This window comes from Scyliorhinus torazame, chromosome 16, assembly GCF_047496885.1.
Source record: "Scyliorhinus torazame isolate Kashiwa2021f chromosome 16, sScyTor2.1, whole genome shotgun sequence".
NCBI lineage: Eukaryota > Metazoa > Chordata > Chondrichthyes > Carcharhiniformes > Scyliorhinidae > Scyliorhinus > Scyliorhinus torazame.
Genome location: NC_092722.1, coordinates 157,354,561 through 157,642,918, shown reverse-complemented (window position 1 = coordinate 157,642,918; position 288,358 = coordinate 157,354,561). Strand labels below are relative to the sequence as shown.

Genomic DNA, 288,358 nt, shown 5'->3' with positions numbered 1-288,358 from the left:
CTCTGATCCTGAGGCGAAGTGTTGACGCTGTCGCGTTTTACGACCGGGTCAACAGGCCCCCAGGAGCAGGGATCCTGGGCGCGATTCTCCACTCCCTCGACTAAGTGCCCACGCCGTCGTGAACGCCGTCGAGGTACACGGCGGCGCGAACCGGCCCCGATCTCGACCGATTCAGGGCCCGAAAATGGGCTAGGATCGGGGCCGCGAGAAACTCGGGAGGCTTGTCGCCAAAGCAGCGTCGTCAGCGCGCGCCTGGCATTGGCGCCGCATAAAAGCTATGCTGCGTCATCCACCGCCTAACTGGCGTCACCCGCGCATGCGTTGTTGCCGTCTTCCTCCCCGAGGCCACCCCGCAAGAAGATGTCGGATGGATCTTGCGGGGTGGCGGTGGAAAGGAGGTCCTCCTTCAGAGAGGCCGGCCCGCCGATCGGTGGGCACCGATCGCGGGCCAGACCCCTTTTGAGTGCAACCCCGGTGAAAGAACCCCCCCCCCTCGCCTGCCCACAGGCCGCGTTCCCGCCGGCAGCGATCAGGTGTGGTTGGCACCGGCGGGAAGCCGTCGCTTAGTGCAGGCTGCTCAGCCCATCTGGGCCGGAGAATAGCGGGTGTAGCGGAGAATCGCCACTTTGGGTAAGACCAGATGTGAATGGCGCCGACGGGACCCGGGCTTTTTGGGCGGCCACTCGGCCCAGCCCGGGTGGAGAATCGACGGGGCGGGTGCGTAGAGCGGCCCCTGACATTGCCTGTGCCGATTCTCCGCTCATCGGCGGGGCGGCGGCGCGTGATTCGTGCCTGCCCTGGGGTGGGCTCAGAGAATCCTGCCCAAGGTTCTTTCTCTCTGGTTTCTATCAGAATTGGGCTGTTCGAGATAATCTTTCTATTAGAGAGAGACAATGGATTATACCGCTGAAGGGCACCATCCCGCATCAAGCATGGAGTAAGGCAAGGAGGCAGATCTGCATGAACTACCACAGCTGGTACGGAGATTGAACCCATGCTGTTGGCACCACACTCCAGCTGAGCTAGCTGACACCCACGGCCCTCCCCAGTTACAGGTGGAGATTGGTCCTTTGGAAATTCCAGTATTTTTTAAATTGATGGGCTGAATTTTCAGCAGAGGGTGGCAGTGGGTCTGGAGACACGGCCAGATTATCTTGTGGGGGAGGTTGGGGGCAGGAACCTAAACAGGACGAAATTCCTGTTGTGCTCAATTCATGACACAATCCCATCCTCACTGGATTTTGATGGAAAAGACTGAGTATAGTGTAGCCACTTAAAATGGCCAACTCCCAATTCAAAATGGTGAACGGCAAAGGCTGATGGGAAAGTCAGCCAACAGGACAAAAACGAGCAGCTGCAGGTTGACTGTGTATATACCTCTGGAAAGGCCAGACAAGATCGATACCAGCAACCATCAGCATAACAAAACACCAGCCATCTGCATACTAATGAGCAATCCCCGGGAACAATAAGCAACATTTAGACACATAAAGCAAAACCAGACTCTTCGGCGCCAGCAGAAGCCTACACAAAAGGAGGTGAACGACCACCTCAAGACCGCCCATCGATCAGGGAACCGCTCCAGCATTGGAGAAAATCGAACCAAGTGATTGGGACAAAGTCCAATCACTTGGAACCAGGTACAGGGTCCGCCCCGAAAGGCGGGAAGCCCCTGGGGACTATAAGAATTGAGCCCCAAGTTCAAGGCGCTCTCGTCCAGCTCTCTTCCACCGCTTGCAGCTCTTCACTCGCTCTTCACTCTTCAACAGCCTCTCAAAACTGTAAGTCTTACTTCAACGCTCGCTACGAGATAGGCGCTCCTAGCTACCAATCTGTACCAACTTCGAATCCCGCAGGCTCAGAACCCGAACGAAAGGCCATTTGTTTCCCTGACCTCGTGGGCCAGTTCCAAGTTAAGTACTGGCCTGTTAGCTGTAGAAGTAGCTTAGACATAGAATTTGTACATGAGTAGTGATTACGGTGTATAATAAATGTGCTTTGATTTAAATCTTACTAAGCGGTGTATTGGATTATTGATCATTACTCGGACTTGAACCACGTGGCGGTATCATAAAGATACCTGGCGACTCGAGCAAAGGTGATAAAACAGAGCAATTAAACTAAGGCAAAATCAGCAACAATGGGAACTACCTGGTTGCAGTAATTAAGGGCACCTTTGAAATGCTTCTTGATTGTGGGGCTGCTGGTCTTTCTATTGACCCTTCAGACTCAGGAGCCCACTTGCCCGCTTCCATTGGATGGCTGCTTGTAAATTTCGCTCTGCGTGTCAGGACCTGGGAATTCTGCCCAATCTGTCAGTATGGATGATGTGGAGATGCCAGCATTGAACTAGGGTGGGCACAGTAAGAAGTCTTGCAACACCAGGTTAAAGTTATTAAAGACTTTAACCTGGTGTTGCAAGACTACTTACTGTTAGTAAGGAAGTATAAGTGTAATTAACCGCATGCTCTTTCTGCAGATCAGGAAAATAGTGATGGCATGAAAATGTTATGGAAATTCAGTAATTTGGAATGTTTTCTGCTCTTTATATATTTTATAAACAATTGGAAAATTTAAGCCGTTTTAAGGCAGGAACAGTTGTGCTAATTAAACTGATGCTTTTGATGTTGTTGAGCCGAGCAACACTGCAAACATATGTTTATTTAAGACAAGCTTGTAACAATGGGGAATATGATGGGTTTTGAATAAAGATAAGAGTTTCAAAGGAGGAGACGAGGTGTGAACTTTGCAGCGACACTAAAAAGTAGACTCACAAAATGAAGGTAATTAAGTTTGACTTCCGAAGAGGTTTGGTCAGATGAGGGAAGATCAAAAGGGAAAGCTATATTTCAGGAGATGATTAAACCTTTGCAAGGATAGCTGCTTCAGACCTCAGCCACAGCAGGAATAGCTGTTTACTTCCAAGCAAGCCATGTCTGTGAATAAAACCTGCCTTGAGAAGTTTTTGTTTCATCTCAGAAGCAGACCCCAAAGAGATATAACTGCCTGGTGTGGTAACTGTTATTGGATTTTGTTTTATAGCTTTAAATAATCTATAAATTGTTGTGGTATGTTTGGGGTGAATTAGCTCTGAACCAATGAAGGTTGTTTGTAACTGGGTAAAGTTAGTGATACTGTGTATAACCATTGGGTTCAATTTTATGGTCCTGTCACAAGGTGGGGCTCGAAAATGCAGTGAGCCATTCAAATGTCCATTGACTTCAGCAGGAATAGAAAATTACACAACTTGTCTTAGTTTACGGGTTGATTGTATTGTTTATTTTGTGGCTTAATAAACATGTATTAAATTTAAAATTATCACAAAATGTTTGGGACATCATTCTCTGGATTTCAAAACATTGTACCAAATTGCAAAATAAAGTTGAGGGCAATTGTTTCAATTTTCCCTTCCGGGATTTGAATAACCCGACATTTACCATCAGCTTTCATTCATTTCATTTTCATTTTTTTCAGCTGCATTCTTGGTAGCAGCTAGAATCTAATAATACTCATGTTAATAATGGAGATACTAATAGTGCCAACAGAGAAATAGATGTGAAATGTACATAGAATCTGTTAATGATGTAACAGTCTTATATATGCAATAAAGTTCATATTTAAATGCACAGTATTCAGTTTGAGACCACTCAAGCACAGCCCAATTTTGGTCCAGGCCCTAACCTTGCCAGAGGTAAAATTCAGGAAAAACTTTGTGAAATTCCTTTCTAACTTCCTAACTCATTTGGATAAACTCCTGAACATCATAACTACGACTACGTAAGGTGCATCTTAGTAAAAAGCTTTTTTTTGAGTCAATAAGTTACGGATTCAAGTCTCAGTTCAGGGACCTGAGCGCATAATCTAGGTTGACATTTCAAAAGTACTTCATTGGCAATAAAGTGCTTTGAGTCTTCCTGATGAGTGAAATACACTAAATATATCCAAATTCCTTTTAACTAAAAACTTAACTGGAAATCAACATGAAGGAAGAATTTGAATTTATATAGCATTGTCTTTCAGCTCAGAGGTTTCTACTTAAAATTATTCCCACTCAATATATTTATTCAAGAAGCAATGAATCTGAGAGGAAATACTTCCAGTTATTCAACATTTTTGTCTACAGATTTTGTAGACCGGACCTGTAGTTTTACAACCCTTATCCAATCTATAAATCTATTTAACAATCCTGTCTCATTCATATTCCTTCGAGTCTCCTTTCTCCCAAAGTAAATGACACTAACTCTTGGAATCTCCCCTCAGATCTAAGAGCTCACATTTTGCTATCATTTTGGTTGTCCTTCACAGCTTCAAAGAACAAAGAAAAGTACAGCACAGGAACAGGCCCTTCGGCCCTCCAAGCCTGTGCCGACCATGCTGCCCGACTAAACTACAATCTTCTACACTTCCTGGGTGCGTATCCCTCTATTCCCATCCTATTCATGTATTTGTCACGATGTCCCTTAAATGTCACTATCGTCCCTGCTTCCACCACCTCCTCCGGCAGCGAGTTCCAGGCACCCACTACCCTCTGTAAAAAAAACTTGCCTCGTACATCTCCTCTAAATCTTGCCCCTAGCACCTTAAATCTATGCCCCCTAGTAATTGACCCCTCTATCCTGGGGAAAAGCCTCTGGCTATCCACTCTGTCTATGCCCCTCATAATTTCGTAGACCTCTGAGGTCACCCCTCAACTTCCGTCGTTCCAGTGAGAACAAACCGAGTTTATTCAACCGCTCCTCATAGCTAATGCCCTCCATACTAGGCAACATCCTGGTAAATCTCTTCTGCACCCTCTCTAAAACCTCCACATCCTTCTGGTAGTGGAACTCGCTGCCGGAGGAGGTGGTGGAAGCAGGGACGATAGTGACATTTAAGGGACATCGTGACAAATACATGAATTGAACACTATACTCCAAGTGTGGCCAAACTAAATGTTATAACCTGCCTGCTTACCATAGGCTGGGGACTAATGACAATCCCACAATCCTGTGGGAGTATGAGCTTCCCCAATGAGGGGGGGAGGGGGGGGGGGCGGAGAAATCATTAGCAGACTCCCTGTATAAATAAAGCTTGCCAGTTTGAAACTAGCAGGAAGGAGTAAGCAGCAAGTGAGGTTGCTGCTGTTGTGTGTGTGTATATATATATATATATATATATCTGTGATTGTAAATAAATGTTATTTCTTATATCATTGAAACTCGTGCTGGATTCTTCGTGGCCCTCACAAAACTGGCGACGAGGGTTAAAGTGAATAGCTGTCTACACTGAAGCCACCTCCCTGGATTTTTGTTGGATACAGGTTGGAAGTTGTTTTCTATTACACCATGCCTCTGTACGGACGTTTGGATGTTTTTGATGCTGCGCTGGAAAGCTAGAACCAGTATGCACAATGGATGCGTTACTATTTCCGGGCAAACAATATCACTGAAAACGAGCGCCAGATGGTCATATTGCTCACCGCCTGCGGCCCTCATACGTTTGGGGTAATTAGGAGCCTTACGTACCCAGCTGCGCCGGACACCAAAACGTTTGAGGAACTTGCGAACTTAGTGGGGCAGCATTTTAACCCAGCCCCGTCCACGATAGTCCAACGTTACCGGTTTAATACCGCTGAGAGGACCCCAGGAGAATCCCTTGCCGACTTTCTATCCAGGCTACGTAGGATTGCGGAGTACTGTGACTATGGTGAGACCTTGTCCTTCCATGTGGATGAACCTGCGGCGACTACTCCTGAGGACGTGGAGACGGAGGACGACTGCCTGCAGCTGCATTGTGTGGCAGCTCCCTGTGTGGCCCCCGTTAAGGTGACAGTACGGGTCAATGGTCACCCGCTCGAGATGGAGTTGGACACTAGCGTAGCGGTCTCCGTGATCGCCCAGAGGACATTCAAGCAGGGTATACAGACCCTTACATTAACCGACACACAGGCCAGGTTGGCCACCTACACGGGGGAACCATTGGACATCGCAGGAACTACGATGGCCCCTGTTGTTTATGGACGCCAGGAGGGGCATTTCCCACTTATCGTGGTGCGCGGACATGGGCCCAGCCTGTTAGGTCGGGACTGGTTACACCATTTGCGGTTGCAATGGCAGCACATCCTCCAAACAGTTTCTGGAGGGTTGACTGAGGTGCTAGGACGATACCCAGATGTATTTCAGCCCGGTTTGGGGAAAATAAAAGGGGCTGTAGCCCATATCCAAGTCGAACCAGGAGCCACGCCGTGCTATTTCCGGGCGTGCCCTTACGCCTTGCTCGAGAAGGTAGAAGGGGAGCTCACTCGTTTGGAAACTTTGGGTATTATCAGGCCCGTCCATTTCGCTGACTGGGCAGCACCAATTGTACCTGTAATGAAGCCAGATGTCACAGTTCGCTTGTGCGGCGACTATAAACTTACAGTGAATATGGCTTCCCGACTCGACCGATATCCAATGCCTCGCATAGAGGATTTCTACGCGAAGCTTGCAGGCGGACTCTCGTTCACAAAATTAGATATGAGTCACGCCTACCTACAGTTGGAGCTGGACCTTGCATCCCGACCATATGTAACGATTAATACACACCGGGGCCTGTATGAATATACGCGTTTGCCCTTTGGAGTATCCTCTGCCTGCGCTATTTTTCAACGCGTTATGGAGGGCATTTTGAGAGGTTTACCGCGTGTCGCTGTCTACTTAGATGACGTTTTGATCACAGGGACGTCAGAGCAGGAACATTTGGAAAATCTGGAGACTGTCCTTCGACGCTTTTCGGAGGCTGGCGTCTGTTTACGTCGCACAAAGTGCGTCTTTCAGGCGAAGGAAGTAGTCTACCTAGTTTATCGGGTGGACCGCGAAGGTTTGCACCCCGTCGCAGAGAAGGTGCGCGCGGTTCAACAGGCCCCCGCCCCGACTGACACTTCGCATCTTTGTTCTTTTCTTGGCCTCGTAAACTATTATGGGAAGTTCCTCCCCAATCTGGCAACTACGCTGGCCCCGTTGCATCTTCTGCTAAAGAAAAATCACACCTGGGTTTGGGGTCAGCTGCAAGAAACCGCTTTCCGGCGGGTAAAACAACAATTGTCGTTGTCTGGGTTACTAACCCACTATGATCCTGGAAAGCCTTTGCTCGTCACATGTGATGCATCCCCGTATGGTATTGGGGCCGTCCTGTCCCACAAGATGGAGAATGGGGCCGAGCAGCCGATAGCTTTCGCCTCCCGCACATTGACTGCAGGGGAAAAAAAGTACGCGCAGATCGAGAAGGGGGGCCTGGCAGTGGTCTTTGAGGTGAAACATTTCCACCAGTACTTGTGTGGCCACCACTTCACTATCGTGACTGATCATAAGCCTCTGCTGGGACTTTTCAGAGAGGATAAGCCAATACCGCCCATTGCTTCCGCACGGATCCAGCGCTGGGCTTTGTTGCTCGCTGCATACGAGTATTCTCTGGAGCACAAACCAGGAAAGCAGATAGCGAATGCCGACGCACTGAGCCGATTGCCTTTATCGACCGGCCCCATGTCGACCCCCACGACCGGTGAGGTGGTTGCAACCCTAAATTTTATGTACACCTTGCCTGTCACGGCATCATAGATCCGTGAGTGGACCCAGACGGAGCCAGTCCTGTCAAAGGTTCGACACATAGTCCTGTATGGTGGGCAGCATAGACAGCTCCCAGGCGAGTTGCGGGCATTTTCCTCCAAGCTGTCAGAATTCAGCGTGGAAGACGGCATCCTCTTGTGGGGGACGCGTGTGATTGTCCCGGAAAAAGGACAGGAGCTAATACTAAGAGACTTGCACAATGGGCATCCATATGTGACCAAAATGAAAATGTTGGCCCGGAGTTATGTCTGGTGGCCAGGCCTCGACACCGACTTTGAGAAGGTGGCCCAAAACTGCTCCATTTGCCAGGAGCATCAGAAGCTTCTGCCAGCCGCGCCCCTACATCACTGGGAATGGCCAGGGCGGCCTTGGGCGCGCTTGCATGCGGATTTCGCCGGCGCTTTTCAAGGATCCATGTTCCTTTTATTAATCGACGCCCAGTCTAAATGGCTAGAGGTGCATAAGATGCTAGGCACAAGGTCCTGCGCAACAATTGAGAAGATGCGTTTGTCTTTTAGTACACATGGCCTCCCCGAGGTGGTCACGGATAACGGCACTCCATTCACCAGTGAGGAGTTTGCGAGGTTCATGAAGATGAACGGTATATGCCATATCTGCACTGCCCCTCACCACCCGGCTTCAAATGGGTTGGCAGAGCGCGCAGTGCAGACATCCAAACGAGGCCTAAAAAAGCAGTCTTCCGGGTCAATGGACACGAGACTGGGTCGTTTTTTGTTTTTGTATCGAACCACCCCCGATGCGGTGACTGGGGTATCTCCCGCAGAACTCCTAATGGGCCGGAGACTTCGCACCCGCCTTAGTATGGTTTTCCCGGACATTGGCACAAAGGTACGCCGCACACAAGAATAGCAGGGACAGGGTTTGTCTCGGCATCGGCCAATTCGGCAGTTTGCACCCGGTGACACAGTGTTCATTCGAAATTTTGCTGGGGGTGCCCAGTGGGTCCCTGGCTTAATCTTTCGCCAAACGGGCCCTAGATCTTACCAGGTGCAAGCCCAGGGTCGTCTCCAGCGCAAACATGTAGACCACGTTCGGTCCAGAAGACTATCCTTTCCAAAGATTCCCCGCCCCCAGATCATTTCTACAGCTGCAGAGACCAGAGACAATGGAAAGTAGTCCTCACAATCTTCCTCTGGTGCCTCACTCAAAGCCTGTGCCGGTCGTTACAGAACTGCGCGGAGATAGAGACGGCGAGATGACAGAGGCAGTAGACTCTGACTCCGAGATGGAGACACAGGACGCATCGGAGGGGGAATCCTCGGGCCCACGGGCCGCGGATGTACAACCGTTATGCCGTTCATCACGGAAGCGCCACTCTCCGTCTCGTTACACGCCGCCCGATCCAGCGCCTCGTGCAAATGGTGTCCAGCCTGCGGCAAAACAAGTCCGACGCCCTCTTTCGCCAGGGTCTTCGGTGGATTTCTTGGACTTCGGGGGGGGGAGGGATGTTATAACCTGCCTGTTTACCATTGGCTGGGGAGGAATGACAATCCCACAATCCTGTGGGAGTATGAGCTTCCCCAATGAGGGGGGCGGAGAAATCATTAGCAGACTCCCTGTATAAATAAAGCTGGCCAGTTTTAGCAGGAAGGAGTAAGCAGCAAGTGAGGTTGCTGCTGTTGTGTATATGTTATTGTAAATAAATGTTATTTCTTGTATCCTTGAAACTCGTGCTGGATTCTTCGTGGCCCTCACAAAACTAAGGTTCTATACAGCTGCAACATGACTTGCCAATTCTTATACTTAATGCCCCGGCCAATGAAGGCAAGCATGCCGTATGCCTTCTTGACTCCCTTCTCCACCTGTGTTGCCCCTTTCAGTGACCTGTGGTCCTGTACACCTAGATCTCCTTGACTTTCAATACTGTTGAGGGTTCTACCATTCACTGTATATTCCCTATCTGCATTAGACCTTCCAAAATGCACTTCCTCACATTTGTCCAGATTAAACTCCATCTGCCATCTCTCCGCCCAAGTCTCCAAACGATCTCAATCCTGCTGTATCCTCTGACAGTCCTCATCGCTATCCGCAATTCCACCAACCTTTGTGTCATCTGCAAACTTACGAATCAGACCAGTTACATTTTCCTCCAAATCATTTATATATGCTACGAACAGCAAAGGTCCCAGCACTGATCCCTGCGGAACACCACTAGTCACAGCCCTCCAATTAGAAAAGCACCCTTCCATTGCTACTCTCTGCCTTCTATGACCTAGCCAGTTCTGTATCAACCTTGCCAGCTCACCCCTGATCCCGTGTGACTTCACCTTTTGTACCAGTCTACCATGAGGGACCTTGTCAAAGACCTTACTGAAGTCCATATAGACAACATCCACTGCCCTACCTGCATCAATCATCTTTGTGACCTCTTAAAAAAACTCTTATCAAGTTAGTGAGACATAACGTCCCCTTCACAAAACCATGCTACCTCTCACTAATACGTCTATTTACGTCCAAATGGGAGTAGATCCTGTCTCGAAGAATTCTCTCCAGTAATTTCCCTACCACTGACGTAAGGCTCACCGGCCTATAGTTCCCTGGATTATCCTTGCTACCCTTCATAAGGAACAACATTGGCTATTCTCCAGCCATCCGGGACATCACCTGAAGACCGTGAGGATCCAAAGATTTCTGTCAAGGCCTCAGCAATTTCCTCTCTAGCCTCCTTCAGTATTCTGGGGTAGATCCCATCAGGCCCTGGGGACTTATCTACCTTAATATTTTTCAAGACGCCCAGCACCTCGTCTTTTTGAATCTCAATGTGACCCAGTCTATCTACACACCCTTCTCCAGACTCAACATCCACCAATTACTTCTCTTTGGTGAATACTGATGCAAAGTATTGATTTAGTACCTCACCCATTTCCTCTGGCTCCACACATAGATTCCCTTGCCTATTCTTCAGTGGGCCAACCCTTTCCTCTTGCTTTTTATGTACGTGTAAAAAGCCTTGGGATTTTCCGTAACCCTATTTGTCAATGACGTTTCGTGACCCCTTCTATCCCTCCTAACTACTTGCTTAAGGTCCTTCCTACTTTCTTTATATTCCACACAGGCTTCGTCTGTTCCCAGCCTTCTCGCCCTGACAAATGCCTCCTTTTTCATTTTGACGAGGCCTACAATATCTCTTGTTATCCAAGGTTTCCGAAATTTGCTGTATTTATCCTTCTTCCGCACAGGAACATGCCGGTCCTGAATTCCTTTCAACTGATATTTGAAAGCCTCCCACATGTCAGATGTTGATTTACCCTCGAACATCTGCCCCCAATCTAGGTTCTTCAGTTCCCGCCTAATATTGTTATAATTAGCCTTCCCCCAATTTAGCACATTCACCCTAGGACCACTCTTATCCTTGTCCACCAGCACTTTAAAACTTACTGAATTGTGGTCACTGTTCCCGAAATGCTCCCCTACTGAAACTTCTGCCACCTGGCTGGGCTCATTCCCCAATACAGTACAGCCCCTTCCCTAGTTGGACTGTCTACATATTGTTTTAAGAAGCCCTCCTGGATGCTCCTTACAAACTCTGCCCCGTCTAATCTCCTAGCGCTAAGTGAGTCCCAGTCAATATTGGGGAAGTTGAAGTCTCCCATCACAACAACCCTGTTGTTTTTACTCGTTTCGAAAATCTGTCTCCCTATCTGCTCCTCTATCTCCCACTGGCTGTTCCTGATCTCTACCCATATAGCCTCGCTGCCCTCTGAGGTGTCCTCCCGTAGTACAGCTGTGATATTCTCCCGAACCAGTAACGCAACTCCGCCACCCCTTTTACATCCCCCTCTATCCCGCCTGAAACATCTAAATCCTGGAACGTTTAGCTGCCAATCTGTCCTTCCCTCAACCAGGTCTCTGTAATGGCAACAACATCATAGTTCCAAGTACTAATCCAAGCTCTAAGTTCATCTGCCTTACCCGTAATACTTGTTGCATTAAAACATATGCACTTCAGGCCACCAGACCAGCTGTGTTCAGCAACATCTCCCTGCCTGCTCTTCCTCAGAGCCATACTGGCCCTATTCCCTAGTTCTCCCTCAATGCTTTCACCTTCTGACCAATTGTTCCGGTGCCCACCCCCCTGCCATACTAGTTTAAACCCTCCCGTGTGACACTAGCAAACCTCAATGTGCAGGGGTACCAAAACTGAACAGAAAACTCAATATTTCAAACCAGTTCAGTTACAAACAGTTTTAAAATTTCCTCATTCTGTAAACTAATATATTCAAAGGTTTGTGCATGTTTGTGTTCCTGTCCATAAAAACATACTATTGCAATTGTGACTGAATAATTTCTGCACCGACTCTGAAAGTGCTCCCTAACCTTGGCCCATAATCCCATAATCCACCTAATCGTTGGACTCTAAGGACAATTTTTAGCGTGGCCAATCCACCTAATTTCCTATCTTATCAAACCCTCATAATCTTGTATATCTCTCACCCTCAGTCTCTCTTGTTTGAGAAAAGAACATTAACATGTTCAATCTTCCCTGATAAGTATAACCCCTCAGTCTGGGATATGGTAAATTTCTTAGATTGTAATCCCATTTCTGGCATTTGTACAATATTGATTTTTATTATATGAAAACACAACCTCAAGTTCTGTATACTCTCTGCTTTCAATCTATTTGTTAAAACAAATGTCAATCCATATTGGATCCATATTGATTCCAATGGAATGCCTTTCATGCAGATATCATGTTGGGTAAATACTGTTTCTGTCAAAGAATGTTTTATTAAAATGTGTTGGATAGTGCATTATTCAGTTGAGAATAGAATGATTATCCATTGTGAATGACTCTAGAAGTGGACTAAACTGAATTAAACATGAAGTTGTATTGATAAGTTTAAATGAAATAAGAACAGTGGTTGGCTATCCGGCCCTTTGAGCATGCTCTGCCATTCAGTAAGACCATGGCTGATCATCTTTCGCAATTGCACCTTTCTGCACTAACTCCAAATCCCTCCATTCCCTTAATAACCCAAAATGATTGATCTCTTGTCTTGAAAATACTCAATAACAGTATCCATAGTAATCATAGAATTTACAGTGCAGAAGGAGGCCTTTCGGCCCATCGAGTCTGCACCGGCTCTTGGAAAGAGCACCCTACCCAAGCCTACCCCCCCACCCTATCCCCATACCCAGTAACGCCACCCAACTCTATGGGTAAATTTGGACACGAAGGGCAATTTAGCGTGGCCAATCCACCTAACCTGCACATCTTTGGACTGTGGGACGAAACCGGAGCACCCGGAGGAAACCCACGCACACACGGGAAGAACGTGCAGACTCCGCACAGACAGTGACCCAAACCGGGAATAGAACCTGGGACCCTCAAGCTGTGAAGCAATTGTGCTAACCACTATGCTACCCGTGCTGCTATAGTGCTCTGGGGTAGAGAATTCCAAAGATTCAGAGTGAAAACATTTCTCCATGTCTCAGTCCGTTTTTATAAAAATGTATTGATGGGATGGGGCGAGGCAGTATTTATTTCCCATCCCTAATTGTCCTTGAGAAGGTGGTAGTGAGCTGGTGGTGAACCACTGCAATCCCCGTGAGGTTGTAATCCCTAATTTTAAACTCCATAGCCAGGAGAAACATCCTGTGTCTATCCTGACAACCCAAAAATAATGCTATGCTTTTCTCACTCTTCTAAACTCTGGAATACAGGCCTAATCTATTCGATCTCTCCTCATGGGACAATCCCACCCCCATCCCAGGAATAAGCCTAGCGAACTGTTATGCTCACTCTAAAGCAAGTATATTCTTCTTTAGGGAAGGGGACCAAAAATGATAGTCTAAGGGTGGGATCTTTCGGTCTGACAAAGTGAGTGGACTTTTGATTGGCTCGCCCCACCTGCCGGGATGCGATCTGTCGTCGGACCAGGGTTGGAAAATCCCAGTTTAAACATACCTTTTGTCTTTTACATTTATTTATTTCCAACAATTCAATACAAATTCAATCCATGTTGTAGAATTACATTTATATTCACGTATCTCTGATTTTTAAAAATAATTTGTGTTTTTGGATCCACAGGGTTCACTCTGGAAATTGTACAGGCAAAAGCTGTTGGTGTACATTGAACGCTTAATACAGGCTCTTTTTGGGAATGGCTACCTGTTGGTTTCAGGCAGTGAAAGTGATTCAACATGGGAATGTTTCATTCAGTCACTGAAACAGCAGCATATCATTTCTGGAGAAACCCACCGTGGAGTGCAACAATATTCAGTTTGCAACACGTATTCAAGACCCTTAGTTATAATTTTAGATGACAACTTCTACTATCAAAGCATGAGATACGAAGTTTACCAGATAGCAAGGCGAAGTAAGTCTCCTGAAGCAAGCAATATTTGTTAACCCACAATTGTATGTAAATTAAGATTATTTATACAAATATTAGACAATGACGTATTTTGTATCTGCTTTGCTCACTACTTGCTTCCAAAGATGATTTTAACATTCAGCGCCTCTACTGATATTTTTCAGCCTTTCAATGTAGCATTTTCTTGTAAATTGAATGTTTTGAGACTTTCTGGTTCAGTGGCAAGATGCAAATAGCCTAAACTTGTTTTGATATATTTTCATTAAATATTTTGCCATCAACACAAGTCCCTTAAAAATAGAATTATGATACAGAATTAGTAAATAGCATAGTACTGGCTAAATTTCAAATAATGGAAGACTGTCGTTACTATCTAACCTTAAGAACTGCAGAATTAAATTTTGTCAAAGAAAGGCTGCGTTTTGCTATATGTAGTACTAGATTCCTTATTAACAGAGAAAGTGTAGACAGTTTACCTTTTGTTTGAAGCATAGCTCATGGAATTTTATAGCTCAAAAGGGGGGCCATTGGACCTTGTGTCAGTGCTAGCCAAAGAGAGCTGTACTGCTTAACCCACTTTTCAGCTCTTGGTCCACATCATTTTGGGTCATGGCATTTCAAGTGCATATTTAAGTACTTTAAAAAAAAATGATTAGAGTTTCTGCTTCTCCCACCTTTTCAGAGAGTTCCAGACCGCCACTATCCTTTGGGTAAAAAAACGAATTCTCTGCACTCCTGTAACCCTTTTACCAATTACTTTAAACCTATGTCCTCTGGTTATTGACCTCTTGTGCAAAGGGGAATAGGGTTTTCCTATCCAATCTTCTTAGACCTTTATTTTATACATCTCAACAAAATTTCCTCCCAGTTTCCTCTGTTGCAATAGAAACAACTTAGCCTATCCAATCTTCCCTCATAGCTAAGATTAATCAATCCTGGCAATATCCTTGTAAATCTTCTATTTACCCTTTCTAATGCAATCACATCTTGTAATGTGACGATCAGAACTGTGTGTGGTAGACTGACTAGTATTTTCTTCAGTTCTAGCATAACCTCCCTGCTCTGATATTCTATGCATCAGCTAATAAAAGTATATCCTGCATGTCTTCTTAACCACCTTCTGTACCAGTCATGGATGTGTGCATATGCACGCCAAGGATCTTTTGTTCCTTTACACATGTTGATGTTGTGATCGCTTGTGTACACCCTTTGTTCATATGTCTACATCGGGCAGTGATAGATTGGAAAATGTTCCAGTGAGATTTTCTGTACTATTGAAATGATTAGGATTGCAAGAATTCTGCATCCTTCATAGGGGCTGGTTTAGCACAAGGCTAAAGAGCTGACTTTAAAGCAGACCAAGGCAGGCCAGCAGCACTGTTCAATTCCTGTACCAGCCTTCCCGAACAGGCGCCGGAATGTGTCGACTGCCGGAATGTGTCGACTAGGGGCTTTTCACAGTAACTTCATTTGAAGCCTATTTGTGACAATAAGCGATTTTCATTTTCATTTCATTTCCTTCCAGGCCATGTCCCTAGCCAGGGTTTGGTTTGTTTTACTCTCATCTCAGGAATGCTTCAGAATGGTGGCTGGAGCTTTTAGGTGTTAGTTACCATTTCTAAACTGAATATCTCATTCAGAAAAACCACACAGGGGTCCTAAGCGAAACATGTAAATTTCAGAATGGTGCAATGCAGGAATGCACATTGATTGGATCAGGTAGACTTAGTTTCGTATTGAATTTAATGTACCAGGCTTGGGAGTGCTTGACATGACTACTGTCATTCGCAGTACTTTGTATTGTTCCTCAGAGAAACTCAAATGTGCACTAATATACTATATACTGGGGTAGAAATTCCATTTCTGCACTCACCAGACAATGATTTTAAACCCAATCACTTTTGTGGAATCAAATTCCCAGGCCAGTGAGTGCAGAAGCAGGTTCTTTCCCATTGTGTCTCACTTTTAAATAATATGCTTCATTATAACTTTAGAAATGATACTTAAGATCAAATAATCGTCAGTTACATATTTCTTTAAAAGATTCCCTAGGCTTCTTTCAGCTGTTTCTGGAGTGCCCACTTGAATTGTGCCTGCAGAGAAATCATGAACGAGGCAGTCTGGTAAACGATGAAACAATACGGTTGATGTCAGCAAAAATCCAGCTACCCGATCCTGAGAAAAATTCATGGGAAAAGACCAGTTTGATAATGAAAAGTGCAGAAAATGAACTGGAAGAGGATATGTAAGTGTTAAGTGCTAATTACCAGAAACCTACTTTCACACTTGTTTTAAATTAGGAAAAAGACAAAAAAAAGTAAGTGAAATTGTACATCAATGTTTTTTGGAAATTAATTTTCTTCAATTAATTGTTGGGAGTGTGATTTTCTGAGAATATTTCAGGATTTATATTGATCCCATTGACAGACCTGCACGTCAATGGAACTTTGATTGATAGGATGGAAGCTCAATGTGTCAAATTGAAGTGTGCTAAAGAATTCCTGCTTTAATAGCAACCTGGAGAAAATCAAAACTTAGCAATCTTGCAAATCCTGCATTGTATAAATTGAAGTAATTCTATTTTGGGTCTTGTCTTCAATTTTTTTCATAACCTTAACTGTGTTTGGTATAAATAGTGACAGTAGTCCACTGGTAATTATTTTCTATCCTTTCATGAAATGAAATGAAAATCACTTATTGTCACAAGTAGGCTTCAAAGGAAGTTACTGTGAAAAGCCCCTAGTCACCACATTCCGGCGCCTGTTTGGGGAGGCTGGTATGGGAATTGAACAGTGCTGCTGGCCTGCCTTGGTCTGCTTTAAAAGCCAGCTCTTTAGCCCTGTGCTAAGCCACCCCTATAATGGCATGCGAATGCTAGCAGGGCTAGTATTTGTTACCTTTGCCTTATTGCCCTTGAAAAGGTGTGAGCTGCTTACTTGAACTATTGCAGCCCATCTAGTGTAAGTACATCCACAGTGCTGTTAGGGAGGGAATTCCAAGTTTTTGGCCCAGTGATAGTGGAGGAATGGCAATTATAGTTTCAAGTCAAGATTGTGTTTGACGTGTAAGAGAACATGAATATGCTGGTGTTTTATGCATCTGCTGCCGTTGTCCTTTTTAGTGGTAGAGGCTGCGAGCTTGGAAGGTGCTTTTGAAGGAGCCTTGGCAAGTTGCCACAGTGCTTCTTGTGGGTGGCCATGGGTGCCAGTCAAATGGAGTGCTTTGTCCTGAATGGTGTTGTTGGAGCTGCACTCATTCCAGTAAGTGAAATATTCTACCACACTCTTTTGCAGATGGCGGGCAGACTTTAGAGACAGGTGGTGACTTAGTTGCTGCAAATTCCCAGCCTCTGACTTCCTCTTGCACTACTCATGCATAAACTCTACTTTCTAGGCTATTTCTATCACTAACAGACCTATACTTAGCTTCGGACTGGCCCACCAGGTCAAGGGAACAAAAATGGCCTTTCGTTCGGGTTCTGAGTCTGCAGGATTCAAAAGCTGGTATGGACTGGTAGCTAGGAGAGCCTATCTCGTAGCGAGCGTTGACTTGAGACTTACTTGCATGGAGGCTGCCGGACAGTTCACTCTCAGGGGCTGCTTCGCGTTGCTGAGTGACCCTGTCAAGAAGGACAATTTGAACTTGGGGGCTTTACTTTATAGTCCCCAAGGGCTTCTTGTCCTTCGGACCGGACCCCGTACCTAGTTTCAAGTGATTGGACTTTGTTCCAATCACTTGGTTCGATTTCTACAATACTGGAGCTGTTCCCTGATCGTTGGGCGGTCTTTAAGTGTCCGTTAACCTCTTTTGTGTTGTCTCCTGCTGGCGCCGAGGAGTCTGACTTGGCCTTGTTTACCTTAAAATGTTTTGATTGTTCCCGGGGATCGCTCATTACTATGTAGATGGCTGCTACATTACTATGGAGATGGCTGCTTGTATCGGTGCTTTCTGGGTTTCTGCAGAGTCTATGACACACAAAAACTTGCACCTGCTAGTTTTTGCCTGTGTTGGCTGAATTTCCCTTCAGCCTTTGCGGTTCTGCATTTTAAGTCGGGAAGTGGCCATCCAGTGGCTACACATGCACTTACTCTGAATTGGTGCAACAGGTATACAGAGAAGGAATGTTGCATCCCTAATTTGTCCTGAAATTCTTGCTCTCACACATTGGCATTATCATTTGCATCAAGGCACTGTAGGTGAAGGAAATAGAGAGCTGGCTAGAGTTTCTGTTCTTGACCTAATATCCAATAGTATCTGAAGAAAGTCATTGTGATCAGGCCTCACTGATCATTATCACTATTAAAGCCATTTGGTGAGATACAGAAGTGCAAGAAGTAGAGTCAAATTATAAACAAGCAAGGGGTCTGTGTTTTTAGGAAGGCAGGATAAAACGTGAATATTTTTTGAAGAGGAATCAGAACTTCAAAAACAAAGCATGTCGGAGGCTTTTTTTACAAAAGCAAAATAATGCAGGTTCTGATATTTGAAATTAAAATAGAAAATGCTGAAAACACTCAGCAGGTTGGTACTCTGTGAAGAGTTTGCCACAGAGCTGCCAGACCAATTAAGAATTTCCAGCATTTCTGTTTGTAATTTTTACAATGTTCCTTCTCTGCCACTTCTGAGAGTAAATATTGCTAAGGAAAAGAATTCGAGTGAAACACCAACAAAACTGTCAGGTCAATTTTTTAGATGTAGGTTAGGGTCTAAGGTAGGATAAGGTCTAAAGTACGGTTAGATAACAGCAACATTACATTCACTGGTCACTTTCACATTCATTCATTTTTTTACAGCCAGAAGGTGTTTGAGCTGCTTGATGTTACATTGGAAAATCCAGAGAAGCCATTTGAAGAAAACATTGCACAAAAGGTAAATGCAATGGTTTACATCATTTAATGTATATCCTAAATAAAATTGTAATTTTTAAATGTTGATCTGGCACACGAGAATGTAGGTAGAACGAAGTAATGTTTCTTGTGTCATTGCTTTTTTTTAAAATAAATATTTTAGTGAAAATTTTTGGTCAACCATCACAGTACATTGTGTATCCTTTACACAATAATATAACAGTATAAATAACAATGACCTGTTTTATAAACAAAGAATAAATAATATATAACAAAAACAAAAACTAAAACTAAATGGCAACTGCCTTGTCTCAGATAAACACTCTCCAAAAATATGATTAACAGTCCAATATACAATTATTTATAGCAACGACCTATACATATTATACATATATATTAACAACCCTGAGAGTCCTTCTGGTTCCTCCCCCCTCCCCCCCCCCCCCCCCCCCCCCGGGCTGCTGCTGCTACCTTCTTCTTTTCCATTCCCTCTATCTTTCTGTGAGGTATTCGACGAACGGTTGCCACCGCCTGGTGAACCCTTGAGCCGATCCCCTTAGGACGAACTTAATCCGTTCCAGCTTTATAGACCCTGCCATGTCATTTATCCAGGTCTCCACCCCCGGGGGCTTGGCTTCCTTCCACATCAACAGTATCCTGCGCCGGGCTACTAGGGACGCAAAGGCCAAAACATCGGCCTCTCTCGCCTCCTGTACTCCCGGCTCTTGTGCAACCCCAAATATAGCCAACCCCCAGCTTGGTTCGACCTGGACCCCCACTACTTTCGAAAGCACCTTTGTCACCCCCACCCAGAACCCCTGTAGTGCCGGACATGACCAGAACATGTGGGTGTGATTTGCTGGGCTTCTCGAGCATCTCGCACACCTATCCTCTACCCCAAAAAATTTACTGAGCCGTGCTCCAGTCATATGCGCCCTGTGTAACACCTTAAATTGAATCAGGCTTAGCCTGGCACACGAGGACGATGAGTTTACCCTACTTAGGGCATCCGCCCACAGCCCCTCCTCAATCTCCTCCCCCAGCTCTTCTTCCCATTTCCCTTTCAGCTCATCTACCATAATCTCCCCCTCGTCCCTCATTTCCCTATATATATCTGACACCTTACCGTCCGCCACCCATGTCTTCGAGATCACTCTGTCCTGCACCTCATGCGTCTGGAGCTGCGGGAATTCCCTCACCTGTTGCCTCGCAAAAGCCCTCAGTTGCATATACCGGAATGCATTCCCTTGGGGCAACCCATATTTCTAGGTCAGCGCTCCCAGACTTGCGAACTTCCCATCCACAAACAGATCTTTCAGTTGCGTTACTCCTGCTCTTTGCCATATTCCAAATCCCCCATCCATTCTCCCCGGGGCAAACCTATGGTTGTTTCTTATCGGGGACCCCACCAAGGCTCCCGTCTTTCCCCTGTGCCGTCTCCACTGTCCCCAAATTTTCAAAGTCATCACCACCACCGGGCTTGTGGTGTATTTCTTCGGTGAGAACGGCAATGGGGCCGTCACCATAGCTTGTAGGCTAGTCCCCCTACAGGACGCCCTCTCCAATCTCTTCCACGCCGCTCCCTCCTCTTCTCCCATCCACTTATTCACCATTGAGATATTGGCGGCCCAGTAGTACTCACTTGGGCTCGGTAGTGCCAGCCCCCCCCTATCCCTACTACGCTGTAAGAATCCCTTCCTCACTCTCGGGGTCTTCCCGGCCCACACAAAACTCATGATACTCTTTTCGATCCTTTTGAAAAAAGCCTTCGTGATTACCACCGGGAGGCACTGAAACACAAAGAGGAATCTCGGGAGGACTACCATTTTAACCGCCTGCACCCTCCCTGCCAGTGACAGGGATACCATGTCCCATCTCTTGAAGTCCTCCTCCATTTGTTCCACCAATCGCGTTAAATTTAACCTATGCAATGTACCCCAATTCTTGGCTATCTGGATCCCCAAGTAACGAAAGTCCCTTGTTACCTTCCTCAGCGGAAAGTCCTCTATTTCTCTGCTCTGCTCCCCTGGATGCACCACAAACAACTCACTTTTCCCCATGTTCAGTTTATATCCTGAGAATTCTCCAAACTCCCGAAGTGTTCGCAATATCTCTGGCATCCCCTCCGCCGGGTCCGCTACATATAACAACAAATCATCCGCATACAGAGATACCCGGTGTTCTTCTCCTCCTCTAAGTACTCGCCTCCACTTCTTGGAACCCCTCAATGCTATTGCCAGGGGCTCAATCGCCAGTGCAAACAATAATGGGGACAGAGGGCATCCCTGCCTTGTCCCTCTATGGAGCCAAAAGTATGCAGATCCCCGTCCATTCGTGACCACGCTCACCACTGGGGCCCTATACAACAGCTGCACCCATCCAACATATTCATCTCCAAAACCAAATCTCCTCAGCACCTCCCACAGATAATCCCACTCCACTCTATCAAATGCTTTCTCGGCATCCATCGCCACCACTATCTCCGCTTCCCCCTCTGGTGGGGGCATCATCATTACCCCTAGCAGCCTCCGTATATTCGTATTCAGCTGTCTCCCCTTCACAAACCCAGTTTGGTCCTCATGGACCACCCTCGGGACACAATCCTCTATCCTCATTGCCATTACGTTGGCCAGAATCTTAGCGTCTACATTTAGGAGGGAAATAGGTCTATAGGACCCGCATTGCAGCGGGTCCTTTTCCTTCTTTAGGAGAAGCGATATCGTTGCCTCAGACATAGTCGGGGGCAGCTGTCCCCTTTCCTTTGCCTCATTAAAGGTCCTCATCAGTAGCGGGGCGAGCAAGTCCACATATTTCCTGTAAAATTCAACTGGGAATCCATCCGGTCCCGGAGCCTTCACCGCCTGCATGCTCCTAATTCCTTTCACTACTTCCTCTATTTCAATCTGTGCTCCCAGTCCCACCCTTTCCTGCTCCTCCACCTTGGGAAATTCCAGCCGGTCCAGAAAGCCCATCATTCTCTCCCTCCCATCCGGGGGTTGAGCTTCGTATAATTTTTTATAAAATGCCTTGAACACTCCATTCACTCTCTCCGCTCCCCGCTCCATCTCTCCTTCCTCATCCCTCACTCCCCCTATTTCCCTCGCTGCTCCCCTTTTCCTCAATTGGTAGGCCAGCAACCTGCTCGCCTTCTCCCCATATTCGTACTGTACACCCTGTGCCTTCCTCCACTGTGCCTCTGCAGTACCCGTTGTCAGCAAGTCAAATTCTACGTGTAGCCTTTGCCTTTCCCTGTACAGTCCCTCCTCCGGTGCCTCCGCATATTGCCTGTCCACCCATAGAAGTTCTTGCAGCAACCACTCCCGTTCCCTACTCTCCTGCTTTCCTTTATGTGCCGTTATTGATATCAGCTCCCCTCTAACCACTGCCTTCAGCGCCTCCCAGACCACTCCCACCTGGACCTCCCCATTATCATTGTGTTCCAAGTACTTTTCAATGCACCCCCTCACCCTTAGACACCCCCCCTCATCTGCCATTAGTCCCATGTCCATTCTCCAGGGTGGGCGCCCTTCTGTTTCCTCCCCTATCTCCAAGTCCACCCAATGTGGAGCGTGATCCGAAATGGCTATAGCCGTATACTCCGTTCCCCTCACCTTCGGGATCAACGCCCTTCCCAAAACAAAAAAGTCTATTCGCGAATAGACTTTGTGGACATAGGAGAAAAACGAAAACTCCTTACTCCGAGGTCTGCTAAATCTCCACGGGTCTACTCCTCCCATCTGCTCCATAAAATCTTTAAGCACCTTGGCTGCTGCCGGCCTCCTTCCAGTCCTGGACCTCGACCTGTCCAGCCCTGGTTCCAATACCATATTGAAATCTCCCCCCATTACCAACTTTCCCACCTCTAGGTCCGGGATGCGTCCTAGCATACGCCTCATAAAATTGGCATCATCCCAGTTCGGGGCATATACGTTTACCAAAACCACCGTCTCACCCTGTAGTTTGCCACTCACCATCACGTATCTGCCCCCGCTATTCGCCACTATAGTCTTTGCCTCAAACATTACCCGCTTCCCCACTAATATAGCCACCCCCCTGTTTTTCGCATCTAGCCCCGAATGGAACACCTGCCCCACCCAACCTTTGCGTCGTCTCACCTGGTCTATCAGTTTCAAGTGTGTTTCCAGTAACAACCACGTCTGCCTTAAGTTTCTTAAGGTGTGCGAGTACCTGTGCCCTCTTTATCGGCCCGTTCAGCCCTCTCACGTTCCACTTGATCAGCCGGGTTGGGGGGCTTTTTACCCCCCCCCCCTTGTCGATTAGCCATCCCCTTTTTTCCAGCTCCTCACCCGGTTCCCACGCAGCTGTCCCCCCCCCCAGGCGGTGCCCCCCCGCCCATCCCACCCCATACCAGCTCCCCCCTCTCCCCAGCAGCAGCAGCCCAATAATTCCCCCCTCTCACCCCCCCCCCCCCGCTAGATCCCCCACTAGTGTAGTTACACCCCCCATGTTGCTCCCAGAAGTCAGCAAACTCTGGCCGACCTCGGCTTCCCCCCCCCCCCCCCCCCCCCCCCCCCCGTGACCTCGGCCCGCACCGTGCGACGCCCCCTCCTTCCTGCTTCCCTATTCCCGCCATGATTATCATAGCGCGGGAACCGAGCCCGCGCTTCCCCCTTGGCCCCGCCCCCAATGGCCAACGCCCCATCCCCTCCACCTCCTTTCCTCCCCCCACCACCTCCTGTGGAAGAGAGAAAAGTTACCACATCACAGGATTAATAACATAAAACTCCTCTTTCCCCCTTTTTTACCCCCCTCTTCGCCCCCATACTCGCCCCACCACTTTGTTTCAAATGTTCTTTTTTTAATAACCCGCTCATTCCAATTTTTCTTCCACGATAAAAGTCCATGCCTCATCCGCCGTCTCAAAGTAGTGGTGCCTCCCTTGATATGTGACCCACAGTCTTGCCGGTTGCAGCATTCCGAATTTTATCTTTTTGTGAAGCACCGCCTTGGCCCGATTAAAGCTCGCCCTCCTCCTCGCCACCTCCGCACTCCAGTCTTGGTATACGCGGATCACCGCGTTCTCCCACTTACTGCTCCGAGTTTTCTTTGCCCATCTAAGGACCATCTCTCTATCCTTAAAACAGAGGAATCTCACCACTATGGCTCTAGGAATTTCTCCTGCTCTCGGTCCTCGCGCCATCACTCGGTATGCTCCCTCCACCTCCAGCGGACACGCCGGGGCCTCTGCTCCCATTAACGAGTGCAGCATCGTGCTCACATATGCCCCGACATCCGCTCCCTCCGCACCTTCAGGAAGACCAAGAATCCTTAGGTTGTTCCTCCTCGCGTTGTTCTCCAGCACCTCCAGTCTTTCCACACATCGTTTATGGTGTGCCTCGTGCATCTCCGTCTTCACCACCAGGCCCTGTATGTCGTCCTCATTCTCGGCAGCCTTTGCCTTCACGACCCGAAGCTCCCGCTCCTGGGTCTTTTGCTCCTCTTTTAGCCCTTCGATCGCCTGTAATATCGGGGCCAACAGCTCCTTCTTCATTTCCTTTTTGAGTTCTTCCACGCAGCGTTTCAAAAACTCGTGTTGTTCAGGGCCACCTTCCGACGCCATCTTGGTTTTTGCTTGCCTTCCTTGCCGCTGCTCTAAAGGATCCACCGCAATCCGGCCACCTTCCTCTCCTTTTTTCATCCGTATCCAGGGGGGATTCCCTTCTGGTTCACCGCACAGTACTTTTAGCCGTTAAAATTGCCGTTGGGGCTCTTATTAAGAGCCCAAAAGTCCGTTCCACCGGGAGCTGCCGAAACGTGCGACTCAGCTGGTCATCGCCGCACCCGGAAGTCGTGTCATTGCTTTTAAGAGTAACTTTTTTTATTGAGGGCCATGAAAAATCCAGCATGAATTTGTAGTCAAAAGAAATAACTTTATGTACAATTACATTTATACAGTAGTAGTACTTCACCACTGCTTCACTCCTCCAGCTGGTACCACACTGGCCAGCTCTATTTATGCAGGTGGAACTGCTAATGATTTCCCCGCCCTCCTCATTGGGGGAGCTCATACTCACTGAGGATTGTGGAGAGAGCACACATGGGTTGTGGAGGCTCTCAATTCAATTACTGAGAGACTGCTGCAGGCATTTGCAGATATGAGAGAGAGAGAGAGAGAGAGAGAGAGATGAAGGAAGGGAGGGCAGAACATTCTGCTGGTAAGGCCTGGCCTGGGTTCAGCCTGAGGCTGGATTTAACAACTGTCTGCCTCCCTTTCTGCTTGCTTGATGGACTACTGCTGCTGACTCTTGGAGGAAGGAGGAGAGAAGGATGGTGGCTGGTTCATCTGAATGCTTTGTTGCAGGAGAGGGAGGAAGTCAGGTGCTCTGCTGCTGGTGAGGAAGGGCGGCGGCCTGAGTCAACTGCAACATGCTGGAGGTTTGGAAGACTGATTTACCATCTGATGTTGCTTTTGTTTGGACTGCTGACTGTTTACAGTTTCTATGTTTGGAAACCATTGTTTGTTCCTACTGCTCCTACTTTTGTGGCCTGGACTGAGGGCTGGCTGGAGCAGATGACCGGACATTGGGACTACAGAGGTGGCTTACCTCAACTGGACACCTTGGAGGCCATGACACGTCCGTGAAGGCCGTTGGCCACTTCCGTGAAATAATGACTGTTTTTAGTTCAAGTTTGGAAGGCCATGTTAATGGATGGTGTCTTTATACTGTTGCATATTGTCGTTTAATTTTTTCTCTCATGCTTGTTAGTGTATTTGTGCTGTTTTTTGTCTACTGTCTGGGCTGGTGGCATCGCTATGTTTCTGCTGTTTTGTGTTTTCTTTTTTGTGCATGCTACTGATGCTGGTGGGGGTGGGGATATTCCCTTTCTAATTAAGGGGCAATTTAGCGTGGTCAATCCACCTACCCTGCACATCTTTGGGTTGTGGGGGTGAGACCCATGCAGACACGGGGAGAATGTGCAAACTCCACACGGACAGTGACCTGGGGTCGGGATCGAACCCGGGTCCTCGGCGCCATGAAGCAGCAGTGCTAACCACAGCGCCACCGTGCCACCCCAGCTGAGCACATTTAAATATCCTTATCCGGTTCACAGACAGCGAGGGTGTGAACCAGATTGCGTCCGTGTCGTGAGCGGGGAGCATCCCGCTCTGTTCAGTGCCCAGTGTGAACTCCTTTTAGGGGCTCTCCCCGTATTCTCCAGGAATAGTAAGATATGCAGGGTGCATCATGGGCAGAGAATTGCCCTTAATAATTTATTCCAATAAGATCCCCTCTCATTTGCTTCTTTTCAAACTTGGAAACTTTTTTAAACCTTGTTTTCATAACCCACTCTATGACACTGGGCATCAGCCTACATTATCAGAGCAACTTTCATCAGAAACAGGCACGAGGTCAGCAGTGTTGCAACACTGCGCCACTGAAGTCATTTTTTGCATTCGGGCTTCATTTAAATGCCACTGGCAAACTGGGCATCCTATGATACTACTGCAGCTCACTGGTTGTAGGAGGGCAACAGATCATCTCTCTTGCTGACATGGACAATAGATCAGGTGTGGTGGAGTTGGGGTTAGAGCCAATCCCACAGGGGTCAGCCATGGACTGGCAGTGACCTGCAATAATTTTGTGAAACCAAATTGTCCCCAACAGCTCTGAGAAGAGTCATATACACTCAAAACGTTAACTCGGTTTCTCTTCCTACAGATGCTGCCAGATCTGCTGAGTTTATTCAGCATTTTCTGTTCTGGAGATTTCCAGGATTCGCATTTTGTTTTTATCCCAAACAATTTGCTGGGCCTTTTTCTGAGGACAGCTGGTTAAGCTGCTTCACGACTGGCGCACGTTGACAATGTGCGTGGTGTACATTCCGTTGATTTGTACCTGAAAATTGTAATTGGTGTCCTGTGACCAGCAGTGTCCCACCAGGGACTGGTGAGAGTGCTATCTTTCTACATGAAAACTGTATCAAGTGAGTCTTTAGCTGCAAGAGGGCAATCCAATGCTCCCCTGATTTTCAACTGCTGATCATCTATGTTTTAGTCAATCAATTGTCAGCAGTTCAAAATCATTCCTCCACTTCGCTTACGTTACCCATTATAAAGACAACATTTTTAACCAGTGAATTCTGCTTACAGGAGCACTTTAAAATAGCATCTTCCAGTTTTAATGTAAGACCATCCACTGGTTCCCCCTCCAGAGATGTTGCCCGGCCTGCTGAGTGTTTCCAGAACTTTGTGTGGATTTGAGACTTCCAGCACAGCATTCAGTCAACATTGACAATACAGACTATACAGAAATACATTTTTATTCAAATAATGAATTCCAATTGGGCCCTACAGTGAACCCCTTCCAAAGGTGTTATAACCTGCCTGAACATTATTGGTTGGGGTCTATTGGGTAGTATTTTAGTTTAATAACATTACCAAAATACAGAAAGCAGTACAACAAGGACACCAAACACATGACACCCCAGAACACACTTACCATCTCCTCCCCTCCCCCCCCCCCCCCCCCCACATCAGCAGAAAGGCACACCAGCCCAACCCACCAGAATAGGCCACTCCAACACTGAGCACGGCAGAGGAGAGAGTGAACAGTCCATCCCTCTCAGGAGGGGCATAATTCAGCCCGGAATATCCCCAGCAAATCATAACCAAACCATACAGAGCATATCAAAAGACAAGGAACGGCACCAGCTGCCGAGGCAGTGCCTCCCTCGCACCCCGGCAGCAGAGACCCACATCGGTGGAAGGGCGCTCCGACAGCCCAACTCACCGGAAAAGGTCTCGTTGACACAGGGTAATGGAAGAAGGAGACGAATAACTACCCCCACCAGCGTGCACCAAACGAAAACACAAAAAAACGGGCAGAAACATATCGAAGACATCAGCCCAGACAGTAGACAAAAAACAGCACCAATACAATAACAAGCTTATGAGCAAACATTAAACAACAATACGCAACAGTACAAAGACACCAGCCATTAACATGGCCTTCCAAACTTGAACTAGAAACAGTCATTATTACACGGACGTGTCATTATTGTCTCCAAGGTGTCCAGTTGACGTGAGCCACCACCGCCCTACTCCTGCAGTCCCAATATCCGGTTACCTGCTCCAGCCAGCCCCCGGTCCAGGCCACAAAGGTAGGAGTGGTAGAACAATACATGGCTTCTAAACATAGAAACGGTAAACAGTCAGCAGTCCAAACAAAAGCAGCATCAGATGGTAAATCAGTCCTCCAAACCTCCAGCATGTTGTAGTTGATTAGGGCTGTCGCCCTTCCTCACCGGCAGCAGACTTCCTCCCTCTCCTGGAATAAAGCATTCAGATGAACCAGCCACTACCCTTCTCTCCTCCTTCCTCCAAGAGTCAGCAGCTGTCATCCATCAAACAAGCAGAAAGGGGGATACGCAGTTGTTAATTCCAGCCTCAGGCTGACCCCAGGCCAGGCCTTACCAGCAGAATGTCCTGCCCCTCTCATGTTTGCAAATGCCTGTAGCAGTCTCTCAGCAATGGAATTGAGTGCCTCCACAGCCCATGTGTGCTCTCTCCACAACTCTTAGTAGTATTTTAGTTTATTTAACAACTCAACAATACAGCAACATGCAGAAATTGCAAAGTCAAAAAACCCATATGTCTAACAAGCAGTAACTTTAAAAAAAAAAAAAAAAAAATTTTTTTTATTAATGTTTTTTAACAGCACAATTTTCCCCGTTACAAACAGTAACAAAATAACGCAAAATCTCTCTGAGCAAGATATATACATGGCAAGATGGTATATTTACATAGCTTTATACACTGGCTCTTGGCCGCACATACCATTTCCCCCCACCCTCCATGCCATCTCCCGCTCGTCCATCCCCTCAAACAATCTCTCGTTCCCCCCCCCGTCCCCCCCAGGGTTGCTGCTGCTGCTGACCGACCTTCTTCTAACGCTCCGCGAGATATTCTAGGAACGGTTGCCACCGCCTGTAAAATCCCTGTGCAGACCCCCTCAAAGCAAACTTAATTCTCTCCAATTTTATGAACCCTGCCATGTCGTTAATCCAGGCCTCCAGGCTAGGGGGCTTCGCCTCCTTCCACAATAGCAAGACCCTTTGCCGGGCTACTAGGGACGCAAAGGCCAGAATTCCGGCCTCTTTCGCCTCCTGCACTCCCGGCTCATCCACTACTCCAAATATTGCTCGTCCCCAGCTTGGCTTGACCCGGACTTTCACCACCTGGGATATTACTCCCGCCACACCTCGCCAGAACCCCTCCAATGCCGGGCATGACCAAAACATATGGACATGGTTCTCCGGGCTCCCTGAACATCTTTCACATCTGTCCCCTACCCCAAAGAACCTACTCAGCCTCGCCCTTGTCAAATGTGCTCTGTGAACCACCTTAAATTGTATCAGACTGAGCCTGGCACACATGGAGGAGGTATTAACCCTACCCAGGACATCAGCCCATAGCCCTTCCGTTACCAACGCCCCCAGGCTCGTTCCTTTACAGGCCGCCCCCTCTCCCTCCATGACCCACTTGCGGATCATCGCCACGTTTGCTGCCCAGTAGTAACTCCCTAGGTTTGGCAAAGCCACCCCTCCTCGGTCCCTGTTGCGTTCCAAGAACCCTCTCCTAACCCTCGGGGTCTTATTTGCCCACACATACCCCATAATACTCCTACCTACTCTTGAAAAATCCCTTGGTGATCACGATGGGGAGGAACTGAAACACGAACAAAAACCTCGGAAGGACCACCATTTTGACCGACTGCACCCTACCCGCCAACGAGAGCGGGAGCATGTCCATCTTTTAAAATCCTCCTCCATTTGCTCCACCACCCTCGTCAAATTCAGTTTATGTAGGGCCCCCCAACTTCTGGCTATCTGGATCCCCAGATACCGAAAACTCCTCTCCACCCTCCTCAGCGGTAGGTCCCCTATCCCTCTTTCTTGGTCCCCTGCCTGTAATACAAAAAGCTCACTCTTCTCTACATTAAGCTTGTAGCCCGAGAACTCTCCAAACTCCTTCAGAGTCTGCATGACCTCCACCATTCCCTCCATTGGGTCCGCCACGTATAGCAGCAGGTCATCCGCATATAGCGATACCCGATGCTCCTCTCCCCCGCGGACTATCCCCCTCCATTTCTGAGACTCCCTAAGTGATATGGCCAAGGGTTCGATCGCCAATGCAAACAGGGGGGACAGTGGGCACCCCTGTCTCGTCCCTCGGTACAGCCGAAAGTACTCCGACCTCCACCGGTTCGTCACTACACTCGCCACCGGGGCGCTGTAAAGGAGCTTAACCCATCTAATAAACCCTCCCCCGAACCCAAACCTGCGCAATACCTCCCAGAGGTACTCCCACTCTACTCGGTCAAAGGCTTTTTCCGCATCCATAGCTGCCACTATCTCCGCCTCTCCTTCCTCCGATGTCATCATTATCACGTTTAAGAGCCGCCGCACATTGGTATTTAACTGCCTGCCCTTTACGAATCCCGTTTGGTCCTCGTGAATCACCCCCGGGACACAGTCCTCAATCCTAGTGGCCAGTACCTTCGCCAATAGCTTAGCATCCACATTGAGGAGCGAAATCGGCCTGTACGATCCACATTGCAGTGGATCCTTGTCTCGCTTTAGAATCAAGGAGATTGTCGCCTCCGGCATTGTCTGGGGCAGGGTTCCCTCCTCTCTTGCCTCGTTGAAGGTCCTCACTAGTAGCGGGGCCAGCAGGTCCACATATTTTCTATAGAACTCCACCGGGAACCCGTCCGGCCCCGGGGCCTCCCTGCCTGCATGCTCCCCAAACCCTTACTCAACTCCTCCAACCTAATTGGTGCACCCAAACCAACCGCCTCCTGCTCCTCCACCCTCGGGAACCCCAGCTGGTCCAGGAATCGCCTCATCTCCACCCCCCCCCCCCCCCCCCTGCCGGGGGCTGGGATCTGTACAGCTCTTCATAGAAGTCCTTGAATACCTTATTTATTTTCGTTGCACTTCGAACTGTGGCTCCCCTTCCATTTTTGATTTCCCCCTATTTCCCTCGCTGCCGCCCTCTTACGGAGCTGGTGCACCAGCATCCGACTAGCCTTTTCCCCGTACTTGTAAGTCGCCCCTTGCGCCTTCCTCCACTGTGCCTCCGCCTTGCCCGTGGTCAGCAGGTCAAACTCCGTCTGGAGCCGTCGCCTTTCCCCAAGTAATCTTTCCTTCGGGGCCTCTGCGTATCTCCTGTCCACTCGCAAGATCTCCCCCACTAACCTCTCCCTTTCCATTCCCTCTGTCTTCTCCCTATGAGCCCTGATGGAGATCAGCTCTCCCCTGATCACCGCCTTCAACGCCACCCATACCACCCCCACGGGCACCTCCCCATTGTCATTGGCCTCCAAGTACCTTTCAATACATCCCCTCACCTTCCCACACACCACCTCATCAGCCAGCAGTCCCACATCCAGCCGCCACAGCGGGCATTGGTCCCTCTCCTCTCCCAGCTCCAGTTCCACGCAGTGCGGGGCATGGTCCGAAACGGCTATGGCCGAATACTCCGTCCCCTCCCAGAACAAAGAAATCTATCCGGGAGTAAGCCTTATGCATGTGGGAGAAAAAAGAAAATTCCCTGGCCTGCGGTCTTGCAAACCTCCATGGGTCCACTCCCCCCATCTGATCCATAAACCCAGCACCGTATTGAAGTCCCCTCCCATTATCAGTCCTCCAGGTCTGGAATGCGCCCCAACATGCGCTTCATAAATCCCGCATCATCCCAGTTCGGGGCGTATACATTTACCAACACCACGCACGTCCCTTGCAACCTACCACTCACCATCACATATCCCCCTCCATTATCCGCTACGATAGTCTTGGCCTCAAATGACACATGCTTTCCCACCAGAATTGCCACCCCTCTATTTTTTGCGTCCAATCCCGAGTGAAATACCTGACCTGGTCCGCCACCTTCAGGTGTGTCTCTTGGAGCATTGCCACGTCTGCCTTCAGTCCCTTCAACTGCGCGAACACTCGAGCCCGCTTCACCGGCCCATTCAGGCCCCTCACGTTCCACGTTATCAGCCGGATTGGAGGGACTCTCACCCCCCCCCAGCCGACTAGCCATCTCCTTTTCTGGGCCAGTCCCTTGTCCGCGTCTCCCTCACTCTCCAGTCCCCCAGCCGGGGGACCCCCGTCCCAGCCACCTCTTCTGTGTCCCGTTCTCTTTCGGCCAGTGCAGCAGCAACCCTCTCTCCCGCCCCCCCCCCCCCCCCGGCTAGATCCCTGTCTAGCTTTTTTGCTCCCCCATATCCCTCCCATAAGTCAGCTGACACCTGCTGACCCCGGCTTCCCCTGCCATCCCTTTGACCCCCCCGTGTGGGAATCTCCCAATCAATGTACATTCCTTTGTTCCCCTTCCCGCCTTTCTTGCCGCGCGCGGGAAAGACAACCCCGCGCTTTCCAAAGCCTGCCCCGCCCCCCATGGCGCAGCTCCTGTCGTGGCCTTGTCCCTCTCCCCCAGCCCATATGGCATTTCCTGCGCGTGGTTGACCCCTATGTACAACAACCATCATACTTCAACCCTCAAACAACCCCCTCCCACACAAACCCTCAATTAGAGTCCAATTTTTCAGCTTGTATAAAGGTCCACGCCTCTCCGGGCGTTTCGAAGTAGTGGTGTTGGCCATTATGTGTAACCCACAGTCACGCTGGCTGCAACATTCCAAATTTCACTCCTTTCCGATGCGGCACCGCTTTGGCCCGGTTGAAACCCGCTCTCCGCTTAGCGACCTCCGCGCTCCAGTCCGGGTATATTCTGATCTCCGCATTGTCCCACTTGCTGCTCCGTTCCTTCTTGGCCCATTTCAGGACCCTCTGTCCGTAAACCGGTGAAATCTCACCACCATCGCCCTTGGCGGCTCTTTTGCCTTGGGCTTCCTCGGTAGCACTTGGTGCGCCCCATCCAGCTCCAGCAATCCCGGGGGGGCCTTCGCACCCATCAGCGTCCCAATCATTGTGCCCGCATATGCCGCAGCATCGGCCCCCTCCACTCCTTCTGGGAGACCCAGGATCCTCAAGTTGTTTCTCCTTGATCTGTTCTCCAGGTCTTCGAGTCTTCCCGCCCACGTCTTGTGCAGCGCCTCGTGCCGCTCCACTCTCTCCGCCAGGCCCACGAGCTCGTCGTCGTTCTCACTCACTTCTTCCTGGATCTTCACCTCTTGGGCTTTCTGGGTTGCTCCAAGTCTTTCAATCATTGCCAGTATAGACGCCACCATCTCCTTACGCAGCTCCTCGAAGCAGCACTTGATGAACTCTTTCATCTCCTCTCTGCCCGTGGGTGCCGCCATTTTGCTTTTTTCTTATTTCTTCTCCTGCTGCTCCAGGGCCGCTTTTTTCGCCGTTTCGCTGCGGGTCCGATCCATGCAGGTTTGTAGGGGACCTTTCTCCTTCCTTCCCCACGGGTTTTTTTTAAAAAAAAGTGCCGTTGGGGCTCCGTTAGCGGGCCCAAAAGTCCGTTTTCGGGGGAGCTGCCGAATCGCGCGGCTTAGCTCCGCATCGCCGCAACCCGGAAGTCTAAAAAGCAGTTACAAGATACAAAAACCATCAGCACACACACAACCACCCCCTGTCCCCAATGGCAGCCCCACAGTGGCAGAAAGGTGCTCAACGAGCAGCACAGACCACTGGAAAAGGACCAATATAGGGTACAATGTGAGAGAGAGGGAGGGAAAACCCCTCCTCTCCCACGAAGGGGCCACACTTCATTCCAAATCAACAGTTCCTTTAAACAGGCCACCAGCTACAAAGCCAGCATACAGCCACTTCTCTCTTCTTCCCCCCCCAATGGGAATCCCACGTCAGTGGAAAGGCACCCAAATGAGCAGCACAGACCACCGGAAAAGAACACATCAAAGCCCTGCCCTAACGGCAGCCCCATGTCAGTGAAAAGGGACCCAAGTGGGTAACGCAGACCACCGGGAAAGGACACACTGATACAGGTCATGGTAGAAGAGAGAGGGAGTCTTTTACTAAACCGTACAGAGCATATCAAAAGAAGGGAGGCATGGAGTGGGGGGTCTTTAGTGACCAAATCGTGGGTGTCGGTCACTTGAGGGAGGTGCTGGTACCAGTGATTTTGGGGGGTGGGGGGGGAAAAGGTCTCTGCTGTGGGTAGATGGGTGGGGGGTGTCTGTAGGGTTGTCTGGAGATTGAGGAGCCCCTTAAATCGATTCCCGGTTCTCCAAGGAGCTAGCCTGGCCAGTGTCTTTAGGTCCTGCCCATCTCTTTCCCGGCTGGAATCTCCCCAAGCTTAAAAAAAAATGACTTTAGTGTGGGTGGATTGCACTGTGGATCATACTGACCCAACCGGTGGGAATCTGATTTTCACGCTGGGGAAAACACTTCAAAATCTTTTGGGCGAATTCTGCCCATTAAGTGGAATAGAAAAATTTGGATAACTTTTTCAAGTTAATTATTGAATTGGGCAACATAGTAAAAGGCTCGTTTTATTGCCAGGAAGCATATCTTTACATAAAGATTGATTGATTATTAGAATGGACTTTGATTATTAGAATGGACTTTTCTATAGCGGAGTTGGAGGCAAAACGTTATAGCTGTTTTAAGAAGAAGTTTGATACCATAATTGTAGGAATAGTTGCTTTGGAATGGTGAGCTAAGTTGTATCAATAGCCATCACCGTCCGTTTATTTGTGTAAGGTGTAAATAATTTATTTGCATGTCCTTTCCTCCACATTTTTAGTACTTGGACACTAGTGTTGGAAACATCATGGGCGGGATTCACTGTTGGCTGACTGCAAAATCGCGATTGGGCAGAGAATAGATTCCGATGCTAAAATCGCGATGGGCGCGGTTTGACGTCAATCACAATTTTCCGTCACCCCGACAGCGATGTCAAACCAGCCCAGAAGGCACGTACAGTAAATACCGTTTGCATGCCATTAGCGTGCCCAACCCAGTATTCTCCGTGGCCTCCGCGATGCTCTTCCTCCGCTGGGCCAAGTTTCCGACGGCGCAGTTCACTTGTGCATTTAAAAATCGTGAAACTGGACTTCCGGTTGCGGCGATGACCAGCTAAGCCGCACGTTTCGGCGGCTCCAGCTCCAACGGACCTTCGGGCTCTTTTAAGAGCCCCAACGGGAAATTTTCGCGCGACGAAACCCGGTGTGGAGTGAGTTAATAGGGAGTCCCCCCCAAGGAAAGAGGAAAATATCGGCGGTGGCGGCTGCAGCGCGAGGAATCCTCGAAGATAGGGACAGAAAGGAAAAAGGAACAAGATAGCGGCGGAGAAAGCCCAGGCGACATGGGGGCCCGATCAAGACGAATTTTTAAGACGGTGTGTGGAGCTACTAAAGGAGGTGCTGACCCCGATGCTACAGGCAATTGAGGGGCTTAAGGAAGCACAAAGGACCCAGGAGACTGAGCTCCGCGTGGTGGAGCAGAAGGTGACGGATAACGAGGACGAGATCCTGGGCCTGGCGGTCAAAACACAGACGCACTCCACAAAAAGTGCATTGAAAGGATTGAGGCCCTCGAAAACAGAGCACGAAGGAAGAATCTTCGGATTCTGGGTCTCCCTGAGGGAGTGGAAGGAGCGGACTGCGGGGCTTACGTGAGCACGATGCTAAGCTCGCTGATGGGAGCTGAGGCCCCTTCGGGCCTCTTAGAAGTGGAGGGGGCTCATCGGGTCCCGGCGAGGAGACCAAAAGCAGGAGAACCACCCAGGGCGACAATCGTGCGATTTCACCGCTTTCATGATAGAGAAGTGGTTCTGAGATGGGCCAAAAAGGTACAAAGTAGTAGGTGGGAGAATGCAGTGGTACGGGTGTACCAGGATTGGAGTGCGGAGGTGGCGAGAAGGAGGGCGAGTTTTAATCGAGCCAAGGAGGTGTTACACAAGAAGGTGAAGTTCGGGATGCTGCAGCCGGCACGACTATGGGTCACGTACCAGGAGAGACATCACTACTTCGAAACGGCGGAAGAAGCATGGACCTTTATTAAAGAGGAGAAATTGGATCGGAACTGAGGGACTGATATTACAGGGAAATGTTACTGTCGATGTATATAGAGAAGTAAACTGGGAAGGGGGGAGACACTAAGAAATGTGGGCGCCGGTGGGGGGGGAAAGAAGGGACATAGGCAGATGATGAGGGATGGGAGTGGGGTCGGAAAGGGAGCTGCACCACAAGGGGCAGGCCAGCTACAGAGGTGTTCCCGCGCCAGAAAGATAATGGCGGGAAGATAGGCGCAAGGTAGATGGGAGTTCCCCACACGGGGGGGTCAAGGAGTGAGCAGGAGAAGCCGGGGTCAGTTGAAGTCAGCTGACTTGCGGAAGTAACATGGGGGGAGCAATCACGCTAGAGGGGGATCTAGCGGGGGGGGGGGGGGGGGGGGAGGATAACTGGGTTGCTGCTTCAGAAATCAAAGAGGAACTGGCTCAAGAAAGGGTGGTCGGGGCTGGAATGCGACACCTGGGGAACGAGTGGGAGCGCGGAATCGGGACGTGGGACTGGCCTAGAGAAGGTGATGGCTAGTCGACATGGGAAGGAGGCAGGTAGCCCCCTAGTAAGGCTGATCACGTGGAACGGGAGAGGCGTAAATGGACCGATTAAAAGGGCCCGAGTGCTCGCGCACTTGAAAGGACTGAGGGCAGACGTGGCTATGCTCCAGGAGACGCACCTGAAGGTGGCGGACCAAGTTAGGTTAAGGAAAGGATGGGTGGGACAGGTGTTCCATTCAGGACTAGATGCAAAGAATAGAGGGGTGGCCATACTGGTGGGGAAACGGGTAGCATTCGAAGCAAGGAGCATTGTAGCAGATAGTGGAGGCAGATTATGTAATGGTGAGTGGCAGGCTGGAGGGAATGGAGGTTGTGTTGATTAACGTATATGCCTCAAATTGGGACGATGCGGGATTTATGAGGCGGATGCTGGGACGTATACCGGACCTGGAGGTAGGAAACTTGATATTGGGAGGAGACTTCAACACCGTGCTGGACCCAGGGTTAGATAGATCCAGATCTCAGACCGGAAGAAGGCCGGCAGCGGCCAAGGTGCTTAAGGGGTTTATGGACCAAATGGGGGGAGTGGATCCATGGCGATTTCTTAGACCGAGGGCCAGGGAGTAAGGGGAAAAAATGGTGATCGAAACATTTTCAATAAAATATATTTTTAAAAAAAAATCGTGAAACTGGCGTCGTGGCTGCTGAGGCGGTACGTAAAATGTCCAACATCACCTTAGTTTGCTGACAGTTGTGTCGCTGGCCGGGTGGGCTTCTGCCAGGGCCGGGGTGAGTAGCGGAGGATGGCCAGGAGTTCACCTTTGGACTGTGGACAAGCCTGCCTATTTCCAAGAAGTCACCGGACCAGGATGGAAAACTGGCAAAGGCAAATGTGATTTACTGGAGACCACATCACAGACAAGCTTTTACGTTGTGGACCTGTGGTTTTTTAAACCAGTGTGTTTTGAGGGATAAGCCGAGAAGGCAGGCTACCCTAATTCACTCTCCCTGCCTGACCTGAAATTACATGTGTTAGCAACCTGCTGACAGAGAATCCCCATCCGAGTATAATTTTTTCCCGCATTTGGAAACCTGCAAAGCTGAAAGGAGAAGAACTGACTCAGCTCTCCAGTCTCTAGATAAATTGCACACTTCTCCATCCTGGTCATAAGTGCTGCAAAAATGTAGATAATAGTAGGTAAATTATATGAACTGAAATGTGTTCTGCATGGCCAGTTTTCATCAATTGGCCACCATTAACACACAGTAATAATAAATAGTAACAGTCATTTACTTGAATGAGATGTTGCATTCTCATACCCATAACCACAATTATAGATGTTGAAACAGAGAACATACAGTGCAAAAGGAGGCCATTTGGCCCATCGAGTCTGCACCGACCCACTTTAAGCCCTCACTTTCACCTTACCCCTGTAACCCAATAACCCCTCCTAACCTTTTTGGACACCAAGGGCAATTTAGCATGTTCAATCCATCTAACCTGCACGTCTGTGGGAGGAAACCGGAGTACCCGGTGGAAACCCACACAGACACGGGAAGAAGGTGCAGACTCCGCACAGACAGCGACCCTGGGACAATTAAAGGTGTGTTACCGTTCTTCAGTACATTAATTTTTCTTTACACCTCACATTAATAAATGCTTTGGAGCTGAAACTGTTTTCATTGCAAATGAGAATATGCATGTATTGAACAAGTTCAATTATATTTTAGACAAATCTACAGTTTAGGTTTATTTCCAAAGTTTAAACACAATTAAAAAAATTGCTTTTGGTTATCACACAGGAGGTAGATCGCACCATTTGTGCAGCAAGTGTTCTTCATCAGGCTGATCAAGCCATCCGTCGTTTGGTATCCCAGTCTATGAAAACTGCGAAAGGTATGACTAATATACTATGAATACACAATACACAAGAGCTGTAATTTATGTACCGTTGGTTTGTTATTATTCTGTGAAATAAACATAGTACTGTAAGCAAAACTGAGACATGCTGCCTACTTAGTAGACTGCTGTGAAGTGGTAGTCCACCGAGATCAGTGCTGTATGAAATTCCTTATTTTAATCAGATTTGCATGTGAACATTTTGATTAATTAATCACATAGTACAGTTTCAACACATGGGAAACATTTTCACCTACATCATAACCTAGTAAACACCATCCAAAAATAGAAATTGCTGGAATTGCATAGGTCATTAAATCTGTAATGGAGAAGATATGGTACCATTTCATGAATAACCCCATGTCAGAAATGAAAACTAAAAGCAAACATTCTAACAGGACTGGAGAAAATAAAGCAGAAAGGGAGAGAATCAACAGAGTTTTAAACACAGAAAGGAAATTAGTGGGTTGAAAACCTTACTATGTGCTTAATCAAAAATGTTTCCAAGATCTAAAATATGATTTCAGTGAACCAATGGAGACACAAATATTGAAAATAGCCAAAACAGGATGAAAGAAATCCAGATTGGAGAATGAATGAAATAAACACCAGATGTCCGCTCTCCCCGCTCCCCACTGCCTGATCTCACGCCATCCCGCTCTCCCCGTCACCCTTCCCCTGTCGTCCGCTCTCCCCGACACCCGAGCTCTTTGTCAGTTCACTGTCCATGTTTGCCCTGATCTGGAGATTTGTGCATTTTACCTGTCCAATCAGAGGCTGGAGTCTTGAGAAGCCAGGCTTTGATTGGACAAGCAGTTTGATGGCATTTTTCACATTATATATATTTTTACAGATGGGTCAAAATCCTGGAACAACCTCCCTAACAGCACTCGGTGTACCTACCTACACCACGCAGATTGCAGTGGTCAAGAAGGTGGTTCACCACCAGTTTCTCGAGAACAATTAGCGATGGATAATAAATGTTAATTTTCCAGCGAAGCTCACATCCCACAAACTAATTTAAAAAGTACTAGAACTGCAATGTTACAATTTCTATAGCACTTTAACAGCAGTACAGAAACAAATGTGGGAAATGTATTAGTTCACCTTTAACAGAACTCAAGTACTGCCAGAATATGGGAATACTGTAAATGAACCATTTTAGCACTTTCCAACATCTGTATAGTGTCATTCTTTTGTTTTAACAATAATTCTCATTGTTAAAATTGTTTATTCTAGATAAAAAACTAACAAAATGTAATATGAAGTTACTATCTGAAGAACTCAACAAGCTTAAGACCGTGCTTTTGGAGGATCTTCGGCATGTCACTTTCCAAGGCAATTCCATAAAGCTGTGCAGTGATGTTAATGCAGTTGTCGAAGAAGCTGCACACAAATTTGATCAAAAAAAGGAACACATTGTAATGAAATTTCTAAAATTCCAGACTTGATAGTGCATAGTACAATGTTGCCTCACTATAGTGTGATTACGTTGAATTTGCAAGCCAAATTATTCTCCTGGAAAATTGATACTACTTTTTGTTGTTCAAGAGGTACACTGGAAAATAAATGATACAATTTTGTTGTGCAATATTTGTGATATTTAACAGCCATAAATCTGCTGAAAGATAAAATAAATCCACTATTATATCTAGATGTAATTTAGAAATTTCAAGATTGCTGCATTTAATTTTCTGTAAACTGGGTTTCCACAAGCTATAAAGTCTTGACATGAAGTGCCATTAAATTATTTTATTTAGTGGGAAATGCAATAGTTTCGGTTGCTTTTCCCTGCTCCAACTTTCTTTCTTGTAGCCTGGGAGGCAATAACAGTCAAAGTGCTCATTTAACATAAGCCTAAACAGTGGCACTGGCTCTTATCCAATACACAACTCAGTGAGGCACTGAGGAGCACAGGGAAGGGTACCTTCTCAAGTTTTGATTTCCACTCCCTAACTAGTAATGCTGAAGCTAGTGATAGCAACTCAACTGATCAGCTAAGGACCTGGGTGTGGACAATTTTAATAAATATTGAGGATAAAATCTATCTTGATATTATCATTTGTAAGCACTTTATGGATGGTTGAGCACCTTTTTGAAGGACCATGTTTTTGTTTGCAGAGATTTTCTTACAACTGTAATAATTGCACTTTTTGAAGGGGTATTGTTCTGAGATTGAAAAGTTGTAACAAAATTGATTTGGAGAACTTGCATTAAAAATGTTAACTCAAAAGTGGTCTACATAGCCCATAGATTTTAAAACAGGAGTCCTGTGAGAGAAATCAAGAATATGTCGTCTTTTTCTCTCTTTTACAAATGATTTCTGTTGGTATATAGTAATAAAAAATAATTTCCGCTTGAAGAACACATTCTTTGTGTTGTCTTTCAAAGATTGAATGCGGGACGCTGAGTGCGTAATTACTTTTATAGAATTTCTGCACCCAGAAAATCATTGATATATACCTTAGACGCACATTTCAAGGACACTCCCGAGGCAGAAATCTCAGCTCCCTCCACTGGATTCTGAGGCAGGGGTAGGGGAGATTCCCTGCAGGATTCTGCACACCCTACCCAGACAAGATTTTAGGGTGGGACAGCCAGGGCCTCCAGGAAGCCCACCCATGTCCCTCACTTTAGGCCCTTTTCCTGTCCAGTCTAATTTTTTAAGCTTTCGGGTGCCCAATGAATGACTGAGGGCAGGAAACTGAAAAAGTTCTCACCATTGATCCTGGGTGGGAAGTGGGACATCTCAATCGGAAGGCCCCTTCAAACTGGGAGCCTGGTGAGCTCCAGCCTTCCCTCCTTCACATCTCTTTCCCCGCCCCCGCCCCGACACCTAGAGCGATTCTCCCAAGAGAATCCTCTGCTGTCTCCGAGACCCAAGGGATTACCAGAACTGGGTCCCACTCAGTGCCGCAATACCTTTTCCGGCCACTGCAGTACTGTGCCTGGATGGGCTGGAGAGCTGTCGGCCAATGTGCGGATGGAAGTTCTGCCTACTGCCAATCAGTTAACACATCGTTGACACCATAAGTATAGGCTAGAATGGGGATCATTGGATAATTCCCCCATTAATCTCATTGCTGTGACACGGATTAATTTGATGCACATAATCAGTGTTATACAACTATCCTTCACTTTGGCAGATAAATTATTCTGATGTACCCTGAATATTCTGTGGTTCTGGTCCCGAGTTTGGTTTGTAGGCACTCTGGGGCCATAATTTGATAGCCTGTATTCAGGACATAATGTAAAAATAAAACCATAGAAGGGAGCAGTCACAGAGTACGTATTGGCCTACACGCTATGGTTCTAAAAGAAATGGATGCCATGTTACGATTTTCCAAAATTCCCTCGATACTACAACAGCCTGTGAACAGGAAGTTAGCAAAACCAACTCTGCTATTCAAGAAACAAGGGAGAAAACAGAAGTACAGGTCTGACATCAGGGTACGGGAAAATGTAACAATATTATTAAGAAAGTCTTTAATTGGAAAATTATAGTACGATCAGACATGGTTTTATAAAAGAGAAATTATGCACAACAAATTTATTATAGTTTTTTTGAAGCCATAACTAGTAAAGGGTGGGTGTAGTATACATGAATTTCAATAAGGTCCCACATAAGATAAGAGTTTAGGGAGTTGGGGGTAATAGATTAGCATGGATGGAGGATTGGTTAACGGAAAGGAAGCAGAGGGAGGGATAAATGGGGCATTTTCAAGTTGGCAGAATGTAAACTAATGCAGACCCGCAAAGATCAGTGCTGTGGCCTCAGCGATTTCCAATCTTGTTTTTTTGTGCGCGTAGGCACAGGACAAGGCAATAGCCATTTCAGGCACTAGATGGAGTTCTTTACAGCCTGAATGATTTTGGCAACCCTACTGATGTTGGATGGCCTCTACTAATGACTTTTTAGATGAAGAGACAGAAGAGTCATGTATCAAAAGTTACTGATGATACAAGCCAAATGGATTGAAAGCTGTGAGAACACAAAGACAGCTAAGAATTGTGGGTTAAGTATCAGCGACAAGATGACTGGAGTATATTGTGAGGTTATTCACTTTGGTCATAAGAATAGAAAAGCAGAATATGCTAAAAGGTGTGAAACTTCTAAATGTTTAGATTAGGTATGCACGTACAAGGAAACAAACGGTTACAATGCAGGTACAGCAAGACACTAGGAAGGCAAATGGCACTTTGGCCTTTATTTCATGGGAATTGGAGTATAAGAATAAGGAAGTCTTGCTACAATTGTATAGGATTTTGGTAAAATCATAATTTGATCTCCATATCTATAGGAAGAATATACTTTCATTGGAGATAGTACAGTGAAGGGTCACTAGATTGGTTCCTGGGATGTGGATTGGCCTTTGAACAGAGGCTATGTAAATGAGGTCTACACTGTCTGGAATTTAGAATGAGAGGTGATCTCACTGAAACATAAGGGGCTGGATTCTCCGCACCCCGATGCCGAAATCACGGCGCGGATCTAAAATGGCCTAGCTATTGGGATACTTGCGTGGTGGCTGCGGACTCAGTCCGCGGCTGCCCTGGTCGGGAGCAGGCCGATTGAATGGCAAGGGGGGGGGCCTTACAGGCGGCCAGGAAATGTTTGTGCAGGCGGACAGGGTTGGGTGAGTGGCTGATCGGGTGGTTCATTTTTTGGGTGCAGCTCCACGGTCCGAGTCTGCCATGGAGCACGGCGCGGCCCCAGGAGGCCGCCGCTGTGCGCAGCCTCCGACCCGGAAGTGCAGGGGCCCTATCTGCAGCAAAAGCTGCTAGATCTACGCCGGGTCCCTGCTAGCCCCCTGCAGGGCTAGGAATTTGTGGCCATTTCATGCCAGGTTTTCTGGCGTGAAACTCCACCGTTTTGACACCGGCGTGGGGACACGGAGAATCCAGCGCAAGATACTGAAGGGGCTTCTTAGGATATAGAGGTTTTTTCCACTGGCTAAGGAATCTAGAACAAGGGGGCACAGTCTCAAGATAAGGATCAATCATCTTGAGCTGAGATGAGCAGAATTTTCCACTCTAAAGAGATATCTGTAAAATTGTCGACCCCAGTTGCGGATGCTCCATTGTTTCGTATGTTCAAGGCTGAAATAGGCAGATTTTAGTAATAATAATCTTTATTATTGTCACAAGTAGGCTTGAAGTTACACTCCGGCACCTGTTCGGATACACTGAGGGAGAATTCAGAATGTCCAATTCACCTAACAAGCACGTCTTTCGGGGCTTGTGGGAGGCAACCGGAGCACCCAAAGGAAACCCATGCAGACACGGGGAGAACATGCAGACACCGCACGGACAGTGATCCAAACCGGGAATCAAACCCAGGTCCCTGGCGCTGTGAAGCAACAGTGCTAACCACTGTGCTACCATGTCACCCATTTCTTGGCCTCAGGGAATGAAGGAATCAATGTAGGGACTGGGTGGGAAATTGGAGTTAAGGCAGATCAGCCATTGAATAGTGGATCAGGCTTGAGGGCCCATATGGTTTACTCGAGCTCCTACTTAACATGTTTTTTTTGTACCAAAGTTTCTTTCCCATATTCTCCCTTATGATATATATATATATATATATATATATATATATTATGCAGCTATACGCACACATACACATATAATATATATATAAAATATATATATATATAAAAGCGGCTATACTTTTTGTTATATGGGAGCAGTTTATTAAAATGTGTTCCAAGGAAGGTTTTTCCATTTGATCTGCCATGATATACGAAAAGCATTTGTATATCCATGTGGGAAAAAAAACAGGTTTATTTTAGAAAATGTAAACTTTTACTTTATTATACAAAGCAACCAATACCTTCAGTTACACTTTATACTAATTAAAGCAATACAAGAAGGTATTATATAAAATGCAACTCAAAAACTGAATTTGCCAGCCGCGTTTTATTTTGCACAATCTAACTCAAAAACAGGAATAATGTTTAAACTGCTCATATCACTGCACAGTGCATTTTGCAACTGCCACTTTTAGGGGCACTGAGGTTAGATGATCTCACATTAAATATTCAGGCACGTAACTTTTAAAATATACATTTTATTGAAGAACAAACACTGGCTAGTTTAAACGCTGTTAGTATTTTTCTATCAAGCACTTGTACAAATGTTAGCAATAGTTTAAATTAAATGACTATTTAACAATCACATTAACAGTTTATTCACATTTTTACAGTACCTAAATTTAATTCTGTATTGAATATATATGCACGTTAATGTGTACATATATGCAAACAGCATTGCTAGAAAGGCAAACAAAAAATGACTTTATTTTAATTAAAAACATGTAACAAAACTTCCATTGTACAGTGTACAAAATTAAATCGGGGTTTATAAAACTTAATTCGACAATGCATTATTAAACACAAAGGCTTGGAATAATCAAGCCAACAGCTCAACCTGCACTTCTTCCATCAAATTCCTTAATGCTCTAGTTAATAAAGTGCTATCTCAGTGGTGTCTGTCATCGCATTAATAGACATTTACGTATATAATCACATACAACAAATCAATGATGGAACACTGGACTCAGTTTGGTCAGACTCACTGGAGGATACTGGACTCCCATGTGGTCAGAAATGCTAGAGGATAATTTTGAGGAATCTGAGAAAAGTTACTGCAGTAAAGATCTGGTTGAACTCCTGATTTTATAGGTAGCTATATTCAAAAATACAAAATACCACATCTATCAAAATTAATTTCCTAGCTGTTCTCAGATGAATGAATAAGTAAAATGTCATCACATGGCATTCCAGGATTTTACAGCTGTTTTGGAAATCACATGTAATTCTGTCCATTTAATTAGACCCATTTCTATGATGACCGAATAAACAAAATTTATTTTTTTAATAGCTATGATCAGTAGATCTTCCAGGACTTCATTGGTGTGTATGTTCTACAATAGTTCATTTTTGCGTAAAAACTGAATATTAGTCGCTTTGTTAACAATGTGATTGTCCTAACTCAAAGTGTATAAATATAAATAATTGGCAAACAGACCAAGAATGTTTCTTTAAAGATCTTTGCTCAGTTAAATCCTCCATAAAATTCAGCAGTACTAAAGCTCTACTAGCCCATACCCTGATTCACACCAAGTCCTGCTGACCCACCAGCCCTGTGTTCACTCTCCATCCAAGCAGCAATTAAATTAAAATTCTCATTCTTGCGTTCAAATCTCACTGTTGCCGTCTCCCTTCTTTCTTTGTAATCTTTTCAAGTATTGTAACCCTCTGACAGCTCTGTATTACTCCATTTCTGGCCTTTTGTGCATCCTCAATTTCTTTGTCCACCGGATCCATTCAGCTGTCTAGGCCATAAAGTCTGGAATTATGACAACTGGGGTAAGGTACTAGAGGGCAAGTGCATCTTTGAAACCTTCACTAAAAATGATTAGTAGTTTTAGCAATAGAATAAATTAACTAAAATGAGATGCCTTAAATGTCCTGTCCTCGCGCTGCAAAAACAAAAGGGAAGAACTGAATTTTCAAACAGAATAGAATTGCATTTTGGTTTTAAAATGTTATATGTAACAGCTGTGCAAGTCAAAACAGAATTAACATAAATTGGCCCCATTAGGTATCTGAGTCATCCCGAGTTGCTATGCAATATAATTTTAACAAGTTTGTCTGTATGGTTAATAAAGAAGCTTGAAAATGGTTTGTTATTTTAAGCCTTAGCACTCAGCAGCTTAAAAAAAAAGGACTTCCACTTACATAGCCTCATGTGTCTCAAAGCTCTTCATGTACAAGTATAAAACTACAGTAATTTGAATTGCAGTAACTTAGATAGGCACAAATACATCAATTGAAATTAATATTTTTTGGTGGAAAAATGTCCATAGCTGCGGACAGAGTTAAACAGCTAGCAGAACAAGGCTTTCCAAGATTCCATGTTCTTATGTCACTGCTTGTTTTATATTTTGTATGCATGCTTAGAGCTGAGGAGTTCCAAACCAATATTAAAATTCGCAAGAAACTTAAATCAGGGGCTGGTTTAGCACACTGGGCTAAATAGCTGGCTTTTAAAGCAGACCAAGGCAGGCCAGCAGCATGGTTCAATTTCCGTACCAGCCTCCCCGAACAGGCGCCGGAATGTGGCGACTAGGGGCTTTTCACAGTAACTTCACTGAAGCCTACTTGTGACAATAAGCGATTTTCATTTAATTTCATTCATTCATTTCAAATTGACCACTGGGGCACTGCCGAGAAGTTGAGTGAAGCAGACAAGATCATTTTTCAAGGATTGCATCTCCTACAATAAAACACTCACTCAGAACTGAAATATTGCATAATTAATGCAGTCAACTCTTAGTGTGGGTCAGACTCAGAGGTGAGATTGTAAACGGAGGAAAGGTGATGCACATTCACAATCACCTTGTGAAGTCAGTATCACTGCTTTTTAAAAAAAAAATCCAATATTCCATCATCTAAACTCCACACTGAAAAATGAAATATTCATTTATTGTTTAATGTATATAACAATTTTAAAAGATGCTTGATAGAGTATCTTCTGAAAATTTATATCCTGGAATTCTCAAAAATGAAACACTTTTGCAGATGTATTTCCTAGGCACCTCTGGTTATTAGTCTTCAAAATTTAGGCTACAGTTTATGCTAATTGAGATTTTGTAGCACAAGCCAGTAATGCAGATCATAATTGAATGATGAATGTAAATCCACTTCCCCCCCCCCAATGACCACTATAACTCTTTGTCAATATCAATTTGAAATCAATAAAGGAGAATAAAGCAGACAAGGGGGCAAACTCACCTCAGATTGACATAATCTACATTTCCAAAGTGACATGAGAGAAATACAGTGCTGTTGTTTTGCCAAACAACTGGACATGGATATGTTGTGCTAAGTACTAACCAATTGTATTTAAAATCAAGTAATTTGAAATAAAAAGCTTTGTAAATTTGATCAATTTCAGCCTTGAAGGCACAAAAGGTGTGTAAATTGTATTTGCTTTGGTGGCAAGCACACTCGGAGTCAAAACAGAATTTATAATCAACACTACACTATTGCCAATAAGTGTGACCTGTGGAGGAAAGATATTTTTTAAAATATACAATAGAGACTATTTTTTTGTAAATAGAGTATCTAGTGTGTATTACTTTTTTCATTCCCTCACTTCTGCAAATGTTGATCATTCACTTTGCACCAACCTTCATGCAAAGAGATAATTTCTGCTATATCTGAATTTTGGTCTCCGAATACCAGTCGCCACAAACCTCGGGAATGCAAATGTGAAATTCCCTGCATTTATTTTTACCCCAGAAACTGATCTTAACCCATCAGCTGATTAGCATATTTTTGTGGATTTACAATGCTGTCAGTTACTGGAGCAAATTATTTATACTATGGAAATGAACCAAGAGGGAGAACTGTGGATCTACAGCCAGTTCCACTCCAGCAATATTTAAAAAAAAAAAGTGCTTTGTGTATTCTAAAACCTATCTGTAAAGAACAGGAAATAATGTTTGTAGGTGATATATTAAGGTCACTCAGTTCAAAATATATATTTTGCTTGAAGTACGATATTCACAAAGTAATCTAATTGCTTCTTTAAATTCTGTAGATTTGAACTACTTGTTTGCAATAAAAATCACTAAATATAACAGCTACACTGCACAGTGAAGAGGAAAACTTTCAAAATATATTCCAAACAAAAATTCTACCTGTAAAATCTATAACAACGTTTAAAAACCAAGGCGTAAATTTTAATGATGGTTCTCCAGTTTGGCTGCCTTAATTTTAACCTAAAAGTTGCGGAAGTCCCAGAAAACATAATTATATTTATGCTATTTTCCCAGGGTTTCTGTAACTCTTTTGTTGACATTATGGTGGACAAGTGTTAGAGCCTCTATGAAGATCCAGCTTTCAACAATGTAAAAGATTCAGGCTGTTAGGAATTACAAGAAAAGTAAACTAATAATTAACAAAGGACTTTTGCGTTGCAAGTAAAAAGCTGAGAATAGAATGGTGGAAAGAGAATTAAATGGTAACAGGTCTGTGTAGATGACCATAATTCAGGTAGAAGCAAATGCCAGATTGAGAGAAATACATAAAGAGCAATAAACAGATTGTGTGAGAAGGGGAATTTGTCTATATAACTGTGTTACATGTAAGGTTAGTGTTTATGCACGAACCTTATATACTGGAAGTTTAGAAAAAAGTACAACGCACTAGTAAACTGCTGAAGCTCTTATCGTCTTGTCATAAGTAATCAAAGGGTTTAGTTCACATGAATGTGTTATTTGTATGCATCAAGGTATCTATTTAATTTGTATTGCACATGTTGGGTTTATATTGTTTTCATATATAAAGATTATCGGACAATTCTGTTGAGTCCATGTCTCTGCATTAAAGTAAAAAGGTGAGGATTGTCCTAACATATGCCACAACAAGGATGGTTTTTGGTGTTGTCAGATCATCCAGACACTACCCACGTGCAAAATGAAGACATAGACGGTGCCAACTACTTTTGGCAGGTACTGCAATTTTGGAATTTCAAAACTCTACGAAAGCACTTTACATTTTTGTAGCATCGAGTTATGGATTTTTGACATTGATGTAGAAATGTTTCTCCAGTCCTCAGAATTAGCATACGGACATTTGTAGAAATTTGCTTTGAATTTTGCAGTGAAGATGTGAATGCTTACTAGAATTAAGGACTATTTTATGTTGCATTTTTGACTAAAAATTTACCTTTTTCAGTTGTTGCTGTCCATGTTAAAGCACAAAACCTTTGAATGTGCTGTTAAATGGGCAACTTAATTCAATCTCAGAATTTGTTTAAAATTTAAAGTATCCAATTCTTTTTTTTCCAATTAAGGGGCAAATTAGAATGGCAAATCCACCGACCTTGCACATCTTTGGGTTGTGGGGGTGAGACCCACATAGACACGGGGAGAATGTGCAAATTCCACACGGACAGTGAGCCGGGGCTGGGATCGAACCCAGGTCCTTGGCGCCATGAGGCAGCAGTGCTAACCACTGTGTCACCATTAATCTCAATATTTTAATGCAGGAAGAAAAATTCAGTAGCAAAAAATGCATTAAAATAATATAACTTATTCATTTAATTAATTGTTATTTCAATTTACTGCAGACTATTAATAAAGAATATACCTGGGGCAAAGTAATTGGAGTTTACATCTCTTCAGTTATCTGTGCATACATTTTTTATCTCTCAATAATGACAGTTGGATACTAAACAAGATCAGCACTTGACACAGTGATATAACCAAAACATATTCCACTCTAAGACCACTGCAATCTTTTCAGAGGTAATGCTATTACCAAAGTTTACTCTTTTCTAGTACAGGAGATGTATGAAATGGTGCTGCACCAATATACTTTGAAGTGCTAGAGTCTAATTCATACCTACTTAGAAGACTGTGATGAAAAGCATTTTAAAGTGTTCACAAAAGGAAAAAAATGGTGAGGCAAGTAAATCATTCCCTCTTAATACATATTTAATAACCTCAATATGAACCAACATTAGTCCAATATGTATTAAAATTGAATACCAACATTTATTTAAGTGCTGTATTGTTAATTCTGCTTATGTTGACCCCGAGCAAAATGACAAGCAAAGTCATATTTGTCTCTACATTTACATCCACATATGTTACATTGGAATGGGTTCTTATAACCATGGCAGCCCATGTGAATTGTATAAAGGATATTGTCCGCAAAATACATGTCACAGTGCTGGCAATGGTGCAGAAGCTGGGGATCCTGGACCTGAAGTGCAGGAGCAGGAGTGCTAGGCTGGCTGTTCGTCACGCTGGGTGTACTTGTGTGAGCACTGTGCTCACTACTGGGGCCTGCCACAGGACTGAAGTTCTGCTGATTGTGCGTGGGACATGCATCTGGACTGATAGGGGATGAACTTTGGGCCACACTGGAAGCTACCGTGGAAACGACTGGTGCTGTAGACTGTGAGATCACATATGGTTTTTCATCCCTGCAGGTTACCACCTCAGGAGATGCCGGAACTTGGTTTTCAGATGGAAGGCTGGACAATTGGCCTGCTAAGGTAGAAAGCTGGTTTAATGGATTATCCACCATAATATCTTGTGTGTCCCTCGAGATCCCACCAGACTGTACTTTTTGCAAACCCTCACAGGAGTTAGCTGACAAATGAGAAAAGTCATTGAGGTAATCTGGCTTCTGTACCACCATGGAAGTAGGATTTAGATTAATCAGAAGTCTTGTCCCATAACTCAAGGAGTTGCTAGTTTTTTTCTGTAAAACGCCCAACATGTTCTTATTTGTCAGGCACGTTTTAGCACCTTTCAAGGGAAGAAGTTTGTGCCTACGTCTACGGTGATGGGACAAATTACTTCGATCACTGCAGCAGAAGGAGCAAAGCTCACATTTGTATGGTTTTTCACCTGTGTGTGAGCGCATATGTGCTTCGAGGTGCCGCTCATACGCTGAAGCAAACGGGCATAGGTGACATCTGTGGGGCTTCTCACCTGTATCAGAAAGAATAGATCAGCAAACCTTGCCATTTTCTCTCCCTTTTTGCATTTTTCCTCCTCTAAGCATCTTGTGCTAAAGAGCGGTGGAACTCAGAGATCATGGCCAACAATCTCATCTGGTTGTCAACTGACAGGCAGCGTGATAGCCATGTAACAAGACTGGATTAGTTTTGTTTTTCTTTCCTCATGGTGAGACAGTTCAGATTTATGGATTTTTTTCTGATGCAGGTCAGTTACGAAGTGATGAAACTCCTCCCATGTAGCGGAAGGATGCGTGTCAATTGGATTCATGCACCACCTAATCCCATTAAGAGCAGGTATTTTAGCTAACTGATGAAATATGAAAGGTGACTAAACAAAATGATCTCAACTACTGTTATCCACCATCTGATTAAGAAGAAAATCTCATTTAAAATGTCGAGGAAGAAATAGGTTTCCACTTAAAAATCAACAGAAGATAACATATCTCTAAGATGAATTTGAAAAGAGGTGATAACATTTCCTGATTTCCACATCACAGCCCAATGTATATTATGTTGCTGCCATTCTCTACTTATTAAAAACAACTTCTCAAATGTGACTACAATCAAAAACTGTAGCTGTTATATGCTGGTTTTACACTGTTATACACCTTACTTAGAGGAGCAGTACTGTACTATGCTATAGTTGTCTTGACCAGATGTTATTTATAGATACTTTAATCCTTACCTGCTTTTTCTTTAGTCCTGGCCCTTTCACTTTAAACAGGGAGACTCACCATCGGTACTCCTTTTAAAGAAAATCAAACTGTTACAAAGAATTGTGATCAAATTTGACATCCTTTTGTTTCTTTTTGTGTGAAAAAATTGGTGTTTAAATAGGGAGAATGAGTTTCTGGAGAAGCCCCTGCAAGAAGTCACTAAGCATACCTATCAGTGTGGAGAAACTGGAGACACCATAAAAACAGCAAAAGGGACACTGATTTAATCTGACTTAATCAAAGTATCTGTTGAAGTCAATCTAATTTTCTTAAAATGCCAAACAATAAATGGACATGAACTAATTCCAATGATGAGGTTTTCAAAACTCAACTTGAACCACAGAAATCCAATCCCAATACAGAATAAAATACAAGTTAACTGTATTAAGGGGCACTGATGGTGAGACTCCATTTAAGTCTACTTATGTGAAGGAATATGTCACACTCCTATTATAATGAATACCACAACCTTGAAATCAAACTGCATGATTGCTATTGAAGGTCCAGTTTTGCCACATTCAGAATTTAAGTGTTGTCATAAATTTTCTTAATTTGCATCATGAACAGAACTCCCCTTGCATCATACAACCTATCATTTCTGACCTACCTCACTTTCAAAATAAGTCCAAAGGTTGATTGATTCATTTCCAATTGACATTCCAAAATTTTAATTCAACACTGCTGAGCATGTTAATTAGATTATCATGTTTTCACTTTATTGTACAGTACTGCTCCTTTAGGTAGTTTGAATAGAAACAAACACTTCTGACAATTACTTCTATTTTGGGTCATTTAGAAGTCATCATTGAATAGTCATTACCTGTGTGCATTCTGATGTGCTCCATCAGCCGTGCAGTCCCTTTGCTAGCATAGTTGCAGTATCGGCACTTCAGTTTTCCATCGTAAGTCCTTTCCAGCCCATCAGACATGAGCCCAGAGCCATCATCCAATGAAACTTCAACTGAAGCATGATGCATTCCATTATGATCAATTTCTGAGCCTGTAGTAATAAATCCCAGAAAGTGATTAAGATTTAAAAATACAACTCTCTGCAACTTGAAATAGAAGGCAATCCAAGAGAATAAAAACATATTTACAAAGCAGGTATCACTAACATTTGAATGACAGCATTTCTAAGTATATAGGGAACAGGAAATTCTGGATTTGGTGATGTGTAATGAGGCAGAGTTGATTAGGGAACCGAAGGTGAAGGAACCCTTAGGGAGCAGTGACCACAATATGATAGAATTTACCCTGAGAGAAGCCGGAATCAGATGTAACAGTATTACAATTAAATAAGGGTAACTACAAAGACATGAGGGAGGAGCTGGCCAGAGTTGATTGGAAGAGGAGCCTAGCAGGGAAGACAGTGGAACAGCAATGGTAGGAGTTTTTGGGGGTTATTCGGGAGGCACAACAGAAATTCATCCCAAAGAGGAGGAAACATGCTAAGGGGAGGGAGGACAAGGCATCCATGGCTGACGAGGGAAGTCAAGGACAGCATAATAGCAAAAGAAAACCATACAAAGTGTGAGGATTAGTGGGTTGCCAGAGAATAAGGAAGCCTTTAAAAGCGAGCAGAGGACAACTAAAAAAGCAATAACGGGAGCATGGTAGTCACCACTAATGTATTATACTGTACATATATATATATATATATGGGTTTTACGGTAAGGCCCCTGTACTACAGGTACGGGGGTAGATCCCTGCTTGCTGGCTCCGCCCAGTAGGCGGAGTATAAATTTGTGCTCTCCGAACAGCAGCTATTTCGTCAGCTGCTGTAGGAGGCCACACATCTCTGTAATAAAGCCTCGATTACATTCTACTCTCGTCTCGTCGTAATTGATAGCGCATCAATTTATTACACAGAGATTTTCAGAGATGGACCTCTGCATCAAGCCGGGTCGCCTGCAGCTGCATCCTCAAACAGACAACGCCAAAAAAGACTTTGAACATTGGCTAGCCTGTTTTGAAGCTTACATCGGGTCTGTGCCAGACCCAATCCCAGAAGCACAGAAGCTCCAGATTCTGTACACATGGGTGAGCTCCAACGTTTTCCCCCTCGTCCAGGACACGCCGACCTACGCAGAAGCCATGGCGCTACTGAAGGAAAATTACGCTCAGCGGACCAACAAAATCTATGCCAGGCATCTCCGGTCCACGCGGTGCCAACTTCCCGGTGAGTCTGTGGAAGATTTCTGGCGTGCCCTGCTCGCCCTAGTGAGAGACTGTGACTGCCAGGCCGTTTCGGCCACTGAACACTCAAATCTGCTGATGAGAGACGGGTTCCTTACGCGCATAGGGTCTGAATACATTCGCTAGCGCCTCTTAGAAGGGGCCACACGTGACCTTGCGGCGACCAAAAAACTAGCGCTCTCGCTTACGGTCGCATCATGCAACGTTACGGCCTATGCCCCAGACCGCTCGGCCCACCCCCCCTGTGCATCATGGACCCCGCCGTCGGCCACCCCATCAGCGACAGCCCCAGCCAACCCCACGCCTGTGCCGCGGCCAACCAACTCCGGGGGACCCAAATGCTACTTCTGTGGACAGTCAAAACACCCCTGGCAGCGCTGCCCGGCGCGGAACGCCCTCTGCAAGGCCTGTGGCAAGAAGGGACATTTCGCTGCAGTGAGCCAGGCCCACTCATTCACTGCTATTGTCCCAGCACCACCACGTGCGGCAAGTGGGCGCCGCCATCTTCCCCTCCTCGGACCACGTGCGGCCTGTGGGTGCCGCCATCTTGCTCTACTCACAACACGTGCGGCCCGTGGGCGCCGCCATCTTGCCTGTCTCAGAGCCAATGGGCGCCATCTTGCCTCCCCCAAGACACGTGCGGCCCATGGGCGCTGCCATCTTACCCGCCTCAGGACCCATGCCCGTCGGGCACCTCATCAGGCCGTTCATCGCCTGCAACCGCTGACGACCAGCCGCATCTCGCCTCGGTCACGATTGACCAGTCTCGACCGCACAACCTCGCGCCGCTTCGACAAAGGTGAAGGTCGACAGGTACGAGATCTCCTGCCTTCTGGACTCCGGGAGCACGGAGAGCTTCATCCACCTCGATACGGTAAGGCACTGCTCCCGTGCGGTACACCCCGCTAACCGGAGAATCTCCCTGGCCTCCGGATCCCACTCCGTGGCGATCCGGGGGTACTGCATTGCTACCCTCACCGTCCAGGGCGTGGAGTTCAGCGGCTTCCGTCTCTACGTCCTCCTCAACCTCTGTGCTGCCTTGCTACTCGGCCTGGACTTCCAGTGCAACCTCCAGAGCCTAACCCTGAAATTTGGCGGGCCCTTACCACCCCTTACCGTTTGCGGCCTCGCGACCCTGAAGGTCGACCTGCCTTCCCTTTTTGTAAACCTAACCCCGGATCGCAAACCCGTCGCAACCAGGAGCAGACAGTACAGCGCCTAGGAAGGACCTTCATCAGGTCGGAGGTCCAGGGGCTGCTGCGGGAAGGTATCATCGAGGCCAGCAACAGACCCTGGGAGAGCCCAAGTGGTAGTGGTAAAAACCGGGGAGAAAAACAGGATGGTCGTTGACTACAGTCAGACCATCAACTGGTACACGCAGCTCGACGCATACCCCCTCCCAAGCATATCTGATATGGTCAATCAGATTGCATAATACCGGGTCTTCTCGACCTGAAATTTGCCTACCACCAGCTCCCCATGCGTAAGGCGGACCGCCGATACACTGCGTTCGAAGCAGACGGCCGCCTTTACCACTTTCTTAGGGCCCCTACGGCGTCACCAACGGGGTCTCGGTCTTCTAACGGGAGATGGACAGAATGGTTGTCCGGTACAGACTGCGGGCCAGCTTCTCGTACTTGGACAACGTCACCATCTGCGGCCACGACCAGCAGGACCACGACGCTAACCTTTCCAAATTTCTCCACACCGCCACTCTCCTCAACCTCACGTATAACGAGAAGAAGTGCGTGTTCAGCACGGACCGATTAGCCATCCTCGGCTATGTGGTCCAGAACGGAGTTCTGGGGCCCGGCCCCGATCGCATGCGCCCCCTCATGGAACTCCCCCTCCCCCACTGCTCCAAGGCCCTCAAACGATGCCTGGGGTTCTTTTCGTATCACGCCCAGTGGGTCCCAAACTATGCGGACAAGGCCCGCCCACTCATTGAATCCACCGTTTTCCCACTGACAGTCGAGGCTCACCAGGCCTTTGACCGTATCAAGGCTGACATCGCCAAGTCCGCGATGCACGCGGTCGACGAGATGCTCCCCTTCCAAGTCAAGAGCGATGCATCAGACGTCGCTCTGGCCGCCACCCTCAACCAGGCAGGCAGGCCCGTGTCATTCTTTTCCCACACCCTCCATGCCTCCAAAATTCGGCACTCCTCCGTCGAAAAGGAGGCCCAAGCCATCGTTGAAGCTGTGCGGCACAGGAGGCATTACCTGGCCGGCAGGAGATTCACACTCCTCACTGACCAACAATCGGTTGCCTTCATGTCTAATAACACACAGCGGGGCAAGATCAAAAACGATAAAATCTTGAGGTGGAGGATCGAGTTCTCCACCTACAACTACGAGATTTTGTATCGCCCCGGTAAGCTCAACGAGCCACCTGATGCCCTATCCCGAGGTACATGTGCCAGCGCACAAGTGGACCGACTCCGGACCCTGCACGACAATCTCTGTCACCCAGGAGTCACCCGTTTTTACCACTTCATTAAGGCCCGCAATCTGCCCTACTCCATCGAGGAAGTCAGGGTTATCACCAGAGACTGCAAGGTCTGCGCAGAGTGTAAATCGCACTTCTACTGGCCAGACCGTGCGCGCCTGGTGAAGGCCTCCCGCGCTTTTGAACGCCTCAGCGTGGACTTCAAAGGGCCCCTCCCCTCCACCAACCGCAACACGTACTTCCTCAGTGTGGTCGATGAATATTCCCGATTCCCCTTTGCCGTCCCATACCCTGATATGACATCTGCCACCGTCACCAAAGCCCTCAACACCATCTTCGCTCTGTTCGGTTTCCCCGCCTACGTCCACAGCGATCGGGGATCCTCATTTATGAGCGATGAGCTGCGCCAGTTACTGCTCAACAGGGGCATTGCCTCGAGCAGGACGACCAGCTACAACCCCAGGGGAAACGGGCAGGTGGAGCGGGAGAATGGGACGATCTGGAGGGCAGTCCAGCTGGCCCTCCGGTCCAGGAATCTCCCGGCCTCCCGCTGGCAGGAGGTACTTCCCGACGCACTCTACTCCATTCGGTTGCTCCTGTGCACTACGTCTAACGAAACCCCCCATGAACGTTTCTTTGCCTTCCCCAGGAAATCCACCTCGGGGATTTCGCTCCCAATGTGGCTGGCAGCTCCAGGACACGTTCTCCTCCGTCGACACATGTGACTCCACAAGGCGGACCCGTTGGTTGAAAGGGTTCAGCTACTCCACGCCAATCCGCAGTACGCTTACGTAGCGTATCCCAATGGCCGCCAAGACAGTCTCCCTCAGGGACCTGGCACCAGCTGGCTCCACCCCCCCCCCACCCCCCCCACGCCACCCTCCCTTCCCCCAGCACACCCCACCACAGCCCCGCTCCAGGACAATCCATCCTCCCCTTGCTCTCACCCGGGGATGAAGAGGATTTCGACACGCTCCCAGACTCACCGAAGACCAAGCCGATGACGGAGTCGCCACCAGCACTGCGGCGCTCTCGACGACAGATCAAGGCACCGGACCGCCTAAATTTGTAATATTCTCTTGCGATTTTTAAAAGCAACTTGGCTGTATATAGTTCTCCACCACCCCCGCTGGACTCATTTTTAACAGGGGGAGAATATGGTAGTCACCACTGATGTATTATACTGTATATATATATATATATATGGGTTTTACGGTAAGGCCCCTGTACTACAGGTACGGGGGTAGATCCCTGCCTGCTGGCTCCACTCAGTAGGCGGAGTATAAATATGTGTGCTCTCTGAACAGCAGCCATTTCGTCAGCTGCTGTAGGAGGCAACACATCTCTGTATAATAAAGCATTGATTACATTCTACTCTCGTCTCGTTGTAATGGATAGTGCATCAGGGAGAGATGATGAAATATATGATAAGATAGGAAGAGTTTTTTCAATATATAAAAAGTAAGAGATGGGCAAAAATAGACATTGGACCACTGGAAAATGTGGCTGGAGAAGTAATAATAGGAAACAAAGAAATGGCAGAGGAACTGGATAGTTACTTTGCATCAGTCTTCACGGTGGAAGACACCAGTGGGATGCCAGAGGTCCAGGAGAATCAGGGGACAGAGATATTGGCCATCATTAAGGAGAAGGTTCTGGGAAACTAAAAGGTCCGAAGGTGGATTAATCACCTGGACCGGATGGACTACACCCCAGGTTTCTAAAAGAGATAGTGGAGGTGATTGTGGAGGCGCTGATGGTGATCTTTCAGGAATGACTGGAGGCAGGAAGGTTCCCAGAGGACTGAAGGCAGGAAGGTTCCCAGAGGACTGGAAAGTGGCTAATGTGACACCACTATTTACGAAGGGAGTGAGGCAGAAGACGGTTATATATAGGCCGGTTAGCCTGACTTTCAGTCATTCGTAAGATTTTAGAGTCGATTATTAAAGATGAGATCGCGGAGTACTTAGAAGTATGTTATGGGCCAGGGTTTAGAGAACACCAAAGTAGATCATGGAGTTCACCTGACCTACAACTTTTAATAGATTTTGGTTATGAGGAGCATAAGGGCCCACTTTCCAGATGTGATGCAACAGAGATCTTAAGTATTTTTAAACAAAACAATGTTTATTCTATGAATCCAGTTAACATTTTATAAACACACAGTAAACATCCCAACACTGATACCCTTCAAAGATACAGTACTCTATAGGTATCCCTTAGTAACTTTCCTAACATCCATAAGCCAATCATCCTTTTTTCCGACAAAAACAGTAGGTTTGCATTCCTTACAGAAGCAGGTATTACTTTCAAATTATCAAGTGATCTGGAGACATTTAGCATGCAGAAAGAAAGACCAAAATACACCTTCTTGGTTTGGATGCAGCTCCCCAAGTGAAAACCGAAAGTAAAACTCAAGAGCCAAAAACAGCTTCCAGCTCAAAACGAAAGTAAAATGCAGAGCCCAGCTCCACCCACACAATGACATCACTGCAGCCACTTGAGAAGATAAACATTTCTTAAAGTGACATTCCCATGACACCTTCCCCCAAGAAAAAAAAACCCCATCAACTTTAAGATGGTTTAATTTTTAACCTTTTCGCTTTCTTTTAAGCAAAATTGACAATAAATATACCTTTTTCAAAACACACAAACATTTATTTATAATAACATAGTCCATTCTATTCTTCTTCCTCCATCGAACCTGCTTCTCTTTGTCACATTTGTGACACAGCATCGGCTATCACGGTTTCTCGTCCTGCCACATGTATTATTTTTTAATGAAATGGCAATAACAATAATCTCCATTGAAACAGTTTGGCATTGTTATTCGGAATCGCTCCAAAAATGTCAATGGATCATGATCAGTATATACAATTGTTTCAGACGAATTGCTGGTAATATAAATTTGACAATGTTGCAAAGCTAGTACCAAGCTCAAAGTCTCCTTCTCAATCGTTGAATACTTCTTCTGGTGCTTATTTAATTTCTTTGAAAAATAACCAATAGGCCGCTCTAGTCCTTCGTCGTCTTCTTGTAAAAGCACCGCAGCTACGCCCACATCACTCGCATCAACAGCTTCTTTGAATGGTTTTGTGTAATTTGGGATGGCCAACACAGGAGCAGTGGTTAACATAGCCTTCAGGCCGTCAAATGCCTGTTGACACTCCACTGAAATTTGCTACGCTTCTTTAGCAAGTCTGTCAGTGGAGCGAACACACTGCCAAGATTCGGCAGAAATTTTCGATAAAATCCACTCATGCCAAGAAATCGCATTATTTCCTTTCATGTCGAGGGTATTGGAAATTCCCCAATAACTTTTGTTTTCACATCCCATGGGACCATTCAACCCTGTCCAATGGTATGGCCAAGGAAAGTGACTTGGGCTTTTCCAAATTCACTTTTGGCTAGGTTTACCACCAAACCCGCCACCTGAAGTCGATTGAATAACTCCATCAGATGCTTCAAATGTTCTTTCCATGTCTGACTAAAGATTACCAGATTGTCGATGTATACTGCATAATTGGGTAAACCTGAAACAACTGTTAGTTAACTGCTGAAATGTGGCTGGGGTGTATTTCATGACAAATGGCATAACTTTGAATTGGTATATACCATCTGGAGTCACAAAAGCTGAAATCTCGTTCACCCTTTCGGATAAAGGTACCTGCCAGTAACCTTTAAGTAAATCCAGTTTGGAAATAAAAGCTGATGTCCCACCTTCTCAATGAAATCCTCCAAGCGTGGGATAGGATAAGAGTCTGTTCTTGTAACTGCATTAACCTTTCTATAGTCCACACACAACCGTTGGGTACCGTCCGGTTTCGGTACCATTACTATGGGTGAACATTGGCTGCAACCCACTTCAATTATGCCATTTTTACGCATACTCTCAATTTCTTTGCTAACCTGTGCCAATTGAAAAGGCTCAAGTCTATATGGATGTTGTTTAATTGGAACAGCATTTCCCACATCTACATCATGTCGAGCCATTTTAGTACTTCCCAACTTATCTCCACAAACTTGCCCATGTGATATCAATAACTCTTTCAGGTCAGTTTGCTTTTCCTCTGCAAGGTAACTCAACAATTTATCCCAATTTTTAAGATCATCCTTGTTTTCTAATTCAATTTGAGGGATGTCAAATTCAAAATCATCTAGATTTGGTTCTTCACTTTTGAATTAGAATCATTAAAACCTCCTTTTGTTCTCCTTCCCGTTCAAAGTACCTTTTAAGTATATTCACATGACACACTCGGTGAGTTTTCCTTCTATCTGGCATTCTTACCACATAATTCACCTCACTTAATTTCCTTTCAATCTGATAAGGTCCACAAAACCTTGCTTTTAAAGGTTCACCTACCACTGGAAACAATACTAAAACTTTATCTCCACTGGCAAAACTACAAACGTTTGCTTTCTTGTCCGCTACCCGTTTCATCGCATGTTGTGCAACTTTTAAATGTTGTCTAACCAATTCCCCTGCTCTATTTAATCGTTCCCTAAAATTTGACATGTAATCCAATAATGTAAGTTCCGACAGCTCACTCACCAATTTTTCCTGAATCAATTTAAGTGGTCCTCTTATCTCATGACCAAAAATTAGTTCAAAAGGACTGAATTTGATTGACTCATTAGGTACATCCCTAATTGCAAACAGTACGAATGGAATTCCATTTTCCCAATCCTCTGGATAATCTTGACACTAAGCCCTCAACATTGTCTTTAATGTCTGATGCCACCTTTCTAATGCTCCCTGCGATTCTGGATGGTATGCAGTTGATTTAAATTGTTTTATTCCTAAACTATCCATAACTTCTTTGAATAACCTGGAGGTAAAATTTGATCCTTGATCCGATTGTATTTCTGTGGGTAGTCCACATCTAGTAAAGAATTGAAGTAACTCCTCCAAAATCTTTCTAGCTGTAATATTGCGTACTGGAATGGCCTCTGGAAACCTAGTAGAAGCATCCATTATAGTCAAAAGATATTGATTCCCACTTTTCGTTTCAGGAAGCGGTCCTACACAATCAATTAAGACCCTTGTAAAAGGTTCCTCAAATGCTGGAATGGGTATTGAGGGCGCTGGTTTTATCACTGCTTGAGGTTTCCCTATCACTTGACATGTGTGACATGATTGACAAAATGTAACTACATCTTTATGTAATCCTGGCCAATAAAAATGTTTTGGGATTTTAGCTGGAGTTTTCCTTACTCCCAAATGACCTCCCACTGGTACCTCACTGCTACTTGCAACACCTCCTTTCTATACCCCACCGGCAATACCACTTAAGAACATGGAACATAGAACATACAGTGCAGGAGACCTTCGGCACATCGAGTCTGATGGATTTTTTCACCTCCTCATATGTCCCAGATACCTCCTCTGATAGTGATGCAAACACTTCACTCGCCTTATCTACCAGCTTTGTTTGAATCAGTAATAGCCATCAGTAATGGCCATGTCCTGTGGCCACCTTTAGCTACCTTCTCAAATGAAATGAAAAAGGTCTTCTACCTCCTTCTCATTAAACCTTGGCAATGCTTGGACATTAGATCCCCATCAAGCTTTCGACTATGGCGCTCTTTCTCTTTTTCCTCATCGCTATCCTCAAACTGTACATTTGCCTTTACATCCACCAATTTTAACTGACTGTCATGTTTCATGGCCATTTTCTGAAATTCAAACTTTCTCTCTTTTTCTTTTTCCCTGATCTGTACCTCCCTTTCTCTTTCTTGTTGTCCTGCTGGGGCTATTCTTTCTTTTCCCCTCATTTCGTATTCAAGCTCCTTTAATTCTTTTTCATGTTCAAGTTGCTTAATCTGTAACTGACCTTTTGCCATTTCTAATGAGTCAGACTGTATCTCAGGCAATGTTAAATGCTCCGCTACTGCCGTGCTGTCAGGTATTGTTAACTGCAATATGTTTGCCAAATCTAAAAGCCTTTTTTTAAGTCTCTGTTCATAAGGTACTGCGTGACCTTCTCCACCCCCAAAAATGTCCAAGCCTCTGAAAGAGCCATTGTCCACAACACACACCCTACTTAAACTGGAATACCACACCTGAAAACACAAATATGCTCACCCCTCACTGTCTTTAAGTTCACTCAGCCAACCCAATCACAAAAGATAGATTTTTACCCCACGAGCCCCCAATTTGTTATGAGCCAGGGTTTAGAGAACACCAAAGTATATCATGGAGTTTACCTGACCTACAACTTTTAATAGATTTTGGTTATGAGGAGCATAAGGGCCCACTTTCCAGATGTGATGCAACAGAGATCTTAAGTATTTTTAAACAAAACAATGTTTATTCTATGAATCCAGTTAACATTTTATAAACACACAGTAAACATCTCATCAACTACCAACACTGATACCCTTCAAAGATACAGTACTCTATAGGTATCCCTTAGTAACTTTCCGAACAACATCCATTAGCCAAACATCCTTTTTTCCGACAAAAACAGTAGGTTTGCATTCCTTCAGAAACAGGTACTACTTTGAAATTATCAAGTGATCTGGAGACATTCTTTAGCATGCAGTGAGACCAAAATACACCTTCTTGGTTTGGATGCAGCTCCCCAACTGAAAACCGAAAGTAAAACTCAGAACCAAAAACAGCTACCAGCTCAAAACGAAAGTAAAAAGCAGAGCTGGAGCCCATCTCCACCCACACAATGACATCACTGCAGCCACTTGAGAAGCCAAACATTTCTTAAAGTGACATTCCCATGACAAGTGCATGATAAAATAGGACTGAGTCAGCATGGCTTCATCAAGGGGAGGTCATGTCTGCCAAATCTGTTAAGAGTTCTTTGAGGAAGTAACAAGGAAGTTGGGTAAAGGAGAAACAGTGGACATGATTTTTTTCGATTTCCAGCAGGCTTTTGACAAGATGACGCATAGGAGACTATTAAATAGGTTAAGAGCCCATGGTGTTAAGGGCAGGATCCTGGCATAGATAGCGGATTGGCTGACTGGCAGAGAGTGGGGATAAAGGGGTCTTTTTCAGGATGTCAGCCGGTGACTAGTGATGTGCCTCAGGGGTCGGTGTTCGGACCACAACTTTTCACAATATACATTAATGATCTGGAAGAAGGAACTGAAGGCACTGTTGCTAAGTTTGTAGATGATACAACAATCTGTAGAGGGACAGGTAGTATTGAGGAAGCAGGGGGACTGCAGAAGGACTTGGACAGGCTAGGAGAATGGACAAAGAAATGGCAGATGGAATACAATGTGGAAAAGTGTGAGGTTATGTGCTTTGGAAGGAGGAATGGAGGTATGAACTATTTTCTAAATGGGGAAATGCTTAGGAAATCAGAAGCACAAAGGTGCTTGGGAGTCTTTGTTCAAGATTCTCTAAGGTTAACATGCAGGTTCAGCCGGCAGTTAAGAAGGCAAATGCAATGTTAGCATCCATGTCGAGAGGGCTACAATATAAGAGCAGGGATGTACTTCTGAGGATCTATAAGGCTCTGGTCAGACCCCATTTGGAGTATTGTGAGCAGTTTTGGGCCCCGTATCTGAAGAAGGGTGTGCTGGCCTTGGAAAGGGTCCAGAGGAGGTTCACAAGAATGATCCCTGGAATGAACAGCTTGTCGTATGAGTAACGGTTGAGGACTCTGGGTCTGTATTCGTTGGAGTTTAGAAGGATGAGGGGGATCTTATTGAAACTTACAGGATACTGCAAAGCCTGGATACATTGGATGTGGAGAGGATGTTTCCACTTGTAGGAAAAAACTAGAACCAGAGGACACAATCTCAGACTAAAGGAACGATTCTTTAAAACAGACATGAGGAGGAATTTGTTCAGCTTGAGGGTGGTGAATCTATGGAACTTTTGCCGCAGAAGGCTGTGGAGGAAATCACTGAGTGTCTTTAAGACAGAGACAGATAGGTTCTTGATTAATAAGAGGATCAGGGGTTACGTGGAGAAGGCAGAATGGGGATGAGAAAAATATAAGCCATGATTGAATGGCGGAGCAGACGTGATGGGCCGAGTGGCCTAATTCTGCTCCTATGTCTTATGGTCTTATGGACCAAGAGGCAGCCAGCAGTGAAAAGAAAACATACAGGTGGAAGAGAGATTCTACTTATATGCAAGACAAATGGGAAATTTGATACATGGGGGATATGTTTTACGCATTTCCCCATTTAGAAAATAGTCTATGCCTAAATTCCTCCTACCAAAGTGCATAACCTCACACTTTTCCACATTATATTTCATCTGCCACTTCATTGCCCACTCTCCAAGCCTATCCAAATCCTTCTGCAGCTCCCTTGATTCCTCAATACTACCTGTTCCTCTACAGATCTTTGCATTATCTACAAACTTAGCAACAGTGCCTTCAGTTCCTTCTTCCAGATCATTATGTATACTGTGAAAAGTTGTGGTCCCAGCAGACTCCTGAGGCACACCACTAGTCACTGGCTGGTATCCTGAAAAAGACCCCTTTATCCCCACTCTCTGCCTTCTGCCAGTCAACCAATCCTCTATCCATGTCAGGATCTTACCCTTAACACCATGGGCATTTAATTTATTTAACAATCTCCCATGCGGCACCTTTTCAAAGGTCTCCCTTCTTTGGCTTGTTTTTCCTTTTACCTTAACTCTTTCTGTTTCTCACTGACTTCTTTGTTCCTTTCAGGTGGTAGGTGGTATGAAGTGGTGTAGCGGGGTAGGAAGTGACCAGAAGCCTTTAAATAAGAATTACAGGGAAAATGAAGCTCTTAGCACTACCCTTCCCAACCGGTCTCTTTCTCCCATTGCGTCACACTCAATCATGCTCACCTTCTCACATCCAATGCGTTCCCTCGCCCCTTACCTTTCCACACCGCATGTTGCCTTTCCCTCACTTATTCCATTGTAATTAACCTTATCCATAACACTTAGTTATTCGTCCCCCCCATACAATTGACCTTGCCTTCCACTGCTCCCCAGAGCAGTTGCTGAGATGCCAGAGGTTTGGATTTGCTTCACCCTCAAACCATTTTTCTCTTTCCATGCTTTTCTCAAAGAAGAATTCTTTACTTTGAAAACAGATGAGAACAAAGAAGACTGTCTGCTTCTGACAGGTTAGGAAATCAGAACAATCACCGTTTCTGTCAACAGCACAGAGTGGGTATAATTATTTGATTTCAAAACTCACCTCGAGTTGTTTTTGTTGAAAAGTGAACTATTAGCATGAGGAAGACACAAAACAAAGGTGTGTAATCAGTACATAACATGAACTGTAGCTAAATAAAGCTTTTGAAGTTTGTCCTCTAGGATTTCTTCAATTAATTAGAAAAACAATTGTAAGAAGCTAAAGAAAAACACAATGTAGTAGGCTCACATGGCCAGGATCTGGCAGGTGAAGTGCATTAGCTTTAAAAAATGGATAATGGTCAGGCACAGCATCAATCCCCAATTTCCACTGATTGGGGAACAGCACATAATACTATCTCATGGGAGAGTGAACTAGAAAGATTCAAGGACAAGTAATATAGCACATGAGTAAGCTTCAAGTGACAAGCCAGTGCTTATGATTTGCAAAACGGAACTTTTATATTTGTGCATAGTGTGACTGAACATGGTCTTACCAGTCTGTAGAGATGAGGGCTCCTTCTCTCCACCAACAGATCCAGATATCATGTTCACGTGCTGGGTTTGTTGAGTGAGATACTCCTGGAAATCCTTGACAAAGTCCACGGAAGCAGCTCTCTTCTCATCCATATTCTTAGTGTTTCAAGAAATTGCTTTATTTCCTTGAAAAAAAAAGAAAAATATTACCAGATATGGTGCACATCATGAAGAACAACAGATTGAATAAAATTTAGATAGAATCATAGAATTTACAGTGCAGAAGGAGGCCATTCGGCCCATCGAGTCTGCACCGGCCACTGGAAAGGGCACCCTACTTAAGCTCACCCTTCCACCCTATCCCCGTAACCCAACCTAACATTTTTGACACTAAGGGGCAATTTAGCATGGCCAATCCACCTAACCCACACATCTTTGGACTGAGGGAAGAAACCGGAGCATCCGGAAGAGGAACCATGCATTCACGGAGATAAAGTGCAAACTACACAGACAGTCAGCTGAATCCAGAATTGAACCCAGGTCCCTGGGGCTGTGAGGCAGCAGTGCTAACCACTGGGCCACCGTATTGTTGCAGCAATCAGCTTAAAAATATACCTATTTGCCATCCATCTATTTGAAATTTGGCGGTTAAATGTAATCCCATCAGGGCAGAACAACACAGTTGCTTTGACTGAAAGGCAAGAAATTTTAAATACTCTGTAGTAAAACTTAATATTTCATAATATAATATAGTCTAATTTGGGGAACTGCATCCTGAAATTATTTTTTGCCAAATGGTTCTGCAATGCCAACTCCCAGTTCCTCTGTAGACCACATTTATGATAGTATACAACCTGATCAAAGATAGCAGACCTGACAGCAGTCATTTCGCATTGCTTTTTTGAATGAAGCACCAAAGAGGAACAGCTGCCCCAGAGGTTTTGGTGTCTTAGAGAACACTAAGGCTCGATGCTTTATCGTGGAGAATTAACTCCCAACAGAAAAGCAGCAACAATATTCTATGGCAACTTGATTTATAGGTTTTTTAAATAGAATTTACATTGCAGAAGGAGGCCATTTGGCCTATCGGTTTTGCACCGACTCTTGTAAAGAGCACCCTACTTAATCCCACACCTTTACCCTATCTCTGTAACCCCACCTAACCTTTTGAGCACTAAGGGACAATTTATCAGGTCAATCCACCTAACCTGCACATCTTTGGACTGAGGGAGGAAACCGGAGCACCCGGAGGAAACCCACACAGACAAGGGGAAGTGAAAACTCCACACAGTCACCCAAGGCCGGAATTGAACCCGGGTCCCTCGATCTGTGAAGCAGCAGTGCTAACCGCTGTATAAAACGTATAGTTCCTTCATATTACCAGGTTACAAAAATATTAGATGCAAACCACAACATAAAGGTGGGGATATGTTTATCATGCTAACATTGTTATCAGTAGCATTGTAAAGTAACCATGCAAATATCACTTATATGTAAAATATGATTGGCAGCCAAGACCCCTCATGGGACCTCACATGTGCTGTTCTACATATATCATTGATGTTGCCCAACAGGTATGGAATATTACACCTCATTATGAAAGCTACATGAACTCTACAATTTAATTTTTTTAATGTTAACTGTGGTACTATAAGCAATATCAAATGAGATTTGTTGTATACTACAATGCATTGTAGTTCACAGATTAGCAATATTAGCAGACCCCTGTAACATTCTTGGTAGTTACGGGTGCTACATCATGTGGGATATCGCAGCAGAAACACTGATTTGAGATGACGTATTCAGTCTTTTTCATTGCTTGGTATTTACAATTATCAGTGTTCTGGGGGCTGATTTACAGTTCTGTAAAAACCATAAATGAATGGCTTAACTTCTTCCCTATATATAGTTTATTTCATCCATTATTCAGTTCAAAGCTGAGGATACAAAGCAGGACCAGTTGATTAAAAGGTAGGTACCTGATATTTTTGTAGTGCCAGAGAGAAAGGATTGGGTTTGGGTTCAGAATCATGAGGTTTACAGTAAGGTGGAGGCCATTTGGCCCATCACGATTATGGTCTTTGTAAAAGCAATCCAAAATTGATCTCATGTCCTATTTTTTGTTCAAATCACTATACACTATCTCCATCTAACTCAGACAATTATGTACTGTCTTTGAAAAAGTGTGATGGCCTCTACCCTACTGTGGGGAAAATTCTGAAACAGTTGCAAGATTGGGGAACTCTAGTGTCCTATGATCTACCATTGTTAAGATGAAACAGAAGGTTTGGCAGAATTGAGGGAAATAATAGCTAGGGACTAACTCAGTGGCAGATTCTCAGGATTTGTCAGTAGTAACCTAGGGGGGTGAAAACATTGGGAGAAGTGAAGAATCGCAGTATTAGTAGCACTGGTTTGTAAGTTTCTCAAAGATTTCTGTAAATATGTTTTGAGATTAATCACTGGACATGGGTCTATCTGCCTCTCACAGCTATAACTAATTAGAAGGCTTAATTTTTAAAAGTACTAACAAAATACACAGGTGAAGGATCATTAGAGCTTTTTTGTTTGCCCAAATTTTCAAATTCAAGTCATTTGTTATTTATTATAGGACACCTCAAATTAAAACAAAGAAAAACACTCTTTCTGCATCTCATTCTCAATTTGACAGCTCCAGCATAGCCAGCCTCTCTTCATAGCTGAAACGCTCCAGCCCAGGCAACATTCAGGTGAATCTCCTCTGTACCCTTTGTAGTGCAATCACATCCTTCCTGTAGTGTACAATATATTCTTAAGATTTCTGAAGCGCTGTCCCGGGAGAGGTGCAACAGCTCCAGAGCATGAACCTGTAGACCTCGCATAGAAAACAGCATTTTTCCTCCCACGCCTGACACTCTACCCGTGACCTTCGTAGTGCCCAGAATGCTGCCACCCATACTGAATGGCCTGCAACCAGGCCTTCTAGGGATAAAGCTGCTAAAGTCATCCTCCAAGGACACTTCCTCCAGTGAAAGTCAACAGCTTTCCACTAACCATGCTGCGGCTATTGGGGTAGCACGGCATAGGAGCATGAGGACAGTCAATGACACATGGAAGTAGGCACCAGTAAATACACAAGTATGATTATTTACTTTTTTAATTTATAAATTTGTTTTGGAATGTTTCTTCTGTGATGGTTTTATTTTTGTGCTGGAGCCAAGTGTGACAGAGGGAAGACAAGCTTCTGGATTGTTGTCACGGCTTGTCAAAGTCACAAATCTATATCTTGTGCAGCAACTCTTCATCCCTCTCATAGCCATTGAAACCATTGACGACACCATCCTCTTCCAACATCTCACCACTGTCATCCAATTGGTTGGGACTGCATTTGCTTGGTTCCATTCTTATCTATTGAAGTGTAGCCAAAGAATCACGTGCAATGGCTTCTCTTCCCATTCCTGCACTATTACCTCTGGTATTCCACCCCCCCCCCACTCCCCCGCAAACCAGGATCTATACTTGACCCCTTCATAATTCTCATCTACGTGCTGCCCCTCAGCGACAGCATCCAAAAACTCTGTATCAGTTTCCAAGCTCTACCGCATCAACACCTCTCTTAATCTTTCCACTGCCTTCAAATTATCAGACAGTTTGCATATCACGTCTAGTACTGGATGAACAAAAGTTTTCAACTAAATATTGAGAAATCTGAAGCTATTGCCTTTGGTCCCCGTTACAAACTCCGTTAGCAAACCACCAACTCCATCTATCTCTCTGGCAACTGTTTACAGGCTGAGCTAAACTGTTTGAAATCCTTAGTGCTATTTCATTAACAGATAAGCTTCCTACCACATAATCACGAAGGGCACCCATTTCCACCTCTGTGACATTGCCCGCTTCTGCCGCAGCTCTTCTGCTGTTAAAACCCCCGTTTTGTTTCTTTTAAGACTTTTTAAAAACAAATTTATTCAAGCAAAATTTTCATTATATCAAACCCACCAACAAGTCAACCCCAACCCCATCCTATCCTTAAACTACACTCATCACGCCTCCCGAACTCCTTCCCCTCCCATAAAGAAAACAAAGCCGCAGCAAACTCTTAACCCAAATATGACGACAAACCCTTTCCCCTCTCTTTAAATTTGACCGTAATCAACTCCCTAAAAAGGAGATGTAAAGGCTGCCGCCTCGAGTAGAATCCTTCCACCGATGTCCTCAAGGTATACGTAATCTTCTCCAGGTGTAGAAATTCCATCAAATCCCCCAACCAAGCAGAGGACTTAGACAGCACCGGGGACTACCAACCATAAAGAATTTGCAACCGGGCTATTAGCGAGGCAAAGGTGAAGACATCCACCTTCGTCCCCGTCTGCAGCCTCGGCGAGTCAGACATTCCAAAGATGGCCACCAATGGGCACAGCTCCAACTGAATTCCCCAAATCCCTGATTACATATCAAAAAAGGAGACCCATAAGCTGACAAGCTTCGAGCAAGACAAAAACACGTGCATGTGATTTGAGAGTCCCCTATAACACCGCCCACATCTATCCTCCACCCCTAGGAGGAATCCACTCATACGCTCCCTAGTCAGGTGTGCCCTGTACACCACCTTAAACTGGATCAGATGTAACCTTGCACATGAGGATGTGAAGTTGATCCTATGCAGAGCCCCGCTCCACATTCCTCCCACCCAGGACCAAACCCAGCTCTTCCTTCCACTTCCGCTTTACCTCCCCTAGTGATGCCTGCTCTGTTAACATTAACCGTCCATAAACCTCCGAGAACTTACCCTCCCCTATTTCACCCATGGCCAATGCAGTGAGGACAATGGCACCAGAGGAAAAGAAGGTAGTTCCTTAGCAAAATATTTGGTACCTGCAAGTACCTAAATCCATTCCCCCATAAAAGTGGAACGTCTCCAGCTAGTTCGTCTTGGCTGGTGAACCTACCTCCAAAAACATATCTCTAAACCTCTTCAGCCCTCCCTTCTCCAATGCCTTAAGGGATGAGTCGAAGCCAGATGGCACAATCCTATGATTTCTATAGGTTGGAACCAGAAGAGACATGGAACCTAGTTTATAATGTTGTCTAAACTGATTCCAAATCTGCAAGATATCTATCACCACCGGAGAGGAGGAGAATCTAGCTGAGGAAAAAGGAAGTGGTACTGTAACCAGAACCCTCAAGTCTACAGCCCTTGCACGAAACCTCTTCCATCCGCCCCCAAATAAATCCTGGATCTTTGAGCCACCCCCGCACCTTATCAATGTTCACCACCAAGTAATAACATAGCAGATTGGGTAAAGCTAATCTCCCCTGCCCCTACGACTGCCTGTCCCTCTGCAAAAACATCCTATGCACCACTAGAGTCTTACCCGCCTAAACAAAAAATAGAAATCAACTTATTAACACTGCAAAAAATTGCCTTGGGACGAAAGACTGGGAGACATTGGAACAAAAACAAAAACCTTAGGAGAATATTCATCTTCACTGTCTGCACCCTTCCCGCTAGGGTCAGAGGGAGGGCATCCTACCTTTTCAAGTTGGTCTTCACCCCGTCCACCAGACCAGAAAAATTGAGTCTATGAAGTGTGGTCCTATCATAGGCCACCCGGATACCCAAATACCAAAACGTAGTCTTGGCCAGAAGGAATGGCAGCCTCCCCAGGTCGGCTCCCCTCCCCAGAGGGGTTCATCTGAAAAACTTTACTCTTACTCAGATTTAGCTTGTACCTAAAAAAGGAGCCAAACCTCCTGAGCCGCTCCATTATCTTCCTAACATTGGAGAGGGTGCGTAATATATAGAGTAACAGATCGTCTGCACACAAGGACACTCTGTGCTCCCTCCCTCTACACTCTATCCCCCTCCACCCAGTAGACAACCTCAATGCAAAGGCCAGCAGCTGGACTGCTAATGTGAATAGCAATGGAGACAACTGCCACCCTTGTCTTGTACCCCTGCCCAATTGGAAATAACCTAAGCTCAGGGCATTAATACATATACTTGTGGAGGGGGCCCTGTATAAAAGCTTAATCCATGACTCAAATTTAAGTCCGAAGCCAAACCGCCCCAAAATTTCAAAGAGGTAATACCTCTTGATATTGGCTGACGACGACAGGCCCTTCGCAATCTAGTCTGCTCCTCCGAAATCACCTCCGGTAGATAGGGTTCCAGCCTCGTAGCCAACACCTTCGCTGACAACTTAACGTCTGCAATATGACCCACATTCCATGGGATCCTCGTCCTTCTTCAGGTTCAAGGAAATCGGTGACTGGGTCAGCGTGGGCGGAAACACCCCTCGGGATATGGAGTCATTGAACATATCCAGCAAAAGTAGGAGCAGCTGTCCAGTTTTATAAGGTTCATCCGGTCCCGGCGCCTTACCCGTCCGCAATAGCGTAATACAACTCATGGTCTCTTCCATCAATCGCCACCTATAACATCAGCCTTTTATCTTGCGCCACGTCTGAGAAGATCAATCCGTCCAAAATTGTTTAATTGACGAGTCCCCAACTTGAGACTCTGGTTCATAAAACCCAGAAAGCCTCAAACACCTCATTCACCTTCTTGGAGGCAGAAACAACCCTGCCAACCGAGACCCTAACCTGTACTATTTCCTGGGAAGCTGCCTGTCGCTTATACTAGTGAGCCAATAGACTCCTGGCCTCCTCCCCATGTTCATAGAAAGTCCCTCTCAAGCGACACAGCTGGGTCACCGCCTTCCCCATTGTCAACAACCTAAACTCCATTTGCACCTTTTTTCTATTTGCCAGAAATTCCGGCGTCGGGGCAATTGAGTCCTCCTCAAGAATCGAGTCTGCCACCTCGGTCTCTCCACCTTCTCTAATTTATCCCTTTGTGCCTTAAACGGTATTATCTCACCCCTAACCACAGCCTGCCAAGAGCAGAGGATACTCGCTCACAAAATCTCTGTCCACGAGCAGCACCATGTCCAGTTTCCACAGGGGCCTGAGAGCTACCCGGCTCGAACAACAGATCCACAAATTGCGGAGCATGTTCCAATATAACAATCACAGAGTAACCCACCCCTTTCACCCGCGAGAGAAGGGAACGTACCCACAACAAAGAAGTCTATTCGGGAGTAGACCCGATGAACGCGAGGGAACAAAAAGGAAAATTTATCCTTGGGGTACCTAAACCTCCAGAAGTCTGCCTCCCTCCCCCCAATCTGTTCCATGAACACCAATAACTCCTTCGCTACTCCTGATGGACTCCGGGACTTGGCCTATCCAGGCCCGGATCTAAAACACAATTAAAGTCTTCCCCCATAATTAGCTGATGAGAATCTAGATCTGGGATAGACGTTAGCACTTTGTTAATAAAATCCATGTCATCCCAATTCAGTGCAGACATATTGACCAGCACTCACTGACTTAATACATACCTACCTCCTGGGTCTTTAGTATATTGCCTGCTGAGAAAAGCACCGTCTTATTAATTAATGCTGTTATCCCCTGCACCCTACAATCCAAACACGAGTGGTATACCTGCCCCACCCATCCCTTCCGCAACCTCGGTTGATCCTTCATTCTCAACCCTCTTCTCAGTAATCCCCGCCAGCCTCACAATTCTCTGAGATATCGGTAGCCCTCTAATTATGATAATTTGAGCAGCCTTAATTTTAATTGCTCCAACACTGCTAGCTGTGCCATCTACTGTCAAGGCCTTAAACTCTGGAATTCCATCCCTAAATCTCTCTCGCTCACTTTCCTCCTTTTAAGACACTTCCACACTGCTGTGAAGCACCTTTAGATGTTTTATTACATAAAAGGCGCTATACAAATATAATTTGCTATGTGGTTAAGTATCAGACTCAGTTGATTTTTTTAACGGTTTTAACTGTCTAGGTCGCCCTCTCCCTTCCTCCTCCTGAGCTACTCACTATATTGCTGCTGGCAAAGGCTGTATCACGCCTGTCATGATGGTGTGTAACTTGTAGCAACTCTTGAACATGCCCTGAGAAATACTGCTGGTCTCCAGACAACGGAAGCATTGTCTCATTTTACACCAATGATCTGTTCTATCACATTTCATGTGGCAGCGTGGCTTTCATTTTCTGCATGCTGCATACATGTAGCAAAGTCATCAGCAATGCCGCCAGCAGATAAACCTGTTGCCCAGTCGGTACCCTTCAGTTTGCTGTGATAGCTCAGATGCAGCTGGCCTGTTACACTGCTACATAACAAATTCATCATGACTGATGCCAATGTACCTACATGATTCACTGTGTATGGTCACACACTATCTCAATATTCAGTTCCGGGGCTGTCACGCGCTGCCTGAAAAGGGTTGTGCATACAGCCAATGGCATCCAATCTGGAGGAAGCCAGATGCACAAAAGTTCATTGTCACAGTCACTTGCAACACGGTCTTCCGTCATGCTCGGAGGTTGCAGTTATGGCAGTTTAAGTTGTGGCCACCTAAAATGGCCTCCCGCAAAGATCGCTGGGAGAAATGGCCAAAGACAGACATAGACAGGCTGCAGCTTGCAGATATACAAAAGCTGCAGCCCAGACTTTGTAGAAACTAACACAGGAAAAAGGCCGTTAAAAAACCCAGGACAATGGTCTCCAGGTAGAAACTGACAATAAGTGGCAGACTTGGTGGCGTCTGTTTTCCTTATTTGGGAAGGCATACGTGCATAAGACACTAACGGCCATGGCCGACCAGGACCTGCCATCAAAGTGGCAATCCTTAATTGTGGGGGTGGGGGGTTACTGAAGTGACATCACTGAAAAGCTGTGACCTGATTGGCTGGTTGGGAATCTACACCAAATTTAAAAATTAAGCATTCGTAAACTAATTAAACATAATTACTTAATTATAATTTAGAGGGGTATCTAAGCCAGAGATCGGAGAGTACTGTATTTAGCTTTCACATTTATAGTTAACAGTTACTTTTTTAAAAAAAATTGACGCAATGTCAGTTAGAGGGGTGCAGTGCTCGGACTGTGAGATGTGGCAGGTCCGGGAGGCTTCCAGCGTCCCAATGGCTTCATCTGCAGAAAGTGCACCCAACTGGAGCTCCTCACAGACCGCATGGTTCGGTTGGAGCAGCAGTTGGATGCACTTTGGAGCATGCAGGTGGCGGAAAGCGTCATAGATAGCAGTTATATAAATGTGGTCACACCCAAGGTGCAGGCAGAGAAATGGGTGACCACCAGAAAGGGCAGGCAGTCAGTGCAGGAATCCCCTGTGGTTGTTCCCCTCTTGAACAGGTATACCCCTTTGGATACTGTCAGGGGAAAACAGCAGCAGCCAGAGCACCACGGCCGGCTGATGTTCAGAAGGGAGGGTCAAAGCGCAGAAGAGCAATAGTCATAGGGGACTCTATAGTCAGGGGCACAGATAGGCGCTTCTGTGGACGTGAAAGAGACTCCAGGATGGTATGTTGCCTCCCTGGTGCCAGGGTCCAGGATGTCTCCGAACAGGTAGAGGGCATCCTGAAGGGGGAGGGCAAACAGGCAGAGGTAGTTGTACATACTGGTACTAACGACATAGGCAGGAAGGGGCATGAGGTCCTGCAGCAGGAGTTCAGGGAGCTAGGCAGAAAGTTAAAAGACAAGACCTCTAGGGTTGTAATCTCGGGATTACTCCCTGTGCCACATGCCAGTGAGGCTAGAAATAGGAAGATAGAGCAGCTAAACACGTGGCTAAACAGCTGGTGTAGGAGGGAGGGTTTCCGTTATCTAGACCACTGGGAGCTCTTCCGGGGCAGGTGTGACCTATATAAGGACGGGTTGCATCTAAACTGGAGAGGCATAAATATCCTGGCCGCGAGGTTTGCTAGTGTCACACGGGAGGGTTTAAACTAGTATGGCGGGGGGTGGGCACGGGAGCAATAGGTCAGAAGGTGAGAGCATTGAGGGAGAACTAGGGAATAGGGACAGTGTGGCTCTGAGGAAGAGCAGACAGGGTGAAGTTGCTGAACACAGCGGGTCTGGTGGCCTGAAGTGCATATGTTTTAATGCAAGAAGTATTACGGGTAAGGCAGATGAACTTAAGCTTGGATTAATACTTGGAACTATGATGTTGTTGCCAATACAGAGACCTGGTTGAGGGAAGGGCAGGATTGGCAGCTAAACGTTCCAGGATTTAGATGTTTCAGGCGGGAGAGAGGAGGATGTAAAAGGGGTGGCGGAGTTGCGCTACTGGTCAGGGAGAATATCACAGCTGTACTATGGGAGGACACCTCAGAGGGCAGTGAAGCTATATGGGTAGAGATCAGGAATAAGAAGGGGGCAGTCGCAATGTTGGGGGTTTACTACAGGCCTCCCAACAGCCAGCGGGAGATAGAGGAGCAGACAGGTAGACAGATTTTGGAAAAGAGTAAAAACAACAGGGTTGTGGTGATGGGAGACTTCAACTTCCCCAATATTGACTGGGGCTCACTTAGTGCCAGGGGCTTAGATGGGGCAGAGTTTGTAAGGAGGGCTTCTTAAAACAATATGTAGACAGACCAACTAGGGAAGGGGCTGTACTGGACCTGGTATTGGGGAATGAGCCTGGCCAGGTGGTAGAAGTTTCAGTGGGGGAGCATTTCGGGAACAGTGACCACAATTCAGTAAGTTTTAAAGTGCTGGTGGACAAGGATAAGAGTGGTCCTAGGATGAATGTGCTAAATTGAGGGAAGGCTAATTATAACAATATTAGGCAGGAACTGAAGAACCTAGATTGGGGGCGGATGTTTGAGGGTAAATCAACATTCGACATGTGGGAGGCTTTCAAGTGTCAATTGAAAGGAATTCAGGACCGGCATGTTCCTGTGCGGAAGAAGGATAAATACGGCAATTTTCGGGAACCTTGGATAACGAGAGATATTGTAGGCCTCGTCAAAAAGAAAAAGGAGGCATTTGTCAGGGCTTAAAGGCTGGGAACAGACGGAATATAAGGAAAGTAGGAAGGAACTTAAGCAAGGAGTCAGGAGGGCTAGAAGGGGGTCACGAAAAGTCATTGGCAAATAGGGTTAAGGTAAATCCCAAGGCTTTTTACACGTACATAAAAAGCAAGAGGGTAGCCAGGGAAAGGGTTGGCCCACTGAAGGATAGGCAAGGGAATCTATGTGTGGAGCCAGAGGAAATCGGCGAGGTACGAAATGAATACTTTGCATCAGTATTCACCAAAGAGAAGGAATTGGTAGATATTGAGTCTGGAGAAGGGTGTGTAGATAGCCTGGGTCACATTGAGATCCAAAAAGGCGAGGTGTTGGGCGTCTTGAAAAATATTAAGGTAGATAAGTCCCCAGGGCCTGATGGGATCTACCCCAGAATACTGAAGGAGGCTAGAGAGAAAATTGCTGAGGCCTTGACAGAAATCTTTGGATCCTCACTGTCTTCAGGTGATGTCCCGGAGGAATGGAGAATAGCCAATGTTGTTCCTCTGTTTAAGAAGGGTAGCAAGGATAATCCAGGGAACTACAGGCTGGTGAGCCTTACGTCAGTGGTAGGGAAATTACTGGAGAGAATTCTTCGAGACAGGATCTACTCCCATTTGGAAGCAAATGGACGTATTAGTGAGAGGCAGCATGGTTTTGTGAAGAGGAGGTCGTGTCTCACTAACTTGATAGAGTTTTTCGAGGAGGTCACAAAGATGATTGATGCAGGTAGGGCAGTGGATGTTGTCTATATGGACTTCAGTAAGGCCTTTGACAAGGTCCCTCATGGTAGACTAGTACAAAAGGTGAAGTCACACGGGATCAGGGGTGAGCTGGCAAGGTGGATACAGAACTGGCTAGGTCATATAAGGCAGAGAGTAGCAATGGAAGGATGCTTTTCTAAATGGAGGGCTGTGACTAGTGGTGTTCCGCAGGGATCAGTGCTTGGACCTTTGCTGTTTGTAGTATATATAAATGATTTGGAGGAAAATGTAACTAGTCTGATTAGTAAGTTTGCAGACAACACAAATGTTGGTGGAATTGCGGATAGCGATGAGGACTGTCAGAGGATACAGCAGGATTTAGATTGTTTGGAGACTTGGGCGGAGAGATGGCAGATGGAGTTCATCCGGACAAATGTGAGGTAATGCATTTTGGAAGGTCTAATGCAGGTAGGGAACATACAGTGAATGGTAGAACCCTCAAGAGTATTGAAAGTCAGAGAGATCTAGGTGTACAGGTCCACAGGTCACTGAAAGGGGCAACACAGGTGGTGAAGGTAGTCAAGAAGGCATACGGCATGCTTGCCTTCATTGGCCGGGGCATTGAGTATAAGAATTGGCAAGTCATGTTGCAGCTGTATAGAACCTTAGTTAGGCCACACTTGGAGTATAGTGTTCAATTCTGGTCGCCACATACCAGAAGGATGTGGAGGCTTAGAGAGGGTGCAGAAGAGATTTACCAGTATGTTGCCTGGTATGGAGGGCATTAGCTATGAGGAGCGGTTGAATAAACTCGGTTTGTTCTCACTGGAACGACGGAGGTTGAGGGGCGACCTGATAGAGGTCTACAAAATTATGAGGGGCATAGACAGAGTGGATAGTCAGAGGCTTTTCCCCAGGGTAGAGGGGTCAATTACTAGGGGGCACAAGTTTAAGGTACGAGGGGCAAGGTTCAGAGTAGATGTACGAGGCAAGTTTTTTTTACACAGAGGGTAGTGGGTGCCTGGAACTCGCTACCGGAGGTGGTGGTGGAAGCAATAGTGGATGATAGTGACATTTAAGGGGCATCTTGACAAATACATGAATAGGATGGGAATAGAGGGATACGGATCCAGGAAGTGTAGGAGATTGTAGTTTAGTCGGGCAGCATGGTCGGCACGGGCTTGGAGGGCCGAAGGGCCTGTTCCTGTGCTGTACTTTTCTTTGTTCTTTGTTCTCTCCTTATAAGTCAAACCATGGGACTTCCGGTTGCGGCTATGCGGAGCTAAGTCGCACGTTCGGCAGCTCCCGCTAGAAACTGACTTTTGGGCGCTTTTTAGTCCCCCCAACGGTACTTTTTCGACGACTCCCAGTGTGGGAAGCGGACAGCAATATTCCCCCAGCACTGTATGGATTGGACCAGGAGTGGAGCGGTGAAAAAGTGGAATTGGAGCAGAGAAAGGTGCGAGGGAGGAAGACCAAAATGACGGCAGGTAGAGAGAAATTGGGACGATGCGGAGTTCATGTGGCGCATGTTGGGCCGGATCCCGGTCTTGGAGACAAGGGGCTTGATAGGGTGGGGGGGGGGGGGGGGGGACTTCAACACGGTGCTGGATCCGGCATTGGATCACTCTAGATCCAGGACGCCTGCAGTGGCCAAGGTGCTGAGGGGGTTTATGGACCAGATGGGAGGAGTGGATCCGTGGAGGTTTGCGAGGCCAGGGGCCAGGGAATTCTCATTCTTCTCCCATGTTCATAAGGCCTACTCTCGGATTGATTTTTTTGTCATGAGCAGGGCGCTGATTCAGAGGGTGGAGGACATGGAGTATTCGGTGATATCCATCTCTGACCATGCCCCGCATTGGGTGGACCTCGAGCTGGGGGAGGAGAGGGACCAGCGCCCGCTGTGGCGGTGATGTTGTTGGCGGACGAGGTGGTGAGCCGGCGGGTCCGGGGCTGTATAGAAAGGTACCTGGAGGCCAATGATAATGGGGAGGTGCAGGTAGGGGTAGTCTGGGAGGCGCTGAAGGCGGTGGATCAGGGGTGAGTTGATCTCAGTTAGGGCCCACAGAGAGGGGAAGGAGAGGAGAGAGAGGGAGAGGCTAGTGGGGGAGATGGTAAGCGTGGATAGGAGGTATTCAGAGGCCCCCGAGGAGGGACTACTCGAGGAGCGACGAAGCCTGCAGGCCAAGTTCGATCTGTTGAGGGAGGAGGATGGGTCGCTTTCTGGACCGGCTGAGGTTCCCGAGGGTGGAGGAGGAGCAGGTGGGGGGGCTGGGTGCGCCGGTTGGGTTGGAGGAACTGGTCAAGGGACGGAGGAGTATGCAGGCGGGGAAGATGGGTTCCCGGTGGAATTTTATAGGAAGTACGTGGACCTGTTGGGCCCGCTGCTGGTAAGGGCTTTCAAGAGGCGGGGGGGGGGGGGGGGGGGGGGGGGGGGGGGGCACCTGCCCCCGACGATGTCTTGGGCGCTGATTTCTCTAATTCTGAAGCGGAACAAGGACCCTGTACAGTGCGGATCGTATAGGCCGATTTCACACCTTAATGTGGATGTGAAACTGCAAGCAAAATAGCATGAGGATTGAGGACTGTGTTCCGGGGGTCATACACGAGGATCAGACGGGTTTTGTGAAAGGGAGACAGTTGAATACCGACGTACGTAGGCTCCTGAATGTAATTATGATGTCGGCGGTGGAGGGGGAGACGGAGATAGTGGCGGCTATGGACGCGGAGAAGGCCTTTGATAGGGTGGAGTGGGGGTACCTGTGGGAGGTATTGAGGAGGTTTGGGTTCGGGGAGGGGTTCGTCAGCTGGGCGAGGTTGCTGTACAAGGCCCGGTGGCGAATGAGGCCACGAACAGAAGGAGGTTGGAATAGTTCCGGCTATACTGAGGGACGAGGCAGAGGTGTCCTCTATCCCCCCAGCTCTATGCGCTAGCGATTGAGCCCATGGCCATGGCTGAGGGAGTCTAGGAACTGGAGGGGGTTGGTGCGGGGACACACACACACACACCGGGTATTGTTGTATGCGGACGATCTGCTATTGTATGTGGCGGACCCAGTGGGGGGAATGCCGGAGGTGATGCGGAGTTTGGGGATTTCTCCGGGTATAAGCTCAACATGGGGAAGAGCGAGCTGTTCGTGGTGCACCCGAGAGACAAGGAAAGAGGGATTTGTGAGCTTCCGCTAAAAAGGGCAGAAAGAAGTTTTAGATACCTGGGGGTTCAGGTGGCTAGGAGCTGAGGGGCCCTGCATAAGCTCAACTTAACGAGGCTGGTGGAGCAAATGGAGGAGGAGTTCAAAAGGTAGGATATGCTGCCGCTCTCCCTGGCAGGTAGGGTTCAGTCGGTTAAAATGATGGTGCTCCCGAGGTTTTTATTTTTGTTTCAGTGCCTCCCTTTCCTGATCCCTAAGGCCTTCTTTAAGCGGGTTAACAGGAGTATTATGGGGTTCGTATGGGCGAAGACGACCCCGAGGGTGAGAAGGGTGTTCTTGGAGCAGGGTCGGGGGGGGGGGGGGGGTGTTAGCGTTGCCAAACTTATGTGGGTACTATTGGGCTGCCAACGTGGCGATGATATGTAAGTGGGTAATGGAGGGGGCGGTGTGGAAGAGGCTGGAGATGGCGTCCTGTGTGGGCACGAGCCTGGGGGCGCTGGTGACGGCACCGCTGCCGCTTCCTCCGATGAGGTACACCTCAAGCCCGGTGGTAGCGGCGACCCTCAAAGTCTGGGGGCAATGGAGACGCCACAGGGGGGAGGTGGCGGCTTCGGTGTGGTCCCCGATACGGGAGAACCATTGGTTTGTCCCGGGGAAAATGGATGGGGGGTTCCTGAGTTGGCACAGGGCAGGTATTAGGAGAATGGGGGGAACCTGTTCATAAACGGGAAGTTTGCGAGCCTTAGGGAGCTGGAGGAGAAATTTGGGCTCCCCCCTGGAAATGCCTTCAGATATTTGCAAGTAAGGGCGGTCGTTAGGTGACAGGTGGTGGAGTTTCCGCTGCTGCCGGCGTGCAGGGTCCAGGACAGGGTGCTTTCGGGGGTGTGGGTTGGAGGGTAGGATCTCGGCAACTTATCAGGTGATGCAGGAGGAGGAGGAGGCCTCGGCGGAGGAGTTAAAAGGTAAGTGGGAGGAGGAGCTGGGGGAGGAGATCGACGAGGGTATGTGGGTGGAGGCCCTGGGAAGAGTAAACTCTTCCTCCTCTTGCACGAGGCTCAGCCTGATACAATTTAAGGGTGCTGCACAGGGCGCACAAGACCGGGGCAAGGCTAAGCCAGTTTTTGGGAGTGAGGACAGATGTGCGAGGTGTTCGGGGAGCCCAGCAAACCACACCCACATGTTCTGGACATGTCCAGCGTTGGAGGAGTTCTGGAGGGGTGTAGCGAGGATAGTGTTAAGGGTAGTGAATTCCAGGGTTAGGCCTAGCTGGGGGCGCGCAATATTTGGGGTGTCGGACAAGCCGGTAGTGCAGGAGGCGAAAGAGGCCGGTATTCTGGCCTTTGCGTCCCTGGCAGCCTGGCGAAGGATTCTGCTTCAGTGGAAGGATGCGAGGCCCCTAAGCGTGGAATCCTGGATTAACGACATGGCAGGGTTTATTAAATTGGAGAAGGTGAAAGTTGCCTTAAGGGGATCTGTGCAAGGGTTCTTCAGGCGGTGGCAGTCGTTCCTGGACTTCCTGGTGGAGCGTTAGGAAATGGTCAGCAGCAGCAACCCGGGTGTCTTGTAGGGGATGCACTATTGTTTACTGTTTAACGTTTATTTATGCACTTTTGTTCTTGTTGTTTTATTTTTTGTGTGAAGGGGGGTTCTATTTTTCTGTTGTGATAATCTGTGAAAAATTTTGAATAAAAATTATTTTAAAAAATAAAATAACTCAAACCATCAAGTCCCGGTATCATCCTACTAAATTTTTCCTGCACTCTTGCCAGTTTAATAATATCCTTTCTATAATAGGGTGACCAGACTTCCGGTTGCGACGATGCGGAGCTAAGCCGCATATTTCGGCGGCTACCGCTAGAACGCGGAAATTTGTCGACGACTTCCCGTGTGGGAAGGTGAGAGCAAGGTCCCCCTTCCATAGTATATGGAGTGAACCAGAAGTGGAGCGGTAAAAAAAAGCGGCTTTGAAGCAGCGAAAGAAACGAGGGGGAAAAAACAAGAAGGCGGAGGGCGGAGATCGAGCAGCATGGGGGCCGGAGCAGCAGGAGTTTCTCAGGCGCTGCATGGAGGAGCTTAAGAAAGAGGTGCTGGCGCCACTGCTGACGGCGATCAAGGGGCTGCAGGAGACCCAGAAGGCCCAAGGGGTAGAGATCCGAGAGGTGCGGGAAAAAGCCACCGAGAACGAGATCTTGGGCCTGGCGGTGAAGATGGAGGCGCACGAGGCGCTGCACAAGGTATTCCACTCGGGGCTGGATGCGAAGAATAGAGGGGTGGCAATACTGGTGGGGGAGCGGGTGTCGTTTGAGGCCAAGAACATAGTAGTGGACAATGGAGGTCGATACGTGATGGTGAGCGGTAGGCTGCAGGGGGCGTGGGTGGTATTGGTAAACGTATACGCCCCGAACTGGGACGATGCTGGATTTATGAAGCGTATGTTGGGGCGCATTACGGACCTGGCGGTAGGAAGCTTGATAATGGGGGGGGGATTTTAACACGGTGTTGGACCCGCCATTAGATTGTTCCAGATCTAGGACCGGGAAGAGGCCGGCTGCGGCCAAGGTGCTTAGGGGGTTTATGGACCAGATGGGGGGAGTGGATCCGTGGAGATTTGCCAGGCCCCTGGCCAGGGAATTTTCTTTTTTCTCCCACGTACACAAAGCCTACTCCCGGATAGATTTCTTTGTTCTGAGCAGGACGCTGATCCCGAAAGTGGAGGGAACGGAGTATTCGGCCATAGCCATCTCAGACCACGCCCCGCACTGGGTGGAACTGGAGTTGGGAGAGGAGAGGGACCAACGCCCGCTGTGGCGTTTGGATGTGGGATTACTGGCAGATGAGGAGGTGTGCGGGAGGGTACGGGGGTGCATTGAAAGGTATTTGGAGGCCAACGACAACGGGGAGGTGCAGGTAGTATGGGAGGCGCTGTAGGCGGTGGTCAGGGGAGAGTTAATCTCCATCAGGGCTCACAGGGAGAAGAGAGAGGGCAGGGAAAGGGAGAGGTTAGTGGGGGAGATTTTAAGGGTGGACAGGAGATATGCAGAGGCCCCTGAAGAGGGACTACTTAGGGAGAGGCGAAGTCTCCAGACGGAATTCGATCTGTTGACCACAGGGAAGGCAGAGGCACAGTGGAGGAAAGCACAGGCGGCGACCTATGAGTATGGAGAGAAGGCGAGCCGGATGCTGGCACATCAGCTCCGTAAGAGGATGGCAGCGAGGGAGATAGGTGGAGTCAAGGATGGAAGAGGAACTACGGTGCGGAGTGCGGTGAAAGTAAATGAGGCATTTAAGGCCTTCTATGAGGAGCTGTACAGATCTCAGCCCCCAGCGGGGGAAGAGGGGATGCGACGATGTTTGGACCAACTGAGGTTCCCGAGGGTGGAGGAGCAGGAGGTGGCTGGTTTGGGGGCGCCAATTGGGTTGGAGGAGCTGATTAAAGGACTGGGGAGCATGCAGGCGGGGAAGGCCCCGGGACCAGATGGGTTCCTGGTTGAGTACGTAGACCTGTTAGCCCCATTGCTGGTGAGGACTTTCAATGAGGCAAGGGAGGGGGGACCCTGCCCCCGACAAGGTCTGAGGCGATGATCTCTTTGATCCTGAAGCGGGATAAGGACCCACTGCAATGTGGGTCGTATAGGCCGATTTCGCTCCTTGACGTGGATGCTAAGTTGCTGGCAAAAGTGCTGGCTACGAGGATTGAGGACTGTGTCCCGGGGGTGATTCACGAGGACCAGACGGGATTTGTAAAGGGCAGGCAGCTAAACACCAATGTGCGGAGGCTCCTAAACGAGATAATGATGCCATCGGTGGAGGGAGAGGCGGAGATAGTGGCAGCTATGGACGCGGAGAAGGCCTTTGACCGAGTAGAGTGGGAGTATCTCTGGGAAGTGTTGCGAAGGTTTGGGTTTGGGGAGGGGTTTATCAGTTGGGTTAAGCTCCTACATAGAGCCCCGGTGGCGAGTGTGGTTACGAATCGGCAGAGGTCGGAGTATTTTCGGCTGTATCGAGGGACGAGGCAGGGGTGCCCCCTGTCCCCCCTGTTGTTTGCATTAGCAATTGAGCCTTTGGCCATGGCATTAAGGGAGTCCAGGAAATGGAGGGGGGTGATCCGAGGGGGAGAGGAGCATCGAGTGTCGCTGTATGCAGACGACCTGTTGTTGTATGTGGCGGATCCAGTGGAGGGGATGGTGGAGGTCATGCAGATCCTAAGGGAGTTTGGGGACTTCTCGGGCTATAAGCTCAATGTAGGGAAAAATGAGCTCTTCGTGGTGCATCCAGGGGACCAGGGAAGAGGGATAGACGACCTACCGTTGAGGAGGGCGGAAAGGAGCTTTTGGTACTTGGGGATCCAAATAGCTAGGAGTTGGGGGGCCCTGCATAAACTTAATTTGACGCGGCTGGTGGAGCAGATGGAGGAGGACTTCAAACGATTGGACATGTTGCCACTCTCGCTAGTGGGCAGAGTACAGTCAATTAAAATGATGGTCCTCCCGAGGTTTCTTTTTGTGTTCCAGTGCCTTCCAATTATGATCACCAAGGCCTTTTTTAAAGGGTAGGCAGGAGCATTATGGGTTTTGTGTGGGCAAACAAGACCCCGAGGGTAAGGAGGGGGTTTCTGGAGCGTAGTAGAGATAGAGGAGGGCTGGCGTTGCCGAATCTGGGTGGCTACTATTGGGCAGCCAACGTGGCGATGATCCATAAGTGGGTGATGGAGGGAGAGGGGGCGGCATGGAAGAGGTTGGAGATGGCGTCCTGCAAAGGAACGAGCCTGGGGGCGCTGGTGATGGCACCGCTGCCACTCTTGCCGACAAGGTACATCATGAGTCCGGTGGTGGCGGCAACGCTAAAGATCTGGGGGCAGTGGAGACGACACAAGGGTGCGATGGTAGCCTCGGTGTGGTCCCCGATCAGAGATAACCATTGTTTTGTCCCAGGAAGGATGGACGGGGGGTTTCAGAGCTGGCATCGGGCAGGGATTAGAAGAATGGGGGACCTGTTCATCGATGGGACGTTTGCGAGCCTAGGGGCGCTGGAGGAGAAGTTTGGGCTACCCCCGGGAAATGCTTTCAGGTACATGCAAGTGAGGGCGTTTGTGAGGCGGCAGGGGAGGGAATTCCCGTTGCTTCCGGCACAGGGGATTCAGGACAGGGTGATTTCAGGGGTATGGGTCGGAGAGGGCAAGGTGTCGGCACTATATCAGGAGATGAAAGAGGAGGAGGAGGCTTTGGTAGAGGAGCTGAAGGGCAAATGGGAGGAGTTGGGGGAGGAGATTGAAGAGGGTCTGTGGGCTGATGCCCCAAGTGGGGTTAATTCCTCTTCCTCGTGTGCCAGGCTTAGCCTGATACAGTTTAAGGTTATTCACAGAGCGCATATGACAGGGGCGAGGCTGAGTAGGTTCTTTGGGGTGGAGGACAGATGTGGGAGGTGTTCTGGAAGCCCGGCGAATCACGCCCATATGTTCTGGTCGTGCCCGGCACTGGATGGGTTCTGGAGGGGTGTTGCGAGGACTATGTCTAAGGTGGTGAAAGTCCAGGTCAAGCCAAGTTGGGGGCTAGCACTATTTGGAGTGGCGGACGAGCCGGGAGTGCAGGAGGCGAAAGAGGCTGGTATTCTGGCCTTTGCATCCCTGGTAGCCCGGCGGAGGATCTTTCTATTGTGGAAAGATGCAAAGCCCCCCAGTGTGGAAGCCTGGATAAACGACATGGCAGGGTTCATCAAGCTGGAGAGGATAAAGTTTGCCTTGAGAGGGTCTGCGCAGGGGTTCTTCAGGCGGTGGCAACCGTTCCTAGACTATCTCGCGGAGCATTAGATGGAGGTCGGTCAGCAGCAGCAGCAACCCGGGGGAGGGGGGGTATAAGGGTGGACGGGGAAAGGGGTTTTTCCTAGGGGCACTTGAGAAAGGAAAAACATAAACATATGGGAAAGTCAATATGTGCGGGAGGAACCCATTGTACAAGTTCTGTATTATGTTGGATTGTTATGTTTATGTCTTGCTCTGTTACTTTTTTCTTTCTTTGTTACGGGGGGGGGGTTGAATGGTTGAAAATGTTTGTTGAAAAATTCTGAATAAACATATTTTTAAAAAAAAGAATAATAGGGTGACCAGAGCTGCTCACAGTACTCAAAGGTGTGGCCTTACGAATATCTTGTGTAATTTCAGCAAGACGTCCCAAAGCCTGTATTCTGACCAATGAAGCCAAGCATGCTAAAAGTTTTCTTCATCACCCTGTCCACCTGTGACTCCACCTTTAAGGAGCTATTAACTTTTACTCCTAGATATCTTTGTTCTATAAGTCTCCCCAAGTCCCTACCATTAATTGAGTAGGTCCTGCCCTGATTCGATCTACCAAAATACATCATCTCACATTTATCCAAATTAAACTCCATCTGCCATTCATCAACCCACTGGCACAATTCTGTGGCAATCCTAGATGACCTTCTTCACGGTCCACTATACCATCAATCGTGGGGTCATCTGCAAACTTACTAACCATGCCTCATAAATGTTGATCAAAATCATTAATATAAATAAAAATAACAGTGGACCCAGCACTGATCCCCGAGGCACACCTCTGGTCTCAGGCCTCCAGTTTGAAAATCAAACCTTCTACAACCACCCTTTGTCTCCTGTTGTCAATCCAATTTTGTATCCAATTGGCTACCTTACCTTGGATCCCATGAGATGTAACCTTATGCAATAACCTACCATGCGGTACCTTGTGAAAGACCTTGCTAAAGCCCATGTGGACAACGTCGACTGCACTGCCCTCATCTACCTTCTTGATTACCCCTTCAAAAAATTCAATCAAATTCGTGAGTCATGACTTTCCCTTGCAAAGCCATGCTGACTGTCCCTAATCAGTCCTTGCCTCTCTAAAAGCCTGTAGATCCTGTCTCTCAGAATACCTTCTAACAACTTACCCACCACAAACATTAGGCTCACCAGTCTGTAGTTCCTAGGCTTTTCCCTGAGGCCCTTCTTAAACAAAGGTACAACATTTGCTACCCTCCAAATTTCAGGCACCTCACCTGTGGCTGAAATATCTTTGCTCGGGGACCCGCTATTTCCTCCCTAGCCTCCCACAATGTCCTGGGATACATTTCATCAGGTCCCGGTGATTTATCTACCTTGATGAGCTTAAAGGCTTTGAGAACTTCCTTCTCTGTAATATTTATCCTCCTCAAGACATCACTATTTATTTCTCCAAGTTTCCTATCATTCATGCCTTTCTCAACAGTAAACACTGATGAGAAATATTCATTTAGGATCTCACCCATCTCTTGTGGAACTGCACATAGATGACCTTGTAGAACCTTAAGAGGCCCGACTCTCTCCCTCGTTACTCTTTTGCCCTTTATGTATTTGTATAAAGTCTTTGGATTCTCCTTTGCCTTATCTGTCAAAGCAATTTCATGTCCCCTTTTTGTCCTCCTGATTTCTCTCTTAACACTACTCCGACAACCTCTGTACTCTTCAAGGGATCCACTTGATCCCAGCTGCCTACGCATGCATCACCTGGGTGTTTAGCACAGTGGGCTAAACAGCTGGCTTGTAATGCAGAACAATGCCAGCAGCGCGGGTTCAATTCCTGTACCAGCCTTCCCGAACGCGCCGTAATGTGGCGACTAGGGGCTTTTCACAGTAACTTCATTTGAGGCCTACTTGTGACAATAAGCGATGTCTTTTGCATCCTTCTTCTTTTTGACCAAGGCCTCAATATCCCAAGTCATCCAGGGTTCCCTACTTTTACCAGACTTGCCCTTCACTCTAAAAGGAATATGCTTACCCTGGTTAACACGCGTTTGAAAGCATGCTACTTACCAGCCGTCCCTTTGCCTGTCAACAGATTCCCCCAATCAACTTTTTTAAAGTTCCTGTCTAATACCATCAAAATTGGCCTTGCCCCAATTTAGAATTTTTACTTTTGGGCCAAACCCATCATTCTCCATAGCTGTCTTAAAACTAATGGACTTATGGTCACTGGTCCCAAGGTGATCCCTCATTAACACTTCGGTCACCTGTCCTTCCTTATTTCCAAAGAGGAAGTCAAGTTTTGCCCCCTCTCTAGTCGGGCCATCCACATACTGAGTGAAAAATTCCTCCTTAAAACACTCAACAAATTTTTCTCCATCCAAGCCCCTAACGCTATGGCTATCCCAGTCAATGTTGGGAAAGTTGAATCCCCAGCTATTACCACCCTATTTTTCTTGCAGCTTTCTGTATTCTCCTTACATATTTGCTCTTCAATTTCCTGCTGACTATTTGGGGGCCTGTAGTACAATCTTATCAAAGTGATCTCTCCCTTATTTTTCAGTTCTACCCATATAGACTCAGTGGGCGAGCCCTCGTTATATCCCCTCAGTACTGCCATGATGTTCTCCCTGTCAAAACACAACACCCCCTCCGCTCTTGCCTCCTGTTCTATCTTTCCTATAGCATCTGTGCCCTGTAATATTGAGCTCCAGTCCTTAGCCATATTTCAGTAATAGTAGTGCTCTATTCCAGTGGATTGCCTGCTTGTGCAGCAATCTCTGGGAACCACAGATTTATGCAGAAGCCCTGAAGTCAGTCAAAACTTTTTCAGATCCTCCCATGTCAATCCCTGTCAACCGTTGCAACTTGAAACAATTATACAAAGCACCAAACACTTGTTGAGTCCAAGCAAAACCAGAAACAATTAACCAACACCTAACTTGCAAGTAAAATAAAAGCAAAATATTTTGGATGTTGAAAATCTGAAATAAAAACAGAAAATGCTAGAAAAACAAAACAGGTCTGCCAGCATCTGTGGGGAGAGAAACAGAGTTAATGTTTTTCAGTTTTATTCCTAACCTGGAAGCAAATGGTGTTCTCTTTATATAGTGCTGATTGACGGGGTCATCCTTCCAGCTGCTGGATGCATGTTCACCTGTGTGAGGGTAAAAGAGGACATTAGCTGCAGCATTAAACTCCAAATGGCACAAGTGAGTTAAACCAGCTTTGTCTGCTGATTGATGTCATGATCTACCTGCTCTGGATACTTCTAGTGGCCGCTCACTGGACGCACACTTATGCCCTCACAACTGTAGGGTCCAGTGCGATTTGCTCCAAAAGTGTGCACGTATCAGGCCCCAATTTGAAGCTCTAAGGGCACACGTAGATAATTTCTGTTTGTTGTGTGTGGCTTGTGGAACTGCATGGACCCATTATGATTGATGCACAGTCAAGCAAGCATCTATCTAAAAGGAAGCGTGCATCTAAAAGGAAATGTTGCTAGTGTTTGTTTACCCAGAGGTACATTTCCAATTGCTGCGCAGCCAAATATTTTGGAGGAAATATGGCTTGTGCGCTCCAAAATAGGTGCAAACAAATTTTCACCCACAAACAGCGAGAGTGAATGATAAGATGTTTATAATTCGCCCAAGTGCCAAAATAAGTTCTGTTTAAAAAAATTCAGTTCAGCGGGGTTTAAAAAAAAAGTGTTATCAGCAACAGTCTGTGCTGTGGATCATTGATGCAAGATAGCAGCCCGAAGTTTTCCTATATTGGTAATTTTTAATAAATAGTAATCTTTATTGTCACAAGTAGGCTTACATTAACACTGTAATGAAGTTACTGTGAAGAACCCCTATTTGCCACATTCCGGCACCTGCTCGGGTACACAGAGGGAGAATTCAGAATGTCCAAATTACATAACAGCACATCTTTCGGGACTTGTGGAAGGAAACCGGAGCACCCGGAGAAACCCACGCAGACACGGGGAGAACGTGCAGACCCCACACAGAGAGTGACCCAAGCCAGGAATTGAACCTGGGACCCTGGACCTGTGAAGCAACAGTGCTACCGACTGTGCTGCCCTTGGTAACAAGCTGTACTCCCCAGTTGCCCAGTGGAAAATTGACACCAAATTTTACTGGAAAGCTGATCGTACTCTGCCGCACCAAGGATGTTAGTGAATCAGAAGTGACACAGTCAATGCGCAATGAAGAAATTTAGTTTTTGAAAATAAGTGATATTGACTCTCTCCAATTCCCTTCATGCATTTTTTTGAAACAGAACCAGAGTCCAATGTAAACCTGTAGAAATTGAACAAATTGATCATCAACTTCACTGAAAAAGCATCTTTGGATTGTAATATTTGTTAAGCTGCTTCACATTCTACAATTTGTTATGGGCCAGGGCTTAGAAACTCCAAAGTATATTATGAAGTTCCACTGACCTACAACCTTTACATAAAGACACCACACAGCTACAGTAATCTATGGATAACACTTAATGAAATCTCCCTTAACTGTTCCAATTCAGAAACAAAATCCAATAAATCAAATGCCCCTTTTCAAGGGTGTGACCCACCACTGTAACCTTTATGTAAATCCAGTATGGAGATGAAAGCTGATTGTCCCACCTTCTCAATGCAGTCCTTCAACTGTGGGATATAAGAGTCTGTTCTTGTAACTGCATTAACCTTTCTATTTTCCACACACAATCGTTGGGCACAGTCTGGTTTCGGTACCATCATTATGGGTGAGCTCCATTGGCAGCAACCCATTTCAATTATGCCATTTTTAAACATACTTTCAATTTCTTTCTGAACCTGTACCAATTTTAGAGGGTTAAATCTATATGAATGTTGTTTAATTGGAACAGCATTTCCCACATCTACATCATGTATTGGCAGCACGGCAGCATTGTGGATAGCACAATTGCTTCACAGCTCCAGGGTCCCAGGTTCGATTCCGGCTTGGGTCACTGTCTGTGCAGAGTCTGCACATCCTCCCCGTGTGTGTGTGGGTTTCCTCCGGGTGCTCCGGTTTCCTCCCACAGTCCAAAGATGTGCAGGTTAGGTGGATTGGCCATGATAAATTGCCCTTAGTGTCCAAAATTGCCCTTAGTGTTAGGTAACTCAACAATTTATTCCAATTTTTAAGAACATCCTCGTTATCAAATTTCATTTGAGGAATGTCAAATACACAGTCATCTGGAAACCTAGTAGATACATCCATTATAGTCCCCTCCCAACTTTTGTAGATGTTTTGCCTTCACTCAAAATGGAAATAACTGACTGCCATATTTAGCATAATGCAGATATTTCTTTTTTAATTGGTTATAAATATGGAAAATCCTTTTAAAATTTGTTATAGCAGCAATTACACTTTTTTCTTAGTCATTTTCATTGAATCTTAAATGATATGTATTCCATCTTGTAAGATATTCAGTCAGCATAATGGCTGTGGCAATTGCACTTGTTCAATCTACGGTTCAATAAATCATGTCACTTTTCTTTCTTCATTCATGGGATGTGGGCACCACTGGAAAGACCAGCATTTATTGCCTATCCCTAATTGCCCTTGAACAGAGTGGCTTGCTAGGCCATTTCTGAGGACAATTAAGAGTCAACCACATTGCCGTGGCTTTCCAGTCATGGGATACAGAAGTCTGAAGACCCGCACATCCAGACATAGGAACAGCTTCTTCCCCACAGCTACTATGCTCCTCAACGAATCTCCCTCAGACTGATCTGTTCCCTATAAGAACACTATTCACGATGTCGTATGCTGCTCTTGCTCATGTATATGCTTTGTTTGGCCCCTTGTTTCGCACTGTAACCAATCACTGTTTGTTGATGTACCATTTGTTAATGTACTCTGTCGATTATTCTTTTTTTGTCTACTATGTACTTACTGTGTACGTTCCTTGGCCTCAGAAAAATACTATTCATTGTACTTTGGTACATGTGACAATAAATTAAATCAAATGTGTAGGCCAGATCATTGGCAGACATCCTTCCCGAAAGGACATTAGTGAATCAGATGAGTTTTTACAATGGGAAGCTAGGGAGGAGATTGCTGAGCCTTTGGCTTTGATCTTTAAGTTATCTTTGTCTACAGGAATAGTGCCAGAAGACTGGAGGATAGCAAATGTTGTCCCCTTGTTCAAGAAGGGGAGTAGAGACAACCCCGGTAACTATAGACCAGTGAGCCTTACTTCTGTTGTGGGAAAAATCTTGGAAAGGTTTATAAGAGATAGGATGTATAATCATCTGGAAAGGAATAATTTGATTAGACATAGTCAACACGGTTTTGTGAAGGGTAGGTCGTGCCTCACAAACCTTATTGAGTTATTTGAGAAGGTGAATGAGTGTAAAGCAGTTGATGTGGTGTATATGGATTTCAGTAAAGCGTTTGATAAGGTTCCCCATGGTAGGCTACTGCAGAAAATACGGAAGCATGGGATTCAGGGAGATTTAGCAGTTTGGATCAGAAATTGGCTAGCTGGAGAAGACAAAGGGTGGTGGTTGATGAGAAATGTTCAGACTGGAGTCCAGTTACTAGTGGTGTACCACAAGCATCTGTTTTGGGGCCACTGCTGTTTGTCATTTTTATAAATGACCTGGAGGAGGGTGTAGAAGGATGGGTGAGTAAATTTGCAGATGACACTAAAGTCGGTGGAGTTGTGGACAGTGCGGAAGGATGTTACAAGTTACAGAGGGACATAGATAAGCTGCAGCGCTGGGCTGAGGTGGCAAATGGAGTTTAATGCAGAAAAGTGTGAGGTGATTCATTTTGGAAGGAATAACAGGAAGACAGAATACTGGGCTAATGGTAAGATTCTTAGCAGTGTGAATGAGCAGAGAGATCTCGGTGTCCATGTACATAGATCCCTGAAAGTTGCCACTCAGGTTGAGAGGGTTGTTAAGAAGGCGTACGGTGTGTTAGCTTTTATTAGTAGAGGGATTGCGTTCCAGAGCCATGAGGTCATGTTGCAGCTGTACAAAACTCTGGTGTGGCTGCATTTGGAGTATTGCGTGCAATTCTGGCCGCCGCATTATAGGAAGGATGTGGAAGCATTGGAAACGGTGCAGAGGAGATTTACCAGAATGTTGCTTGGTATGGAGGGACGATCTTATGAGGAAAGGCTGAGGGACTTGAGGCTGTTTTCGTTAGAGAGATGAAGGTTAAGAGGTGACTTAATTGAGGCATACAGGATGATCAGAGTATTGGATAGGGTGGACAGTGAGAGCCTTTCTCCTCGGATAGTGATGTCTAGCACGAGGGGACATAGCTTTAAATTGAGGAGAGATAGATATAAGACAGATGTCAGAGGTAGGTTCTTTACTCAGAGAAGTAAGGGCGTGGAATGCCCTGCCTGCAACAGTAGTGGCCTTGCCAACACCAAGGGCATTCAAATGGTCATTGGATAGACATATGGACGATAAGGAAATAGTGTAGATGGGCTTTAGAGTGGTTTCACAGGTCGGTGCAATATCGAGGGCCGAAGGGCCTGTCCTGCGCTGTAATGTTCTATGTTCTAATCAATGAAAGTTGTCATGGTCACCAATACAGAGACTACCTTTTATTTCCAGATTCATTGAATAAACTTAAATTCCATCAGCTGCTTGAGCATTAGCCTGGACCTCAGGATTACTAGTCTAAATAACATTGCCACTATGCCACCATCTCTACCCCCCCCCCCCCCCCCCCCCATAATAACAACAGTCTGGATATTTCTCGAAGTTTTTTAAAATTTAAATAGTTGGTTGACACCTTTAGTCAAGGTGGCTCACATTACATACGCTTGCTGTAACTCATTACATATTCCAACATAAGAAGCTAGGTGAGGGTTTTTGTCAATGGTTTTATGAAACCAAAGACTTCTGGGACAAGTGTTTTGCTGAGGACATTGCCCCAGAGATACAGGATCACCTTTTTATAATGTACACATCACACTGTTGCTAGGTCACCAGCAACATTATTTTTGTCCAAAGTGGAAGTGTGAAAGCTGATTGGCATTGTTTTGCCTTCCTATTGAAATCAATTGTAAATACATGTCATCAACTGGGGCAACAGTGGAAGAGGTCTAAGGAAAATGGAGGGGTGAAATGTCAGTTATTTTATAATTTCCCTTGTTTCCCACCATTCCTATGCCATTGATGGGTTAACAGGAAAATCCTGGCCAAGATATAGTGACTGATACATATATTCTAAATTGCCCCTTAATTGGAAAAAATGAATTGGGTACTCTAAATTTATATTTAAAAAAACACTGCTGCCTCACAGTTCCAGGGACCCGAGCTCAATTCCGGCCTCGAGGAAGTGTGTGGAGTTTGCACTTTCAGCCAGTGTAGGTATGGGTTACTTCCGGGTGCTCCGGTCTCCTCTCACTATCCAAAGATGTGCAGGTTAGGTGGATTGGCCAAGCTAAATTGCCCCTTAGTGACCAAACGGGTAGGTGGGGTTACTGGGTTAGGGTGGAGGCATGGGCTTGTAAAAGGTGCTCTTTCCAAGGGACAGTGCAGACTCGATGGACTGAATGGCCTCCTTCTGCCCTGTAAGTTCTATGACCATCCCTCAATTCCTTTCATATCTAAAAATCTATTTATCTGTCTCGAATCTACTCAATGACAGAGTATCCACAGCTCTCTGGGGTATAATTTCCAAAGCTCCACAACTCAATTGACAACGTTTCTCCTCGTCTCAGTCCTATTTGGCCAATCCCTTATTTTGAGACAGCCCCTAGTTCTGGACTTCCCAACAAGGAGGGGAAAAAAATCCTCCAAGCATCTACGTGTCACGCTCCTTAAGAATGTTGTGTGCTTCACTCAGACCCCCCCCCCCCCCCCCAATATTTTGAACTGCAGGCAATCATCCCCTCGCCCCAGAAATCAGTCTCGTGACATTCATTCTATCCCCTCACCAAAAGCTAGCAAATGATTCTCGACGATGCATGTGGTCAGTTCTGAATCGCTTTGACGTCGTCCAGTAGAAGTTTTGTTTTAAGATGTAAGAAAACAAACTTTAACTCAAAGGTATCATCACTGATGACGGAGCTTGTCAAGGACGAAGAGCCAATATCCGAGATGTTTCGCACGAAACGTTCCACCATTTCTATTCCCTCTGCATTTTGTTTCGTCTTCCATACAGGGCGATTTGCTTCCGCGGTTGAGTGCCGGTGAGACTTGGCAATGTCGGTGACTGGCATCCCCCCAGCCCTTGGTTCCCAAGTGAAGTGAAGCGCGCCTTCTCCTCTCAGCCAAACCTGCTGCTGGGGGACGGGACCCGACCGTTGCTGGTTCCATCTCACCCCCCGGGTCGCCGATTGGCCAGTCGGGCGGGCTTGCCGACTCCCGTTGATGGGGCCGAGCTGTCAATCACCGGCCGGCCCTCCAAAACAGCAGGTTCGGCTGCGCCGAGGCTCGGGTAAAAAAAAAATAAAACCGCGGATGAGTAGCGAGCAGAGGCCCGGTTCCTGGAGGCAGGGCCGCGCGAGCGACATCCCCGGGAACCGTTAAACTGTCGCGTCTCGTGGCCCGCCCCGAACTCCCCAATTTAAAAAAAAAACCTCATCGTCCCCAAAACACGAACTGCCGTCTCCCCCACACCCCGCGCGGCAGTCGGACCTGGCCAGCGTTTCCCACAAATATGTATATACATTTTTAATCTTAGCAGTTCGCTTATCTTCTAATTTACGTCTATCTGGAAAACATCTTTTAACCAGAGTGACATACCGGCCGGGCTGGCGGAGGTGCAGTCGGCCTTTTGCACGCGACCGGTTGCATCATCGCCGGCCAGGTATTTTAACGGAATTGTACATTTAAATTCGGGTCTTCGCCCAGCAGATTGAAGCCAAACGACCGAACAAAAGTCCCGGGGGGGGGGGGGGGGGGAGAGAGAGGTCAAAGTTCGCGTGGGGGGGGGGGGGGGGGAAGAGAGAGAATCAGTGCGACGGCTTAACGAGTCCCCACGGAAACCGTCACCCTAGAAACCACAGCGCCAATCGGGGCCGGCGAGCTGCTTTGATGGCGATGACTGATGGTTAACAGCAGAGGCAGAAGAGCCTTGATATCACGTCGGAGCAGACTGCGGCCAGGGTGCAGCTAACCAGGAACGTGCTTTTGCTGGGCAGCCGAGTTCCCGTTGTACTTTGGACACTGGTTTAGGGTGTCTGATCTCCTCGTGTCGTCCCACCCGAGACTTGGATGTACTTATCTTGTATCGTTCACCTGGGGTGGGGGTTCCTAAAACGTGGCGGGTAAAAGATAGAACATTACAGCGCAGTACAGGCCCTTTGGCCCTCGATGTTGCGCCGACCTGTGAAACCACGCTAAAGCCCATCTACGCTATTCCCTTATCGTCCATATGTCTCCAATGACCATTTGAATGCCCTTAGTGTTGGCAAGGCCATTACTGTTGCAGGCAGGGCATTCCAAGGCCAGGGCCCTTACTACTCTCGGAGTAACGAACCTACCTCTGACATCTGTCCTATATCTATATCCCCTCATGCTAGATATCACCATCCGAGGAAAAAGGCTCTCATTGTCCACCCTATCTGATCATCTTGTATGCCTCAATTAAGTCACCTCTTAACCTCTCTAACGAAAACACCCTCAAGTCCCTCAGCCTTCCCTCATAAGATCTTCCCTCCATACCAGGCACCATTCGGGTAAACCTCCTCTGCACCCTTTCCAATGCTTCCACATCCTCCCTATAATGCGGCAACCAGAGTTTTGTACAGCTGCAACATGACTTCATGGCTCCGAAACTCAATCCCTCTACCAATAAAAGCTAACACACCGTATGCCTTCTTAACAACCCTTTCAACCTGGGTGGCAACTTTCAGGGATCTATGTACATGGGGCACCGAGATCTCTGCTCATCCACACTGCCAAGAATCTTACCATTAGTCCAGTACTCTTGTCTTCCTGCTATTCCAAAATGAATCACCTCACACTTTTCTGCATTAAACTCCATTTGCCACCTCTCAGCCCAGCGCTGCAGCCTATCTATGCCCCTCTGTAACCTGTAACATCCTTCCGCACTGTCCACAACTCCACCGACTTTAGTGTCATCTGAAAATTTACTCACCCATCCTACGCCCTCCTCCAGGTCATTTATAAAAATGACAAATAGCAGAGGCCCCAAAACAGATCCTTGTGGTACACCACTAGTAACTGGACTCCAATCTGAACATTTCCCATCAATAGTTTTACAGCTGTAAGTCCCAGATGGTCTGTGGTCTCCCTCGGGTCAGCATAAGGGAAATATTGTGGGGGAAGGGACCGAAAATGTTTAGAATGTGTGCGTTGAAATCATTAATAATGCATAAGAAATGAAGTACGCTTTCTGCAACAGGATGTTTCAGTAATTAAAAAACAGCTTAAATTATAAAAGGCCTTGGAGTCAGTATTCGCATTGCCCGGTACCATGATTCGATAAGGTGATGAAATACTTGGCTGGAGAGATGGCATACACAAAAGGGTTCTGATTCCTGAAATATTGGAAGCAGTTCGTTCTGGGACAGAAACACCATGTATGTGTATCACTTGAATAGGGGCCAACGTCTTCACAGTGTCACCCAATGTGACCTTAAATTGCTGCACACACTATGCTAACTGTACAGTGGTTCAGTATATTTAACAGCACACGTGAGCTAATTAAGCTACTTATAAGCACGAAAGGTACCTGGAAGCTCACAAACAGGATAAGAAAGAAATGGAACTCCAGAGGCATCTGTATAAAGGCCAGATCCTTAGCAAACTGTAGAATAAGGAAAAGGCAGAAGGAAGGTATTTAAATATGTTACCACTTGTGCAGAGACTGAGGAGCTGTAAACATAAACAAGAACAGATGATGCTGGAGAACCCAGCAGATCTGGCAGCATCGCTTAAGGAGAGAAAGCATATTGGCTCTCCGTAAGGACTGAAGAGAAGGAGAAGTGTAGCTGTGAGAGATCACAACAAAATGCAGCAACTTTAAGAACAAAAGACAGATGGCCTGGTGAGTGACTGGGTTGCATTCAAAAAATAACATGTACTTTTAAAAAGGGGGTTTAAGATGGAGGAGCAAGGTCACAATCTAAAGATGCCAAAGGAGTTGCAATGTGCCCAACCGGAATATGAGATGCTGCTCCTCCAGCTTGTGCCAGCCTTCACTGGAGCACGGCAGCAGGCCAAGGACAGACATGCAGGCATGAGAAAAAGGCGCTGAGTTAAAATGGCAACTGAAGGTTGAATGGCGGACTGAGCAAGGGTCTTCCACAAAGCGGTCTCCAGTCTGCGTTTAGGTTCCCTAATGTAGAGGAAACTGCATTGGGAGCAGCAAATACAATAGACAGAGTTGAAGGAAGTGCAGGTGAAATGTTGCTCAACCTGAAAGGAGCATTTGAGGTCTTGAATGGCGAGGAGGTAAAGGGGCAGGTGTTACACCTCTGTGGTTGCAAGGGAAGGGGGCTGTGGGAAGGGGATGGGGAGTTGGGTGTGATGGAGGAATGGACCAGGGTGTCAGGGGGAGCGGTCCCTGTGAAATGCAGAAGGGGTGTGGGGGGGGGGGGGGGGGGGTGAAAGTTGTGTTCCGTAGTAGCATAATGCTGGAGTTGTCAGAAATGGTGGAAGATGATCCTTGGAATATGGAGACTAGTGGGGTGGAAAGTTAAGACAATGGGGACCCTATCATGGTTCTGGGAGGGAGGGGAAGGAGTGAGGTCAGATGTGTGAGAAATGGGTCATACCTGGTTGAGTTTCCTGTCAGCCACAGTGGGGAAGCCTCAGTTAAGGAAAAAAGCAGACATATCAAAAACACCATTTTCGAAAGGTTACTTCTTCAGAACAGATGCGACGGAGGCAGAAGAACTAGGAGAATGAGATAAATCCTTAAAGGGAGCGGAATGTGAGGAGTTGTAGTTGAGGTAGCTGTAGGAGTTAGTAGGTTTGTAATGAATATTTGTGGTCAGTCTATCACCAGAAATGGAGACAGAACATCAGAAATCCAAGAAGGAACTTTGGAACAGCTTCTTCACAGAGTGGTTAGATGTGGGAAGTGCTATTAAATGAAGTGGTTGAGGTGAATAGGTAGATGCATTTAAGGAGAAGTACATGAGGAAGAAAGTAATAGAAGGTATGCTGATGCTGAGAGATGAATTGGGGCGAGACAAGCTCATGTGGAGCACACTGGAATAGACACACAAAGTCAAGTGGTCAGCTTCTATGCTGAGCCATTTGTTTAAAATATATATTGGAAAAATAAAGGGAAGTGCCAAGTATGAGTGAAACTTAACATGACTGAGCTGGGAAGTAGCTGAAAAGTCTGTTCCAAAGAGCCACCAAGTGGTCTTATCATGCAATTACATTGTGATATCAATATAGGAAAATTGAATGGGAAATGTGGAAATTGAAATTTGGAGAATGCAAAACGCATTCCCAACATGTGACACAAAATGCACTATCCCTGTCTTCACCGCTCATTCTTAGTCAAAACAACAATGATCCCTACACTTATTTTAATCCAATACAATTTAAAATTTGTCTCTGGCTGATTCTAATAAGCAATCATCTCCCAGACCGGTTGCCATTTTCTCTGGAAGAGAAGATGCATATTTGAATAAGGCTTTTACTGGATCCTTGAGTGGAAATAATATTTCCCATGGTATCTGCAGACTGCCTATATTAAAACATGGAAAATTTGAATGGTGATAAAGCACGTTTCTGCATTTGAAATAATTACATAATGGATACCTACTACTTTTGGATGATTGGTAAAGCTTACAATGAGACTTCTAGGTTAGCTATCTATTTGATGGCTTCCCGAAAAACAAGTGGAGAAACGTAACTAACTTAAAAAAAAAACTTTTTGCCAACATTCCAGAACTCTTGTCCAATATAAAATGAGAAAATGCTATCCAAGTGGATTAAATGAGACTCAGATGAGATAAATCAATTCCATATTGTCACCAGTCATTTACTTTATAGGATAAAACAGAAACTTCATATGGATTTCCACTGAAATATTTTCCTGGTACTTTAAATACCATAGACAGCCTAACAGAAAAAGATTAATATTTTGACAGGTTGTCACGAGACTTCATTTCATATAGAAAACTCTGATTTGTATTCAATTTGTGTAAATCTACTGAGAAGTTAATACTGCTAGGTATCACGATCGGAATCCCACTGCCAGCCTACTCATTTCAGTAGAGCGGCATGGTGGCTTAGTGGTTAGCACTGCTGGTTCACAGCACCAAGGATCTGGGTTCAATGCCACCCTTTGGTGACTGTGGAGTTTGCACTCCATCTCGGTGATTGCATGGGTTTCCTCAAGGTGTTCGGTTTCCTCCAGTTGTCGTCCCATAGTCCAAAGATGTGCAAGTTATGTGGATTGGCTATGCTAAATTGACCTTTAGTGTCCAAAGATGCGCAAGTTAGTTGGGTTGGCCAAGATCAATGCGGGGGGTAACGGGGATAGACGAGGGAGTGGGCCAAGTTAGAGTGCTCTTTCAGAGGGTTGGTGTAGAAGCGATGGGCCGAATGGCCTCCTTCTGCACTGTAGGAATTCCATGGGTTTTCTCCTATTAGGTCTACGTCTAGGGTTGCTACCATTGAAATCTGGTTATACGTAACTAGGTTATTTTAGTCAATTCGTAACTAGCCACTGCATAGAAGTATATTAACTCGGTAAAAAAAATACTTGGTCCTGATCATATCACTCCATTTTATTTCATCAGTCAGTTAGGGATTTTTGGCTGACAATATGGGAGGATATCCTGTGAGTAGACAAAAAAAAATGTAGATTAAAGAATTACTCGTATCTGAATTTTCTACTCATAAAATGCAGATTTAGAAAATTCAGTCAAGTTTCACAGTCAATGCAGGAGTAGGGATCAGGATAATTTTGCAAGATACCTGATATTTAAATGTATTGTGATATTTGTATTCTCCAAGAAAACATTACCACTAATTTGACAGCAGGTTGTCTGGTGTGACTGGTAGGTTTCAGGAATCTCACTCCTGACAGTAAGACAGAACCACAATATTAGGTGTAGCTACAATATTGCCTTCATCGGTAACAAAATTTTCTGGTACAATATATAGAGTACATTTTTAATATCCTCCTGATAAGGTTTTCACCAGCTAGAATTCAACCATAATCTTTCATCCCAATCTAACATGCATTTTTTGCCATAATATTAACAGCAGACTCAATTATGTATCACAAGGTAGGGATATAATTAGAGAATGTGGAGCCTATATAAAGTTTTTAAATCTCAAGAGCATTAAGGCTTTAGTGAGGATACAATGACAATGGTAATAAATAGTCTTTAAAATTATGTATGCAAGATAGATAAAGGTACTCTTTCCAGTAATTGATGTGCATAGAATGAGAAGCCAGAGATAAAAGATTACGTGTAAGCGACTGGAACAGAAGGCAGTGAAACTTGGGTCAGTTGTGCAATTTACTTCCAGGGTCAGACAAACATGGTTGAGGCAAAACATGTCAAAGTTCAATTTTACACTGGAGGAAGGGTTTGTTTCCATGTTGTAACTTCAGTGTATTTTTCCAATTTGTTCAACCTGAAGCAATAAACTTTTTGCATACTTCAAACTCCTATTTCATTGGGGTTTAAACACGGTTTTAACAAATACGCATACAATTCACAAAACTCTACGCCCCTGGTTTAATCCTGGTACATTTGCTGAACCATCTCTTTTAGCTCACTTCCTGTTTTACCACAGAATTCTGACAGCGCAGAAGGAGGTCATTCGGCCCATCGCGTCTGCACTGACCCAGGCCCACTTACCCATCCTATCCCTGTAACCCCACCCAACCTGCAAATCTTGTTATAATAATAATAATCTTTATTATTATCACAAGTAGGCTTATATTAACACTGTAATGAAGTTGTCACACTCCAGCATCTGTTCGGATACACAGAGGGAGAATTCAGAATGTCCAATTCACCAATCAGCACATCTCTCGGGACTTGTGGGAGGAAACCGGAGCACCCGGAGGAAACCCGCACAGACACAGAACAAAGAAAATTACAGCACAGGTATAGATCCTTCGGCCCTCCCAGCCTGCGCCGATCCAGATCCTTTATCTAAACCAGTCGCCTATTTTCCAAGGATCTACTTCCCTCTGTTCCCCCTCGTTCATATATCTGTCTAGATGCATCTTAAATGATGCTATCGTGCCTGCCTCTACCACCTCCGCTGGCAAAGTGTTCCAGGCACCCACCACCCTCTGCATAAAAAACTTTCCACGCACATCTCCCTTAAACTTTCCCCCTCTCACCTTGAAATCGTGACCCCTTGTAATTGACACCCCCACTCTTGGAAAAAGCTTGTTGCTATCCACCCTGTCCATACCCTTCATAATTTTGTAGACCTCAACCAGGTCTCCCCTCAACCTCTGTCTTTCCAACAAAAACAATCCCAATCTACTCAACCTTTCTTCATAGCTAGCACCCTCCATATCAGGCAACATCCTGGTGAACCTCCTCTGCACTCTCTCTAAAGCATACACATCTTTCTGGTAATGTGGCGACCAGAACTGCACGCAGTATTCCAAATGTGGCCTAACCAAAGTCCTATACAACTGTAACATGACCTGCCGACTCTTGTATTCAATACCCCTTCCGATGAAGGCAAGCATGCTGTATGCCTTCTTGACCACTCTATCCACCTGCGTTGACACCTTCAATGGACCTGAACTCCCAGATCTCTCTGTACATCAATTTCCCCCAGGACTCTTCCATTGACCGAAGAGTCGGGTCTTGAATTAGATCTTCTAAAATGCATCACCTCGCATTTGCCTGGATTGAACTCCATCTGCCATTTCTCTGCCCAACTCTCCAATCTATCTACATTTTGCTGTATTCTCTGACAGTCCTCCTTGCTATCTGAAACTCCACCAGTCTTAGTATCATCTGCAAACTTGCTAATTAGTCCACCTATACCTTCGTCCAGATCATTTATGTATATCACAAACAACAGTGGTCCGAGCACGGTTCCCTGTGGAACACCACTAGTCACCTTTCTCCATTTTGAGACACTCCCTTCCACCACTACTCTCTGTCTCCTGTTGCCCAGTCTGTTCTTTATCCATCTAGCTAGTACACCCTGAACCCCATACGACTTCACTTTTTCCATCAACCTGCCATGGGAAACTTTATCAAACGCCTTACTGAAGTCCATGTATATGACATCTATAGCCCATCCCTCATCAATTAACTTTGTCACTTCCTCAAAGAATTCTATTAGGTTTGTAAGACATGACCTTCCCTGCACAAAACCATGCTGCCCATCACCGATAAGTCTATTTTCTTCCAAATATGAATAGATCCTATCCCTCAGTATCTTCTCCAGCAGTTTGCCTACCACTGACATCTAGCTCACAGATCTATAATTCCCTGGATTATCCCTGCTACCCTTCATAAACAAAGGGACAACATTAGCAATTCTCCAGTCGTCCGGGACCTCACCCGTGCTCAAGAATATCTGTTAAGGCCCCAGCTATTTTGTCCCTCGCTTCCCTCAGTAACCTGGGATAGATCCCATCCGGACCTGGGGACTTGTCCACCTTAATACCTTTTAGAATACCCAAAACGTCCTCCTTCCTGATGCCGACTTGACCTAGAGTATTTAAACATCCATCCCTAGCCTCAACATCCGTCATGTCCCTCTCCTTCGTGAATACCGATGCAAAGTACTCATTAAGAATCTCACCCATTTTATCTGACTCCATGCGTAGATTCCCTCTTTTGTCTTTGAGTGGGCCAATCCTTTCTCGTTACCCTCTTGCTCCTTATATACGAATAAAAGGCTTTGGGATTTTCCTTAACCCTGTTAGCCAAAGATATTTCATGACCCCTTTTAGCCCTCTTTATTGCGCGTTTGATATTGGTCCTACTTTCCTGATATTCCTCCAAAGCTTCATCAGTTTTAAATCACCTAGATCTTATGTATGCTTCTTTTTTCATCTTAGTTAGTCTCACAAATTCCACCCGTCGTCCATAGTTCCCTAATCTTGCCATTTCTATCCCTCATTTTCACAGGGAGAACGTGCAGACAGTGACCTATGTGGGAATCGAACCCGGGACCCTGGTGCAGTTTGGACATTTAATGGGCAATTTAGCATGGCCAATCCACCTAACCTGCACGTCTTTGGACTGTGGAGGTTACCCAGGGAAACTCACGCAGACAGGAAGGAGCCGGGGGGGGGGGGGGGGGGGGGGTGCAAACTCCACACAGTCACTTCAGGGCGGAATTGAACCTGGGTTCCTGGCGTTGTGAGGCAGCAACGCTATGTAGCCACCTAAATTGGCCAGCTCCCGATTTAGGCCAACAAGAGGCGAGGCCACGTTGGATTTGGTTTTGGGTAATGAACCAGGCCAGGTGTTGGATTTGGAGGTAGCAGAGCACTTTGGGGACAGTGACCACAATTCGGTGACGTTTACGTTAATGATGGAAAGGGATAAGTATACACCGCAGGGCAAGAGTTATAGCTGGGGGAAGGGCAATTATGATGCCATTAGACGTGACTTGGGGGGGATAAGGTGGAGAAGTAGGCTGCAAGTGTTGGGCACACTGGATAAGTGGGGCTTGTTCAAGGATCAGCTACTGCGTGTTCTTGATAAGTATGTACCGGTCAGACAGGGAGGAAGGCGTCGAGCAAGGGAACCGTGGTTTACCAAAGAAGTGGAATCTCTTGTTAAGAGGAAGAAGGAGGCCTATGTGAAGATGAAGTGTGAAGTTTCGGTTGGGGCGATGGATAGTTACAAGGTAGCGAGGAAGGATCTAAAGAGAGAGCTAAGACGAGCAAGGAGGGGACATGAGAAGTATTTGGCAGGAAGGATCAAGGAAAACCCAAAAGCTTTCTATAGGTATGTCAGGAATAAGCGAATGACTAGGGAAAGAGTAGGACCAGTCAAGGACAGGGATGGGAAATTGTGTGTGGAGTCTGAAGAGATAGGCGAGATACTAAATGAATATTTTTCGTCAGTATTCACTCAGGAAAAAGATAATGTTGTGGAGGAGAATGCTGAGCCCCAGGCTAATAGAATAGATGGCATTGAGGTACGTAGAGAAGAGGTGTTGGCAATTCTGGACAGGCTGAAAATAGATAGGTCCCCGGGACCTGATGGGATTTATCCTAGGATTCTCTGGGAGGCCAGGGAAGAGATTGCTGGACCTTTGGCTTTGATTTTTATGTCATCATTGGCTACAGGAATAGTGCCAGAGGACTGGAGGACAGCAAATGTGGTCCCTTTGTTCAAAAAGGGGAGCAGAGACAACCCCGGCAACTATAGACCGGTGAGCCTCATGTCTGTAGTGGGTAAAGTCTTGGAGGGGATTATAAGAGACAAGATTTATAATCATCTAGATAGGAATAATATGATCAGGGATAGTCAGCATGGCTTTGTGAAGGGTAGGTCATGCCTCACAAACCTTATTGAGTTCTTTGAGAAGGTGACTGAACAGGTAGACGAGGGTAGAGCAGTTGATGTGGTGTATATGGATTTCAGCAAAGCGTTTGATAAGGTTCCCCACGGTAGGCTATTGCAAAAAATACGGAGGCTGGGGATTGAGGGTGATTTAGAGATGTGGATCAGAAATTGGCTAGCTGAAAGAAGACAGAGGGTGGTGGTTGATGGGAAATGTTCAGAATGGAGTACAGTCACAAGTGGAGTACCACAAGGATCTGTTCTGGGGCCGTTGCCGTTTGTCATTTTTATCAATGACCTGGAGGAAGGCGCAGAAGGGTGGGTGAGTAAATTTGCAGACGATACTAAAGTCGGTGGTGTTGTCGATAGTGTGGAAGGATGTAGCAGGTTACAGAGGGATATAGATAAGCTGCAGAGCTGGGCTGAGAGGTGGCAAATGGAGTTTAATGTAGAGAAGTGTGAGGTGATTCACTTTGGAAGGAATAACAGGAATGCGGAATATTTGGCTAATGGTAAAGTTCTTGAAAGTGTGGATGAGCAGAGGGATCTAGGTGTCCATGTACATAGATCCCTGAAAGTTGCCACCCAGGTTGATAGGGTTGTGAAGAAGGCCTATGGAGTGTTGGCCTTTATTGGTAGAGGGATTGAGTTCCGGAGTCGGGAGGTCATGTTGCAGCTGTACAGAACTCTGGTACGGCCGCATTTGGAGTATTGCGTACAGTTCTGGTCACCGCATTATAGGAAGGACGTGGAGGCTTTGGAGCGGGTGCAGAGGAGATTTACCAGGATGTTGCCTGGTATGGAAGGAAAATCTTATGAGGAAAGGCTGACGGACTTGAGGTTGTTTTCGTTGGAGAGAAGAAGGTTAAGAGGAGACTTAATAGAGGCATACAAAATGATCAGGGGGTTGGATAGGGTGGACAGTGAGAGCCTTCTCCCGCGGATGGATATGGCTGGCACGAGGGGACATAACTTTAAACTGAGGGGTAATAGATATAGGACAGAGGTCAGAGGTAGGTTCTTTACGCAAAGAGTAGTGAGGCCGTGGAATGCCCTACCTGCTACAGTAGTGAACTCGCCAACATTGAGGGCATTTAAAAGTTTATTGGATAAACATATGGATGATAATGGCATAGTGTAGGTTAGATGGCTTTTGTTTCGGTGCAACATCGTGGGCCGAAGGGCCTGTACTGCGCTGTATTCTATGTTCTATATTCTAAAATGGCGAACGGCAAAGGCTGATGGGAAAGTCAGCCAACATAGACAGAAACCAGCAGCTGCAGGGTTGCTGTATATTTACCTCTGCAAAGGCCAGACAACATCGATACCAGCGACCATCAGCATAACAAAGTAGCAGCCATCTGCCTACTGATGAGCAATCCCCGGGAACAACAAGTAACATTTTGGACACACAAAGCAAAGCCAGACTCCTCGGCGCCAGCAGGAGCCAACACAAAGGAGGTGAACGAGCACCTCAAGACCGCCCATCGATCAGGGAACCGCTCCAGTATTGGAGAAATCGAACCAAGCGATTGGGACAAAGTCCAATCACTTGGGACCAGGTACAGGGTCCGCCCCGAAAGGCGGGAAGCCCCTGGGGACTATAAGAGTTAAGCCCCAAGTTCAAATTGCTCTCTTCACCTCTGCGTCCTTCCCGGGTCACCCAGCAACACGAACCAACATTGACCGAGACCGGTGCAGTGACCCCCGAACAAAGTAAGTCTTAATTCAACGCTCGCTACGAGATAGGCGCTCCTAGCTACCAATCCGTACCAACTTCGAATCCCGCAGACTCAGAACCTGAACGAAAGGCCATTTGTTCCAAAGCTAAGTATAGGCCTGTTAGTTGTAGAAGTAGCTTAGACATAGAATTTGTGCATGAGTAGCGATTACTGTGTATAATAAATGTGCTTTGATTTGAATCTTACTAATTGGTGTATTGGGTTATTGATCATTACTCGGACTTGAACCTTGTGGCGGTATCATAAAGATACCTGGCGACTCGAGAGCAAAGGTAATAAAACAGAGCAATTGAACCAAGGAGAAAGTTAGCAACAGCTAACCACCGTGCCACCTTTAAGTGGTCAAAATGTTCCCTTTTGTATAAAAATAGTTCAAGGAATTTGATGAAAACCAGTTCTAGTTTTGAAAAATTCTATTATCTGAATAGCATTTAAGGAGAGCCTGATAACGATAATTTTATTAATCGTACTTATAAATTCTCTCCTGGTGTGCTATATGCTCAAGTGACTTGAGATCTCCACAAGAGCTGCTTCTCAAGGCTGATTTTCCATTCTTATGGAAAAGTGCATGATTTGTGCCTTTCACCACCACACCCAGACCTAGAACAGCATGCTCAACATCACCTGTCATTCAGCACATTGCATGGAGTTCATCTATTAGTAAGGCTGACAAACCCACCTCATAGACAAGCTCCTCTCCACTCCCCCCCCCCCCCCCCCCCCCACCACTCCACACACACATCAGGTTAATTCCCTTCCTTGTAGGCTCATAGGCTAGCCAACAAAGTCAATAGTTTTGTTCCTCAGGCAGCATCTGGAACTATTTCCTCTTTTGAAACTCTTCCTTTGTTTCTGAAGTATTCAATAGTTGAGTACACTATTGTCCTCCATTGCTTCAGGGGGCATTCAGGTTGGTGAAACTACCATGTGCAGGTTTGATTCCTACTTATCTGAATGCAATCACTGCATCTCTAGCAATTACTCCTTTCCCCACTCCAACTCCAGAATTCTCCAAAGGATCCATATTTGCATTGTGTCCTTCAGCATTATTTCTCTGAACTCGTAACATGCCTGTCTGACAGCAAGTCCTGAATATGGCAAAACGTGCTTCAGTGCAGTTTACGGGCAACTCGTTTCTTGAGCCTACCATAAAATTCACTCTCTTGCCACTAGCTCCATTTGCATCAGGCTAAACCAGTCAATTCGGAAACATGGTGTCTCGGAATTAAGCTTTAAACTTCACCCATCCATCATCAGGACCGCTTATTTCCACCGCTGCAACATTGCTCACCTCCACGTGATTACCAGTAACTCTTACGCATGCTTTTCCTGCTCCCTATTTTAACATTCTCCTTGGTGGTATCCCATTGTTCACCCATAAACTTCAACTTTTCCAAACCCTGGAACATGTAATCTTTTCTGTTAGCTCATTATTCCCATCTATAATAATTAATAACTTAATCTTTCTTTCCTGCACATCAAGGTTGGCATCTGCCAATCCCATTTCTGCTGTCTCCTCCAATTCTGTATCCTCTCCTGCATACAATATTGCTCCGACTCCAACCTTCTGCACATTGCTCTAGCTATGTCAGAGCTATTCTTCAACCACGATTTCTTTCACCCCTTCTAATTCTTTCCTTCTTCATCTGGACTTAATTTGTTCGAAACATCTTGGGATTTCTTTTGATCATAAAAGGAACAAAATGCAATGTGTTTTGAACATAGCTGCTTTCAGTTCAAGCTTTCTAAACTACAGATTTGTTCAATTGAAGTTTTGAATTTTAAAGCACTGTTTCAGGTTCCAGGGTCGACTAGCATTAGAAATTTCACACAGGTTCACACATTAAATGTTCATCCTCCCCTCTCCAAGTTTCTATAATCGCAGCTGTATTGTGCAGAATGATCCAGGCATAGAACAAACAAGCAGTATACAGATTTATAACAAGGATTTGATTTATTTAGTATGGTACACAAAACAAACTTAAATAGAATCAAACAGGCCCAGGATTAACTCATTTAGGTCAATGATGTGGTACAATACTCTCCAATTCTTTGAGTCTCTGTTCTTTGCTAGGAAACAGCTGAAAGGTTCAGATTTTTCCCCAAAGAAAAATAGGCAACTTTTACCATTCGATCACTATCTGTTTGCTAGGTAACACCATTGGCAAATACCAAGAGAATTCCTTTGGCAAAGAAATAGTTGAGTTATCAGAACCCATGGTACATGCAAAACAGCAAATTTACATGGAGAAACACTGAAAAACTTGAAGGCTGTATAAGTTATACTATATAAAGAGACTGGGATCTCCTTGTAAAACTTCAAAACACTCACATAAGTGCCCAATCTATGTCTTCACACCATTTATCGAGGTGTTTGTACTACCACCAGCAACTGACTGCAGCCGGGAGCACTGTGAGGTGGACCAGGGGGTTGATCTTGTATGAAACAATCTTTCATTCCATGGGATCAGCCAGGCATGATGTCACACCACCAAGAACAGAATGAGTTCAGGTTAGTTATTCTGAGGTTAATTATCCTCATAACTGACTTGCGATGCTTTAAACATACAACAGAACTTCAGGAACAACAGGAACAAACAACTTTCAAACTAACAAGCGACATCTTACTTGTGCAACCTGGGAAAAGGTGCTCGTTCTTAAGTCTTTACCAAACCCTTTGAGGCTGAGACAAAGCGGATGTCTTATAAGAAAAGTCTCTAGGTTAGTGCAAACTTTCGCCTCGTTTCCTCTTCCTTGTCAGAATGGTCTCTAGGATCTGGAAGTGGCACCCTCCTCTGTCCATGGCTCTGATCCTGGGAAGCTAGACACTGGTTTGGTGTTCATTGACCTTCCATTTAGACTGTTTGTGGGGGTTGAGATCGCTTGTCCCTCAATAGCTGTGCGAACATCGTTGAGGGTCGAATGCTCGCGGACTACTCCAATGAGACTCGGGCTTAACAGTTTTGGCTAGTCGTATTCAGTCACCACGTCTATGCTCGCATGTGATGAACATCATCCCCGCAGGACCTCAGATTAGATTCGACTCAGTGGTTTAGAACACCCAAGATGACCACAGATCTATAACTAGCTCTTAACCCAACCAGTTAACAATGAAGAGGAGGAAGCTTAACAGAAACCCCCGACTCGATTGTTGTATGCGCATGAAGGGGAACTATCCAACCAAAGAGAAACATAGTTACACCGGCTATTCAATTCTCAGTCAGTCGTTTTAGCCATCACACTTGGGTGCCCATAGTGGTGATGTTCCCAGCGGGACAGTGCAACTCACTCTGGTATATTGAACAGCAGGATTCCCACAGCTACAGCAACAAGCTCCTTAAGCCGCCTGGAGCCATATTCGTACCAATAAAGATCCTTTCACATATTTCAGCCATAAATGCTTAGAAAAATAATTTTAAAATTCACTGAATAATAAACACATTTTAGAAATGAAACTATGAGCACTTCTGAAACCTCATATAGGCACTTTTATAAATCAATTTTCTATTTAAATTGCAGCAAAGTGAGCAACAGAAATGCTGCGATTGGTCTCAGCATTCCTAGGCTAGACATTGGGAAGTGAGGTGGGAAAGAGGTAGGTTCCCGTTCAGTGGGATATGAAAAGTATGCATGTGGACCGGATCCAACATGTCTGTGATGGCTCCCTCTCACCATGATCAAATATACTGTCAAAACCGCGAGCCACTTTAAGTAGGAACAGTAGTTACTTCCTCAAGCAGTTACTTCCTCAGGAAACTAAGGAAATTCAGCATGTCCACATTGACACTTACCAATTTTTACAGATGCACAATAGAAAGCATCCTATCTGGCTTCAGCACAACCTGGTATGGCACTGCTCGGCTCAAGACCTAAGAAACAAGAGTCGTGAACACAGCCCAGTCCAAGTGAAACCGCCTCCCATCTATTGACTGTCTACACCTCCCGCTGCCTTGGGAAAGTGGGCAGCATAATCAAAACCCCCTGCCACCCGGGTAATTCTTTCTTCTAACCTCTTCCATTGGGTAGGAGATATAAAAGTTTGAGAACACGCACTAATAGGTCAAAAACAGCTCCTTCCCTGCTGTTAATGACTTCTGAATGACCCTCTTATGGACTGAACTGATCTCTTTACACATCTCTTACCGAGTAGAAATGTACTCCATATGCTTCACCAGATGCCTGTGTCTATGTATTTACACTATGTATTTATGTATGCCCTATGTTTTTTTCAATGTATGGAATGATCTGTCTGGGCTGTATGCAGATCAATACTTTTTACTGTACCTCGGTACACATGACAAAACAAATCCAATCCAATATAAGAACAGGAGACTTCCATTTAGTCCCTCAAGCTTTTTCCACCATTCCGTAACCCAATTTCATATACGTGTCTTTTCCCCATTTCCCTTACATTTGTTAACCAATCTTAGTTTAAGTTTACAATTAATCTCACATCAATTACACCACAGAAGTGTTGCAAACTGCTGCCAGCCTTTGTTTGTAGAAGGGTTACATAAAGGTCTGTCTGTAATTTTTAGAATATACCCCATAGTTCTCAATTCCCCAACCAACCAAAATTGTTAATATTTATCCTTACCATTCCCTTTAATATCTTGCCCAGAACTGCTTGAAGTACCTCTGCTGTGGCTTTGTTTGAGGCATGACTTCTACCCCATTGTATTCTAGATATAATGCCAGCATTCCATTAACCTTTTGATTATTTTCTGTACCTGTTTGCCTGTTAGTTATATTTTAATATGTACCTGGACCCCTCCTCCTGCACCACTCCCACACTCAAGTCTCTCTGGAGCTCCATTCCTTCTAGATTTTCCCCCATTTAGAAAGTACCCTATCCTATGCTTATTAGCTCTAAAGTGGATTATCTCAAAGTAATAATAATAATCTTTATAGTCACAAGTCGGCTTACATTTACACTGCAATGAAGTTACTGTGAAAAGCCCCTAGTCGCCACATTCTGGTGCCCGTTTAGATACACAGAGGGAGAATTCGAAATGTCCAATTCACCTAACAAGCACGTCTTTTGGGACTTGTGGGAGGAAACCGGAGCACCCGGAGGAAAGCCACGCAGACACAGGGAGAACATGCAGACTCTGCACAGACAATGACCCAAGCAGGAAATTGAACCTGGGACCCTGGCGCTGTGAAGCAACAGTGCTTACCACTGTGCTACCATGTTGCCCTATTTACCTACATTGAAATCCATTTGCTGCATTTTCCCCAATTCACTGAACCTAAAAGTCACCGGCAAATTTGAATATGTGGCCTTTAGAAGCTATAAATTAAAACAGTGAATAGTTGAGAGTCCAACACAGATCCTTGCAATACCACATTTTGCCTAACAGCCCATTAATTGCTACTCTCTCCTGCTGCTCAAATTATTAAGTTGCAACTTTAGCCAACAGACTCTAACAAATACCTTCCAGAAGTCCATATAAACAACATTCATAGATAATTCTTTGTCCACAACTTGAAGTACCTCTTCAAAAATCAAACGAGCTTAATCAGGCATGACTACCCTTTACAAATTCATGTTGGCTCTCTGATCAGCTGAAAATTAAAGATATTCAGTAACCTTATCCTAGGAGCTGCCCAAAAGATGTTAGGTTAACCGGTCTATAATTCCCTGGTTTCCCTCTCACCTTCCTTAAACAGCAAACTGACATGAGCAATATTGCAATCAAAAAGGAACAGTTGCTGAAGAGGGAATATTGCAAAATTATAATTAGGACATATTGCATACGTCAACATCTTAAGGAAGAAACATACTAGAGGATAGTAAATTATTTTCCTGTTTTCTTATTTTGTTTCATCTCTTCCATCAACTCTTAAGCCTTCCTCAGTCTCATACTGGAGGAGTAATTAGGTCATCGGCAACCAAGAAAATATAGTTTACGTTTTCTTTAAATAAAATGATTGTAAACTAATTTAACTTTTATTAGTTTTACACAGGATTGAGATATAAAAGTTACCATTGAATAAAACAAGATTAATTTTGAATAACTTTTAATAGCTTTATTAATACAAATAACATTAAGTTTGCTTATGCTGACCCCTGGCAAAATGACAAGCAAAATCATATTGGTTTTTACATTTACACCCACATATGTTACACTGAAATGGATTCTCATAACCATGGCACCCCATGTGAATAGTGTAAAGGATATTGTCTGCAAAGTACATGTCACAATGTTGGCAATGATGCAGAAGCTGGGGATCCTGGACTTGAATTGGAGGAGCAGGTGTGCTAGGTTGGCTGTTCGTCATGCAGGGTGAGCTCATGTGAGCACTGCGTTCACTATTAGGGCCTGGAACAGGACTGAAGGTTCTTTGATTATGCACATGATGTCTATCAGGGCTAGCATTGGATGAGCTTTGAGCCACACTAGAAACTACAGTGGTAACTATTGGTCCCATAGAGTGTGGTATCAGATATGGTTTCTCATCCCTGCAGGTCATATCAGAAGATGCTGGAGTTTGGTCATGTTGCGAAAGGCTGGAAAGCTGGCCAGCTAAGGCAGAAAGCTGGTTTAATGGATTATCCACCATCATGTCCTGTGCATCCCTTGATATTCCACTAGTCTGTGCTTTTGTCAGACTCTCATAAGATTCAGCAGAGATGTTGTGAGAATATTCATCAAGGTAATCGATCTTCTGCGTCACCATGGGAGGACTGAAATTACTCAAAGGTCTTCTTCCATAACTCAGGGAGTAACTGGATTTTTTCTGCAAAATTCCCATCATTCTCTTATTAGTCAATGATGTCCTGCGTCCTTTCAGAGGAAGTAGTTTATGCCGGCGTCTGCGATGGTGGGATAAATTACTTTGATCACTGCAGCGAAAGGAACAAAGCTCACATTTATATGGTTTTTCACCTCTATGTGAGCGCATATGTGCTTCAAGGTGACGCTCATAAGCTGAAGCAAATGGACATAGATGGCATCTGTGGGGTTTCTCACCTGCATGAGAAAGAACAGATCAGCAAGTTATTCTATTTCTTCTTAAAAACGTTAAATTTTGAGCAAAATTTGAAAGGTTTCTCTCCTTCAGGCTGGAGATAAATATAAATACCACTGAGCTTCCCAAAACAGCGGAAAGCTTCCAAGGTTTGTGCTGAGTTAGCTGATCTCACCACAAGCAGTATAACAAAAATGACATTTGTGTTTCTAGGGAGGGAGTGAGGGTCCAGGGTTACTCTTTGATGTCAATAGGCGATTCATGCTGGGAAATGCAAGTATATGAAGGTGTAACAGGAGGACCAGGCAACTATTCAACATGACCTGACGAGAAAGAGTGAACATTTGAATGAGACAAAATTCCATGGGCATCTATGGAATTGTACACCAGCAGAATCATTGTATTCAGGAAAAGGAATGGGGAAAATGCACAAAAATTGAACATGACAGGCAATGTTCTTAGTTTGAATAGTACATCAATGACTCCTGCTTTAACAAGGCTATTTTTCATCCTGTAGCCCAATCAAAACTTACTTCTTCACAACTATTAAAGTAGGAATTTGTACTATTTAAAACTGATAGTCCCATGACCAGAATGTGAAAAAGGAAATATTGCTCTGGCTATCACATTACAGAACTCATTTTGGAGCAGGAAATGTGTGAAGAATTAATGAAAAATTCACTCATGTCCAATAATATTAACAAAATAAATGTACAATTACAGATCTAGGAAGTTATTTTCTTATTCTGTCACTTCTACCACAGATTTTCCTATAAAAGAAATTAAGGCAAAGAAAGGATCTTGAAATGCAATCATTCTGTGAACGGACACATCAATAATAGGAAGACACACGTACCAAAAGGAAACCATCAAGTAATTGCACAGATGCTGTTCACTTTACTGAAAGGGAGACATATAGTAACAACTGTGACAATTTAATAATGAGCATTTTTTAAAAACGACTAGATGTTGACCCAAAAGTTTACATTCACAAAGGTGAGGCTAACAATCCATTATTATGGCCTAATTCAGAAAGCAACTTGCAACAATCACACATGTCCATCTAAATGAAAAATCCAGAAGTTGTTGTCAAGAATACTCCACTCTTCCGCTGTTGCACTGCAACAGTTGTCGCCAATAGACTCAATATCACTGATGGCATCAAGTTATGATAGTTACCCAATAAAAATGAAAAAAAGTTAGGCTCACTGCATTCAGGAGTAGATGAAGTTTAATTGAAATGTAAAGTGATGATCACTGCCAAACAATCTTCCTAGCCCCAATAAGTGTGAAATCTTATTCCTTCGAAGTTGTGTTTGAGATTTTGTTTGTAAATATTTTTCACATTTCGGTTTCTCATCTCTTTTAATCCCAGTTTTCCCAATCTTAATTCCACTTTCTGTACATGATTTTATATTGAATTAAATGTATTCATATTTCCCACTTCAGGCTTCCCAGTATATACTCCATAACTCAGAAATATTTAGTCTAATTTGAAGCGCCTTGTACTTTCTTGTCTTGTTTAGGCACCCAGATCCCCTGGAGTGGGAACCATACTAGAAATGGTTTAATTGCATAGTTTGCCTCAAACGTTCTCCTAATGTTTGTGGGTGACTGTCAGTGTAATGAACTCAGCACCATTCCTGTCACTGACCAAAAGTCTAGATCAATATATCAGGAACAAATACCACTTCCTAAGGTTTCCTTTATGGAACATGGTATCTATTCTTTCGTCAATATCACTTAATATCCATCTTTGAAATCCTACACTGACCATCCTTCAATCTCCAGTAACCCCAAATTTTAACTGCTCAGGACAACATGAGCCTTGTAGCTTGCATTCCCAGACAGCAATATATATTTCAAATACATTTGGCCTTGCAAAAACAAATATTGTGAAATGTTATGAAGCATAAACCCATGAAAGTGTTCATCCAGAACACATTTGTACAGAAGCAACTGTATCACACCCCTCTGCACATAAAGAATTGATAAATTTATCAAGTGCTGTAGATTAGCATAATATTGTTTCACCTCTGAGGGCAGAGTACATCGAAGCCAGATCAAGTTAACTGCTGATATTCTCGGAGGTGAAGTGAATTTATGCAGCTTCAACCCAGTTGCTAAAGGGACAATCATTTTTTCAACTCCTTCATGGTGTGAGAGCATTGCTGGCTAGGCCAGCATTTGTTGTGCAACCCCAATTGCCCTCAAGAAGTTGATGGTGAGCATTGTTCTTGAACTGCTGTAGTTCATCTTGTGTAGGCACACCCACAGTGCTGTTAGGAAGGAAGTTCCAGGATTTTTGACCCAGCAACAGTGAAGGAATAGTCATATAGTTCCAAGTCAGGAAGATGTGTAGCTTGGAGGGCAACTTGGCGGGTGGCAGTGTAGAGGGTGTGATTTTGGAAGGTGCTGTTGAAGGAGCTTTGGTGAGTTGGTGCACACTGCTGCCACTTTGTGTTAGTGGTGGAGGAATTAAAGACATGCCAAAGCAGGCTGCTTTGTCCTTAAGTGTTGAACTTCTTCAGTGTTGTCACAATCAGGCCAGTGGAGAATCTTCCATTGAACGCCTGACTGTCCTAACATTGGGGAGTCAGGAGATGTCGCAGAATTCCAAGCCTCTGACCTACTCTTGTAGCCACTTGTGCAGCTAGTTCGGTTCAGTTTCTGGTTAATGATTATCCCCAGGTCATCATTAGTGGGGACTCAGTGATTGGAATGCATTTGAATGTCAATGGATATAGTTAAGCTTCTCTCTTGGAGATAGTCATAACCTGGCACTTGTGTGGCATGAATATTACTTGACACTTATCAGCCCAAGCCTGAATGTTGTCCAGCTCCTGCTGTATGCCAGAATGGACTGCTTCAGCATCTCAGGAGCCACAAATAGTACTAAATAGAGTGCAATCATCAGCAAACACCTTCCCCCATTTCTGACGTATGATAGAGGTAAGGTCATTGATGGAGAAGCTGAAGATAGTTTACACTAGGTCATTACCCTGAGGAACACCTGTTGTGACATGCTGGATTTGAGGTGATATTCCTCCTACAACCATTTTTCTTTTGTGCTGTGAATGGCCCCAACCATTGGTGAGTTTTTCCATTGACTTCAGTTTTGCTAGGGCTTCTGGATTCTACAGGTGGTCAAATGCTGCCTTGATGTTAAAAGCAGTCGTTCCAACCTCATGTACTTCGAGTCTCAGAGACTACAAGAAGTGATATGTAAATCGCAAAATTCAGTATCAAAATACGCTTAAAACAAAATATTTGGTGCCAACAAAACCTTCATTTTCACAATAAAATGTTTAACAACAGGAATATTAGCTGGGAAGGAATACTAAAATTAATGGTATGAGGAGTGTTAGAAGTTGTTTTCAGGCCTTTTATGAATAGCATAGGAGTCTGGTTAGCTAATAAATATTCAGAATAACCCCAACAGCATGAGTCAAATTCCTGTTCTGCTTGAGAGACTTGGAATCTGCCTCCTCACCCTGTTCCTGAGAGTGGAAGGCAATGGCAAACCACTGACAAAAAAATGCCAGGAAAACAGCTCAGGCTGAAGATAATGCGAAGAACCTACCTTTGTGAAGAGCACAAATGAATGAATGAATCATTCAATCAATGGCATGTGGGTAGTCACATTATTTTACCAAATCAGTTCTATATTCAAACATAGGAACTCAATAGTTGGTGTTGAATTGTGTAAGCCAATCTTCCATCAAATCTATTACCTGTGTGCATTCTGGTGTGCTCCATCAACCGTGCTATCCCTTTGCTGGCATAGTTACAGTATTGACACTTCAGCTTTCCATCAACCGTTCTTTCTGGCCCTTCTCCTATCATTCCAGTGCCATCATCAAGAGAAACTTCAACAGAAGCATGGTGGATTCCATTTTGATGATTTTCAGTTCCAGCTGCAAATAAAAATAGAAGTATTGACTAAGACAACTTCATAAATTTTAAAAGTAGTTCCAAATAGGATTACAAATAAAATAATACTATTAGACCATAGATTAAGCAGGCATACTTGTTTATTATGCATACACTTATATAAAAATACAAGACCAATAAACCAAAGTTACTGTTGAGGTTTTTACAAAAATAAATGTTTTGAATTACACAACATAATTCTTGCCCCATTTCCAGATCCAAGCCCTGGAAGTCCCATCAGATCCAGTTGTGAATGGCGTTGGACCATTAAACAACTAATGGCTGGGAAGCTAATTGCCATCATGAGGATGGGGAAGGTGGAAATAGGCAGTCTGGGTGGTGGAATAAACATAATTGGAAGCACACCTCAGACACCAAGACTGCAAACAACCTGGTTCAGCTTTATACATTTTGTCAGAAAGATGGAGTCAGTGACGAGGGAATAAAGTTTGTGGAGTGCCTGAAGACAATGATTCTGACCTTCCCAATACTCAGCTGATATAAATTTCTGCTCATGCAGTATTAGCAATGTTTGACAATCAATGTGACAAATTGGCTAATATCATCCTAAGGATTACCATTGACCAGAAACTGAATTGGGCCAGCCATATAAATACTGTTGTGACAAGAGCACAACAGAGGCTGAGAATTCTTGAGGCAAGGGACTTCCTGACTCCTTAAAGCCTGTCACCATCCTACAAGGCACAAGTCAGGAGCGTAATGAAATACTCTCAACTTGTCGGATTAGCACAGCTCCACTCAAGAAGACTGGAAAAAGTAGTACACTTAATTGGCACCCCATCTATTACCTTCACCATTCAATTCCTTCACCACCGACATGCCAACAGTGTGTAGTGTCCACAAGATGCCCTCCAGCAACTCACCAAAGTTCCTTCCACAGCATCTCCCAAATCAGTGAACCCTACCACATAGAGGGACAAGGGCAGTAGCTGCATAGGAACACCACCACCTGCATTTTCCCCTTCAAGTCACACACCATCTTGATTTGGAACTATATTACCATTCCTTCACTGTTACTGAATCAAATTCCTGAAATGCTCTTAACAGCATTGTTGGTGTACTACACTATATTGCCCGGGACAGTGCACGAAGGCTATAGTTAAACTAAGAAAATAGGCAAGTGTAGTCCCACCAAGTTAGATAACAGAGAATAGGCATGAGAAGAGAATAGTGTGATCTACCATGTCAACAGCTTAGAGGTATGGAGGAGGGATAGTTTACCATGGTCACAGTCACATCGGTTGAAAGTTTTGACTTTAAAAAGGGCTATATCGGAAGTGGTAGGGACAAAAACCGGATTCAAACATGGGGCGGCGCGGTGGCTCAGTGGTTAGCTCTGCTGCCCCACAGCGCCAGGGACAAGAGTTTGATTCCAACCTTGGGTGACTGTGTAGAGTTTGCATGTTCTCCCTGTGTCTGCGTGGGTTTCCTTCAGGTGCTCCAGTTTCCTCCCACAGTCCAAAGATGTCCCGTTTAGGTGGATTGGCTATGTTAAATTGCCCCTAGGTGTCCAAAGGTTAGGTGGGGTTATGGGAATAGGGAGATTAGGCATAGGTCGGGTGCTCGTTCGGAGGGTTGGTGCAGACTCAATCAAGCCATACAACCAACAGCCCCAGATATGGCCATTTACCCGACCCTCCCTGACGAGGGGGAGAATCAGCAGTGTCAGAGCTGCACCCACAGAAACAAGACAAAGGGGGTTACTGTGCCCACCAGTGGCCGATCTCGCACACACTTCACACTAATCACAACCATACACACCTCGTTTACTCTGTGGGAGAAGCATATGATATTAAAGGAACTACCCAATCTCCAACCTAATTGCGGCAATACAGAATTTTGGAGAAGTTTGGAGGAAATGTACAAGGTCCATAATATGCACTTAAAGAATGTACATATCCTCATGTGAGCTAAATGCCAACAGATATGGAACCAATGCTCCGACAATATCAGAGAGGAAACGTGGGAACAGATCAAGTCAGAAACTAAGTGTTTAAAAACGCAATTCAGGGAGGTTTGAGGAATGGACATAGTAATTGGGGGAGGGCCATAACTGAGGTCATGTAGAATCACAGCGAGACCGCCCAAGATTATGTGGAACGGAAATATATAGATTACAAATAATTTTCAGGAGTGCAGAATTCTCCTCGAAACAACCCATTTTAAAAAATGCTAAAGGAGGGATTCAGCCAGCAGGATCGGTAGCATTGTGGATAGCACAATTGCTTCACAGCTCCAGGGTCCCAGGTTCGATTCCGGCTTGGGTCACTGTCTGTGCGGAGTATGCACATCCTCCCAGTGTGTGCGTGGGTTTCCTCCGGGTGCTCCGGTTTCCTCCCACAGTCTAAAGATGTGCAGGTTAGGCGGATTGGCCATGATAAATTGCCCTTAGTGTCCAAAATTGCCCTTAGTGTTGGGTGGGGTTACTGGGTTATAGGGATGGGGTGGAGGTGTGGACCTTGGGTAGGGTGCTCTTTCCAAGAGCTGGTGCAGACTCGATGGGCCAAATGGCCTCCTTCTGCACTGTAAATTCTATGAAATTCTATCTATCAGAAGATTCTGGACCTGTACTTCTTAGTGGGTTATGGTCATGGAGCTTTTCTGCAATGAGCAAATTAGATAGATGTGAAGCAAGTGAAATAAGCTTACAAGATGGCCGTAATGGCAATAGAGACAGAGGCAGCCGTGATATCCAGGGAAGACTGAAATCATTTCACTAGGATCGGATCCAAGCATCACTTGCAACTGGGCAGAGAACGGTCTTTTGGGCCAATTCATTGGCCTCCAGCCAATCAATCAAACCAAGTCCCACCCCATCTCTCTCTGGTGCCAAAAAGTCTGAAGCTCCTGTTCAAACTAATGTGTTCTCTGCTGTAACTTCTGAAATCCTCATTCTCTCTGCTGTTTGACTTAAAGTTGCATGTCTGTTAATCACCTATGAATCAAAAATTATAAGGGCAAAATAAAAAGGAAAAATAAGGGAATAAACAGGAAGGACCCTGACATACCTTCATCCCTAAAAGAATGAAACGTCGGGGCAAGGACATTTCATTATGAGGTATGGAAGACATAAATCACAAACACATATCCATCCAACCCACCCCCATTATATAACTTTGCTTCCCAGTCTCTACATTGGTAACTAGTCAGCCCTGAAATCCATGACAAAGCATCCAAAATTACATTATCCTTTCCGTGAATGAGTACAATTTTAAAGTTAAACTGTTGTAATAAAAAACGCCAACGTTTTGTGAGGGCCACGAAGAATCCAGCACGAGTTTTAAGGATACAAAAAAATAACATTTATTTACTATAACATATATATACACAACAGCAGCAGCAACTTCGCTTGCTGCTCACTCCTTCCTGGCTGGTTCCAAACTGGCCAGCTTTATTTATAGTCTGCTAATGATTTCTCCGCCCCCCTCATTGGGGAAGCTCAAACTCCCACAGGATTGTGGGATTGTCATTAGTCTCCAGCCAATGGTAAGCAGGCAGGTTAACACATCCCTCTCCCCCCCCCAAATTCCAAGGAATGCACCGAAGACCCTGGCGAAGGAGGGTGTCGAACTCGTTTTGCCGCAGGCCGGACACCATTTGCACGAGGCGCTGGATCGGACGGCGTGTAACGAGACGGAGACCGGCGCTTCCGTGATGAACGGCGTACCGGTTGTACATCCACGGCCCGTGGGCCCGAGGATTCCCCCTCTGATGTGTCCTGTGTCTCCATCTCGGAGTCAGAGTCTGCTGCCTCCGTCATCTCGGCGTCTCTATCCACGCGGTTCTATAACGACCTGCGCAGGCTTTGAGTGAGGCACCAGAGGAAGATGGCGAGGACTACGTTCCATTGTCTCTGGTCTCTGTGGCTATAGAAATTAGCTCCGGGAGCGGGGAACCTTTGGAACGGATAGTCTTCTGGACCGAACGTGGTGTACATGTTTGCGCTGGAGACGACCCTGGGCTTGCACCTGCTAAGATATAGAGCCCGTTTGGCGAAAGATTATGCCAGGGACACACTGGGCACCACCAGCAAAAGTCCGAACGAAGACTGGGTCACCGGGCGCAAACTGCCGAATCGGCCGATGCCGAGAAAAACCATGTTCCTGCCGTTCTTGTGTGCGGCGTACCTTTGCGCCAATGTCCGGGAAAACCATGCTAAGGCGGGTGCGAAGTCTCCGGCCCATTCAGAGTTCTGCGGGAGCTACCCAAGCCACCGCATGGGGGGTGGTCCTATACGAAAACAAAAAGCGAGCCAGTCTCGTGTCCATTGACCCGGAAGACTGCTTCTTTAGGCCTCATTTGAATGTCTGCACTGTGCGCTCCGCCAACCCATTTGAAGCCGGGTGGCAAGGGGCAGTGCGGATATGGCGTATTCCGTTCATCTTCGTGAACCTCGCAAACTCCTCACTCGTGAATGCAGTGCCGTTATCAGTGACCAGCACCTCGGGGAGGCCATGCGTACTGAAAGACAAACGCATCTTCTCAATTGTTGCGCAGGACGGTGTGCCTAGCATCTTATGCACCTCTAGCCATTTAGACTGGGCGTTGATTAATAGAAGGCACATGGATCCGCATGCAAGCGCGTCCAAGGCCGCCCTGGCCATTCCCAGTGATGTAGGGGCACGGCCGGCGGAAGCTTCTGATGCTCCTGGCAAATGGAGCAGTTTTGGGCCACCTTCTCAATGTCGGTGTCGAGGCCTGGCCACCAGACATAACTCCGGGCCAACATTTTCATTTTGGTCACACCTGGATGCCCATTGTGTAAGTCTCTTAGTATCAGCTCCTGTCCTTTTTCCGGGACAATCACACGTGTCCCCCACAAGAGGATGCAGTCTTCCACACTGAATTCTGACAAATTGGGGGAAAATGCCCACAACTCACCTGGGAGCTGTCTATGCTGCCCACCATACAGGACTATGTGCCGAACCTTCAACAGGATTGGCTCCGTCTGGGTCAACTCACGGATCTGTGATGCCGTGACAGGCAAAGTGTCCATAATATTTAGGGTTGCAACCACCTCACCGGTCGTGGGGGACGACATGGGGCCGGTCGATAAAGGCAATCAGCTCAGTGAGTCGGCATTCGCCATCTGCGTTCCTGGTTTGTGCTCCAGAGAATACTCGTATGCAGCGAGCAACAAAGCCCAGTGCTGGATCCGTAAGGAAGCAATGGGAGGTATTGGCTTATCCTCTCTGAAAAGTCCCAGCAGAGGCTTATGATCAGTCACGATAGTGAAGTGGTGGCCACACAAGTACTGGTGGAAATGTTTCACCGCAAAGACCACTGCCAGGCCCCCCTTCTCGATCTGCGCGTACCTTTTTTCCCCTGCAGTCAATGCGCGGGAGGCGAAAGCTATCGGCCGCTCGGCCCCGTTTTCCATCTTGTGAGACAGGGCGGCCCCAATACCATACGGGGATGCACCACATGTGACGAGCAAAGGCTTTCCAGGATCATAGTGGGTTAGTAACCCAGACGACGACAATTGTTGTTTTACCCGCCAGAAAGCGGTTTCTTGCAACTGACCCAAAACCCAGGTGTGATTTTTCTTTAGCAGAAGGTGCAATGGGGCCAGCGTAGTTGCCAGATTGGGGAGGAACGTCCCGTAATAGTTTACGAGGCCAAGAAAAGAACGAAGAAGCAAAGTGTCAGTCGGGCGGGGGCCTGTTGAATCGCGCGCACCTTCTCTGCAACGGGTTGCAAACCTTCGCGGTCCACCCGATAACCCAGGTAGACTACTTCCTTCACCTGAAAGACGCACTTTGTGCGGCGTAAACGGACTCCAGCCTCCGAAAAGCGTCTAAGGACAGTCTCCAGATTTTCCAAATGTTCCTGCTCCGACGTCCATGTGATCAAAACGTCATCTAAGTAGACAGCGACACGCGGTAAACCTCTCAAAATGCCCTCCATAACGTGTTGAAAAATAGCGCAGGCAGAGGATACTCCAAAGGGCAACCGTGTATATTCATACAGGCCCCGGTGTGTGTTAATCATTATATATGGTCGGGAGGCAAGGTCCAGCTCCAACTGTCGGTAGGCGTGACTCATATCTAATTTTGTGAACGAGAGTCCGCCTGCAAGCTTCGCGTAGAAATCCTCTATGCGAGGCATTGGATATCGGTCGAGTCGGGAAGCCGTATTCACTGTAAGTTTATAGTCGCCGCACAAGCGAACTGTGGCATCTGGCTTCATTACAGGTAGAATTGGTGCTGCCCAGTCAGCGAAATGGACGGGCCTGATAATACCCAAAGTCTCCAAACGACCCTTCTACCTTCTCGAGCTAGGCGTAAGGCACCGGGTGCGCCCGGAAATAGCGTGGCGTGGCTCCTGGTTCAACTTGGATACGGGCTACAGCCCCTTTTATTTTCCCCAAACCAGGCTGGAATACATCTGGTATCGTCCTCGCACCTCAGTCAACCCTCCAGAAACTGTTTGGAGGATGTGCTGCCACTGCAACCGCAAATGGTGCAACCAGTCCCGACCCAACAGGCTGGGCCCATGGTAAGTGGGAAACGCCCCTCCTGGCGTCCATAAACAACAGGGGTCATCGTAGTTCCTGCAATGTCCAATGGTTCCCCCGTGTAGGTGGCCAACCTGGCTTGTGTGTCGGTTAATGTAAGGGTCTGTATACCCTGCTTGATATGGTCGAATGTCCTCTGGACGATCACGGAGACCGCTGCGCCTGTGTCCAACTCCATCTCAAGCGGGTCACCTTAATGGGGGCCACATGGGGAGCTGCCACACAATGCAGCGGCAGGCAGTCGTACTCCGTCTCCACGTCCTCAGGAATAGTCGCCGCATGGAAGGTACGGCCCCTGGTCCGGTCGGAACGACGGCGCCTCTGGCGCCTCCAGGACCAGAGTCCGCGACGGGGTCGGCGCCTACAAGTCTGACATGGACATGGCTCCTCATCCATTGGTTCTGGCGAAGGCTCCCTTCAGGGAGGAATGTCGGACGGCCACTGGCGTCGATCCAGACGTCGCCTCGCCAAAGGTATCGCAGGAGTGCGGGAGGACATTTTCGGATGGAAGGGGTTGCGCCCCAAGGCATGCACCTCCATTCCCTGTAGCTCCTGCACTCCTCGTTCTGCGCTCTCTCGGGACAATACTATTTGAATGGCCTGTTAAAAAGTCAATGTTGGCTCAGCTAACAACTTTCTCTGGGTGACCGCATTGTTAATACCGCAAACCAATCAGTCGCTTAACATCTCTGACAAGGTCTCACCAGAGTCACAGTACTCCGCAATCCTGCGTAGCCTGGATAGAAAGTCGTCAAGGGATTCTCCTGGGGTCCTCTCAGCGGTATTAAACCGGTAACGTTGGACTATCGTGGACGAGGTTGGGTTAAAATGTTGCCCCACTAAGTTTACAAGTTCATCAAACGTTTTGGTGACCGGCGCAGCTGGGTACGTAAGGCTCCTAATCACCCCAAACGTATGCGGGCCGCAGGCGGTGAGCAATATGACCACCCGGCGCTCGTTTTCGGTGATGTTGTTTGCCTGGAAATAGTAACGCATCCGTTGTGCGTACTGGTTCCTGCTTTCCAGCGCAGCATCAAAAACATCCAAAAGTCCGTACAGAGGCATGGTGTAATAGAAAACAACTTCCAACCTGTATCCAACAAAAATCCAGGGAGGTGTCTTCAGCACTGTAGACAGCTATTCACTTTAACCCTCGTCGTCAGTTTTGTGAGAGCCACAAAGAATCCAGCACGAGTTTTAAGGACACAAAGAAATAACATTTACTTACTATAACATATATACACAACAGCAGCAGCAACTTTGCTTGCTGCTCACTCCTTCCTGGCTGGTTCCAAACTGGCCAGCTTTATTTATACAGGGAGTCTGCTAATGATTTCTCCATTCCCCCCCCCCCCCCCCCCCCGCCACCTCATTGGGGAAGCTCATACTCCCACAGGATTGTGGGATTGTCATTAGTCCCCAGCCAGTGGTAAGCAGGCAGGTTATAACACAATGGAATTACCATTCCAGGTTTTAAACTTCTCTATAAACGTAAGTGGATTATGGCCAGTCCAAACAAAGCTTTGTTGATTGTTGTCGGACATATATTTCAAAGGTGCTGAAGGGCTAGTAGCAAGGCTAAGGCTTCCTTCTCAATGGTGGTATACATTCTTTGGCACGGACTTGGTTTTTTAAAAAATTATCCCAATGTCCTTTGTTCCTGCATCAATCCCATGTGCATTCCTTGAAATTTCCTACATGCTGAACAAACATGTCCCACCTTATAACACCTAGGCTTTCGAGTCGCATCTTCACGCTCAGAGGGTGGTACTGAGATGCATTCTGGGAGAAATTAGCGCAGTCACTGCAACTTGGAAGGGGATTGAGGTGGAGAACACTTGCACCCACAGGAGGAACAACATCCGCCAGAGGGTAATGGCAAAATATAAAGGGGAGATAAGGGAATAACCAGGAAGGACCCTTATACCATAGCATCCCCAAAGCTCAGGCATGGTTGAACGGATGAATCGAACCCCAAAAACTACTACTGCTAAGGCCACAAAGCAAACCGGTCAGGGGTACGTGCGTGTACTTCTGGTATTCTTAATGTGACCACGAGCACCCGAACCAGACCACCGGACTGACCCCATCTGAATTAAAGATAGGTAGGGTAGATGGGGCTCACTCCTACTCTCTCTGACGGGGAAGTGCAGACGATCAAAATTAACTTGCTGCCCAGGTTCCTCTTGATCTGCATCCCCCAGACCTTTTTCAACACAGTGGGTAAGCTGATCATGGTGTTTGGTGGGGGGGGGGGGGGGGGGGGAAAGAGAGAGAGAAAGAGCTTGAGAATTAGGAAGATAGCCCTACAAGGGAGGAGAAATGTGAGAGGCCTGGCCGTCCAGTTCTATCACTGGGCAGCCACCGCAGAAAGAGTACGGGGATGGAACCGGGAGCGGAGTGGATGAGGATGGAGGAGAGATCTTGTGCAGGGTTATCTCTTCGAGCACTAGCCACAACCGCACTCCCATCCCCCACTCCCGGGCAGATACTCGAAAAGCCCGGTGGTAGTAGCACGTGGGATAAAATGAGACAGCACTTCGGACTACCCAAAATGTCCACCATGGTCCTCATCTGCAATAATCACAGGTTCACTCCCGCAACAATGGACACCTCCTTCAAAAGGTGGAGACAGTGGGAGGGGATACTGATGGTTAGGGACATGTACACAGAGGAGAGAGTAGCGACCCTGGGGGAACACACGGAGAGGTTCCGGTTCCAGAGAGGGAGAGAGATCAAGGTCCATACAGGTCAAAAACTTACTCTGCAAGGAAATGATGACGTACCCCCAGATCCCAGGACATTCACTGCTGTAGAAAATACTGAACGCGGACGAGCTTGGGAGGAGAACTGTGTAGACATGTACGGACGACTGTTAGAAGAGGTGCGCTCACCCCCGGACGAGACAAAGACAAAGTGGGAGGAAGACCTAGGCAGGGAGGACTCTTGATCAAAGCACTTCACAGGGCAAACTTCACCTTCATGTGCGGGGGCTGAGCCTAATGTAATTAAAGGTGGTGCACAGGGCGCACCTAAGCACTTGAGCAGGTTCTTCCCGGAAGTGGAGGACAAATGTGAATGGTGACGTAAAGCCCAATCACACACCCACATGTTCTTGTCTTGTCCCAGACTTGTCGGGTACTGGTTCCTTCTTTGAGGCTGTGTCCAGGGTTGTGGGAGTGAAAGTGGATCCATGTCCACTAGTGGTGGTCTTTGGGATATCAGAGCAGCCAGAGTTCTTCATGGGGAGGAGGCGTACGGCCTAGCCTTTGCTTCCCTGATCACCCACCGGAGACTTTGGCTCAGCTGGCGATCGAAAGAAGGCTCAACAGGATCTAGAAGCCGTTCAGCAACTTGTCTCAAGACCTGTTCATAGGCAGCAACCAATAAGGTAGGGAGGGACATGGGTTGGGGTGGCATGGGACTAGTCACGGAACAGGGAAGAGAAAGGGGAGGGAGAACGAATGCATCCCAAAAGAATCCAGGACAGCCAGAAGAGAAGACGACTGCAAGAGACAGGTTGATGGCAAATTACTGCCTGAACCACAATGTATATAAATTACTGTAAATGTGTGTTTTGGTCATATCTGGCCCTGTAAAGTTGGTAAAATTTGAAAACCCGAATAAAATATATTTTTAAAAAATGAGACGTGGGGCTATGCAGCTCCCAGAGGGAACAGGTAGTGAAGATGTCAGAACATTACGAGATAAAATCAGAACATATATGATTGCATTGTGTGAACAATTAAAAGAGTTAAGCGAAGAGGTGCGACAAGAGATATCAAAGCAGAAACAAAACAAGGGAGATATTAAATCAGGAACGAAACATGGGGGAGGGTCAGGGATCCCAAGAGTTACCGAAGATAGGCGAGAAGGTTATGGTAAACAGTTCCTCTGACCGACTGGGTTCTCCCAAGATGACAGGGACCATTCGTGTAATAATGACAAGCAACACCTGTATGTGTGTCGTGATATGGCAGGGAGAGCAAAGTGGAAGCACTGGTCACACAGGCTGTTTTACCAGCAGGAAAGCCACCAGCCGCTCACTTATTTATTTCGTTTTTGGCAAATCCCCAGAGCAACAGCAACTTGGGAGGACACCGCTAACTGTACTCATTCTTGCTACATGATTAGCAGCATGGGAGGCACCTACCGTGAACATTAATAAAGACTTTTGCCTGCATCCAGGGCGGTACGTGCAATTACCAAATGGAAGGTCTGGGGAATGGATAAGGAAACCAATTATGTGGATTTCAGATAGGGTTACTCTCGACAGCCATCGCATCGTCCAAATCATCTTATCAGGGAAGAACGACAAGAATGAACTGACACAGAACACCTTACCCTGACCTGGAGTTGCCAGGATTAGGTCAGCAGAATGTGTCATTCACTTAAGACCATAAGGCATAGGAGCAGAATTGGGCCATTCGGCCCAACGTGTCTTCTCCGCCATTAAATCATGGCTGATATGTTTTATCATAGATTATCATAGAATTTACAGTTTCTCATCCCCATTCTCCTACCTTCTCCCCATAACCCGATCATATTATTAATCAAGAACATATCTATCTCTATCTTATAGACACTCAATGATTTGGCCTCCGCAGTCTTCTGTGGCAAAGTGTTCCATAGATTCACCAAGGGCAGCACGGTAGCACAAGGGCAGCACGGTAGCACAGTGGATAGCATTGTGGCTTCACAGCGCCAGGGTCCCAGGTTTGATTCACCGCTGGGTTACTGTCTGTGCGGAGTCTGCACGTTCTCCCAGTGCCTGCTTGGGTTCCCCCCGGGTGCTCCGGTTTCCTCCCACAGTCCAAAGACATGCAGGTTAGGTGGACTGGCCATGATAAATTGCCCTTCGTGACCAAAAAGATTAGGAGGGGTTACGGGGATAGGGTGAAAGTGAGGACTTAAGTGGGTCAGTGCAGACTCGATGGGCAGAATGGCCTTCTTCTGCACTGTCTGCTCTATGTTCTATGGCTGAAGAAATTCCTCCTCATCGGTGTTTCAAAGGATCATCCCTTCAGTCTGAGGCTGTGCCCTCGGGTTCTAGTTTTTCCTACTAGTGGAAATATCCTCTCCACGTTCACCCTATCTCGGCCTCTCAGTATTCTGCAAGTTTCAATAAGATTCCCCCCTCATCCTTCTAAACTCCAACAAGTACAGACCCAGAGTCCTTAATCACTCCTCATATGACAAGTTCTTCATTTTGCGGCGCATTGCCTGGAACAGTATTCAGCCTGGTGGGATGGTACTGAATTCCGGACAATTGTGACCCTTGCTGTGAACCGAGTTTATGTGCTGTATATCTGGGTCAGACTACCATAACCGACACTAAGGATACATCTGGCAATGTGGACATATCAGGAGTGTGGAACACCAGCTCGGGTATGGGACAATTCTGGTACATGTGCTCAGTGTCAGCAAGTTGAAACCCCATATGGGTGTCCAGTGCAGGAGTGAATGTCACAGCAGGATAACGAATTGGCCTATTTGTGTGGGAACCAGGATTGGAGGGGCAACATTTTCAAGAATATTGCATAGATGTTATTAGTTGACTGGATTGTACTTTAATTTGTCAACATTTGGTATCAGAAACCGACCAAGTGCCCAACCACCATGTCACCAACCACCATGTCACCACCCACTGACAGGATAGTCAAAGTAGGGAAGCCGAAAGAAGTGTTACATAATGTCACAATGGTGACCTTAGAAGTGACCTAACGGCTTGGCCTAACCCTGCTAGAGATCTGTGGCAATCATATGGAGTTCGCTAGCTGGGCGAGATGAGCATTGCAGCAGTTAACCCAGGACTACCAAATCTGCATATCTCTAGGAATTCAAGACACTAGGAAGGGAAGAAAGAGACAATGTTTCCTGGGAGATGTGGGGGAACTGTTTGGAAGTGCTAATCCAGCCTTAGATTAACTACAGATCTCCGATATGAATGATTATGCCTCATGGTGGCCAAAGAGACCATTGATTTGGAAGGAGAGGGCGGTGGGGCTGTGGCTCACGGCAAGAGGAACCGAATACGAACTTACAATGGTCCGGGTCCAGGGAGAATGCATAATGCAAGGGTTAAAACTACTATCCCTCGCCATTATTAATGCAGCAGATCCACAGTCTAAGGGGTGGACATCTGACATGCTTACTCGGGCCCTGATAGATGATGTTACATTTGATATTGAACATACAAGATTTGGCACCTTATCAATTTACAGGAAGAACAGGAATTCGTAGTTACACAGCCTGTGACTGGGGCAAGGGAGACACAATAAGATTTCGGAAGAGTATACCGCAGGAACATGGTAACAGAACATATTGGTGTCTGGGGGGGGGGGGGGGGGGGGGGGAAGAGAGAATTTAGATTTGAATCACTGGGAGTGAAGAAATATGGGTGGATGTACGAAGTAGGATCCCATGGGTGTGCAGCTCCAGAGCAGAATGGTATCCTGCTGATTGCACGCGAATGTTGTATTGAATCACAGCATTACATCATTTGATCCTGCAGTACCCTGAAACCCATCAGTAACGATTCTTCCGTCATGTTGTCAGTTAATCCCCTTACAACTCTCCTACAAAGCGGTGCTTTCTGACAGACAGAACAAGGTACATGTATGGAAAATTAGAGTGCAACAATAACCACGCTGTTTGCTTACAGATGGTTGACTCCTTTTCTGTGGGAGATTTTCATTTTACAGACGGTGTCTTCACTGGCTATGCATTCAGTCTATGGTGGGACGGTACATTAAATATCGATGACATCCCTTGGTCGAATAGCCCAGGTAGCTGTGGAAAGGGCCCTGGTATTCCCAAGACATTTATGGAAGAAAGCCATCAAGCAATCACTAAGGGGGGGCGGGCAGGTGAATCTGGCCATTGGAAAGGCCAGGCGATTGGCAGACTCAGCCAGTCATCAGGACAAGATGGCATGGTAGTATTGTTGGTGGAAAGTAGGGAGAGTAATGGCAGCCATTGCATCAGTTGCAGTCCTTCGAGTTAGCCTTTGTTGCTATCAGAGAATAATGGAATCCCAGTACAAATAGTAATGCTGGTCAATAATGGGTATGCCTCAGTTTCCACTACACTGAGACTCCACTACCAGGGAAAACAAACATAGGGAACATCAATGATGATTTTCCAATTTAATAAATTATGGTTCCGGGCTTAGCTGAGGTCAATAGGGCTTGGGTGAAGAAGTTGAGAATAATAGAGTAGCAGCAGATCTAACGCACACTGGATTCTAGCAGGATCCCTGGAATTTCTATGGAGTACAGAGTCTTGGGAATGACCCACCTGAGCCAGTAATGCCTGACATAGGGTCCAAAAGGAGGGACTGATATGGGAGGAGGTGAAGCCTGGGCTGTCGCGCTTTTATTGTTTTTATGCTTTAACTGATAAGAGGTATAAATTGTGCTACAAACTCTTGTACATGGTGAGAATCCCCAACAAATGATGAAGACGTTTAATCACTGGAACTCTCACACTACAGGGCAGCAGTAGCACAGTGGTTAGCACAGTTGCTTCACAGCTCGAGGGTCCCAGGTTCGATTCCCGGCTTGGGTCACTGTCTGTATGGAGTCTGCACGTTCTCGTCGTGTCTGTGTGGGTTTCCTCCGGGTGCTCCGGTTTCCTCCCACAATCCAAAGATGTGCAGGTTAGGTGGATTGGCCATGATAAATTTCCCTTAGTCACCGAAAAGGTTAGGTGGGGTTACGGGGATAGGGTGGAGGTATGAGTTTAAATGGGGTGCTCTTTCCAAGGACCGATGCAGACTCAATGGACCGAATGGCCCCCTTCTGCACTGTAAATTCTATGATTCTGTTACTCAAGTGGTCTCATCTTTTAACACAACAAATACCCTAATACCTCAATGGGTAAAGGCACCAAACAATTTTGGACCAAATAGGTCTCAGGTTCACTCAATCAATGTCTGTTCTGGTCTTGGGATGCAATGATTGGTGCAGGTTGACTATTTCTGGTCACTATTTAATAATCCCGATGAGTCTGCCCATGGATTTTGCACAAGGATAACTTCAAATTTGGTTGCAGTTGAACAGCAAATCTCAAGTTCAACATAAAAAAGTCAGGAGTAAGTATTAAAAGGCTGCCAGAACTCATGGAACTAACAATAATAATAATAATCACTTATTGTCACAAGTTGGCTTCAATGAAGTTACTGCGAAAAGCCACTAGTCGCCACATTCCGGCACCTGTTCGGGGAGGCCGGTACGGGAATTGAACCCGTGCTGCTGGTCTTGTTCTGCATTACAAGCCAGCTGTTTAGCCCACAGTGCTAAACTGGCCCCTATATAAGACATTAATTCCAGAAGCAAGAGAAAGTTGGAAAAATAAATGTACAAATTCAATACATCTTCATATTATACAACACATCAAAATGTACTTCACAGAAATAAAAGGTCAATTCCATTTGAATTCTAGGTATCTTCGCAGAAAGTAAATTTTTACGTGCAGATACATTGACTATGCACAAACCATTTAATGTTAATTTATGAGACATTTAAATTGATAAAAAGCTAATCCTTCCAAACTGCAGGAACTCGAAGGCAAACTGTAAGATGGGATCAATAGTATGTTGACACAGTAAAATACTGCTGATCAGGCGTGAAAAAATTGCACAAGCTAGGAATGCTGATGTCATAAAATTCTTGTCAGTATGATATGACAATCTTTTCTTTTAAACTGAGTTTGTCAAAGATCGTTTCAAAAAATGATGAAATACATGAAAATGTGCATTTTAAATTCTTCTGCTAATTGAGAAAAGTGTAAATATAGGTGTGTTTTTTAATTACAATAAGTCCTCATTTTACTGTACCACCTTCCTGGGAGTTTATTGCAAGTCTGAAGTTCAAAGTAACCAAATCAAAGTTTCCTTAGTTTAGGGAATCATTTGAACTGTTGGACTTTGCTTCATGGTTGGTATATGCTTTTTTAAAAAAATGTTTTTATTCTCCATTTTCACATTTTCCTTCAAAATTTACACCCCACCCACAAACAGTAAACAGTAACAAATACAAAATCAATCCCCTTAACAATACCAACGATCCCATCCTCCCACCACCCCAAACAACAGCCCACCTGTCAATATATGCATCCCATAAAACAAACCCTCCCACGGTGGAAACAAAAAACAAAAGAGAAAAAGAAAAAGGAGTCCGGGACCACCCATGTTCACCATTTACCTATTGGTTGGTATATGCTTAAGAATTGTATTCTATCTGTAAAAGTTTTTGTGATTTTCAAGCAGAGACTTGATATGCCTCAATCCAATATTTTAGATAAACATTATCACGACTATAGATGGTAGAGGTAGGAAATTAGACAATTGTTTTAACAGTTAATTTTCCATCTAAGTTTAAGTTTGTGTGCATGAGCATTTTATTACAATTAAAATTTTCTTTCCTTACCAGGCTGAAGTAATTCCGAATCCTTTTCATTACATACTGAACCCGAAATCATGTTTACATGCTGTGTTTGCTGAGTGAGATACTCTTGAAAATCCTTGACAAAGTCTACAGAATCGTTTCTCTTTTCTCGCATATTCTTACTCTTGATTGAAGCTTCTTTAATTCCTTAAGAAAAAAGATTTTCAAATCATGTGTTTAAAATCAACCATGTTATTGGGACAATATTATTAAACATTTCAGCATGTACTTGCATTATTCAGATCTGAATATATTTTCTAAAAATGCTGTTTATGCAATCAGAACCCGAGAGTAAATTTCTCCATTCATTCAATCCATTTTCTAGTTCTACCGCATGTGGCACATTTCTTTCTTTCTCCCTCCCTTCACCCTTCCCCAGGATTGGGCCAAATTTAGAAAATTGAAAACATAGAATATCAAGCTCCAAATTATAGCTCATTGTAGTTGAAGTTAAAGAATAGAGTCCCTATTTGGCCCATCGATTCTGCACCAACGCTCCAGAAGAACACTCTACCCAGATCCACTCCCCACCCTCTCCCTGTAACCTCATCTACACATCCCTGGTCATGATGGGGCAATTTAGCATAGCCAGTCCACCTAACCTGCACATCTTTGTGCTGTGGGAGGAAACCGGAGCACACCTACGCTGACACAGAGAAAGCATGCAACCTCCACACAGGCAGTCACCGAAGGCCGGAATTGAACCCCGGTCCCTGCCGCTGTGAGGTGGCAGTGCTAACCACTGTGCCACCGTTGCATTATTGCTTTGCAGTCAGCAGTACCATATTTACATTTAAACAAATAATGATGGAAATACAAACATAGGACCAACCGATCAAGCTTGATCCACCACTCAATGGCTGATCCTCTATATTAATGCCTTTTTCCCCCCCGACATACTATTCCCCTGTACCTTTATATCACCGATATTTAGAAATGTCAATCTCAGATTTAAACACACTCAATGACCGAGCTTCCACAATCCTCTAGCATAGAGAATTTCAAAGATTCCAACCGAGAGTAAAAAATGTCTCCTCATCTTGGTCCACAGTGACTTCCCCCTTACTTTGAAATTGTGTCCTCTGGTTCTAGACTCCACAACCAGGTGAAACATCTTACCCGCAACTACCCTATCTATCCCTTTTAAGCATTTTGTAGGTTTCAGTGAGATCGCTTCTCATTCATTGAAACTCTGGAGAATACAGGCCCAGTTTCCCCAATCTCTCTTCATAGGATATTCCCACCATCCTGGGAACAAATCTGACAAACCTTTGTTGCACTCCCTCTTTGGCAATAATATCCTTCTTAAGGTAAGGGGACCAACACTGCACTCAGTACCCCAAGGGCAGTCCAACCAAGGTTCTACACTATTGAAGCAAGACTTCATTACTCCTGTACTCACATCATTTTGCAATAAAGGCCATCATACCAGTAACCTTCCTAAATGCTTGCTACACCTGCATGTTAGCTTTCAGTGACTTGTTGACGAGGATACACAAGTCCTTTTGCATATCTATCCTTTCTAATCTCTCACCATTTAAGAAATATCCTGCGTATCTGTTCCTCCTACAAAAGTGGATAACCTCACATTTTGCCGCATTATATATATTCCATTGGTCATATTCTTGCTCACTCACTTGGTCTGGTCAAATCCTCTTGAAGCTGCTTTAAATCTTCTTCAACTCACATTCTCACCTAGCATTGTAGCATTTGCAAGCTTGTGTATAATTGGTCCCCACATCGAAAACACGGATATATATTATAACAGTTGAGGCTCCAAGAACTCATCCTTCCTGTACCCCACTAGTCACAGGCAGCTAATGTGAGAATGACCCACTTATTCCTACTCTCTTTCCACCTGTTAACCAATCCTTAATCCATGTCAATATATTACCTACCTTGTGTTCTTTTCACTTCGGTACATGTGACAATTAATCAATCAATCAATGTGCTTTAATTTTGCAAACCAACCTCCTGGGGGGCACTTTATCAAAAGCCTTCTGAAAATCAACTTGATCAATTCTGTTGGTAACATCCTCGAAAAAAACTCCCAACAGGTTCATCAAACATGGTTTTCCATTCATAAATCAATGTTTATTTTAATAAATTTAGTGGACCCAATTCATTTTTTTCCAATTAAGGGGCAATTTAGCGTGTTCAATCCACCTATCCTGCACATTTTTGGGTTGTGGGGGCTAAACCCACGCAAACACGGGGAGAATGTGCAAACTCCACACGAACAGTGACCCAGAGCCGGGATCGAACCTGGGACCTCGGCACCTTGAGGCAGCAGGGCTAACCCACTGCGCCACCGTGCTGCCCTATAAATCAAGGTTAACTATGCCCAATTAGATCATTATTATCTAAGTGTCCATACACATCCTTTAGAAGAGATTTCAGAATGTTCCCTACTACTGATGGATGGCCATAATCTCTTTAGTTCCCCATTTTCTCTCTCCCTGTCTTTGTAAATAGTGGTGTGACATTTGCTATCTTCCAATCTGCAGGAAACATTCCAGAATCTATAGAATTTTGGAAAATGATCTCAAATGCATTCACTATCTCCAGAGCTACCTCTTTCAACATTCAGATGTAGAATATCAGGTCCCAGGGCCTTATCAACCTTCAGTCCCAATTTCTCCAACCTTCTTACTAATACAAGTTTCCAACAATTCCTCATTCTCCCTAGCCCCTCTCTAATTCTGGGAGAGTTCTTACCTCTTCCTCAATTAAGATAAACACAAAGTAACCATTTAGCTTCTCTGCCTTTTCTTTATTTTCCATTATAAATTATCCCTACTCTGCCTGTAATGGAACATTTGTCTTAGCAAAATGTTTCCTTTTTACATACCTATAGAAGCTTTTCCAGTCCGTTTTGTTAGTTTGCATTCATACGTCTATTCTCCCTTTATCATTTTCTTGGTCCTCCTTTGATGTATTCCAAAATCCTTTTGATCCTCAGGTTTACTATTATTTATCATAGAATATCATAGAATTTACAGTGCAGAAGGAGGCCATTCGGCCCATCGAGTCTGCACCGGCTCTTGGAAAGAGCACCCTAACCAAGGTCAACATCTCCACCCTATCCCCATACCCCAGTAACCCCACACTAAGGGCAATTTTAGACACTAAGGGCAATTTATCATGGCCAATCCACCTAACCTGCACATCTTTGGACTGTGGGAGGAAACCGGAGCACCCGGAGGAAACCCACGCATACACGGGGAGGATGTGCAGACTCCGCACAGACGGTGACCCAAGCCGGAATCGAACCTGGGACCCTGGAGCTGTGAAGCAATTGTGCTATCCACAATGTTACCGTGCTGCCAACATAATAGGCCATTCCTTTTAATCTTATATAATCCTTAACTTCTTTGTTAGCCATGTTTGATTGGGGTTTTTGTACCTTGAAGGAATGTATACTTGCTGTAATCTATGTAATAATTATTTAAAGACTATCCATTGCCTTTGTACCATCATGTATTGTTAATGCATTTTCCCGATGCACCTCAGCCAATTTCCCCCCATCCCTTAATTTCCTTTGTTTAAATTTAACACCCTGGCTTCAGATTCAACTACCTCACTTTCAAACAATGTAAAATTCTATCATATTATGGTCACTCATCCCTAAAGATGCCTTTTCAACCAGATTTATTAGCCATTTAGCATTGCATAATACTGGATCTAAAATAGCCTGTTCTCTCGTCAGTTCCTCATCATACTGCTCCATCCCCAAGACACTCCGGAAACTCGTTCTCCACAACATTAGTGTTTACTAGTTACCTAGTCTCTCTGTAGATTCAAGTCACCCATGATTACTGTATTACCCATGCTGCATGTTTCGTTAATCACATGATTAATACCATGTCCCACACCACCACTGTTGTTTGGGGGCCGAAAAACTATTTCAGATTTCATAGAATTCCTACAGTGCAGAAGGAGGCCATTTGGCCCATCGAGTCTACACCAACCCTCTGAAAGAGCACCCTACCTAGGCACATTCCCACACCCTGTCCCCGTAACCCCACCTAACCTATGGACACCAAGGGGTAATTTAGCATGGTCAATCCACCTAACCTGCACATCTTTGGACTGTGGGAGGAAACCCATGCAGACACTGAGAGAATGTGCAAGCTCCACACAGACAGTCACCCAAGGTTGGAATTGAACCACTCTGCCACTGTATTTCCAGATTTCCAGCACCTATCATATTTTGCCGAGTGATGTACTTTTCTTCTTTATTCTTTCATGTGATGTGGGTGTCACTGGCAAGGCCAGCATTTGTTGCGCACCCTTAGTTGCCCTTGATCTGAGTGGCTAGAGTCACATGCAGGCCAGTCTGGGTGAGGATGGCAGATTTTCTTCCTTGAAGTTAACCAGATAAGTTTTTAGGACAATGAATTCATAATAAAATGTCTCAATACTCCAATTCAATTAAAACCCTTTTTTTGCATATGTACACAAACATCTTAAATCTAGTAGTGATCACAAAAGAAATTGGCTTGAAGTCTAATTAATTAATAGTGCGTCCGGTCTGTGATATATTTTTTTTTAAGGTGAAAATTTCCCCATGAGAAAGACATGCGCCTTTACAGAACTAAAAAGTAAACCTCCATGAACCCTTCTTCTCAATAAACTACTACCTCGACAGTCACTTCTGAATTACCCAAGTTTTTTCCTTAGCACCCTTGTTGATCACATTTGTGGTATAGTCAGTTTCCACATGCAAGTTGACCATTGTGCAGACCATCATTCCACCACTAGCTTTTACTCCAAAGCCATCTCTGTTGTCAGATACTTTGCCCAGTAAATTCTAAAGAGCCACAATACTCCCAGGTGGAACACTGGAAGAACAAACTTGGTATATTTATTTTGCTTGAAGCTCCATTGCTTTGCTATCCAACTTATTAATTGGTAAAGCTTAACCAGACAATGCACAATGTAGACCTGTTATTACTCTGGACTGACCTTCAAATTCCATATGTATCCAACACCACAATAATTTGTTTCCTTTCCAAATCATCCACATTTGCCTTTATCTGAACCCTGCAGTGTCAGGAATCCTGATGTTTCCATTACCTCTAGATTTAACTTTTCTAAAGTCCTCCTCTTCAGCCATTGCAAGCTCCATCTTTCCTGCCTGTTGCTTGCCCCATCCTGCAGTGAAAATAATTTGTTTAGCACAGCCTCACCTGACCTTATTCCTTCAGCCTCCTCAGCTACATGTCCCAGCCTGCAGCCAATATCTCTCCAACTCCAGTGCATCTTCCCTGCACGCTGGCAGCAATCTTCCTCAGCACTGAAATTTCCTCTTTTAAGCTAATCTGTTTGCTACTTCTACTTGCTACCTATCTTTAGAAACATCTACAAAACCTAACTTATTTGTTTACAATAGGGCTTGGAACATTTACAATTTTACAGGTATATTTAACAGCATTACATCGCTGAATCCCACACCAATGTCATCCTAGGAACCATCAGTGACCAGAAGCTTAACTGGACTAGCTACATAAATACTATGGCTGCAAGAGCATGTCAATCTTTGGGAATTCTGCAACTAGTATCACACCTCCTGACTTCCCAAAGCCTTTCCACAATTGACAAGGCACAACTCAGGAATGTGGGACTTGCCTGGGCAAATGCAGCTCAACAACAGTCAAAACACTTACCATTCAGGACAAAAAAACATTGATAGGCACCACATCTACCATCGCAATTATTCATTCTCTTCACCACAGGCACACAATGGCTGCAATGTGTACTATCTACAAATGTACATTGCAGCAACTTTTACTCCATCAATGGCATCTTGCAAACCTGCGACCTCTACAATACAGAAAAGGCAGCAGCCACATGTGAACAGGACACACTGTCCTGATTTGGATCTACAATCAATGAATGCCCTTCCAAACAGCACTATGGGTGTACCTACACCATACAGACTTTAGCAATTCAAGAAGGCAGCTCGACACCAACTTCTCAAGGACAATTAGGAATGGGAAATAAATGCTGGCTTTGCCAGAAATACCACAATCTCGTTCTTGAATAAAAAAATGCAAGCCACTGTAATCAATCAGCACTCTGTAGAACTATGGTGTACTTACATTTTTTAAAAATACATTAGACCTTTGATTTTCTTTTGCATCTTTGAGCTAGTTTTTAAACACAAGAGCTTTTCACAGGCCCTGGTACCATAAGCATTTCTTTGTCCCTTTCACAGACCCCTAAATGTGGAATGGTTGAATGCACACAGGGAGCGACATATCTGCCGGCTACAGGCTACTAGGCCTGTTAGTTACTTTGTGTCCTTAGAATATAACTGTGATGTTTACGTTAAGTGGCTCTTTCTACAAGTTTAGGGGTGGGAAGGAGTGCTTTATGTGAAGCTTTGCAGACACAGATGTGCTAACTGCATTAACTGCTGCACACGGTGGGGGGGGGGGGGGGGGTTGCAACCCTTCTGCACTCTGAAATCGAGATGAAACATTATCATAGAATTTACAGTGCAGAAGGAGGCCATTCAGCCCATCGAGTCTGCACCAGTTTTTGGAAAGAGCACCCTACCCAAGGTCAACACCCCCACCCTATCCCCATAACCCAGTAACTCCACCCAACACTAAGGGCAATTTTGGACATGAAGGGCAATTTATCATGGCCAATCCACCTAACCTGCACATCTTTGGACTGTGGGAGGAAACCGGAGCACCGGGAGGAAACCCATGCACACACAGGGATGTGCAGACTCCGCACAGTGACCCAAGCCGGAATCGAACCTGGGACTCTGGAGCTGTGAAGCAATTGTGCTATCCACAATGCTACCGTGCTGCCGAACTTGGCATCAGATATGTCGCATTATTTTAAAGCAATTCAATGTCCATTTATTTTATTACGTGTTTAAAATACCAGTAGTCCGCGATTAACTATTGTAAAGGAATGGATCCCTTTGCCTTTCCAGCCAAACCTCCTCTGCAAGGCCGGTGAACCGTTGACTCGTTTACAAATGGCTGTTGTGGGGACTCCCAACAACACGGCCCCAACCGGCAACCCCGCCCCCTCCCTCGCGCCGATTGGCTCAAATCAGCGTAACGTCCCTGCGGCGCGGTCTCTTATTGGCCGACCGGAATGTCACTCACAGAGCACTCGACTCAAAGTTAACATTGAAGAGGCCGCGTTATTTTGAAATATTGACAAGCCATAAAAATACCCCCCTCCCTGGTATTCCACAACAGCTGTCGAAACACAAAATAACGGGTTAAAAGAAAAAAATGGGGGTGGTTCGTGGTCAGAATTGTCACCCTCACTTCACAAGTTATGCTTTCGGCCGATGGCAGAGGCGGCTCGAGCCCTTTCGGTTATTTTTCAAACGGCCCACCCGGGAGCTGTTGAATTGTTAAAGCGGGATCAGGCCAGGGGTGGGAACGGAGAGAAGAAAGAAAGAGTCTCCCTCCTCCATACCTTCAGCTTAATTCCATTCACTCGACAACGGCTTCTAAACAGCAAAACATAGCGGGGCCAACCGCTGGGGGAGGAAGAGAGAGGCGGGGGGGCAGGGTGGGGCCCACTCGCTTTTGATGACTGTCCGAGGAATATTCTCCGGCCGCTTTCCCTTTTAGCTGCAGTCCCCGAAGACGAAGGGAACAAAAGGCCGGCGACGATGTCACAGTTGAGCCGGGACACATCCACGGGCAGCCAGCTGGAAGTGACATCAGCGGGCGGGGCTGCGTCTCGCCTCTTCCCCGGTCACCAGGCCCGGCCTGACGCGGAGCAGAGCCAGCCCAGCTACAATAACCTAACAGCTGCTGCTTCCCACTGCAACGTTTTGTTTTGCCTTGCGGAACTAATTTTTAGTTTGTATATTTAACATACGCGGTATTTTGGAAAAAAATATCGAAGTAGTATCCGGTTTTTAAAATTCATATGGTGGCGATGTTCCATGTGATCTCCAATATCACCTCCCCCTTTAAACAGGAGCTGCATGCATACTAATTTGTTCAAGATACTCTAGTGGTCTGTCGACTATTACAAAGGACGAAATGGCGACATCGTTATTGCTTCCTAGGGTGAGTCGAGGGTTTGCCATTCAGCGATTTGGTGTCGTTAGGTAAACGGATAATAATCGTTTGTTTAGCTGCATAGTAGACGTTTTACATAAATAAATGAATATTTATGAGGGGCATAGATAGGGTGGATAGGAAGGAACTGTTACCCTTATCGAAGGGGACATGGTTTTAAAGTAAATGGCAAGAGGTTTATAGGAGATGTGAGGAAAAACTTTTTCGCCCAGACGGTGGTGGGAATCTGGAACTCGCTACCTGAAAGGGTGGTAGAGGCCAGAACCCTCAACATTTAAGAAGTATTTAGATGAGCACTTGAAATGCACACAAGGCCATGGCCCAAGTCTGGAAAGTGGGATTAGAGTAGATAGGTGGCTGGTGCGGATAGGATCTGCCAAGCGCCTCCTGCCCTGTAAAAGCTCTATGATCAATAACACGGTCAAATATTCTTAAGGTGCTTAACCAGAGCACTGCCAAATGAAATTTGACACCCGCCCACAAGGGTAGATAACCAAATTTGACACCCGCTCACAAGGGTAGATAACCAAATTTGACACCCGCTCACAAGGGTAGATAACCAAAAGCTTGGTTAAAAGGGTAAATTTCAAGGAGACTTTTTTGAGGATGAAGCAAATTAGAGAGATTAAGGAGATGTCTGGAGGAAGTTCAAGTTCTGAGGGGGTATGGTGGCTTACAAAGCAAAAGGATATGACCGTATTAGATACTCAAGTGTGACCGAAAGGGACAGAGTGTACAAACTCTCACAAATAGGATCAGAAAAGGCAAAAATGATAATAAGGCAAACTTAATGTTTTTTTTTACATTAAATACATGTAACATTGGCATAAAGTAAATGAATTAAATGCAAAAATTGAGGTTAATGGGTCTGATCTAATAGCTATTCCAGAGATGTGGTTGCAAGGAGGTCAGAACTGAACTAAATATTCAGGGTATCTGACTTTTCATACGAAGAAAGGAAAGGATGGTGTGGTAGCTTTGTTAGTACAAGATAGAATAATCTTGGATTCAATAGCAAGAAATGATCTTGGATCGAAAGCTGTAGAATCCATACGGGTGGAGGGAAGAAATCACCAGAGGAAGAAGACACTCCAAACAGGAGTTATTAAAGCCACGTACCTTAATTATGGGTGACTTTACTGTAGGACAGAAAATAAACCAGGAGATGATAAAGCCACATTAAAAAAAGGCAGAACCTTAATTATGGGTGACTTTACTGAAGGACAGAAAATAAATCAGGAGATGATAAAGCCACGTAAGAAAGGCAGTACCTTAATTATGGGTGACTTTACTCCCCGTGTAGGTTGGGAAAATCAAATTGGTGGAGGTAGCCATGAAGGCAGAATTCATCGTGTATTCGGGAGTTTCCTCAAACAATATATTCTGGATCCAACCAAGGCAAAGACTTTTGGATTTGAACAGGCAGGTTTTCTAAACAATCTGGAGAGTATAAGATCCTGTAGAAAGCGGTGACCATAACATGTTAGAATTTAACATAAAATTTTAAAGTGCAGCACAGTGGCGCAGTGCTGCCTCATGGCGCTGAGGTCCCTGGTTCGATCCCAGCTCTGGGTCACTGTGTGGAGTTTGCACATTCTCCCCATGTTTACATGGGTTTCGCCCCCACAACCCAAAGATGTGCAGGGTAGGTGGATTGGCCACGCTAAATTGCCCCTTAATTTAAAAAAAGTGAATTGGGTACTCTAAATTTATAATTTAAGAAAATAAATAAATAAAAAAGAATTTGACATTAAATTTGAGTGCGAGAAACTTGGGTCAGAAACAACTGTGCGACACTTAAATAAGGATAATTATAAAGGAACGAGGGCAGAGTGGACTGGGAAAGGAGTTTAGCAGGAAAGACGGTTGATCAGCAATGACAGATGTTGCTGAAAATAGTTCATGGCTCACAATAAAAATATATCCCAGTGAGGAAGAAGGATTCTAGGAAGTAGATAAATCAACCATAGTTTATAATAATCTTTATTGTCACAAGTAGGCTTACATTAACACTGCAATGAAGTTACTATGAAAAGCCCCTAGTTGCCACATTCTGGCGCCTGTTCGGTAAACAGAAGGAGAATTCGGAATGTCCAATTTGCGTAATAGCATGTCTTTCGAGACTTGTGGGAGGAAACTGGAGCACCCGGAGGAAATCCACGCAGACACGGGGAGAACTTGCAGACTATGCACAGACGTGACCCAAGCTGGGAATCGAACCTGGGACCCTGGCGCTGTGAAGCCATATTGTTAACCACTATGCTACCCTGCTGCCGAGTTAACCAAGGAAGTGAAGGATAGTATTAAACTGAAAGAAAAAACATAAAATGTGGCAAAGATTAGTAGTAAGCAAGAGGATTGGGAAAGGTTTTTTTAAAAAAAATAAAATAAAAGATGACAAAAAAAAAATAAAGGTGCAATGATAAACAATGAGGGTAAACTAATAAGTAAAATAAAAACAGTCAGCAATAGTTTCTTTAAATATGTAAACAAAAGAAGAGAGGCCAAAGTGATGTGATGAATGTAGGAATTTCAGATATATTGTATTATATGTATTCGGTGCAGTAAGGGTTAGTACGTGTATGACTGCTGCAGTAGTGTTTTTAAAAATCTTGGTTGCAAGACAGTTGGGTTTTTGGGAGCCAGAGGTGCAATTGAAGCATTGTAATTGATGGCTAATTGATTTTTGTTTATGTTTAGAGGGTTCCCTGAGGATTAGTTAATTTGGGGCATTGTGTTAAGTTTGGTAAAATGATGCAGTTAATGGTTTGAAGCAGTCAGGTGTTGAGGTTTAGTTTAGTTTGTGGCTGGAAGGCAAGCTGAGAAGGATTTCTGAAGAAATACTGCCAGAGATTCTTTATTATTCTGACAGGGGTTCAGGTCTCTTTCTTTAAAGCAGTCTCAAAAGATCTCTCTTTCTCAAAGTGGAGTATTTAATACATCTATGTACAGCAAGCTAACTTTTTAAAAGTGAATTGGGATCTGAGATGGTTTTGTTGATTGAGTGGGAATAAAAATAACAGTTGATGGTTATTGTGCCACTGTATCAATTAGCATTGTTTACAGGGTAAATTGTAAGCTCTTTTTTGTGATGAAGCTATTTTGGTGTGAAATACCTGGAGCAAGGTATTCTTTCCTCACAGCCGTACAAAATTAAAATAAAATATTGGGATTTCTGTTTTTTATCTTAGCCACTATTGGGGTCTGGTCCGGAATCATCATAGTGTACATAGGCCTCTTGGAGAATGAGACTGGGGAAATAATAATGAGGAATCATAGAATTTACAGTGCAGAAGGAGGCCATTCAGCCCATCGAGTCTGCACCGGCCCTTGGAAAGAGCACCCCACTTCAGCCCACACCTCCACCCTATCCTCGTAACTCCATAACCCAGTAACCCCATCAAATCTTTTTGGACACTAAGAGCAACTTATCATGGCCAATCCACCTAAGCTGCACATCTTTGGACTGTGGGAGGAAACCTGAGCACCCGGAGGCAACCCATGTCGACACAGGGGGTACGTGCAGACTCTGCACAGACAGTGACCCAAGCCGGGAATCAAACCTGGGACCCTGGAGCTGTAAAGCAACTGTTTAAATGAATGAGACTGGGGAAATAATAATGAGGAAACAGGAAATGGCAGGTAAGTTAAACAAATACTTTGTGTCAGTCATCATGATGGAAGACACAAATAACATGCCAAAAATAAACAATGAAGGGGCAGAAGGGGAGGAGGAAATAAATCCAATAACAATCACTAGTGAAACCAATGGGACTAAAGGTCAATAAGATCCCTGGACCTCATGGGTTACATCCTAAGGTATTAAAGGAAGTAGCGACATAGATAGTGAATACACTGGTAGTAATCTTTGAAGAATCCTTAAATTCTGGAAAAGTCCCAGTGGATTGGAAAACTTGAGGGAGACAAAAAACAAGTAACTATAGGCCAGTTAGCTTAACTTCTGTCATTGGGAAAACGTTACCAGTTCATTGTATAACATAGAACATAGAAAATACAGCACAGAACAGGCCCTTCGGCCCACGATGTTGTGCCGAACCTTTGTCCCAGATTAATCATAGATTATCATTGAATTTACAGTGCAGAAGGAGGCCATTCGGCCCTTTGAGTCTGCACCGGCTCTTGGAAAGAGCACCCTACCCAAACTCAACACCTCCACCCAACACCAAGGGCAATTTGGACATTAAGGGCAATTTATCATTGGCCAATCCACCTAACCTGCACATCTTTGGACTGTGGGAGGAAACCGGAGCACCCGGAGGAAACCCACGCAGACACTGGGAGGACGTGCAGACTCCGCACAGACAGTGACCCAAGCTGGAATCGAACCTGAGACCCTGGAGCTGTGAAGCAATTGTGCTATCCACAATGCTACCGTGCTGCCCTTAAGAACAAATAAATCTATACTATATAATTTTACCGTAATCCATGTACCTATCCAATAGCTGCTTGAAGGTCCCTAATGTTTCCGTCTCAACTACTTCCACAGGCAGTGCATTCCATGCCCCCACTACTCTCTGGGTAAAGAACCTACCTCTGATATCCCTCCTATATCTTCCACCTTTCACCTTAAATTTATGGCCCTTTGTAATGGTTTGTTCCACCTGGGGAAAAAGTCTCTGACTGTCTACTCTATCTATTCCCCTGATCATCTTATAAACCTCTATCAAGTCGCCCCTCATCCTTCTCCGTTCTAATGAGAAAAGGCCTAGCACCCTCAACCTTTCCTCGTAAGACCTACTCTCCATTCCAGGCAACATCCTGGTAAATCTTCTTTGCACCTTTTCCAAAGCTTCCACATCCTTCCTAAAATGAGGCGACCAGAACTGTACACAGTACTCCAAATGTGGCCTTACCAAAGTTTTGTACAGCTGCATCAACACCTCACGGCTCTTAAATTCAATCCCTCTGTTAATGAACGTGAGCACATCATAGGCCTTCTTCACAGCTCTATCCACTTGAGTGGCAACTTTCAAAGATGTATGAACATAGACCCCAAGATCTCTCTGCTCCTCCACATTGCCAAGAACTCTACCGTTAACCCTGCATTCCACATTCATATTTGTCCTTCCAAAATGGACAACCTCCCACTTTTTAGGGTTAAACTCCATCTGCCACTTCTCAGCCCAGCTCTGCATCCTATCTATGTCTCTTTGCAGCCGACAACAGCCCTCCTTACTATCCACAACTCCACCAATCTTCGTATCGTCTGCAAATTTACTGACCCACCCTTCAACTCCCTCATCCAAGTCATTAATGAAATCACAAACAGCAGAGGACCCAGAACTGATCCCTGCGGTATGCAACTGGTAACTGGGATCCAGGCTGAATATTTGCCATCCACCACCACTCTCTGACTTCTATCGGTTAGCCAGTTCGTTATCCAACTGGCCAAATTTCCCACTATCCCATGCCTCCTTACTTTCTGCAGAAGCCTACCATGGGGAACCTTATCAAATGCCTTACTAAAATCCATGTACACTACATCCACTGCTTTACCTTCATCCACATGCTTGGTCACCTCCTCAAAGAATTCAATGAGACTTGTAAGGCAAGACCTACCCCTCACAAATCCATGCTGACTATCCCTAATCAAGCAGTGTCTTTCCAGATGCTCAGAAATCCTATCCTTCAGTACCATTTCCATTACTTTGCCTACCACTGAAGTAAGACTAACTGGCCTGTAATTCCCAGGGTTATCCCTAGTCCCTTTTTTTGAACAGGGGCACGACATTTGCCACTCTCCAATCCCCTGGTACCACCCCTGTTGACAGTGAGGACGAAAAGATCATTGCCAACGGCTCTGCAATTTCATCTCTTGCTTCCCATAGAATCCTTGGATATATCCCGTCAGGCCCGGGGGACTTGTCTATCCTCAAGTTTTTCAAAATGCGCAACACATCTTCCTTCCTAAAAAGTATTTCCTCGAGCTTACCAATCTGTTTCACACTGTCCTCTCCAACAATATCGCCCCTCTCATTTGTAAATACAGAAGAAAAGTACTTGTTCAAGACCTCTCCTATCTCTTCAGACTCAATACACAATCTCCCGCTACTGTCCTTGATCGGACCTACCCTCGCTCGAGTCATTCTCATATTTCTCACATATGTGTAAAAGGCCTTGGGGTTTTCCTTGATCCTACCCGCCAAAGATTGTTCATGCCCTCTCTTAGCTCTCCTAATCCCTTTCTTCAGTACCGTCCTGGCTATCTTGTATCCCTCCAATGCCCTGTCTGAACCTTGTTTCCTCAGCCTTACATAAGTCTCCTTTTTTCTCTTAACAAGACATTCAACCTCTCTTGTCAACCATGGTTCCCTCACTCGACCATCTCTTCCCTGCCTGACCGGGACATACATATCAAGGACACGTAGTACCTGTTCCTTGAACAAGTTCCACATTTCACTTGTGTCCTTCCCTGACAGCCTATGTTCCCAACTTATGCACTTCAATTCTTGTCTGACAACATCGTATTTACCCTTCCCCCAATTGTAAACCTTGCCCTGTTGCACGCACCTATCCCTCTCCATTACTACAGTGAAAGTCACAGAATTGTGGTCACTATCTCCAAAATGCTCCCCCACTAACAAATCTATCACTTGCCCTGGTTCATTACCAAGTACTAAATCCAATATTGCCCCTCCTCTGGTCGGACAATCTACATGCTGTGTTAGAAAAGCTTCCTGGACACACTGCACAAACACCACCCCATCCAAACTATTTGATCTCAAGAGTTTCCACTCAATATTTGTGAAGTTAAAGTCACCCATGACTACTACCCTGTGACTTCTGCACCTTTCCAAAATCTGGTATAGGATGTAATAGCAGAGCATTTAGAAATGCATAATATAATCAAGCAGAGTTAGCATGATTTCATGAAGGGGACATCATACCTGACAAATCTATTAGAATTCTTTGAGGTGATAATGAGCAGGGTAGATGAAGGGGAACTAGTAAATGTAATATACTTAGATTTCCAAAAAGCGTTTGACAAGTTATCACACAAAAGGCTACTTAATAAGATACAAGCCGCTCGTGTTGGGGTTAAAATATTAGAATGGGTAGAGGATTGATGAACTGATAGAAGACAGAGTGTTGGGATGAGAGAAGCATTTTCAGGATGACAACCTGTAATTAGTGAAGTGCCACAGGGATAAGTGCTGGGATCAAGATTATTGACAATATATATTAAAGACATTGACGAGGGTGGTGAATGCACTATTGGCAAGTTTGCAGATCACACAGAAATAGGTGGGAGTCCACCTAACAATCTACAGAGGGATATTGACAGTTTGGATGAGTGGACAAAAACTTGGTAGATGGCATATAATGTAGGAAAATGTGAAATGATGCACTTCATAGGAAGAATAAAGGAGCTGAATATTTAAATTGAAAAATATTGCAGAAAACTGTAGTAGCACAGAGGAGTTTGGGCGTTCTCGTGAATAAATCTCAAAACGCTAGCATGCACGTTCAGGTAATTGGGAGGGCAAAAGATTCCCTTTATTTCAAAGGGAATGGAATATAAAAATAGGAAAGTTATGCGAAAGCTATACAAGGCACTAATTAGACCACACCTGGGATACTGTACAGTCCCCTTATCTGAGGACAAATATACTGGCATTGGAGGCAGTCCGGAGAAGGTTCACTAGGTTGATCCCGGATATGGAGAGATTTTCTTATGAGGAGGGGTTGCATTAATTGTGTAGTAATCTTTTTGGATGGAGGGAGGTGGCAGTAGCCATCTTGGCAGGGCCTGAAATCTGGGTGAGGGAGACCATGTGGGATTCCCTTAAGATTAGGGTATGGCTGATCAGGGTGTGTGTGTGAGGTGCGTGAGGTCCCCGACCAGACTGGTCACATAGAACATGAGGGGATTGAACGGGTCGATTAAAAGATCTCGAGTGTTCACCCATTTCGACGAGGGGCTTTTCACAGTAACTTCATTTGAAGCCTACTTGTGACAAGCGATTTTCATTTCATTTAGAGCTTGAAGGCAGATGTGGTTTTCTTACAGGAGATTTGCCTAAGGATTAGGGATCAAACATGGTTGAGGAAAGGGTGGGTGTTCCATTCTGGATTCAACCCGAAGACTAGTGGAATCGTGGTGAAGAGGGTGGCCATTTTTGTGGGTAACATCGTGGGCGATTTGGGGGGAAGATACATGATGGTGAGTGGGAGGTTCAAGGGGGGCCCCTGTGGTTTTAATGAATGTGTGCACACCTAATTGGGAGGATATGGAGTTTATTAAGAGGATGCTAGCGGCGATCCTGGATTTGGATTCTCATTGGCTGATTATGGCGGAGGTGCTTTAATTATGTACCGGGGATAGTAGCTGAGGATCAGACAGGGTTTGTGAAGGGTCACCAATTGTTGGGCAATATAAGGAGACCATTGAATGTGGTGGTGTCACCCCCTTCAGAGCTGGAAGTAAGAATCTCCATGGATGTGGAGAAAGCCATTGATTGTGCAGAAGGGGGGTATCTCTTGATACTGGGATGGATTTGGTTTGGAACCAGGTTCGCTTCATGGATCAGACTGCTCTATACGGTCCCTACTGTGAGCATTCATACTAACGCAGTGAGCTCGGGGTGCTTTCGATTGTGTAGGGGAACAAGCAGGGGTGGCCGCTTTCCCCGTTACATTTTGCGTTGGCAATTGAACTGCTGTCTATCGCACTGAGGTCATCGATGGAGTTGGAGGGTATAGAGAGGGGAGGTATGGAGTACCGAGTGGCCCTGTACATGGACAACTTGCTGTTGTATGTAACTGACCCCCTCTCTGGTGTGGGAAGGATTATGGAATTGTTGAGTAAGTTTGGCTCCTTCTCTGGTTATAAACTCAACCTGGGGAAAATTGAGGTGTTTCCACACAGACCCAGAGAGAAAGTGCAAACTCAGGGACAGGGAGGAGGTCTGGAGAAATTGCCTTTACGGCTGGCTAGGTATTTGGGAATACAGGTGGCTCATGACTGGATATTGTTGCATAAGTTGAATTTGGCCATTCTGGTAGAAGGAATGAAAGGGGATTTGAAGACGTGGGATGCTCTGCCACTATTGTTAGCAGGGCAGGTTTAAACGGTGAAAATGACTGTCCTCCCAAGATTCTGATTTATTTTCCAGAGTCTCCAATCCTTTTTACCTAAATCCTTCTTTGAAACGATTAATAAGCTGATTTCGGCCTTTGTTTGGGCAGGTAAAAGCATCTCGGGTTAGGAGAACATTTTGCAGAGGGCCAGGCGGTGACGAGGGTTGGTATTGCCGAATTTGATGAACTACTACTGGGTGTCAAATATCGAAGGTTTGGAAATGGATCGTAGAGGAAGGGTCGGTGTGGGGGTATAAGGAGGCAGCTTTCTGTACAGGGTCTTTGTTTGAGGGCATTGGTGACAGCTCCTCTTCCATTCTCACCAACCAGGTACTCTAAGAGCCCAGTGGTGGTAACCTCATTAAGAGTCTAGAACCAGCTTTCGGCAATATTTTAAACGAGAGGTGATGTAGGTGCCAATATGTAGGAACTACCGATTTATCTTGGTGGAGTTGGACTTGACGTACAGGGTCTGGGAACTGAAGGGGGGGCAGAGAGGTTTAGAGATTTGTTTGTGGACGGTAAATTTGTGGGGTTGGAGGAAATGGTGGAAAAGATTCAGCTCCCGGGGGGAAATGGGTTCAGGTGTTTGCAGGTTAGGAAACATTGTGCGGAAGGAGCTGGCTATTTTACCTCGGTTGCCACCCACCTCATTGATGGACAAGATAGTGTCTGAGGATGAGATAGGGGAGGGGAGGATTTCGGGTATTGATGGGCAATCGAGGGAGAGGGCCTCACTGGAGGAGATAAAGAAGTGGGAGGAAGAGGTGGGCGGTTCATTTGAAGGGGACGGTGTGGAGTTGGGCCCTTGCATAGGATAAAGTCTACCTCCTCATGTGCAAGCCTGATCCAATTTAAAGTAATGCATAAGAGCGCATTTGACCAAAACACACGTGTTTTTTTTTCTGCAGGTAGAGGCTATATGTGAGCAGCGTTCAAAGGAGCCAGCGAATCCCACACACGTTCAGATCCTTTCCAAAATTAGGAAAGTTCTAGGAGTCGTTTTTCAAAATAATGTCAAGAGATTTTAGTGGTAAGGGTGGCGCTGGGCCCGTGGGTGGCGATATTTGGGGTATCTGATGAGCCGGGAGTACAGATGGGGAGAAAGGCTGATGTATTGGCCTTTGCCTCCCTGAGAGCCCAGAGAAAGATTTTGTTAAGGTGGCGGGCGACGGCGTGGGTGGGAGACCAGTCGGATTTTCTGCATCTGGAGAAAATTAAGTACGCCATTGTGGGGTCGGAGGAGGGGTTCTATTCGAGGTGGAGGCTGTTTAGCTCCTTCAAGAATTGGTAGTAGTCAGCAAATAAGGGTAGGGGGGATTTGCAAAAAAAGAAAGGGGCGCACAGGATGGGATGGTGGGTTTTATATGGAAATTGTAAATTCGGCCCATCGCGTCTGCACCGACTCTCCGCAAGAGTACCCCATCCAGTCCCACACCCCCACCCTAACCCCATAACCCAATAACCCCACATAATCTTTTGGACACTTAAGGGGCAATTTAGCATGGCCAATCCACCTAACCTGCACATCTTTGGACTGAGAGAGGAAACTGGAGCACCTGGAGGAAACCCACACAGACACTGGGAGCATCGCATAGAGTGTGGCCAGTTGAATGAGTGTTTTGTACATTGTAAAATGGAATATGTCCTGAGTCAAAATATTTTTTAAAAATATGTTTTGCGTCCAAATGACCCTTCTACAGAACTAAAGAAATGTAATGAATTATATAAAAAGAGAGGTGGGCGAAGAAAGTGGGCAGAATAGAAGAACAGGGATAAATTGGATTGGATTTGTTTATTGTCACGTGTACTGAGGTACAATGAAAAGTATTGTTCTGCATGCAGCTCAGACAGATCATTCTGGACATGAAAATAAAATATATAATAGAGCAAATGTAAAATGCACAATGTAACTACGTAGATACAGGTATCAGATGTAGTACTGCTCGGTAGAGAAGATGAGTGAAGAGATCAGAAAAGTCCATAAGAGGGCCATTTAGGAGTCTAGTAACAGCGGAGAAGAAACTTTTCGAATTTATTAGTGTGTGTTCTCAAACTTTTGTATCCTGCCCGATGGAAGAAGTTGGAAGAGTGAGTAAGTAGGCCAGGGCAAAGGAGAGATTGACAAAGGTGTCATCGACATGAGACAAAGGGGAGTGTTAATGGTGGCTTTAAGGGATGAAGCATGCTAATATGGCAAAAGATAAGGGGCTGGATTCTCCGCCCTGCCGCGCTACATTTCTGTTTCACCCAGCCGGTGGGCAGCCCCACGCCATTGGGAAACCCCTGGGCTGCTGGCAAAACTGAGCATTCTGCCAGCGGAAAATCCAGCCCAAGATACTTGGAACAGGTGGCTAAGTGGAGGAATGTTGTGATAGGAAAACAAAGGTAGGTTTTTGAGAGGTTTATATTGGTAAACATTTGAAATAAGGTATAATTTGAAGTGGGTTTAATTTAATGTTTCTGTGTCCAGAAGGGTAAAATCTATAGTTCGATTCATGCTGGACAAAGTTGATTGTATGGGAGTTAGAACATTACAGCGCAGTACAGGCCCTTCGGCCCTCGATGTTGCGCCGACATGTGAAACCAATCTGAAGCCCAACTATACCCTTCCATTATCATCCATATGTTTATCCAATGACTATTTAAATGCCCTTAATGTTGGCGAGTCCATACTGTTGCAGGCAGGGCATTTAAACTACTCTCTGAGTAAAGAACCTATCACTGACATCTGTCCTATATCTATCTCCCCTCAATTTAAAGCTATGTCCCCTCGTGCTAGCCATCACCATCCGAGGAAAAAGGCTCTCACTGTCCACCCTATCTAATCCACTGATCATCTTGTATGCCTCAATTAAGTCACCTCTTAACCTTCTTCTCTCTAACGAAAACAGCCTCAAGTCCCTCAGCCTTTCCTCATAAGATCTTCCCTTCATACCGGGCAACATCCTGGTAAATCTCCTCTGCACCCTTTCCAATGCTTCCACATCCTTCCTATAATGCGGCGACCAGAACTGCACGCAATACTCCAAATGCGGCCGCACCAGAGTTTTGTACAGCTGCAACATGACCTCATGGCTCCGAAACTCAATCCCTCTACCAATAAAAGCTAACACATCGTACGCCTTCTTAACAACCCTATCAACCTGGGTGGCAACTTTCAGGAATCTATGTACATGGACACCTAGATCCCTCTGCTCATCCACACTTTCAAGAATCTTACCATTAGCCAGTACTCTGTATTCCTGTTACTCCTTCCAAAATGAATCACCTCATACCTTTCTGCATTAAACTCCATTTGCCACTTCTCAGCCCAGCTCTGCAGCTTATCTATGTCCCTCTGTAACCTGCAATATCTTTCTGCACTGTCCACCACTCCGCCAACTTTAGTGTCATCTGCAAATTTACTCGCCCATCCTTCTACGCCCTCCTCCAGGTCATTTATAAAAATAACAAACAGCAGTGGCCTTGTGATCCTTGTGGTACACCACTAGTAACTGAACTCCAGTCTGAACATTTCCCATCAACCACCACCCTCTGTCTTCTTACAGCTAGCCAATTTCTGATCCAAACCGCTAAATCACCCTCCATCCCATGCCACCGTATTTTCTGCAATAGCCTACTATGGGGAACCTTATCAAATGCTTTACTGAAATCCAAATACACCACATCCACTGTTTTACCCTCGTCCACCTGTTTGGTCACCTTCTCAAAGATCTCAATGAGGTTTATGAGGCACGACCTACCCTTCACAAAACAGTGTTGACTATCCTGAATCAAATTATTCCTTTTTAGATGATTATAAATCCTATCTCTTATAATCCTTTCCAACTCTTTGCCCACAACAGAAGTAAGGCCCACTGGTCTATCGTTACTGGGGTTGTCTCTACTCCCCTTCTTGAACAAGGGGACAACATTTGCTCTCCTCTAGTCTTCTGGCACTATTCCTGTAGACAATGACGACATAAAGATCAAAGCCAAAGGCTCTGCAATCTCTCTAGCTTCCCAGAGAATCCTAGGATAAATCCCATCCGGCCCAGGGGATTTATCTATTTTCACACTTTCCAGAATTGCTAACACCTCCTCCTTATGAACCTCAATCCCGTCTAGTCTAGTAGCCTGTATCTCAGTATTCTCCTCGACAACATTGTCTTTTTCCTGTGTGAATGCTGACGAAAAATATTTGTTTAGCATCTCTCCTATCTCCTCGGACTCCATGCACAACTTCCCACGACTGTCCTTGACCAAGTCATTCTTTTATTCCTGACATACCTATAGAAAGCTTTAGGGTTTTACTTGATCCTACCTGCCAAGGACTTCTCATGTCCGCTCCTGGCTCTTCTTAGCTCTCTCTTTAGGTCCTTCCTGGCTAACTTGTAACTCTCAAGCGCCCGAACTGAACCTTCACGTCTCATCTTTACATAAGCCTCCTTCTTCCTCTTGACAAGTGATTCAATTACTTTAGTAAACCTCGCTCGACCACTTCCTCCCGGCCTGACAGGTACATACTTATCAAGGACACACAGTAGCTGTCCCTTGAACAAGCTCCACATTTCAATTGTGCCCATCCCCTGCAGTTTCCTTCCCCATCCTGTGCATCCTAAGTCTTGCCTAATCGCATCATAATTGCCTTTCCCCCAGCTATAACTCTTGCCCTGCGGCATATACCTATCCCTTTCCATCGCTAAAGTAAATGTAACCGAATTGTGGTCACTGTCCCCAAAGTGCTCACCTACCACCAAATCCAACACCTGGCCTGGTTCATTACCCAGTACCAAATCCAATGTGGCCTCTCCTCTTGTTGGCATAATACTGTGTCAGGAAACCATCCTGCACACATTGGACAAAAACTGACCCATCTTAAAGTACTCAACCTATAGTGTTTCCAGTCAATATTTGGAAAGTTAAAGTCCCCCATAACAACTACCCTGTTTCACTGCTATCCAGAATCATCTTTGCAATCCTTTCCTCTATATCTCTGGAACTTTTCGGAAGTCTATAGAAAACTCCCAACAGGGTGACCTCTCCTTTCCTGTTTCTAACCTCAGCCCATACTACCTCAGTAGACAAGTCCTCATCAAACGTCCTTTCTGCCACCGTAATACTGTCCTTGACTAACGATGCAGCACCTCCCCCTCTTTTACCACCTTCCCTGAGCTTACTGAAACATCTAATCCCTGGAACCTGCAACAACCATTAGAGCCCTGCTCTATCCATGTCTCCGAAATGGCCACAACATCGAAGTCCCAGGTACCAACCAATGCTGCAAGTTCACCCACCTTATTCCGGATGCCCCTGGCGTTGAAGTAGACACACTTCAAACCACCTTCCTGCCTGCCGGTACACTACTGTGACCTTGAAACCTTACTCATGACCTCACTACTCTCAACCTCCTGTACACTGGAGCTACAATTCAGGTTCCCATCCCCCTGCTGAATTAGTTTAAACCCTCCCGAAGAGCATTAGCAAATTTCCACCCCAGGATATTGGTGCCCCTCTGGTTCAGGTGTAGACCATCCCGTTTGTAGAGGTCCCAACTACCCCAGAATGAGCCCCAATTATCCAGGTATTTGAATCCCTCCTTCCTGCACCATCCCTGTAGCCACGTGTCCAACTGTTCTCTCTCCCTATTCCTCGTCTCGCTAGCACGTGGCGTGGGTAACAACCCAGAGATAATAACTCTGTTCTATCTCTAAGATTCCATCCTAGCTCCCTGAATACCTGCCTTACGTCCCCATCCCTTTTCCTACCTATGTTGTTGGTGCCTATGTGGACCATGACTTGGGGCTGCTCCCTCTCCCCCTTAAGGATCCTGAAAACACGATTCAAGATATCACGGACCCTGGTACCTGGGAGGCAACACACCAATCGCGAGTCTCTCTCATTCCCACAGAATCTCCTATCTGTCCCCCTAACTATGGAGTCCCCAATGACTAATGCTCTACTCCTCCCCCCCCCCCCCCCCCTTTCCTTCTGAGCAACAGGGACAGACTCTGTGCCCGAGACCTGTACCCCATGGCTTACCCCTGGTAAGTCGTCGTCCCCGCCAGTATCCAAAGCGGTATACTTGTTACTAAGGGGAACGACCACAGGGGATCCCTGTACTGACTGCTTCCTCCCAGCCCCTCTCACTGTCACCTATCTATCTTTATTCTTCGGAGTAACTACATCCCTGAAGCTTCTATCTATGACCACCTCTGCCTCCCGAATGATCCGAAGTTCATCCAGCTCCAGTTCCCTAACGCGGTTTTTGAGGAGCTGGAGATGGGTGCACTTCCCACAGGTGAAATCAGCAGGGACACCGACAGTGTCCCTCACCTCAAACATTCTGCAGGAGGAACATTGCACTGCCTTCCCTGCCATCCCCTCTAGATAACTTGCGGATAAAACAAGAAAAAGAAAGAAAGAGCTTACCTGATATTCACTCAACCCCTTAGGTTAGAGGAGGTGGCTCCTCTCCCGTGCTTTTAAATCTCCGGCTCCTCTCACGCTTTTAAATCTCCGGCTCCTCTCACGCTTTTAAATCTCCGGCTCCTCTCCTTTAAAATCTCCGGCTCCTCTCCCGCTTTTAAATCCCCGGCTCCTGCTTTTAAATCTCCGGCTCCTCTCACGCTTTTAAATCTCCGGCTCCTTTAAAATCTCCGGCTCCTCTCCCGCTTTTAAATCCCCGGCTCCTGCTTTTAAATCTCCGGCTCCTCTCCCGCACTGGTTAAGTTCCAACTGTGCTTAGAGAGGCTACAGTGGGAAGAATAAATAAACGGCATAAGCATGTGGGTGTTGCTTAACAACTGAGACCTTGTTGCTAACTTTTGGTTGGTTCAATTGGCTCTGTTTTATAACTTTGTTCTCGAGTCGCCAGGTATCCTTATGATACCGCCACGAGGTTCAAGTAATGATCAATAACTCAATACACCAATTAGTAAGATTCAAATCAAAGCACATTTATTATACACAGTAATCACTACTCGTGCATAAATTCTACATCTAAGCTACTTCTACAACTAACAGGCCTATACTTAGCTTTGGACTGGCCCACCAGGTAAGGGGAACAAATGGCCTTTCGTTCGGGTTCTGAGTCTGCGGGATTCGAAGTTGGTACGGACTGGTAGCTAGGAGCGCCTATCTCATAGCGAGCTTTGACTTAAGACTTACTGGATTTCCGTGGCAGCTGCACCAGTCACTGTCGAGGGTTGGTTCGCGTTGCTGAGTGACCCGGTCAAGAAGAACGATTTGAACTTGGGGGCTTAACTTTATAGTCCCCAGGGGCTTCCCACCTTTCGGGGCGGACCCTGTACCTGGTTCCAAGTGATTGGACTTTGTTCCAATCGCTTGGTTCGATTTCTCCAATACTGGAGCGGCTCCCTGATCGATGGGCGGTCTTGAGGTGTCCGTTAACCTCTTTTGTGTTGGATCCTGCTGGCGCAGGGGCGTCTGGCTTGGCTTTGTTTATCCCAAATGTTTCAATTGTATCTGGGGATCGCTCATTAGTATGCAGATGGCTGCTTGTATCGATACTGGCTGGGCTTTTGCAGAGTTTAATACACAGTAACTTGCACCTGCTAGTTTCTGCCTGTGTTGGCTGAATTTCCCTGCAGCCTTTGCTGTCCTCCATTTTACGTCGGGAATTGGCCAACCCAGGTGGCTACAACCTTCTAAGCCTTTAAGGTTTGGTTAACTAATTTCATTGCAGTTGGAGATATGGAGTGAGAGAGAAGGTAGCTCTCACAGCTCTGCTAGAAGCAGTTTGTTTAGAATGGTAGGGAAGGAGCATCTCTCGGCTTTGCTAGATGAAAAGCCATACCATGGAGTAATGATTAAGAAAACCAGTGCAGCCATCTGAAGAACAGCTAGTTGAGGAAACTAGAGGAATTAAGAGAAGTGTCCAAAGTCTGGAGTTAAGTGAACAGAGACCAAGGTATGTCGCAGAACACATGTGCGGGTATCTCAACTTGGAACACCGGTTCGTGGGGTGTATAATTTTGTTCTGATTTGGTGTGAGGAGACCAGTCAAACCCCAGTGAGAAAATATAGCACGGTCGTGTAACTATTAAGACTATTTATTAACCTAAAGAAAAGACAGGTACTGTACACAAATAGGACGACTCTATTCGCACACAATTACGATGTATGAATTTCTACACGCATACAGTTTTCTAGAATGTACCCCTTGCCAAATATAATCTCTGATACCTGAACTCTGTAAGACTTCCCCGATCCTCAAACAACATCCAAATTGAATAACCGGCTACAGTTAGCACACAATACAGGGATGATACTCAAATCTGGGAGTCTTCTGTTCCTGGTCTAACAAAGATATTTAAAAACTGTTGTTATGAACTTTTTCTGTACTTCCTTGGCTCTAAGACTTAGAAGCTTAATTGCTGAAAACTTTGCCTTTCGCTTGGTGGCTAGAAACTAGCCTGTCCACTTTCTGAGACTGCTCAATGCTAACTGCCTCTTCTGGCTTCTCGGGGTCTGGACTTTGTTGTTCTTTGATTATGCCTTCTGTATATTCAGTCGCCTATCCCTATCAACTTCCTCATCTATTGATAGGTATATCTCCGGGACCTTCCCAATTGTCTCTAATCTGTTTCTCCTCCGTAAGCTAATCACACTTGATTATTATCTGAAATGCCATTTTAACCTCGTTACTGGGAGAGATGTAACCAGTTGAGGCCCTTTGAATAATGTGTACTGTTGTCTCCAAGCCAATTCATGGCAATTGCTCAATAGTTCAAGGAAGAGTAAATAAAGCATTCTTTGTTAAAGAGAGTTGCAGTGACCAGATTTAAAGTGTGATAACAGCCTTCAAGGGTTAAAAAACAATGTTTGATGCCATTTTAATACAGTCTATGAATCGAATGTTAAAGCAATTGTGAGCAGTTTGCACAGCAGTCAAAACCAAGAAATCCTAATGGGATTGGTGTGAAATCTGTGCAAGATTCTCTGTTGGAGGGAAGCTTTGTTTAAAAGTGACGGAAAACCTGGTCTGGTTTTTAGAATGCAAATCGGTCCGGAAAAGCATACTTAGAGAAGATTTTCAAGTGTGCTTTTGGGAGTGGAGTGTGGAAACTCTCACATAACAAATCATCCCCGGGGGGGGGGGGGGGGTTCTGAGGCAACACCGACAAACATTCACTGGTGTTCAGAGTGGAGAATGTATTTGCCCACCGTGATCTGGTATGCTTAAAACGGACTTTGTGTATTAATATAATCATTGTAATTTAAGATGTACTTTGTAATCTGTACTAATCTTAAAATTTGTACATAGTTGATAAGCTAAGGGGGGAGTAAAGGAATGTATTATAATCCACTTTTTTCGTGTTTAATAAATGTTTTCCCTGTGACTGTTCCTCCATGTTTAAAAAACAATAAAAGTTACGGTCTTTTGAGACAGAATTTTCTGGGATCTTCCTGTCAGTTATAACATCCATTGGGATCGTAATAGTTGGGGCAGGCCAAGGGAACTGAAAAACAACAAATACTAAGGAGGGGATTCAAGATGGAGGGGAAAGATCACAGTCTAAAGTTGTTGAACTCCATGTTGAGTCCAGAAGGCTATAATGTGCCTAATCGGAAGAAGAGGTATGTTCTTCCAGTTTGTTTTGGGCATCACTGGAACATTGCAGCAGGCCAAAGATGGACATATGGCCACGAGAGCAAGATGCTGAGTTGAAATGGCAAGTGACTAGAAGGTTGGGGTCATGCGCACAGAGTAAAGGTGTACTGCAAAGTGGTCACCCAGATTGCGCTTAGTCTCCCCAATGTCGAGGAGACCGCATTGTGAGCAGGGAATACAGTCGTCCAAATTGAAGGAGGTACAAGTGAAATGCTACAGCAACTGAATGGCGTGTTTGGGCCCTTGGGTGGTAAGGAGGTAAAGGGCAGGTGATGGAAAGGTGTCGTGGGAAGGGGATGAAGGGTTTGAGTGATAGAGGAGTGGACCAGGGTGTCACGGAGGAAGAGGTGCCTGTGGAATGCTGATTGATTTGATGTGGGGGGGAGAAAGAGATGTGTTTAATGGTGGCATCACAACAGTCTGACCCCATTTGTCATCAGGCTTCATTTCTTTTATTGCATTAAATTGCAAAAAAAACCTGTTAAGTTCCAGCATTCCAAGTTTCTTTTATAGGATTTTGGATACCCTCATTTTGAACATCAGCGGGTTCATATAACAGTAGTCAAAAGAACATAGAACATAGAATGATACAGCGCAGTACAGGCCCTTCGGCCCACGATGTTGCACCGACATGGGAAGTCAAAAAACAAAAGCCATCTAACCTACACTATGCCATTATCATCCAAATGCTTATCCAATAAACTTTTAAATGCCCTCAATGTTGGCGAGTTCACTACTGTTGCAGGTGGGGCATTCCACGGCCTCACCACTCTTTGCGTAAAGAACCTACCTCTGACCTCTGTCCTATATCTATTACCCCTCAGTTTAAGAGTTCCATGGCTGGCAAAGTTTGGGAAACCCTGTACCAATCTAATGGAACCGTATTCAAATCTAAGGCATTTTGGAAAATTTAAACCAACGCAATTAAGGATCTAGGATGAAGTCCTTCAGGATCCAGGAATGTGTCAGCCCGCAGCTCGAATAATTTGCTCAGTACCACTTCCTTGATGAATGTAATTTTCCTGCGGTCCTCCCTTCCAATTTACAACTATTCCAGGGATGTATTATTATTATTACTTGTATCTTCAGAAGACAATTGCAGAATACCTGTTCAATTCATCTGCCATCTCCTTATTTTCCATTGTTAATTCCCCAGACTCACTTTCTATAAGACCAGCGCTCACTTGGTTAACTCTTTCCTTACTTAAATATCGATAGAAACTCTTATTATCTGTCCATATATTTCTACCATGCTTCCTTTTGTGCTATAATTTTTCCGTCGTTATTAATCTTTTGGTCACGGGTGTCACGTGATGTGAATGCAGGAGTGGCTGGGTTTTCGTGAGCCCTGGCTCCACACTTTTAATCCTTCGTTTTATCCTGGGGTCTTTTTCTGGGATATGTGTCTTGCACTATTTCCCCGGACGATCGTGGTCTGAGTTTGGTGGTGAAGAGCCAAACTGAATCAGAATCCTTGTTTGATTGGAGATGGGTGGGTTGGGGCCCAGCTTGTGGTGGCGGTTTTGCGCCTTGATGATGCTGTTTGCATCAGGATGACATTGTGAATGTATTTTGGATGATGATCTTGGCTTTATGGCACAGGCTTTTGTTCCTCACTTTGATGAACTGCGAAGTATCCTTGAGAGAAGGTTTGACGGAGCACATTGTATCTGGACTTTGTGGCCTGGGGTTGGGTGGAGTCCCTGACCACAAGGCCTATTGTTGCTAACTTTTGGTTGGTTCAATTGGCTCTGTTTTATAACCTTTGCTCCAGAGTCACCAGGTATCTTTATGATACCGCCACGAGGTTCAAGTTCAAATAATGATCAATAACTCAACACACCAATTAGTAAGATTCAAAGCACATTTATTATACACAGTAAATCGCTACTCATGCCTAAACTCTACTTTCTAGGCTATTTCTATAACTAACAGGCCTATATTTAACTTTGGATTGGCCCACCAGGTCTGGGGAACAAATGGCCTTTCGTTCAGGTCCTGAGTCTGCGGGATTCAAAAGCTGGTATGGACTGGTAGCTAGGAGCGCCTATCTCGTAGCGAGCGTTGACTTGAGACTTACTTGCTTGGAGGCAACAAGACAGGTCACTGTCAAGGGTTGGTTCAAGTTGCTGAGTGACCCTGCCAAAGAAGGACGATTTGAACTTGGGGGATTTACTTTATAGTCCCCAGGGGCTTCCCGCCCTTCGGGGCGGACCCCGTACCTGGTTCCAAGTGATCGGACTACTTTCTGATCACTTGGATCGATTTCTCCAATGCTGGAGCGGTTCCCTGATCGCTGGGTGGTCCTAAGTATCCGTTGGCCTTCCTTTGTCTTGGCTCCTGCTGGCGCCGAGGAGTCTGGCTTGGCTTTGTTTACCTTAACTGTTGCCATTGTGCCTGGGAATCGCACATTACTATGTAGATGGCTGCTACATTACTATGCAGATGGCTGCTGGTTTCGGTGCTGTCTGGTTGTTTTGCGGGTTCCAATATACATGATCTCTGTATTTGCTAGTCTGTACCTGTGTTGGCTTAATTTGCCTTCAGCCTTTGCAGTTCTCCATTTTAAGTCGGGAAGTGGCTCAGGTGGCTACACTATACAGTCCTGTTTTTGATGCTCACCATGAGGGTTGGAGGTAGCTGGTCATGTTGAGTCATGCCCCCCAACCTAAGTTTCTGGGCGCTGGGTCAAAGGTGTTCGTTGGGACTTTCAGAGATCCGGAGTGTTGGTCAATTATCCTGTCATGTCTTTGACCTTTCCAAGTGACATAGATTGTGTTGTCATCCTGCAGTTCATCAATAATCCTGGACTTTGTTGTTCTCTTGTTATTATGCTGTTGTTTTAATGTTGCTGACTTTTCTCCTGAAAAGACTGTGTACAAGGGTCGTTCGTTATCCTGTTTTAGCACAAATCCATACTGAATCGGTAAAGTGACTTGTGTTTTGTGCAGTTTTATCCTTTTTTTATGTGCTATATTCCTTGCGTTCATGCGAAGGGAGTGGATTTTCGGCATCCCATATCTTGTTTGTAGAGAAGAAGAGTGGAGCCATGTGTGTGATGGGTAGATAGTTGGTGTGGTGGTGGGTGTTAGGGTTAGATTAGTCCTCACTTGGGTTGAGGATAGCCCCCAGGTAAAGCTATATCAGGTTTTCATTTTTGTTGCTTTTAATTTTGCGAATCCGTACTCGTCTCCTTCAAAGGCCTGTGCAGATCATGTATCCCGTAGAGGACTGGGTTCCTTCTGATTCTTATTTGCTATTGGTGTTTTTAAGGCTAAAGTGGTTGAGGGAAATGAAAGGTGGCCTAAGCCTGCGTGTGGTTGGTTTAGCCCTTCTCAATTTGTTGCATTGAGAGTCTGCATGTGATGCCTCTGCATTGTTAGAGGCCTTCCTTGGTTTGGGGGGTTGGGTGCCTTCGTCCAAGTGATCTTATGTGGTGGTTTTCTCAATGTCTGGATTAGGTCTTCCATGGGAAGGCAGTGTTTTTGTCTTTGTTGAGGCAGTGCTGCCACGTCCCCTGATATCCTCCTTGCAGTGGCATACAGTGCTGATTTGTGTCGAATATTCTTGGGTTTATCTGGGCATTCCTCCCTTAGGAGGGTTTTTTCTTCTCTCATCTGGGTGAGCCAGTCTGCTTTCCTTGCTTCGGTGGTTGATGCACTACGCTGGGTGCGGTTGATGAGGTGCAGGGCTGACTAGGTGGCGGATCCTGGCATGTGCTGTGTGTCCTGGGAGTACTGATTCCTTTGTCTCAGGTACTGGACTAGGCCAAGTCCGGTGCTGTGAGTTGATATCCTGTTGCGCCCTATACTGCTTGGGATTATACCAGGAGCAAAAGGTCATTATTTAGGAATGGAGTGAAGTGAGAAACCAGGCCACTGCAAACCAGTCAATTTAATATCCCTGGTCGGAAGGTTATTGGAGCCTCTCGTTAGAGAGAGCAGTTGAGCTCTTGGACATGTACAAACTTATTCTCAAAGGCATTTAATAGGGACATCCTGAGAGGCTGAGATTTTTGATAAGGTTGAATATACTTGGCTTATTGACTCCTAAGTGCACAAGGGTGTGGGGTTGAGCCGGGCCCTACATGGTGGTTGATATCCTGTTATCCCCCCCCCCCCCCCATGGTTGGGATGCACCCTTTTTTGTACAAGCAGCTTTTTCTCTTTTCATCCTTGCTGGTGGGTGTGCACTGGAGGAGTATGGGCTCGGGGTTGTATCGGGGTCCTCTTTTATTCTGAGACCATTTGCTCCTGGTAGCGCTCGATTTTTTTCATCCTGTTTCATTTGGTGTGATGGGAAGTACTGACTGCACTGACCATAATAGGAATTTATAGCTGCTGGTCCTCTCAGTATAAATATGTGAAATGATGATCGTTCTGTCCTGTGCCTGAAGTTGGGATTATGTTGTATTGTGTGGTCTATGGAAAACATATTTCTAGAACTGGGGTTCTCATGTATTTTTAAAATCTCATTTGCCAGTTCACTTTAGCTAGCTCAGTTTTCATGCCCTCATAATTGCCCTTATTTAAGTATAAAATAGTAGTCTTCGACCCAGCCTTCTCTCCCTCAAACTGAATTTAAAATTCAATCATATTATGATCACTGCTATCTAGTGGTGCCTTTTTGCACAATATCAGGTCTAGTATAGCCTGCTCTCTGGTTTGCTTCAGGACTTTATTTTAAAAAACTATCCTGAAAGCATTCTATGAACATCTAGGTTTCCTTTGCCCATCTTTTTCCAATCTAAATGTAGATTCAAATCCTTCATTGATTATCATCATACCTTTCTAACACACTCTCATTATCTCTTCATTTACACTGTGCCCCACCGTGTAGTTACAATGACACCATTCCCACAAGCGACTTCTTGCCTTTATCATTCTCATCTCCATCCAAACCACTTCTACATCCTGGTTTTCTAAACTTAGGCCATCCTTCTTTAACATGCTAACACCCATCATTAATTAACAGAACTGCCCTTCTACCTTTTTGTAGCTTCCTAAACATCGCTACCCTTCAATATCCAGGTCCCATTATAGATCATCCTGTAGCCATGTCTATAAAGACGATCAGATTGTACTTATTTATTTCCATTTGCACTATTGGTTCATCTGTTTTGTTTCAAATGCTATGTGCAATCAGATACAGAGCCTTTAGTTTGGTCCATTTATTACATTTGTAACGTCTGGCTTTATCTACTATTTTACTCTTAGTTAGTCCCTTCCTGTCACAGGCTGTTTATCATTCACATTTTAAACACAAGTGAAAGTTTAACTGCTCTACCCCCATGTCATGATATTCAAACACACACATCATGATGGACACACTAACAGGCAAATCAGAGTACACAACACCACAACCAATCACAGACAAGAACACCAACCACATAAAAAGCACGAGCACGACACCTGGAGGTCAGTAGGTCTGGGGAGAAGGAAACAAGAAAGAGCTGTTGAAACACCACAAGCAGGGAGCCCCCCACGTGCAGAGTGCAAAGACCAAGTTGTAAATAGTGAGTTTAAATAAAGAAGCGTTGTACCATATGCAACTGTGTTGGCTCTTCTGTGTGTCAGAACACCCAACACCACATGGTACAGGAGTGGATCGATACCTGCCTACCAACCTGCCATTCTGGACATGGACCACACCGGCAAACCGCAGCCGATGCAAGTCACGGGGAACCTAGGCACCAACTGGAAGCTCTACAGGCAGCGATTTGACCTGTACATCCGTGCCACCGAAAAACAGAATGTCTCGGATGATTCGAAGATTGCAATGCTCCTCTTCTACGCAGGCCCCCACCCAAACGATGTCTTTAATTCACTGGTGTTCGAGGAAGGCGAAAACCAGGCCAAATATGACACGGTCATCCTCAAAATGGACCAGCACTTTCAAACTGAAGTAAACGAAACTTTCGAAAGATACATCTTTCAGCAACGCCTGCAAGGTAAGGAGGAGCTTTTTCAACCCTTTTTGACGCACCTCCGGATTCTAGCGCAGTCCTGCGGTTACGGCACCACCACAGAGTCCATGATCAGGGACCAGATTGTTTTTGGCGTTGCCTCTAGTGGCCTACGCCAGCAGCTTCTTAAAATAAAGAGCCTCACCTTAGCGTCTGCTGTGGAAGCCTGTGTCCTCCATGAAAATGCTGCCTGCCGTTTTGCCCGATTTCAGGCGTCCGAGTTGGCACGGAGGGGGTCCCCAGCCGTCGAATCGGCAAGCCAGGCCGCCCACGACGTTGAACGCATCCAGGCCGTCGATTTCTTCCCGCCCCACGGCCCGGACGACAGCGGCCGCTTCCCGCGCTTTTCGCGGTCTCCCGCGCAGGTGCGCGCCAAGAATAACGGCCACAACGAGGGACGCACTGCGCAGGCGCGCCCACCGCAAGATCGCACTGCGCATGCGCAGTGGCGCAACGAACGTCGTGACGTCATGACGTGCAGCAAGTGTGGAGGTCTACACTTAAAAGGGCAATGTCCTGCAAAATACCGACAGTGCAACAGATGTGCCATGATAGGCCACTACGCAGCCCGCTGTCGTGCGGCTCAACCCATGGATCCGGCGCATCCTCGACAACCTCGCACACGAGTCAGGACCGTCCAGCCCACGCATCACGACTTCCAGTTAAGTGATGCAGATGACCAGGATGACTTCCGAGTTGCCGTCATTGATGTCAACAAGGTCAATGCCATCAATCCAGACGATGAGTGGTGTGCCACCCTGACGGTCAACCGATCGCGCGTCGCCTTCCGTCTGGACACCGGCGCATCCGCCAACCTGATTGCTTACTCTGCAGTCCAGGCCATGAAGGTCAAACCACCCATCACACCATCCCGGCTTAAGATGGTTGACTATAACGGGAACGTTATCCCGTCCGTAGGATCTTGCCAGCTACAGGTGACTCACAAGGGGTACACGGCCACACTCCCCTTCGAAGTTGTGGGCTCATCAAAGGACTCGTTACTGGGCGCACAAGCGTGTAAGGTCCTTCACCTGGTACAGCGCATCATGTCTCTCTCTCCAGATGAGATATCCGACTTCCCGGATGCTGAGTTCCACGCGAATCTCCATTCCCTCCTTGCTCACAACCAGGAGGTTTTTGAAGGCATGGGGACATTGCCACACACGTACAAGATTCGACTCAGACCGGACGCCATCCCTGTCGTTCACGCACCTCGCAGGGTTCCTGCGCCTCTCAAAGACCGCCTCAAGGCACAACTGCAGATTCTTCAGGACCAAGGGGTCCTATCCAAGGTCACGGAGCCCACGCCATGGGTCAGCTCCATGGTCTGTGTAAAGAAGCCCTCTGGCGAGCTCCGTATATGTATAGATCCAAAAGATCTGAACAACAACATCATGCGGGAACACTATCCCATCCCGAAACGAGAAGACCTCACCAGCGAGATGGCGCGAGCCAACATATTCACTAAATTGGATGCGTCCAAAGGATTCTGGCAGATCAAACTGGACCCGGCCAGCCGAAGACTATGCACATTCAACACCCCTTTTGGCAGATTCTGCTACAACCGGATGCCATTCGGCATCATTTCGGCATCTGAAGTATTCCACCGCATTATGGAGCAGATGATGGAAGGCATCGAAGGGGTACGTGTATATGTGGACGATATCATCATTTGGTCCACCACTCCGCAGGAACACATGCATCGTCTTCGACGTGTCTTCACCCGCATACGGCAAAATGGCCTGCGTCTCAACCGTGCGAAGTGTGCTTTCGGCCAGACGGAGCTGAAATTCCTCGGGGACCACATCTCAAGGTCCGGGGTCCGTCCCGATGCAGACAAGGTTAGCGCCATCACAGCCATGCCACGACCGGCTGACAAGAAGGCTGTCTTAAGATTCCTGGGCATGGTCAACTTCCTTGGGAAGTTCATTCCCAACCTGGCTTCTCATACAACAAACATGCGCCATCTCGTAAAAAAATCGACGGAATTCAACTGGCACCAGTCGCATCAGCGGGAATGGGAGGAGCTCAAGCACAAACTGGTCACGGCACCAGTGCTGGCCTTCTTTGACACGACTCGCCCTACAAAGATCTCAACAGACGCCAGCCAATCTGGTATTGGAGCGGTACTCCTGCAAAAAGACAGCACGTCATCATGGGCCCCGGTTGCGTATGCCTCACGAGCCATGACCCCTACCGAACAGCGCTACGCGCAAATCGAAAAAGAATGCCTGGGCTTGTTAACTGGACTGGACAAGTTCCACGACTATGTGTATGGCCTGCCACGATTCACGGTCGAAACTGACCACCGCCCCCTGGTCAACATCATTAACAAAGACCTGAACGACATGACTCCTCGCCTCCAGCGCATCTTACTTAAACTCAGGAGGTACGATTTTGAACTGATCTACACTCCGGGGAAGGAACTCATAGTGGCGGACACTCTTTCCCGAGCAGTGAGCACACCACCAGATGCGGAGGGGTTCGTGCGTCAAATTGAGGCACACGTGACTCTGACAGCAGCAAATATGCCAGCTGATGATCCTTGTCTGGCCCACATACGCGCAGAGACGGCGACTGACCCTCTGCTGCAGCGAGTGATGCGCCACATGACGGAAGGGTGGCTAAAAGGGCAGTGCCCCCAGTTTTATAATGTGCGAGATGATCTCACCAATATAGACGGGGTCCTTATGAAATCGCATAGGATCGTCATTCCACACAGTGTGCGCCAGATGATTCTTCGTCAACTACACGAAGGCCACTTGGGCGTCGAAAAATGCAGACGAAGGGCCCGGGAGGCGGTATATTGGCCGGGTATTAATGAAGACATAGCCAACATGGTGCTCAACTGCACAACCTGTCAGAGGTTTCAGCCAGCGCAACCTCCGGAAACACTTCTACCACACGAGATGGTGACGTCCCCCTGGGCGAAGGTGGGTGTTGACCTATTTCACGCGCTCGGCAGAGATTACATTGTTATTATAGACTACTTCTCAAACTACCCGGAAGTCATGCCTCTCCATGATCTGACGTCGTCCGCAGTCATTGGGGCCTGCAAGGAAACGTTTGCTCGCCACGGCATTCCAAGGACTGTCATGTCAGACAATGGACCTTGTTTTGCCAGCCGTGAATGGTCGTCCTTTGCCGCAGCATATGGTTTCACTCATGTGACATCCAGCCCTCTGCATCCACAATCGAACGGGAAGGCTGAAAAGGGTGTCCACATCGCAAAGCGGCTCCTGTGCAAGGCGGCTGATGACGGATCGGACTTTAACCTTGCCTTGCTGGCCTATCGATCGGCCCCGTTATCCACGGGCCTCTCGCCAGCGCAGCTACTAATGGGTCGCTCCCTCAGGACGACGGTACCTTCCGTCCTGGCACCGACAACAGACCATGAGGCGGTTCTTCGGAACATGCAACTGCAGCGTGATCGCCAGAAAGGTCGGTACGACACACGAGCGATGGACCTGCCCCCCCTGTCCTCCGGAGACAAAGTACGCGTCCATCAACCGTATGGTGGCTGGTCAGCACCGGCCGAAGTCCTCCGACAAGTGGCTCCCCGCTCGTTCCTGGTTCGCATGCCGGATGGTTCCGTGCGTCGCCGCAATCGGCGCGCCCTTCGCCGACTTCCACGCTCACAGCCACACAACACGCCAGATCCTCAACAGGCTTCCGAGGATGACTTTGTGGAGCTGCCGCACATCACGCCCTTTCCATCGCCACCCATGGCCATGCCTGCACAGCAGCCGGTGGTTCTTGATCCACCCTTAAGGCGGTCAACCCGAATTCGTCGCAAACCCATTAGAATGGACTTATAATACAGTTCATATGTTTAATAAGTTGGACAATTTTACATGATAACCTGTTGTTGTTTATCGTTCCAGATGTCGTCTGACTGGACAACTGTTCAAATTTTTTTTCTTCTTCTCTCGTTCGCATTTCTGTTATGTTATGGTACAACTGGATTCATGTGACGCACTCGACATCGCCCCATGTACATAGTTCCGTCATAGACACATGCTGCACACGACACACACACACTCTTAGATGCACTCACGTCACGATCATATTTATTACCACGTAGGCACATATCTTTGTAAAAAGGGGGGATGTCATGATATTCAAACACACACATCATGATGGACACACTAACAGGCAAATCAGAGTACACAACACCACAACCAATCACAGACAAGAACACCAACCACATAAAAAGCACGAGCACGACACCTGGAGGTCAGTAGGTCTGGGGAGAAGGAAACAAGAAAGAGCTGTTGAAACACCACAAGCAGGGAGCCCCCCACGTGCAGAGTGCAAAGACCAAGTTGTAAATAGTGAGTTTAAATAAAGAAGCGTTGTACCATATGCAACTGTGTTGGCTCTTCTGTGTGTCAGAACACCCAACACCACACCCCATTTAACCGTTGGCATTTAAAAGTTATCCAAAAGAATATCCAAAACCAAATATTTGCCATTGCTGTTTCATCCAGTGGAAATAACATTCTTTGCAGCAGTGATTTATAGCTTATTGTAGTACCTGATATTCTTACCTGATCCTGTTTTTAAAAAATTAACATTTGTTCATGTTATCCACAGCACCAATGGCACTGAGATTACTATTTTAATTTTCATTATGAAGGCAGTTGCTTCAAGGCATTTTGGTTATGACACTCGTGTGTAAGGCTCATTGCGCCCCCCCCCCCCCTTACATCCCCAAAACCTAACTGCAGAGAAGCTTCCCAAGGACTCCTGGTTGTGGCCTCCTGCTTAATTTCTAGTTTCTGCCCACCATTTAGTGCCCCTTTGGCCTACTGTTGAACATGAGTCCAGAGTGCTTTACCCCACCTCTCTTATTGGAGTCCTTGTCTCTGTCAACTCCCAAGTTGCAGTAGTGTACAATTTTTGTTTCTTGTTGAATTATTTTCTCTTGCAATGGTTTCTATAATTGAGGTTTGATGGTTTCCATAATTGAGATTTGACTTTTACAACCTTTGCAGAGTTGAATAACTGATCAATTAACTACCACTTCAATTGTAATCTTACTGAATTTATTGTAATCTCACATCCTCTTACTGAACCTGCTTCCTTTTACTGTTTGCAGTCAGTAAACCTGAAGTGTCTTAAGTTTGCTAGATTTTGGGATGAAGTGAATGGTATTTTGGGGATGATTACTGGAACAAGGGTAGTGCAATGAATCATAGGAAGACAACAAAACAAATACGTTTAGATCTGATGTCTGAAGGAGGATTGTCCAGATTCACGAATTGTGCCTTTTAGATTGGAAATTGCAGATATCATTATTTAGGAATGGAGTGAAGTGAGAAACCAGGCCACCGCAAACCAGTTAATTTAATATCCCTGACCGGAAGGTTATTGGAGCCTCTCGTTAAACAGAGCAGTTGAGCTCTTGGACATGTATGAACTTATTAGAACCAAGAGGGATTTTTGAACGGTAGGGCATGTTTGACTATTTTAGTTGAGATTTTGAGCTGTCGTTTTATGTTTAAGTTTTAGATTAATTTATATTTCTGAAGTTGTGTGTTAAGGAGACTTCAGGGCCGGGATTCTCCGAAAATGGGGCTATGTCCCCATGCCTGCCGGTAAATGGGTGCAAAAAAATTCCAGAGGGACCTTGGGGCGCATGTCCAAAGATCCCTGAAGGCAACAGGACAGATAAATAAAGTGGTTAAGAAGGCCTATGGAATACGTGCCTTTATTAGCCGAGGCATAGAATACAACAGCAGGGAACATAAGCTATGATGAACTGTATAAAACACTCATTAAGCCACAGCTAGAGTACTGTGTGCAGTTTTGGACACCACACTATAGGAAGGATGTGATTGCACTAGCAGTGGTGCAGAGACCATTCACCAGATATTATTTGGGCTGGAGCATTTCAGCTATAAAGAAAGGCTGACTGTTGCTTTTCTTCGGGCAGAGAAGGCTGAGGGGTGGGGAGGAACCTCAAACTTATGAAGGACAGAGATCGGAAGGAACTTTTCTCCATGGTAGAGGAGGCAATAACCAGGGGACATAGATTTAAGGCAAAGGGCAGACAATTTTGAGGGGATTTGAGGAAAAACATTTTCATCCAGAGGGTAGTGGAAATCTGGAACTCACTGCCTGAAAGAGTGATAGAGGTAGGAACCCTTACAACATTTAAGAAGCATTTAGATGAGCACTTGAATGCCATCGCATACAAGGGAATGGACCAAGTACTGAAAAATGGGACAAGAGTAAGGCACGATGGGCCAAAGGGTCTCTTTCTGTGCTGTAAAACTATGACTATAATTTACTTTTATTCCTTCTGTGCTGCAACCAATCTATGATTCAATAACTGTCTCCTGATTTATAAGCTAAATGACGCCCATTTATTTTTGTTCTTATCTATATGTTGCATGAATGACCAAAAGCTGGGAAGAAGTTTTGTCACGACAACATTTCCAAAAGTTCAACTGCAGCTTTCAAAATTTTCCACTGCAGATGTAGCTTTGGATAATGGCCGGGATTATGGCACCAATATTGCACCACTACAAACTTTCACTGAAGCAGAGATGATGATGAAAGAAACAGGTAAATTGGTTCCAGTTTGTTTTTGTACACCAGTCTTATTCATTGATGAGGCTGGTGATTTGTCAGTGTATCCTTGCTGAGAATTGCAATCCAGATTCAGATAAATCTTAAAAAAAACAATTCCCTTAAAATTAGGCTTAAGAATCATAGAATTTACAGTGCATAAGGAGGCCATTCGGCCAATCGAGTCTGCACCGGCGTTTGGAAAGAGCACCCAACTTAAGCCTACACCTCCAACCTATGCCCATAATCCAGTAACCCCACCTAACCTTTTTTGTTTGGACATTAAGGGAATTTTCTTTTTATACATTTAGAGTACCCAATTATTTTCTTCCAATTGAGGGGCAATTTAGCGTGGCCAATCCACCTACCCTGCACATCTTTTGGGTTGTGGGGATGAAACCCATACAGACACGGGGAGAATGTGCAAACTTCCCACGGACAGTGACCCAGGGCTGGGATTCGAACCCGAGTCCTCCGTGCCGTAGGCAGCAATGCTAACCACTGCCACCGTGCTGCCCGTCGAAGGGTAATTTAGCATGGCCAATCCACCTAACCTGCACATCTTTGGACTGTGGGAGGAAACTGGAGCATCCGGAGGAAACCCCATACATGCAGACACCGAACAGATAGTGGCCCATGCCGAGAATTGAACCTGGGACCCTGGAGCTGTGAAGCAATAGTGTGACCGGAGAACTGAAAGCCAGTTTGTCCCACTTCTACTGCTCCTTGCCTTGCAGCTTGATTATGATGGTATACATTCTGCAAGCCAATTTGGTGTTCTTGCTGTTTTCTCCATCCTGCAGAGGACAAAAAAAATCCGAAGTGGAAGTTCTGGTCCTCCCTCCCTACAGCATGAAAAATCACTTGCTATCTTCAATCGTTTTGATTGTTGCTTTGAACAAAGAACAAAGAAAATTACAGCACGGGAACAGGCCCTTCAACCCTCCCAGCCTGCACCGATCCAGATCCTTTATCTAAAACTGTTGCCTATTTTCCAAGGATCTACTTCCCTCTGTTTCCCGCCTGTTCATATATCTGTCTAGATGCATCTTAAATGATGCTATCGTGCCCGCCTCTACCACCTCCGCTGGCAAAGCGTTCCATGCACTCACCACCCTCAGCGTAAAAAGCTTTCCACGCACATCTCTCTTAAACTTTCCCCTTCTCACCTTGAAATCATGGCCTCTTGTAATTGACACCCCCACTCTTGGAAAAAGCTTGTTGCTATCCACCCTGTCCATACCTCTCATAATTTTGTAGACCTCAATCAGGTCTCCCCTCAACCTCCGTCTTTCCAACGAAAACAATCCTAATCTACTCAACCTTTCTTCATAGCTAGCACCCCCCATACCAGGCAACATCCTGGTGAACCTCCTCTGCACCCTCTCTAAAGCATCCACATCCTTCTGGTAATGTGGCGACCAGAACTGCACGCAGTATTCCAAATGTGGCCTAACCAAAGTCCTATACAATTGCAACATGACCTGCCGACTCTTGTACTCAATACCCCGTCCGATGAAGGCAAGCATGCTGTATGCCTTCTTGACCACTCTATCCACCTGCGTTGCCACCTTCAGGGTACAATGGACCTGAACTCCCAGATCTCTCTGTACATCAATTTTCCCCAGGACTCTTCCATTGACCGTACAGTCCGCTTTTGAATTGGTTCTTCCAAAATGCATCACCTTGCATTTGCCTGGATTGAACTCCATCTGCCATTTCTTTGCCCAACTCTCCAATCTATCTATATTTTGCTGTATTCTCTGACAGTCCCCCTCGCTATCTGCAACTCCACCAATCTTCGTATCATCTGCAAACTTGCTAATCAGACCACCTATACCTTCATCCAGATCATTTATGTATATCACAAACAACAGTGGTCTGAGCACAGATCCCTGTGGAACACCACTAGTCACCTTTCTCCATTTTGAGACACTCCCTTCCACCACTACTCTGTGTCTCCTGTTGCCCAGTCTGTTCTTTATCCATCTAGCTAGTACACCCTGAACCCCATGCAACCTCACTTTTTCCATCAACCTGCCATGGGAAACTTTATCAAACGCCTTACTGAAGTCCATGTATATGACATCTACAGCCCTTCCCTTATCAATTAACTTTGTCACTTCCTCAAAGAATTCTATTAGGTTTGTAAGACATGACCTTCCCTGCACAAAACCATGCTGCCTATCACTGATAAGTCTATTTTCTTCCAAATGTAAATAGATCCTATCCCTCAGTATCTTCTCCAACAGTTTGCCTACCACTGACGTCAAGCTCACCGGTCTATAATTCCCTAGATTATCCCTGCTACCCCTCTTAAACAAAGGGACAACATTAGCAATTCTCCAGTCCTCCGGGACCTCACCCGTGCTCAAGGATGCTGCAAAGATATCTGTTAAGGCCCCAGCTATTTCGTCCTTCGCTTTTTATGTCGCAAACAAAGAGAGCTCTGTTGGGTCTGGATAATGAAAAGGGTTAGAAGACTTTCATCTGTGGCAACTAGATTTCAACTTAATTATAAATAGGAGAAATGGAAAATTAGATAGGGTGTGTAGCTAGCTGGTTATCTTTTTTTCAAATGTATTTTATTCCAAACTTATTCAAACAGTTACAAAGCATGAACAATCCGGGAAACAAGCTCCCCATCATACAATTCTACAGTTTGTACAGGTTTTTGCCCATTGTCATCTCCCCTGCCCTCCCTGTGATAAACAGCTTCTTAAACATGGCCACAAACAGTCCCCACCTTGCTTCGAAGCCCTCCGCTGAGCCCTTCAGTTTATATTTGATCTTTTCCATATGAGAAATCATATAATTCTCCTAGCCAGGCCGCCACCTCAACAGCATTGCCGACCGCCATTCCAATAAGATCCTTCGCCGGGCAATGAAAGAGGCGAAGGCCAGGATATCGGCCTTCCTCCCTTCCATCAGCTCTGGATTCTCTGATATCCCAAATATCGCCACCGTTGGGTCTGACCCGACCTCCTCCCCCACAATCTTTGTTAGTGTCGCGAACACTCCCGCCCAGTATCTCTCCAACCCCTCACAGACCCAGAATATATGTGCATGGTTTGTTGATCCCCACCCACACTTCTCGCACTCGTCTGCCATTCCCTGGAAGAACCCACTGATTCTCGCCTGAGTCATGTGCACCCTGTGTGCCACCTTGAATTGTATCAGGCTCATCCTTGCGCATGAGGAGGTCGCGTTTCCAGTGCATAGCGCCTCACTCCACACTCTCCAATTTAACACCGATATTCCCTTCTATCCTAAAATGCCTCCTCAGCTGATTCTACACCTTCACTGCGGACTGCACAACTGGGCTCTCCATGTATTTCCTTGGTGCCGGTGGCAACGCCGCCGTCATCATAGCCCTCAGGTTGGACCCCCTACAAGATTCTTCCTCCATCCTAACCCATTCTATCCCTCCTCCCTCCCACCACCGCCTCACCTACTACACGTTTGCTGCCCAGTAATAATGTAACAAGTATGGCAATGCCAAATCCCCACTTTCCGCCTCTGCAACATGGCCCTCTTTACCCTTGGCACCTTCCCCGCCCACGCAAACTCTGAAGAAATAGTATCAACCTACCAGAAAAAGGCCAATGGTACAAAAATCGGATGCGAATAGGAACCTTGGCAGGACATTCATCTTCACCACTTGAACCCTCCCTGCCAGAGTCAGATGCAGTGTGTCCCACCTCTTAAAATCCTCCCTAACCTTCTCCATCCTCCCTAACCTTCTCCACCAGCTTTGTTAAGTTTCATTTATGCAACGTCGCCAAAAGGGGCTGGTTTAGCACCGAGCTAAATCGCTAGCTTTGAATGCAGACCAAGGCAGGCCAGCAGCACGGTTCAATTCACGTACCAGCCTCCCCGAACCATGACCCCTGTTCTCCCACCCCCCCGGTCCGCCCTGTACAGTTCCTTTTATAGTATTCCCTAAACGCCTCATTTAACTTCCCCGGCTCCGACACTACCTCCCCTGTCTCAGTCCATACCCTCAAAATTTCCCTGGACATAGCCTGCCTCCGTACCTGATGTGCCAACATTTGACTTGCCTTCTCCCCGTACTCGTACTGCATCACTTTGCCCTGCGCAGCTGCCCCACCGCCCTCCATGTCTTCAACCTACCGTAGCTTTTTCCTTTCTGCCAATCCATCCGTGTGGGTGCTCTCAAATACTCCCTGTCCACCTCAACTATCTCGCCCAATAAATGCTCGTGCTCCTCCCTCCTTTCCCTATCCTAATGTGCCTTAAACGAGATAATCCCCCGGACCACTGCCATAAGTGCCTCCCAGAATGTGGCCGCTAACACCTCCCCGTCCTGGTTCAACTCCGCATAATCCTTAATCATTGGCCGCACCTTTACACAAAACCCTCTGTCTGCCAGCAACCCCGAATCAAACCTCCATCGCGTCCTCTGCTCCCGCCCTAATCTAAGCCGAACTTCCAGACAGTGCGGCGCATGGTCCAAAATTACTATCCCTGCATACTTTCCCCCTTCCACCCCTACCAACACCTCATGGCTCACCACAAAAAAGTCAATTCTGGAGTATACACTGTAAGCATGCAAGAAGCAGTACTCCCTCCCCCCGGGATCTTAAAACGGCATGGGTGCACCATGCCCATCCTTTCCATGAACCCTCCCAGCCCCTTTGCCATCTATAGCCTTCCCATTGACCTGGGGCTCGACCTGTCCACCCTTTGCTCTAGCACACAATTAAAATCTCCTCCCATGATCAACTGATTCAAGGCTAAATCCGGGATTGCTGCCAGCAACCCCCTCATAAATTCTACATCGTCCCAATTCGGTGTCTATACATTCACCAACACCACCAGTGTCCCCTCCAATACCCCACTAACCATCACATATCCCATCCCTGTGTCCCCCTCCAATACCCCGCTCACCATCACTTATCTTCTCCCCCGATCCCCGTTAGCTGGTTATTTTTGGTGGGGCTGTATAACAGACCGTTAAAAGTCTGTAATGTTGTGACAATGACATTATTATGGTATTCCTACTTTGCTTTCCAGTAGTTTCAAGTTCATATTTCTGCAAATTGACAATGGTGATCAGAGATGCCATAATGACTGGCATGGGAAATGGGAGAATGAAGGTGATGCAGGTCTTAATAGTACCTACATTTCTGATGTTGGCTGTGGAGACCAGGGCCAGGGGACAGAATAGAGGGAGATTTATCTTCTTGACATCATTGCCAAGTCCCTGACTGATAGTAGTTGACGGTTTTATGTATATCTTGCTTCCTTTGGATTAATGTATTCGAAGTATCACTGGAGATTTTGGCGCCACAAATCTGTCCATTCTTTAAAAAACAAATTTTCTACTTATAAGTTGCATCGTAGAAATGCATAATTGCATGACTAACATTTTTTGTTTTTAATGCTTTTTTGTTATTTTAACTCTTTTGATTTCTATCTGGTTCCCATTGCTTGGATGTAGATGGTGTAGCGATAGATACAATGGTCACAGTATTGACACTCCTTGAGGTCTAAAGCCTCAACTTCAAGGCAACTTCAACCTAGTGCTTATGCATACCATTTTTCTGCCGGCAGGTAGCTTGTTTTGCCAATGTTCAATCTTGGGGAAGCATTTTAATTGGACATATATTCTGAGCACTTGGGGAAACCAGTCAGTAAAAAGCTGCAGGTTCATAAGACCATAAGAAATACAATACGGCCCCTTGAACCTGCTTCACCATTCAATGGAATTGTGGCTGATCTAACATTCCTCACGCCCACTTTGCTGCCCTTTCCCCGTTACCCTTGATTCCCTTACTGATCAAGAATCTATCTATCTCACTGTTAAATATACACAAGGACTCTGCCCCACAGCTCTCTGTGGAGAGGAGTTCCAAAGACTTTTGACCCTCTGAGAAGAAATTCCTCCTCATCTCAGTCTTAAATTGATACACCTTTATTCAGAGATTATGCCCTCTGGTCCTAGAGGGCAATTTTTAAAATAACAAACCCAGTGCAGGAATGTCCTTCCATGTTCCTGAGGAAGCTTTTGTCTCTCAACTGCCAATTGCGGCCTCTCTAGACTCTGCCGTGAGTGGCTCCTCAATTTCCGATTTCCCATCCTCCAAGCCACAATAAGACCATAAGACATAGGAGCAGAATTAGGCCACTCGGCCCATCAAGTTTGCTCCACCATTCAATCATGGCTGATATGTTTCTCATCCCCATTCTCCTGCCTTCTCCCCATAACCCCTGATTCCCCTTATCGATCAAGAACCTATCTGTCTCTGTCTTAAAGACACTCAGTGAATTGGCCTCCACAGCCTTCTACGGCAAAGAGTTCCACAGATTCACCACCCTCTGGTTGAAGAAATTCCTCCTCATCTCTGTTTTAAAGGATTGTCCCTTTATCTGAGATTGTGCCCTCTGCTTCTAGTAGCCTTCCCTGCTCTCCGATTGCCATATGGTACGATTGGAATACGGTAATGTTATCCTGCCATCAAATTCCACATTCCTGGATCAGTGACCACTTTCGGCCTCACCAATTCCACTCTGTAAAATTGAAGACAATGTTCCACTCTCATATCTCTCTCTATTTTCACTTTAGGAATCTGATTTCTTATTTAAAATGCAGTTAATAAGAAATAAAATTGAGCACACACAATATACATATGGTTAATAGCAGTAAATGAAGGCATGGGCTAGTGGACCTGTTGAGATTTATTGCTTTTCATTGAAAATGTTATTTATTTCTTTGGTTTTCATTTTGTGGGGGGAGGGAAAGATTAATCAGCTCTAGTCTTTTCAATCAGAATGCAATCTTTCAGTGTCTTTCTGAAAGACTTGCTTTTTCAATTGTCTGAATTTAGCACTTATTAGAATTATGTGGGAACCTTCTTCAGCAATTACCAGTAGCTCCAGAATCAATCTTGAATCGGTCTTCTGTTACGGTGCAACTTCCTGATTCTGCTCATGTTGCATCTGTTAGGAAACATGCACAGGAGGTCATTCAGAACAAACTAAACAAGACAGTCAAAATGAAAGAGACAGAGAATAAATACAGCCAGATAGGAGTTAACGGCGAACGAAAAGGGAGATATGAGGGAAACAAAATGACACGTTCAGTAGAACAAAGGTCATGCTGTGTGCACTACCTTGTTTGTGTATAGTGTAGAATGTTAAAGCACTACAGCTGGTGTTACAACCCTCATCCCATAACTACCAACCAGAATCTATCTTGATTTGATATCTCTGCGAATTTCTAATAATGTTTGATTTTCTGTGGTCATTCTTCTGTGTTAAATGAAGTATAATAATTTAGAGGGAAGGAAATTGATATGTAAATTAAATGCAGGCCATAAATAGCTTAAAATGAACTTTATGCTCGAATTATGAGATGGATCTTAGCATGAACTATAAGGGATTGGTAAATATAATTGTTTTTCACTTAAGGTAAGCCTTAGTTTATTGAAATCTTTATTTTGAATGAGCAAAGGTATTTGGGGGAATGCAAACATCTGTGTTATACTATTTGCTAGATTAAAAATGAAAAGGGAATTGAAATTGAAGTTTTGCTAATGATGGGAGGGAAAATTGTCAATCAATACAAAAATGGAGCATAGGGTTTTATTTACCAATCCTTCCAGATCCCAATAAAGATTTTTGAATTGTATGTGGAAAACATTAATTTTGAATTGTGATTTGTTATGACACCCCCCCCCCCCCAAGAAAAAAAACCCATCAACTTCAAGATAGTTTCATTTTTCACCTTTTCACCATCCTTTAAGAAATGCACACAGTAAATATACTTTTTGTTTCAACAAACAACACACGCAAACAGGTACAACAATATAGCCCACCTTTTTTTCGTTCTTCTCCCACCAACTGAAATCCTTCTCGATTGACAGTCTCTGTGAACAAGAAGATCTCTGCCCGATCCATCCATTCCTCTACGCCTCGGCGTGTCTCCTTAAAGTCAGATACTTTAGTTCAATCTGATCACAGAGTCCCTTGTAATTCTCCAACACAGGAGCATTGGTTATCACAGCATTCAGGCAGTCAAATGCCTGGTGAAACTCTGCTGTCCATTGAAGTTTTCGACGTTTCTTCAGCAAGTCCATAAGTGGAGCAATCACGCTACAAAACGTTTGCACAAATGTTCGATCAAATCCACTCGTGCCAAGAAATCGCATTATTTCCCTTCGTCTTGAGGGTATTGAAAACTCCTCAATAACTGTTGGTTTCACATCCCGTGTGACCATTCGACCCTGTCCGATTGTATGGCCAAGGAAAGTGACTTGGGCCTTTCCAAATTTACTTTTGGCTAGGTTTATCATCAAACCCGCCTCCTGAAGTCGATCGAATAATTCCATCAGATGTTTCAAATGTTCTGTCCATGTCTGGCTGAAAATTACCAGATCGGCGATGTCTACCGCACAATTGGGTAATCCTGAAACAACTTTGTTAGTTAACCGTTGAAATGTGGCTGGTGTGTTTTTCATGCCAAATGGCATAACTTTGAATTGGTATATACCATCTGGAGTCACAAAAGCTGAAATCTCCTTCGCCCCTTCGGATAAAGGTGCCTGCCGGTAACCTTTAAGTAAATCCAGTTTAGAAATAAAAGCTGATTGTCCCACTTACTCAATGCAATCCTCCAAACGTGGGATAGGATAAGAGTCCGTTCTTGTAACTGCATTAACCTTTCTATAGTTCACACACAACCGTTGGGTACCGCCTGGTTTTGGTACCATCACTATGGGTGAGCTCCTTTGGCTGCAACCCACTTCAATTATGCCATTTTTAAGCATACTCTCAATCTCTTTGTTAACCTGTGCCAATTTTAAAGGGTTAAGTCTGTATGGATGTTGTTTGATTGGAACAGCATTTCCCAGGTCTACATCATGTATAGCCATTTTAGTACTTCCCAATTTACAAACATCTACAAACTTGCCCACGTGACATCAATAACTCTTTCCGGTCAGTCCGTTTTTCCTCTGGAAGGTAAATCAACAATTTATCTCAATTTTTAAGAACATCCTCATTTTCCAATTTAATTTGAGGTATGTCAAATTCCAAGTCATCTGGATTTGGTTTGTCACTTTGAGTTAGAATCATTAAAACCTCCTCCTTTTTCTCTCCTTCCCTTTCAAAGCATATTCACATGACACACTCGGTGAGTTTTCCTTCTATCCGGCGTTTTTACCACTTAATTCACCTCACTTAATTTCCTTTCAATCTGATAAGGTCCACAAAACCTAGCTTTCAAAGGTTCACCTACCACTGGTAATAATACTAAAACTTTATCTCCACAGGCAAAACGACAAACTTTGGATTTCGTGTCCGCTACCCGTTTCATCACATTTTGTGCAACCTTTAAATGTTGCCTAGCCAATTCACCTGCTTTATTTAATCATCCATAATACAATAATGTAAGTTCTGATTTCTCACTCACCAATTTTTCCTTAATCAATTTAAGTGGTCCTCTTACAGTTCATAGGCACCTAAGATGGATTTTTTCACCTCCTCATATGTCCCAGATACCTCCTCCGGTAGTGATGCAAACACTTCACTAGCCCTACCTACCAGCTTTGTTTGAATCAGTAATACCCACATGTCCTGTGGCCATTTCCTTGTTTAGCTACCTTCTCAAATGAAATGAAAAAGGTTTCTACCTCCTTCTCATCAAACCTTAGCAATGCTTGGATATATTTAAATAGATTCCCACCAAGCCTTCGACTTTGACGCTCAACTTTAAATGCTTAGCCACCACCATAATTACCTCATCTTTTCGCATTTTGTTAGGTAATGTTAATTGCAATGTTTTTGCCAAATCTAACCGTCTGCTTTTAGTCTCTGTCCGTAATGTGCTGCGTGTGACCGAGTCCACCCCCAAAAACTTCAGAGCCTCTGAAAGAGCCATTGTCCCCATTTAAACTAGAATACCACACCTGATAAGCAACCACAATATGCTCACCCCTCACTGTCTTTAAGTTCACTAAGCCAATCCAATAGATAGACTTTTTTCCCGGACATGCCCCCAATTTGTTATGGGCCAGGGTTTAGAGAACCCCAAAGAGTATCATGGAGTTCACCTGACCCACAACTTTTAATAGATTGTGGTATGGGGAGCACACGGCCCACTCTGCAGGTGTGGTACAGCAGAAATGGAAAAGTATTTTTTAAAGCAAAACAATGTTTATTCTCTGAACTCAAGTTAACCTTTTTAAAACATACAGTGAACATATTCGCAACCATCAATTCAAATACAACCCCCAAAGAATACAACACTAAGTAATCCTTAATAACTTCCCAAACAACATCCAGAAGACAAAAGAAACACCTTTTAACAGAAGCACATCAGGTTTACATTCACTACTGAAAACATTTATAATTCCGAATTCACCAAATGATCAAGAAATAGTCTTTTCATGGCAGAGCGATGAACAGTACACCTGCGTTGTCTGGCTTCAGCTCCAACACTGAAAACAAAACTAAAACACACCCTGCAGCAAACAGCCTAAAACGAAAGTATAAAGCTGACAGACAGCCCAGCTCCACCCACACTCTGACATCACTGATAAACACCCATTTCTTAACGGTACATTTCTTAAACACCCATTTCTTAAGGTACTCTCAGATGACAATTTCTAGAGACTAACCATCTGGATTTTGTGGTCAGTGGTAAATAAATGGTGATTGGTGTACATTTACACTTGCAGCTGCCCACAGACCTTTTGTGGGCTTTGATTCAATGTAAAAACATTTTGTCGAATGTGTCAGGTGATAGGAAAACCTCAAGTAGTAATCAAGCTCAGCATCCTTAATGCCCATTCTAGCATTGAAGGAGTCTTTTATTAGGGTCCTAATTGATTCCGTGGGACTCCCTCCATTAATTTAAAATTATCACAACATGTGATGAAAAAAGAGATACATATGAAATCAAAATCTTGTTTTGTTAATAGAGAGAAATGTATTGGTGTTTTTACCAGTAGTAGGTGAGCCATTAAAAGCAAGATTTAATGGGCCTTAACAATTGAAAGGAAATTGAGTGAGGTGAATTTATTTGATAAAATGCCATATAGAAGGAAACATCTTAATATACTCAAAAGGTATTTTGATAGCGAAGAAAAACAGGAGGATGTGTGAGTAGTTATAACTCCGAGAGAAGAGAAAAATCCAGATGATTGACATTTCTCAAATTAGATTGGACATTGAGGAAGTAATAAGAAATTTGGCTAAATTACTGAGTTACCGTCCAGAGGAAAATCAGAGTGTCCTGAAAGAATAATTGCAGCCGGCTTCCGGAGCGGCGGCATAGAGTGACGGCCGCATCTCGGGTGGCTTCCGCGCAGGCTCTGGCACTTCGGGCTTATCTGCCCAATCGAAGGGAAACTTTTTATTTAAAAAAAAAAAAGAAACAAAAATCTGATGTCCTCAGCAGAAAAACTGGCCGTGGAGTTTGGGGCCCAAGCACTGTGGCGAGGGAGCAGAGGTGCCAATAAGTGTGGCTCAGGCAAGTTCAAGCGGAGCACAAGCCGGGCCAGTGCGGAGCGCAGATCCAGGCAGCCAGATCAGGAACACCAAGTTCACCAATCTCCCCGAGAGGAAGAGTAGAAAAGTATTTAAGTAAACTAAAGAAGACTTCCGGTGGCGGCCATGCGTGGGTAGGTCACGTTTTCGGCAGCTCATGCCGCTAACGGACTAATGGGTCCTTTCAAGGAGCTTTGATGAACCCTTTCGACGCAAACCGGTGGGCAAACGGCGCTAGAAGGTTCCCCACAGCAGTTTATGGAGGGGACCAGGAGCAGGACGGCCAAACAAATGACCAGCGAGAAACGGCAGGAACGGGCGCGGGATCAAAAAATGGCGGCCGGTTTGGATCAGGCAGCGTGGGCCCAGTGGTCGCGCGTACAGCAGGAGTTTCTTAGAAGCTGCTTTGCTGACCTGAAAACTGAGATGCTGGCTCCATTGAAGGCCCCTAGGGAGAAAATGGTTGAGACCCAGAAAATGCAGGAGAAGGCGATCAAGGGGATTGAGAAAAAGGTCTTGGATAACGAAGACGAGATACTGGGCCTGGCCGTCAGGGTGGAGACACGACGGCCTGCACAAGAGATGGCAGGAGAGGCTGGAAGACCTTGAAAACAGGTCCAGGAGGCAGAACGGGCACATTCTGGGCCTTCCTGAGGGTGCGGAGGGGTCAGATGCGAGCGCATTCGTGACCACGTTATTGGGGTTCCTGATGGGGCAAGAAGCATTCCCTTGGCCTCTGGAACTGGATGGGGCGCACCGAGTCCTTGCAAGGAAGCCCAAATCGAATGAACCGCCGAGGGCCATGGTAGTATGGTTCCACCGCTTCTCAGATAAGGAACGAGTCCTGCAATGGGCTAAAAAGGAGCGGAACAGCAGGTGGGAGAACCGCATAATCCGCATCTACCAAGACCTGGGAGCAGAACTGGCCAAGAGGCACGCTGGATTCAACCGGGCTAAGGTGGCTCTCCACAGCAAAGGGGTGAAGTTCGGGCTGCTGCATCCGGCGAGGCTGTGGGTAACGTATCAAGATCGCCACTATTACTTTGATACACCGGATGAGGCGTGGAATTTCATTAAGCAAGAAAAGTTGGACTCGAACTAAAGGACAACCACTCTGGTGGGGATGGTAATTGCTGAATAGCCAGACGCAGCGACATTATGTTGTCTCCTATTATTTTTGTTTGTTCCCTGTTTCTTCGGCCATGTTTTCGTTTTTTGTAGAACTCGGCCGCAGAGGGAGGAGGGGGGCCCTACACTTGGGGCTGCTCTCCTGGCAGCTGGGGCAGTGTCTTTGATGGGGCCAGGTTTGCGCCCAGGGTTGGCTGTTTGTTTCGCTGGGAGGAGGGGGCAGAAAATGTTCTTTGGGGGCCATTGAAGCTGATGAGGGGCCCGCAAAATGAGGCATCTGAGTAATCGGAGACAGAGGCGGGAGCGGCCGGGGTCAGCATGGGTCAGCTGACTCACGGAAGCGTAATGGTGGGGGGGGGGGGAGAGAGCCAGTGTCAAGTGGGTGCTTGACTTGAGGGTTTGGGATCACGGGGTTGCTGGGTGGGATGCTGCTTGGCTGACAGAAAAGGTGCCAACTTGGGGGAACAGAGGGAGAGTCGGGGGGGGGTCCAATGGGAGGGCTCGAGTAAGCGGGGGACTTCGTGGCTGGCCGAAAAAGGGAGATGGCTAATCGGGGGGGGGGGGGGGGGGGGGGGGGCTAACCCCCCATCCAGACTGATTACATGGAATGTGCGGGGCCTGAATGGGCTGGTCAAGAAGGCACTTAAAGGGGCTAAAGGCAGATGTAGCCATGCTACAGGAGAAGCACCTAAAATGTGCGGACCAAACAAGATTGAGAAAAGGGTCGGTGGGCCAGGTGTTCCATTCAGGGCTGGATTCAAAGACCAGAGGAGTAGCAATCATGGTCAGCAAACGGGCGGCTTTTGAGGCAGGGAATATTGTAGCTGACAAGGGGGGCAGATACATAATGGCCAGCGGGAAACTGCAGGGGACCCGGGTGGTGCTAGTGAACGTTTACGCCCCGAACTGGGACGACATGGTATTTATGAGATGAACGCTGGGTAAATTTCCAGACTTAGACTCTCACAATCTGATTATGAGGGGTGACTTCAACACTGTCATTGACCCTGTACTGGACCGGTCAAACCCCAGGTCGGAGAAGCGACCAGCGGCGGCTAAAGAACTGAGGAGATTCATGGAACAGGTGGGAGGGCGTAGACCCGTGGAGATTCGCCCGACCGAGTCGGGGCTACTGAAAGAGCGCCGGAGGCTGCAGGCAGAATTTGACCTGCTGACCGCTCGGGGGTCTCCGCATAGCACCTGTCTACTCTGAGTATCTACCCGACTAGCCTTTCTCCCTCCGCTCTTTCTTTCTTCTCTCTATGAGACCTGATAGAGATCAATTCCCCTCTGATAACTGCCTTCAGGGCCTCCCACACCATGGACGCCGCTACCTCCCCCGTATCGATAGTTTCCAGGTAATTCTTGATGTTCCTCCTTATTCGCCCACAAACCTCGTCTGCCAGCAGACCCACATCTAGCCTCCATAGTGGGGGCTGCCCCCTCTCTCTTCCCGCCCCCCCCCCCCAAGACGCAAATCCACCCAGTGTGGAGCATGATTGGAGACTGCAATGGCCGAGTATTCTGTCCCCTCCACCCAGGGGGTCAAGTCCTGCTCATCACAAAGAAATCTATGCGGGAGTAGACTTTGTGGACATGGGAAAAGAAAAAGAACTCTTTCGACCCCGATATGCAACAATCACAGATTTGTCCCGGGCAGGATAGACGGAAGGTTTCAAAGCTAGCATAGGGCAGGCATTAAAAGGATGGGGGACCTGTTCATAGACGGGACCTTCCCCAGCCTGAAAACGCTGGAGGAGAAATTCAGTTTGCCCCCTGGAAACGCTTTCAGGTACTCACCTTTCTGAAAAAGCAGGTAGTATCATTCCCGCTGCTACCCCCATGCAGGATACAGGATAGGGTGGTCTCCGGCACCTGGGTAGGGGAGGGGAAGGTTTCGGACATTTTCCAGGAACTTCAGGAGGCGGAGGAAGCCCCAGTGGAGGAGCTGAAGGGCAAATGGGAGGAGGAGCTAGGTGGGGAGCTGGATGCGGGCCCTAAAGAGGGTCAGTTCCTCCTCATCATGTGCCAGGCTTAGCTTAATCCAGTTTAAGGTGGTCCACCGGGCACACATGACGGCAACCAGGATGAGCAAGCTCTTTGGGGTTGAGGATAAATATGCGAGGTGTGTGGGAAGCCCGACAGATCATGTCCATATGTTCTGGGCATGCCCGCTCTTATGGGATTCTGGCAGAGATTTGCTATGGCAATGTCCAAGATCCAAGATCTTAGGCACGTGGGTGGTGCCGAGTCCAGAGATAGCGATCTTTGGTGTGTCAGACGATCCGGGAGTTCAGGAAGCGAAAGAGGCTGACGTATTGGCCTTTGCCTCCCTGGTAGCCTGGAGACGCATCCTTTTAATGTGGAGGGACTCGAAGTCTCCGAGTGTAGAGACCTGGGTTAGTGACATGGCTGGGTTTCTCAGTCTCGAGAAAATAAAGTTTGCCTTGAGAGGGTCCATGGCGGGATTCTCTCGGAGGTGGCAGCCGTTCCTTGACTTTCGAGGAGAGCAGTAAAGGTCAGCAGCAGCAGCTTCCCGGGGGGTGGGGGGGGGGGGGGGTGTAATCGTTGCGTTGTATTGTTCCTTTCTTTGTACATACGGTTAACTTTTTTTTTTCTTCTCTTTGTTCTGTTAATTGTTGCTTACGGTTATGCAAAAATTCTGTTTTTTGACAAAAAGTTGCAGAAAAATAATTTTTTTAAAAAGAGTAATTGCAGCCGCATAGAGCTATGTGTGGGAACAAACTACAAAGTACAAAAGTGATTATACATGATGTAGATGTAGGAAATTCTGGTAATAATCATCTTTATTGTCACAAGTAGGCTTACATTAACACTGCAATGAAGTTACTGTGAATATCTCCTAGTCGCCACATTCCAGCGCCTGTTCGGGTACACTGAGGGAGAATTCAGAATTTCCAAGTTACCTAACAGCGCGTGGAAACCGGAGCACCGGGAGGAAACCCACGCAGGCACAGGGAAAACATGCAGACTCCGCACAGACAGTGGCCCAAGCTGAGAATTGAATCTGGGACCCTGGTGCTGTGAAGCAACAGTGCTAACCACTGCCGCCGTGCTCAAAAGGACATTGAATGAAGCTTAAGAATGATATGATTGAAGTGAGTTGCAGTGATTGGAGCTCACCTGTTATGATGGTACCAAAATCAAATGGAACGTAACGATTGTGTTACTATAGGAAAGTCAGTGCAGTTACAAAGTCAGATTTGTATTCTATTCCTTATTTGTATTGAGAAGGTGGGACAAGCAAATTTCATGTTCAAACTTGACTTATTAAAAGGATATCGGAAAGGGTGAAGGAAGTTTCAGCTTTTGTAACGCCAAGTGGTCTGTACCAGTTTAAAGTTATGCCATTTGGAATGAAGAATGAACCAGCAACAGTCCAAAGACTAACCCAGTAAGGTCATTTCTGGACTACAGAATTGTGCAGTGTGCATGGATGATCTGGTGGTGTTCAGTCAAATGTTGAAGGAGTATTTGGAACATTTGAAGGAATTGTTCAATCAACTACAAGAGACTGGTTTGGTGGTAAACTTGACGAAAAGATAAGTTTACGAAAGCCCACGTCACTTTCTTAGGCCATTCTATTGGACATGGCCATAAGTCGCCCCACGGAGAATGAAAACAAAAGCTATTGGAGCGTTTCCAATGCCGCCAATGAGAAGAGGGCATGAGGGGTCCTACAGTGTGATTGCACTACTGACTGAACATTTGGAGAAGAACAGGAAATTTCATTCGTCGTCAGAATGTCAGGAGGCATTTGATAATCTGACAACTGTGTTGATCACAGCACTATTTGTGGTGACCAAATTATGACAAGCAATTTAAGCTGGCCATTGATGCGAGTGATGTGGGTGTTGGTGCTGTACTATTATTACAAGAAGATGACGAAGGAATAGAAAGACATGTTGGTTATTTTTCCAGAAAACTAAATGTTCATCAAAAAAGTATTCAACCATTGAAAAAGAAAAGTTGAGTTTGTTATTGGCATTGCAACATTTGACATTTACGTTGCTAATAATTCATCAGAGACAATTGTTTATACAGACCATAATCCATTGAAGTTTCTGGAGAAGTTTAAAGATTGTAATGCAAAAATCTTTTTCCTGGGACTCACTTTTACCAACCGGCAACCCCTTCAGGACCCACGCCGGTCAACCTTGGCAACACATCATTTTTACTTACCTTGAATGTGAGAGATGAGCCTGCTTGGCCCTCATGATCTCATTCCAATAAGAGGAGAGGGCAATATGCATATCAGGTGCAGAGTTCAATTGGTTCTTTTGTGCTGTGTTCATCTTTGTGAGGATGGAAAATCCAATCTCGCACATGTGGTCATTGTGAAGGGCAATAGCAACAAAATGCTTGTTTTACTCAGCATTGAATACTCCTCACAGATGCTACTCCAGAATGCTTCATCGACTTGTGTGTTTTTAACGTGCTATCAGAGGTTCAGTCTCTTCATTTGGAGTCCGATGTAAGTTAATAATTGACTCTGGGGCCTCAAATTCAAAATGATTTTTCACCCATCTCTTTACTTTCAAAATCTGAAACTTCTCTGAAAATTGTGATGATAAACTGTTGATCCGCGCAGCCAGAACAAGTGAATAAGACTTGTAAGTCTATTGACAATTTCCTTACTTACACTGTTTTCTTTGATGTGTCGTATCGGTGTTGGGAACATGTACTGGTTTTGGCTTTGTACTCGCACTTGCCAAACTTTCAATTACTTTTGGAAAGCATCTCTTTCTTCACCGTGCCAAAAGCAATCATCATCCTCCCTTGCAATTTGAGGTTCAGTTCATTTAGAATTGAAAAGATGTGTGCAAGGTAAGACATAGTTATCATCCAAGTTTCATCATCAAACAAATAGCCACAGGGGACGATTTCTCAAGGAGGAAAGTGTGGATTTCATACCTTGGGTTTGTAAACTCTGACAAGCACCCAATACCTTGACAGCCAACGTACTTTTGTGTGGAACAATAAGTGTGTGTGCCTGGCCTCTCTATATTGGAACACAAAACCTCAAAAAGCCTGATATTGAGTGCACTGCATTTAATGAAATTCACAATTTTCAAATTCCTTTCAACCCAACGTCAACATTGGATGGAATTCCTTTCGATGCCAATGCCTCCGAGAATAAAACTATGTCCTGACCAGCTACCTTCTTAATCCTTATCATAACTCCGCTGTATTTCCCAGTCATGTTGGCTGCCCCATCGCTTGTGATTCCTCTGCAATGAACCCATTCAAGCCTGCATTTTCCAACCAAGTAACGATTTAATGCTTCAAAAATCTTTGTGCCAGTATTGCTGGTTGGTAATGTCAGGCAGCACAACAAATCCTCAACAAATTAATTGTACCAATCACACCTAATGTCAACTAATAAGATTGCACAATATGAAACATCTGCACTTTCATCCAATTGTATTGAGAACTCTTGTGCTGACTATAAACGAGAAATAAGCTGGGCGTCTAAATTCTCAGCAATATCAGAAATTTGGTGAGCCACTGTGGGATGCATTTCAGTTTTGCAGCTGACCTCCCATCTAGGACCTACAAGCTAATACAGGGAGTATAAATCTCTCTCCTATAATGTGGGACATCTTCTCTTCAGCTACATTGTAAGCTACCATGTAAGAGGCTAATTGTGCTTCTATTTCTGCTAAGGACTTCAACTGACGATTTAAATTCTTGCTGCATCCTTTGAAAAAAATGAAGAGGTTTGTCCTCTAACTCGCCATGCTTAGTCTTTATATGCCTTTGAAATTTTGAGTGTCTTAAACTCTCATTTTCAAGTACTTCCCTGCATATAACATACATGGACTGTGCATCCTGATTTGCATTGGCACAATTAACAAAGCCACACCTCTAGAACTCATCCTTGTACTGCTTTGTTCCCGATTTCAGTTTCTTCTTAGTAGGCTGTTCACCAGAGGCCCTGGAGCTCTGTATACAGCTCACATTAGCACTGGTTTGTCCTGCTGTATACTCTTCAGTACAGCTCTCTCCAGCAGATTCAGTTGTGAGATTCTGGCCTGTTTGTGTCTCTGGCCCCCTCTTTCTTATAACAAAACAATCCATCTTCAGTCCTTTACAGTCCTCCGCTAGAGAATGGAAGAATCTGCCCTCGGTGATTTCATGCCAAAAGCACAAATGTATGGGGCGCATGACATCCGTATGCGTGCTGGGTGTGTGACATGCTCTCTGCTTCCGCTTCTGGCAGGAAGAAAGATTGCATCGTTCATGTTGAAAAGCCAGTGGCGGCTGGCATTCCTAATAGCTGGTTGTGGCCGTTGGGCGCTTCTGCGATCGCGCAGGTCGCGACCCACAGTTTGAAATTCCTGGGTTTAGATGGAGTTTATTGCTACAACCAATTAAATTGAAAATTATACCTGTAGCAGGAAGAAAAAATACAATGGCAGATGCTTTATCATGACTTTGGGGTGTGAGAAGAATGGGACATTTAAAGTTTGGAAAATGTCATGTGAGAGTACCTTTAAGAACTGGGTGTTTATCAAATAGCTGCAGTGATGTCAGTGTGGGTGGAGCTGGGCTGGCTGTCTTTCACTTTTGTTTTTGAGCAGGCAGCTACAGTGTGTTTTAGTTTTGATTTCAGAGCTGGATAGCTGCAGGCAAAGCAAGCAGCTGTATAATTATCTCTCTCTACAAGCTACAGACTGTCTTCAGCTCATTTGAGGATTTCAAAGTAATACCTGATTCTGTGGAGAATATAAACCTGCTGTCTTTCCTTGGAAAAGGTTTAATATATGGATGTTGTTTGGAAAGTTAAGAAGGATTATCATAGATTATCATTGAATTACAGTGCAGAAGGAGGCCATTCGGCCCATCGAGTCTGCACCGGCTCTTGGAAAGAGCACCCTACCCAAGGTCAACACCGCCACCCTATCCCCATAACCCAGTAACCCCACCCAACATTAAGGGCCATTTTGGACACTAAGGGCAATTTATCATGGCCAATCCACCTAACCTGCACAGCTTTGGACTGTGGGAGGAAACCGGAGCACCCGGAGGAAACCCACACACACTGGGAGGATGTGCAGACTCCGCACAGACAGTGACCCAAGCTGGAATCAAACCTGGTACCCTGGAGCTGTGAAGCAATTTGTGCTATCCACAAGGCTACCGTGCTGCCCATACTTATAGAATATTGTATCTGTGGGGACTATTGGTGTTGATGGTTGTTAAGGTGTTTACTGTGGGTTTATAAAGTGTTAACTGGTTTCATAAATAAACATGGTTTTATTTTTAAAGTACTTTAGATCTCTGTTGCATCACACCTGTAAAGTAGGCCCTTGTGCTCCTCATAACCACAAGCTATTAAAAGTTGTGGGTCAGGTGAACACCATGATACACTTTGGGGTTCTCTAAACCCTGGCCCATAACAAAAGACTGAAATGAACTATACTGATTTTTAAATTTGCATGCATGAATATGATGAGAGATGTATCTTATAATCGTGTTTATTAATGAGTATTATTTAAAATTGTAAAGGGTTTAGAAAATGAAACCATATTTCATATTGCTGGTTCAGGTGTGATGAATGGAAGAAATTGTAATGTTTTTTGCAGTAATGTTATTAAAATCTGAATTACGATGCACACAGTATGACAGCTGTGATTGTGGTAAAAGTGAGGTGATTGCATAACACAAATATTAACTGTTGATGTTTAGATTGAACAATGGTTGTAAATTATTTACTATTGTTAAGATAATCTGGCCATTTTGTGAAAGGTGGTTGAAAATTAAATAATTTAGAATTGATCTGATCTTTAACACTGCTTTGAGGGAGATATAAAGAATAAAATTCCTTTATCTGATGGCTGTGAATGCCTCACTAAATTAGCTGAAAACCAATCTCATTGAATTCAATGCATGTTGTTACGATTCCTGTTGAGAACAATAACCTTTGAAATAAATTTCTTCCTGTTAATGACTGAAACACGATTTCACATTGAGACTTCTACTATAACAAGCAAAATTAGTTATTCTGCTTGTGTTTAAACACCAAACAAAGCATTCCTCTTTAACTTTTTACACAACCACAAATCCCACTTCAAAATTATGCATTTCACTGTCTCCGAGGTAGACATTCAATTCTCCCGGAATCAATCCAAATTCACCCTTTGTTCTTGATTGTTTAGTTCCGTTCTTTTCCTTTCACAGCCCCGTAACCTCAGATAGGGGCTTTTCACAGTAATTTCATTGAAGCCTACTTGTGACAAGTGATTATTATTATTATTAGATTTATTATTGTCACGTATTAGTATACAGTGAAAAGTATTGTTTCTTGCATGCTATACAGACAACGCTTACGTACAAGGGAAGGAAGGAGAGACTGCAGAATGTAATGTTACAGTCATAGCTAGGGTGTAGAGAAAAGATCAATTTAATATGAGGTAGGTCCATTCAAAAGTCTGATGGCAGCAGGGAAGAAGCTGTTCTTGAGTCAGTTGGTACGTGACCTCAAACTTTTGTATCTTTTTCCTGACGGAAGAGAGTATGTCCAGAGTGCGTGGGATCCTTAATTATGGTGGCTGCCTTTCTGAAGCAGCGGGAATTGTAGACCGAGTCAATGGATGGGAGGCTGGTTTGCATGATGGATTGGGCTACATTCACGACCTTTTGTAGTTTCCTGAAGTCTTGGGCAGAGCAGGATCCATACCAAGCTGTGATACAACCAGAAAGAATGCTTTCTATGGTACATCTGTAAAGGTTGGTGAGAATAATAGCTGACATGCCAAATTTCCTTGGTCTTCTGAGACAGTAGAGTCATTGGTGGGCTTTCTTAACTATAGTGTCGGCATGGGGGACCAAGACAGGTTGTTGGTGATCTGGACACCTAAAAACAAGAAGCTCTCGACCCTTTCTACTTTGTTCCCATTGATATAGACAGGGGCATGTTCTCCACTACGCTTCCTGAAGTCGACGACAATCTCCTTCGTTTTGTTGATATTGAGGGAGAGATTATTGTCGTCGCACCAGTTCACCAGATTCTCTATCTCATTCCTGTGCAGTATCTCGTCATTGTTTGAGATCCTACCCACTACGGGGGCGTCATCAGTAAATTTGAAAATCGAGTTGAAGGGGAATTTGGCCAACAGTCATAGGTGTATAAAGAGTATAGTAAGGGGCTGAGGACACAGCCTTGTGGGGCACCGCTGTTGAGGATGATCGTGGAGGAGGTGTTGTTGCCTATCCTTGCTGCTTAATGAAGCAGTCCATGTCCAAATGCTGCAAGACCTGGACAGGCCTGGACAATACCTAGGCTTGGGCTGACAAGTGGGAAGTTACATTCGCACCACACAAATGCAGGCAATGACCATCTATTTTAAAATTATTTTACGGGATGTGGGCGTCGCTGATTAGGCCAGCATTTAACGCCTATCCCTAGTTGCCCTTCAGAAGATGGTGGTGAGTTGCCTTCTTGAACCGCTGCAGTCTTGAGGTGTAGGTACACCCACTGCTGTTTGGGGGGGGGGGGGGGGGGGGGGGAGAAAGAGGAAAGAGAGAAGAGTTTCAGGATGTTGCCCCAGTGACCGTGAAGAAACAGCGATATAATTCCAAGTCAGGTTGGTGAGTCTTGGAGGGGAATCTCCAGGTGGTTGGGGTTCTCGGGTATCTGCTGTTCTTGCTCTTCCAGATGGTAGTGGTCATGGGTTTGGAAGGTGTTGTCTAAGGAACCCTGGCGAGTTACTGCAGTGCATCATGTAGATGGTACACATGGCTGCCACTGTTCGTCGGTGATGGAGGTTTTGAATGTTTTGTGGAAGGGGGAGCTATCAAGAGGGTTGCTTTCTCCTGGATGGTGTCAAGCTTCTTGAGTGGTGTTGGAGCTGTACTCACTCAGGCAAGTGGAGAGTATTCCATTACACTGGTAACCCCCCAGGATGTTGATTGTGGGGGATTCAGCAAAGTTAATGCCATTGAATGTCATGGGGCGGTGGTTAGATCCTCTCTTGCAGGAAATGGTCATTGTCTGGCACTTTTGTGGCTTGAATGTAACTTGCCACACGTCAGCCCAAGCCTGGATATTGTCCAGGTCTTGCTGCATTTGGATGTAGACTACTTAATGTCTGAGGAGTCACAAATTGTGCTGAACATTGTACAGTCATTCGCAAACATCCCCACTTCTAACCTTCTGATGGAAGGCAGGTCATTTGATGAAGCAGCTGAAGATGGTTGGGCTAGGACACAACCCTGAGGAACTCCTGCAGTAATGTCCTGATGTCCTGGAGTTGAGATAATTTACCTCCATCGCAACCATCTTCCTTTGTGCCAGGTATGACTCCAACAAGCGGAGAGAATTTTCCCCCTGATTCCCATTGACTCCAGTTTAGCTAGGGCTCCTTGATGCCATACTCAGTCAAATGCTGCCTTGATGTCAAGGGCAGTTACTCTTGCCTCGCATCTGGCATTCAGCTCTTTTGTCCATGTTTGAACCAAAGCTCTAATGAGGTCAGGAGCTGAGTGACTCTGGCGGAACCCAAACTGAGCGTCCATGAGCAGGTTATTGCTGAGTAAGTGCCACTTGATAGCACTGTTGATGACTCCTTCTATTACTTTGCTGATGATGGAGGACTGTTAGGGCGGTAATTGGCTGGGTTGAATTTGTCCTGTTTCTTGGGTACAGGACACACCTGGGCAATTTTCTACATTGACAGGTAAATGCCACTGTTGCAGCTATACTGGAACAGCTTGGCTAAGGGTGCAACTAGTTCTGGAGCACAAGTACTATTGGTGGGATATTGTTAGGGCCCATAGCCTTTGCAGTATCCAGTGACTTCAGCCGTTTCACGATATCACATGGAGTGAATCGTATTGACTGAAGACTGACATCCGTGATGCTGGGGACCTCCGGAAGCGATTGAGATGGATCATCCACTCGGCACTTCTGGTTGAAGATTGTTATGAATGCCTCAGCCTTGTCTTTGGGACATATGTGCTGGGCTCCTCCATCATTGAGGATGGGGATATTTGTGGGGCTTCCTCCTCCAGTGAGTTATTTAATTGTCCACCACCATTCACAGCTGGATGTGGCAGGACTACAGAGGTTACATCAGATGCGTTTGTGGTGGAATCACTTAGCTTTATTACTTACTGCTTGCACTGTTTGGCACACAAGTAGTCCTGTGTTGTAGCTTCACCAGATCGACACCCCATTTTTCGATATGCCTGATGTTGCTCCTTCACTCTTCATTGAATCAGGGTTGATCCCCTGGCTTGGTGGTAATGATAAGAGTGGGGGATATGACGGGCCATAAGATTGCAGATTGTGGTTAAATACAATTCTGCTGCTGCTGATGGCCCATATGGATGCCCAGTCTTGAGTTGCTAAATTTGTTTGAAGTCTATTCTATTTAGCACGGTAGTAGTGCCACACAACACATTGGAGGGTATCCTCAAGTGAAGACGGGACTACATCTCCACAATGACTGTGAGGTGGTCACTCCAACCAATACTGTCATGGAAAGATGCATCTGCGGCAGGCAGGTTGGTGAGGATGATCTTGTTGGTTCCCTCACCATCTCCTGCTGGCTGAGTCTAGCAGCTATGCCCTTTCGGAGTTTGCCAGTTTGGCCTGTGGTGGTGCTGTTGAGCCGCTCTTGGTGATGGCCATTGAAGTCCCCCACGCAGAGTATATTCTGTGCCCTTGCCACCCTCAGTGGTGTTTGCGGGAGGAGCAAATATTCAGCAGCTGAGGGAGAGGGGGGGGGGGGTACATAATAATCAGCAGGAGGTTTCCTTGCCCATGTTTGACCCGCTGTCAAGAGGCATCATGGGGCCGGAGCCGATGTTGCAGACTTTCAGGGTAATTTCCTCCCACCGTATGCCACTTCTGCTGGGTTTGCCCTGCTGGAGGAACAGGATGTGCCCAGGGATGGGATGGTGGCATCAGAGATGTGATCTGTATGGTTTGCTTGTCGTGAGTATGATTTTGTCAGGCTTGACTAGTCTGTGATTCAACCCTCCTTGTTTTGGCACAAGCCTGCAGATGTTCCTAAGGAAGACTTTGCAAGATCGACAGGGCTGGGTTTGCTGTTGTCGCTTCTGTTGCCTGGGTTGGTACTGGGTGGTATGCCGGTTTTATTCCTTTTTATTGACTTTGAACAGTTTGATACGGAGAGGCTTGCTTGGCCATTTTGGAGGGCATTTAAGAGTCAACCACATTACTGCTGATCTGAAATCACACGTAGCCCAGAACAGGTGAGGATGGCAAATTTCTTTCCCTAAAGGGACATTAGTAAACCAGAAGGGTTTTTATGACACTAGTTTGGTTTCAATGATCATCATTAGACTTTCAATTCCAGACCTTTAATTGAATCTGCGAGGTGAAATTCGAACCTGGATTCCTTGGAGCATTATCCTGTGACTTTGGATTCTCAGTTCAGTGACAATACCATTCTGTCACTGCCTCCCCAACACTAATCTAGCGTGGAAGTAAATGGATAGTTTAAATTATAATAATTTACAAGCCGACATTCTCAACACCTTCCGAGGACTTTGGAGACCTGCGGTCTAACACGATAACACAAATGCTGCTGCCCTTATCTCAAAATATGAACACCTTTTTTCAAGCCAGACAACTCAAGACTCCCTTTAATGATTAACAGCCACATTAACCCAGACTTGTTGTCAAGCGGACTTCAGAACAGGTTGTGTTACCCTCTTCATCGCAGCAAAGGTTTACTAGATTGATTCCTGAGATGGCGGGACTGACGTATGAGGAGAGATTGAATCGCGGTTAGGATTGTATTCGTTGGAGTTCAGAAGAATGAGGGGGAATCTCATAGAAACTTAATTCTAACTGGACTAGACAGACTAGATGCAGGAAGGATGTTCCCGATGGCGGGTGTGTCCAGAACCAGGGGTCACAGTCTGAGGATACGGGTAGACCATTTAGGACGGAGATGAGGAGAAATTGCTTCACCCAGAGAGAGTGGTGAGCCTGTAGAATTTGTTACCACAGAAAGTAGTTGAGGACAGAACATGGTGTGTTTTCAAGAAGCAGTTAGATATAGCACTTAGGACAAAGGGGGCCAAAGGATATATGGGGGGGAAAGCGGGATTAGGCTATTGAGTTGGATAATCAGCCATGATCATAATGAATGGCAGAGCAGGCTCGAAGGGCCAAATGGCCTCCTTCTGCTCCTATTTTCTGTTTCATTTTACCCTAAATTAAAATCATTGTCACAGAACGTAACAATCATTTAAACCACATGTTTCCATGCCCATTACAGTTTACGGTGAAAAAATAAGTGGAATCTTGAGGAACAAACATATCTTGCTGGAAACTGCCTCGATGGAATAACAAAATATGAAATTTCATTCTTTGGAAAGGCATGCTGAAGGGTGTCCTTTAGATTGTATTACCCAACTTATTCTATGAAGATTGACAATCACCATTTTGGAGGAGTTATATGGGAGTGCATCAGTAGTGGGTTTTACCTGTTGCAACATTTTTTTTGTTCTCAAGATGAGGAATATAATTGTTGGGAAATTGCACTTTAAATACAAAAAAAATGTTGTAGTTTGCCGGAAGGATAGTGGGTTGGAAATAGAAATATACCAATATTGCAGAAATGGTTGCTCACCTGAGCTTTTCTCGGTAGTTCATCTGCAGCATTGACCCCATTGTACTTGATATGGATACTGGGTGTAGAACAGCACTGGTACATTCCTACTAGTGACATCCATCATTTTGATAAGTAGATAAGCACATCGAAAGGAATTGGATGGTATGAATTCCTCACTGTAACCTATGACAAATACTGTATACTTTATTTCAGAATCTTTACTTTTTCAGTATCATGAAGCATCATTTTGTTTCTAACTGACAGTTTTGGATTATTTTAGTTGCCAAGTTTGCTCAAGAGCGAATTGCTCCACTGGTTCGCAAAATGGATGACGAGTCGCACATGGATGAATCTGTCATTGCAGGATTGTTTGAACAAGGGGTTAGTAATATTTTGTTATTGGAATTGTGTTTCTTTAGCTTGTAATATAACTACAAAATCATGGAGATTAACTTTTAATCCATCAACTGATCGTGTTTAGGAAAGTTTTTACTGTCAATGTTTTTAACATAATTTGATAAATAGTGACTTGGGCAGAGCTGTAATTTTGAAGTCACAGCTCTGATATATTGACTGTAATGTAGACCAGATAGAAAACATGCAAATATCCACTCTGAAAGATAAGAACTTAGCTTGGAACAAGCAAAGCTTAATATGAACAATTTACTATTTTCCTTATTGAGGATACTGCCCAAATTATTTAGTTTTCTGGGAGAGGGGCTTAATCACAAATAAAACTTCCGGGGGGGGGGGGGGGGGGGGGGGCGGGGAAGAGGGAGAGAGTAGTGGTGGAAATTGATGAATTCTCTGCACAGCAAAAAAGTCCTCATATCCATCATTAAATGGCATACATTATATTGTTATCGCTAAAAAATACAACTTATCAACTATTTTCGCCTTGCACTCATCAGGACAATCACAAGAATATCAATGTCAGTGGAAACAACAACTTTATACTGTATGAGAGTGCTGGTTGGTTGCTTGGTTGGTTGGCAAGTGGACTCTGGTAGTATGGCATTGCCATAGAGAATGCGCCAGTCGATGGTGACTGACAGTTAACTGCTGTCATTTTTTGCCCTGAAAAGTGCCCAGGGTACCTCCGATTAACCTGGAAGAACAAACTATTCACTCTGCTACTACGCAGTAGTAACACAAGCCAATAATAGGATAAGACCATCAGATAAGAACAGAATTAAGCCATTTGGCCCATTGAGTCTGCTTCACCATTCAATCGTGGCTGATATGTTTCTCATCCTCATTCTCCTGCCTTCTGCCATAACCCCTGATCCCCTTATTGATCAAGAACCTATCTATCTCTGTCTTAAAGACACTCCCTGATTTGGCCTCCACAGCATTCTGCAGCAAAGAGTTCCACAGATTCACCACCCTCTGGCTGAAGAAATCCCTCCTCATCTCAATTTTAAAGGATTGCCGCTTCAGTCTGAGGCTGTGCCTTCGGGTTCTAGTTTTTCCTACTCATGGAAACATCCTCTCCATGCAGACACTGGGAGAATGTGCAAACTCGATCTAGGCCTCTCAGTATCCTTTAAGTTTCAACAAAATCCCCCCTTATCCTAGTCCAAGGAGTACAGACCCAGGGTCCTCAACCGCTCCTCATCTGACGAGCTCTTCACTCCAGGGATCATTCTTGTGAACCTCCTCTGGACTCTTTCCAAGGTCAGCACATCCTTCCTTCGATACGGGGCCCAAAACTGCTCACAATACTCCAAATGGGGTCTGACCAGAGCCGGATACATCCTTATACAGACTGCTGCCTTCAAGCCAATAAGACATTCTGCTTATCACAATTGAGTAATTTGGTGTATGGATTTCAGAGCCAGTGCAATGCCACATATGTAGGTCGTACATCCCAAAGATTGGGGAATCATATCGAACAGCATGTCCATTCCACTCTTCGCAACGGGCACAGTACAGACTGTACCCAACCAGCATGTGCTTGCAAAACTCAAAACACAGTGCCCAACAGTAGACATGATTCCGCAATTGGAGGCTTGCTAAATAATCCTCAGTATGGCAACAAAAAAAAAAAAATTTGTTTTAAGAATCCCCAATTCACTTTTTCCAATTAAGGGGCAATTGAGTGAGGCCAATCCACCTACCCTGCAGATCTTTGGGTTGTGGGGGTGAAACCTATGCAGACACTGGGAGAATGGGCAAACTCCACACGGACAGTGACCCAGGGCCAGGATCGAACCTAGGACCTCGGCGTCCTGACAGTATGCCAAAAATTACACTGACAACCAATTTAATATTGTCAGACTGGTTCAGTGTGGTGTATTTACATATACTGGAGGATATATATTAATACACAGGACCTTGTTCTTTGCAGACCGAACATGCACGGACATTGTGCCTGTTTCAGTTTAACAAAGGAAGTGATAACTAGTCACTGGTTCATTCCTCGGGGCCAATCAGAGTCAAGCTGCCTGGTTTAAATTTCAAACCATGAAGATCGCCCCTGACATTGGTATTCTTGCGATTGTCCTGATGAGTGCAAGTTGAAAAGCTTTGACAAAATTTCTCTTTTCAGCAATACTCTGCACCACCAAACAACAATACATTGCATCGTATGAGCGGCAGTGGTTAGCACTGCTGCCTCACAGTGCCAAGGACCAAGGTTCAATTCTGGCATTGGGTGGCAGTCTGTGTGGAGTTTGCAAGTTCTCTGCATGTCTGCGTGGGTTTTTTCCGGGTGCCCCAGGTTCCACCCACAGTCCAAAGATGTGCCGATTAGGTGGTTTGGCCATGCTAAATTGCCCCTTTGTGCCCGAAGGTTAGGTAGGGTTACAGGGATAGGGTGGGATTGTGGGCCAAGGTAGGATGCTCTTTCAGAGGGTTGATGAAGATTCAATAGGCTGAATGGCCTCCTTCTGCACTGCAGGGAAGCATTATTTAGCTTTGATCAGTAAGGATCCTGAGAAAATGAGTAAGTACCCACTGAAGTTCCCTTATGGAAATCAATCCACAGTACAACACAGCATTTCTGCAGTAATTCTGCTATTTTGTTCTAAAAAGCCCTTTGGCCCATCGAGTCTGCAACGACATATGAAAAACACCTGACTTGCCGACCTAATCCCATTTGCCATCACGGCCCACAGCCTTGAATGTTATGGCATGCCTAGTGTTCATCCATGTACTTTGTAAAGGATATCAGGCAACCCGCCTCTGCCACACTCAAAGGCAGTGCATTCCAGACTGTCACCGCCCTCTGGGTAAAAGCGTTTTTCCTTAAATCCTCCTGCCCCTGACCATGAACTTGTGTCCCCCTGGTCCTTCAAACAAGGGGACCAGCTGCTCCTTATCCACCCTGTCCATGCCCCTCAATCTTGTACACCTCAATCATATCGCCTCTCAGTCTTCTCTGCTCCAGTGAAAACAACCCAAGCCTATCCAACCTCTCTTCATAACTTAAATGTTCCATCCCAGGCAACATCCTGGTGAATCGCCTCTGCACCCCTTCCAGTGAAATCACATCCTTCATGGATGTGACACACTGCTTACAGTGTTGGTTGTGTGATAGGGTTGAGGCATATTGCTGTAACGCTATTCTGAACTTAGATGACATCCAATACATCTTGTGTCTGACAAGAAATTTTTGATTCCGTCTCTGGCAGAACTACGATAATGTGTTTCGTATGCTTGACATTTTAGTGGAAGAAAATACACTAAAACTGCCGAATTGTCCGGTGAAATGTGAAATATAAACCCCCTGTCTCAATTGCATTACCTTTCCAATTCTTTCCCTTTGACTTGCGTTTCTAAGCTTCATCTTCAATAAAGCTGGTACTTTTCTCTCCAGCGCTGTCTGCTGCTTTCTCCCTCTCTCCAGGTTTCTGTCTCTTTTCACTCTTGCTTTTTACTTTATGAATAAGCACTAGCTTGAAAAATTACAAATGGTCATCAAGTAATGCCTGCCATTTTTCATAGAACTTCAATACCTACTCTGGTGCTTTTTACTCATTTTGTTTCATCTGTTAATGCTGCAATCTGTGAGTAACGTAAAATGTAAAATCTCCAGTCGCGATTTGGTTTCCCATCTTGCTTGGATATTTTTCACATCGTGCATACCTGCTGGACTATTTTATAGTGCTTCTAATTATCACCAACTGTTTTAATTGCTGTGAAACTTTAAAAAATAAATTATTAAATGGTTTCTACTCGCACAAATAAATCGTCCGCCCAATGATAGTGTTCCTCAAAGAACTATCCCTGATGCACTTACATTAAATGTACCAACCATCCTCTTCCCACACCAGTATTTAATTATCTATGTGCTTGCTTAATTGCAGCCTCTTCTGCGTCATTATTTATTTTGTTTTCATATTCCTTTAAATAATTACTCTATTTCTAGCAGCACAACCTTTTAAGCAGTTTTTCATCAATCTCACTAGGCATAATACTGCTATCATTTCAAAACTTTGTGTTTATGGTATCACCACTACAGGATATAAATGTATTTATCCCACTGTAAAGCTCAGCGTGTAAGAACATAGGAATGCTCTTAATCGTTGCAGGTCAGTTTTACCGAAGATTAATCGGTTGCACGTTCCTCACTTTTGATTCTCTTTCATTTCTAGTTAATGGGAATTGAGATTGAAGAACAATATGGTGGACCAGAATCCAGCTTCTTTTCCTCTATTCTTGTCATAGAAGAGTTGGCCAAAGTGGACCCATCAGTAGCAGTTGTATGCGACGTACAGAACACTCTGATCAACACATTGTTGAGGAAATGTGGGACAGAGGATCAAAAAAGAAAGTATCTCCCTCGTCTTGCCACAGACATGGTGAGCTATGACTGGAGGATTCAAATTTTCAAATACGCTGAATAACACATTTCTGTACTTGTCGAAGGAACACAAAAATATTACCTTGATATTAAAGTCCCAACATAGTTTTCAGTGATCAAATAAGTTTTTTTTGGAATGTGATAAATAAGATGAAGGGCAGCACGGTGGTGCAGTGGGTTGGCCCTGTTGCCTCACGACGCCGAGGTCCCAGGTTCGATCCCAGCTCTGGGTCACTGTCCGTGTGGAGTTTGCACATTCTCCCCGTGTTTGCGTGGGTTTCGCCTCCACAACCCATAGATGTGCAGGGTAGGTGGATTGACCATGCTAAATTGACCCTTAATTGGAAAAAATTAATTGGGTACTCTAAATTTAAAAAATAAAAAAATAAGTAAATAAGATTATTACGGTCTAAGTGATGTAGGCTAGGTGATTGAGAAGGGATGGGTTAATTGACATGTTGGTAATTATTTTTTCAGTCTAGTTAACTTCTACTGCACGTTTCTCATGAGGGCCGAAAAGGCAGCCTATTTAATTTTCAGCAAGAGTTCCGTTTGAGAGGGCAGCATGTGGCGCAGTGGTTAACACTGGGACTGCGGCGCTGAGGACCTGGGTTTGAATCCCGGCCCTGGGTCACTGTCCGTGTGGAGTTTGCGCATTCTCCCCATGTCTGTGGGGGTTTCACCGCCACAACCCAAAGATGTGTAGGTTAGGTGGATTGGCCATGCTAAATTGCCCCTTAATTGGAGAAAAAAATAATTGGGTACTCTAAATTTTAAAAAAGAGTTAAGTTTGCTAAACTGTTGCGGAAATGTGGAGATAGATGAATGCTGTGTTAGAGTGTGTGGCAATCACATTTAGGGTTAAGGGTTTGCTATGCAGAATTTGTGGGTGCTTTTGGGTGGGGGTAGAGGTAGAGAAGAGGCTGTGTGCAACCAGGAGCGAGGAAGGGGCTTCTGCTACAGCCCTGCTACTGCCCACCCGCAGGCCCCCTCACCCTGCTACTGCCCGGCCACCGGCTCCCTCGCCCCTCTTTGCCTGGCTGCCGGCTCCCTCACCTCCGTTTGCCCGGCTGCCGACCCCCTTGCCCTGCTACTGCCCGGCCGCCAGCCCCCACGCCACTCTTTGCCCGGCCGTCAGCCCCCTCCCCCCTCTTTGCCCGGCCGCCAACCTCCTTGCCCCTCTTTCTCTTAGTGAGAACTAAACTGTATGCAGTACTCAAGATGTGGTCTCATCCATGCTCTTTCCAGCCAGATCAAGACCAAACTAACTTTAATGTTCAATTTTCCTTTCTCATCACTTGCTATACCTGCATCTTGTGATTCATGTAGGAGGACCCCCAGATCTCTCTGTAGTGCAGCATTCTGTGGTGTTTTTCACTTAAATAAAATTCTGCTTCTCTGTTCTTCTTGCCAAAATGGACAATCTCACTTTTTCCCACATATGCCATCTGTCAATTTGTACACCCTCACTTAACTTATCTATACCCCTTTACAGACTCTTTGTGTACTCGTCACAACTCGCTTTCCTGCCTATTTTTGGTGTACTCCTCAACTTGCTTTCTCAACTATTTTTGTTCTGTAGCCAAGTTTGCTGATACAATCTATCCCTTCATCCAAGTTATTAATACAAAAGATAGTTGAAGCCCCTGCAATGATCCCTGTGGCACTTCACTAGTTATGGTTTGCCAACCAAAAAAATAATCCATTTACCTTGACTCTATTTTCTGTTGTTTAGCCAATCCTCTATCCATGCTAATAGATTACCCACCAAGACCATGAGCTTTTATCTTTTGGAGTGATCTTTTATATGACCTTTGGAAATCCAAACGTGCAACATATTTTGGTTCCCTTTTATCTACTGTACCCATTACATCCTCGAACATTAATAAATTTGTCAAACAGAATTTTCCTTTCATAAAACTATGCTGACTGAACGCCCTGCTACTACTTCCTTAAGTAGGGGTTCTGGTATTTTCCCAAATTTGGGCTAACTAGCCTGTAGTTTCCTGCTTTGTCTCCATTATTTATTGAATAGATACATTGCATTTACAATTTTCCAATCCACTGGGAGCTTTCCAGATTTCTGGGAAAATTGCAAACCATGCATCCGCTTTCACTGAGATCAAGGATGCAGGACATCTGGTCCGGGATGTTAAGTAATGGGTTAAGAGACATTGCAATTAGTTGTCTCATTTATGTTAAGTATCCATTAATTGACACTGATATGTAAAGGGGCTTCAGGCGGCCTCTGTCAGGTGATGTGTAGTTAAAGTTTTGTGCAAAGTCTGTTGGAATGAAATAAATGTTGGTGAAAAAGGAACAGAACTTTAGACTTCATATCATAGCAACTAAAATGTCTAACAATTGGTAGCAGAGGATGGTTGCTGTGTAAATGTGAAGGGTTGAAAGATACAACTTTTCCAGATCAAACCAAGGCATGAGTGAGAAAAGAAAAAAAAAGGGATATATGGCTGAACCGAGGATAAAGATAGCTGGATATGACTATCCTCCCTTATTTTCTGAAAGGGAATCATACGACCAATGGAGAAGTGCAGTAGTTATGTAGACTAAAGTAACTGCTTTGGGAAAGAGAAAACAAGGTATGGCATTGGCTCTTTCTCTACCATATGGCAGTAAAATCCAAAACAAAGTGCTTTCTGAGCTGGAATTGGAAGAGTTAGACTCAGAAGACGGTCTGGAGACTTTATTACATGAAATGGATAAGATTTATAAAAAAGATGACTTGTTAAGTGCGTATGAAGCATGGTCAGATTTTGATAAGTTCCGGAAAATGGAGGATATCTCCATGGAAGACTATATAATGGAATTTGGTAGACTATATAAAAGCCTGCAGAAACACAACCTGGAATTTCCACAGTCTGTGTTGGCCTTTAAATTACTTGACTGTGCTAGAGTGAGCAACATGGATAGGCTCCTGGTTTTGACAGGAGTTAAGTTTACTGATAAGGATACCTTATTCGAACAGATGACAAAAGCTTTACAAACGTTTCTGGGGCGACATTCGATTCCGATGGCTCTGATGACCCAAATAGGTCAGCCTGCAATAAGGCAGAATATGGAAGATATGGCGAAATCTTATGGCTACGAACAGGGCTCAAGACTATAGAAGGAGACCGAGACAAGGAAATTATGAAGACAGAAACCCAGTTAGAACCTACAATAGGAAGATGAACCCCAGAAATGCACGGGGCATGATAAATCAATGTTTTCGATGTGACTCAATACCATTATGCTTTCAACTGTCCAAGTCGTTATGATAGTGTTTGAAGCGACACATGACACGGAAGAGTCAGAAGAGGAAAAAGATAGTGACCAGAAAGAAGGCATTGTCCTATTGACAAGCAGTTTTACGCCGGTAATGAGGGTGTTGGTTGCAGAGTCCTTCAACTGTGCTGTGTTGGACAGTGGCTGCACATCTACTGTGTGTGGAATTGACTGGTTAAAATGTTATCTGGACTCCTTGAATGCTGAAAATCGTAACAAGGTTAAGGAATTTGAAAGTTCCACAAGTTTCAGGTTTGGGGATGATAATACTCTGAAGTCGCTGAAAAGAGTGGTGATCCCTTGCAATATTGTCGGAGTGAATCATTTCATTAGCACGGATGTTGTATGAAGTGAGATGCCTTTGCTTCTGTCAATGAAGAAAGCACACACGAAACTGGATATGGAACAGGATAAGGCAAGTTTTTTGGAAAGATGGTGGACTTACAATTTACACAGTCGGGACACTATTGTATTCCATTACTGACAAATAATATTTCAAGTAGAGTGGTTAAGGATGTGTTAATGGCAGTTAAAAATGGAACTTTAGCTGATAAAAAGCATGTGGTATTAAAACTGCATAGGCAATTTGCACATCCAACTCCTCGGAGGCTGAAAAATTTATTGAAGGATGCAGGGGTAAGGGATGACGACTATACTAAACTGATAGAACAGGTCAGTGACCGCTGTGAAGATTGTAGGAAGTACAGAAGGACACGAGCACGACCGATAGTAACCCTACCTTTGGCCAGGGATTTTAACAACATGGACCTTAAGATCTGGGATAAAGCAAATAATATATTTATTTTGCATTTTGTAGATTTAGCAACCAGATTTAGTCAAATCGATGATTCTACGAAGTAAAGAAAAGAGAGTAATTCTGGATCAAATCGTGGAAAAATGGATAGGGACAGGAATGGGTCCACCGGCAAAATTCCTTGCGGACAATGGGGGAGAATTTGCTAATGATGAGTTTAGGGATATGTGTGAAAACGTGAATGTCAGAGTTATGAATATGGCTGCAGAAAGCCCATTTCGTAATGGTGCTGGTGAAATAAATCATGCTGTCATCGATGACATGCTTAGGAAAATTTTGGCAGATCGACCAAATTGCAGGCTAAATTCAGCTTTTGCATGGGCAGTACATGCAAAGAATTCATTGCAGATGGTTGGGGGCTATAGTCCTTATCAATTAGTGTTTGGTAGAAATCCTAAAATTCCGTCCATTTTGGATGACCAGCCTCCCGCTTGGGAGGGGACTACAATTAGCTCTGGTTTTGCTGAACATTTATATGCATTACATAGCAGTAGAAAAGCTTTTTTGGAAGCAGAAGTCTCTGAAAGAATTCGCAGAGCTTTAAGACATAATGTATGGCCATCAGATGCCGTTTTTCAGCAAGGTGGCATGGTATACTATAAGAGAGACAATTCTAATGAATGGAAAGGCCCAGGGAAGATCATAGGCAAAACAATTATTTTGCAACATGGTAATCAAACTGTTAGGGTCCATTCATCAAGGATAATGGGTACAGATTACAAATTCTCAAATTTAGACAGAGCAGACAGACATGACTAGGAACCAGAGTCATCTGGTGGTACGCATGTGTTACAGAACTATGAGGACCAGTTAACTGATATAGACAGGGTTTCTGTAGAGGAACGCAACACTTCTGATGAATTAGAACAGGCCATTTTTCCAAAAGGGCAACTGCCAAAATTTGATACAAAAGTGACATACTTGCCTGAAGGGCCTAGTCAATGGAAGGGTGCAACTGTTATTAGTAGAGCAGGGAAGGCCACTGGAAAGTATAAACATTGGTTGAATGTACAGTATTCAAGGGAAGGAGTCAAGACCATGGATTGGGAAAACGAAGTTCAAAAATGGAGGGCACAGAAATGCAGTGCCAGTTTGGATGGTACATTGGATAGTGAACAGGTCCGCAGGAAAAGGTTGCAAACTATTGAAAGGACATCCCACAGCAGAAGGGAAAGATCAAGCAGTAGCAGTACAGAACAAGATACCAGGCGGGAGAGGGGACGTAGTTTATCAAGATCTCGGAACATGAGTAAGACTACGAATACTAATAGGAGTAGAAGCCCACATGCACATAAGATTTTGGTGGCTTCAAATAAATTAGATGAAAAAGTTATCAAAGATGCTAAACAGCAAGAATTGCATAGTTGGAGTGAATTTGGGGTATACACGGAAGTACTGGATAGGGGACACAGAGCTCTATCCCACAGATGGATTTGCATGGAAAAGGTTCTTCCGGATGTAACTTATTAGGCAAAGGCCAGGCTTGTGGCAAGGGGATTTGAAGAAAACTTAGAAGATCAGGATTTAAGGGTAGATTCACCTACAGCAGGAAAGATTATTTTAAAGATCTTCTTGGCTCTATTAGCCACAAAGGCATGGGAATGCAAATCTATAGATATAAAAGCTGCCTTTTTGTAGAGGCATCAACTCCAGAGAGACCTTTTTCTCCGTCCTCCTAAAGAAGCAACTAACACAGAAGGGGTACTCTGGAAGTTGAACAAATGTGTATCTGGATTAAATGATGAATCTAGAGTCTGGTATTTTTCGGTACGGTCAGTTTTGTTAAAGTTAGGCTGTTGCCAGTTGAAAGCAGATCCTGCAATGTTTTACTGGCACTATAAAGGAAATCTTTCTGGCATCGTTATGATGCATGTCGATGATTTTTTTTTGTGGGGTGGGACGAGTGATTTTGAAGCTATTGTAATCTCTGGTTTGAGGAAAGAATTCAGGGTTGGAAGTCAGGCTTCCGGTGCATTTAAATATATTGGACTGGAAATTAGACAGACTAGGTTAGGGGTAACTTTACGTCAGCAATTTTATTTGGAAAGCATCAGCCCAATAGCAATTAGTCGTGGCCGAGTTTCACAAAAAGACGCAATGGTTTCAAAGATAGAAAAAGAGCAACTGCGAAGTTTAATTGGGCAACTGAACTGGTTAGGTAGACAAACTAGACCTGACGTGAGTTTTGATGTCTTAGAATTGAGTCCAAAAATGAATGATCCCAAAGTGGAAGACATAATAAGAGCAAATAAAGCGTTGGCCAAACTAAAAATGCAGGAGTGTGTTTTGAAGTTCCCGGTTTTAGGTGACCGTAGGCACTTGAGACTCATAGTTTATAGTGATGTGTCCTACGCAAATTTATGTGATGGGGTTTCAAGACCGGAGGTTTTATAATTTTCCTTTTGGGGAACAATGGTAAATGTTGCCCGCTTGTGTGGGAAACAAAGAAAATAAGGAGAGTGGTAAAAAGCACTTTGGCTGCTGAGACGTTAAGCCTTGTAGAGGCGGTGGATATGGCCTTTTATAATAAGTCAGATATTGACAGAAATTTTGGGATTAGGGGATTTGGGTAATATACCTATTGACTGTCACATTGACAATAAATCCCTGTGGGAAAATGTGCACTCTACAAAAAGTGTCAATGAAAAGAGGTTACGGATAGACATCACAAGTTTGAAGCAGATGTTAGACAGAGGGGAAATAACAAAAATTAAATGGGTCGACAGTAGCTATCAACTGTCGGACTGGTTTACGAAAAGAGGGGCGAGTTCACAGAAACTTTTGGATATTGTTAATGAAGGGCTCTTGTTACTGTGACATTTTTTCTCATCCAAACAAATGAAAAACTGGGAATAAAAGGGGGGGAGGAAATCATGTGTGTGTGTTTGAGTTTCTTGAAATTTTGTTTTCACCTAATTATTTTTTTCTCCAAGGAAGGGGAGACTGTTAAGTGATGGGTTAAGAGACATTGCAATTAGTTGTCTCATTTATGTTAAGTGTCCATTAATTGACACTGATATGTAAAGGGGCTTCAGGTGGCCTCTGTCAGGTGATGTATAGTGAGAGTTTTGTGCAAAGTCTGTTGGAATGAAATAAATGTGTGTTGGTGAAAAAGGAACAGAACTTTAGACTCTTCATATCATGGCAACTAAAACGTCTCACATGGGAGACTTATCAGCCTTTTCAAAACACAGAAAATCAGAGCAGGAGTAGGCCATTCGGCCCTTTCTGCCTGCTCCGCTATTCAATGTGATCACGACAGATGCTATTAAGTTCAGGTCTCAAAAGAACTGGAACAGGATGAACTACCCAGCATCGACCTAGGCACAAAACACGACTATGGCAAACTTGATCCTAATAACCCTGCAAACTTGATCCTATCATCCTTACTAACATCTGGGGGCTTGTGCTAAAATTAGGACACTATCTCACAGATAGTTCAACAACAGCCTGACATAGTTATACTGATGGAATTATGCCCGACAGACAATGTCCCAGACACTGCTATCACCATCCCTGGGTATGGCCTGACCTACCAGCAGGACAGACCAAACCGGTAGAACAGTAGTACACAGTTGTGAGGGAGTTGCCCTGGGAGTTCTCAACATCGATGTTGGAACTCATGAATTCTCATGGCATCAGGCCAAACATAGGCAAGGAAGTCACCTTCTATTACCGTAAACCAGCCCCCCTCAGCTGTTGAATCCATACTCCTCCTTGTTGAACACCACTTAGAGGTAGCACTGAGGGTGGCAAAGGTGCAGAATGTACTCTGGGTGGGGGATTTCAATATCCATTTTCAAGAGTGGCTGGGTAGCACTGAGATGGTCAAGTGATAAAGGATATAGCTGCTACACTGGGTCTGCAGTAGGTGAAGAGGGAAAACCAACAAGAGAATAAAACATACTTGACCTCATCCTCCTCGACCTGCCTGCCGCAGATGCAGGTGTCCATGACAGTAGCAGTAGGAGTTGCCTTCGCACAGTTCCTGTGAAGATGATGTCTCATCTCACTGGAAGAGAAGGCTCCACAGATATCCCCATTGTCAATGATGGAGATTCTTATAACATCAGTGCAAAGGATAAGGCTGAAGTATTTGCTACAATCTTCAGCTAGAAATGCCAAGTGGATAATCCATCTGTGCCTCCTCGAGGTCCCCAGCATTACAGATGCCAGTCAATTCGATTCACTCCACATGACATGAAAAAACAGTTGAAGTCACTGAATACTCCAAAGGCTATGGATCCTAGGAATATTCCAGGATATTTTTGTGAGGGCCACGAAGAATCCAGCACGAGTTTCAAGCATACAAAGAAATAACATTTATGTACAAAACAGCAGCAACCTCGCTTGCTGCTTACTCCTTCCTGCTGGGTCCAAATTGGCCAGCTTTATTTATACAGGGAGTCTGCTAATGATTTCTCTCCCCCCCCCCCCCCCCCCCCCCCCATTGGTGAAGCTCATACTCCCACAGGATTGTGGGATTGTCATTAGTCCCCAGCCAATGGTAAGCAGGTAGGATATAACATTTCTCCTCCCCCCCCCCCCCCCCCCCCCCCCCCCAAAAGTCCAAGGAATCCACCGAAGACCCTGGTGAAGGAGGGCATCGGACTCGTTTTGCCGCAGACCGGACAGCATTTGCACGAGGCGCTGGATCGGGCGGCGTGTAACAAGACGGAGACCAGCGCTTCCGTGATGAACGTCGTAACGGTTGTACATCCACGGCCCGTGGGTCCGAGGATTCCCCCTCTGGTAAGGGTCCGTATACCCTGCTTGATGCGGTCGAATGTCCTCTGGGCTATCACTGAGACCGCTGCACCAGTGTCCAACTCCAACTCAAGCGGGTGACCGTTGACCCGTACTGTCACCTTAATGGGAGCCACACTGGGAGCTGCCACACAATGCAGCTGCAGGCAGTCGTCCTCCGTCTCCACGTCCTCAGGAGTAGTCTCCGCAGGTTCATCCACATGGAAGGTACGGCCCCTGGGCTGGTCCCAGTTTCGGTCGGAACGACGGCCGCCCCCAGGACCGGCGTCCGCGACGGGGTCGGCACCTACAAGTCTGACATGGACATGGCTCCTCATCCATTGGTTCTGGAGAAGGCTCCCTTCGGGGAGGAATGTCCGACGGCCACTGGCGTCGATCCGGACGTCGTCTCGCCCAAGGTACCGCAGGAGTGCGGGGGGACGTTTTCGGACGGAAGGTGTTGCGCCCCAAGGCATGCACTTCCATTCCCTGTATCGCCTGCACTCTTCGTTCTGCGCTCTCTCGGGACAATACTATTTGAATGGCCTGTTGAAAGGTCAATGTTGGCTGAGCTAACAACTTTCTCTGGGTGGCCGCATTGTTAATACAGCAAACCAAATGGTCGCGTAACATTTTTGACAAGGTCTCACCATAGTCACAGTACTCCACAATCCTGCGTAGCCTGGATAGAAAGTCGGCAAGGGATTCTCCTGGGGTCCTCTCAGCGGTATTAAACCGGTGACGTTGGACTATTGTGGATGGGGTTGGGTTAAAATGCTGCCCCACTAAATTCACAAGTTTATGAAACGTTTTGGTGTCCGGCGCAGCTGGGTACGTAAGGCTCCTAATCACCCCAAACATATGCGGGCCGCAGGCGGTGAGCATTACGACCACCTGGCGCTCGTTTTCGGTGATATTATTTGCCCAGAAATAGTAACGCATCTGTTGTGCATACTGGTTCCAGCTTTCCAGCGCAGCATCAAAAACATCCAAACGTCCGTACAGAGGCATGGTGTAATAGAAAACAACTTCCAACCTGTATCCAACAAAAATCCAGGGAGGTGGCTTCAGCAGTGCAGACAGCGATTCACTTTAACCCTCTTCACCAGTTTTGAGAGGGCCACGAAGAATCCAGCACGAGTTTCAAGGATACAAAGAAATAATATTTATTTACACACATATACACACAACAGCAGTAACCTCGCTTGTTGCTTACTCCTTCCTGCTGGTTCCAAACTGGCCAGCTTTATTTATACAGGGAGTCTGCTAATGATTTCTCCGCCCCCCCCTAATTGAGGAAGCTCATACTCCTACAGGATTGTGGGATTGTCATTAGTCCCCAGCCAATGGTAAGCAGGCAGGTTATAACAGATATGTACTGAAGGATTGTGCTCCAGAACATGCCAAACTCCTTGCCAATTTGTTCCAGTGTAACTACAACACTGGCATCTACCCAGTGATGTGGAAAATTGGCCAGATATGTCCTGTACACGGACAACAGGACAAATCCATCCCTTCCATCATCATCATCTGTAAATTGATGGATGGGATCAGCAACAGTGTCATTCAATTAGCAATAACCCACTCACTTACACTTAGTTTGTGTTCTGCCAGGTGCACTCAGCTTCTGGCCTCAGTACAATTTTGGTTCAAACGTGGAAAGAAAAAGTGAACTCCAAAAGTTGACCAAGTGTAGCATCAAGGAGCCCTAGCAAAGCTGGAGTCAGTGGGAATCGGGGGTAACTCTCTGCTGGTTTGAATCATACCCAGCACAAAAGAAGCTAGTTATGGTTGTTGGAGGTCTGTCTTCTCTGCTCCAGGATATGACTGCAGCAGTTTTTCAGGGTAATGTTATAGACTCAATCAAGCTCAAGCTGGGAGTTTAGAAAATGGTAATACTGGTATCAAATTAGTAAAATGTGCTGACTGTCACAATTTACCAACTCACCAAACCTTTGGCACATGTTCCTACCATCTTACCAAGATGGTGTCCAGTACATTTCATGTTGGAAGCATCCACGCATGGTACTTTGCCATTTTGGTATCAAACGGTATTCATCACTCTAAAACTATTGGTGCTATGGAATCCAATTTTCCAGCCTTTTGCAGGAAATTGGAGGAGAATTAACCCAATTTTCAGGTATTACCTTTCATATACTTTTAAAACTGGTGTGGATTCACTGCAAATATCAATACATCCCACATACTCAGTTCCCTCATTTCTGTAAGACCATAGTACCGATCTAAAGCAAAACAATAGAAAAAGAATTGCATGTGTGCTTTTCACCTCCTCAAAACAACAAATAGCTTTCAAGTTTAAAATATTAACAACTAACTAAGCACTTTTAAAATTCAGTAATATTGTTGTAATGTAGGCCAATGCACAACCAGTTTGAACACAAAAAGTCCTGCAAACAGAAGTGATATAATTTCTTTCTAATGCTATTGGTTGAGGGATAAATATTGACAAATGATAACTTCCGCTTTTCTCTAAATTAAAAAATTTAGACTATTCAATTCGATTAAATTTTTTCCAATTAAGGGGCAATTTAGCGTGGCCAATTCACCTACCCTGCACATCTTGGGTTGTGGGGGTGAGACCCGCGCAGACACGGAGAATGTGGAAACTGCACACGACAGTGACCTAGGGCCGGGATCGAACCCGGGTCCTCAGTGCCGTGCTGCAGCAGTGCTAAGCACTGCTCTACCGTGCCGCCCTCGCTTTTCTCGAATGTTGCTGTGGGATCTCATGTCCGTCTAAGAAGGCAGGTTTAATTCCGTTTTAATATCTCATCCAAAAAATGGAACCTCTGAGAGTACAGAACGAAGGGTTTAACTTGGGTTATGTGTTTAAGCTTGAACTGGCAACCATCTGACTCCAAGATAAGAGTGGTATCACTGAACCACGGGAAAGATATAGTACAATTATTGCAAAAAAATATTTTATTACAGTACTGCTACAGAAATTAAGTGCTACGAACTCAACAGAAGCAGGAATCTAGTAAAAGAACAAAATTCAATGATGTTTCATGTCTCAGGGAGCTAGGAATGCAGTTTGAAAATATGTAAAATAAAATGACTCATTCTAAGATGTGGTGTCTGGCAGACGCCTCTTAAGTCCAGATCAAAAATTTGGTCTGAAACCTTATTATCACATGAGGAGTCAAAAGGAAAGCATGTGGGAGGATTTTGGGTGTTTAACTAATTTGTCGTTTGCCATTCATTTTTTTGTGAGGACCATAATAACAAATTATCTACAACATAGATATTCTAACCAGTTGGTATGTTACAGGCCTAACCGTTTTTAAAATCTCTTTTTAGGTTGGCAGCTTCTGTCTTTCAGAAGTTGAATCTGGAAGTGATGCATTCTCTTTGAAAACTTGTGCTGAAAAACACAAAGATTATTATATCATTAATGGCTCCAAGATGTGGATTACTAATGCTGATATTGCTGGAATATTTCTCGTTATGGCAAATGCAAACTTCTCAGCTGTAAGTATCAAATTAAATCTTTTTTGCAAAACTGAATTAATAATAAATGCAGAACCACACATACTGGCTTTCTGGAAGAAAGCAATCTTAAACTTTTTCGAGATAGATTCCTATTTGTGTGCCCTATTTACATAATTCCTAATTTTATCTAGTTAATTAAGAACGCCCATCCACAAGGTGAAACAAAATAATACTGGTCATTCATTTCCAGTTGTCAGTGAAATAATGAAAGATGATATAATTGATGTAAAGTCAATGTCAAATAAAGTCAGTGTCAATATGTATAATATAGGAAGCAGAAGCACTTGTTCTGCATTTTGCTGATGGTAGCATGTATGCTGAGCTGATGTAAGACCAGTAGGTTCTAGAGATAGAGGCAAGAAATTGGACAACACAATCAAAAAAAACCTGGAGAAACCCAAAAGCAGGTGGGATTACAAAAAGGTCTAAATGATGAAAGGAGCCAGATGAGAAGAAACCTAAATTATTTTTTTTTTTTTTTTTAAATAATATTTTATTGAAAATTTTTGGTCAACCAACACAGTACATTGTGCATCCTTTACACAACATTATAACAATACAGATAATAATGACCTTTTTTATTTAAACAAGAACAAAAGAAAACAACAACAAATAAATAAATATTAAATAACAAAAATAAAAAAAACTAGCCCTAATTGGCAACTGCCTTGTCTCAGGCCACACCCCCCCCCCACCCCCCCCCCCCACCCCCACACCCCCAAGTTCTGGGCTGCTGCTGCTGCCTTCTTTGTTCTCCCCTATCTATCTTTCCGCAAGATATTCGACGAACGGTTGCCACCGCCTTGTAAACCCTTGAGCCGACCCCCTTAGGACGAACTTAATCCGCTCTAACTTTATGAACCCCGCCATATCATTTATCCAGGTCTCCACCCCCGGGGGCTTGGCTTCTTTCCACATTAGCAATATTCTGCGCCGGGCTACTAGGGACGCAAAGGCCAAAACATCGGCCTCTTTCGCCTCCTGCACTCCCGGCTCTTGTGCAACCCCAAATATAGCCAACCCCCAGCTTGGTTCGACCCGGACTCCTACTACTTTTGAAAGCACCTTTGTCACCCCCATCCAAAACCCCTGTAGTGCCGGGCATGACCAAAACATATGGGTATGATTCGCTGGGCTTCTCGAGCACCTCGCACACCTATCCTCCACCCCAAAAAATTTACTGAGCCGTGTTCCAGTCATATGTGCCCTGTGTAATACCTTAAACTGAATCAGGCTTAGCCTGGCGCACGAGGACGACGAGTTTACCCTGTTTAGGGCATCTGCCCACATCCCCTCCTCAATCTCCTCCCCTAGCTCTTCTTCCCATTTCCCTTTTAGTTCGTCCATCATAGTCTCCCCTTCGTCTCTCATTTCCCTATATATATCCGACACCTTACCGTCCCCCACCCATTTCTTTGAGATGACTCTGTCCTGCACCTCTTGTGTCGGGAGCTGCGGGAATTCCCTCACCTGCTGCCTCGCAAAAGCCCTCAATTGCATGTACCTGAATGCATTCCCTTGGGGCAACCCATATTTCTCGGTCAGCGCTCCCAGACTCGCAAACTTCCCATCCACAAATAGATCTTTCAATTGCGTTATACCTGCTCTTTGCCACATTCCATATCCCCCATCCATTCCCCCCGGGGCAAACCTATGGTTGTTTCTTATCGGGGACCCCCCCAGTGCTCCGGTCTTTCCCCTATGTCGTCTCCACTGAAACCTAAATTATTTTGACAAGTACCGAGTTGGGGATTTATGACCTGAAATATTTCTCAAAATTACAACTTATTGTCCTGTAGATGTTTACCATGAGCCAATAATTTGAGTGTTAACACACTGCAGTTACAACTGATCTTTAAAACTAGGTTTTTATCAATTCAATTTCAATAAGTTGATATTTAAAACAAAATAATAATCTTTATTAATGTCACAAGTAGGTTTACATTAACACTGCAATAAGGTTACTGTGAAAATCCCCTAGTCGTCACACTACGGCACCTGTTCGTACATTAAGGGAGAATTCAAAATGTCCAATTCACCTAACAAGCACGTCTTTTGGGACATGTGGGAGGAAACCGGAGCACCCAGAGGAAACCCACGCTTACACAGGGAGAACATGTAGACTCTACACAGACACTCCAGTCACCCAAGCCGGGAATTGAACCTGGGTCCCTGGCACTGGGAATCAACAATGCTAACCACTGTACTGCCCCACTGGGAAATAAGATAATTTCAGCAAAAAACTGTTGTGTACATCATTATTTAATACAGTAAATGACCTGCAAATGCTAGAATATATGATAAATATTCCCAGATGTTCAATTATAATTTTTTTTAGAGGCACAATTGTGGAATTTGAGAAGTAAAATTGGCAGGCAGGCTCATTAAGCTTTTAAATGTATTAATTTTAGATATTTAGTGGAGTAGTACTGGAATAACTTGAAATGAACAATCCTATTTAGAGTATCACTCCCATTCCAGTTACCCAAACTAGGTCCTCACAGAAAGATGATGTTCTAACAATGAAGAAACAATTGCAAAATTGATTGGTCAGTTAAACATATTGGGCCCTCAAACTAGACCAATTGTTTATTTTGATGTGCTTGAGGGATGTTCTTTGATGAAATTGAGAATGTTTTAAGGGCAAATAAAACATCGAAAGAAATTAAATCTGAAGAAATGTATGTTTGATTTCCCATATGTGGGTCACCAAATAACATGAAGCTAGAAATTTAAAAAATATATTTTTTAATTCTTTTTCACATTTTCTCCAAATTTACACCCACCAACAATAAACAATAAGCTGTAATGAATACAACCCGCCCCCCCCCCCCCTACTAATGTTCAATGTTATCCAATGCTTGAAAGTGCATAATGAATAACGCCCATGAATTGTCGAACCCCCTCAGTGCAAACTTAACCTTCTCAAGAGATAAGAATTCCAACAGATCCCTCCCCGCCATGCCAGGGCACACAGTGGAGAGGTTGCTCTCCATCCCAACGGGATCCACCTTGGGGCGATCAACGAGGCAAAGGCTACAACATATGCCTCCGTACCCGTTTCCAATCCTGACTGGTCCGACACCCCGAATATGCCCTCCCGAGGGCCTGGGCCTAGTTTCACGTGCACCACTTTAGAGATTACCCTAAAATCCTCCTTCCAGTAATCCTCCAACTTTGAACAGGACCAAAACATATGAACGTGATTCACGGGGCTCCCCCCGCAACGTTCACGCACATCTTCTACCCCCTCAAAGAGCTGGTTCATCCTTGTCCTTGTGAGGTGTGCTCTATATACCACCTTCAACTGTATCAGACCCAACATCGCGCACGAGGTGGAGGCGTTCACTCACTGAAGCACCTCACACCAGAACCCCCCCCCCCCCCCCCCCATACCTTCTCCCAACACATTCTCCCATTTTGCTTTGATCCCTTCCAGTGGTGCCTTCTCCTCTTCCAAAATAGCCCCATAAACCGCCGACACTACCCCCTTCTCCATTCCCCCTGTTGTCATCACCTCCTCCAGCAATGTGGAGGCCGGCTCCACCGGGAAGCTCTATATCTCCTTCCTGACAGAATCTCGAACCTGCATGTATCTAAACATTTACCCCTGCTCCAACCCATACTTTGCTCCCAGCTCCTTCAATCCTGCAAACCACCCAAGAAACAAATCTTTTAGTGTCTTAATCCCCTTCGCCTCCCATTTCCGTCCCACTTCCCTGGCTCAAATCTGTGGTTCCCCCGAATCGGCATTTCCCTTGACGATGCCCCCAACCCGAAGTGTTGGCGAAACTGCCTCCAAATGCTCAATGCAGCTATTATGACCAGACTCCCTGAGTATTTCCCCGGGGCCATCGGGAGCGACACTGTTGCTAGCGCCTTCAATCCCGACCCCCTACACAAGGTCCTCCATTCTGACCCACTGGGAATCAACCCCTCTGACCCAGCTCCGCACCTTCTTCACATTCGCCGCCCAGTAATAATAAATCAGGTTCGGAAGACCCAAACCGCTGCCTGCCTTCCCCTCTGTAGCAGCACCTTTCTAACTCTGGCCACCTTCCCTCCTCACATGAACGAGGTAAACATTCCTTCAATGTCTCTAAAAAATGCTTTGGGGAGGGCAGCACGGTGGCAAAGTGGTTAGCATTGCTGCCTCACAACGCCGAGGTCCCAGGTTAATCCCGGCTCTGGGTTACTGTCCGTGTGGAGTTTGCACATTCTCCCCGTGTTTGCGTGGGTTTCGCCCCCGCAACCCAAAGATGTGCAGGGTAGGTAGATTGGCCATGCTAAATTGCCCTTTAATTGGAAAAAATTAATTGGGTACTCTAAATTGATTTTTTAAAAAATGCTTTTTGCAGGAAAATCGGCAGGCATTGGAAAATAAACAGAAATCGCGGCAACACGTTCATTTTAACCTCCTATACCCGACCCGCCAGTGACCGAGAGAGACCATCCCACTTTGCCAGATCAGCTTTCACTCTCTCCACCAAACTAGAAATGTTGCACCTACGGAGCCCCCCCCCCCCAATCCCGAGCAACCTGCACCCCCAGGTATCTAAAGTGAGTCCCTGCCCTACGGAATGGCAGTCCCCCCATACCCGGCCGAGACACCACAAAATACTCACTCTTCTCTCGATTTAATTTGCACCCAGAGAAAGACCCAAACACCCGAAGCAGCTCCAATATTCCCCCTATTGACACACTCCGTTCCAATGCGTATAACAAGTCATCGGCATATAAGGACACCCGATGCTCTATCGCCCCCCGCACTATCCCTTTCCATACCCCCAAACTTCTTAACACGATGGCCAACGGCTCAATCGCGAGTGCAAACAGCAGGGGGGGACATATGACATCCCTGCCTAGTCCCACGGTGGAGAGAAAAGTATATCGAGGTGATGTTATTTGTGCGGACACTTGTCCTCGGCTCCTTATACAATAGCTTTACCCAGTCCACAAATCGTGGACCAATATGAAGCTAGAAATTTTAAGTGATGCTTCGCTTGATATGATCTTCAGCTGGCTTAATAATGTTTCTTGTGGATGGAAATGGGAATATCCTTTGGGTTGGGGGACTGATTGCAGCTATTCAGCTATCGTGTCCCTCTCTCACTCAAGTGACCGGATGGAGATTCTTGGAGTTTTAAAGACAGGCTTCATTTCAAGCTATCTCATGGGAGCTGGGCATCCACCATGTGGTCTGCCAGCTCCTCGAACAAAGGAATGCAGTGGCAATTGAACTTTTAAACTCAACTACAAGCAATTAACACACACCATTCAAAAGGGTACATTTGTTTCTAAATCATCTATATCCATTTACAACTAATACTTAGAATAACATGATGTATAACATACGCGTATTGTCATCCAATTGCAATTTGGGTGCATCTACTTAATTATAATTTCACCAACCACATATTTTTCTTTGTTTATCTACTAACTTCCAGTCATAGGTATGATGAGAATATGTTTGACTGGTGATGTCAACACCCTTGCCCATTGTCCCTTTTTTTAGTGGACGCACTTATGCTGCAGTTGTGTAATAATCAGTTGATTTTCTTTGTGTGGGAACTGTGTGACTAAAGCCTCCCTTATAATTAAACACTGTAAGGAATACATGGTCCTTGAATGTTATCTGTAGACAGCTAGTGCCTTTTCAAAATGTCTCTGTCTCTGCAGTCTGTAAGAATCACACAAACTTCTAAATTATATCTTTTTAACACTTTCAGTCCTTCCTTTTGGCCTTTAGCATACCCAAACAGGCCAATTTTATGTTGAAATTTCCTCTTCCCTAACCATAAGACATAGGAGCACAATTAGGCCACTCAGCCCATCGAGTCTGCTCCGCCATTTAATCATGGCTGATATTTTTCTCATCCCCATTCTCCTGCCTTCTTCCCCATCCTCTGATCCCCTTGTTAATCAAGGACCGATCTATCTCGGCCTTAAAGACACTCAGTGAGTTGGCCTCCGCAGCCTTCTGCGGCAAAGAGTTCCATAGATTCACCACCCTCTTGCTGAAGAAATTCCTCTTCATCTCTGTTTTAAAGGATCGTCCCTTTAGTCTGAGATTGTTCCCTCTGGTTCTATTTTTTTCTACAAGTGGAAACATCCTCTCCACGTCCACTCTATCCAGGCCTCTCCGTATCCTGTAAGTTTCAATAAGATCCTCAATCATCCTTCTAATCCCTTCTTTCTGAACAGCAGGCATTACAATCAAAACTTCTGTTCCATACTCAATGCGCAATTTGGTCAGTGAAAACTGCTGCTCATAAACTAATTGCATGTCACATCCCATAGTGTGATCAACTATGTTATTGAATTCTAATTAGCCTACACGCATATACTCCCATATAATAAGGTTCCAGTTATTACAGGGTGATCTCATTATCATTATCATTCTTGATCACTTTCTTTCTCTAGACCTTGAGTGGAGTGATATGTGCAACAAGAATATCGACTGTTCTCTTTGTGGCACAGGTTGACAGCCAATTAAAGTTCCTACAAATCTCACCATAACTTGCTCTACAATTTTGTACTATGTACTGTAGTTTCCATAACAAAATGAATTAACTATTTAGCTCCCATTTCTATATTTTAAAAATAAATCCTACTGGTACCACTTTTATTACAAAGCCAAACCCGGCTTCTTTTCTCCACTATTAACTGTCCCCTTAAACCCCTCGACGCTGCTCCCTCCACCATTACCAACAACATATGACAAGCTTCTGGAAAACTTTGCCTTGAAGATTGAGACTATCTCTTCAACTTACTTGCTTTTTACCATCGTCCATCTAGTTCTAATGCCACCTCCTTCCTATCTTCTCATGCAGTCAGGGAGCAGGCTATTTTAGATTTAATATTTTGTAATGAAGAAAGTTGATAAATAGACTTGTCCTTAATGATCCTCTTGGAAGGAGTAATCATAGCATGCCAAAATGTTTAATTCCGATTAAGCGAGAGAAGACCGAGTGCCATGCTAGAGTTTCAGCATTGGGCAGAGGTAATTATAGAGGCTTGAGGAAAGAGTTGGCCCAAGTGGACTGGGGACAGATAATTGAGGGTAGGACAGTTGAGGAACAATGGCGGATGTTCAGGAAGATATTAAATACAACTCAATTAAAGTACATTCCTGAGAGGAAGCAGAATTATAAAAGGGAAAAATAATTTCCATGGCTAAACAAGGAAGTCAAGGAAAGCATAAAGACAAAAACTAGGGCACATCATACTGCAAAAGCTAGTGGTAAGCTGGAGGATTGGGAGAACTTTAAGGTACAGCAAAAGGATACTGAACCTAAAATCAAATGAGCGAAGATGAACTATGAAACCAACTAGCAGAAAACATAAACACTGGTTACCAAAAGCTTCTATAAGTATGTAAAGAGGAAGCGAATAGCTAAAGTAAATGTTGGCCCTTTAGAGGGCGATACTGATGTGGTAATAATGGGGATTACAGAGATGGCAGAGGCACTGAACCAAATTATGCCTCTGTCTTCATGGTAGAAGATAATAAACATTTTCCAAAAACGACAGTTAATGCAGAGGAACCTGGTGCAATAACTATCACTAGGGAGACAGTATTGAATAAATTGATGGGATTAAGGGCAGATAAGTCTCGGGACATGGTGGCCTGCATCCTCGGGCACTAAGGGAGGTGGCAGCAGAGATGGTGGATGCATTGCTTATGATATTTCAGAATTCCCTGTATTCCGGAAGGGTCCTGGTGGATTGGAAACATGCTAATGTGACGCCCCTATTTAAAAAGCGAGAGAGGCAAAATGGAGAGAACTGTAGATTGGTTAGCTTGACCTCTGTGGTGGGGAAGTTGCTGGAATCAATCATTAAGGAGGAGATGACTGAACATTTGGAAAGACAAAGCTCATTGTCAGCATGGTTTTATGAGGGTAAGTCATGCTTGACAAACTGGCTCGAGTTCTTTGAGGACACAACCAGCAAGGTGGATAATGGGGAACCTGTGGATGTGGTATATCTAGACTTCCAGAAGACATTTGATAAGGTGCCGCATAAAAGACTGATCCAGAGGTGAGATTGCAGGAGATTGGGGGTAGAGTACTAGGTTGGATTGAGGATTGGCTGACTGACATAAAGCAGAGGGTCTGGCTGGCGAACTGTAACTAACAGGGTGCCGCAGGGGTCAGTTCTCAGACCTCAACTGTTTGCAATTCATATAAATGATCTGCAAGGAGGGAAAGAGTGTAATACATCGAAATTTGCAGTTGATACTAAAATAGATGGGAAAGCAGGCAGTGAAGAGGTTATAAAGATTTTACAGACAGATATAGGTAGGCTAGGAGATTGGGCCAAAAAAATAGAAAGGCAAATTATTATCTAAATGGAAGCAGAGCGATCTGGGTGTTATTGTTCATGAATCGCAGAAAGTCGGTTATGCAGGTACAACATGTAATTTAAAAGGCAAATGGAATGTCAGTGTTTATTGTAAAAGTACTGGAGTATAAAAGTAGAGAAGTGTTGTTGCAATTGTATAGGGTGTTGGTGAGACCACATCTGGAGTGTTGTGTCCAGTTTGGTCTCCTTATTTGAGGAAGGATGTGGTGGCATTGGAGGCAGTTCAGAGGAGGTTCACCAGATTTATTCTGGGGATGAAAGGGTTGATGCATGAAGAGAGATTAAACAGTTGAGCTTGTACTCGCTGGAGTTTAGAAGGATGAGAGGAGAACTGATCGGTGTCTATAAAATACTAAAAGGGATTGATAAAGTAAATGTAGACCGAATGTTTCCCCTTTGTGGAGATATCTAGAATGAGAGATATCTCATTCCATCATAGGTTGAGAGGCGGTAGATTTAGAACTGAGATGAGGAGGAATTACTTCTCGCAGAGGTTAGTGAATTTGTGGAACTCACTGCCCCATAGTGCGGTGAAACCAGAGTCATTAATTGTTTTCAAGAAAGAGATAGATATATTTTTGATGATAAACACGTTAAAGGGATATGGGCAATAGGTGTGGAGGTGAATTTGAGACTAGGAAGAGATTAGTCATGATCTGATTGAATGGGGGAGCAGGCTTAAAGGCCTGAATTGCCTACTTATGTTCCTAATTCCTATGATTCTATGCATCTTGTCCATGAAATCACCTTCTTTTCTTTTGATTGTATTCTTGCTTAGCTGCTGGCCACCCAATTTCCCCACCTGGCCCCCTCCAACGAGGGTAAAACTACTGCATTCTTTGCTACCAACCCTCAAATTTAGCTTCAGAATATTTCATGTCCATTGAATATCCGTCTTTCTCTTGTGTTGAATTATTGCTTCTAGTTCTAAAAGTTAACCTATAATTGTAATTCTGTTCTTGGAGGTTTTTTGTTATATTGTTCAAATTGAAACAACACCAACCTCTAACTCCAATGTCAACCATCCCACCCCATCCCATACTTAAATTGTTCATCATTGAGTTAGCATGTGACTCTGCAAAGCTATCCTTTTGTGAATGACAAAACTAATTTTTCCTCCTTGCAACTTTCTTAAAATCAGTTTGATATTTCTAAGTTATTGTCTTTTATTTCCAGGGCTACAGGGGGATCACATGCTTTATTGTAGATAAAGACACCGAAGGCCTGCAAGTAGGGAAAAAAGAGGATAAACTTGGAATTCGTGCATCATCTACTTGTGTGGTCAATTTTGATAATGTTAAGGTACATTTTTTTTCATATTTGTATTTGGCACCTGCTCATATAAGAAATCTTCACTATAAACACATTTCTTTTTGCTAATTTCCATATTCCTTTGCTGGAGGGATAGAGTCCATCTCGGGTATGGTCCATGAATGCCAATTGCTTACAGGTATCTTAGCCCAAGTGGCAACTTTTCACATGCAAGCCTACAGCTTCACCATTGGTTGGCTGTTCAACCATGGTGTACCACATCCAAAGCTAATCTATTTTTTATCTGGCATCAATGCATTCACTTTTCCAACAGAAGATGCCAGATAGCAATTGTGAACATAAATCTTGGGTAGTCTACCTTCTCTTCAACAACAAGTTAACTACATGGCAATTGTAGTGCCATTATTACCCAGTGTAGGCTCTCTTATCTTTCAAATAAGAGACAAGGGTCCGGTGGTAGTGCGCGATTGAGTTTTACTGCAAACATCAAGTTAGTACACTTCACAAACTACTGAACAAAAGAAACAAAAGCCCAGCGGGTCATAAGGAAGAAAACAATGGAAGGAGAACAAAGGTGAAGAGAGAAGGCAACACGTGCGCCAGTAACTTAATACCTGGGTGGTTTGATGCCATCCTCCTCTTTGCTCTCTATTGGTTTACAAGTTGTGAATTGTGACTTCTGAATCATGGTCTTTACTCTCACTCACATTGGTATCTACCTTACTGGCTCAACTCACTTTGTTCCATTGTCACATCTGCAGCCTGGGTTCTGCAAAACCCAAGTTCAGATTGTACAAATGTAGTTCGAAGCTCCATGTAACTTTTCAAAGGTAAAAATCTTCAATTGAAGTCCAGGCTTTTGAGATGGACCAAGATCTTGGAAGTATAAACTTTCCAGCAAGACATTAAAAGATAATTCATAAGATTGCAGAAGATTCAATTTTGTAACTTTAAAAATTTTGTTCAAAACCTTATTTTGGTTAAAATGAATGTGTTGCCGGGATTTCTGTTTATTTCCAATGCCTGCCGATTTTCCTGCCAAAGGCATTTTTCAGAGCGTTTCAAGGAATGATTACCTCGTTCATATGGGGAGGGAAGGTGGCCAGAGTTAGAAAGGTGCTGCTACAGAGGAGAAGGCAGGCAGGGGGTTTGGGTCTTCCGAACCTGATGTATTATTACTGGGTGGCGAATGTGGAGAAGGTGCGGAGCAGTGTCAGAGGGGTTGATTCCCAGTGGGTCAGAATGGAGGAGAGTTTGTGTAGGGGGTCGGGATTGTAGGCGCTAGCAACAGCACCGCACCCGATGGCCCCCGGAAAATACTCTAGGGAGTCCGGTAATAATAGCTGCATTGAGAATTTGGAGGCAGTTACGCCAACACTTCGGGTTGGGGGCAGGGTCAAAGGAAATGCCGATTCGGGGGAACCACCGATTTGAGCCAGGGAAGTGGGATGGAAATTTTCAGAAATGAGAGCAGAAGGAGATTTAAGACCCGAAAAGATTTGTTTCTTGGGGGTCGGTTTGCAGGATTGAAGGAGCTGGGAGCGAAGTATGGGCTAGAGCAGGGGGAAATGTTTAGATACATGCAGGTTCAAGATTTTGCCAGGAAGGAGGTACAGAGCTTCCCGGTGGAGCTGGCCTCCACATTGCTAGACGACAGGAGGACTGGAGAAGGGGGTAGAGTCGGCGGTTTACGGGGGCTATTTTGGAAGAGGAGCAGGCACCACTGGAAGGAATCAAAGCAAAGTGGGAGGAAGAGTTGGGAAAGGGTATGGAGGGGGAGTTCTGGTGTGAGGTGCTCCGGATAGTGAACGCCTCCACCTCGTGCGCGATGTTGGGTCTGATACAGTTGAAGGTGGTATATAGAGCACACCTCACAAGGACAAGGATGAACCAGCTCTTTGAGGGGGTAGAAGATGTGTGTGAACGTTGCGGGGGGGGTAACGCGAATCACATTCATGTGTTTTGGTCCTGTCCAAAGGTGGAGGATTACTAGAAGGAGGTTTTTAGGGTAATCTCTAAAGTGGTGCATGTGAAAGTGCACCCGGTCCCTCGGGAGGCCATATTCGGGGTGTCGGACCAGCCGGGGTTGGAAACTGGTGCGGAGGCAGATGTTGTAGCCTTCGCCTCGTTGTTCGCCCGAAGGCGGATCCTGTTGGGGTGGAGAGCAACCTCTCCACCTTGTGCCCTGGCATGGCGGGGGGACCTGCTGGAATTCTTGACTCTTGAGACGATTAAGTTTGAACTGAGGGGAAGGATGGAGGGGTTCTACAATTCATGGGCATTATTCATTATGCACTTTCAAGAATTGGATAGCATCGAACATTAGTTGGGGGAAGGGAACTGTATGTGTTAATGGTGACTATGGGTGATTCCTGATTCCTTTTTGATATTTTTTTATGTTAACATGCGGGCAGTTCTTTGGGGGTTGGTGGGAGGATGGGATTGTTGTTGTTAATATGCAGATTGACATTATATTCATTACTGCTTATTGTTTATTGTTTGATGGGTGCAAATTTGGGAGAAAATGTGAAAAAGGAGGAGAATAAAAATATTCGTTTTTTAAAAAAAACTTATTTTAGACATTAATTTTCAGTTACCTCGGATAAAAACAGTGGCCAAGATTTTCTGAAAGCATTTAAATTATTAATCAGCATAACTATTTATATTGGTCATTTCTCTTCCAACACAGGAATATGTTTACACAGAAATGTGTCCAAAACTCTCATTTTGAATATTTCCACTTTCCCTGCCCCTCCACTTAACTGGCTGCCTTGGTATCCAGGATTGCTGTGTGAGTAACTTAACTAAGTGATTAGGATCTGGAATGCATTGCTGAAGAGTGTGGCCAAGGTGCATTCAATCATGGCTTTCAAAAGAGAATTGGATCATTATCTGATGGTGAGAAAATTTGCAGAGATACAGGGAAAGGATGGAGAGTGACACTAGGTGTTCTTTTTCTTACAGAGAGCTATCACAGACACGATGGACCATATGGCCTCCTTATGTGCTATGACTATTCTATTCTATGATTCTATATTTTATTAGTATGTACTTCTCTTCTGAATTGGATCATATTTTACTTCTGTGTTGCAGGTTCCAGAGAGTAATATTTTGGGACAGCTGGGTCAAGGGTACAAATACGCCATTGGAATGCTAAATGAAGGCAGAATAGGGATTGCTGCACAGGTTTGTGGAACTATATATCTTGAGAATTTTCAAAGCTATGTAAACATCTAGAAGCAACCTGATGTCACTAAAGGAGAGTATCTCTGGAGTGGCTCGGGAGCTGCAACTTCTGACCACTGTGAGAGTTGAGCCATGAGTACTTGCTCGATGTTCTATTACATCAAATTTTTTAAATATACTCTAGCTAAATATGTATGCTCTCTCAAAGAATTGGGTAGCTGAGTCAACTGAGCTAGTTCCAGGATCAATCCTTTCTGCTGTGTTGTGTGAGTTTGGTTGGAGTGTCTTTTGGCCTAACCACCCTGGAAAATTGGTCACTATTCCAAATGTAGAATCCCCACTTTGTAAGTGTTTATTTTGTGAAGTATAAAATAGGGGGATGCTTTGAAGGGAAGGCATTAAATTTTCCTTTATCTTTCAGGAAGTAATATTTGTTTTAAATTTTGTTTCCTACAGATGCTTGGATTGGCAGAGGGATGTTTTGATAACACTATTCCTTATTTGAAGCAGCGAATTCAGTTTGGGAAAAGAATTTATGATTTCCAGGTACATATGTCAAACCTGCTTTCTTATTATTCTGGGATGTATTTTCTCTAAGATAACTTATATTCTAAGTTAAACCATCTTCAGCTTTCCTTTCTCATGCCTTCATTAAGAAAGATGTCACGAGTCAGGGAATTTCTCTAGCAAAGTAGAAAGCTAACCTAGCAAAAGACCACATTGAGCTAATGTGAAATATCAGCTTCCTGTGATTGTCATCTTTGTAGACTTTCTGAAATGTAGTATTGATGATGGCCAATTATTGTGCTGTGAATTGTATTCGTCAATAATTGTGTTAAACAACACATCATGGGCGTCATTCTCCGACCCCCCGCCGGGTCGGAGAATGGCCGTAGGCCGCCGTGAATCCCGCCCCCGCCCCCGCCGAAGTCTCCGGTACCGGAGATTGGGCGGGGGCGGGAATCGGGCCGCGCCGGTTGGCGGGACCCCCCGCTGGATTCTCCGGCCCAGATGGGCCGAAGTCCCGCCCAGAAATTGCCTGTCCCGCCGGCGTAAATCAAACCTGGTATTTACCGCGGGACCAGGCAGCGTGGGCGAGCTCCGTGGTCCTGGGGGGAGGCGCGGGGCGATCTGATCCTGGGGGGTGCCCCCACGGTGGCCTGGCCCGCGATCGGTGCCCACCGATCCGCGGGCGGGCCTGTGCCGTGGGGGCACTCTTTCCCTTCCGCCTCCGCTACGGCCTCCACCATGGCGGAGGCGGAAGAGACTCTCCCCACTGCGCATGCGCGGGAAACTGACAGCGGCCGCTGGCGCTCCCGCGCATGCGCCGGGAAACTGTCAGCGGCCGCTGACGCTCCCGCGCATGTGCCGCATTTCCGCGCCAGCTGGCGGGGCTACAAATGCCATTTCCGCCAGCTGGCGGGGCGGAAATCCCTCCGGCGTCGGCCTAGCCCCTCAATGTTGGGGCTAGGCCGCCAAAGGTGCGGAGCATTCCGCACCTTTGGGCCGGCGCGATGCCCGTCTGATTGGCGCCGTGTTTGGCGCCAGTCGGCGGACATCGCGCCGTTGGGGGAGAATTTCGCCCCATATATTTGCATCTATAGTTTACTGTTTTAAGTTCATTTCCCACAATATGGTGGATCTTGGAACACATTGTCATCTTGTGCACAGTTTAGACTTGTTTCTGACTTAGACAGAGATCATCCCGTCCAAAAAAGTATTATATAAAATTCAAGACCAGAGTGATCTCCTGGACTCATTTTGAATGCATAAGTTTGGATTGGAGAGGAATTTCTCATTTTATTTCTCAAATTGGTCCACATTTTTTCTTCCACCAGGAAATCATGTGGCTTTGGGAGTAATTTTGACACACCTGGTACAACAAGTGTGTGGGCCAGAATGGTTGGACCCAAAGGTTGTTTCTTATCTGTCATTGTTCATATCATTTCCATTGGTAAATTTGTGATCTCAGCTGCAGGGAACATTGATAGAAGTGATCTATTTTCCTACACAGGCAGAAAGTCATCAGAATAACGTTCCTTGGGGTTCCAGGATAGGATGCTAGCCTTTGTTCTTGCTTGAATATGGTTTGTTGAAGTAGAAGACAATGTGGGTGTGTGTAAGTCTGTGGGTGGGTGTAAGTATAAGGAATGGCTATTACTGTTTATTTCCAATTAACCACAAAATCAAATCTGATTAATTCTTTTTTTTTTAAAGATACATTTTGTAACAGATAATTAATGCACTCTTGTTATTGGGGACAGATTAGAATGGTGGAAGTTATTGTGATTTTCAATATTTCTGTCAACATAATTGCATCCAATCTCAAATCAGCGTTGAATAATACATAGCTATAGTGTTGTAAATAGCAAAAGAGAACTGTTACTTAATGTTTAAAAATATATATGCCAATTTCATTGTACAGGGTATGCAACACCAGATTTCTCAGATTGCAACACAGTTAGAAGCTGCACGACTGCTTACTTACAATGCTGCTCGACTCAAAGAAGCAGGGAAATCCTTTATTAAGGAAGCCTCAATGGCAAAATATTACACTTCTGAGGTAAGAAACTTGTACACAAGGTTAATTTGAGGAACAGTGCTTGTTAGGCAAGATTGAGCAGTTTAATATTTTAATACATTTAACAATTCACTGATTGTTTCCTTCAACATCCTTCAGTAGTTCTAAACATGGGGAGCAAAGGTAATACTCGGATGAATTCTTGAAGCTCCATATGCTTATACTAAGTTTCTAACCTGGGTCTTGAGTAATGCTGAAAAGAGACTGGATAATTCCTTAAAGATGAAGATGGGGTAGATAGGAATAAAGATCACAAGGCGCATCATATTCCACAACCATTCTGCAGTGGGTAATTTAAAGGGCAGCATCAGTAGAGGGCCTAACATTAGGTGCTTGCTCAACTTAATGAGAGAAAGCTGAATACGTGAAACAAGTTATGCTGGATACATGAGTGGAGAGTTACATGTGCTGCATATATGTTCTGAATTTTTCAAAGTGATCAGACTATTTCCCTATTTATATCTATGTCTTACAGATAGCAGCCTTGACTTCTGCCAAATGTATTGAGTGGATGGGAGGAGTTGGTTTCACCAAAGATTATCCTATAGAAAAGTACTATCGCGATTGTAAAATAGGTAAAAACAAACTTTTTCCTGTTTATTATTTGCAAGAATACACAGGTAATGGATATTCAAGATGCGAGTGAATATTGATTTTAAAGTGGTGAAAGATTTTCCAAGTTACCTTACTAACTATTGCATAAAATTTCACAAATGAAGTAGTGTTTTTCATTTTCTTTTTTAAGGTAGGCACAAGTAGGACAGAGCAATCGGGAGACCTAATGGGCAAATTCATGACTTGCAGATGTGGTAGTTCACTTTTAGTAAAACATTACCTTGTAATTAATTGATTAAAACGGTTAGAATATCTGTAATTATATGTTACTTTTTGAGATTGATGTTGTTCCTCTAGCTTCACAAGCTAGTTTTAGCAGTATCAAACTCCATTTAGTTAATGACCCAAAGCAACCACCAAAAATAGGTTTTCTGTTGATCTTCTTTGCGCTTTTGAATTTACTTTTTATGAACTGTAACCCTGTTTATTGTGCTTTTTCAGGTTCAATATATGAAGGAACCTCAAACATCCAGTTGAATACAATTGCAAAATTGATAGATCAAGGATTCTAATGTTACTGTATGTCATCAACAGCCCCATTGGTACTTTCTTTATGGGGTAAAATGGTGTCCTGTCTCGAGTAAATCAACAAGAACGCACAATCCAGCTTCAGAAAATTATTTCCCCATCTGCAAAGAATGTTTTCCATTCATTACAATAAAGCTCCACAAGTAAAATCAAATACCATTTTGGTTGAGTTATTTTAACATCGATTTCCTAAGCTCCTCTTTGACTAGCTTTGAATAGTTGTTTATTGAGCTTTGATATTGTTGTTCCTGCATGAATGGAGATAAAGTTAATAAATTGGGGATTTTACTAAATATCTCCATTATATGTTTTAAATGATTTATGGTTGAAAGACAGTAATTAGCAATAAATTTTAAAAATACTAACTTTTTCATAATCCACTTTAACTGTTCTCAGGTCAAGCCACTTTTGAGGTTGTTGTTGCCATTCATTTCTTTGGCAAGTTGAAAGTGTCTGAGTAATCTCCACTGTGGTTTTCTATCCAAAATCTGGCAATATTTTTCATGATAAAGTGATGCAATACTTTTTTGGCTTTAAATAAGCATTTCCTAATCGATCAGTGACTAGTGGTCATAGATTTACATTAACTGGCAAAAAAACTGAAAGATAAATTTACGTTTTTTTACGCGCACAGTTGCTGAAGATCTGGAACACACTACTGGAGAAGGATGGTGAAATCAGATTCCAAACAAACTTTCAAAAGGTAATTGAACAAATACTGAAAGTAATTTGCAGGTTTATGGAGGAGAAAGCTAGTATTTGGAATTAAATTGGACAACTCTTCAAAGAGCCAACAAGGACACAATGGGCTGCCTTCAGTGCTATATGATTGTAACTATGTAAAATAATGTATAAATAGTCTGCTGCATCTCTGGTAGTTTAAAAAGTGGGTGTGCACAAATTATGGTATTGAGCCATACAGTCCGTGAAGTTTTTTAAGATCAATCCTTGGTGCTGAATTGGTTGACCTAAGCTATGAAGATACTGGGTTGCTGCTCTTAGCCTCAGCTCCTTTGAGCTGGGAAAGTTAACTGTTCAGTGACTCTGGTTGAAATGTATCCAACTTCTACAATTGAACTGACTGCCAACCCTTCCTCTTTACTTTTCCATCAAGAATAGACCATTATTGAGGTAATGGAGGGCCTCTAGGACTTGTTGTTGTTCCTGCAGGACACAAGTATGAATTTATACACCTCAAACAATGCTAACGATTACCAATTTTGGTTAATCGTCCATTTCAACCCCATTTAACTTAAGGGATCTCGCTTTTCCCTTGATAACCTTTTTGCTGTAATACTAAAAAAAAAAATTGTTTCTCAAATTATATATTACTAGTTCCCTCTTTTCCTTTCTGACCTTTTTTTTACATTTCTAGGATATTCCTATGTTCTTCAATTTTGCATGCCTTTTATCCTATAGGTTCTGGGATTTCGTTTTCTTATTAATTGCATCAAACAGATTTCCATGGATCATTTAGGGTTTTGTTGCTTTTCATCTGCACTTCACCAGATTTTGGTGTACACTTGTCTTGCATGCTTCATGCTATATCTTTTAAGGTATTCTATTTATCTTCATCCGAGTTTCTTTAGTACTCCTCCCCAGCTGATTTGTTTAAGCAAATACTGTCTTGCCTTGAAATTGACTCCTTTACTTGAGCATTGATTTGTGGTCTTATTACAAATCGTCAAACTCGATCATGTTTGGGCGACATGGTGTCCCAGTGCCAGGGACCTGAGTTTGATTCTGGCCTTTGGTGACTGTGTGGAGTTTTCACATTCTCCCCGTGTCTGCATGGGTTTCCTCCAGGCACTCCAGTTTCCTCCCACAGTCCAAAGATGTGCAGGTTAAGTGAATTGGCCATGACCAATGTGTGGGGTTGCGGGGATGGGCGGGGGAGTGGGCCGAGGTATAGTGCTTTCTTGGAGGGTCGGTGCAGACTCAATGGGCGAATAGCCTCCTTCTGCACTGTATGGATTCTATTCTATGATATTTTCACTGTTGTCTGTGGTGCCACCTCTTTCATCACCACTGTCAGACCTGAATCACTTCCCTTAAAATGCAAATAATCTCTTGTGGCATCCTTAATGCAATGAGTAAGAAAGCAGCAGTGCATTTCATTTACCAGCTTACACTCTTCCGGCTGGAATATCTAATTGGAAAAATATATCAGGCTGAATCTCCCGAGAGTGGTGATCGCCTGACTACACCTCTCTTTCTTAACTTGCACTGGAGCTTTGCATTTCTCACCTGGACTTACGAACCAGGCTTCCTCAGAAATGCAGAGCGCACCTTCTGTAGGAGTCGTTATTTTATGGTGCTGGATTATCTGGGAAGCCAAGCTATGCCTCCTTTTATGACACTAGCTGCATAGACTGGTCAGTTTAAATGTCCCAAAACCACTTGGAGAAGCTATGGAGAGAAGGTAAATGTGTTAGGTATGTGGGTGAGGGAGTACGGTGGAGGATGTGTGGGTGAGGGGATAGGGTATATGGGGGGGGTGGTCAGAGATGTAGTCTGATTAGTTGGCTGGTCAAGTTGCAGGGAGGAGTCGACAGGAATGGACCAATGTTAAGTGAGAGGGTCAGAAATATAGTTACTCGGGAGTTGGAACTGGTTTTAATCTTTCAACTTTTCATAGGTAACTATTCCGGTAAGTAAGTTGAAACTCTTTCCGTCCACAACTGTAACTCCAGAGTTTTGAAGGGTTCAAGTGCAGGGTAATTGTCCATCAGAAGTCCAAACTTACCAAGCAATTCTCACATAGTCAGTGCACGGAGACCTCCGAGGGGGGACCCCCCAGCGCATCTTGGTGAAATACCTCCAGGTACAACCATCCGGAGATTGGAGGTTCTAGGTCATTATGCATCAATAGTTATACTTCCTTTGGCCCCAAGGAGATGTTAACATTTATAGCTATTCCATCTGCTCTCTTTTTAATCTGTCATTCTTCGATATTCTCTTATTTTGTGGATGTCTTCATCACTAAAGTGTGATGACATTTGACTTGGAAATAGTATAGCGAGGAAAATTTGAAATTTCTGTGGAATCTAATTGTTTTTTAAAATGTTTGAAAAGGATTTTTAAGAGTTTGCATTAATTATAAAGAAATCAACTGTAATTTTATCAGATAAGAAATATTGATCCATGAGTCCTGGCGACCCTTGACCTGGAAGGTCAAGAACCAGGAAGGAAGTTAAGACGACGCTGTGTGGCCAGCCACAAAGGACAGCTGAGGCAGAAGGTGGTCCGTATACAGATACAAAGAGGAAAATTGTATTTGTGTGAGGTGAAGCCAGCAAAGCTTACGATAAAAAGGCTGGTTTTCATTTTGGTGTTAAGAAGAAAAATAGAATTCCAGAGCTCTTGGGAAGTCATATATGAATAAGCTAAAAGGGACTAAAAAGCAATTTGAATACCTCTGGCATGCGAAAGAGCTGAGGGGTTGTATCAGAGGACCAGATTGTGAACTGGGTATTGTTGGTTGATTTGTTGATAATGAACTCTAGAAAGTTCCATCATCAGACCTGTTACAACCCGAGGGAAAGAGGCTTCATAGAAGCGAGTCTTGCTGATGATAATCGTGCCCATGAAACTAAAAAGATGATATCTGCTGTCAGATAGGACTCTATCTATGCTGTGTGAATAAAGAATAGATATGGAACTGTGTAACTGTATAATGCCATACCTGCTAAAGGAGAATGGTTGAGTAAGACATCTATCTTGCATTTCAAGTATCATTTGCCTGTCTATTCGTATGTAATTTGTGTTGGTTCTGATTTGTGATAAAGTAAAAGTTACAAGAAGTGAAATCTTGTTGGTAATGTCTTTATTCAGGGGTCATTTTGTAAATTAGATTATTTTAGTTTATGGTTACCCCAGGGAATCATAACAAAATAAAACTAATACTTGCTGCTTTTAATTGGTTGAATTCAGTTTGAGTGTTCTTGTTGCCAATGATTGTTGCATTCATATATATATGCACTTAAATCTGCCCTTCACAGAATAATTGAAATCCTGACAATTTCCCTATTTTATCACTGGGGATTAGCCTGGCTTGGGTACAGCCAGACAAAAGAAACTATTTACATTTAGCACCTTTTCATGTTGTTAAAATCCCACGCCACTTTACAGGACCACTGAGACCAAATTTACACCCAAGTCTCATTGAAAACAGGTAAGCAAAAGCTTGGCAGAAGAGATAGGGAGAGATCTTGTGAAGGAATTTAGAGCTTAGACCTAATCAGCTGAAGGCATTGTGACAAATAGTGAGAGAAAGGGAAATCCGATGCACATAAGCCCAAATATGATGGAAAGCAGAGTTTTCTCAAAGGTTTGCATAACGAGGAAGGACAAGGAAATGGAGAAATTTGATCAAAAGGATAAGGATTTTAAATTTGAGATGGTGCTGAACTAGAAATCAATATTGGTCAATAAGCACAGATGATGGGTGAACAACACTTTGTATAATTTAAGAGATAGGCAAAATAATTTTGGATGAAATAGGAAGCCAGACAAAAAAACACCGGAATAGTTGAGTGTTGGCATAACAAGCATGGATAAAGTTTTCAGTGGCAGAAATTAGCAATATTACAGAGGTGGAAGTAAGCATTCCTGTGATGGAGAATTGTGGAGTCAGAAGCTCAACTCTGTGAAATAGGATGCTGCAATTGCAAACAGCCTCATTACGGCCTTGGATGAGAATTGAATTGGTGACTCGGGAATGGAATTGTGGTGGGAATTTAATTCAATTACTTTGATCTTCCTGCTATTTAATTGGAAGAAATTTCTGCTCCTACAATATTGAATGGCGGACAAGCCTTGCAACAAAACAGATACAATGATAGGGTCATGAGTGGAGGGTTGAATTTTGTCAGTGGATGTAGATTTACAATGAGAAATATGATGGGGCCACTGATAGATCCTTGGGAGGGACTGCAGAGTTGGCAGTGTAGAAATGCAAAGAATTGTCATTGCAGAACTGGTTATGATTGGACAGATCAGAATGGAACTAAGTGAGGGCAGCCCAAGTCAACTGAACAATGAAGGATGGTGTTGTACAAAGACCAACACAGCACAGATACAGACCGTTCGGCCCTCCAAGCCTGTACCGGTCATGATACCACATTTGGCCAAAACCCTCAGCACTTCCTAGTGCTGTAAGCCCATAGTCATGGTGAACCATGACTAAGGGTTGATGAGGAGGGATGGTACACCGCAGTCATCATCATATTGGATGTCTTTCCTTACTTTGATAAGGAAAGGACCATTTTAACAAACTAGCAGTGGTGGAAACTTTATTGTGTGTGATGGGGAACGGATTTAGGAAGTAACAGCACATTCAAGTACTTGAGAAAAAGGAGATTCAAATTGGGGCGATTGTTTAAAAGGCTCAAAGTTGTAGGGTTTGTTTTTGAAGATATGGGTATTTTTGGCACATTTGAATGGGAGTAGATTTTACCAGAGGAGAGGGAGCTGTTAACAACTGGCATGAGGACTTCCGGGTGCGGCGATGCGGAGCTAAGCCGCACGAGTCGGCAGCTCCCGCTACCACGGACTTTCGGGCTCGCTAGAGGAGCCCCAACGGAACTTTTTTCGACTAAAACCCATGGGGAAGGGAAGAGAAGGTCCCCCTCTAATGCCTATGAAACAGACCCGAAGTGCAACGGTCAGAAAGTGGAGCAGAACGAGGCACTACACAAGAGGTGGGCGGGAAGACTCGAAGACCTGGAGAACAGGTCGAGGAGAAAGAATCTGCGGATCCTGGGTCTCCCTGAAGGAGTGGAGGGGGCTGATGCTGGGGCATACGCGAGCACGATGCTTGGGGCGATGATGGGCGTGGAGGCCCCTTCGAGGTCGCTGGAGTTGGACGGGGCACACCGGGTGCTGGCGAGGAAGCCCCAGGCAAATGAGCCGCCAAGGGCGATGGTGGTGAGGTTTCACCGGTTCACGGACAGAGAGTTGGTCCGGAAATGGGCCAAGAAGGAGCGGGAGCAGTAAGTGGGACAATGCAGACATCCGAATATACCCGGACTGGAGCACGGAGGTGGCAAAGTGGAGAGCGGGTTTCAACCGGGCCAAAGCGGTGTTGCACCGGAAAGGAGTGAAATTCGGAATGCTGCAGCCAGCGCGACTGTGGGTCACATACAAGGGCCAACACTATTACTTTGAAACGCCTGAAGAGACGTGGACCTTTATACAAACCGAAACGTTGGACTGTAACTGAGGGTTTGTGAGGGTGGGGGGGATGTTTGAGGTTTGATGTGTGATGGTTGTTGTATATAGGGGGTCAATCACGCGCAGGATTTGTTATATGGGCTGGGGGAGAGAGACGAGGCCGCGACAGGAACTGCGCCAGAGGGGGCGGAGTGGGCTGTGGAAAGCGCGGGGTTTCTCCCGCGCGCAGGAAGAAAGGTGGGAAGGGGAACGAAGGAACGCATATGGATTGGGAGACTCCCACACGGGGAGGTCAATGGGACGGTGGGGGAAGCCGGGGTCAGCAGGTGTCAGCTGACTTACGGGAGTGACATGGGGGAGCAAAAAAGCTAGACGGGGTCTAGCGGGGGGGATGGGGGGGGGGGAGAAAGGGTTGCTGCTGCACTGGCCGAAAAGGAATGGGACACCAAGGAGGTGGTCGAGACGGGCCCCCCCCCCCCGCCCCCCCCCGTCTGGGGGATTGGAGGATGAGAGAGGCGTGGACACGGGACTGGCCCAGAAAAGGAGATGGTTAGTCGGCGGGGCGGGGGGGGGTGAGAGCCCCTCCAATCCGGCTGATAACGTGGAACGTGAGGGGGCTGAATGGGTCGGTGAAGAGGTCTCGAGTGTTCGCGCACTTAAAGGGACTGAAGGCGGACGTGGTCATGCTCCAAGAGACTCACCTGAAGGTGGCGGACCAGGTCAGGTTAAGAAAGGGATGGGTAGGACAGGTATTCCACTCGGGACTGGACGCGAAGAATAGAGGCGTGGCAATATTAGTGGGAAAGCGGGTGTCATTTGAAGCCAAGACTATTGAGGTGGACAATGGAGGGCGATATGTAATGGTGAGCGGTAGGCTGCAAGGGACGTGGGTGGTGTTGGTAAACGTATACGCCCCGAACTGGGATGATGCAGGATTCATGAAGTGCATTCCGGACCTGGAGAAAGGAGGCCTGATAATGGGAGGGGGCTTCAATACAGTGTTGGATCCAGCACTGGACCGCTCCAAATCAAGGACTGGAAAGAGGCCGGCGGCGGCCAAGGTACTTAAGGGGTTTATGGATCAGATGGGGGGAGTGGACCCATGGCGGTTTGCAAGGCCGCAGGCCAGGGAATTTTCTTTCTTTTCCCATGTACACAAAGCCTATTCCCGGATAGATTTTTTTGTTCTGGGCAGGGTGCTCATCCCGAGGGTGGAGGGGACGGAGTATTCAGCCATGGCCGTTTCGGACCATGCCCCGCACTGGGTGGAACTGGAGCTGGGAGAGGAGAGGGACCAACGCCCGCTGTAGCGGCTGGATGTGGGACTGCTGGCGGACGAGGTGGTGTGAGGGAAGGTGAGGGAGTGTATCGAAAGGTACTTGGAGGCCAACGACAACGGGATGGTGCGGGTAGAGGTGGTATGGGAGGCGTTGAAGACTGTGATCAGGGGAGAGCTAATCTCCATTAGGGCTCATAGGGAGAAGACAGAGGGCATGGAAAGGGAGAGGTTAGTGGGGGAGATTTTGAGAGTGGACAGGAGATACGCAAAGGCCCCGGAGGAAAGATTACTTGGGGAAAGACGACGGCTCCAGACGGAGTTTGACCTGTTGACCACAGGGAAGGCGGAGGCACAGTGGAGGAAAGCGCAGGGGGCGACTTACGTGTATGGGGAAAAGGCTAGTCGGATGCTGGCACACCAGCTCCGTAAAAGGATGGCAGCGAGGGAAATAGGGGGAGTCAAAGATGGAAGGGGAGCCACGGTTCGGAGTGCAACGAAAATAAACGAGGTATTCAAGGCCTTTTATGAAGAGCTGTACAGATCCCAGCCCCCAGCGGGGGAAGAGGGTATGAGACGATTCCTAGACCAACTGAGATTCCCGAGGGTGGAGGAGCAAGAGGTGGCTGGTTTGTGGGCACCAATTGGGTTGGAAGAGCTGAGCAAGGGTTTGGGGAGCATGCAGGCGGGAAGGCCCCGGGACCGGAGGGGTTCCCGGTGGAGTTCTACAGGAAGTACGTAGACCTGTTGACCCCGCTACTAGTGAGGACCTTTAATGAGACAAGAGAGGAGGGGACCCTACCTCCGACAATGTCGGAAGCGACAATTTCTTTGATCCTAAAGCGGGACAAGGACCCACTGCAATGTGGACTGTACAGGCCGATCTCGCTCCTTAATGTGGATGCAAAGTTGCTGGCAAAAGTACTGGCCACGAGGATCGAGGACTGTGTCCTGGGGGTGATTCACGAGGACCAGGCAGGATTTGTAAAGGGTAGGCAGCTAAACACCAATGTGCGGCGGCTCTTAAACGTGATAATGATGCCATCGGTGGAGGGAGAGGCGGAGATAGTGGCAGCTATGGACGCGGAGAAGGCCTTTGACCGAGTAGAGTGGGAGTACCTCTGGGAGGTTGTAGCCACCTAAAATGGCTGATTCCCTATTAATTTGGCCAAAACCCGATTTAAAATGGCTAACCGGAATGGCTGATGGGAAAAGTAGCCAACAGGACACAAACGGACAGCTGCAGACAGAATAGCGTATTTGGCTCTGGGGAAGTCGGCCCAGATCGATACTCCAGACTATTAGCAGCACATCAACCCAGACATCTGCAGTTTAATCGGCTATCCCCGGGAACAATTGCAACATATTAGCAATTGAATGCCGGGCCAGACCTGTCGGCGCCTGCAGTGGCCAAAACAAAGACAGGTGAACGACCACCCCCCGATCGAGGAATCGCCCCATTATTGGAGCATATCGAACCCAGTGATTGGGAACAAGCACAATCACTTGGGACTCGGGGTCAAGGGCCGCCCCGAGAGGCGGGAAGCCCCTGGGCCCTATAAAGTGAAGGGCCAAGTTCAGATCTCTCTCTCTCTCTCTCTCCCTTCTTCACCTGCTCACAACCTTCGCAAGAACCTTCGACAAAGAACCGTAAGTCTGACTCCAGCGATCGCTACCCGATAGAGATTCCTAGCCATCGACCCGTATCAGCCTTTTGAATCCCGGGGGCCAGATCCGATTCGATAAGCTATTCGTTTCCCTGACCGAGTGGGCCCTTCCTAAAGTTAAGTATTGGCCTGTTAGTTATAGGTATTAGTCTAGAAGTAGCATTATTGTATAAGTATTAATTGCTGTATATAATAAATGACCGTTGATTTCAATCTTACTAAGCGGTGTGTTGACTTATTAATCATAACTCGAGCTTGAACCACGTGGCGGTATCAGAAAGATACCTGGTGACTCGTGAGCAAAGGTGACATAATCAGAGCTAATAAACTAAGGCTAAAAAGAGCAACAAGGTGCTGCGTAGGTTTGGGTTCGGGGGAGGGTTTATCAGTTGGGTTAAGCTCCTTTACAGAGCCCCGATGGCGAGTGTAGTGACGAACCAGCGAAGGTCGGAGTACTTTCGACTGTACCGAGGGACGAGGCAGGGGGTGCCCCCTGTCCCCCCTGTTCGCATTGGCGATCAAACCATTGGCCATGTCATTGAGGGAGTCTAATAAATGGAGGGGGGTGATCCGAGGGGGAGAAGAGCATCGGGTGTCGCTATATGCGGATAACCTGTTGCTGTACGTGGCGGATCCAATGGAGGGGATGGTGGAGGTCATGCAAACTCTGAGGGAGTTTGGGGAGTTTTCGGGCTATAAGCTCAATGTAGGGAAGAGTGAGCTCTTTGTATTACAGGCGGGGGACCAAGAAAGAGAGATAGGGGACCTACCGCTGAGGAGGGCGGAGGGGAGCTTTCGGTATCTGGGGATCCAGATAGCCAGGAGTTGGGGGGCCCTACATAAACTGAATTTGACGAGGTTGGTGGAGCAAATGGAGGAGGATTTAAAAAGATGGGCCATGTTACCGCTCTCGCTGGCGGGTAGAGTGCAGTCGGTCAAAATGGTGGTCCTTCCGAGGTTTTTGTTTGTGTTTCAGTGCCTTCCCATCGTGATCACTAAGGCCTTTTTTAAGAGAGTAGGTAGGAGTGTTATGGGGTTTGTGTGGGCGAATAAGACCCCGAGGGTAAGGAGAGGGTTCCTGGAATGCAGTAGGGACCAAGAAGGGTTGGCGCTGCCAAACCTGGGGAGCTACTACTGGGCAGCAAATGTGTCGATGATCCGCAAGTGGGTTATGGAAGGAGAGGGGGCGGCATGGAAGAGGGTGGAGATGGCGCCCTGTAAAGGAACGAACCTGGGGGCGTTGGTGACGGCACCGCTGCCGCTCTCGCCGACAAAGTATACCACGAGCCCGGTGGTGGCAGCAACGCTAAGGATCTGGGGCCAGTGGAGACGGCACAGGGGTGCAATGGGAGCATCGGTGTGGTCCCCGATCAGGGGTAACCATCGGTTTGTCCCGGGGAAGATGGACGGAGGTTCCAGAGCTGGCAGCGGGCGGGGATCAGAAGAATAGGGGACCTGTTCGTTGACGGAACATTTGCGAGCCTAGGGGCACTGGAGGAGAAGTTTGAGTTACCCCCGGGAAATGCCTTTAGATATATGCAGGTGAGGGCTTTTGTGAGGCGACAGGTGAGGGAATTCCCGTTGCTCCCGGCACAAGAAATTCAACGCAGAGTGCTTTCCGGTGTATGGGTCGGGGAGGGCAAGGTGTCGGAAATACACCAGCAGATGAAAGAAGAAGGGGAAGCGCTGGTAGAAGAGTTGAAGGGTAAATGTGAGGAGGAGCTGGGGGAGGAGATCGAGGAAGGTCTGTGGGCGGATGCCCTAGGTAGGGTTAATTCCTCCTCCTCGTGTGCCAGGCTCAGCCTGATACAATTTAAGGTGGTTCACAGAGCTCACCTGACGGGGACGAGGTTGAGCAGGTTCTTTGGGGTAGAGGACAGATGTGGAAGGTGCTCAGGGAGCCCGGCGAACCATTTCCATATGTTTTGGTCATGCCCGGCACTGGAGGGGTTCTGGAGAGGAGTGGCGGGAGCAATATCTCAGGTGGTGAAAGTCCGGGTCAAGCCAAGCTGGGGGATAGCAATATTTGGAGTAGTGGACGAGCCGGGAGTGCAGGAGGCGAAAGTGGCCGGCATTCTGGCTTTTGCGTCCCTAGTAGCCCGGCGAAGGATCTTGCTAATGTGGAAGGAGGCGAAGCCCCCCAGCGTGGAAGCCTGGATAAACGATATGGCTGGGTTTATAGAGTTGGAGACGATTAAGTTTGCCTTGAGAGGGTCTGCGCAGGGGTTCTACAGGCGGTGGCAACCGTTCCTAGACTATCTCGCGGAGCGTTAGAGGAAGATCGGTCAGCAGCAGCAGCAACCTGGGGGCGGGGGGGGGGAGAAAGGGGGGACTGTCTGGGAGGGTGGATGAGCAAGTGATAACATGAAGGGTTGGGGAAACTGGCATGTATGGGAGAAAGCCAGTGTACAAAGACATGTAAATATATCATTTTGCCATGTATATATCCTGCTCTGCGCGATTTCTCGTTATATTGTTACCGGGGGGGGGGGGGGGTATTGTTTGTAAGGGAGAAAAATTGTCTTAAAAAACTTTAATAAATATTTTTTTTTCAAAACAACTGGCATGAGACCTGTTTGAACAGTATTCCAGTGTCTGAGGAATTAAACCAATCCTCTACATCTCGTATGCTGTTAACTCGTCTATGTCTGTGGGTTTCCTCCGTGTGCTCCGGTTTCCTCCCACAGTCCAAAGACGTGCAGGTTAGGTGGATTGGCCATGATAAATTGCCCTTAGTGTCCAAAAAGGTTGGATGGGGTCATTGGGTTACAGGGATAGGGTGGAAGTAAGTGAGTCGGTGCAGACTTGATGGGCTGAATGGCCTCCTTCTGCACTGTATGTTCTATATATGTTACTACTCTCAAGGTCTTGCCTAACGCTTCAAAATCCCTGCATTCTGCTCTTCATTTATCTTGAAACAGTTTTTTTCAGTTCTTGCAATGATCTGTTTTCCATATCCTGCCAAGATGTTAACTATGTCTAATATATGCAGTAAATATTCAAGATTAGGATTACCTTCTGAAAGGAAAGTATTTTTTAAATGTCCAGAGCAGCCAATTCTTCGGGGATTCAACAGAAATTTTACTTTTTTGTTAAGTCAATTTTTGGACAGAACAGCTATCGGTTCATCTGATTTTAGTGCCACAATTTGACGTGAATGTGCTATCAAATGAGAAGTATCATGCCAAAGGGCAGTAAATAGCATGTTCAATGCACACAGTGGTAGTTGGTTGACAATTTACAATATGAACTCGGTATGTCTGACTACAGTTGAGCACTAGATGGCACTGTTAGCTGTGCTTTAGCAAAGCAAAATGAATACTAGCTTGGTAACACAGCAAAATTAATTTAAATTATAATCAGTTGTATCAGGATTTTGAGTCTAACTTAATCATGGTGGCCACTGTTATTCTCTGTTGGTCATTGATTGATTGAGATGGGCAATGAAAAAGGTGTTTGGTTAGAAAGAGGTAATTTCTAAGATTGGTAATCTTTCATTGAAAGCAACAGGACTCGAGGGGTTGTGTGGATACAATCCTGAAACCTCTTCACAATTTTAAATCATGGATACTTGGTGATTTCTAATAAGTGATCCTTCCTGTTGATACCCATTGTCTCCCTTAAATTACAGTCTAGCTTTACAACTACAAAATCGTAAAATTCACACCGAAAATACAATTTCTTGATACACTAGCAATACGTCCACTGAGATACCATCACACTGATCCAACTAGCAGAAAAGAAGTAATATTAATCTATCTAAGGTTTGAAACAGAGATTTTTGCAGAAATTGACAATCTGACTTTGGTGCCAACACAGGAGAACCGGTGAGTGGTGTATTTTTCCCAAAATAATCATGCACCATATTAAAGGTGCAGGTTAGGTGGATTGGCCATGATAAATTGCCCTTAGTGTCCAAAATTGCCCTTCGTGTTGGGTGGGGTTGCTGGGTTATGGGGATGGGGTGGAAGTGTTGACCTTGGGTAGGGTGCTCTTTCCAAGAGCCGGTGCAGACTTGATGGGCCGAATGGCCTCCTTCTGCACTGTAAATCCTATGATAAACAGTAAGAAAATAGCAGTGCCATTTGGATCTTTGCTATTAGCTCTCCCTTCATTTAGAGAAAGAACCTAAAAGAGGATAAGGGGAGATTCCAATTAAATCAAGTTTCAGGCTTCCAACTGCACCCCATAAATAGCTTTTTCATAGGATAGCCAAGATCTTTACAATTATGACTGCACTTTGTTTTTGCCAGTTACTATGACCAATTCACGCAACCTACCGCAGACCTGGAGTCAAAATCAAAGTATGATTGTGGCTCTAATTAGAACGTTCAACTTACCTGAACCGAATTGTGAAACTTCCCAGGAATTAAGTTCAGTCAACTAATGGAAATCTAATACAAATCAGACATAAATATCAATATGTCATGTGGCTTCAATTTATGTTGCTATAAGGGCGGCATGTGGCACAGTGGTTAGCATTGCTGCCTATGGTGCTGAGGACCCGGGTTCGAATCCCGGCCCTGGGTCACTGTCTGTGTGGAGTTTGCACATTCTCCCTATGTCTATAGTGGGTTTCGCCCCCACAACCCAAAGATGTGCAGCGTAGGTGGATTGGCCACGCTAAATTGCCCCGCAATTGGGAAAAAAAAAAAAATTGGGTACTCTAAATTTATTTTTTAAAGTAAAAAATAAAAATTTTAGTTGCTATATTCACATCTTTGTAAAATGTAGAGAGTGGACAATACTCTTTTACAACAAATGTTTTGATACAAGTTTTGAAAAAAAAAGGAGATACTTGGCTTCCTTGACATCACTGCATTAATTCCTGGATTGAGACCACCTGCTTTTTGCTGCTCTGCTATTATACCAGACTTATTAATGCATACTCCTCACACCTGAGGTTACCAAGAACTCGGAACCTCTGCACCAACTCTTGCTGGCTCAAGGGCGAATGTCTATTTCATCTCCGTCATCTTCCCAGTGGTTAACCACCAGCATTGTGTCCACTGATACTCTGAACCTTTTTTTGCTGCTGCTCAACAACTAGTTTCAAACCTAGGCTTGAATTTATACATCATTGCTCCAAGCAGAGTCCATCCTTGCTGCAAACAATCTTTATCCTACCACTGGATCTTGGGTACTAACTTGTTTTTATTTATAAATTTAAAGTACCCAATTCTTTTTTTTTCCCCCAGTAAGGGGCAATTTAGTGTGGCCAATCCACCTAACTAGCACATCTTTGGGTTGTGGGGGTAAGACCACGCAGACATGGAAGAATGTGTAAACTCCACATGGACAATGACCCATGGCCGGGTTCGAACCCGGGTACTCGGCACTGTGAGGCAGCAGTGTTAATCACTGTTCCACCATGGTGCCTTACTTGTTTTTTCTATTATACTCTAGTTATACCCAGATTAGGTCTCAGCTAATTTCCTCTCTGTCTATGTAAATTAAATTCTCTGCCTTCATTTGCGTGCATGTTGTAGCTGTCACTTCAGATCTGAGCCTATTATTACTGTTTCCTTTCCTACTGGCCTCTCTAGGAAATTTTTCTTCTGCATTCTCTCCTTCCTGTGACCTAATCATTTTAGTAACATAATTTAGGTCAATTTTGTAAAAAGTTGATAAACTTCAAGTTTCAGAAAGCATATTAAATGCAAGACATTTAATTAGAACACGTTCAGTCACCAGATGGAACATGGTTTTGGTCTATTGCATATGAAGTAATTGCATATCACCTGTATGTTTCCTCGTAAATATCCTCTGTTCTTTGTTCCATAAAAAAATGGATTAATGTCTTAACCATGTATGATGCAAAGACCTAAACATGATATCTAAAGAATGGCTGCAGCAATTTTTTAATTAATTCTGTGGGTGTGAATTATTTTATGAGGAAACGTGTAATTATTCATTCCAGTGAAGATTTACTCAAGCTGATAATTGTTTATCTATCTATATCTTCAGCCATGTGCACCCTTCTATCATTACAAATCAAGATGTTAATTGGGTGACTTCTCACTTTTATTCTTTCCTCAAACACACTGGAACTGAGATGTACAATACTTCATTTTCTACTTTTTGATTAAGTTAATGTATTTACATGTTAAAAACGAAAAAAACTCACCATAATACAGACTATATTTATAATGGGGAGATATTTGCATCTTTTCATTAAAAACATGGCATAATTGAGCCTAAACTGGTCAGTATCACAATGTTCTGTATTCCTTTAGTTAATTATGCCTGAAAAAACTGCTTTGTAAAATTTGTTTTGTTCCACCATCTTTGACTGAAGGCCAAAATGAATTGGCCCACAATACTTTTCAATACTGCTTCTTCATGCTAATGTCCAGATAGAGGGAAGCGAGTTTGGGCAGAGAAACAGAGTTAATGTTTGAAGCCTGTAAAACTTCATTAGAAGAGTCATAAGGACTCGAAATGTTAGCTGTTTCTCTCCCCACAGACGCGGTCAGACCTGCTGAGTTTTCCAGCATTTACTGTTTTTATTTCAGATTTCCAGCATCTGCAGTATTTTGCTTTTATTTAAATAGGGGCAGAACTGCTTCCATGTAACTTCATTACAGCAGTTCTAGGGCATAAAATCTTAGCGGCAAAAAGTGATTTCAGCGATGCTGGTATATATTTAATGTAAGTGCTCTGACAAGTCTGTTGCATCTCTTGCATTATTATATACTTAAAGTCAGAGTCTTTTAAGTATCACGAGAAAGCAAATGCTGCCATTTGCTCACTCTCCCTTTACATTTACAGCCACTTGGTGGCAGGAGGAAGAGGCACGCACAGATCTCTCAAGTGATGAGAATGTAGGAGACAAAGCCTGCAGTGTAAGTCAGTCTCCTTAGGCTGTCCCTCGGGATCGAAGATGAGTTGCTTCCACTCCGGTTCAATGGATTCAGAGATGGCTGATAAGTCAAATGCATGATCTACAGACTCTGCCACATGCAGGGCAGGTGGTGCTTGAAGGGTTGGGTAGATGGATTGTTTGAATGTGTGTGCACTCCCTTCCATGCCTCAGTTTTTAGTCAGTCTTATTACCCGTGTTTCGCACTCCACATCTACTGGTCTCAGATCAATGACGTGGTATAGCTGCAGTCAACAAATTGATACAGATTTAAAACTATCTTTAAAAAATAATAATATAAAACTTGGAATGGCATTTTGGCTGTATCCAGCATTGCTATTGTTGGTGTGTGGACACCAAAAACTGTATTTCTGCGCACTAAGAACCTGTGTTTTTGTTTCTAATCACGGGTGCTCCAGACTTATTGACAATGTCTGGCTCAGGGATAAGTTCATGGAGTCAGACTTGTTTGGTTCAGGGAAGCCATTCTTGAGAATTTAGGCAACTTGAGCCAGATACATTAAGTTAAAGAAACAAGAAAATTGAAGTGTTGGGGGGGGGGGGGGGGGGCGCGGAATGAGGACAGAGTTAAAAAATATAGAACAAGAAATAACTAAGTAAGTATAAACAGACCAGAATATATATCAGAGAAGGTACAATAGGAACATTAAAGAGAAGGAAGAATCAGTGGAAGTGATGTGGAAATCCGAGGAAGAAAAAAATTAAATACATTTTGGACCATGAAACCTTACTCAGGACTGTGTAGAAGGTGAAAGCAAACTAGAGGGATAAACAGGGCTGGAACACGAAGTGTAAAGATAATTGGAAGACAAATGTAGAACATATCAAAAGACAGAAATAAAGATACAACAAGAGTTTGTAAAAAGAATATGGAAGAAATGAAGGGAGTTTTCATTTGTGTATCCACCGGGGATTGAAACCTGCAGAATAGGGTAGCTTGTAGCAACTTAGGGTTATCCGTAATTTGTCGAGAACGGTGAATAGCCTTTATTTCCAATCAAGAGCATATCTTAATCTCAGTATCGGGATCTTCCTTGCTCGCAAACTAGACGTGGCTTTCTGGGTCTTTATCTCTACATATAGCGTATATTTTACAGAAACTCTATCAAATTGATGGGGACAGATCGATTTAAATTGTCACTCTAACGAAACAAATACCGTGTAAATCTTGTCTGGATTCATACTTCTGGCAGTATGTCTGAAATGAGTAATTGGATCAGATTTGATCGTGTCGTCTACAGCGTGCAGCTCTGAATATTAAAAGTCCCGTTTTACACCTGTTTGCTCAGGAAGTCACAGAGTTATTCACTTATCCTAATTCAAATTTAAAGGGGTAATTAGAATTACGTCTCTAAACTGGTTGATTTATGCGATGTTTGCAATTTATAGGACACAAAACAATTAATTTACGTGTGAAAAGAACAGTGCACTAATCCAACAGGCCCGGAGCTTTTAAAGACTCGAATCATATGTTGGGCTAATTTAAAACTTGCATAAGAAATTACTCGGAATAAAACCATTCATTTTGGAAAGTGCATAATAGTGGTTGTCCCTAGGATTTCTGCTAGTTCATTACACTGAAAGGTTAAGAAGACTTTATTTTTCAGATTCAGTATTTATTTCCCCCCAGTTCAGCTCAACATGGTGCATTTCAAAGCGTAAAAGGAGAGATAAAAAGAATAAGAAGCTTTTCATTCGCTACCACTTAATTTCCTGATTGCCACGCGGATCTCGGTAATGAATGTAATTGCTACCTTTGATGAAAATACCATTATCTAGATCACACATAACATGTGAAACGTTTTTTTAAAAATACAGCCACTGCGATCTCTAATTATGCGTGGACTAAGTGGCATCTTAACAAAAGGAGGACGGTGTTCACAATTACTGCGAATTCAAGCAAGCCAAATTTACACAAAGGAGAGATTAGATTTGCTACACGCTCGACAAAGCCCATTCCCCTGATTAATTTCCGCAAAAGTGAAGCGATTTTCTCGCTTTAAATAGAGCATCCCCGGCTTAGAGCGATCTGGTTGTGAGATGTGACACATCTAGATCGCCTTATTGTGGAAAAAAAGATTGCGAGTTCTGCTTTCTGCTTCTGCATTACACGGAGAAACATTTGTTTCGTCTAAGTCTCTGTTCCTCGACAGTCTGCTTTCAGCTTATCATTTCATCCTATTAATGAGGATATTAGTTACTAAACAAACCCCCAAACCAAATTCTCATTTAAATGGAGCATACCTTGTTTGTAATTAAGAATTAGGAACTGTTTACTGCATTGTTGTTCTGAAAACGGGAACTCAGTTACCACATGTCAATGCAACCTGAAGCCAATGGGGGATATTTGATCCGGGAGGCTTTCTTTAGTCCTTGGCACCGTTTTAGGCTTGTAGAAGTCTAATTACACTATAACTACAAAGCAAAAGTGAAGTCGCCATACTCCCAGATGGCCATAGGTTGGTTTCCCCTTGGGGGGGAGCGAAGAAGACTAGTGGAGATTTAACCTGAGGATTGCCACACCACAGGTGAAGAGAAAGGTTGAGAAGGCAGGCCTTCATGAATAACCTCAGCCGGTAGGGGAATTCAACCTGCACTATGGGCTTTACTCTGCATCACACGCCAGCCAGCCAGCCAACTGAGCTAACACTTTTCCTGCGTTACCTTTGATGAAAATCCCCTTGTGCTGCATTGTCAGAGGTAGCATCTTTTGACGGAGACCCTAAACTGAAGTCTAGTATGTGGCTTTAGAAGAGCCCTTGCTACAAGTTAAAGAGAGTGAGTGTGTTTTGCTGACAAGTTATCTCTGAATCAGCATAAGAGAGCTCACTTTAATCATCATAGAATTTACAGTGCAGAATGAGGCCATTCGGCCCATCGAGTCTGCACCGGCTCTTGGAAAGAGCACCCTACCCAAGGTCAACCCCTCCACCCAACCCCATAACCCAGTAACCCCACCCGACACTAAGGGCAATTTTGGACACTAAGGGCAATTTATCATGGCCAATCCACCTAACCTGCACATCTTTGGCCTAATGTGAGAGGTAGTGGGATCAATGCCCACGTTCTCCACTTTCATTTATGGGCTGCACAATAGCAGTGGTTAGCACTGTTGATTCACAGTGCCAGGATTCCAGGTTCGATTCCCACTTGGGTCACTGTCTGTGTGGGTTTCCTCCCACAAGTCCCAAAAGACGTGCTTGTTAGGTGAATTGGACATTCCAAACTATCTCTCAGTGTACCCGAACAGGTGCTGGAGTGTGGCGACTAGGGGATTTTCGCAGTAACTTCATTGCTGAGGTTAATGTAAGCCTACTTGTGACGCTAATAAAGATTATAAGTACTTAACTCCACCTCAGAATCAATTCAGCCCGTTATTGATTTGCACCAATTCTAAACTTGCAAGTTCTGTAATACTTCAAGCTCTCGCCAGAAGAAAGAATTACTTGAAGCAAGTGCAGACAGGAGAATTATTTTTCTCAGAAAGGTAAGAATTCAGTGCTAAGTTTATATAGGTTTGAACAAATACCTCAGCACTTTTAAGTCTGGCATCACAAGTTATATTCCCAAAAATGGTTTGTCCCCATGAGCTAAACTACTGACTATAGGTTGGTACCATCACTAAGACTACCAGTTTTCACCTTTTGCAATGTTGTTCAACTCCGTTCCTGGCTCAACTCATTTGTTGCTGAAACCCTCACCCATACCTTTGTTACTTCCAGACTTATTTCACCAAGTGATTATTTCGACACGTTCCTGGCCAGCCTACCATGTTCTGCCCTCCGTACGCTCAGGGTCATGCAAAGCTCTGCTGAAAGCGTCCTATGTTGCACTAACCCCCACTCGCCCAACACATTAATGCTCATTGACCTAAATTGCTGACTGGTTAAGCAATGTCTCAATTTTTATAATCTCATTCTTGTTTCCACATCCCTCCATGGCCTCATCGCTCCCTATCTCTGAAATCTCCACAGTCTTCTGAAATCTGTGTTTCTCCACCTCTGACCTCACTGCGTCACTGATTTTAATTGTTTCAGCATGAACAACCATGCCTTCAGTTACAATGGTTCTAAGTTCTAGAATTTCCTCCATAAACTGCTCATCCTCTCTCAACTGATTGAAGATGCTCTTTAAAACGTATCTTTTTGACCAAAACTTTAAGGCCCGAGGATCTTTTGTGGCTCGTGTCCAAATTTTACTTGTTAATGTTCCTGTAAACCACTGGGAGTTTGTTGTTGCTTGGTTTTAGTGTTCTTAACAGTTGGTTTAGGATTTTATTGTTGGGTCACACTGTCTCTATCATAGTAATCTTTTGAAACTATTTTGTATCAGAGTGGAGTAATAAAACTGCAGTTTTAATGCACTAGAAGAATGAGCTTGACGATTGTGCCTTTTACACTCCGATTTTTCATGTCAATGTTTTTTCTGATAATGTTATATCTACTGTTGACCACCTGTGCACAATGTTATGATGCATATGGTAAAAATGTGATTTGTCTCTGCTGGCCATCCTTCTAAAAGCAGCAAGAAAAAAGATTTGACACAATAAGTGAGCCAAGCAGACTGCATTCAATCCTTGACCAAAGATGATTTGACTTAGCTCAGGTGGTGGTAACAGAATTACAACAAATCCAAGGACCTCATTTCTGATTGCATTCAGTGACTCATATCGATATTTGGTGAGAAACGCACTGGTGAGATGTGTCCTGTGACAGAATGGTTTGTTTTTTAATATATTTTTTTATTAGAGTTTTTCCATTTTTTACAAATAACGCAAAAAACCCTCAACTGGTACAGTGCAGCATAAATGGTTCTGTGTACATGAATACAGAAAACTGGAGAACACCAACACAGTTAGTTCAGCTTAATCATTAAATATGGTGCTTCTGATTTATACAAGGAAAAACAATGAATGGATAAGCTTAGAGGATGGGGAGCAGCTAAAAGTTGGGGGGGGGCGGGGGAAGAGGATAAAGCCATGAAAATATAGTAATAGACTATGGTGTGCAGCGAGTTCACGACGGTGCGACATAATTTATGGAAAACAAGTCAGACATCATGGAACCTATAAATCTGAGCTAGAGATCCTGTACTTTTCAGAATGCATTTGATTTAGAAAGGAGTATGCAAGTTAGGAACCATGATAATTTTATACCAATTCTGAATTGAAGATACTTGTCGCTAATCCAGGAGCAAAGGATATTTTTCCATGCTGCAAAAGTTAGGGTATAATACAGCCTTTTTAAAATTTGCGTCAATAATGCTACTATCTGGTAGCCCCGGAATTAGTAATGAAGGATCAAATTTTAAGGCCACACCGAATATCTTCTCAAGCTCTTTAAGTATGCTAGACCAATAGGATTTAATATTAACACAGGACCGCATATAGTGTATGTAATCTCACCCTACTATCTTACACTTTTGGCACAGTGAGGATATAGAATGGTGAAACCTGTTCTCAAGCTTGGTACGATATTCAGACGGTGTAGTATTTTGAACCGAGTCTCCTTTGTTCCATGACAGACTGAACTTTTATTGGCATTTTCCCATATATACCCCAGGTCTCCTCATCAATACTGACTGCAAAGTCTTTCTCCCAAGACCGGAATGTTTCTAATATACTGATGCAGGATCTAGAACATAAAGGTTCTGTAGAAAGCGGGAGTTTTTCCATCGGGGAGACAGGAGCACCAAGATGCATAGTTGGCTTATTAAGGATATATTTTTAAAAAGGAGTATCTTGCGATATCAAATTATTGATATAGTTGTTCAGAAGATGACAAGGAAGCACCACTAAACATGTTGTCCAGCCTATACCCATGGTCCATAGGACCTGGTGGGAAATCCAAATTGCCCTGAATGGGAGAGAGAGCGGAAGTTAATTTTGATCTCCCTTCCAGCTGACGGACTATCCTCCATACATGTTGATAATTATAGGATTTTCACACTTGACAGACCCAACCTTGAAATCCCTGCAGAACAACATATAAGCAGTATGCAGACTGGCTTGCTTCAATGTCAGGCCAAATAGAGGAGGGGCCCTCTCTGACCCGTTTCCTTATGAATCTGAGATGAGAGGCTAATTGATACATTTTAATATATTGCACCCCTAATCTCACTTTTGAACCAGGCAACTAATAGACAAGAGGATTGGCAGCTATCTGTAACGGATTCAATAACCTAGGCAACACATCTTAATGAGTGCTACCCTGCCCAACCACAATATCGGCAAGGAGGATCAACGGTGCAGCTCCCACATAATAAATGCGAGCAACGGGGGGGGGGGGGATGCAAATATCTAGAGGGGGGGGGGGGGTTCCCCATGCAAATATCTATAGGGGAAGGTAACCTCAATACCCAAATAAGTAAACTTAGCAAGTCTTTAAATTCCTTATAAAATTCACATCCAAAACCATTGGGCCCTGGAATCAGTTTGAAACTCTTTCAAGGTAAGAACCACTTCCCCTCCAGAAACATTTGTATTCATGATCAACCTTTGGTCCTTGATAGTTTAAGGGAAGAGAAGAAATGCTTCATACGTGTCAATGCACCCCCAGACTGTTTTATATAGTTTGGCATAAAAGCCTTCAAATGCCTTGTTGATTTCCTCTATTTTAATCATTCTATTATCCTTAGAGTCTAGCACAGAGGGAATAGTGCTAGAGTCGATTTCTTCCTAGTAAGAAAAGCCAGGTGTCTACTTGGTTTGTTTCCAAACTCATAACTTTTGTTTGACAAACTTTAAACTCCTCTCAGCACATGAGTCATCAAAGAGTTCAGCACCGTTCAAATTGCATTAATTTCTTTCAGTAACGAATGATTAGAATTCCTACCATACTCCCTCTCTGTTTCAGCCAGTTTTACTTCCAACCGGTGCAGTAGCTCCAGCATTTTATGCCTTTGTTAGCTGTAAATGAAGTGACTAGCACCCTAGCATACGTCTCACAGATTTCCCAAACGATAGAGGGGCTTATATCAGAGAGGGAATTGCCTGTGTAGAATAAATCAAACTCAGTCTTAAAGTACGAGGTAAAGATATGAACCTCAGACAAAGATGCATTAAATCGCCAGGACCTAAAGCGGGAGAGGCCGCCTTGAGTAAAACCTTTGAGGAAAACAGGTGCATGGTTGGAGATCACAATACTACCTATAAAGCAAGAAGCCACTGAGTGTAGGATTGTTTTTGGCATGAAGAAATAGTCCATTCTAGTCTGACGTTCATAGGGTGCAGGAAAGAAAGTGAACTCTTTTTCTCCACACATCCAAATGCCCCACCTCCTCGCAAATCAATGCTAAGGTCCTTTGTCTGTTGGGGATATCTGGTTACTGGGAGTTTGTCCACCAAGGGGTTACTGTGACAATTGATGTCTCCACTTATGAAGAAATGATCTGATGCAAAATAAGCAAGGTCCACAAAGACTTGAGTAACAAAATCAGGGGAATAATTTGGTGGACCATACAGATTCATTATCGAGACAAATTCCCCATATAAAAGTCCCCTGGCAGTCACATACCTACCCTCTTCCCCTTGTCTTTCATACAGTCCTCCATTTTGAAAGGCACATTTTTTTATTGTCTAACACTGTGCACACCGACTACTGGTCAAGAATGAGGTGAAAAATATCAGCCCCAACCAGTCCTTGTTCAACTTTAAGGGTTCCTTGTCATCAAAATGAGTTTCTTGTAACAAAGTTATGTCAATGTTCACTTTTCTAAGGAAAGACAAAATCTTTTTATTCTTAATCGAATGTTGTACTCCCTGCACATTTCAGGAATACATTTTTAAAGTAGATACCACCATTACTCAATTAGCCAAAGAAAATATAGAATAAGATTTGCGCCCCTTTCGGGCATGCATCAAAACATTCCTTCCCCAACTCCAGTTATACCAGAGGCACCAGTGACACATTATAATGTATTTTTCTCAAATACGAGATCTGCTTGTACCTTTTGCAGGAGCCAGTTAACGATTCTTTAACCCCAAAATGAAAAAAATACAAAACAATTCAGGAAGACATTAGTACCAAATGGATATTCCTCAGCGTATGTGAGGACTTGTAGGGCTGTCCCTACAAACTTTCAATCATTACACACGTGAGTCATTCTCGTCAGAAGTGGAGATAAGATATGCCAGTGTAAGAATGGGTGCCGAAAGCCCTTCCCATATTCTGACCCCACCCATTCGGACCTAAACCACTCACCCATCTCCCGGCAGTGATGCAGCTCATATTTATCATGATTAATGCAAGGAGACCATAAAACATAGACTACCATCATAAATGTATAGATAAGAAGAAGAAAAGGTGAATATCTATCACACAGACCTAGTACCATACCACCTACACAGCTCACCCCTTCGCTGGTAGGAGCATGCTGAAAGGTATTTCCCATTCAAGACAAATGGAGGTCCCTGAAATTCTTAAGGATAAAACATTCATTAAAGTGCCTGACTAGTAGGAGGTCGGGATTGAAGGCACTAGCAACAGCTCCGCTCCCGATGTCCCCGGGAAAATACTCAGGGAGTCCGGTAATAATAGCTTCATTGAGAATTTGGAGACAGTTTCGCCAACATTTCGGGTTGGGGGCAGGGTCAAGGGAAATGCCGATTCGGGAGAACCACCGACTTGAGCCAGGGAAGTGGGATGAAAATTTTCAGAAATGGGAGGAGAAGAGGATTAAGACACTAAAAGATTTGTTTCTTGGGGTCGGTTTGCAGGATTGAAGGAGCTGGGAACCAAGTATGGGCTGGAGCAGGGGGAAATGTTTATAGACACATGCAGCTTTGAGATTTTGCCAGGATGGAGATACAGAGCTTCCTGGGGGAGAGGGCCTCCACATTGCTGGAGGAGGGGCAGTGTCGGCAGTTTACGGGGCTATTTTGGAAGAGGAGAAGGCACCACTGGAAGCGATCAAAGCAAAGTGGGAGGAAGAGTTGGGAGGAGGGGTTCTGGTGTGAGGTGTTCCGGAGAGTGAACGCCTCCACCTCGTGCGCAAGGTTGGGGCTGATACAGCTGAAGGTGGTATATATAGCACACCTCACAAGGGCAAGGATGAGCCGGCTCTTTGAGGAGGTAGAAAATGTGTGAATGCTGCGGGGGACAACCCCGCAAATCACTGTCATGTGAGAGTATCTTTAAGAAATGGGTGTTTATAAATAGGTGTGTATATAAATATCTGTAGTGAGAGTACCTTTAAGAAATGGGTGATTACTACTGCAGTGATGTTAGAGAGTGGGTGGAGCTGGGCTGTATGTCAGCTTTTTACTTTCGTTTTAGGCTGTTTGCTGCAGGATGTGTTTTAGTTTCGTTTTCAGAGCTAGAGAGCTGCAGTCACAGCCAGAAGGGGTATTAGTCTCTCTCTGTAATCTAAAAACTGTAAATTGATCCTTTGGTGATTTAAAACTAATAACTGCTCTCACTAGTGACTTTAACCTGATGTGCTTCTGTTAAAGGTTATGTTTTTAAGTCTTATGGATGTTAAAAGGAAAGCTTAAAGGATTACTTAGTGTTGTAGTCTTTGGGGGTTGTATTTGAATTAATGGTTGCTAAGATGTTCACTGTATGTTTTAAAAAGGTTAACTTGAGTTCATAGAATAAACATTGTTTTGCTTTAAAAAATACTTTACCATTTCTGCTGTACCACACCTGTAGAGTGGGCCTTGTGCTCCACATACCACAATCTATTGAAAGTTGTGGGTCAGGTGAACTCCGTGATACACTTTGGGGTTCTCTAAACCCTGGCCCAAAGCAAAGTGGGAGGATGAGTTGGGAGAGGGTATGGAGGAGGGGTTCTGGTGTGAGGTGCTCCGGAGAGTGACCGCCTCCACCTCGTGCGCAAGGTTGGGGCTAATACAGTTGAAGGTGGTATATAGAGCACACCTAACAAGGGCGAGGATGAGCCAGCTCTTTGAGGGGATAAAAGATGTGTGTGAACGTTGCAGGGGGGGGGGGGGGGACCCCGGGGGGGGGGGGGGGGGGGGGGAGACACCCCGCAAATCATGTTCATATGTTTCGTCCTGTCCAAAGCTGGAGGATTGCTGGAAGGAGGTTTTTAGGGTAATCTCTAAAGTGGTGCACGTAAAACTGGACCCGAGCCCTCGGGAGGCCATATTCGGGGTGTCGGGATGAAACGGGTGCGGAGGCAGATGTTGTAGCCTTCGCCTCGTTGATCGCCCGAAGGCGGATCCTGTTGGGATGGAGAGCAACCTCTCCACCTTGTGCCCTGGCTTGGCGGGGGGGATCTGTTGGAATTCTTGACTCTTGAGAAGCTTAAGTTTGAACTGACGGGAAGGATGGATGGGTTCTACAAGTCATGGGCATTATTCATTATGTACTTTCAAGAATTGGATAACATCGAACATTAGTTGGGGGAAGGGAACTGTATGTGTTAATGGTGACTATGGGTGATTCCTGATTCCTTTTTGTTATTTGTTTATGTTAACATGCGGGCAGTTGTTTGGGGGTTGGTAGGAGAATGGGATTGTTGTTGTTAATATGGGGATTGACATTTTGTTCGTTAGTGCTTATTGTTTATTGTTGGTGGGTGTAAATTTGGGAGAAAATGTGAAAAAGGAGAATAAAAATATATATTTTTTAAAAGTGCCTGACTACCAATATGATAAATAGAATCATAGAATTTACAGTGCAGAAGGAGGCCATTCGGCCCATTGAGTCTTCACCGGCACTTGGAAAGAGCACCATACTGAAGCCCACGCCTTCACCCTATCCCCGTAACCCCAATTAACCTTTTTGGACACTAAGAGCAATTTAGCATGGCCAATCCACCTAATCTGCACTAATAGCAACATAAGATCAGGCAGAAAAAATAATAACAAGGTAAAGAGTCCGGAGTTTACAGTGAACTGCAAATTGTTACTCCAGATTATTGCCTTCCACGGAATTACATAGATACATAGAAGATAGGAGCAGGGGAGGCCTTTTGGCCCTTCGAGCCTGCTCCGCCATTCATCACGATCATGGCTGATCATCCAACTCAATAGCCTAATCCTGCTTCCTCCCTGTAGCCTTCGATCCCATTCTCCCCAAGTCCTATATCCAGCTGCCTCTTGAATATATTCAAAGTTTTAGCATCAACTACTTCCTGTGGAAATGAATTCCACAGGCTCACCACTCTTTGTGTGAAGAAATGTCTTCTTATACCTGTCCAAAATGGTTTACCCTGAATCCTTAGATTGTGACCCCTGGTTCTGGACACACCCATCATTGGTAACATCTACCCTGTCTAGTCCTGTTAAAATTTTATGAGTCTCTATGAGATCCCCTCTCATTCTTCTGAACTCCAGTGGGAACTGTCGTGTTGGGTGTTCAGCTATACAAACGAACCAACACGGTTGTAGATGATACAACTCTGTGTTATTATTCTTGATAACAACAACTGTTAACTTCTGGCTGTGGTTCGTACTTTACCAGTTAACCTGTGGACCCAGCCCTAGCACTATCTTAGAGAGGCACTCAGCTGTATGTCTGAGTGGCACGCTGTGAGCTCTGTGCTCTGAGCTATCTCCTGCTGGAATGAGCGGGAACTGTGGTGTTCCCTGTTTTATAGTGCGTGTGCTCTCACTGGTGATTGGCTGTGATGTTGCATGTGTGTTGATTGGTCCGTTGGTCTGTCCATCAGTGTGTGTGTGTGTTTGCACCATGATAAGTTTATATGAATATCATGACAGGAACAATCCCAACCTAATCAATCTCTCCTCATATGACAGTCACCAACGCGTAGCCAGAATTCACAAAAGCCAAGGCATTAGCCAGATTTACAAATGTCTTTACAGATTTGTCATATATTACCCTCAGTGTAGTAAGATAAAGCAGGGCATAATTCACTCCAACAGCCTTGTGTTGTTTTCTAACTTCACTGAAGCCTTTATGCTTCTGTTGCGTCACCGCCGAGAAATCTTGGAAGAAAGAGACCTTCGCCCCCTCATAGAGCAAGGCCCCATCATGCCTTACTGCTTCCAGTATTCTTCTCCAAAGTGATGAAAACGAATAATTACGGGCCGGGGAAGCTGATTGTCCCTGGACCTCAAAGACAGGATACGATGCGCCCTTTCTAACTTGATGGGCCCAGCTTTCCTGTCCGGCTTAAGAAAACCTATTCTCAAAAAATTTAAGAGGGAGCTTACCCTCAACTCCTTCAGGCAAACCAATGACCGTTTTGGGCCCCGTATCTGAGGAAGGATGTGCTAGTCTTGGAAAGGGTCCAGAGGAGGTTCACAAAAATGATCCCTGGAATAAACTTGTCGTTTGAGGAACGGTTGAGGACACTGGGTCTGTGCTCGTTGGAGTTTAGAAGGATGAGGGGGATCTTATTGAAACTTAACAGGATACTGCGAGGCCTGGGTAGAGTGGGCATGGAGAGGATGTTTCCACTTGTAGGAGAAACTAGAACCAGAGGACACCTTCTCAGACTAAAGGAACGATCCTTTAAAACTGAGATGAGGAATTTCTTCAACCAGAGGGTGGTGAATCTGTGCAACTCTTTGCCGCAGAAGGCTGTGGAGGCCAATTCACTGAGTGTCTTTAAGACAGAGACAGATAGGTTCTTGATCGATAAGGGGAATCAGGGGTTATGGGGAGAAGGCAGGAGAATGGGGATGAGAAAATATCAGCCATGATTGAATGGCGGAGCAGACTCGATGGGCCGCGTGGCCTAATTCTGCTCCTCTGTCTTAAGGTCTTATGGACCAGGACATTTTTCTTCCAGCCTCGCTTCTCCCGATCATCCAGGATTTCTGACTTACCATGTCCCAGGATTTTCCCAGGATAGCAAGCGAGCCTCAACTGAGGGAGTTACATATTTTTTTTGGTAAACATTTTATTGAGGTATTTTTGGTTTTACAACAACAATAAAATAAACAATGTACATGAATCTATAAACATAGTGCAAAAGCCGTCTCCCTCCCTTACAGGTCCCACCTTTATTAACCCCCTACTCTAAGCTAAACTAACCCCCCTCCCTTTCTGCTGACGATTAATTTTCCGCAAAGAAGTCGACGAACGGTTGCCACCTCTGGGCGAACCCTAACATTGACCCTCTCATGGCGAACTTAATTTTCTCCAGACAGAGAAAGCTAGTCATGTCAGATAGCCAGGTCTCCGACTTCGGGGGCTTTAAGTCCCTCCAAGCGAATAGTATCCATCTCTGGGCTACAGGGAAGCGAAGGCCAGAATGTCTGCCTCTTTCTCCTCCTGGATTCCCGGATCTTCCGACACCCTGAAAATCACCATCTCTGGACTCGGTGCCACCCTTGTTTTTAACACCGTGGACAGGACATCTGCAAACCCCTGCCAAAATCCCCTAAGCTTCGGACATGTCCAGAACATGTGGACATGGTTCGCTGGCCCTCCTGCACATTTTGCACATCTGTCTTCCACCCCAAAGAAACTGCTCATCCGGGCCACTGTCATGTGAGCCCGATGAACGACCTTGAATTGTATCAGGCTGAGCCTGGCACATGTTGTGGACGCTTTGACTCTACTCAACGCTTCTGCCCATAGACCATCCTCAATCTCTCCTCCCAACTCCTCCTCCCACTTGTGCTTCAGCTTCTCAGTCTGCGTCTCCCTTCTCCTACCCACCCTCTGGAAACTACCCTGTCCTGAATCCCCCTTGGTGGTAGGACCGGGAAGGTTGAAACCTGTCTACGTAGGAAGTCCCGCACCTGCAGGTACCTGAATTTGTTTCCCCTCGCCAATCCAAACTTTTCCTCCAGCGCCCTCAAACTCGGAAAGCTCACCTCCATAAACATATCCCCCATCCTCTCAATCCCTGCTCTCCGCCATCTCTGGAAACCCCCATCCTTACTTCCCGGGGCAAACCGGTGATTATTACAGATTGGAGACCAAACCGATGCTCCATCTGCTCCCACATGCCTTCTCCATTGCCCCCAGACTCTCAGGGCCGCCACCACCATGGGGCTGGTGGAGTACCGTGCCGACGGGAACTCAGAGGTGCAGATACCAAAGCCCTACAACTGGTGCCCTTGCATGAAGCCACCTCCATACGCTCCCATGCCAACCCTCCCCCACCACCCACTTCCTGATCTTGGCTATAGTCGCCGCCCAGCAATAGTTACTAAAATTTGGCAGCGCCAGCCCGCCCTCTCCCCGACTCCGCTCAAGCATTACCTTCCTTACTCGTGGGTTCTTGCCCGCCCAAACAAAGCCAGTGATCACTTTGTTGACCCGTTTCAAAAAGGACCGCAGAATAAAGATGGGGAGACACTGAAATACAAACAGGAATCTTGGGAGGATCGTCATCTTCACCGTCTGCACCCTCCCAGCTAGTGACAACGGAAGCGCATCCCTTCTCCGAAAATCGCCTTCATTTGTTCTACTAGTCGGAATAGATTAAATTTATGCAGCCGGTCCCATTCCCATGCCACTTGGATGCCTAGATACCTAAAGCTTCCCCCTACTAATCGAAGCAGCAGCTCCCCCAATCGCCTCTCCTGTCCCCTTGCCTGGACCGCAAACATTTCATTTTTCCCCACATTTAGCTTATACCCTGAAAACCGGCCAAATTCCGCTAGAATCCTCATGATTTCGTCCATGCCCTCTATTGGGTCCGATACATACAGAAGCAGGTCATCTGCATAAAGCGAGACTCTGTGCTCCACCACCCCCCCTCCCCGGACCAGCCCCTTCCAGCCCCTTGAAGCTCTCAGAGCAATTGCCAGCGGCTCTATAGCTAGTGCGAACAACAGTGGGGAGAGAGGGCATCCCTGTCTCGTCCCCCGGTGCAGTCTAAAATAATCCGATGTTGTCCGTACGCTCGCCACAGGAGTCTGATACAGCAACCTGACCCAGTCAATAAAGCCCCGCCCAAATCCGAACCATCCCAGTACCTCCCACAGATATTCCCATTCTACTCGATCAATGGCCTTCTCTGTGTCCATTGCGACCACTACCTCCACCTCCCTACATTCCGGGTGCATCATGGTCACGTTTAATAGCCTTCTTATATTGGCTACAAACTGCCTACCCTTAACAAACCCCGTCTGGTCCTCCCCAATAATGTCTGGAACACAATTCGCAATCCTGGAGGACACCATTTTGGCCAGCAGTTTGGGGTCCACATTCAACAAGGATATCGGCCTGTAGGACCCACACAGCTCCAGGTTCTTGTCCCGCTTAAGGATCGGCGAAATCGTGGCCTGGGACATCGTCGGGGGCAGCACCCGTCTCTCCCTTGCCTCATTGAACGTCCACATCAAAAACGGTCCCATATCCCAGAGAACCTTTTAGAGAACTCCACTGGGTACCCGTCTGGCCCTGGGGCTTTACCCGACTGTATGGCCTTCAGACCCTCCACTATCTCTTCCAACCCGATCGGGGCCCCCAGCCCTTCTACCAGCTCCCCGTCCACCTTTGGGAAGTTCAGCCCACCTAAGAAGTGTCTCACCCCTCCAGCCCTGTTGGGGGTTCCGATCCATACAGCCTACTGTAAAAATCCTTAAACGCCTTATTCACCCCTGCTGAATCTCCAACCAGGTTCCCATCTCCATCATTTACTTTCCCTGTCTCCCTGGATGCCTCCCTCTTTCTAAGCTGCTGTGCAAGCATTCTGCTGGCCTTCTCTCCATACTCCTAGATCGCCCCCCCTCGCCTTTCTCAGCTGCTCCACCGCCCTCCCTGTGGTTAACAAACCGAACTCCGCCTGTAGCCTCTGCCGTTCCCTTAAAAGCCCTGCCTCTGGGGTCTCCGCATACCTCCTATCGATTTGTAGTATCTCCTTTACCAGTCGGTCCGTCTCTGCCCTGTCTACCTTCTCCCTGTGGGCCCGTATTGAGAAGCCTTCAGTGCTTCCCAGACCACCGCTGCTGAAATTTCCCCCGTGTCGTTGACATGTAGGTAGTTCTGAATACATTTCCTCAGCCGCTCACACACCCCTTCGTCATCTAAAAGTCCCACATCTAACCTCCATTGCAGGCGCTGGTTACTGTCTTTACTAACCTGCAGGTCAACCCAGTGCGGAGCATGGTCTGAGATTGTGATCGCCGAGTACCCCGTGTCCACCACCCCTGCCAGTAAGGCCCTCCTCAAAATAAAGAAATCAATCCGGGAGTACACTTTATGCACGTGTGAGTAGAAGGAGAACTCCTTCACCCTCGGCTGCCCAAATCTCAATGGATCCACCCCCCCCCCACCATCTGCTCCATGAACCCTTTTAGTTCCTTTGCCATTGCTGGCACCCTGTCCGTTTTTGAGCTTGACGGGTCCAGGCCAGGGTCAATAAATGTTGAAGTCCCCTCCCATGACCAACTTGTGCGAGTCCAGGTCCGGTATCTTGCCCAGCATCCTCTTTATGAACTCCACATCGTCCCAATTTGGCGCATACACATTTACTAATACCACCTGCACCCTCTCCAGTTTCCCACTAACCATAATGTACCGACCTCCTACATCCAAAACTATTCTACCCGCCTCAAACACCACCCGCATATTGATCAGGATCGCGACCCCTCCCTAGTCTTTGAATCTAGTCCCGAGTGAAAGACATGACTGACCCAGCCTTTCCTCAATCTAATCTGGTCAGCTACTCTAAGGTGCGTCTCCTGCAACATTACCACGTCCGCCTTCAGATGCGCGAACACGCGTGCTCTCTTGACCGGCCCATTTAGCCCTCGTACATTCCAGGTGATCAGCCTAGTTGGGGGGGCTCATTGCCCCCCCCCCCCTTCACCGATCAGCCATCCTCTTTTTTGGGCCTGCCTCCAGCACGTGATCCACGTCTCCACCAGCCCGCCCCCAGGCAGCCTGCGCCCCCAACATCCTCTCTGTCCCTTAGCACAAGTCCCTCCCTCGTCAGCAGATTATTTTCCTCCCCCCCCCCCCCCCCCAGTAACAACACAATATAACTCAACCCTTTTAGTAAACCTAACATATGCACACCCCCCACTATGCTTCGGTGAGCTAGCCCGCCCAGCTATATTGGTGCCCCCCACCCCTGTCATTGAAAAGTCTCCCATCTATTGTTCCCTCTCCCCTCACCGCTCATACATACATATCCTATTGACAAACAATCCCAACACAATTGCCCGACAGAAAAAAACAGGAAGAAAAAAAAAGCTAACAAAGATCAAATAAGAGATCCAAAATCTAAACAAGCACACCTCCATCCCCCAACAGTGCAAATGTAAACCTTAACTCACTCATCTCTGCAACTGGCCCCAAATCAGTACCGAAGACATTACAAACAGCATCCACAAAATGAAAAACGAGAAACGTTTTAAAAAAAACATGAACGTTGCAGCAAAGTTCAAAAATTCTCAGTCCACCACCAGTCCTTTCCTTTTCGCGAAGTCCAGCGCATCCTTAGGCGACTCGAAATAAAAGTGCTGTTCCTCGTACATGACCCAGAGACGGGCCGGATACAACAGTCCAAACTTCAACTTTTTCTCAAAAAGGGTCAACCTGATCTGGTTAAAGCCCGCTCTTATCCTGGCCACCTCCGCACTCAGGTCTTGGTAGATCCGCAGGATACTGTTGTCCCATTTGCAGCTCCGTATCTGCTTGGCCCACTGTAGAATGTGCTCCTTATCCAAGTACCTATGGAATCTCACCACCATTGCCCTCAGGGGGTCTCCCATTCGCGGCTTCCTCGCGAGTGCTCTGTGAGCTCTGTCCACCTCCAAGGGTTGGGAGAAAGCCCCATCCCCCAGCAGCTTCTCAAACATGTCAGCGATGTATGCCCCAGCGTCCGCTCCTTAGAACCACTCCGGGAGCCCACGATTCTCATGTTCTGCCGGCGGGATCTATTCTCTAGGTCCTCCACCTTCTCCAGGAGCTTTTTCTGCTGGTCTCTCAGCAACCCCACCTCCAACTCCACCGTGGTTTGATGTTCCTCCTGGTAAGCCAGCGCCTTCTCTACTTTCTGGATCGCCCGATCTTGGGCATCCAATCTAAGTTCCATCCGCTCAATTGACTCTTTTATCAGGTCCAAGCAGTCCCGTTTCTGCTTAGCGAAGCCTTCCTGAATAACTTGCATCAGCTGCTTCACTGACCGCTGGGTCGCCGAGCCAGAGGTCCGGCCCTCCGCCATGCTGTCTCCCCCTGCAGCTTCAGCCCAAGCCTTCTCTGTCTTTCTGTTTCTGCCTTTGCGAGCATATCTCATCCTCCTCTCCATGCACCGATGTGGGAATTCAGTACACAATTGCCTCTGTCATCAATTTTTCAATTCAAGTCCGGTAGAAAATCAGGGGAAAATGTCCAAAAGTCCGACCCGAGCGGGAGCTCCCAGATGTGCGACTTACTCCTTCATAGCCGCCACCGGAAGTCCGGAGTTACATTTTCAACAGTAAGGATTCTCTCCTCTGTTTCACTGAGCCTCTTACTAGTATTCTGCAGTTCAACCTCATGAGCACTGATATTCTGTGCCAACAAGCAGAGTTTATCGTCAATGACTTTAAGAATATTAGCAGTCATCATCTGTAATGCCTTTGAATGTGCCAGATCGAGGATCAAGTCGCCATTTTGAGGAGTCGGCTCCACCCCAGTTGCTTCTGATTGCTCTCTTGTCGACAATTTTCTTAGGATTCCTCAACATTTTGTCACCAACGCTTAGCCAGAAATCTTCCTGGGGAACACTATAGCGTATTCGCTCCCGAAGTAGGGAAATGTGGGCTGTGTAAGCACGATAAATGAGAGGATTAAAGGATTGTCGCGCCAGAGCAGACAGAAACGCTATTCCAGTGCTTGCATCACGTGACCCTGCCCCAGAATGGTTTGTTTATACTCGCTGTTCACATATGATGAACACTCAATAGCTCAACAAGGACTCAATGGATGGAACATTCAACTTTGTCAAGAACGTAAACAGGCACGATCTGATTGCCTATTCCATCTGGTTGCTTCCACATAGCCACTAGAAAGGAAAATCGGGTAGTGGGGATTAACAGGTGAGTGACCTGAAATTCCATCGAATGTCTTCAGGAAAAGGATAAATGAAAGCGCAGAGAATTAGGAGAAACAAAGTTTGCCATGCACTATTTTCATTCATTAAAGCCCCTAAAATCTAGCGATAATGACAATTGTAGCAGCCCGGCATTCCAGTCATTACTTTTGATTATACTGCCTGAATGCTTTACTTCTTGGTTCAACAGGGCTCAGTACAGCAGCATTCGAAATCTTTATATTATCCTGTGTCCCTATCAGGAAACATCAGGACTGCAAGCCAAAATTTGGCCTGTAGCCAAACAATTCACAAAAGAACCTGGCTGTCCAATAAAAAAGGTGAGACATACTGCACCTTAGTGCTTTGACAGAGGAACACAATGAGATAAATGACAGTGTAAACTCTGAGGCAGCTAAAGAAAATTGGAAATACAGAAGTGGTGCCAGCTAAAGACTGGCAGAAAGGTTTATTTTCTAAAGCTGTAACTTCTTATATTATTTTCTTTAGTAAATGCCACAGTGATATAAAAAGCTATTTTGACAATTTGCATAATTTTAAATATTTATTTCCAATCCGCTCTAAAATGATGTGCTAGTCTCTGCCTGAATAGCAACTTGCGGTGAAGCATCTCATGATCTAATAGACCTCAGTTCAAAAACATCTTTTTCCCTTCCTCCTTTCAGAGAGAATCCATCCTCTCTGTCCCCTTGCTTCCAATTCAGCCACAAGTGGATATTATCTTTCACTGTTCACCCAATATAAAGTCCCCATGTTTCACTTATCCATTTATCGTTGCTCCTCAGCGCCATTCCTATTCATCACACTGCTACCATTTCTTTCAGCTCTCCTGTAAATGCTGGGCCCCAAGTCCATTTCATTCCTCAGCCCTCTCTTGTCCTCCCTCTCCCGATGGTGTACCTGAGCGCAGATGTCCAGACTCCCTTTCTGCAGTGTCCCTCTTTTCCTCAAACCATTTTTCAGTCTCCCTCTCTCCAGCAAGTTCCCCTCCCCAACCACCATTCCCAAGTCCCCCTCTCTCGAACTGATCACCAGTCCCAGTCTCCCTCTGCCCCTACACCCAGTTTTGTGTCATTTTCTTACCCAACCCTGATCCTCATCCTCTAATCACCCCCAGTCACCTATTCTTTCTCACCCCTTTGAACTGTCAACCCTCCCTCTAGTCCCTGTTAACCCTAGCCTCACACTTCAACAGTTCTGTCTCTCTCTAACCAGCCCCCCTTCACCAACTCCCATCAATCCCATTTCTTGCCATCCCTTTCCGTCAATCACCACAGTGAGGATAAGGAGTCATTAAACATGCCAGAATTAAAGGCACCAGCTGCTCCGAGAATGTCTTATACATTTCAATATAAAAGCCATCTAGACCAGGTGTTTGCCAGTCTGCATCAAACCAATAAATTTTATGATTTTATCTGAGTTTAACAGAGATTCTAACTCATCGCTCCTATCCACCTCCACAGTTAGGATGGATAGGCTTTCCAAAAGTCAGTTATGACCAATCCCTTGGCCGGATGCTCCGATCTATAAAGATTGCGATAGAATGATTCAAAAGCCTCTTTAACCAGAGGGGCAGAAACCAGGCTATCACTCGAATTGCATATCTGTAACATTTCCCAGGAGACCGCCTGCAACCTAAGCTGGCGAACCAAAGGTGACTGGCCTTCTTCCTGTAATCATCAAACATACCCCTTGAGCGTCGCAGCTGGCCCACTGCTCTGCCTGTCAATAATATCTCAAATTGTGTTTGCAGCTTTTTCCTACTTGCCATCAACTCCAGGGTAGGGTCAAGTGAGTACTGGTGGCCCACATCACGAATGGAGTCCACCAGCCTCTGCTGCTCCACCCTTGCTGTCTTCACCAAATGCACTTTATAGGAGATACTTTTTCCCTTGAGGACCACCTTAAGGACCTCCCACGGCATGGAAGGTGAGATTGATTTAGTGTTATTAAATTTTATATAAAACCTCAATGGCAGTGGCCATGCGTTCACAACATTTCTTATCTGCTGGTAATGTTGTGTCCAACCTCCATTGCGGACATTGGGGGGGAACCTGATTTTAGTGCCAAATCAACAAAGTACAAGGCAAGGTCCGAAATCACAATTGCTGAGTACTCAGAAGGAAGGAGACCCATCTTCCACAAACAAAATCAATCCGTGAATATACCTGATGAATATACGGGGAAAACAAAACATCTTTATCACCTGGGTGCAAAATCCACCAAGGATCTACCGCCTATCTGGCCACCCATGAAGGAGTCAGATATTTGGGCTTGGACTGTTGCAGTCTAGGGTCCAGGACACAGTTTAGATGCCCACCCAAAATTAACTAAGTCGGGGGAGGGGGGGGAGATTATTAATAAAATTTGTATTGTCCCAGTTCGGAGCGTGGGTATTAACCATAACCATCAGAGTGCCCACAGAGAGCCAGAGACAATAACATGTCTGCCGTCGGCGTTGGCCAAAATCTTACAGGCAGAAATTTGAACCCTTTTTTTCATTAATATTTCCGCACCCCTGGCCCTACCATCGAAACTGAAAGACGTCCGACCCACTCCTTCCATAGCCTTATCTGGTCCCTGACTAGCAAATGAGTCTCTTGCAAAAACATCACATTGGAGTTAAGGTGAGCAAATACTCTTGATGTTTTCACTGGGTCATTCAACCCCCTAATGTTCCAGGTGACCAAGCTGTAGCCACCTAAGTTGGCCACTTCCCGACTTAAAATGGAGAACCGCAAAGGCTGAAGGGAAATTCAGCCAACACAGGCAAAAACTAGCAGGCGCAAGTTACTGTGTATTAGACTCTGCAAAAACCCAGACAGTATCGATACAAGCAGCCATCTCCATAGTAATGTAGCAGCCATCTACATAGTAATGAGCGATCCCCGGAAACAATCGAAACATTTTAAGGTAAACAAGGCCAAGCCAGACTCCTCGGCGCCAGCAGGAGCCAACACAAAAGAGGTTAACGGACACTTAAAGACCGCCCAACGATCAGGGAACAGCTCCAGTATTGGAGAAATCGAACCAAGCGATTGGAACGAAGTCCAATCACTTGAAACCAAGTACGGGGTCCGCCCTGAAGGGCGGGAAGCTCCTGGGGACTATAAAGTAAAGCCCCCAAGTTCAAATCGTCCTTCTTGACAGGGTCATTCAGCAACGCGAAGCAACCCTTGACAGTGACCTGTCCGGCGGCCTCCAAAGAAGTAAGTCTCAAGTCAACGCTAGCTACGAGATAGGCGCACCTAGCTACCAGTCTATACCAGCTTTTGAATCCTGCAGTTTCAGAACCCGAACGAAAGGCCATTTGTTCCTCTGACCTGGTGGGCCAGTCCGAAGCTAAGTATAGGCCTGTTAGTTATAGAAATAGCCTAGAAAGTAGAGTTTATGCATGAGTAGCGATTTACTGTGTATAATAAATGTGTATTGATTTCATCTTACTAATTATAAGTTGAGTTATTGATCATTACTTGAACTTGAACCTCGTGGCGGTATCATAAAGATACCTGGCGACTCTAGAACAAAGTTTATAAAACAGCCAATTGAACCAACCAAAAGTTAGCAACAAAGCAAACTGGGAGACTCACACCCACCTCAATCCGGAGTCAGCCATTTCCACCAAAAAAAATTACCAAAACGAAACTTAAAGGTTTCGGCAAGCAGACAATTCCAAGATGGCCACCAAACCAAATCAAAAGACTGAATAAAGAAAAATCTTCAGACACCATTAGCAAACTACATTAGTATCTTTGAAGCATCTCTATTTATAGCAAACTGAAAGGATGATCCTTTAAAACAGATGAGGAGGAATTTCTTCAGCCAGAGGGTGGCAAATCTGTGGAACACGTTGCCACAGAAGATTGTGGAGGCCAAGTCACTGAGTAGCTTTAAGATAGAGTTGGATGCGTTCTTGGTCAATAAGGGAGTCGGGTTATGGGGATGAGAAACATTTCAGCCATGATTGTATGGTGGAGCAGACCCGATGGGCCGAATGACTTAATTCTGCTCCTATGGGTAGGATTCTCCGGCAGCGCCCGCCCAGCAACCGGAGAATCCCACCCAAGGTCAGTGGACTTTTCCATTTTCCACGTCTCGCCCCAGGCGATCTTGCAGCGGGCGGGACGGAAGAATCCAGCCCTATGTCATATGCTCCAAAACCTTATTACACTTCATTCAACAAAGCTTAACTCTGTCAAAGCTTTTTACACTGAGTATAACACATAAGAAGTATAAGTTCATGTCAATTCAGTGATTTGAAATTGATTTCCACTTAAAAAGCACACCTTGTGGAGGAACAGGAAATTATTGAGAGCAATTTCTGGATTTTTGCATTTATCTATGTCTAGGTGGACACCAGACATCACTGTCAGTTTCGCAGAATACTTAAAGCAATTGCTAACAGTTTTACTGCCATTGCAACTGCACAGTTTGGAAGAATAAAGCACATGTTTCAGTGTACATCTAATTGACCTTACCTCAATCCCAAATTTAACAAATTAATAAATAATTATAACGCTTTGAATGGATTCATGTTTTTCTGATTCAGTGATTACTACTCAGCAAAAGCCTCAAGCTTGGATGGAATCTCACCAGATCACTACTGACAACAACTTGGCCCAGATCATCTGGTATCCGTCAGACACAGGACAGCACGGTAGCATAGTGGTTAGCACAGTTGTTCACAGCTCCAGGGTCCCAGCTTGGGTCACTGTCTGTGTGGAGTCTGCACGTTCTCCGTGTCAGCGTGGGTTTCCTCCTGGTGCTCCGGTTTCCTCCCACAGTCCAAAGATGTGCAGGTTAGGTGCATTGGCCATGATAAGTTGCCCTTAGTGACCAAAAAAGGTTAGGTGGGGTTACTGGGTTATGGGGATAGGGTGGAGGCGTGAGCATAAGTAGGGTGCTTTTTCCAAGGGCCGGTGCAGACTCGATGGGCCGAATGGCCTCCTTCTGCACTGTAAATTCTATGATTCTATATGACCCAAGATGCATATCAGTACCCCATGGAAGTCCTGATGCACGGACCTCTGTGGAAATTGCTTGGGAAGGTTGAACTGCTGATGGGAAAATTCCCATCTCCCTGGGAACTTCTGCGAATGTCTTCGACTCTGAGCTAGACTCAGAGACTTTAGACAGTTCCTTGGAATTACCTGGAGAGTTACCCAGGAAATATTAGGCAGATTAAAACCTACCCTACCTTGTGGGTTACTATGCAACTGATCTCCTCCCACCCCGCGAACTACACTGAATCTCCCCTCCCCAACACCTCGTTATTTTAGCTCATTCGTTTAATGCTGTTCTCTTTAGCACGGTAGCACAGTGGTTAGCACTGTGGCTTCACAGCACCAGGGTCCCAGGTTCAATTCCTGGCTGGGTCCCTGTCTGTGCGGAGTCTGCACGTTCTCCCATGTCTGCGTCGGTTTCCTCCGGGTGCTCCGGTTTCCTCCCACTAGTCGCGAAAGACGTGCTGTTAGGTAATTTGGACATTCTGAATTCTCCCTCTGTGTACCTGAACAGGCGCCGGAATGTGGCGACTAGAGACTTTTCACAGTAACTTCATTGCAATGTAAACCTACTTGTGACAATGAGGTAATTAATTAATTATCTTTAATGATAGTCTCCCCTCGACTACACTCAGAGCCGACCAAACATACAGGAGAGCGTCTAGGTGTGGAAAGGTTCAAGGGAACGGCTATCTAACAACGATTGCTGCTTCGCAGAAGATGTGGGCCCTTGTTTTTAACTGGGACATTTTATTATGTTCAGGGCATTATAAAGCCGAACTTGACACCAGGAGTCATAAGGCAATATTAGGACAGGTGGCAAAAGCTTGGTCAGAGCTGTTTTAAGTAGCGTTGTTATAACCTGCCTACTTACCATTGGCTGGGGACTAATGACTATCCCACAATCCTGTGGGAGTATGAGCTTCCCCAATGAGGGGGGCGGAGAAACTCCTAGTATAAATAAGCTGGCCAGTTCAGGAACCAGGAGGAAGGAGTATGGAGCAAGGGAAGTTACTGCTACTGTTATGTATATATGTTATAGTAAATAAATGTTATTACTTTGTATTCTTAAAACTCGTGCTGGATTCTTCGTGGCCCTTACAAAACAGGTGACGAAGGTTAAAGTGAATAGCTGTCTACACTGCTGAAACCACCTCCCTGGATTTTTGTTGGATACAGGTTGGAAGTTGTTTTCTATTATACCATGCCTCTGTACGGACGTTTGGATGTTTTTGATGCTGCGCTGGAAAGCTGGAACCAGTACACGTAACGGATGCGTTACTATTTCCGGGCAAACAATATCACCGAAAACGAGCGCCAGGTGGTCATATTGCTCACCGCCTGCGGCCCACATACGTTTGGGGTGATTAGGAGCCTTACGTACCCAGCTGCGTCGGACACCAAAACGTTTGATGAACTTGTGAATATAGTGGGGCAACACTTTAACCCAACCCCGTCCACGATAGTCCAGCGTTACCGGTTTAATACCGCTGAGAGGACCCCTGGAGAATCCCTTGCCGATTTTCTATCCAGGCTACGCAGGATTGCGGAGTACTGTGACTATGGTGAGACCTTGTCAGAAATGTTACACGACCGTTTGGTTTGCGGTATTAACAATGCAGCCACCCAGAGAAAGTTGTTAGCGGAGCCAACATTGACTTTTCAACAGGCCATTCAAATAGTCTTGTCCCGAGAGAGCGCAGAGCGAGGAGTACAGGAGCAACAGGGAATGGAAGTGCATGCCTTGGGGTGCAACCTTTTCCGTCCAAAAACGTCCCCCCGCACTCCTGCGGTACCTTGGGCGAGGCAACGCCCGGACCGACGCCAGTGGCCATCGGACATTCCTCCCCGAAGGGAGCCTTCTCCAGAGCCAATGGATGAGGAGCCATGTCCGTGTCAGACTTGTAGGCGCCGACCCCGTCGCGGACGGCGGTCCTGGGGACGCCAGAGGCGCCGTCGTTCCGACCGAAACTGGGACCAGCCCAGGGGCCGTAACTGGGACCAGCCCAGAGGCCGTACCTATCATGTGGATGAACCTGCGGCGACTACTCCTGAGGAAGTGGAGACGGAGGACGACTGCCTGCAGCTGCATTGTGTGGCAGCTCCCCGTGTGGCCCCCATTAAGGTGACAGTACGGGTCAATGGCCGTATTGTATTGAGATGGAGTTGGATACTGGCGCAGCGGTCTCCGTGATCGCCCAGAGGACATTCGACCGCATCAAGCAGGGTATACAGACCCTTACATTAACCGACTCACAGGCCAGGTTGGCCACCTACATGGGGGAACCACTGGACATTGCAGGAACTACAATGACCCCTGTTGTCTATGGACGCCAGGAGGGGCGTTTCCCACTTATCGTGGTGCGCGGCCATGGGCCCAGCCTGTTGGGTCGGGACTGGTTGCGCCATTTGCGGTTGCAATGGCAGCACATCCTCCAAACTGTTTCTGAAGGGTTGACTGAGTTGCTAGGACGATACCCAGGTGTATTCCAGCCTGGTTTGGGGGAAATAAAAGGGGCCGTAGCCCGTATCCAAGTTGAACCAGGAGCCACGCCGCGCTATTTCCGGGCGTGCCCAGTGCCTTACGCCTTGCTTGAGAAGGTAGAAGGGGAGCTCACTCATTTGGAGAGTTTGGGTATTATCAGGCCCGTCCGTTTTGCTGACTGGGCAGCACCAATTGTACCTGTAATGAAGCCAGATGCCACAGTTCGCTTGTGTGGCGACTATCAACTTACAGTGAATACGGCTTCCCAACTCGACCGATATCCAATGCTTCGCATAGAGGATCTCTACGCGAAGCTTGCAGGTGGACTCTCGTTCACAAAATTAGATATGAGTCACGCCCACCTGCAGTTGGAGCTGGACCCTGCCTCCCGACCATATGTAACGATTAATACACACCGGGGCCTGTATGAATATACACGGTTGCCCTTTGGAGTATCCTCTGCCTGCGCAATTTTTCAACGTGTTATGGAGGGCATTTTGAGAGGTTTACCACGTATGGCTGTCTACCTAGATGACGTTTTGATTACAGGGACGTCGGAGCAAGAACATTTGGAAAATCTGGAGGCTGTCCTTAGACGCCTTTCGGAGGCTGGAGTCCATTTACGTTGCACAAAGTGCGTATTTCAGGCAAAGGAAGTAGTCTACCTCGGTTATCGGGTGGACCGCGAAGGTCTGCACCCCGTCGCAGAGAAGGTGCGTGCAATTCAACATGCCCCCACCCCAACTGACACTTCGCATCTTCGTTCTTTTCTCGGTGTCGTAAACTATTACGGGAAGTTCCTCCCCAATCTGGCAACTACGCTGGCCCCTTTGCACCTTCTGCTAAAGAAAAATCACACCTGGGTTTGGGGTCAGCCGCAAGAAACCGCTTTCCGGTGGGTAAAGCAACAATTGTCGTCGTCTGGGTTACTAACCCACTATGATCCTGGAAAGCCTTTGCTCGTCACATGTGATGCATCCCCGTATGGTATTGGGGCCGTCCTGTCCCACAAGATGGAGAACGGGGCCGAGCGACCGATAGCTTTCGCCTCCTGCACATTGACTGCAGCGGAGAAAAAGTACGCGCAGATCGAGAAGGAGGGCCTGGCAGTGGTTTTTGCGGTGAAACGCTTCCACCAGTACGTGTACGTCAGCCATTTCACTATCGTGACTGATCATAAGCCCCTGCTGGGACTTTTCAGAGATGATAAGCCAATACCGCCCATTGTTTCTGCACGGATCCAGCGCTGGGCTTTGTTGCTTGCTGCATACTAGTATTCTCTGGAGCACAAACCAGGTACGCAGATAGCAAATGCCGACGCACTGAGCCGATTGCCTTTATCGACCGGCCCCATGTCGACCCCCACGACCGGTGAGGTGGTTGCAACCCGAAATTTTATGGACACCTTGCCTGTCACGGCATCACAGATCCGTGAGTGGACCCAGACGGAGCCAGTCCTGTCAAAGGTTCGGCACATAGTCCTGTATGGTGGGCAGCATAGACAGCTCCCAGGCGAGTTGCGGGCATTTTCCTCCAAGCTGTCAGAATTCAACGTAGAAGACGGCATCCTCTTGTGGGGGACGCGTGTGATTGTCCCAGAAAAAGGCCAGGAGCTGATACTATCAGACTTGCACAATGGGCATCCAGGCATGACCAAAATGAAAATGTTGGCCTGGAGTTATGTCTGGTGGCCAGGCCTCAACACCGACATTGAGAAGGTGGCCCAAAACTGCTCCATTTGCCAGGAGCATCAGAAGCTTCCGCCGGCCGCGCCCCTACATCACTGGGAATGGCCAGGGCGGCCTTGGGCATGCTTGCATGCAGATTTCGCAGGCCCTTTTCAAGGATCCATGTTCCTTCTACTAATTGACGCCCAGTCCAAATGGCTAGAGGTGCATAAGATGCAGGGGACAACGTCCTGCGCAACAATTGAAAAGATGCGTTTATCGTTTAGTACGCATGGCCTCCCCGAGGTGCTGGTCACGGATAATGGCACTCCATTCATGAGTGAGGAGTTTGCTAGGTTCACAAAAATAAACGGCATCTGCCATATCCGCACTGCCCCTTACCACCCGGCTTCAAATGGGTTGGCAGAGCGCGCAGTGCAGACATTCAAAAGAGGCCTAAAGAAGCAGTCTTCTGGATCAATGGACACGAGACTGGCTCGCTTTTTGTTTACGTACAGGACCACCCCCCATGCAGTGACTGGGGTAGCTCCCGCAGAACTCCTAATGGGCCGGAGACTTCGCACCCGCCTTAGTATGGTTTTCCCAGACATTGGCGCAAAAGTACGCCGCACACAAGAACGGCAGGGTCAGGGATTTTCTCGGCATCGTCCGATTCGGCAGTTTGCGCCCGGTGACCCAGTATTCGTTTGGAATTTTGCTGGTGGTGCCCAATGGGTTCCTGGTGTAATCTTTCGCCAAACGGGCCCTATATCTTACCAGGTACAAGCCCAGGGTCGTCTCCAGCGAAAACATGTAGACCACGTTCGGTCCAGAAGATCATCCCCTCAAAAGATTCCCCGCCCCCGGAGCTCATTTCAACAGCCGCAGAGACCAGAGACAAGGGAAGGTAGTCCTCACAATCTTCCATGGTGCCTCACTCGAAGCCTGCGCAGGTCGTTACGGGACCGAATGGAGATAGCGACGCTGACATGACGGAGGCAGCAGACTCTGACTCCGAGATGGAGACACAGGATGCATCAGAGGGGGAATCCTCAGGTCCACGGGCCGTGGATGTACAACCGTGCCGTTCATCACGGAAGCGCCGGTCTCCGTCTCGTTACACGCCGCCTGATCCAGCGCCGCGTGCAAATGGCGTCCGGCCTGCGGCCAAACTAGTCCGACGCCTTCCTTCGCCAAGGTCTTCGGTGGATTCCTTGGACTTTGGGGGGGGAGGGATGTTATAACCTGCCTACTTACCATTGGCTGGGGACTAATGACTATCCCACAATCCTGTGGGAGTATGAACTTCCCCAATGAGGGGGGCAGAGAAACTCCTAGTATAAATAAGCTGGCCAGTTCAGGAACCAGGAGGAAGGAGTATGTAGCAAGGGAAGTTACTGCTACTGTTATGTATATATGTTTCGTAAATAAATGTTATTACTTTGTATCCTTAAAACTCGTGCTGGATTCTTCGTGGCCCTTACAAAAAGCGTCTTAAAAGGAGTTGAGAGGTAATAAGGGGGGAATTCTAGAGCTAAGGGCCAAGATGCGATCACTAATGTTGAAATGATGAAAATCAGGGATGCACAGAAGGTCAGAATTAGACTAGCACATTTATCTTGGGGGGTTATGGGGCTGGAGGGGAAACAGAAATAGAGAGGGGCAATGCTATGGCAGGGCCGGTGCAGACTTGATGGGCCGAATGGCCTCCATCTGCACTGTAAATTCTATGATTTGAAAACAAGGATGGGAATTTTAAAATTGAGGCATTGCAGATCCAGGAGCCAATGTATGTCAACGAACACACACATGATAGATGAACTGGAGTTGGTGTGAGTTAGGGCATGGACAACACAGTTTTGAATGACCTTGGGTTTATGATGGGAAGAACATGGGATGCTGACCAGGAGTGCATTGGAATAGTCAAGCCCAGAGGTAACAAAAAATACCAAGGGCTATAATATAGTTGGATGACTATCTCAAGCTCCCTGAAATGCTGGAATGAAATATGAAACTAAGATTCTCTGTTGGATAAATAACTTAACAATGACAATGGAATAATGATCTAGTACTTTCAACTTGAGAACATTTTTCACTCTTTCTAATGTGAATTAATACTAAACAGATTCATGTTATTTCCTGATAATAATCAACTTTAGTCTGAATTTCAAAAGTAAACAGGACGTTTCTCACTGAAACTTATTTAAGCATTTTTACCCCAGTTTACACAGGTGATTGAATTCAATTTAGACCTATTGATCAGAATGGAATTCAATCTCCCTTAGTGTTAAGTGGCACCTTATCCCTCAAGCAGTACTGTTTCTGATGACTGTGTATTGATAGTTCTGTGTTGTACATTACTGAAGGTACAAACTCCAATAAAATATAGATTACAAAAACCAAAACAAACAAAATGATTTTACAGGAGGACACACAATCAATTGAAATTTAAAGTTGACTATTATATGCAATCACAACCTCAAACTGCATGGAGTAATGTTTGCTCTATAGTTCCAGCCAATTAAACCTGATTGTATATTCTTGGTTCTTAAACAGCTGCAGAGTTGGTGTAAAACCAGACTGGGCTGGAGGGGTAATTCTATAACCAGGAATTGAAACCCGCTGGCCATTAACCTTATTTGCTGTTTGTGGGATCCTACTGTATACAATCTAGAAGCCTTATGAATTCACAGAACAGCATTCACTAACCGGTGCATTTGATAAAAGCATTTTGGAGCATCCTGAAATACATGGGATTTTTAATAATATAATATCTTTCTGTGGTACACAATCAACATAATTATTGAAAACTATGGTTTTCAGTAAAATTATGGTATTTTAATTTCAATTATAATGTCAACAGTCCTCGACTAATTTCAGCAGAGGTCTTACTAATATGTTTGATCAGGCTGGTCCAATTAGCTTTGAAATTTTAATTTATGCATCTCACCCTCTTCCCATTACTGACCTGAGCTTGGTTTGTCACAGAAATCATTCCTCTAGAATCAATGATAGTGATTTATTTTTAGAGTTTGAATTTATCATAGTCATGTCCTTTGAGTGATTAAACCACTTTCAGTCACATACCATTTCATATCTACATTTAAATTTTGAGTAATAGAAAGTCCATGAAATAAAGAATAAAAGACACCTATTTACTTAATTTTTAAAAATCTAGTTCAATAATAACATCTTTCAATATTGCCATCTATATGATTCTGGCTCGGAGAAGGGGGTGATATGGCGGCTAAGGAAAACAATTTTACTAAAAGGTCGTGTAGTTTTAGATGGTGTCTAGTATTTAGTTTGGTTTTATGTGTCGTCAGATTGTGACATCAGGACATTTGTTTCGAAATATGAAGTTATTTTCCAAGCAAAAATGTATAAATACATATATCAGAATCTCTAATTAAAAATTGTGTTATGTGGAAACTGATTCATTAGTTTGACTTTAATTAAGTTATCTGAGAAATTGTGTAGTTTGATTAATAATTCTCATTCTATAAGAAAAAATATTGCTAACTCAATACAAATAGCACCACCTCTGTATCACAATATTCAGATCTGACAATATGCAGTTCTATTACCTCATCTCTGTCTCCCCTAATAATGTCCGCCTCATGTGCGGCATCCTTAACATTTTGAGCATATATTATAATCTATGCAGTTTGCCATTGAGAATTAAATGCAAATTTAACAAACGGTAGTTTCAAAACAAGATTAAAGAGGCTGTCAATTTCTAATCTTATTTATGTTACAATGGGGTCAACATTAAGTTCATCTATATTAACCTTACCCTTTAGGCAGCTAAATAAATAGTTCTACTGAGTCATTTAAAGGATTAAGTAGCAGTTTCAAAGATTCTTTCCTCTATGACTGTAATGATCATTTCCTAATACACACTTACCAAAGCATAAGCATAGCTTTTACAAACATCCTGTCATTTTATTACCAATTTGTGCTGAAGAAGCTTAATAAAGCTAAGAGATAATGTATTGTTTTTATTTGTTCTTTATTAATTAACTCCCCAATGTGGTTAATCCTTCTTTTTTGATTGGCGTATATGTACATTTCATATCATGATCATAGAATCATTGGATTTACAGTGCAGAAGGAGGCTCATCAAGTCTGCACCGGCCCTTGGAAAGAGCACCCTAAGCCCACACCTCCACCCTATCCCCGTAATCCCACCTAACCATTTTTTTGGACACTAAGGGCAATTTAGCATAGCCAATCCACCTAAGCTGCACACCTTTGGACTGTGGGAGGAAACCGGAGCACCAGGAGGAAACCCACGCAGACACGGGGAGAATGTACAGACTCCGCACAGACAGTGACCCAAGCCGGGAATCGAACATGGGACCCTGGAGCTGTGAAGCGAGCTGTGAAGCAACTGTGCTAACCACTGTGTTACCGTGCTGCCCTAGATGTTCCTTCAGCAAAATTCACATTTCAAAGGGGAGTTTCCAGTGACAGTACTGTACCTCCCTTCAGAATATTTAGGATTAGCTGGTAATTTAGTGGAATACCTTTCGTTTTGTCATCATGATTGTTGTATTTTTACCCTTTCAATTTTACTATCCACCTTAATATAGTGAGCTACTACTTTGCAGCTTTCTCTTAGAGTTGAAGGTAAGTTAACGTATTACCTCGACTCTTTATAATGTGGACTCCAGGGTAAAGCACTGTTGGGATTCAACTCCCAAAATTGGGCATCTATCCAAAATCAAGATGGATACTGACAAACTTAATTAAATATAATTAATATAGCTGATCTGAGGTCCATTAACCACTCAGAATAATATGTGCTCATTTGAATTGCTATTTCCCCAAGAATTTCTGGAAACTTTGCTTTCCACGATAACAGTATATTGAGCCAATGCATAAGCAAATCGCACGATTCTTCCTTTTAGCCTCTGAATTCTCTTTTTGTGTCTTTTTATTTCAAAATGTAGAGACCACCATGTGCAGTGACCTGAGGGAGTATTCAGCTGCAACACTCCTCTAGCTCGTATTGCAGCTACACAAAACACTCCAACTCAAATACTCAGCTTGTGACCTATCCCAAAGAATCCATTACACTGCTCTCTCTATTGCTATATTGTTAACAGTTGGTGATATACATATTTTAAATTCAATGTAGAAAAGCATTTGCCAGAGTTTTCATCAAGAATAACGGCACTGGACTTCCGGTTGCGGTGATGCCGAGCTAGCCGCACGTTTTGGCGGCTCCAGCTCCGATGGACCTTCGGGCTCTTTTAAGAGCCCCAACGGGGAATTTTTCGACGACGCGACCCGGTGTGGGGTGTGTGGGAAGGGAGTCCCCACCCCGAACGAAGAAGGAAGAAACCGGCGGCGGCGGCTGCAGCCCGAGGAATCATCGAACAAAAGGTCAGAGGGAGAGGAATACAAGATGGCGGCGGAGAAAGCGCAGGCGACATGGGGGCCTGAGCAGGATGAAATCGTGAGACGGTGCGTGGAGCTGCTGAAGAGAGAGGTGCTGACCCCGATGCTACAGGCAATTGAGGGGCTCAAGGAGACATTAAAGACCCAGGAGACTGAGCTCCGCGTGGTGGAGCAGAAGGTGACAGATATTGAGGATGAGATCCTGGGCCTGGCGGTTAAGACTCAGACGCACGAGGCACTTCATAAAAAGTGTACTGAAAGGATCGAGGCCCTAGAAAACGGAGTGCGAAGGGAGAACCTTCGGATACTGGGTCTCCCTGAGGGTGTGGAAGGAGTGGACTGTGGAGTGTATGCAAGTAAGATGCTAAGCTCGTTGATGGGAGCTGAGGCCCCTGCGGGCCCCATGGAGGTGGAGTGGGCAAATCGGATTCTGGCGAGAAGACCAAAAGCGGGAGAACCACCGAGGGCGATAATTGTGCGATTTTACCGCCTTAATGTCAGAGAAGTGGTCCTGAGATGGGCTAAAAAGGTGCGGAGTAGCAAATGGGAGAATGCGGTGGTACGGATATACCAGGATTGGAGTGTGGAGGTGGCGAGAAGGAGGGCGAGCTTCAACCGAGCCAAAGAGGTGTTGCATAAAAGGAAGGTGAAGTTTGGGATGCTGCAGCCGGCAAGACTATGGGTCACGTATCAGGAGAGACACTATTATTTCGAGACGGCGGAGGAAGCATGGTCCTTCATCAAAGAAGAGAAATTGGACCGGAACTGAGGGACTGATGCTGCAGGAAATGTTATTGTTATTGTTAATGTTACGGTGGAAGTTAATTGAGAAGTAAACAGGGAAGGGGGGAGACATTGGGGAAATGTGGGCGCCGGTGAGGGGGGGAAAGACGGGACATAGTCGGAGAATGGGGAAGGCGAGGGGGAGGGGAAAGGTAGCTGCGCCATAAGAGGCGGGTCAGGTAAAGGGATGTTCCCGCGCCAGAAAGAATAAGGCGGGAAGACAGGCGCAAGGCAGATGGGAGTTCCCCCACCCGGGGGGGTGTCGAGGAGTGAGCAGGAGCAGCCGGGGTCAGTTGAAGTCAGCTGACATACGGAAGTGATATGGGGGGAGCAATTATGCTAGATAGGGATCTAGCAGGGGGGGGGGGGGACAACTGGGTTGCTGCTGCGGAAATCCAAAAGGAAATGGCTAAAGAGTGGGTGGGCGGGGATGGTGTGCGACGCTGGGGGAGCGAGCGGGAGCGCAGAGGCGGGATATGGGAATGGCCTAGAGAAGGTAATGGCTAGTCGACACGGGAGGGGGGCAGGTAGCCCCCTAGTGCGGCTGATCACGTGGAACGTGAGAGGCCTGAATGGACCAATAAAAAGGGCCCAAGTGCTCGCGCATTTGAAAGGACTAAGGGCAGACGTGGTTATGCTCCAAGAGACTCACCTAAAGGTGGCGGACCAAGTTGGGCTGAGGAAAGGATGGGTGGGACAGGTGTTCCACTCAGGACTGGACGCAAAGAACAGAGGGGTGGCCATCTTGGTGGGGAAACGGGTAGCATTTGAAGCAAAGAACATCGTAGCAGATAGTGGAGGTAGATATGTAATGGTGAGTGGTAGGCTGGAGGGAATGGAGGTCGTGTTGGTTAATGTGTATGCCCCAAATTGGGACGATGCGGGATTCATGAGACTGATGCTGGGGCGTATACCGGACCTGGAGGCAGGAAACTTGATTTTAGGAGGGGACTTTAATACGGTGCTGGACCCGGGGCTAGATAGATCCAGCTCAAGGACCGGAAGAAGGCCGGCAGCGGCCAAGGTACTTAAGGGGTTTATGGACCAAATGGGGGGAGTGGATCCATGGCGATTTTTTAGACCTAGGGCTAGGGAGTTTTCCTCCTTCTCCCATGTCCATAAAGTGTACTCCCGGATAGATTTTTTTGTTTTGGGAAGGTCGTTGATCTCTAGGGTGGAAGAAGTGGAGTACTCAGCCATAGCGGTTTCGGATCATGCCCCACATTGGGTGGACCTGGAAGTAGGAGAGGACAGGGAGCAGAGAACACTCTGGCGATTAGATGTGGGACTGATGGCGGATGAGGGAGTGTGTGCAAGAGTGCGGGGGTGTATTGAGAGATACCTGGAGGTCAATGACGACGGCGAGGCCCACGTGGGAGTGGTCTGGGAAGCATTAAAAGCGGTGGTCAGAGGAGAGCTGATCTCTATTGGGGCCCACAAAAGGAAAACAGAGGCCAAGGAAAGGGAAAGATTACTGGGGGAGATTTTAAGGGTGGACAGGGAATTTGCAGAGACCCCGGAGGAGGAATTGTACAGGGAGAGGAGACGGAGTTTGACCCTCTGACCACCAGAAAGGCGGAGGTACTGTGGAGGAAGGCACAGGGGAGGAGGTATGAATATGGGGAAAAGGCTAGTCGCCTGTTGGCGCATCAATTGCGAAAGAGGGCAGCAGCGAGGGAGATAAGAGGAATTAGAGACGAAAGGGGAGACACGGTGCGAAGGGCAGGAAAGATAAATGAGGTGTTCAAGACCTTCTATGAGGAACTGTATAGGTCTCAACCCCCAGAGGGAGAGGAGGGGGTGCGGCAGTTCCTGGACCAATTGAGGTTCCCGAAAGTGGAGGAGCAGGAGGTGGCAGGCCTGGGGGCGCCGATTGAGGTGCACAAGGTTATTAAGGGACTGGGAAGCATGCAAGCAGGGAAGGCCCCGGGGCCAGACGGGTTCCCGGTGGAATATTACAGAAAATATGTGGACTTGTTGGCCCCGTTGATGGCGAGGACGTTCAATGAGGCCAGGGAAGGGGGGACTCTACCCCCGACGATGTCGGAGGCGACGATATCGCTAATTTTGAAGAGGGACAAAGATCCGTTGCAGTGCGGGTCCTATAGACCTATTTCACTATTGAACGTGGGCGCCAGATTGCTGGCAAAGGTACTGGCATCGAGGATAGAGGACTGTGTCCCGGGGGTGGTGCACGAAGACCAGACAGGGTTCGTAAAAGGGAGACAACTGAATGTTAACGTGCGACGACTATTAGGGGTGATAATGGGATAATCCCCAGTGGAGGGGGAGGCAGAGATAGTGGCGGCAATGGACGCAGAGAAGGCATTTGATAGGTGGAGTGGGAGTATTTATGGGAAGTGTTAAGGAGGTTTGGGTTTGGGAATGGGTTTATTAGCTGGGTTAGACTTCTTTATGGGGCTCCAATGGCAAGTGTAGTTACAGGTCGACATAGATCGGAGTATTTCCGATTATATAGGGGAACGAGACAGGAATGCCCGCTGTCTCCATTGTTGTTCGCGTTAGCAATTGAACCTCTGGCCATGGCGTTGAGAGACTCCAGGAAATGGAGAGGGGTGATTAGAGGGGGAGAAGAGCACCGAGTCTCGTTATACGCAGATGACCTGTTGTTGTACGTGTCGGACCCAGCGGGGGGGATGATAGAGGTTATGCGAATTTTGAGGGGGTTCGGGGAATTCTCGGGGTATAGGCTAAACATGGGGAAGAGTGAATTATTTGTGATACATCCAGGGGACCAGAGTAGAGAGATAGAAGGCTTACCGCTAAGGAAAGTGGAAAGAAACTTCCGATACCTGGGGATTCAGATCGCTAGGAGCTGGGGAACCTTGCACAGACTTAATCTGACACGGCTGGTAGAAAAAATGGAGGAGGACTTCACGAGGTGGGACATGCAGCCTCTATCGCTGAGATGAGGGAAGAGGGGGAGGAGTCGGTGGGCGAACTAAAAAGAAAGTGGGAAGAAGAATTAGGAGAGGAGATAGAGGAGGGTATGTGGGCTGATGCCCTAAGCAGGGTAAATTCCTCTTCCTCATGCGCCAGGCTTAGCCTGATTCAATTTAAGGTGCTACATAGAGCACACATAACGGGGGCAAGATTGAGCAGGTTCTTTGGAGTGGAGGACAAATGTGGGAGGTGTGGCGGGAGCCCGGCAAACCACGCACATATGTTTTGGGCGTGCCCGGCACTGGAAGGGTATTGGAAGGGAGTGACGGGAGTGATTTCGCAGGTGGTGAAGGCCCGGGTCAAACCAGGCTGGGGGTTAGCTCGATTTGGAGTTGTGGAAGAGCCGGGAGTGCAGGAGGCGAAAGAGGCCGATGTCGTGGCCTTTGCGTCCCTAGTAGCCCGGCGCAGGATCATACTCATGTGGAAGGAGGCGAAACCCCCCGGACTGGAGGCCTGGGTAAACGATATGGCGGGGTTCATTAAACTGGAGCAGATAAAGTTTGCCCTGAGGATCGGCTCAAGGGTTCACCAGGCGGTGGCAGTCATTTCTCGACTAGCTAGGGGAACGTTAGAGGGAAGACAGATGACCAGCAGCAGCAACCCAGGGGGAGGGGGGGGGGGCTTTAGTTTAGTTTAGGTCAATAGATAATGGGGTTTTGTTACTTGTGTATCGTTAAAAATCTCTGTTTTGTTATTGTTTCGTTTGCTTTTTAAGAGGGAAAAATTGTTGTTTGGAAAAAATTTTCAATAAAATAGATTTTTTAAAAAAAAGAATAACGGCACTCACTGTTATTGTGGAGCAAACTGGACAGCAACTTCCTGTGCTCACACATACGCAGTTAAACATGGAAATCAGAGGTTCCTATCTGATATGCACTGCTACTCCTCAAGCTTTGCCACACTGGTACCTTGCTGAGAGACTTGAACATTAAAATACATATAGCAACATAAAGTTGCTTTGATTACTAATAGTTACAACTAAATGTGTCATAAAAATAGGACACATGCATTAAGGTATTAGTGAAGTATTTAATGGTGCGGTAAATCTAAATCACTGTCAAATGATCTGCATTGGAACCTTTATAAGTGTGAAGTCTCATTCCTTCAGATTTTAATTATTGTTAGATTTTTAAAAAAATTATGTTTTTATTCATTTTTTATCTCTCTCTTAAACTCATCTTTCTTTTCATCACTTTATTTCATTTGCTGCAACTGATTTGAAATAAATATAATTTTCTAATGTTTCTTTCTGGTTTAGACTCTGAGCTTGATCTCTACTCTTTCAAAACCCATTCCACTTATCCTGATTTAAAATCGGCCGACGATGTCTCAGTGATGATTTTCCGATCTGACTGACATGTTGGGATGAATTCTCCCGGTAAGTGGAGATGAGGTTGGCATCAGGAGGTGTTGGGAAAGCCACATTGCATTAGTTTGCGATGTCTTCCTCCTGCCAGGCAAATTTCCCAGAAGCAGCCAGAGAGTTAGAATGGGAGGTCACTGACCACCAGGTCAAATGAGGCAAGAGCACAGCGGGAGGTAATTGTTTGCCAGTAACTGAATAGCATTAAGCTGTGCAGAATTTCTTTGCAGGAAGGTTCACGGCTGTCATTGGAAGGGAATGTACTTTCAAGGCATTTCTCTGTGGAGGA

The 288,358-nt window shown here is 45.4% G+C and overlaps 4 protein-coding genes across 9 annotated transcripts in view; 2 read left to right on the top strand and 2 right to left on the bottom strand.

Annotated features, from left to right (window-relative positions):
- LOC140392305 (L-seryl-tRNA(Sec) kinase) overlaps positions 1 to 40,494 on the top strand; it is a gene marked incomplete at its 5' end in the record, with an annotated part of 40,992 nt that extends 498 nt beyond the window's left edge. Inside the window, 5 exons of the mRNA XM_072477621.1 lie at positions 13,636 to 13,924; positions 15,965 to 16,166; positions 18,715 to 18,790; positions 38,033 to 38,126; positions 39,369 to 40,494. Of these exons, the coding sequence (XP_072333722.1) occupies positions 13,636 to 13,924; positions 15,965 to 16,166; positions 18,715 to 18,790; positions 38,033 to 38,126; positions 39,369 to 39,580 (873 nt within the window). The remainder of the gene's footprint in view (positions 1 to 13,635; positions 13,925 to 15,964; positions 16,167 to 18,714; positions 18,791 to 38,032; positions 38,127 to 39,368) is intronic.
- Positions 40,495 to 44,183: 3,689 nt separating this feature from the next.
- On the bottom strand, positions 44,184 to 95,965 carry LOC140393164 (zinc finger protein Pegasus-like). Of its 2 annotated transcripts, none has more exons than XM_072479284.1 (5): positions 95,816 to 95,965; positions 89,164 to 89,239; positions 65,624 to 65,788; positions 52,212 to 52,391; positions 44,184 to 50,646 (listed from the first exon to the last, which is right to left on the bottom strand). In XM_072479284.1, the coding sequence occupies exons 3-5, from the start codon at positions 65,754 to 65,756 to the stop codon at positions 49,718 to 49,720; spliced, it is 1,242 nt and encodes a 413-aa protein (XP_072335385.1). In that variant the 5' UTR covers positions 65,757 to 65,788; positions 89,164 to 89,239; positions 95,816 to 95,965; the 3' UTR covers positions 44,184 to 49,717. The 2 variants fall into 2 exon arrangements, with proteins under 2 accessions (XP_072335385.1, XP_072335386.1); XM_072479285.1 differs by lacking the exon at positions 95,816 to 95,965 and adding an exon at positions 95,005 to 95,364.
- Positions 95,966 to 109,193: 13,228 nt separating this feature from the next.
- Positions 109,194 to 141,821, bottom strand: LOC140393163 (zinc finger protein Pegasus-like). 3 transcript variants are annotated; one of them, XM_072479281.1, is made up of 5 exons: positions 141,615 to 141,821; positions 138,363 to 138,524; positions 134,142 to 134,306; positions 117,974 to 118,156; positions 109,194 to 114,241 (listed from the first exon to the last, which is right to left on the bottom strand). In XM_072479281.1, exons 2-5 carry the CDS (start codon positions 138,367 to 138,369, stop codon positions 113,316 to 113,318), a joined length of 1,281 nt encoding a protein of 426 aa, XP_072335382.1. In that variant the 5' UTR covers positions 138,370 to 138,524; positions 141,615 to 141,821; the 3' UTR covers positions 109,194 to 113,315. The 3 variants fall into 3 exon arrangements, with proteins under 3 accessions (XP_072335382.1, XP_072335383.1, XP_072335384.1); XM_072479282.1 differs by lacking the exon at positions 138,363 to 138,524 and having other exon boundaries at positions 141,615 to 141,792; XM_072479283.1 differs by lacking the exons at positions 138,363 to 138,524; positions 141,615 to 141,821 and adding an exon at positions 141,063 to 141,149.
- A 104-nt stretch (positions 141,822 to 141,925) lies between these two features.
- Positions 141,926 to 233,619, top strand: acadsb (acyl-CoA dehydrogenase short/branched chain). 3 transcript variants are annotated; one of them, XM_072479277.1, is made up of 11 exons: positions 141,926 to 142,219; positions 173,331 to 173,490; positions 200,032 to 200,132; positions 204,350 to 204,556; positions 216,725 to 216,895; positions 226,460 to 226,585; positions 229,649 to 229,741; positions 230,198 to 230,287; positions 232,167 to 232,304; positions 232,798 to 232,897; positions 233,379 to 233,619. In XM_072479277.1, the coding sequence occupies exons 1-11, from the start codon at positions 142,193 to 142,195 to the stop codon at positions 233,447 to 233,449; spliced, it is 1,284 nt and encodes a 427-aa protein (XP_072335378.1). In that variant the 5' UTR covers positions 141,926 to 142,192; the 3' UTR covers positions 233,450 to 233,619. The 3 variants fall into 3 exon arrangements, with proteins under 3 accessions (XP_072335378.1, XP_072335381.1, XP_072335379.1); XM_072479280.1 differs by lacking the exon at positions 173,331 to 173,490 and adding an exon at positions 152,245 to 152,366; XM_072479278.1 differs by lacking the exon at positions 141,926 to 142,219 and adding an exon at positions 152,245 to 152,366.
- Positions 233,620 to 288,358: the final 54,739 nt, after the last annotated feature.

Excerpts from the sequence above, each read along its gene's own strand:
- LOC140393164 (XM_072479284.1), bottom strand. The coding sequence starts at position 65,756 with ATGGATGAGAAGAGAGCTGCTTCCGTGGACTTTGTCAAGGATTTCCAG. Across the intron at positions 52,392-65,623 it reads GCCCTCATCTCTACAGACTG|GCTCAGAAATTGATCATAAT; the intron begins GTAAGACCATGT and ends TTATTACTACAG. Across the intron at positions 50,647-52,211 it reads GCACATCAGAATGCACACAG|GTGAGAAGCCCCACAGATGT; the intron begins GTAATGACTATT and ends TTTCTGATACAG.
- LOC140393163 (XM_072479281.1), bottom strand. Across the intron at positions 118,157-134,141 it reads TTCGGAATTACTTCAGCCTG|CTGGAACTGAAAATCATCAA; the intron begins GTAAGGAAAGAA and ends TTTTATTTGCAG. Across the intron at positions 114,242-117,973 it reads GCACACCAGAATGCACACAG|GTGAGAAACCCCACAGATGC; the intron begins GTAATAGATTTG and ends TTTCTCATGCAG.
- acadsb (XM_072479277.1), top strand. The coding sequence starts at position 142,193 with ATGGCGACATCGTTATTGCTTCCTAGG. Across the intron at positions 200,133-204,349 it reads CAGGATTGTTTGAACAAGGG|TTAATGGGAATTGAGATTGA; the intron begins GTTAGTAATATT and ends TTTCATTTCTAG. Across the intron at positions 226,586-229,648 it reads TCAATTTTGATAATGTTAAG|GTTCCAGAGAGTAATATTTT; the intron begins GTACATTTTTTT and ends TCTGTGTTGCAG.